This window comes from Aythya ferina (genome assembly GCF_964211825.1).
Source record: "Aythya ferina genome assembly, chromosome: 4".
Classification (NCBI taxonomy): Eukaryota; Metazoa; Chordata; class Aves; order Anseriformes; family Anatidae; genus Aythya; species Aythya ferina.
Window position 1 is genome coordinate 36,890,816 of NC_140300.1, and position 288,358 is coordinate 37,179,173.

At 35.8% G+C, this 288,358-nt stretch overlaps 3 long non-coding RNA genes across 3 annotated transcripts; all 3 read left to right on the forward strand.

Moving 5' to 3' along the window:
* The first annotated feature begins 2,135 nt into the window (after window positions 1-2,135).
* On the forward strand, window positions 2,136-21,303 carry LOC311436266. The gene is made up of 3 exons (XR_014692708.1): window positions 2,136-2,184; window positions 17,899-18,139; window positions 20,810-21,303. It is a non-coding gene; the product is annotated as an uncharacterized lncRNA (long non-coding RNA).
* LOC311436268 lies at window positions 2,286-5,094 on the forward strand. The gene is made up of 3 exons (XR_014692710.1): window positions 2,286-2,316; window positions 2,613-2,710; window positions 3,630-5,094. It is a non-coding gene; the product is annotated as an uncharacterized lncRNA (long non-coding RNA).
* Window positions 21,304-28,637: 7,334 nt separating the features above from the next.
* Window positions 28,638-163,463, forward strand: LOC311436267. The gene is made up of 5 exons (XR_014692709.1): window positions 28,638-28,748; window positions 85,160-85,234; window positions 86,716-86,779; window positions 150,967-151,040; window positions 162,765-163,463. It is a non-coding gene; the product is annotated as an uncharacterized lncRNA (long non-coding RNA).
* The last annotated feature ends 124,895 nt before the right edge of the window (window positions 163,464-288,358 follow it).

A 288,358-nucleotide genomic window follows, 5' to 3' on the forward strand; every position in this document is an offset into this window, starting at 1 on the left:
TTAAACTTAATCAGCTATTCTAAACTACTTCTGTTTTGGTTTGTGTTTTTTGTTTGTTTTGATTTTGTTTTGTTGATTGCTTGTTTTGTTTTTTGTTCATTTGTTTGGTTTTATATTATTATTATTTTGTACTTTGCAGTAACAATATCCATGCAAGCAGTTAGGAAGACCAGTTAGTGCTCTGTAAAGCCCTACTCAGGCTGACTGTATGCCAGCTTTCCTGAGTAGAAAAGCCTGGAGAAGTGATTGTTCTTGTCAGGTGCTAAAGAATAAAATATCTTTTAGGGCCACACCAGAGAGAATGATAAATCATCTCTGGAAAAATTAGTAGCAAATACGTATACCTTTGTGTATTAAAACACAGTAACATTTTAATGCTGTGTTGTAACCCAGTGCGGAAAAATGTACTCCTCATTTTGCCTCTGATATGTAAGAAAACCCTAGTATATTTATTACCTGTAAGGTTTTATTTGAAAGCAAGTTTAAGAAAGATTCCAAATGCTGTGTTAAATCTTTTTGATAAAAATTGTATGGTATTGTCTCTGAACCTCACTAGGAACTTTTGCTAATCCCTGCATTCAAGATATTGCATATGACAGCCCTGAAATTTAAAGCTGGATGGTAATTTTCAGAAGGATAATACTCTGTCTTGTGCCATAGCAAAGAATTGAGCTGAGGTGCAGGGGACGGATATAATAGAGTTATACAGACAGAGCATCCAAAAGCCATGGTGAAATAGAAACTGTCAGTAGCTAAAATATGACATTAACATGCTTCTTTATTGGAAGGGGTAGTTTAGAGAGCCTTCATACAGAACCATTTGCCATTCCTGCAGTATGAAAGTGTTTTTTTTTTTATTTTTCTGGAAGAGTAAGTGGCAGGATAGAAGTAGTTGTGTAGTGAAAATGTGTTTACTATAAGAAAGTTGTAAATATGCACAACACAGAAGTAAAAGCTATTGAAAAGTATTTTCCTGTTAAAACCTGTTTTCAAAATTTCTAGCATTTTAGCAAACTGGTGTTAATCATAGAATCATAGAATGGCTTGCTTTGGAAGGGACCTTAAAGTCATCTTACTCCAGCCCCCCTGCCATAGGCAGGGGTGCCACCCACTCACCAGATCAGGTTGGCCAAGGCCTCAACCAGCCTGGCCCTGATGGGTGGATGGGTTAACAGGTGGATGCAGTTTGACCTAAAACTACATGTGAAAGCACAGTTCTAGGGTCTAATCTATTACGTTTTCACACTCATCTTACTGAAGGTCTGCTTAATGCCATCTTTCTGTAATATGTACTTATGAATCATTTTCTCAGTATGTGAAGATAAATACTCCAAGCCTTCTCAGTTTCCTTTCATAACTCTGGGACCTTGTTCATATTATTTAATAGTACTTTTTTTAACACTGCACTTTGCACTTCTAAATCTGACCCACTACTTCTCAGGCACTCTTTTATTTTGATAATATTCAGCATTTTGTGTATTGATAGTTTTGAATCATCAAGTCATGTCATTGCCATTCTTCTGCTTTACATGCTCAAGTGAAAATTTTACATCAGATCAATTCACCAGGCTGAGCCTAGAGGACCTCCACTGTTAATCTCCTTTCGGCCCTATGCTTTGCCTTTCAGTACAACACAGTGTCATATTTTTTCCTGAGCTTTCCTTAGTTAACTGTTCTTTCACCTCTTCCACCTCTCTAGTTAGATTAAGACTTAAGAATACTCATCTCCCATGAGTATCATCATATCACAAGACTTGGTGAAGCACAGATATATCTAACGCAGTGGCATTTTTCTCAAGCCTAACAAAGTTTATGTTTTAGTACAAAGATACTTGTTCACAGAAAATTGCAACTAGACAGATAAGCTGGTCTGCATCTACAGAATACACATGAAGATTATTTTAATAATAGAGTGAGAGGATAATCTGTTTATTTTTCAGATCTGTTTTTTTTTTTTTTTTTTTTTTTTCTTTTCCCCTGAAAATACATTAACTATTTTCACAAGTAGAGGTGCCTGGCTAGAAACCTTACTCTGCCCTACACTTAATGCAATTAATTGCATTAACACAATTAATGCAATTAGCTTTCCTGGGTGGGGTCTAATTAATAAGTACTCTTGCTTGCCAGCTTGTGTCTAGTTTCCCAGCAAGCCCAGCTAATTCTTCAGAGAGCTGCTAGCATCAGGTAAGTTTACAAAAACAAAATGAAAGGTGGTTGTTGAGAGAAGTACATAAGATTAAGTGAGAATGAATAATATATAGGCTTTTGTGTTTTAAGTGTTTTGTGGTTTCTTTTTCTTGTCTGCTATACATGCATGTAAATCTACTTTTAGAGCTCTTAGCTTTTTTTTAACGTAATATAATTTTAGAGTCATTTGAAATTTTGCTGTAGTTTATATTCTCATTATAATGGTGCTGTTCCAAAACTTGTGCTTGAAAGTAGCTGTTGTTGTAAAGAAACTTCTGTTTTTATTTTTTTTTTCTTGGTTACAGTCAGAATTTTGGTATCGCTAACATTAAGTGCTTGATTTTTTCATAAGGCAGCCTAATGATTTTCTTTTGAAGGCCTGTGATGCCTTATATTAATATAACCAGATTTATATTTTATTACAGAACCTGGTTTGTTGCCAGATTTAGTCAAATGTTCTGAGTGTATCTTTGATGAGTTGAACAGGATGAAAGACTTTTATGGTCCTCTGTAGAAGATAAAGGTCAGAGACTCAGCTTCATTTTTATTCATAGGGTTTTGGTAACAAGAAATGAGGTTCCCACAACCAGAGTGAGCAGAGGGAACCATTTTTCTTGTAGAGTTTCTTGCTGAAATACATGACTGGCTCAAAGCAACAGGTTCTTCTGCTTTCTTTTTTTTCTTTTTTTTTTTTTTTTTTTTTTAGTCTCCTAACTTGCATTCTTTTGATGTTATAGGCAAATACCTAATGCTTCTCATAATACTGTACTCACTGATTTGAGATATGAGGGGAGTATTAATAAAATAGAAAACAACAAAAAAAAATTTGAATGATTTAGAAAACGTATAAAATGTACAGAAATGGGACGAGAAGATTTATCAGATTTAGGTCTGCACCTTGAGATTTTTCCATAATGAAAAAGATTAACTGGGATTTCTAAAAGAAGTAATTCATGCACAGGTCTTGTGGTGGAGAGCTAGATTATCTCTGGAGTAAAAATTGCCTATAACTCCAAGCCTAAAAAACGTGAATGTTTGGAAACAGATTTCACCTTTTGTCCTTGCATCAGGATTTCTTGGAAATGGGTTGGCCACCTGTAGTCTTAAAATGCAGTCAGAGGTTGAATGTTGTGCATTAATACTAAGCTGAAAAAAATATATAAACTAGATTTCATTATATATGAATTACTCACTGCATTAAATTAGTCTGTTTGTGACCCAGGGAAAATAGGCTCACAGCTGGTGACTATTTTCCAAGGTTTTTGAGTCTTAAGTCCTATGGTCTGCCTTGTTATCCATTTGCTAAACTTATAGTAATATGCACTATTTCTAGTATTGCATCAAACTTGTATTTTTATATATATATATATATAAATATAAAAGAAAAGCCTACTAAAATGCTTTTTTGGTAATGAACATTGGTATTGGTTTTACATAACAAGGTTTTGCAAGCAGGGAGAGCTGCAGGACTGATGTCTATGAGATGCCAGGAGCTGCTTGTGCTGAACACAGCTGGTTTCAGCTAGCTCTCCAGTGGAGCTAGCCCAGAACACAGTTGAGCTCATTAGCAAAGCTGCTGGTGCCTCCATGAGAAGGGATTTAACAAAGAACAGAAAACACTGGACAGGGAGAGAAGGAGAGAACAAACTGAGTGGGAAACAGCAGAGAGAACACCAAGGCTGAAACAGGATGTGCTCCATGGTTGAGCAGGCAACCCACACACGCAGAGGGATGGCAGGCCATGAATGAGCTCTCTGCAGAGGAGCTATTTTACCAAAGGGACAGTGGGACATGGATGAGTTCGTACTGGAGTAGGTACACCCTGAAGGGACAGCAGCCTATGGAGGACCCATGTTGGAGCAGAGGGAAGAAGTAGCAGAGAAACCTGGCTTAGTTTAGAACAATATTTTGAGTTTGCCTGAACTCCCACAAAAATCCTAGAAATTAAAAGCTGTCCATCAGTGAAAGAATCGATATGCCTACTTCCAGAAGACAATAAGTTTTCATTAGGTACAAATAATTACTCACTTCCAATTAACTTTGAAATTGTTTCAAAATGAAGCTACAGGACATGACTTCTGTGTTAACTGATAAGGCTGCTGTTGTGACTTGGTGATGCACAACCTATGTGAGAGTAAATACTTGATCCAGGTTCACTTTTAGAGTGAGAAGATACAATAGCTTACTTTGTTTGTACCATGCAGCTTTTTCTTTGAGTTCTGATGCAGTCCTTCTACCAGTTGTTTTGTTGTCTGTATTTTATTATTTGGTAGAACCTTGATTAAAAAAAGTTAATAAATTGAAGAATTCAGTGTTCTGTTCATTGACTAGCTTCAACACTACTCCTTACTGATGTCTTCAAAACTGCTGAAGTTATTCATACAGCATCTGTACAATGACTACTTTTTCAATGTTGAATAGCTTTAATCAAAAGCAAACATGAGGAAATACCATGTCAGTGGACTCTGCTCTTGGGAAAGCCTTCATATGTTGTATCTCTGTGTAATCATGAAGTATGAATGTAAAGTAGAAAGGTGAATTCCAGAATAGAAAGAAGTAAGGAGCCACCCTAATACTTCCTCACCCTGTTAAATCTTATGGTTAAAAATGTGCAGTTTTTACTGTGTTCTTAAGAACAGACAGTTGCTTAGATGCTGAATGTTAATGGTTTTCTAGCTGTAATTTTTTCCTTCTAATTTCTGTAATCAGGGAATTTTACCTATCATACAGAATTTTCAAGGTTAGCTAAAGAAACTTTATTTTCTTTGTAATTTGAGCTGCTTTGTCAGTGTTAACTTACTATGACAAGTTTGTCTGAAAGATCAAATCCGGTCTGATCTTATCTGCAAATATATCATTTTCTTCTTCTCTCCCTCTTCCCTCAAAAAAAAAAAAAAAAAAAAAAAGGCTCACCCTTGGTTTATCAATTTCTATGCTCCTTTCTAACTCTCCATTTGAAGAGCATATCCATATGTGTCTGTTTTGTGTCTGTGGAGTGCTGTATTCTTGTATTGTTTTCTGTAGTAACTTAATAATTAGCTTTCTCTGCCTGAGCTAACTGAAAGCTTAAGCATATCAAATGTTGCAGGATTAGAAACTGTCCAAAATAATGCTGCTGGCTGTTCCCTCTTGCTGGTTACTTTTCTGTGTGTGTGGAAAAAGAATCAAAGAGAGACGTAGCTCTTTTTGTCTTCCAAAGAGTTCATAATGATGGGGCTTTTGATATTGGAACTCATTTTCTACTTACGGCTTTCTTGTTTACTGTATTCATGACACTACATGCTGTTCAGAAGCAATTGCTCAGAGATAAGTGCCTGAGAGGATTTTTCAGTCATTGTCTAGTCTTGACAGATGTGTGGTGTTACTTGTTTCTTTTGTAGGGACAACCACTTCCAACCTGCTTTTAGACTTTGTAGGGACTCCATGCACACTTATTTAGTGCATTTTTAAGATAAGACTTGAACACTTCAAAGTGTAAGGGCTCTTTTCCAAAGGAGATCACCTTTGCCACTTGGCTGAAATTCTTCGAAGTGGCTATAGCAGAGTGGTTGAGGTATTCTTCTAGATAGGGAAAATTTAGATTTGACTCTTTTTAGCTTGAGGTAGAAATTGGTTAATAAAAAATTCCATATTTGGAAGGTGCATATTCAGAGAGTCCACTTTTCTCTCCCTGTCTTTTGAGAAACTGGAGGAGAAGACATAGGGGGTTTGATTTATTTTTGAGAGAAAGTGAGAGTGAGTAGAAGTACACTTGTTTCAGCACATCATTGAAAATGCTTTTTTTTTTTTTTTTGTCAGATTACGTTTAACTAGCATCATTCCCTAACTGACTGACCCTTTGCCCTTACATAATGATGTATGGGGCCAGTTGAGAAGATGATGTGAATAGTAAGTTCTGCCTGTGGAAGAAATGCTTGTGAAACCACAATTGTAGTGGTCTGGGATGGGGGGGGAAAAAAAGAGGGGGGAATCTGATGGTTATTCTGCACCACAGAGAGAACCTAAGATATTCAGATAGGGTTGTTGGGTCTAAAGTTCAGGAATAGTAATGCACGTGCTGTTCCTAAGAGCTTAAAGCCCCTGCAGAAGCACTTGGGGCAGAAAGGATCAGGAAATTCCTCATGGTGGTTAACCGCTTAGCTGCTAGACAATAAATTTTCTCTTTGATTACCATTTATTTATTTTCTTCAAAATGATCATTTATACTCAAAGTCCTCTCATCCTGAAAGCTAAACCTTCGCTTTCTTCCTGCAAGGTACTAAATGTTGCTTGAAGAATGTAGTAATTACTTTATGCAGTAAAGACTTCTTAAAGGATGTTGATGGCATGACAATGTTGTTAAACACTTATTTGAGCACATAGCTACTTGGAATTTCACAGATGGCCATTCTGACTCTAGGCCAATTCCTTTGAAAGAATTAAATGTAAATTCTTACTGCTGTGGTCATATGACAGTTATATCTGAACTGGACACACAAGAGGAAAAAAGTTTAGTCTTGTGATTCCTGAAAAATCTTCAATGTAGGTTCACCTTTCCAGAAACTTCTGAAATTCTGACTTTCTGCAGGTGGGTCATAATGGTATGAGTCTTCTGTTGGTAAATAAAACTAAGAATTCTCTGAATACAGGATATAGTGTGATGTTATTTGGGCCAAAAGCAGAGGATCCCTCCTAAATACATGTCTAGAAAATTAAGTCAGATACTCTGTATTGGAGTTTTTTGTTATTTTTTTAAAGCCTATCTAGAGATCAGATTTTTTGGGAACTTGTTAGATTTTAAGGATGTGGCAATTAATTTTCTAATACGATGATAGTTGCTGTTTCTTGGAATCAAGCAAATCCTCCCTGCAGCTTTTCTTCATCAACTAAAACCTGTCTGAATTGACCTCATATCTCACCATAAATAAGAGAAGAGGGTTCAGTGAGTCAGAGAATGACTGTGCATTTCTATTTGATTGTCCTATTTTATCAAACTACCATTATAAACAAAACAATAAAAAAAGCCTGTCAGCCTTGCTGTCTCCACAGCTGTCTTCCCCAGTAGTACTGTCTGTCAGGCTCATTTTTCTTCCTCTGAGTTGGTTTGACCCATTCTTGTGCACTTTTGCAAGGCTGATGAAGCTTGTGGGGTCTTGTCTCTTGGGAAATACATTTAGAAGGATAAGCTAATTCTGCTTCTCTCCAGTAAGCGGTTCTGCCTGACTTCTCCAGGGCCAGTATGTCTGGGTAATCTACATTGTTTATCCTGTAAGCAATAAGATTTGCAAATCCACAGCTGAAACTTTCCCCTTTCCTTACTTATCCTACTTTCTAGCACTGTGTCTTGTGAGTGTTGAGTACTTTAGAGCCTAGGAACCACTGAGAAATGCTAAATCAAGAAAGAAGGTTAAAAGACCTGCCACTGTCCTTGTGTTATTTTTTTAACTAATATAAATCTCTATAGTTCACCATGCAATAGGTAGGTTTGAAGAGAGGGGTTTATTTTCTCAGCTTGGTAACACAAGTTGGTGTGGAAGTGAGATTTAGTATGTACGTAATTACTACAGCAGTATGGCAATTGGAGAATGTTAGAGCTACCTCTCATGCTGTGTGATTAGAGATCAGTACTGAACACACAATGAAGGAACAAAGGTCAGATTTTTGAAACTGCTCACACTCAAATGCTGCTCGTTATGGGGAAGCCTACATGAATCACTGGGTAAGGGCTTTTAGTTAGGGTTTACTGTAAGAATAAAAATAAATAAACAACTTGGAAAGGAAATCCTTTCTCCTATTCACTGTTGGAGGAATGCAATTAGACAACCTGGGCCTCTGGCTAAGGAGAAAGTAAAGAGCTTGTATTTCTGTTTCTAAGGAGAGATTGTAATATAAAGACTGATATGTTGGAAGCTGTCTTCTGAAAGTGTGTGCTCAGGAAACATGTTAGTAAGCAACCTTTTCTTGATGATTTTAGGCTTATAGCTGCAAATGACATCTGGCTCAATCATTCCAGATATTAATGGTAGAATACATAGCAATATTGTTATCACTTAGAAAATTCCAAAGATAAAATACTTTGGAATGAAGAGGTTAAATACACAGCTTTGGGGGGGAGGAAATCTTTACTCACTAGGAAAAAAAATCCTTAATTTTATAGCTGTATTAGAGAATGGTGTGTCCATTGAATTCAATATTTTAATAAATTTTGATTGAATAATTGCTATAGTTTCTGTTTTTTGAACTGTTCCTAGGGGTTTATCACTGCTTAGCGAAATGCAGCTGCTTAAGACAATGACTGGATTATAAAACCTAGATGTCTTGATGTGTGTTCTAGTTCAAAGTATGTGTTGTCTGTTTGATTAGGCAAGGCAAAGCCTTGTCTGGCAAGCAGAACTGAAAACTAAATTTTGTATGAAAAAGAGGCTCTTTCCAATTGTACATGAAAAAATAATTAGTCATCCCCATACAAAAGGGAATCAAAGGGTTAAATGAGGTTACATCAGTCTGGCAGCCAGCTACTTCTGGGGTTCCACAGGAATCCATTTTAGGGTCAGTCCTCTCTAATGGTTTCATAAATTGTCTGGATGCAGGACTCATGTATATAGAGTAATTTTGCAGATGATAGTTAAGTAGGAGAAGCAGTTGACTCCCTTGAGGGTAGAGAGTCCTTGCAGAGAGATCTTGACAAATTAGAAGGTTGGGCAATCACCAAGAACATAAAGTTCGACAAGAGCAAGTGCTGGATTCTGCATCTTGGATGGAACAACTGTGGATATATGTACAGACTGGGGGACAAGAAGATGGAGAGCAGCCCTGTGCGAAGTGTTCTGAAGATTTTTGTTGATGGCAACTTGAATGATTCAACAGAATGTCCTGGCATCAAAAAAGCCAACTGTATCCTGGGGCACATCAAGCATGACATTGTTAGCCAGTCAAAGAAGTGGTGGTTCCACTCTGCTGTGTGCTGGTGTGGCCTCGCCTCCAGTTCTGTGTGTAGTTCAAGGCACCAAAATGTGTAAGAGTGAAATTAAAAACTATTCAAGAGCCTCCAAAGGAGGGCTACGAAGATGGCAATTGCTCCACAGGGCAAGACATATGAGGCTCTTTGGTTGTTCAGCCCAGGGCAGAACAGACTGAGGGGAGGCCTCATGCCAGCCTGCAGCTCCCTCATAAGGTGAGTAGAGGGGCAGGGACTGAGCTCTTTGACAGGGATAGGACCTAAAGAATGGTGTAAAGCTGTGATGGGAGGTTCAGGCTGGATGTTAGGAAAAGCTTCTTTTCTGACAGGATTGTTAGGTACTGGAACAGGCTCCTCAGGGAAGTGGTCACAGCACTGAGTCTGACAGAGTTCAAGAAGTGTTTGGACACCACTCCCAGATATAGGGTGTCCTTTGTGGAGCCAGGAGTTGGAGTCAATGATCCTTGTGAGTTCCTTCCAACTCAGGATGTTCTATAATTCTATAAACAAAAATAAATGTCTATTTTTTTCCATAAACTTCTTTTCAATCTCTGTAATGAAAACCTTAGACATCCCTCTGGAAAAAAAACATGTTCTGTTTTTCATGAGGAGTGACATGTTAATTGCCTGCAGACATCTTGTTGGACTAATGAGTAAAATAACCTAATAACTAATTGAAACTCCATTGAAGTAAAGTCATTAGGAAAAGTAGTATCATATCTAAGTAAATTAACTCCATTTTCTATCCTGAATTATCTAGCTGTTGTGCTTTGATCACAGCTGAATTGGATCATTAACTAATTAAAAGTGAAGCCAATTAATAATTGCAAATTCTTGTATAAAGATACTTCTTTCCTCTTTCACCAGACATTTCAAGAGGGATACTTATCTCTTTGAAAACTTTCTTCTGCAAATGTTTAAGAATATAGGAGTGACATAACTAATGTCACTTTTGTCAGGAACAGATCCTTTAGACTACAGTCAGTAAAGGAATTGTCCAGCTGAACCATCTTATGGAATACATTTTCTTTCAAGTAAGTACCTCACAAGACCATAACTCTTCAAATAAATTTTCTATTTAATAAATAATAATAAAAAATCTAACTGCTTTCTCACCAATCAACGTTGCTCTGCTGGGAAATGTAAGCTTTTGAAATCTTTTTTTTTTTTTTTTTTTTTTTTTTGAAGTGTTCACAGAATGAGGCTGGGGAGGGTCAGCTCTGAGCTTTGGCTTTTTCTTACAGTTACAGGTAACACTGTAGAGTTAAGCCAAGAACTAGTTTTTTTCTGAGCTTCCCAAATCCATGTCACAGAATCTAACAGCAGGTCAAGTTTTCCAGTTGTGATTTAGGGATCTTAAAGTCTCTGCCTTTCCACATCCCCTGGTGCAGAACTGGAAGTGCTTATTTTGAAGCTTTGACTTCTACCTTTTAAGCCTTAAGGACTGAGAAGGAACTAAGGACCTATATCTCCTGTGAAGGCAAAAGAAAAGCTCATAGGTGAATGAGAGGTGAAAATATGTATTTCTATTTGTAAGTTTTCATGTGAAAGGGATGTTAGGCATTGAAATAGGCTGCCCAGGGAAGTGGTGGAGTCACCATCCCTGAAGGTCTTTGAAATATGTTGAGATTTAGAGCTTAGTGATATGGTTTAGTGGAAGACTTGTTAGTGTTAGGTCAGAGGTTGGACTAGATGATCTTGGAGATCTCTTACAACCCAGATGACTCTGTAATAACATACTTCATTGATTTATATTTGTTTTCTACAAGGGGAAGGGATGACACAGAAAATCAGTTTTCATCAAGAAAGCTTCCTCCTGGTCAATTCTCATGTACGTTGGTATCACTGTCTGTAGCTGGAGGTTGTCTTGATGCTGTGAGTGATTAAAGGTGGAAGATATCTCCATTAGGAGACTTTTCAATCTGCTTCTCATGCCTACGTTAAGTAGCTGAATAAAAAAATAAACACAGTCTACAAAACCACAACCACCATGTTAGGATGTTAAATGGAAAAGTTAAACAGAAAAATGGGATTTTGTAGTTTTCCTGGTATAAGAACTCACCTTTGCATAAGCTTTAGTAACAGGATCTGCCAAATCAGCATGTTAAACTGGGTTACCTTCTGTTACCTGATACTGTTACCTTTTTGTTTTTCAGATTATCGGGGAAAAAGCATCCACTATTTTTTTTATTTAATGCTTTCAGATTGATGAAGGCTTTTAGGTATCTAAGTAATCTCTAAGTGGGTAAATCCAAGATGAAAATAAGTGATTTCAGAATTCAGCTTGTCTTCTAAACATTTTGAATCTTCATGGAATGCAGAACTTCTCCGGGAGTTTTAGGTAGTATTACTGTATTTGGAGTTAGCTGCTGAAGACTGAAATACCCAAAAGTCTGCATGTTGAGGTGGGAGCTAGGCTCCACAAAATAAAATTCTGTGAGGAAACATAGGTCATAACCTGAACTTCTGGGCTACAGGGGCCTATATCTTACTGCTGAAGACATGCAGTTCAGATTCCTGTAACAAAACTGCATGTCTAATACAACTGTCTCTCAGGACACACAATCCTTGTAGTGCTTGGGATGGTGTATGGCATTAAGAACTTTGATGGTATCTAACCCACCTTTCTCTTTTTCCATAGGAAAAAGCTAATCATTAGGCTTAGAGTATTGGAGTCATTCAGCTGGGTACTAAAGCAGCTGTATCTTGGGTTAAATATTTCATTAGAGAATACAACTGTGCATTTGAGTTTACAGAAATTTCTATTTCAATAAACACTTCTGTACTTAAAGCTTTCACTGAAGTAGACTGTAAGACCATTTTGAGATACAACACTGCCAACTGTTTCTTTTGTCAAAAGATAAACTATGAAGTTCAGATCTTACAAATGAAGAGTTTTATCTCAGCTAAAATGGAATAAAAGGAGATATACATCTAGACCATAGGGCTTTCTTCATTTTCTTTGGTCTGTTTTAAGACTTTTTTTTTTTTTTTGATGAAGGCTCTGTTCTTTTAGAACCAACAAATCATGTTTTCAATCAGCTAGTCTGTTCAGCTGTACTGTTGTATAGGAAAGGAAACACTGAGGGAAAAGAATCCCCAAAAGGGATCTTCTTACAGCACAATGTCTCAGTCTTTTATCTTTATGAGATAAATATCTTTAGGGTGTGCATAAACCTCAAGCTACTTTTGCTAAGATGCAAGCATGTCTTAGATGATCTGCAAGATTGTAGAAGCTTTAAGCAAATGCTTCTTTTGCTTAAAAGTTTTATGAATTTGCAACACTACACCTTCACCTTGCATGTTTTCTGTGTTAAACAAAAGAATAATTACTCTTCTGGCTCTGCCTCTGTGAAAAACGCCGTCTAGCTGCTCTTGCTCCAACACTCAAAGAAGTGCCTTCCCTATTTACAGTGAGCTGGTATCATATATGGTGGTAGATTACTTTCCACATTTAGGAGTAGTTAGATTTGGAAAAACACGTTCTTACCCTGTAGCATTAAAGCTAATAACAAAATAGTGAGCAATATGCGTGCTGTTGAAGGATAAGACGTGAATCCTCATGTAAATGACAGCATCCATTAAGGGTTAATCCATGCAGTGTGAGACATACATATCACTTAGCTACAATCTAGTCTCAAAGAGTCAAAAATGGTGTTGAAGTGGTATGTAAGATTTGTGCTGGCCCTCTGCCTGGAGGTAAATTTCCATTTAATTGTCAAATTTGCTTAATTGGTAGGTCAACAAACATGGGTCTGATTTCATTATATTTGCTGTCAAAATGCCAGAAGGAGATAATTTGACAGTGAAATATGAGGAAAATTAAAGGAAGCCCTCAAAATAAACTCTTGTCCTGTGAAACTCCTTTTTCATGAAGAATTTTCTCTGTATGTTTTTTTCTTTTGATTTTTTTTTTTCTCTGAACAGTTTCATACTGCAAGAGCTGTTACTTTTTTTAAAAAATGAATATATATATATATATATATATGACATTATCACCTCTGTGAAAAATGTTGGTTTTAAATAGAGCTGTTACAAAGTAGGTAGGCAGTTAGGTTTTAACGTATGTGAGAAGTAACCCACATTTAGCAGAAAAAAATCATAATGAGAAAACACTTCTGTACACATGGTAAAACTTCTTTAATATGTTCTTGCTTTACAAGAACAAACTACAACTTAAGCTGGCACATATTTCTTCCATAACTCCAAAATAATTTCCCAAGGCAGCAATTTATGTTGCTTGTTTAAAATGCAGCATGAATGATTATGAGGTGACAAAGACTAACGAGACTTCATTGTTACTCAATTGGGACTTATAAGATTGTGCATTATGTGAAAGACTACTTAAAGAAAATACTATTCAAGAAAATGGAAAAAAATCAACACAGTAAAGCTCATTAATTTTAAATCTGAATTAGCTATTAATTTGCATGGTTCTGCTTTCCAAGTTGTAAGAAAAAATGCTGTTATCTTGTTAATAAAACTGTTGGAATGATAAAATGGAAAGTTGAATTTATTTTGGCAAGAAATAATTATTTTTACTTTCAGTTACTGCTGAGAATAGCACAGTTTCCACAGTGGAAAAGCTTATTGCAATTGTATAAAATTATTTTTTCCCTCATTTATTTCTTTAAAATATTTCATAATTCTGAAAGCCCAGAATATTTTTCCATCCACAATACTTTACATGGTGATTTTTGCTGTTTTTTTCTCAATTTCTGAATTACAATTTTACTAATGCTACATAACACAATGCTAGCATTTTAAAAGACTTTTTTTTTTTTTTTTTTAAGGATGTTTCCCATGGATTTATTATGATTTTATCTTAATTCTTTCTAACAATTTGGCAACCTGACATTGCAACCTATTTTCTTAAACAGATTTTTTTTTTTTTTCCTCAACAGTAATAAATCAAAATTTTATGGATTGTTAGCTCTTAAGTGTAAAGATGTTGATTAAAAAAAAAAAAAAAAAAAGAACAATGTGTCTCAAGATGATTGCTGCTAATTTCTTCTTTGCCTAATGTTCTAAAGTATAGGTACCTTTTCCTCATTGTTATCTAATTCTGTAAAGTTAATTTAAAAATGGAATAAGGTAAGTTGAAATTCTTCTGCCACATGATCCATCAGGAAGCAACTCAAAAAAAAAAAAAAAAAAAACACATATTTTTCCCTCTAATAACTTTACTGGTTATTTTGGTACAAAATGCTACTTACTATAGGACGCAAAAGACCATTATCCTTTAATAGCTTAGAAAATGGTAGTTTGAAAGAAACTTTATTTGAAGTACAAATAATTTAACATTGTCCAGAGAAACTGGGGGGGAGGAGAATGGAGTGTTAGAGGGGAGGAGGTGGAGAATGGAGATTAAGAACTGTTACACAGAAAATATAGGCAAAAGGGAGCATACCTAGTGTTTGTCTGGCTCACCCTTGTGAACAACTTTCCTAAGGCTGATGATTATGAGTATGATGGGTGTGAGGGGTGTCACAGCAACTGCAGGTTGACAGTGTGGGGTGGGAGAAGAGCTGTCCCTTTCTGCTTGCTCTCAGTTGCTTGTGTTTGTTTCTTCATCCCAGCATGTGCCCTTCTCCCTGGCTTCCAGGTGAGGTCTGCAAGCTGCACCGGCACCTTGTGGGTGGTATGGGGCTGTGTTGATTCCCCAGGGTTGGCCTGGAGGGTTTGAGGCCTTCCCTGCCCTCTGCTCTGCTGGAGCCAGTGCCCACAGTGGTCACTTGCCCACTTTAGCAGTTATTGCAGCTAAAGCCAGAGCAAGACCATGCCAACCCATGGCATGGGTCTGTGCAATGTCTACTAGCAATGATAAAAAATGTACTTACTGGGCTACAGCTGACTGAAGTCCTACTGCTTGGACTATTTCTATGAGATGTGAGAGCTATGTTCAACCTCTAGCTTTAAATCTGTCTCCATACAAAGTGTTTTGTGTTCTGTTTTCTGAGTGTGTGCTATTGTTTCTATTCCTCTGTGAGATGAGGTATGGTCTGTTTTTAAGTGTTAATGTTGTTATAAGAATGGCAAATGTATGTTCTGATGTTAGTGGCTTGTCATATGAATTATACCAATAACAAGGTATTAAAAAAAAAAAAATAAAAATCACAACTCCCAAAATGATGTTGGTGTTGACTGAGAGAAAATTGGATTTGGGGGAAGAGAAGCTTATATTTAATGAAACACTTTCTCTAAACATCATTTTGAACAAAACCACTAGGGAAGAGGAAAAAGAGAACTTCAACACTACAGAATGTTATTTCATATATATGCTCTTTTTTTTTTTTTTTTTTTTTTTTACATTAAGGCCAAAATGCTTTGTTCTGAAAATTTGTCCTAATGACTATTCATTTTAATTCATTTTTCCTCTATGTGTTACAAAATAACTCATCTTATTATTATTATTCCTTGTAGAGGATACTTTGAATCCTGAAAACTCTTCAGTTTTCAAAGTCCATTTTTCTGTACCCCAGTACTTTATGTATTTCATTATTATGCAGTACTAATAGTCTTTAACTAGAAAATATGTAGTGTAAACTTCTCAGAGAACAATCCTAGAATATGATTTGTTTAAATATATATATATAAATACAACTCTATGAAAAACAATTTTCAAAGCTTTTGGTATGTCTGAACAGCTCTTGAAGTGTACTTGGAATCTTCTATTCTGGCAATTTGCAATCACTTTCAGTATACTACACTTGTCTTACAAGGCAATTTTAAACTTCAAGAGCATTAAGCATGAAGAAAAAATATTGTGTGTTCTGCATTTAGAAATAGATTGTACTGGTTAGATCTGAATATTGTCTGGAAACAGAGTTCTTTAACTCCAACATACAGTCGTTGCTAACAGTGATCAGGTGTACTGTGTTCTGGTTAGCTCAATTTTAGAATTGTTCTGTATTCTGTTACTACAAAAAGCAATACATAAAACCTAGTGACAGGACACAAAATCTGAGGATGTAGACAAACACATAAGTAAACCATCTCTCACACTTTATCAGTGATACTTATTGTAGGATTTTTTACCCTTTCCTGCAATTAAGATTAATATATATATATATATCTTTGTTTCTGTAACCACTTAAAAAAAATACTTATAATTGTTGCATTATAAGTAAAATGTATTTGTGTGAATATACATGTAGTTTCCACTATACAGGAATTAGACTTTCTGAAGAGCCTGCTATGCTCTGTATTGTATTTATTTATCATTCCTTCAATCCTTTAATAAAATTTTTTGTTTGTTTGTTTTTGTTTTGTTTTTTGTTTGTTTTTGTTTGGTTTTTTTTTTTTTTTTTTTTTTTTTGGTAGAGGATATTTGAAAAAGATGTAGAAGTTGGTTTGCTGCCATTGGATGTCTGGTTTTATTATTTATTTATTTTAAGTCTACGATGCTCAAAATTATCTTTTTGGTCATTTTTACGACCTGTTTCTGACATCTTGAATGAACAGTGGTTAAAGACAGGGAAACATCTTTGAAAGAGATAATCTTAGAGCTCAGCCTCTGCAGGTAGGTGTGGAGCATGACAGCCTGCTCAATGCCTGCTCACCTTTCCTGGGATAATAAATCTTGCACTTTCCTGACTGGACTTTAGGCTTACAGTCTATCCGTTCATTTCACCCTCCTCCTGTCTTGGAAGCTGAATCGTAGCAACCTTTCCAAGTCAAGGAAAAGTGGTGCTGAGATTACCTTCTTCAGCATCTACAAAATTCAGCAGAAAGTGGAGATTTACTTTCTGTCTGAAGCAGCAGAGAATCACATCTCTTGTTTTCCAGTCAAGTATGTTAACTGGCAGTTATGGATGGGCTTCAGTAGCTGAAATGTGTCTTCTGTTCAATCTGTCAATGCACAGCAAATAATTAATTTACAATATGAAAAAGAGCAGATGAGATGGTATGACTTGGTAGACTAGCAATTACCTGCAAGCTGGGGGTCCTGAGTTTCAGCTGGTGCTTCAAGAAGCAAGTATTCTATTCAGTTATTGTTTAATGCAAAAGACACCACTTGGATAAAAGCCTTTTAAAAAGGTGAGTCTTCGTGACTTCAGATTCCCTCAAAATTGTTTGGTTTTGACTTGTTTGTAACTGTTAACCTGTCAGTGAATGTGGTTTGGCTTTAAAAATAAACCACAGGACACAGAACTAAGTGTTTCTTCATCACCTAGGGAAACTAATAATCTGCAGAGAATGGAAAAAATTTAGAGGTACTTCATGCTGTACAAAGTAGGTGAGGTTGGTATACTAATAGGAGAAGGGAGGGTAACAGATCAGGAAATCCACCTTTCACAATTGGTGCCAATGCCTACAGAAAGCAGTGCCCATATCTCTTAGCTCCTTCAGCATGCTGGAACAGTGGGATGTCACTGACTTGCTAATCAGTACTGTGGACACTGAGGTCCCAGTCATGCGCCTGTAACAACTTGTCTCATTCTGTAGTCATTTCCAGTCTCTCTTAATCAACTGTGACTGTGGAATAAGGTTAGACATGACTTTCCTGGCATGCGAAGATTGTGGAAACTTTGATGCATTCATCCATCTGCCATCCTCATCTAATTCTTATGTGGGATGCTCATGATGGCTTAAGTGAACACTTGATCTCTTTATTGAGTGGGAAGTGAATTTTGCTGAAAGAAGGGTATTTATCTAATGTCACTTTTGTTTTTATGACTTTAGCAGGCTCATATAAGACATCTGTCCTTTCAGAGAGCTTGTCTAAAAATGGTACAGTTTTGCTGTTAGTCACTTTTTCATCTGTTTCACAGACTTCTGAAGTACTTTCCACTCAGCAAAGGGGGAAAGGTTTCATGCTTGCTCATGTGGTAACTTTTTAAAGGCTGCTTTTTGAAGAAACCATGGCAGAATGAAAATTCTTAAGGTCAAGAAGAAAAAAAAGTAAGAGTACTTGTTAAAATAATTGTGGAAGTAAAAGCAGCAAGAAACTACAGTTCAAATATCAGAGCAAGGAACTAAAAAACATGGTTCACCAAGAAATTGCCATAGGAGGTAAGGTTTGTTAGGTGGCTACTGAAGGCCAGAAGTTGTCACATTTCTTTACCAGAGCACTTGCAGTATTTACACTGAGTAAAGCTATTAAAAAAAAAAAAAAAAAGACTATGAAATAGTTAGCTGAACAGATCCTAGTAGCATCTACTACCAGGGAGATGAAAATGATTCTGAAGATGTCCAAATAGGTCTTAAATATTTGCTGTGAACTCTGTGCACACACTAAAAAGGATGGTATTTAAATTTGCACAGTTCCAAATTAGATAGGAAAGTAAATGTTTAATAGTCTCTATTTTTTTGTGACAAAGGCAGATCTTTAAAAAAATATGAATGGATGTATGTAGGTATTGTCCTCATAGTTCTGCTTCAACCATTGACTGCATAGATGTGCAGTGTTTAACATCTTTTGTTAAGTTCTATATGTGTATATTTTTAATAAAACCTTTTTCATTAGGAAAATTTCATCACTGGCTGTGGAATCTGTACCACTGCTTAGTAAACATATTTGCTAATAAAATTACACATTATGCTCTAACCAAAATTTGTTATTCTCTGTTGGAAAAGGCTCAAATATTTCAGGCCTTTCAGGCTCAAATATTGAGGCTGAACAGATTAACACGATTTCATGTCTGCCTCCCTCCCTAGCCCCCTGTCAAGATGAACTGTTATTTATTAATAGTGTATATTCGTGTAAGTACATAATTTTTTTAAAAAACTTGTCATTTCAGGTTTTAAAAATCGTGCTTAAGCCATTGAATTAAATTAACATAATAACCAATACATTTCTAAGCAAAACCAATATAATCATAAACACTTTGTGTTTTTGGGGAAAAAAAAGTGATTGTAATGATGGCATAATGATTTTTCATGTACTTTTATGCTGACAAAAAGCAGCTAGTAAGAGTAGTTTTGTTTTTACTTAAGTAACCTCTAGATAATGTATTTTACAATTGCATAAAGTTCATTCCTATTAAGGCTAAATAAAATTATCATCAATGTCATAATTTCAAATGCTTTAGACACATCATTATGTTTAGTTACTACAGGAAAAAAAAAAAGGTTTTATTTCTGATAGATATTAACCATTAGTTCTATGAAACTGCCATCACAGTTGTTTGGCATATTAGTAACACTTTATTTTAATCATTTTAATAGCACTGATTGTAATAAACTAATTTGGGATTCATGTAGAACTAACATTTATTTCCATAAAGTGTTTCACAGTAATTGAACATTAGCTCAGTTATGAATGCTCGATTGCTGCCAGAGTGTTTCTTTCTTTTTTTTCTTCTGTTTTCTTGCTGTTGATTTTTGTAAACCCATCTTCCTGCTTCATTACCAATGAGATCATTAAATTGAAAGCTGGATTCTTAGCTAGCATAAATTGGACCTCAATGGAACTATTCTGATTAATGCTGAAAATCTGGGTCTGTTGTTGTTCTTGCATTTTAGTAAACCATGGACTTTTAATTTTGGATTCTTTTCTGACTAAGTCAATTTTTTATATTTTTGTAGACATGCCAATGGTGCATCTTCCCGCATATGAGTCAGAAAAAGAAAATGTTTACTTTCAAGTGGATCTGTTCTAGGTTATGGTTGATCTTACTGGAAATATCCAGAGGATCTGAAGTTATTTGTAAGACTCACACTCAAATTTCTATTCATGTATGGTATTATTTCAGTAATAGCATTACCGTACTATGGTAATTTATTTAATGGTTGTTGAAACCTTCTTTGTCCTTCTGTTTAGAAGAAAAGTATCAGGACATTCTAACTCTGACTAAATTTTCTTATTACTATTGAATCAAATTTTAAACTGTGGGGAAGAACTGTTTGTATGGTTTCTGATACACCTTATCAACAAATTAGATGTTTATGACTCTGGATAAACCCTTGCAAATAGCTTTCAGGGGATCTGAAACATTTTCAGTAATCTATTATGCAATTGTGATTAATGCAGGCTTCTGAGAACACCTGAATTGAAAAATGGGTGACATTTTTCAATTTCATACTAGTCTTCACATGTAAGTAATCTACTTGGATCTGTTATATGCAATGAACATACTGTTGGTTGTTACATAGAGGTCATTAAAAAGGCATGTTTTTGCTCTGTCAAAGTAGTTATACATAGAGACATTGTAAAAATAAAATACTCTTCTTTTTTGAGATAGAAAATTAAACACGGATCTTGTGAACAGATGAATAATAATCTCTGTAACAATTGTTTATATTCTACATTTCTGAAAACAACAAAAAATGGGAGGGTAGGAGGGGGTGAAAACATCAGTTATCTACATGTAATAAAACCACATGCATTTTGAGATTTACTATGAAAATACCATAGCAACTAAATTAAAAATGGGGAAACAGTGCTACAGGTTCTGAAATAAGCAAAGTGACTGTGAATGCCATCAGGCAAACAAAAGACTTCACTTTTGTATCCACCAAGGTCAGAATGAGCTGACCTGAACAGAAAACGAGTTGCATCCTACTTAGGATTCTTGTGCAAAACTATTTTAATAGTACCAATGCAGTAAAAAACATTATGTATGACACAATACCAGATTTCTGGTAAGCTGTTGTGGTAAGTTCCAAAGCTTTTCATTTGTTCAGAGATAAATTATTTAGCAAACATTGTCACTAGAACTAATGAGATTTATTGAATTGCAGGTTCACGCTAGCTGCCTGAATATAACCCGCTTCCATGGTTCATCTGCCACCATCTACAAAAATGTTAGAAGCTTTTAAATATTCTTGAAGTTCATCTAGAATATTTCACAACATACTTGAACTGACAAGTTGTGATAGACTTTACAGATGAACCAGGGGCAGCCTTGGTTTGCAACTTGAAGTTCTGGAGTCTCCCAGTTACTGAAGAAGAGAAAAATTAATTTGCTCTTGGGTGTCAGCTACCTACCTCTCATAAAAATGAGTTTCATCTGCAATGTTTATTTCAAAAATAGCAACACTAAGCAGTCTATACTGCTGATTTTTTTTTCCTCTTAAACTGAAAAGCAGAGATTGAAACAGTTGGATGAATCAAAACTTGGATTAAAAAAGCTGCAAATTTATTTTGTAGCTTCATTTTTTTTTATTAGATGGCTTTACCCTGTACTTCAGAAAATGGAGCAAAAGAAAATAAATTTCTATTAAAGTAAAAATTATAATTCTCAATGTTTGCAAGTGTGTTTTGAGTCCTAAGGAGATTTCTTTTTTTTTTTTACCACTAAAAATAACTGCTATAGTCAAATAAGAGAGATGCCAATGAAAGTAAAGCAATTATGAATAGTTTGAATAAGTCAATAAGCTTGAAAGTGTACTATTTTCAAAATTTATGTAATAGTCATTACCAAAATCACAAAATGGCCAGCATGAAAGGCAATTTACTAGTACCAATGACATTTTTGACCAAATTGAAAAAATCACACACACACACATTATATATGTAAGGTTTATGGCCTTAGGTTAAACTTCCAAAACAGCAAATCAACACCAAAAATTACATGAGTTAATAGTAGTGTATCTATCTCTTTGTTACAGTCATGATGTTTACAATCTGGAAGCCTTTTTTTTTTTTTTTTTTTATGTTTTACTGGTGTTATATTAGTGTGCCTGCATGTTTGTTAGTATTTCGGTTTGGAGAAAGTGTTTTGAAGTGTTGTCCGCTGCCTGTCCCAGTTTAGTTTTCATTATTTGGTCCGAAAAGCAGGTTTTGTTTCACACCGAGTGTGTGAAATTATTTATTTTATAGGATGTCAGAGCTCACCAAATGCTCTCCTATTTGTAATGGAAATATGAGGGTGCAAACCATTTGCTCCTTCAGACTGCCTTGAGCCAAGTGTGTGCTTGGATTGCGTGGTGCACAGCACATGTGTTTGTGTAATCTAAAGTGAAACTCTGAAACTTTCAAAGTGAGGATGGCAATGTAGTGTGCTCAGCACCATCTGTTTTGATCTACTTTGATCTACTGATCTCCTGTTCTGCTGAATTGCAAATGTCAGCACAGCCTTTGTTAATAAAAAGGTTGAAAGTAGAATGATAAAAGTGATTAGTGCTACTGGAGTGAAAGGCTTGTGGGGTCTTTTATTAAGACTGAATAATATAACCCCACTGAGTAATAATGGAGGGGAGAGCCCACACACAACTGAGGCAAATGTTGCAAAGGAAAGGAAAAATCATGGCAGGTAAAAAGAACAGGCAACTGAGGAAAGAAAAGGCCATTTAATATTAGAATCAATGGTAACAATCTGGCCATGTGTTTTACTAATATGCATAATAAATTCCTAGAATTAATCTGGTCTAGATCATAAAAAATATAAAGCAAATTGGTGCTTTTGAATGGCAAGATCTGGGTTGTTGTATTTCTGTATAGTCTGACAGTCACAGCTAGGGTTAAAAATGTCTGATACTGACTGAATTGATGCATTGGTGAGACCTCACATATCTTCACATTAGTTAAACTTTTTTAATCTGATCACAGTTCTTAGCCTTTTAATATTATAGGAAAAATTAAAATGTTCTAGAGGTTTAAGATCGTAAAGCTCCTTTGCCATAAAGATGACAACATAAAAAGCAATTAGAAAACTGTCAAATGAATGTCTTCTAAAGCTTTGATGCACTTAAAAGAACTAATTACAAAGAAAACTCCAGTGCTGAGTGTAATGATTAGCAATATGCAAATCACTGAGAAATACAGGCAGGCAAAGGTCTACAGAGACCAGAAGTTTGCCAAATGACTTGTAAATGTAGTTTATGATGGTTTAATAAGGTATGTGACTGTTTTCCTGGAGCTAATCTGGAGAGTGGTCATTATGAAAAGGGCAAGGGGAAACACTAATGTTCACTACATCAGGATGAAGGCTACCCTTTTTTGCTTCTGCTATTCCATGCTCCACAGTGTAAAAGAGCCTCTTAGCGGTAAGATATCATTTCTACCTGGGGTTTATAAGAGTATTACATATAACTTTGAATTTATGATCTGCCTATGTCTGCAGAAAATAATTAAAAGTTGCAAAGAAATTCTCTACATCAAAAAATGCAATGATCTTTAAATCCTGCTGCTGCAAGTGGGCACAATTAAATGTATCTGCACAGTGCTATGTTATACTAAAACACTTAAAGAAAAGGCAAAATCCAAATGTTCCACTTGCTGTAAAAACACAAATACAGAATGGGATGTGTTTTTATGGTTCATGTTGAATCTTGGTATTTGTATCAGCTTGGGATAAGGTTTAGTACGAACTTATTTAAAACACGGTGTTTTGGTGTTTTGCTGAGAGGCGTTAGCTTGAGTTACCTGCTTTGGAGCCAATGATGATTCTCAGTAAACTACTGCACACTAACCTTATAAAAGCAAATCAAAGTTGTTGGTGAGGTATTTTTTTTCCCCACTTTATGCTGGTTTGCTTTCAAAATGGCCTGTCTGCCTTCAAGCTCAGAAAGCTCAACAACCGTGTAGTTCTACGAAACTCAGAGAACTTCAGTATTTAGACATACATCTGAAGCAGCAATACAAACACTGGAAAAATACTTGGTACTTTCACTCTGAGTAAAGCATGTATGATGCATTGTTGTTTTGAAGTACCTATTATGTAAAAAATAAGAATACTTGTTCTTGATGTAAGCCTTGTTTTTGATTTATTTATTTATTTATTTTTACAGAAAGTGCTAAACTACATTGTTGATTGAAAAAGGGATAACTTACTCCCCTTTCTTCTTTCCTGAGATAAATAAGCTAATAACAGTGTCAAAGGAATAAAGGCCAAGTACATAAATAGCTGGCATGTTCTTTTTATGTGATAAATGTGTAGTCATTTTCTGGTATGGGCTTTTTTAAATACTTGAGTTAGAAGAGAGGCATATTTCTGTTGCATAATGAAAACTTTAGCCAGATAAATGTATACACGATTTTAGTACAGCAGTTTTTAGGCATACTAGTTCCAGTCTTTCAGAGTTCAGAGTCTTTCCAAAACCATGTAATGAGCTGGTAATTCTTCTACGAAGTTGGTGTATTGTCACCTGCTTCCCAGACTGTGGAATTGGACTTGATTTTTAGGAATATGTTGAAAAGAGATGAACAGAGTCTTATACAGAAAAATATTCCTATACAGTTTCTCTTCAGCAAGAAGAGAAACAAGATGGAGGACTAGTCTCTTAAAAGTTACTCCTAATTTTTTACTATTTAAATTGGGGGAGTATTGTCCTTTTTTTTTATTATATATTTAACTCTCTACATCAGTGAAGTAATAGCATTAAAGTTCATAAATTCTCATCAGTCATTAAAGCAAAAGATGAAAAATATGGGTCACTTGTTATCTTAATTAACACATACCTGATGTTTTCAAAATGAAGTGTCAAGAAGTAAAGGGCAAGTTTGTGTTCAATTAATGTATTCACAATATTTCTCCCATAACACCTCCTAATCCCCTTTAGAAATTGTGTTCATCTGGGGAAGAAACAATTTTCCCTGATAAATATGCAATGTGCTTTTTTGCATATGGGATTGAGTTAGCGTCCTATTCTGTATCCCTTGTAAAGTCTAAACATTCTTAATTTAGTGTAAAACAGATCTTTCTACATTTGAGAAAGGGAGGCATGTTTTACTTTCTGAATACTATTTAACCTGGTCAAATACATTCTGCAAGATGAATTGTATTATTTTTCAGAATCAAAAACAGCACTGGTAACCAAAATGTATCTAGAGATACATGTAATATTTTTCTAAAAAACATTTTATACAATTAATATAACAAGATCCGTAATTTCATGTTCAAATCATAGTTCACAATGGCTACCATGCAATGCTATTCTTTGCAAAATAAAAGCACATTACTGATATAATGATTCCTTAGATTAAAAAAAATATTGTTGTGTGTAAATTATTAATCTCTGCTTTGGCAACCGTCATAAGAACTGTAGCACATTGCAGCTGGCTGCTTGGAAAGTAAGTCACCATGGGTAAACCCTTATTGCATGTGGTGGTCTTCTCTACGGGTATATGAGATACCTGAATGGAAATCATGTTATCTTTGCTTTCTTCTTGCCTTGATTAGATCAAGATTCCTATTCATATACTTGCAACACTTGTTTTGTATTGTCTTGTATTTTTCATCTCTCTTCTTTTTCTTACCTATATTGACTGATGTTCCTTCAGACCTGTAATTGTGTTTTTGGCATCAGGTGTTAGGCATTTAGACTCCAGATCTGAATTATGAGCTAAAAGTATACTTTATTTTATAGTATGTTATGCTCTTCTCACCCTCACCTTGTTGTTGGAGTCACTAATGAATTGAATAATTGTACCTAATCCAAACTGATCAATTTGCATTTGACATAAATGGGAAGATAGCCAATTGCACTTCCAAAGAATGTTCCTACCCTTAACTGTTTGAAGAAGCCTGCATTGCATGCTTTCTATCCTTCTCACTCCACACTCCTTTTTTCAGCTAATTTTCAGCTAATGTCTTTAACAGACCTTAAAAGACTTGTGTTCCTGTACCTCCATAATCCCTGTTAAAAAGGCACAGAATCATTAGGGTTGGAAAAGCCCTTCAAGGTCATCTGGTCCAATCATCACCCTACTACCACTGTCACCCTCTAAACCATGTCCCTAAGCACCAAGTCCAACCTTTCCTTGAACACCCCCAGGGATGGTGACTCCACCACTTCCCTGGGCAACCTGTTCCAATGCCTGACTGCTCTTTCTGAGTAGAAAAGGCTCCTAATTTCTAACCTAAACCTCCCCTGGTGAAATATAAACAACAAATGCTTAAGCATTGTTAAACATACAAATTTAAAACACACAAACAAAACAATGATTTTTCTAAAGCCTAGAAGAAGCCTATATTTCCGAGGGAAATATACTCACAATAATAAAGTTTACTTATGTCAGTACCAAGCCATAAAATATATGGTATTTCCAGAATAAAATGTCATAAAGCACTATATTTACATGACTAATACTAGTTTATTGGACAAAATATAGCATGTGTAACTATGTGACTTGCAAATAAGTCATTTACAAACATCCCTGGCACTCAGGATCTTCTATCTGTGAACAAATGGTTTCAAAAAGGAAAGTGATCCTGGGCAGTAGTCTGACCAAGGGACTTAAAGAAGTTGTTGGCAAGTTCCTCTTAAGCCAGTTTGTGCCTGCGGATTTTTTCAGAATTGTGCATGTATTGAGAAAGGAGTTAAAACTGAAGCAGGGGGGTCTTGTTTGGCACTGACCCTGAGCATGGTACAGGGCCCAAGACAGATAGTGTACAAAAGCTGTCACAGAAAGCTATAGGGTGGGTGTCTCAAAGGAGCTGACGTGCTGGGCAGAAACAGCAGGTGATGGTGACACAGCTGAGGGTAGGAACAAGTTCAGCAACATTGGCCCCACAGGAACACCAACAGGCCTGCTGCATCCTAGGAGCTGGCTCTGAGCTCTGGGAACTAACACTGCCTGGCTCTGAGAAAGCCTGTGGAGTGGCCTGCTCAGCAATGTGCAGCCACCACACTTCTTCCGCCTGCCTTCTGCTGACAGGGGTTGGTGTGTGTGAGGAGTGGGACATTTCCTGCATAATGGCCACTTGTGCCCCACCATCAGCCCCTCTGCTGGTGTTCAGGGCTGCAGCCTTGTGCCAGCATCTCTCCTCAGGGGATCCCTGCAAATCCTGGGGCCAAGACAGTGCTGCTCCTGCTGCTTGCTGTGTCAGCACTGTGGAGGCAGCCATGGGCTGCTGAGGAATGTGGTGTTTCCTGTGAGGGCTGTGGTGGCTAAACATGGGTGCTTGAAAGTCAACTAAAGCTGTTACTGAGTCAGAAAAAAACAACGGTAGGTGGGTTAGAAGAGCCTACAGAGGGGAGAGGGAAAGGTGATGGAGGCGACAGCTAGTGAGAAAGATTTCACCAGATTGTAGGAGAGTGTTTTGTCTGTCTAATCGAGCGCAGAAAGGCAGCGCTATGGCATATGTCCTTTTTGTGAAAGAAAAATGAGGGACTTCGGTGACCCTCCTCCTTCCCCTCATGCCCAATAACTTCAGTCCTTAGATGTGTGCTCCCAGTTACCTCAATACTGTGTATGGGGGCACTGGGATACTTTATCTCAAGTTGCACACAAAATTCTTCCAAACTAGCCTACCACAAATTTCATGAGAGATGCATGTCTGCAGTAGAGAAAGGGTGTGTGTTTGGAGTGAGATGGATAAAATTCCTAAGGATGGTAATTATTACAAGGGCTTTATTACCTAGCTTCAAAACAAGATCTGGAAATTAAGCATTCAGTGTTGAGGTGGTATAAAACACTATTCTGTGGTAAAGAAGTAAAATATTATTCTGTACTAAATAAAGCAGAATGGGCTACTTGAGACCTCCACAAACTGTTCAAAGCTTTCAGGAGCAATTTTTAGTTGCTTGAAGTCATTATGCTTTTGAAGAGAAAGAAAGGTTGCTTTTAGTTTTTACTTGAACTGCAGTGAGCAGCTAATTCTACCTAGTTAGAAGTGGCAAATTCATTTATGAATTTTGCATCCCTAATTAGTGTTTTAAAAAGCTTCCTTTTTGTAATCCCTATGCATTTAAATTTCATTAAATATAAACAAATGAAACTAAGATTATAAGAATTTTTGTTAGTTTACACATAAAGTAATTGATCATTTATAGTAATTAGCTGGAGCAAGAAAACATCTTTCTTTTTTAAAGTCACCTGGAATAAATGATTAAACAGTGATGGAGCAAATATAAATTTGAAACTTTTCAGTGATACAGTTCTTGGAAGATGGGAGCTAAATCAAGCCACTTTGGATTTTTGTCAAATTTCACCAGAGTTAGGTAGCAGTTTATGATGAACTTTGAAGTACTTATTAAACTTGGCCTGAGTGTTGCTGTTTACTGAGACAGTATTTAGGAGTGAAGCATATTGTCCCAGAACACTGACTGGAATATGGCAGATCAAGGAATTTGATCACTGTTTTTCTGAATATTTTGTTATATGTGTTTGATTTTGCTGAAGTGTGATATCCACTACAATAATCTGCCCAGGAAACTTCTGTTGCAATGAAATGAGTAATATTTTTGGTATTAGATGTGCTTTTCATTCAATAATACATTTTTCCCTCTGTCTTAAGCAATGTGTGCTCAAATATTCATTTTTAAGTGCTTACGTACATAGTCTGTTTAAGGAGCTTAACCTCAGCTTTTCTTGGGACACATGTAAGAACCAGCTGTAGTCTTGATATGATGCCTATGGTAAGTTTGAGTCATACTTCTATCAGAGCAGGGAAAATGTATATAGAAGAAAGGTATAGCTACGTCTAAGTGCATGCATTCATACTAGTCATCTAAGAAAAGTGATTTTTTTTTTTTCTTTTAGATGCCAATCTGTTTATTAATGGTCAAAGGTCATTTGAAAATACTGAGCTTCCTTGACTGTTTAAGTAACTGACTTGAAGTTAGTCAAGAGCATTGCTTTGCTTCCAGTTCACGCTGACCCTTTTCCCTTTTGCAGTCTGAACATGACTGAGGTAAACTGAAGATTGACTTTCCAGTTGTTGTCTATTATACCTCTAACAAGAGAGGGATACAAGGCTTGTTGCTACAGAAATTCTAGCACTGAAGAAAAGAGGTATGAGATGTTGAATCTTGACCCTGAGGTATCATCAAAATAGCTGTTGTGGTATATGTAGCAAAGGTTTATACCTGACCTTTATTATGCTTGAAAAGTTAAAGTGGTTTTGCCAAATCTGACTGTTGTTATATGGAGGTTGACGAGGATTCAGGAAAATGCTGTACAATACTGCAGAATTGTTCCATGTTGTTAACATTTTTATATTTAAAAAAATAATAATAGCTTTTGGTTTGAGAGAAGTCTTAAGGAAAGTTGAACAACTTTCCCTCCCCTGTTCCAACTCAGTTAATTGTTCCTGACTATAGGACTTCCTAAGAAGCCTGACTATAGGACATCCTAAGAAGCTTTCTTGCATAGTGCAGAGGGCTAGTATCTGAACTAGCATTACAGTGAAACAGATCAGCTTTGACACCACTTATGTAGTTTCGTTATGCTTGAATTTGAGTACATCTAAGTGTGTTACTGTCCCTTGATTTCTTTTGATTTGTATCTGATATTTTGGAGTATATAGAAGGAGAAGGAGCTCCTTTGTGGTATCATAGCAGTTAGACGCTCGTGTTCAATTCCCTGTATAATTAAATTGACTCTTTAATTGGAATTTAGCTAATATGTCTGTTCATAGCAAACAAGTTTTTACTATTTTCTTTTCCCTTCTTCCTTTGCCTGCATAGCTGTGTATTGGAGTTTGTAACTAAAATTAGGCAGATTGCATGCAACTCTGTATATAGCAGATATTTTTCTATCAGCAGTTGTCCAAGCAGGGTACCAAAAAGCTTAAAATAGCTTTGGAAAGAAGAAGTGAATTACAAAAAAAAAAAAGTGCCAAAGTAATCTCTTACAGCTTTAAGTCAAAATAGGTAAGTGACTATAAGCAATTAGCATTGATTTTAAATTCTGTAATAGACAGCAATAGTTATAACTTAAAAGGTAGGCGTAAAATGTAAGGGCTTGAGATCAGGAGTTTGCTGCACCGGATCTTGTTTTCTTGTGTGACAATCGCTTCTGTTTTACAAATTATTACCTCAGTGCTGTACTCACACACACACATGCATGCTGTTTATTGACCTAGGGTAGCTTTGGAAATGTTCCTTTGGAAATATGTTGGAGTGGAAAATCTCATCTTAATATTAATAAAATACTTTTAATTGGAAATGGTTGCTTTTGTGGAATTTAGCTAAGATATACTGAAGATGCATACTGAGAAAAGACTCCATTGCAAATTTAGTTTCTGTCCAAGAATAAAGGAATTCAGAAAGATTAATAAAGGCACAAATGCTTTTTAGTGCATTTTAGGACCTACAGCATTCACCTTTATCCTTTTTTCCATTTATATTGAAGTACTTCCAAACTATGTGAAGGCATCTCTACTGGCACACACAGGAGCTCTGAAAGGTACTTTAGCCCAACAAGAAAAAAATATGGAGAAGATCAGTAAAGTGACAGACGAAGTAATGACAGGACTAACTTGTTTCTTTTGATTTGGAACACAACAGCATAAAAAAAGAGTCCTCTAGCTGTTTATTCCACATTCTTTCTAACCAAGTTATGTATCTTTTTAGGCCAAGTGTCCTTGGGCTTTCTTTAGTAATTGCTTCTTTTTTTCTTTTTGTCATTGAATAATAGCTTAATTACCATACTAAATCTCCATCCTAACTGCTCCATAAACAAATTAGACCTCTCCTTATGCATTTTTTTCTTTGTTTCATCCCTTTTGTCCATATTTCTTAATTTTTGAATAATATAATTTTGTGCTATGAACAGGTCAGTCCCATTTTAATTTGACATTAGTCCCTTTGTGTTCTGCCTCATTTCTCCCATGCATAATGAAGTGTTTGTCACCTGCACAAGGGAGAGGGCCTTAATGAATTGCACAGGGTGTGCTCTAATTGACAGTAATACATTCTGTATTTTTTAATTAAATCTGTAGAACTCCCTCATCTAAGGTGGATAATTGTTTCCTGAATTATGCCCTTCTATTTTTATCAGTTTCCCTAATCTTAAAATTTAAAGTCATTGTCATTTGCATGACAATGAATGCATCTTCTTTAATCAGCATATAATATTCACAGTTGTCTCTACTGCTTCAGAAATAATGGACTGATGTAAAAATAATAATAATAACAAAATAGAGGGCATAATATAGACCCAGAAATGATTTCAGAAAATGTCCAAATGATTGATCAAAGCACAGATGAAATTTTTCATTGTATTTTCAACTTGAAAAGGCCTTAAAAGTATAACCTTGGCCTATTTCATTCATAATTTCAAGGTAGGTTAAATCATCAGTGTGCAGAGGGTCACTAAGAGTTCAGGAAAAAACTAAATCCCATATAAGTCCTTTGGGCCTGATTCAGCGCTCTTTGAAGTCAATGGGATATTTTTCTTTGCGTTAGCACAAATAATAGTAATTAATAGTCTCACTTTGAGAAGTTCCTGAGTGAAACAAACAATGGAATATGTTTAGAAAATTTCAGCGTGGCTGGTTTGAGTGATGAAACAGTACTCACTAGAGGGTGAGGTTGGCCATTTATATTCTGTTGTGAAACAGGAGTGCATCGGTTTTGGGGAGTGCAGGGGTCTGGTAGTGCACACAGAAATGATATCAAAGCCTCTTTAGCACAGTTCTTGGCTGGAAGGTCAGCTGTCATCCTTGATTTTGGCTGTTCGAAAGGCTGTCACCTGTAAAAACCCTCATGAGTATTGAAGGCTGGAGCAAGCTCTTAAGAGCCTTTTTTTTTGTCTTCAGTGTATGTTTCTAATCATTGTAGTAATTAGTTGCTAAAGGAGAACTAGCTAAGATGCCACTGAGTGCGATTCCAATTTGAACCAGCTGTGGGATCTTATAGAAGCCAATTAATTGTGAGTTTTTATAATTCTGAAAGACAAAGGGTAATTTACAAACAGGTGAGAATTCCTTCCTAAATGTGTATGCATGAATATCCATGTGCATGCGTATCCGTGCAAACATGCATTATGTTTGCTTATGTCTATATATTTACCTAAAAAAAATTAAAGAAGTAAATCTAACATATTAACTCATGAAGGAGTTGGTGAAAAATGAATTGCAAAATCTCACCCTGGCCTTGCTTTTTATTTATATAAAGCTCTGAAAGAAAATTTAAACATATTAATGTTGATAACATAGACCCAATACATCCCTTTTTAACATCACAAGACAATTTATTAAGCTTTCATTGATCTGGTAGTTTTAAATTAATACAAATTACTCAAATGATAAATCATCTGGAGTTCTGCAATGTAATGAATCTTTACATTTAAGTCTTCTCACTTCAAGAGCAGTGCAATAGAATACACAACTCGGTGGTATTGTTAGATGGGATTAAGCAAAACATTGATATGTTTCTTTAGTGTCATCCTTTAACATTTGACTATTTGTACCCAATATTGATCCTAGCTGAGACATGAATATTAGCCAACACATGAATTCTTACATTTCACTATTCCACCAAAATATGCATTTCAAGCTATTAAATCAAATGGTGTATATATATATTTATTCTATGCTAGTGGATTCAACTTAGATTTTGCATATACGACTGTTTCTATAGTAACTGATGCACTTCAAAGGAGGCTATAGCAATTTTTTTTTTTTTTTAAATATAGAATGCACAACAAAATATGGGATAATGTGAGAACATTATATAATTTTAGACAATTTCGGGAAGCTTGGTGTTTGTAAAGAACTCATAGATGATGAACATGCCTCTGCAAATATACTTCTGTTATTTGGAACTGTGACCAGTTTGGAGGGAAAATAGAGACAAAAAATGAATGAAATGTAAACGATGTATTTAGAATAGAGTTCCTGAACTTTCATCACCCTCCCCCCCCTCCCCCCCAAATCTAGTGTTTGATAGAAATTTGATTGTTTTGTTTATTTTGATGGGGAATATTTATCAAATGGGGGTTGGAGCTCTGGAAGAGAGAGCAGGACTTACATCTACATAACAGATTGGCCTGAAGGCTAGGGAGACTCAATCTAATGGACTGATTTTTGAGGCATCCATTCTAAGCTTTTATTCCTATGTTCTAACCACTGTATTGCTGGATTTTCATGGTACTTGAAAGTTTTCTTCTTTTAAATTAAGAATATGAAAGCTCTTATTTTCATTCCTGCATAGAACAAGAAGTTGTATAAAACTTGAATTATTTTGTTAAGCAAGATACTTGTTTCTTCAGTTCTAAGTGAACCACTGTTTTTATTTTGCAGTGCTTAATTGACTCTATCACAGTTTAGGGTGTTCACATTCTGTTGTGTGATTGTTTTTGTATCTGACTGTGTGTTTGTAGAGAGGTGCCACCTAAAACTTTCCACCAATTGAATTCTCCAGTAAAATAATTGAATTATTGAATTTAGTTATAGAATTGACTTGTTTAGGGTAGCTTCCCTCATATATCTGAGTGCTAACCACTTCCTCTCTGAGGAATTTCTAGGAAGTCAATCTCAGTGTCCTCAAACAGCTTTTAGGGATATCTAAATATCACATAAAGAGTATTGTTCAATGAGGGTGAAAATGATGAAGGCTGAGTTTTTGGCATCAAAATTAGTTTGTTACATCAGATAACAAAGTTTACTCTATTAGCCTAAAAAGTAAGTCTTCTAAATCACAGGTTGTTTTGCTAACTGTAGTTATAAGTATTAATCATGATGACAGTACTGTAGAAATGCTATTTATGCTATTCATTAATGACATAACACCACCCCTATCCACATACCCCTGTATGGAAAACATTAATGTGATATCAATAGTATCTAATCAATATAGCTGGTGAGAAGCAGAAAGAAGGCTAGATAAATAACATATGTAACTACAAAATGGAAAGTACTTCAAATCTATTACAAAACGTTTATCTTTATTTGTGCAAACTTCTGTTTAACTTTGTCTAAAGTGTTAATTGTGTCCACATAAGAAAAAGCCATTTTATTTAACTAGATTCGCAGGTGAATACTCCATTTGTGTACCTATTAAGAGTGCTTAAAAGTTAGAGTGCCCTTTGCTTAAGGATAAGACCTTGTAACAAAACTTTACAGTCATAAAAATTAAAAAAAAAAAAAAAAAAAAAAAAGGGGGGGGGGGATGGGACATGTTTTATAATGATCCAAGTATCTGTTTAGATTGAAAAGCCCACACAAGCCAGCAATCCAGTAGTTAGTAGTCAAATAATATTTGTTTAGTTAGAGAGAAAGTTCTAATTGTGAAGCCAACTTTTAGATCCGGTTAAATGGCTTTGTGGAAAATAGATGCAATTGCAGAGACATTAGTCATAATATCGGCAATACATATATGATCTGATGCTGTTGAACAAGTAATTGAATTTTAGGGCCTTCATTTTTTATTTTTGTTCCAAGACTGGCACTTGACCAACCAAATAAGATTACTCTAAACTTTGTAATTTACGTGTTATACTTTACTGTTCAGAAAAGTAAACTTTACTAGTGTTGGCAATCTGCTCATGAAATTCTGTTTGACCAGAAATTCTGTTCTTCACAAGGACTTACCACTGCTCTGGAGTTTCTCTAGATGGAGCTGCCTCATGCTTCAGTGGGCATGTGATTAACACACCCACATTCTTGTTACTACTGTATAGTTTCTCAAATTGAGAGACTGATCTTTTCCATGTTGAGATCCTTCAGGAAAACCTGATGAAGAATTTTAGGACTACGATACTGTGAAAACTGACGAAGATTGAAGCGCCTAATGGGAAGGATTTAGAAGGTTCAGCTATATCAAGAAAACACATATCTCTATATTTGTCTAATTGTATGTGAAAGTTATTTGAATCCCAATTGCTTTTCCGAATTAAGGATATGATGTTAGCCTGTGTTCGTAAAGAACAGCTCTACTTTGACATAGCAACATATAAAAAAATAAGGTAGACTTCTGTCCTTTTTCCAGTGATATTATTGCACTTTTATACTTTGAAGAGACTTGCTAGAAGGGCGGAGTGATGCTTTAGTTGTGATATTCTTCCTCATGAGGCTCATGGAGGCTCATAAGGCCCAGTCAAGATAATTCTGAAAAATTACATTTTTTTTTTTTGTTATAATCTTGACGACGTTCCTTAAGCAGAAGGTTGATGTGACATACTCTGTAAGACTTGTGTACATTTATATAGGAAATAGAAGGGAATGGAAAAAGACAATAAATACCACCTATCAGGAATGTTTAATATCAGTTCATGTGTCCTGTTTATTCCATAAACAAATTGTCCCAAATCCATAAGATGAGACTTTTCTGTCTCAAAAGCTCAAGACTCTCTTTTGCTTTGGATGCCCTTAGAGCTCTTCATATTCACAAGGCAATCAGATCACACCAAGCAAGTCCAATACAGAAAAAGCAAGTTTGTCAGTAGTGCAGAGATTATTTCTCACACTTGTCTTCATGTGATGTTATTTTCTGAGAATAAGTAGATTTTATGTTATGCAGAATCTGACAGAAGTTCAGTCTTTAAAATGCTTTGTCAGATTTGTCTATTTACCTATTTTATTGATTTACTGGTAGCATAGGTAAATAAAATGCATTGGTGATGAAACTAGGAAGGTAAGGTTTTTAAATTGAATATGCCTGCTTTTTTTTTCTTCCCAGAATTTCCTTATCAGAAACTTGAGCTAGAATATACAACCTTCAGACAGCATTCTTGCCAGATCTCTTAATTGCAATTATATATCAGATATTTTTGAACTAAAGTTTACCTTGAGCACAAGTGTATTGTTACCTCTGTGTTTTTCTTGACTTATTTCAGCAAACTACAAAAGCAATTTATAATATCTTTCACTTTAAGCTTTTTCAAAATTTACCCACTCATTTTCCATTTCTGCCTCATTAATTTTTGGCATATGTTTTTAAATCCAAACCCAAAAATACATTGGATCCTGGAGAGCTATTCCTCATTTCCTTTATTTCTTTAATGGTGGTGAGTTCTCATAAAAAAAAAAAAAATCAGTATGAGTTTTGAATAGCTGATTGAGCGATGATATTTAGAAACGACGGCTAAATAATAGACAAATTGACCATTAATAGCACACAGCTTACTGTATTCATTTTGAGATTGCAATTTTTTATTTAGTATTCATAACTCAGATCATTCAGGTATCTAGGTTATTTAACTGTAATTGAGTGTAAGGTGGTCTTTAGGGAAGATGTTTATAAATATTTGTAACTGATGTATGCTTTCCACTCAGGCCTCAGTGGAATTATGTAGGGTTGTTATTTTAATCAAAGGAAATCTTTGAAGATGAAGAGATAATTCTGACTTAAACTGTGATGACTTATGCACACATATGCAGATTTTTCAACTTCTTTTTAATGCTGCTTTTGATTTTTCCACGTTTGAAAAATACAACAAATTAACTTTGTCATGCTTTAAAATGCTGGAAAATCACTTATCGTTGGTTAAAGTGTAGTTACAAATATCTTGAGAACAGCGGTGGTTCTTCTCATACATACTCTCAGTTAAATTAGGTCTTTCTATTTTGCATTTAATATTGCCGGAAAAATTCTAGGCCAAATATTCTTGAAGATGAAAGAAGAAAGATTGTGTTCTGCTACTTAAATACCTAGAACTACAAGGAGGCACTCTGGGAGCTTGTACAACCTAGGCTGTCTTGTCATAATATTGCAGAGGCTGTTGCAACACTGGCTTCTGTTGGACAGCATGTTCCTGTCACTTGTGTGTTGTGTTTTGTGTTTTTTTTTTCTTCCCCACTGCACCCTACTTTCTTCTTCTTTACCCAAAAAATCAAGATAATAAAGATATTATAGAGCGGATGGACTGTAGCTGGCTATGGTGTGCCACAGGAGGAACTCTAAGATGCTTGTTCAAAACAGCTTTATGATTTTTGAATATGAGCCTGCACATACTCAGAATATAGTGAGAATTTCTGTTTACACTGTAGTCCTCTACGGTGGTTTTCTGATAGCACTGATGCTTTATGCTGAAATCCTGTGTTTTCTGGCTGGCCATCACAATGAGTTCTGCTGGACTTTACAGACAGGTTAATATATTTTGTTGTTTAATTCCTTTTGAACAAGTCTTAATCTAGCTATCTAATTGAATAGATTTTTTTTTTTTTTTTTTTAATAATCACTTTAATTCTTCAAATAGCCCAGCATTCTGTATTGAAAACAGTTCTGAAAATCTCTGTCCTGTGTTCTTTGGAGAGGGAAAGAATGTAGACTAAAAGAGTTTAAGAAAAAAAAAAATGTTGAAAAGAGGTATGCTTTGCTCTGGGAATACTTGAGGAGGTGAACACTTAAAGGAATTCTCGAAAATAGATTATGCTAGGTTGAGTAAGGGATTTTGGACAGTTTTTTTTTTTTTAAAAAAAAAAAAAGTTTTTGTGGGGGCAGGGAGCTTTATCAGAGTTACCCATCTGTGTATAGATATATATACACAGATATAGATATATATACACTATACACAGGCTTTTATAATGGACAGTTGGTTGGTTCCAGTGAATTCCAGTCTGAAGGGGGCTACATGTGCGTCCTTCAGTCTGAGGGTATGTACCTAGTTGTTTCAAATCCCAGATAGACACCAGTGACCATCAGATCTGGGAGGCCTTTTTCTCAGTCTCTTGCTGGAGATTCATCCCAAATAGAATACTCTTATAGTATATATATAGTAAATACTCTTATAGTAACCTCAGTCACCTCAGATGCAGCAGGGATTTGGGTGATACGTGTAGTAACTTGGTAGTTTGTTATTAGTTTTATTATGGGTTCTGTGTTCATTGTTTATTCTGTCTAGTTAGGAATTTGGGAAATCCTTCTATTAAGCTCAGATTTTGGAATTTTGCAGTGTTATTTCTTACCCATATATAGCTCAAGATATAGTAACCTTTTCTAGAAAACAAATGATTATGTCTAGTGAATAAGGAACACTAGTTGTTAGATTCTGTTTGCAGACATTTTGGGGTTCTATAGTGGTTTGTTAAAGTTATGAGAGCTTTCTGAATGTTATATGTAACAAGGGCATTATGTCTGGTTTCTTCAGCATACAAGACTGCTCTGATCTTCCGAAAGAAATGGATCACTCTGGACCTCTTCTTGCACTCATTGGAATAGTGCTGCTTCTACCTTTAAATGGTGTGACCCATGACCCTAGTTATAGAGTCTCACTCTTTCTTTTAAGAACTTCTTTTTATTTCAGTCACTTTTAGCTCTTCATTTCTTGTATTTCAGTGGAGGGGCACAGCTGATTGATTTGGCGTAATACATGACCTCCTGCCCTCTGGGAAGTCAGTGAATTCATCGTTGTTGAAGCTTTTCTAAGAGATATTTCCAGGGCTCATTTTAAATCTAAATTTGATTCTGCTAGCAGACATTTCTGTGTGACAGTTTCATTTACTTCACATGCTAATCTGTCAGATAACATGGCATCTCTCACTGCCACCAAATTCACAGTATTCATTTATTAGCTTTACATTGCAACAAATGCAAAAATAGGTTCACCTTAATGCTGAACCTTGCCATTACATTTCAGGCTCTGTACAACTACTGATGGTTTGAGGTTATAGTGCTTGTAAGAGGTCTGTAATCTCTGGAAGTAGTTATGTAGAGATTGAAGAACAATTTGGTTAGATACTCTCAAATATTTAAAATGATCTTCTGTTTTTGTGCCATGCATAACGTGATTTGCATGAAAACAACACCTGCATATCTTTGTGAGCAGTTTTTCAGAGTTTACACATCATTCTTCCTATGCTGCACTGAAAACAATATTCAGTGATTTCACAGCAGTCCTGAGAATAGCAGATTTGATGTCTGTTGTTCTTCAGGCATGTTATTGAAGTTCTAGTTTTGATTGCCACCAAGCATTTGATAGGAAAGCATTTTTAAATGAGTCAAATATCCAAATTAATCAGGCATTTCTTATTGACCCATTTTATTTCTTTTTTTTTTTTTTTTTTTTTTTTTTTTTTCTTGGGGAGGGAGGGGGAATAACAAAATTATTTCCTTTTAGGATGCTGTACCTCTCCCATAAATCATATGAAGAGGTACTGTTTCTACAACACAGAGTTGCTTTAAGTGAGCTTTGTGGATTGGGTCCCTGGATGTTGCACATCACTGATACTTTGCAAGTTGAAATGTTCCTATATAAGGGTGGTATTTGGTGAAAAATGTGCTACATCTCAAGAGATCAGCCCTGCTATTAGGTTGGATGGGAATGTGAGGTGTTTAAACTCTGCTTCAAAGAGCAGTTCAATGGATCGTGTAAATATTTTCCTTTTTCAAAGACAGGAGACCAAGTCACAAGAGACAAATTTCCTGTTGCCATGCATTAAGCCATTAGTTGACCTAGTTCAAAATTTAAACCTCTTCATCCCAAATGAGTGTCCCACTAACTATTCCGCTGTCTCATTATGCAGCATCAGGCAGAAGAATCGTACTATAAATTTCCATTTGGAACATAAGTTGGCTAAATAAACAATTATAAATTTAAGAAAAACATGCCTTTCGTTTCACTCAGAAGTTGACTAGTAGAATGTGCAAGTTGTTGAATAACAGTGATGGAGAAGTGGTTAATATTGATAACTATTTGGCTGCTGCTACCTGAGATGTTCAGATGCCTCTTAGCAATGCAGATGCTGGGAACCAATTTGAAATTAATATTGCTATAATTAAATGACTTTAAATGTATTGTTTATTTCTTGCCAGGATTGTGCATGGTTCCAAAGAGAACATAATTTAATGACACATCTGTAGAATTTTTGCTTTTACAAATTAGTAAAATAACACTTATGAAATGCAACTCCTTCTGTTATTATTTTCTTTCTACCAGACCTAGTGAATATTTGGCATTGTTGCTCTTGTGTAGGAGCTGTTTGTTTGGGATTCAGAAGTGTTTGGAATTGTGGCATTTGGGTGGAAGAACCAAGGCATTTTAAGAAAGATATGTTTTTTCCTTTACAAGTGACACACTGTCTTCTGTTGCCACTATAAGTTATTAATATTTTAGGTTTTGGGGGTTGTGTTTTTGTGCACATGTGGCTTAATGCTGGTACTTGTTCCAGAGTTTCTCTCTGCAAACTCACAGTATGTGAAAGCGTTTCTGGTTCCTGTTTTAGGTACGTGTATGTTGATGATGAAATTAAGTGTAAGAATACAGAATCTGTACTCCATTATGATCTCCAGTATCTTCATCTAGTACTAGTTCTTAATTCATGGAGCTAGAGAGCAGAAGTGTAAGGGAGAATGCAGACACTTAGCTAAGACACTATGTTGCTGACTGCCAGTATATATATAATTCTTCTGTCCTCTTTCTTACCTATGATTTTAGCACTGTATGAGGAGTAAGACATCAGCTAAGGCTATAACCATCACACCGTGCAGCGGGAGATACTTGCTGAATATTATATTTTTGCATAGACAATGTTCCTGTTGAAATTCATAAATTATAAAACAAAAAATGGAAGAGCTGAGGAAGGGAGAGGGATGTTAGTCATTGACATCAGTAGAGTGGGATCTGGTAGCAAAAGGCTTTATGAAAAACAGTCATGTAGTAGTTTTCAAAATGTGAAAACATTTTATGACATGATACTGGGCAGATATGACCCAAATAGGTAGAACACAGACATATAGTTGGCTATCATCAAGATGTTTCACAAAAATGAAAACTACATCCAGTCTACTAGCTACAAAATAGTAGACAATAGCGATGTCCAAGACCTTGATACCTAATGAAAAGCATGATCCCCTTCACAAACAGTAGCTCTCACTGGTAGGTGGCCATTAAATGCTACTACTACCTGCCCAAAAATATTTTTAAGAGCTTAGTTACAGAATATGAAGGCAACATATTTTAAAAGCTTTTTGGACGAGTGTTTGGCTAATCTACCAGGCAATCTGAGATTTAATCAGTCTTGCATATTGCAGCTATTTACATGCATGCAAAGTAAAATTAGACCCCATTGGATAGCCTGATGGTACCAATTAAACCCAATTTAAGAATAAAGTAATATATATTTTTTTTCTGAATGTGAAATAGCAAACTAAAAGTGTAAAACAAACAAACAAACAAACAAAAAACACCAAAACATTCTCATGTGTTATGTTTTATTAGTTTATTCTCTATATGCAGACAATTTTCTTTCCAAGTTGCAAGTTGGCATCTTGATTTAGAATTTAGATCCTGAGAACATGATGAACTTGATATCACTTACATTTTTAATTTCACAGTAATCTTTATTTCTGTAATAGTAGTAGCTGTCTCCTTTATATGAAAAGCTGTTTCAATTGTGGAGGCACAAGTATTTCAGTCATCGTCATGTAGGCTGACTGGGAGGGCTGATTTGCTTGAAAGTCACTTGCCTTGTTTTGTTGGTGGTGCTTTTCTTGCTTTTTAAGGGACCTGGCCTGTTTTTCAGACAGATCAATTTCCCTCCCTTCCTCTTTCTTTCCCTCTCTCTCTCTTTCAGTCTCTCTCTCTTTTATTTATTTTTTTTTACGTGATTAATGGATATATTGGCACAATAAAAGGGCTTGGATGGGGTGTGAGAAGATAGGCAGACAAGGATTGTGTTGCTTTGGCTGCCAGTGCCTTACTGTGCTCGTAGAGGAGGCAACAAGAAATCAGTTGTCTGCAATGCTTTAAAAGTGCTACTGAGTGATAGTAGCTGCTTTTTCTTACAGCGACGAATTGTTGAGAGATTTTTACTTTCCATGAAGCTTCGCTTTTCCACTCCTTCATTTTTACTAGATCTACAGCTAAAATCTAAATTCCACTATTAGTTGCGTGATTATTGTGGCATTTAAGAGCTTAGAAATGTGAATATTCTCCTTTTGCTTGCAGCCATTATTGGAAAATGGAAACACTAAATGCTAATATAATCTGAAAATTCTGCTCTGGTGAAAAGTCTCACATTATACCATTTTGATACTTCAAAGATTTAATGTGATAGAAGCCTAATTTTATATCATAAAAATGCTGTAATTTAAAATTATTATTCTTGTATTGCTTTACGCTTATATGCATGAATACATTGGTATAAAAGTGAACTTGAAAATGTGTTATCTGTTGTGCTGTGTATGAGGAGGTCATTAAAAGCATGGATGGAGAAAACACATTACTCTAGTTTCCCACTGTTTTTGTATCTGTGTGGTTTCACTATCTTATTTTCCAATCTACATCAATATGACTTGTGAATAAGGTGTAAATCAGGCCTTCTTTGTGTGTATATTAGCTGAGTCTGGAGTACTTGCCACATGTTAGCAATAGTAGTTATGGGATACAACTGTTAGCTGACCTGATATTATGCCTAGAAACATTCAGTGACGCCTGTAGGTGTTCTGTTAGAAATAAAAGTTTAGAAAACTTCCAAAGTTACTGGATGCTTCAGCAACAGAAGTAGAAATGCAGTTCAGCTTCCCAACTGTCCTCTCTAGACCATGCCACCAACAAGAACAGTAGGCTTGTACATGTTGTAGAACAGGAAAGTAATTAAAGTAATGAAGCATAACCTAGTCTCTCTCTTGTAACATACATTACATATGGTATGGAAATCAGATGAATTTTGTGCAGCTCATCTTAAAGAAAGCTAAGTCATGTCTCAATGGGAAATTAATTGGGACATTAAAAATATGTATAAACATCGTCTGAATTTACTCTCACTGCATAATCCAAGCCCAGCTGCACTGTCCCAGTCCCGCTGGTACTTTGGGTTACATACATTCTCCTATTCATCCAGCTGGCTTTCCATTAGTGTCTTTGAAGTGTTCAATGGTAAATTCTATGGACAGTAAGAATTAAGTTTTAGTATATTTGCAAACACGTACCAGTCAGTGCACAACATTCCACTGTGACAAAAGGCTTCTGAATTTCATGCTATTCCAGTGGATTCTAGTCTTGTTTGATATGAAGACTATGAAGTACCATGATTTTGTTAGCCCCTTGTTTTACTTTGCTTTGTAATCCTCCTGAATGGTGAAGGACAGCATATTTGTTCCAAAACCTCTAATTTATCTTTTTAAATAATAAAAATGTTTGCATTCATTTATGTGGATTTCATGTTATTACATCTGATGAGTTTATATCCTCTTCATTCTTGGGAGAATTAATAATGCCAGCAAACACTGTTCAATTTTGTAATTTGCAGATCAAATGAAGGGAGGGTGATGCTAATTGAACGTAAAGGATACTGATGTGTTTGCAGTCAAAATTGTTTTGAAAATAATATAAAAACTGGCATATGCCTAGCTCTACAAGTGCAGAACATCCTTTATCTTAAGTTGCATAACATTGTTTAACAAAATCTGTTTGCAGTTTTGTAAGTAAGTGTCAGATCTGGTAACGTTTCCACACGTTTTTCCTCTGTCTCCGGGGAGATAATAATTATGTCTTAACATTTAGGAAACACCTACTACTTTGTCAGCTTCCATTTGTTTATACAGAGTTGTACATTACTTTTGCACCACAGATTCCAGTGGTTTTGTTTTTTGAAATAATAAACACTTCTAAAATCATGCCCTGTGGTGTGAAAGCACTCTCTGTTTAAAGAAAGAAAAACAGCTTGCATAGGGCATGATTCTCAATATGTAGCAGAAAATAATGTCCTTAAACTTTATTTTTGAAACTTTTTTTTTTTTTTTTTTCCCCAAACCGGCAAGCAAAAGAATAAATAACCAAGGAGTTCTCTATAATTTTTGGCATTAGTGCTAGATAATGTCGAGGTAAAGGGAGGCACAAGGGTCTGAAGCTCTAGGAGCTTTGAACAAATTTGGTCAGCTGCCCTTGGCCTGCAGCCTTTGCTGCAGCTGCCCCTTGGTTAGGGAGGGGGAAGCACCCTTTCACCTGCAGCTGGTGCACAGCTCCTGGAGTGTAAATGCTACATGCAGCAGTTCATGCAAGGATGCAAAGAACCAGACCAGCCAGAGGTGTTCTCAGCTATTGCGGCAGCACACAAGTTGCCCAGCAGGTGTTGGAGCAGCTTTCCCTGCCAGGAAGACTAGTTAAAATGTGGGACTGCTGCTGAATGGGACAGGGGCCCTTGTGACTCAGAACATGGAAAAGGTAGAGGTACTGAATGCCTTCTTCACCTTAGTTTTTATTGGCAAGGCTGACCTTCAGGAATCTTGCCTCAACAGTGATAAAAAGGGAGTGTCTGCTCTATACCTAGTGATCCTGCACTGGTAAAGTAAAATGCAGTCACTTGCAAGCCTTCCTTTACAACCGATTCCTCAAACACTAAACAGTGTTTTGCTGTTATTTATATATACTCTTTTGCCTCAAGCTATGCAGAATTTTTGTGAACATTTTTAGCTGGATTTCTGTTTACATAATCTTTAGCAATCAAGCCTTAAAGTATCTAAGTGAAAACAAAATAATTTATGAGCAGATATTGTGAGAAGTGTGAAAAAAATAATTCATCAGAGTTTTGCAACCTCAGAATTCCTTCTCAAGACAAGCATAGATGATGACTAGTTTCTAGTTAATACAAAGTTCTCTAGAAATAGTATTTTTCCTTTCCAGTATTCAGTACTGATAAAATAATAGAATCCCCAAGGCACAGTATTGTCTAACTGCTTTAAAGTGAATGTGTGCAGCTATGTCTTGCTCAATCTCTATTCCTGAGTTGTAGGAATAGTCTGGTAGTTTTGTTAAGAAATACTTTACCTATTTAATTTTCAATTGCAAATTTTTAAAATTGGAATTAAAGATGGATATAGAAAAAAAAAAAAAAAATAATCTATGTTGATAATAGGTGAACGTCCTATAGAGCAAAGTAAAGAAAAACATGAAGGATTAGTTTCAGAATTTTACATCTCATTTGAAATTTTCAATGTTGTAAGAGTTTTACCCCTTTCTAAAATAATTGTTTAATCCTGAGAAGTGTTAGGCCGATAGCAGAAGTTCATGCCTTCCCTACATAAGCAGCAGTCTGGCATATGAATAGACTTCTCATCTGCTCCATGGTTGTGTTCATTACAGGGATGTGTTCTCATCTTTTGGAAGCTACAGAAATCACTACATGGATGTTTGATTCTTACATGTACATAACCTCTTAGGTTTAACTGTGCAAGCATGGCTTTGAGTTGATGGTATGTTTTATCAGTGCATAAACAGGTATTTGTTTATATTTTCTTTGTCTAATTATTTTTGTTTTTGGAAAAAGAAAAAAGTCAACTGCAACAACATCTTGTTTTTAATCTCAGCAGTTGTCACAGGTGTGGGATAGCAATAAAAATATTGCATTTTACATCACCGTGCACTCTGCTAGAGCTCTACTGAGACTTAATCTACATGCAACATCTCTGCAGCATGTAAAGGCTTTAATAAGAGAAAGTCAATGAGCCTCATGTACCCTTTATAAAACATGACATAAGGCAATATAATTAAAACTAAACTTATTTCCTGTGGTGAAATTAACTTACAGAAATGAAGGTGTTTATTTATTAAATAGGATCTCTGGAGCTCTTGCCTTATTCTTACCCCTCCTGGGAAGGTTTTGATTGTTTGCTTCCTTTCTCTTGCCTGCTTGCTGTGTAATTTAAAACTGATATCTTCCTTTGGGAAACAAAATTTGATCAGAGAACGGCCTGCATCACCAGCTAAACAAATTACCAGTGTTTTACTCACTTTTCTTTCCCTATTTGTTTTTTCTTCCCCTAACTATAAGAAGAAAAAAAGGTGTGTGGTGGTATTAAAAACATAGTAGTACAAAGCATTTTTTTATTATTATTATTATTATTTTTTTTTTTTCAGTAACAAGGAGAGCCTTTCCTTTCAGGGTAGGTAAATGCAGGTGTTCTTTTATTATCATTTTCTTTTGGTAGCAAAAGAAGATAGGTGTCTGCCTTTTATTTTCTTCAGTCTTTTTGTTTCTTTGTTTTGTTTCCCATGATCAAATCTTTTGATTTTCATTGTTTTTCTTCTAGAAAATGAACTGGCTGAGTGCAGCTGATTTATATTTTAGAATACATAATTTACAGAAGAACTAAATAGTTACATGAACTCATTGTTGATAAACTACTTTAAAATGACAGGCGGTACTTTTACAATGAAATTTTTACAAATTTTAAAATACAAAGCAAAACTGCACAGTGTTGTTTCTTTTGTTAAGAAAAGCAAGTATCAGTGAGTGGCTAAAAGAATTATGACCAAAATCAAGGAAGTATGTTATTATTTATTTTTTCTTTGTGTGTTATAGTTTTTGTTGAGACTTCTGCAAACAGAAGTTTTCTCTTAATGTGAAAGCACATTCCCTTATGGACAAAATCAAATCTTCAAGCTTATATGCTTCAGTTGAATGAGTTTGAACCTGGATCTTATATGGATCTGATCTGCATGGTTTGTATTTCTACAGTAATACAGGTGGAAGAATAGTTAGTCTTTTTAAAAGAATAATTTAATGAAGTGTATTTTCATAACACCACAAGCATAGGCAGAAAGTTTAGGTCTGGCAGTCTTTATAGAGAAGTAGTAACTTGTGACTTTTGTTAAGTAAAAAAAAAAAAAAAAATAAATACTTTGCACACCTATAATAGTGTGTATGTAGAATTAAGTTTTTAGTAAAATCATCATTTCTTCCTGTATGTTGTAGAGCTGAGAATAGTTAACTGATGCTACTGAGGTTTCATATTCTAATTGGAAAGTGAATTTCTTTTCTCTTTTTTTCTAGCAATAGTTGTTGAAATTGTGCTTGAAAATTCACAAAATAAAAATAAGTAGCCAGCACTTCATTACCCTAACAGTGGAGCCTTTTAGAACTCTAATATTTAGAAACATCAATATTTAGTTTATCAAAGTTTAGAAGACTTTGATGCAGGATCTTGTACTTACTGAAAGAGCTCGTACTTCAGGTAAAAGGGAGCTAGTAGTGTACTTCACTAAACAGAAAGAAAGTTAAGAGAAAGCTGAATTTCATATTACAGAAATGGTAGGGTGACTTCTTGGATGTTCTTCAATTATTAATGTGAAAATTGTGTTGGAATTGTTATTCCATTTGTTCTCACACTGCACATAATAGGAACAAATTGATAACTAAGCATACAAAGATTTTGCATTTCTCTAGATCAAGTAATTTTTCATATTTTTTTTACCATATATGAAATGATTGGGTTTATTAACATACAATTTCCTGAAATTAAGCAGTATGTGATTCTGAAATGCTGCTATAAAGATTTTCTTCCACAGGGTAGTGCATCAGATGAGTCACAAAGCAGAAGACTAACTGTTACCCAAAATAAATAGATCTTTTATTAAAAGGTGATTTGGTTTTACCATGGTTGTGAGTTGATCAAGAAACAAACAATTTGGATTGACCTTTATAGGAACTATCAAGGGGTACCAAAGTGACAGTAAAAGTTGTCCCAGTGGAAGTTAAAAAGTGTCCTTAGCCTTTAAAAAACAAACAGAACTCTGCATGTATATGTGTGTGTGTGTGTATATATATGTGTGTGTGTGTGTGTGTGTGTATATATATTTTCCTGAGGCTCTTGTGTTATTTTATTTTACTGTTTTAACTTGTCTTTTTTCACCTAACTTTGCAAAGTGTCAGGGCATTAAAAGGATTCATAAATTGATCGAAAGTCCTTCTGGAAAAGTATTGTATAAAAGAGAGCTGAAGAATAAATATATTTTGTGTCATAAGAACTGGTTTTGATTCCAGTATTCTTCTAAAGCTTCTCATGTTATCAACTTTAATACCTTTATTTTGAATTTTTTTCTCATGTCCTGGAGTAACACAAATTTTCCATAGGCTTGTGGCTGCCTTACTATGCACTTTTCAACTTCTGTGGATGTGTAATTGCTAAAGAAGTTATTTTTTCTCCTTGTGTAATATGCCATTGATGGTGTTATAAAGTGCGTTCTCTCATTTTAAAACAATTAGTCCTAAGAAATGTAATTGAATGAAATTATATTCATGAGGGAGGTAAACACCAGGGAAGGAGAAGAGCTACTTAAAATAAAGGACAATATTGGTTCATGAACTAATGGATGTAAGCTGGCTATGAATAAATTCAAGCAGGAAAATCAAAGAAGGTTTCTAATTGTTAGAGCAGTTAGGTTCTGAATGGTTTTTCAACCAAAGCAGAAACATAATCACTCAGGAAGGGGTTTGATTACCTTATGAAAAGGATTATGTTACACAGTGATTGTTATAGCTTGGGACTGGACTGAATGTGGTGATCCCCTCCTGTCCTGGAATCGAAGTGCATACTTTGAGACTTGTTTACAGTATTGATTCTGTTTTTTACCAAGCCAGAAATTTCTTCTTATATGTCCTGATGGATGCATAAGTCTCGTTCACATTGATTTTAACCACAAGGTCAACCCTCGTAGCTGTATGCAGTTTGATGTGTTAATTCTCAGGGGTCAACCTGGAGTCTCTCAACTCCTTGTATGAAAGGATGGCAAGTTAGATACAAGGACAGTTAGATGGAAACTGAAGACTTATTGCATCTCAGTTCCCTGAAATTACATGAAGAAAGTTTTATAATTGTTCTGCCTGACAATGTATACACATAAAAGAAGAGAACATTTTAAAACAAACAAACCACTTTTTTCTCATTACCATTACTCATTTTTAAAACAAACCAAAATAGTCCTCTGAAAACTGCACTAGAGCAGTCTGCTTGAGCAGTTTAAATGTTACTAACTGTAATCTAAAATAACTGATAAAATGGAATGTGTTTGTACTTCTCTATTTAGCCATTTTTTTTCCTGTATCTGTCTATAGTGTTTAAATAAATGCAAGTGCACTAGCAAGGAAATGAAAACTTACCTCATTAATAATGTGTGTAGCCTTGTACAATGACACACTCCCGTGACTTGTACTGCCTCTAGTGCTGACTGTGATAGACATAATTTCCTATTGATTCAGCCCACAGACCATATTTCTAAACTATTTTGCACTAGAACTTAATTTCTGTTCTTGCTTTAGGTTTCTTTCCATGCAGGAAACTAACCAGCTTCTGAGTTGCTGTCAGGAAGGAGACTTAAAGGGTATTGAGCTGACTTGCAGATTCTTGAGAACTGGCCGTCATTTTATGGTTTTTTTTTTTTTTTTTTTTTTTTTTTGTTGTTGTTGTTGTTGTTGTTGTTTTTGTTTTGTTTTGTTTGTTTGTTTGTTTTTTCATTTCCTTATCCAAATCTGACATTTGATTTCATATATATATATTTTCATCAAAATGTCACATTATTGCTTGAATTATCCAGAAAGGTGTTGCTACTGGAGTTCTTTAAGTCCTCATTCCTGTACTCTTTGCCATCTTTGTACTTTTAGTTTGAGACTCAATGCTACATGGATTGATCCAATCCTTTCTGAAAGTCATACTGTGGAAACTGAATTGGTATCTATTTAAATAAAAAGTTATTTTCACCATCAATAATAGTAAAATAAATAAATAATCCAACTGCCTACTGCCCACTCAGAAATGGACATCTAGTTGTACAGGTTGATAGTGAATATATTTACTGGCATGTGTCAGATGAGCATTTGATGTAATGAGTCTAATTAGGAAGTTTTCTTTGAGGCTTAGCATCTGTAGCATTGAGTAGCTGCTTGAGTGTACTGGTGTCAGGCCTGTTATTACTTTAATACATTAAAAAGAGAACACTCCTTAATGAAAATGTATTTTTATTATGTTAGTCTATGTTAAGATGTGCCTGTGTATTAAGGGTGCACTCCATTAACCTTTCACATGCAGAGTTAGATTAGAATGTGGAATGGAGCATCAGAGGGTCTTTCAAGACAAAGTTGAAAGAATCCCTTGTGTAGTATATGAAAGGCTGGCCTTATGCCATCTGGCAATTGCTTTGATCATATTTCTCTTCTGGGAAGGTGGTTTTCATAATACTAGACTCTTACAGATATTTTCAATAAGCTATTATGAGAGAAGCGACTAAACACAGTAAGTCTTTGATGTCCATTTGATTTGTCAATGATTATTATGGGGGACTTCATTCTGAAGTAATTTTGTTTACCAACAACAGTGTCTAATTAAATCAACTGAATAACAGTCTGAAAAAAAAAAAAAGCCTTATTTCCTTTCTGGAAAAATTGAATTTAGGAACGGGTTCCATATTCATGTTTTATTTACAATTGTAAATGCACATTTTTCATCAATATTCTCTGACAGGTTTGTATTGGATTTAGGCCCAGAAGGTTTTCTGCAGATGTAAGGTTTCCAAAAGCTATTGTTTTAGTGATTTTTCACAGTGTATTATAAATGGCTTGTTTTCTTTACTGATTTCTCTTCATTTCATTCTATCTGAAGACACACTCTGCAGATTAATGTATTCCTACTGGGTCCAGGCCCAGTTAGTTTAGCCTTATGTTAACTGTTCTTGTTTTTGCTGTGGTTGGGGACTACGGCTTTGAGTACTTCATGTGTGGAACTAAAGATTTATAATCTGTGAAGCCTTCGTTCGCCAGTCTGGCATAAACACACAGCATGTTTTCTCCTCTCCTGGCGATAAATAACCTTTAGGATATAGCACTTCACTTTCAAGCATGTCTTAGTAGTTTGTAGTGTTTAACAGATACACTTGAAGACTTTTTTTTTTTTTTTTTGTAACTTCTGGGTGATGTTTGATTTATTTGTGAACAGAGTGAGTGATAATGCTTTCTAGCAATACATAGTAAAATGATCTTTAAAATATATATTGTTATGGTTTAACCTGGCCAGAAGCAAAACACCACACAGCCATTCACTATATATATATATCTCTATATCTCCTCACTGAAAGGAGGAATAGGAAGTAACCTTTGTTTCTGTGGTGTGACTTTTCAGATTATTTTTTCTTATCAGAATGAATTTTATTAATGCTACAGACATGGCACAAATGTTGTAAAACAAAATTTTAAATAAACACAAGAAATTAGGGTAACGGGATGACAGAAATAAAGGAAGGGCTTTCAGAAATGTTCATGACCTACCTTTGTTGTTGCAGTAGGTGATAATATCCCATTAGCTTCTTGTAGAATTTTCCTGAGAGTGAGTGAAAGGGAGAGTGAAATTTGTTTTAGCTCATTTTAGCTAAATGCATTCGAATGTCCTGTCTTGTATGGGTTATCAGTTAGGTTTAGACTCTCTTAACTCTGGGACAGGTTAGCTGGTGGGAGGTAGAACATAGATCTCATCAGGGTTTAGTCTTTTAAGATACGGTAGGTGAGAGTTTTGCTCTCTGTTTCTATAGATTTATTTATTTATTTTATTTTATTTTTTTCCATTGGAGAGACATCTTCATCTTCATCTACATCTTAAAATGCACATAATTTTCTATTCTACCATCTATTCATCTACAGAGCAAGCTCCTTGAGGTTCTTATTTACACCTTCTAACGGGATCCTAATCCTATTTGAAAATCAGGTGGCTGTGATGTCAGCCAGGTAAATGAGTTAACGGTAAGTGACTTTGGCCACTCACAGCTGCCCTGCTATTATATTGCAGTTTCTGTGCTGCTGTTTACTGGAATATGTTATTTCTCATGCAGATGAACTCTCAACTATTAAACAAGGAACTGATTCCTTTTGGTGTAGGAATCTTATGCCAGAACTGTTTGTGAGGTCAGTTTATGCTCTCTTTTGTCCCACCAGAGACATGTGCATTGCAGGATAATTATTACATCCAGTACATAGGGGGGAAGAAAATCTATTTAAAAATAAATAAATAAATAAAGCACACACTACTAACAGAGTAGTTCTGTATGCTACAAAATTCTGTGACTGGGATTGATTGCTGTTGGACTGTTCCTTCAGTGGCTCAAAAGGTGATTCTGTAATGAGTATAAGAATCATAGCATCAGAGAAGAGAGTGTGGGTAGCTGTGGACAATGTTTTTGGATTTAAAGTTTGCCTTTTTTTTGACAAAAAAAAAAAAAAAAGAATAATAACTCTAATCCAAGTGATTCTGGCCCTGGTTTTCTAAAATTAGGTATTTTAAGTATGTGAGTCTGGTAATAAATCATTAGGGAATATAAGAGCAAGTTGGATGTGGAGAGCTGGATACAATGATCCTAAGTGCTTTATTTCTTTGAGAATAAAACCATATGTTTAGTAGACTCTTAGTCTGAAACAAAATGTAGAGTTTATTTCATTGTCTGCTGAACAGAGAAATCAAATAATATTTAATTAATATTGGTTCTAATTTAATATAATTCTTGTTGTTTTAACATAAGCTGAGGTGACTTGTTTAGACTTGATTCATGAGAAATTTTTAAGTACATGTAGCCCTTGTTGTTTAAAAAAAAAAGTCTGTTGTACCAAAGTAGAAAAGGATGATATTCAAAGTTTTTATATTTTCATTGTAAATAATGGTTATTATGTGTTACCTTCAATAAGTGCATTCAAAATCAGTATTTGCATACATTTTACTCTCCAGATGTCTGAATAAGTCAAATGTTAAGAATGAAATGTATCTCTACAACAGACTGTTTTGCATGGCTGATGCTTGTTGCAAACACAAAGGAGTGGCCTAGATCTTCTGGGTCACTGACTGCTGCCTTGTGCTATCACAGGCAACATTTATAAAATCACTTTTGTGTATTGAACCTGCTTCAGATTGTTTTCATTTTCATACATGAGTCTCATAGCCTGCCTTACTAAGAATCTGTACTGTATAATCCAATAATGCGTAGTTATATGTGAGTGCTCTGAAAAAAAAGTGAAAATTTGACAATACATTCAAAAAATATGTAATCTTCTAATTGTGGTTGCACCCTTAATCTCATTCTTCCCCTAAGAAAAGCTCGCTCTTTCAAAATGTGAAACCGTGTTAGCTGAATAATAAAGGTCTTACATAAACTCAAGACTGCATTTTTTAAGAACTTAGAGGTCAAAGGCCCACCTACTTCTCCACAGACTCCTTCAAGTGATTTGTCACATGCCTTTCTTAAGAAAAGAAGACCTATAGTTCATTTCACAGTTACGCTGTTTGCTGTGCTCCATTTTGCTCAGGAATTTTAGATGCTTTCTCCATAGTGAGTATTTCCATTTAGCTACTTTTGACTCATAAGAAAGTTTTCTCTAGGGAAGAGAAATTCATGTAATTAAGGAAAATACACTGTGGACTTGTAACAAAAAAGTTACAGAAAAAACAGAACATCGCTTCTATGAAACTGTTGAGAGAAACTTTGTTTTAATGCCTGCTGAGAAGCATTGCACTGAAGGAAGCTTTGACCACTTCAGCACAACCTTGAAACAAGCACATTCACCTTGATGATAATGTGGCAAGACTTGCATTGGGATGTGGTGGATGGCTAGTTGTTAAAATTCAGCTTTCCAAATTGGTCCCCTGGATTTCTGCTGTTAAGGAAAAAGAAAAGTGAAAATGTATGCCTTCCTCAGTACTGAGCATTTTAACTGTCTCTTGGATACAAGAAACTAAAGCCAGCTCCCACTGTCTATCTGAAGTGCTAAAAGCATCGGCTGTCACAACTTCCAGCTTTCTTTTGACAAATTATGTAATGGTATCTCATACTTGATGTGGAAAAAAAGGTCAAAAGAGTGGCCTTTTGCATGGGATAAATGAAATAAGAGTATTGGACAAGGGAGAGGAGGGACTGGAGGACAGCGGTGCTGCCTAATTTTGTGTCTGCCACAGGAGGGTGAAAGTGCAGGACAGAGTGTAGCATCTTTACTATGTCTTTATTTATTTTAGTTTTGCTCTTGGCCATTTAAGAAGACAGTAGAGTATCAGTGCAAAATGAAATTAGCAGTTCTGACAGTGGCTAGTTTCTGTGAAAATATCCTTGCTGGTTCTCCTGTGGAGTAGCTTCAGCAGCCTGCCTTCCTAACTGTTCTTAACAGCATGAATCCTGATTTTACCATGTGGAAGCCAACTTTGTCACAGCAGGGACAAGACAATGTGCATGTGTAGCTGCAAAAAAGCTGAAGGAGTCCCAAATCACTGCAGTCTCTGCAGGGTCCACCTTTATGCTTCAGTAATTTTTCTGTCCATTAAGATAACTGCATCGACATAATGGAGTTTTTATATACTGATTTGGAAAGGGAAGTCTAAGTTCAGGGGAGAAAAATGAACAGTGTGGAAGAAGTGAAAAGCAAGGAGATAGGAAGCATAAAACAGATCTTAGCTACATGGTCTGCATAACATATACGTTATAATTAGACACTGTTACAGAAAGTAAGACCCACAGGTTGTGTTATTACATGCCACTACAGAAAAGCAAGGCTCTACACATTTTGCTCAATTGCATTTTGGGTGTAGGTTAATTTAGGTCAATACCAGATAATCAAAACCATGAATTGAGTCAAAAATGTTGTGAGAAGGATTTTATTCCCCCATAGTTCTAATTAGGATTTTTCTCAAAGCATTAAGTAAGACCAATGTGATGCTATTTTTGTTTTAAAATGTGTAACCAGGTTTTATTAACAGCTCATACTTACTTTCAGAGAGACTATTAATACATCTGCTCAATAGATGAGTATTTGCATTTAGTTAAATAGAAAAACAAAAAGAAGCAGCACAAGCTACTGTACTTCCGTTGTCATAATAAAATATTTTGTTGGAGGTAATAGGAGATAATAGTGAACAGAAGTGTGTTATTTACTTTTTTCATTTCTTCCATTTACCACTTTTATTAGCCTTCATGAATATAACAGAAGACCTGGCAGAAGAAATGGAATTAGAGGTGATTGTTTCATATGGTAGCAGAGAGAGCTGGGTGATGCAATCATGGGAAAATGTTATCTCCGAGAATGAGTCTGAACTCTATTGTTATGGGCTATTTTGATGCACACGTGTTGTGTGCTCCCTTCCGTCCGCTTCCTTTGTTTGAACTTATTCACTACAAAGGCAAAGCTTTTCGTTAATTTTCCTGCTAAAATCTGTAGTCTTCAAGTGCAGTGAGTCTGTCCAGATACTTTTTCAGGTTTTGATTAATATGCAGACATTTGGCCTTCATCTGTAGTGCAAAGGAAATTTTTTTTCCAATAGCTAGGTAAATTCAGTTAATCTATTTTCTTCTACACATCTATGCTGAGTATATAAAATAAGGGCACGATGTTATATATCTGAATGTAGTTCTCTTGAGTGCTTTAAAAGGTGAACAAAGCATCAGGCAGTTATATTTGTGTTTTCAAAGTATAATAACATTCCAAAAACTGATGATATAAGGCTTTTTACTTGGTTCTGTGCTGCAAGGGGCAATACAATCAAACACTGGAAGTGTCACTATATACAATACTCCAGTTGCATCATAGTGAATTTCCTGTTCTTACAGTTTAAGAGAATTCACAGAACAGCAAACAGCTTTGAATGCATTTGAAAATACAATATTCTGAGTAGTAATAAAACAAGCTGAACTAAAACCCCAAGCTGAAACAGGAAATGCTGCTTCACGGTGGTAATTTGCATTCATACAAAGTAGGCTACTGTTATAAAGGTAGGAAAATACTATTATTCTATGTCAATATGTTCGTAAGGGATGACATTAGACATCAGTATTCCCTGTTGCTCGCTCTGCAACGTTCCAGCACTTCCTGAAACAGAAACAATGCTTTCTTACCTACTGCTAAGTGGCAACAATGGATTGAATACTTGACCTGAAGCTCTAGAACAATGTAGAAGTTGTAATACATAAAATACAAAAATAGTTGTAGCTAAAGTAAAATATGGTGTGTTTTTAATAGAACTGGAGCCTCTAATTCAATACCCGATTGAAAAGGAACATAGTATTTATTATGTTCATTGTTCAAAACCAATGTTTTAAAACAAGTTATAGAGAGTATATGTTCTACTACGGCTAATTTCTTGTTGCAGGTCTTGCTCATTCAAAGCTCTTTTGTGGAACATTGTCCTGAATATGCTCTGCATTATGGTACCTTCTGTATACATGTTAGAAATGTTAAGGGAGTTTGTGTGAGTAATAAGTACAGCTTTTGCATGCATTTCTTGTCAAAAATGGAATGGATCATAAATTATTTCCTCAACGCAAAAGCCTGTAATGCATATTTCCCTTTTCTGTTGCTGGAGAAACACCTTAGTTGGAAGTTACAATCTGCTTATTTTATCAGCTAGCCCTTCAATTGAACTCATTTAATTACCGTTTTTCTTTAAAACAACAATGCCTTTTTCTCACTGCATGCCAGGGAAAATGAGGATAATAGTACACAGTGTGCAAGTCTTATATCACTACACCAGCAAGTATTGTACAAAAGAGATGGTAGCTCACTACTTTTCATTTATTTAATGGAGGCAATAAAGATTAAGAAAAAAAAAAAAAAAAAACAAAACACTAGGGAGATGCAAAGAGCATTTTGTAATGCCTAAGGTAAGTTTCTGAGGTATAAAACACTTGATAAAATAATTCTGAATTGAATATAAACAGCCTCATATCTCAAATTCTTCTTTAAAAAAGTTTTGTATATACACATATGTTTATAGGCAGTTATGATGGTTGCTAAAGCAAACACTCTACTGAAGTGTTAATCAGTTTAAGTGGTCAGTTTGATTAATAGCGAAATACCTTTAGGTTTCTTACTAATTTTTCATAGACAAGTATTAATGACCAAGATGGCCTTAACAGTATTTAGTTTTATAGGCCATGTAGAGGCCTGATCCTGCGCTCATTGCACTTTTCAAATTCCAGTGTAGTTTGCAATCACCCATACTCTGTGGCTTTGCTCATTTCTGCTTTAGTGTGTTCCTTTTTCTGGTTTTAAAAGAGAAGAACTGGAGCTCTGCAAAATCAGCTGTTAACACCACAATTTCTCAAACATTTTGTGGATGGCTTATTTCTGAATATTATGTTATACACACGTTCTGCATGTTTACTTAACATAGTTTGTGCATGGTATATGTAAATTAAGTGCACTGATTTTGATGCAATCTACCTAGCTAAATATTATCACACTTTAAAAAGTTCCTGAAGAAATGCAAACCTTTCTTATCTCTGTCCTCATATTCTCAGCTGAGAATCTTCTATTATCACAGGTAAAGCTGAAACTAGTATTTTATTCTGCCTTCTGTTCCATTGTCTGATAACTCTTGACTGTTGGTGCAGGGTATTTGACAAGATTAATGATACAGCTAACCTCTTTGTTCTACTCTCATTACCGGTATTTATCTTAAAATCCACTTGCAAGAAGGTAGTATGAGCTCTTGAATGTGTAAGCTACTGAATATCTTTTTAACCATTAAGCTTAAAGCCACAGTCATGTATGGGAAAGATGCAGCCTTAATAAAATACACAGCTCTGGAGTAAATGTAGCATATTTTGATAGTCAAGAAAGCTGGAAAAATACTATATGAAGTCTGAGAAATGAGTCTTTATACTTAAGCTCATAAGTCATTGACGTAACACTTTCTATAAATGCTTCATTTTAACTACGCAGAATGTTCTTCACTGAAATAATACTATTCATGTGTTATAGAAAATGTAGACAGTGCAATTCCTACTTGTACTGTTGGCTAGTTGAAAGTTAGTATTTCTGCATTTGTTTCCTACTCTTTATTCCATTTTTTTTTCCTCAAAACTATGTTACTGTATAGTAAGTATGGGAGACTACAGATGGGAGAGAGCTTTTACTGTCAACATTCACTTTTTATAAGGGACAAATAAATCTAATGCTACTGTCCAGCCATAAAGATGTCTTGTGTAAATCTAAAGCAGTTAGATGTGTTTTTACTGTGTTATATGGTAGGGCCACACCTTCTGGGTGGTTGCCATATCTTAGGAGCTGAAAAGTCAGTTAATCACAGTGAAGAGCTCTGCATAGCTACTTACTCCTGGAAATGCAGAAAAAAGGAGTGCAAGAGAAAAGTGCAGTAAGCACTTGTTCAGCAAGTTGTTGCATTTTTGTAGTTGAGTATCAGTGGTTTTTTTTGTACTTCCCCACTTCTGTGAGGACCTTTTGAAGTATTTTGAGTGGAAAATTATGTCAAATTTTGATTAGCCAGGAAATCTTAATTCTCAAGCAGGCCTTGATAGAAGAAGTTCCATTTTATACTGCCATTGATGTTTGATGTAGAGCATGACAGGGACTCTGCTAGGAGATCCTTCAGTGGGATCAGTCCCTTCAATGGGACCTTCCTGCCTCACAGTGGTGACTTCCTCACAGGGCATTCTGCCAGACACTCTGAATGCAGCTGTTTCTAGCATGCAACTGTATGCACATATTCACAAATATGAAGGTTTGGATATGTTACTAAGGGTAACAGAAAATGTTGATGCTGATGTATGTATTACTTAATATATATTAATATAATCTCTAATTAAAACACTATTCAGTAACTAGTGGATGAATTTGATTTTGAATGCTTTTATGAAAAAGATGAATCACATATGCAATATGTAACCTGTAGATAGCATGATGATCCAACTTGTGTGGCACATATCGCTGTACTTGTATTTCCAGATAATTTACAAATCAAAGTTCAAGTTATGAGCAGCAGACAATGTTGTTTCTTGTTGTGGAGTATCAGGCATGGGCATAGTCTCCTGAAATTAAAAAACAAACAAACAACAACAACAAAAAAAACCTACTCAATTCAATAAGAAATATGTTTGCATAGGTGTGAATAAAAATCAACCAACAATATAAATGTAACATTTTTTTTTTTTGAAAGATGACTAGAAAGCCTAGAAATTGACTAAAATGTGAAAATGAATAAAACACTTATCTAGAAAAAAAAAAAAAATAGAGCCAGTAGTCAGGGAGCAGCCTCATGTGATTACTTGGTGAAATGCTTTGTGTAAAATGGATGTTTTGGAATATTGAAGTTGCAAGAAAAAGTAAAAATATTCTGTACTTAAAAATCAGGGTATTAAAACATGGGGGAAAGTGTATTGACTGAATGAAGTATATTTCTGTCATAGTAAACACCATTAAAATTAAATTGCAGGTGAAAGCAAATAGAGTATTTTCATCAAATATGAAAATAAATAATATACAATAATATTTTAAATAGGAAATAAAAAAAGTTACGCTACTACAAATATTCCTCTGGAATTAGATATGTTTGTTCACATCTTTCATGTAGATGCTATTTAACAAACAAGAATAAGTAAAAAGAACAGATGTTTCGCTTTGGATATCTGCTAAATAACTTTCATCTCCAGTTCCAGTGGATTTGACACTTGTCTCCTTTCACCTAAATCAAGCAAATTTAAGCCCTTGCATGAATTAAACAATGCCAGACTAGGACAAATGGTCCAGATTGTAAGCGTTTGTTATAGTAGATATCTCAAAGATCTGTTTCACCTGATTATCACTCAGTCATGGAACCACAACCAGAAGAAATGTAATAGCTGACTGACTTTGACTTTTGGCTGACTTGAGGGTGAGAAATATTTTCCTTCAAAAAAGTTATCTCAGCCATAGGACAGAAGCAGGAGTTCCACTGTAGTGAGTGTCTTCGGTATAACTGATTGTTGCTGGACAAACCCAGTATCATTTAACATTTGGAGAAACTCTGGTCTTGAATAGGAATGGCCAGATGAAATGAAAGAAACGAGATTAAGACAAGTTCAATGGGAATAAATGTATATGAGAGTTTCCTATTCAAAGCAGTGATTTAGCAGACATACCCTGCTTTCTTGAAAATTTTTTGCTTTGCTATTTGAGTAGCTAATAGATTTCACTGGATACTACTGCTATAATCAGTGACAGGACCTTCTAAAGATAGTAAAATGTGTTAGAAATAAAGGAACAGTGAATCAACAGGGAAGAAATACCACTGCTCTTAAACTAACGGTAGTTTGTAAGGGAGTTAGGGGTTGCACTTCATTCAAATGTAGCTGTGTGGTTTTTTTATTTGTTTGTTTGTTTTCAGCATTATTACTAAAGATAGAAAAAATAAGGAAGGGGGCTATGTTATATCATTTATAGAGATGTTTTTATTGAGTAACCAGATTCAATCACTTTCTCTAAAGGAATAGGCTTTAGGCTAAAACCGTTTCCCCTTGTCTGTGCTTTTTACAGCCACCCTCTCCTATGTAATTCATACTGTGGTTGGAACTCAAATATCTCCTGCATACAACTGAAATTACATAACTTTGAAGCTCAGTGCCTAATTTCTCAACTTCAGTCTTTATCCTGGCTATTAATAAATTTTAACCTGTATCCTGCTATTTAATCAGCAGGACAACAAACAATTTCAGTCATAATATATTATTGCCATGCAGGTATTTTGGTTCTGAGGTAACTTCTGTTTGAAAACTTGATTCAGGTGAAGAAGGAGAAGGGTGTTTATTTCCTCTCTATTTTTGAAGACGGTAACTATAGGGAGTAGCACTAGCTATTGGTGCAAGAGCCAAAACTAAAAACTCAACCTGAAGCAATTGTAATTGTGTGAGGCTGATTCTTACCTTTTGATGTCTCACTGTAGTGTATGCTGCTTATTGTATTTTTGCAAATTCACCAGTGTTTTGCCAATTTGTGTGCCTGAATGTGAGAGATATATCATTACAGACAAAAATCAATGCATTTTTCCAGATGGGTACAAAATGTTGAAATTTGGTTAAAATAACTTAGTATTATGTTTAACTAACTTAAAATAAATTAAGCATGTTTTATATTACCACCAGCGAAAGGGACCAGAATTCTACCAGATCTAAACCCCATGCCTTCATCCTAGGATAAAGTTGTCTTTAATCACAAGCATGGTATAAAGATCAACTTAGAAGGAAAGCAAATACTAGCACAGGACTGTAGGTATTGAGAAAAAGTAAAAGCCTATCACTGTAACAGTTTTGAACAGCTTTCACTCACATTCATAAAATGGCACAAAACATGTGCATGCAAATACAGAGCAATTTTTTAAAAGTGCATTTAACTGCACCTTCATAATTTCTGAAGATAAGCTGGTCCATTTTTACTGGAAATGAACTCTAATTTAGATCTTTTGTTTATGAATGCTAACGTTGTGAATGCATTAAGATGCAATTTACAAGTGAGTGAATAAATCATTTTCAGACTATTAATCTACTGCAGTATGGACAAATACCCAGAAATAATTAAAATGATCAACATGTTGGTATTGCATGCAACCTCCTACAATGTTATTTTGCATAAAAAGGGCAAGGAAGGGGAAAATGTCCATACATTATGGATTTAATTGGCAGTTTCTAGTTATTAGAATAGAGGGTTATTTTCATTCCTAATGTACTTACTGTGAATTTAGTATTTGAGAAAGGCTGATAGGTGAAAGATTAGGTTTAAGGTTGACTTGTGAAAGGTTTAGTACTTTTGGATTGACAGTTCTGGGAATCTGACAGTAGTTATGCAAGGAATGAACACAGCACAGACGGTCCTGCTGCTGTCTTCTTACTGTGAACCTACTTTTATCTAGAGTTCATCTGTAGCTCTGAGATGTATTCTTTCAAATCCTGTTTTTTGTTGTTGTTGCTTTTTTTTTTTTTTTTTTTTTGGTTTAAATTTACATGCAAGAAGGCTGATCACAATGACAGCAGCGTCTCTCTTCAAGATCCCAACCTACTAAAAAATAAGAGTATGAGGGCCATGTGAGGTATTATATTACAGCCAGTTGATTACTGCTTTTTCTGAGACCACTTCCAGGTGAGGGCTGAAAGCAGTAAACCTTTACAAATCGGTCATTCTTCTCTGAAGTGCTAAAAGCATGTTATAGATGTGAAGGTGAGCATTCTAATTCACATCCCAGTGAAGTTTCTTTCTCAAAAGTAGTAAGAAACAACAGGCTGCATTTGAAATGTTCTGATGTCCATTATGCAACCTATCTCCCCATTTCTGATTCTGTTACGTGTGAGTTGGTTCAAAATGTCTGAGAAAGCTAACAAAAATGAATTGGAAGGCAACTGATCAAGTCTGTATCTCTTATTCATACCTATGTTTCCTTTCCAGTGATACTTTTCAGAGAGCAAGAAAAAATATCTTGTAACCTGTGTATGATAGGAAAACATAAAATAAAAACATAAAAAACATGTATGTAAGGAAAACATAAGAAAATGCAGTTATGGTCTACATGATCTTTGAAGTAAAGCGTGTTTCAAGGAGAAGCTAGCTTGGGAAACATTTAAGAAGGGTGTAGGATAAAGTTTGTGTCTGTAAGCATTTGGACAGTGAGCTGTACCACCTGGGGAGTTAGCTGTGGTACTAGCTTGCTGAAGATTAAAGAAGGGATCGTTCATAGCAGTGTTCCATGTAATGTTCTCATAGTTCTGCTAAGACTGAAAGTTGAAACAAATGACCTGTAAGGTCTCTCCTGGTCCCACTACCTTTGATTCACTGAATTTGACTCATTTGTTTAGGAATTCCCAAATGTTATTCAAGTAATGTACATTAACAGCGTATTGACTTCTCTTGAGGCAAACATCAATGTTTATTGAAAGGAGAAATAAATATTGACTGAAGTAAAGCCAAAGTCAATATTTACCTCAGAGAACTATAAACCTTAATGTTCACTGAAACACCAAGTAAATATACAATGTTCACCATTTAAGTCTTGATGGTTCTGTGGATATATATACAATGCTGCCATTGCTATTTATATATAAAATATGACTGTCATAGTAAGTGTGTAAAAAGAATTTTCATGGATTGAGATTGTTTAGTAATGGAAGCACATCTATGAAAATATGACTTGATAATTTTACAATTATATTCAATTATTTAATAGTATCATGGCCTTTGGCAGAAAATGTTTTATTTGCATTCTAAATTAGTGGGGATTTTGCTGTGATGGATTCTGATTCCCAAGAGACTAACATCTGTAATGCACTTACTGCAAATATGAACTTACACTAATTAAAGGAATTGTCATTGATTTGTAAGCCAGCTAGACTCTAAATGTGTACATGGTAAACATGATTTGTGCGCTTTTACAGTATCATGCCTGAAAGAAAGTATTTATTAAAATTTGTTTATTCATAAGTGTGATCTATGAGCTTGATCTAAGTAATTATTTGTTAGAAAAAAGTGTTTGGGGCAGGTTTATTGCTGTATTCTAATTACCAAATAAAGTGGTTCTATGGTTGCACTCAGGGTAGGTAGTTGACTGGACAGAGATATCTGCATGGAAGTACAAATAACAAGCAGTGTAAACAGAGATGCGGTTTCTCCAACTCATCTTTGTGAAGACACTAACAGCTTTGACATGTTAATGAAGACTGGTTTGAAGCTCACAGGATTTACATATGATTATAAGTTTCTGTGCTGTCAATTGGTGTGGGTTGCAGTTATGAATGATTCTTGTTATGAATAGATGAGCAACAGCCAGTGGGGGTCAAGGTACAAATAGCCTGTGAGGAAGCTCAGCAGTGACAGATGTTCTATCAAACTCTCATATAAGTTTATGAATTGATTTTGTGAACCGCTATATCTGGGGGAAACTATTACTACTATCCATACTACTTTCAAAAAAACTCCATTAAACTAATAAAAGCTTAGGAGATGTTGTATAACTGATCTGTGATGTTCATTTTGTTTTAACATTAAATGGATTTCATTTTAAGTCTGCTTTCCAAATCAAATGGAATAAGATCTCCAGGGTTTTCATTCTTGTAGTGGTTGATGTAAAGGACTGTCTTTCCTTGTTTATTATTTCTTGTTTATTTTAGTAGTTGTCTTCATCTTTTCTTCATGCAAATCCTGCTGTGTAAAGAAAACATAATTTTAGAAGATTAGCTTGGTTAAGCATCTCCGTGGTCACGAAGGTGATTCAAGAACAGAAAGGTTGTTTTTACTTAAATCTTTGCCTTTGATTACAGAATGACAGAACTGGTGTCCTGGTTTCAGTTAGAACAGAGTTAATTTTCTTCCTAGTAGCTGGTAGAATGCTGTGTTTTGGCTTAGGATGAGAAGAGTGCTGATAACACCCCGATGTTTTAATTGTTGCACAACAGTGCTTATACTAAGCCAAGGACGACAGCTTCTTGCTCTGTCCTGCCAACGGGCAGGCTGGGGGTGCAGCAAGAGCTGGGAGGGGACAGACCCAGGACAGGTGACCCAAACTAGCCAAAGGGGTGTTCCATACCAACTGACGTCATGCTAAACAATATATAGGGGTGGCTAGCCGGGGGAGGGGGCTGGACTGCTCGGGGTTAGGCTGGGCATTGGTCAGTGGGTGGTGAGCAATTGCATTGTGCATCACTTAATTACTCCCTCAGCTGCTCCTCGTAGGACTTGTTCTCCAGGCCCCTCACCAGCTTCATCGCCCTTCTCTGGACTTGCTCGAGCACCTCCATGTCCTTCTTGTAGCGAGGGGCCCAAAACTGAACACACTACTTGAGGTGTGGCCTCAACAGAACTGATTAAAGTGCCAGTGCCTTACTCCCTTTCTGACATTCTCCATTTTGTTCAGAAAGGGCATGCTTTCTGCACTGCTTGGACATTCTTCTCTTTACTCCAGACTGACTATCCACAGCCCTGGATGCAATATGCATATTTGGTATGGGGAATTTTTAGTTATCTTTTAGCACCACAAAGTGTAATACTGCCCTGACTTGTAAGCTGAGAAGATGTGTTCTGATGCCATATGTGAACTTCACATTTTGAAATACTATTACACAGTTTTCATGTATGAAACCTTCAGGTAGCACTACCCTTTTCAGAAAACCGGTACTTGGGAATGAAGTAGTGAGATTTTACACAACATTTCGTGGATGTATGCAAGTTGATGGGGCCAGATGGGATCCACCCAAGGATACAGAGAGAACTGGCAGAGGAGCTGGCCAAGCTGGTCACCATCATTTATCAATAGTCCTGGCTATCGGGGGAGGTCCCAGTCGACTGGTGGCTAGCAAACATGACACCCATCTACAATAAGGGCTGGAGGGCAGACCCGGGAAACTACAGGCCTGCCAGTTTGACCTCAGTGTCAGGGAAACTCATGGAGCAGATTATCTTGAGTGTCATCACGCAGCACTTGCAGGGCAAGCAGGCGATCAGGCCCAGTCAGCATTGGTTTATGAAAGGCAGGTCCTGCTTGACGAACCTGATCTCCTTCTATGACAAAGTGACGCTCTTGGTGGATGAGGGAAAGGCTGTGGATGTGGTCTACCTTGACTTCAGTAAGGCTTTTGACACCATTTCCCACAGCATTCTCCTCAAGAAACTGCTCATGGCTTGGACTGGCGTACATTTCATTGGGTTAGAAACTGGCTGGATAGCCAGGCCCAAAGAGTTGTGGTGGTGAATGGAGTCAAATCTAGCTGGAGGCCAGTCACTAGTGGCATTCCCCAGGGCTTGGTACTGGGGCTGGTTCTCTTTAATATGTTTATCGATGATCTGGATGAGGGGATCGAGTGCACCCTCAGTAAGTTCACAGATGACACCAAGTTATGTGTGTGTGTCGATCTGTTCGAGGGCAGAAAGGCTCTGCAGGAGGATCTGGATAGGCTGAGGTCAACTATATGAAGTTCAACAAGGCCAAGTGCCGGGTCCTGCACCTGGGGTGCAATAACCCCAAGCAGAGCTACAGGCTGGGAAAGGAATGGTTGGAAAGCTGCCAGGCGGAGAAGGACCTGGGAATATTGGTGGATAGTCGGCTGAATATGAGCCAGCAGTGTGCTCAGGTGGCCAAGAAGGCCAACAGCATCCTGGCTTGCATAAGAAGCAGTGTGGCCAGCAGGTCTAGGGAGGTGATTGTCCCCCTGTACTCGGCTCTGGTGAGGCCGCACCTCAAGTAGTGTGTTCAGTTTTGGGCCCCTCGCTACAAGAAGGACATGGAGGTGCTCGAGCAAGTCCAGAGAAGGGCGACGAAGCTGGTGAGGGGCCTGGAGAACAAGTCCTACGAGGAGCGGCTGAGGGAGCTGGGTTTGTTCATCTTGGAGAAAAGGAGGCTCAGGGGCGACCTTATCGCTCTTTATAAGTACGTTAAAGGAGGCTGTAGCGAGGTAGGGGTTGGTCTGTTCTCCCATGTGCCTGGTGACAGGACAAGGGGGAACGGACTAAAGTTGCGCCAGGGGAGTTTTAGGTTGGATGTTAGGAAGAACTTCTTTACTGAGAGGGTTGTGAGGCATTGGAATGGGCTGCCCAGGGAAGTGGTGGAGTCACCATCCCTGGAGATCTTGAAAAGACTTTTAGATGTAGAGCTTAGCAATGTGGTTTAGTGGAGGACTTGTTAGTGTTAGGTCAGAGGTTGGACTCAATGATCTTGAGGTCTCTTTCAACCTAGAAGATTCTGTGATCAGATGCTGGAGGAGACGAAGTCAATGGGTCTTGCAAAGAAAAGGGGACACTGGAATAAATCTACTTGAATTCTCTCCACATATGTGATATAACCAATATTTCTGTTGCAAGATAAGGTGCTTTTTAGTATGTTGCATGTTGTGTATGCAAAAGTGATGTAATTGTTTAATTGTCAGGTTTAGTTTAAAAACTGCTAGAACAGGAAATGTAATGCCCCCCTTTTATAAAACTCAAATTGGTAATGTTGCTTCTTCATAGAGAATGCTGTCATTGAATATAACGGTCTGCTGCCAGGAAAATGCTGAAGTAAGCTGTCTTAGTTTCAAAGGAGGCACTGCTGCCTTTGAAATCATCTTGTAGTTACTATATGATGGAATACTAAATAGTAGACCAATTCCAGATCTTTTGACAACGTTCTATTATAATGACTTTACGCCTATTATATCAAATGATTGATGTAGATGTAATCATTGTGGTTGATGGATGTTAGTGTAGCAGAATGACATTTGATTTCTGTTCTGTTGAATTCTGATTAGCTTAAAGAATAAAACTGTGCAGTGTGGTTAGGAAGAAAAAAAAGTTTTCTGTACCTGTGTGAATAAACTGGTGTCTGACTGACATTTTGTTATTTTTATCAGTGTAGAAGGGTCAGTAATCCTTATTCAAACTTTGAAGTGAATTTTAATGCTCATGAAAAAGGAACACAATTGTCAGCCAGAAGAAGTGAAGCCCTTCCTTCATCTGTGAAAGAGACATACCACAAACAAAAAAGGAGTTTCTGTCCTCTCTAGAGACTCTTTATTCTTATTTATGGTATAATAATGCTAATGGTTCCAGATCTGATGAACAATACGTTTTCACCCTGCGTTTTTATGTCATAACCTGCCATATGTGGCCATGAAAGAGTTTGAAGGAAAGTAAACTTTGGCAGTCTGTTTTGTATGAGAGAGAACAAGGGATTGCTGATAGAGTGACTGTGTGTAGAAATGACAGTGATGAAAAATGTGTGGAATTTCAGTTACTTTCATCTTCCCTCCCACACCTTCTTTCATTTCAAAGCTATTGCAGAGCAAGTCTTGAGTGATTTGCTACTGGGAAGGTCAAGAAAAATATTTTCTCCTGGATATATAAATAATTCCTGTTGTTATTTTTATTTTGTAACTTTTTTTTTATTGTTCTGGCCTAGTTCTTGTTTTCAGTTGAGTCTCATGGCGAGACCTTAAGAGCTGAGGTGGTCATTCCAGCTCTTATCTGCTGAAGACTAAATGCACCTGCGTGCTCTGGGTCTGGCTGAGATGGAGTTCATTTTCTTCATAGCAGCCATGTGGTGTGTTTCAGCTTTGTGACTGAAAGTGTGTTGATAACACACCAGTGTTTTGGCTGCTGCTGAGTACTTCCACAGCATCAAGCCTTTTTCTTGTTCTGCCCAGCTCCCTCAGCATGTAATCCGGGAGCAGGCAAGAAGCCGGGAGGGGATGTAACCCTAGGCAGCTGGCCCAGGTTGACCTAAGGGATATTGTATACTGTATAAAGTCATGCTCAGCAATAAAAACCGGGGGAGTTTTTTTTGGTCAGACTGCCATTGCTCAGACTGCCACAGGGCATTGTTATGATGGTGGGAGGTTGTGAATGATTGTCTTTCCATCCCTATTTTTTTTTTTTTTCCATTTTTCTTCACTTAAACTGTTTATCTCAGCCCATGGGTTTTGTTGCTTTTGCTCTTCCTATTCTCTCCTCTGTCCTGCTGAGGGGAAAATGAGTGTGATGCTTAGCTACTGGCTGGGGTCAACTCACAGCAACATGCCTATTTTATAAAGCTCAGTCTGGAATGCTAGGCTCAGAAAAAAATTTTGACAGGTGAGTTAGACTCTGGCTGCTGCCTGACTTCAGTCTTAGGACAAGATCCCAGCCCATATGCTTAGCCTTTTATGAGAAGAAAACCTAGGTAGGTCAGAGGGGAGTTGAAGTATGCTACAGGAAGGAATCTACTCTGGACAATCTTTGATCCATGACCTTGAAGCACAGTAGCACAAACCCACTGCTCAATGTGGAAACAAGTATGAGGTACCAAATATCTAGCCCAGTTGACAGTAAACGACATGTGTGAGCCTTACAAGCCTTCCTGTCATTTCTTGTCCCAAGAAATGGTATTAGCAGGAGATATATATATCTTTTATATACATATATTTATTTATTTATATTTACATATATCTCATTATCTAAGATGTATCTTAGATACGATATATATATATCTTATATATCTATATATCATATCGATATGTTTATATATCTTATATATAAGATATATATAAACAGATTTGTTATACAGGGTGAACTATCATAATCAAAACGAGCATGTACTACTGGAGAGGTGCAATAGTTAGTCTGGATTTGTTTCAGGCACACTGACAATGCTTATTTTTCTAGTGACATAGGGCCCATCACTACAGCCTTAAGTATATGTGTATTTGTTTTGGAGAATGCCAGGAAATACAAACACAGGTTGTTTGCTAACCTCCTTTCTCAACCTTTTATCCAACAGAGAAAGCAGATGATCGGGAATGGGAAATTCCTATGTTGTTGTCTTCTCATTTTTTTTAAAAAAAAAAAGAAATGTGAATCCTGACAGATCATGTTTTGCTGAATGGAGAGAGTTAGTTGCCATCAGGTATTGGCAATGAGGCGACTCATTTTGGTTTTGTTTGTTTATCTTTGGACTGTGTTAAATCTAATGATGGCTGAAACCCCTGTAGAAGTTCAATTTTAAAAGATTTTGGCCATAATACATTGCTACTCTCACTGCACTGGCAGTCTTGTAAATCTTTTAAAAGAGGTTCTACTGCTTTTATGCAATAATGGTGACCAAGTAGCCTTCTGAACAAGTGCACACACACGTGACTCCTCTAGTTGCTCCTCTTGTGGTTTGATAGGTCATGTGGAAGGGTAAGGAATGAAGTAATTGCATGTGAGTCTGCTTTTCTCACATTGGTCCCCTTTAAAGTTTTTTTTCTTTAAAAAAAGATTGACACTGGTAAAAGTCTGTCTTGTATTTAATGCTCTAGTTCTTGATGTCACTGACATCTCTTTGAAAATGTGTTTTAAAACTGTTTTTAATTACAAAATGTAGAAATGTGTATATCAAGATGATCTTAAATTGTACCGGGGGAGAATTTGGGGGAGAATTCTGCTCCTTTTTTTTTTTTTTTTAATCCCCCTTTGTTGTTTAACCCCCTGTGAATTCAAGTGAATGTCATAAAGGTGAGCTCACCCTTGTGTTGGCATAAGCTATTGACCTGGCTTGTTGTACAGGTAATGTCTATTTTATGTTTTGTTTGAAAGAGTGTAGTTAGGCTGTGGACAAAGCCCTGTATGTGTTGGCTAGTGGAGAAAGGCTTTCACAGAGTCCTATAGCAGAAATGGGAACATATTCAGTTCTCTCAACAGAGAGTTCCCTGGAAGAAAACTGCTTCTTACTTCATTAATACATTCACAAAAGTAGCTTTTGAAGTCTGTATTATCACCTATAGGGAGATCTTAGGATAAAGGCCAGTATGATTTACAGAACATAAGGCAAGAAAATCTAGTTTGTCTCCTCCTGTTCTGTAGCCTGTGCAACTTCCCCCATATAGCCTCATTTGGAGACCAGTGACTTCTCTATTTAAAGCATATTTTCAAAAAGGCACCCAGGTTTAACCTGAAACTACTGAGAGAAGGAAAATGGCTTCAGTAGTACCAGTGGTTAATCACCATCACTGTTAAATATTTATGACTTATTCTTAATTTGAATTTGTCTGGATTTAATGTCAAGCCCTTTCTTAATGCTTGGCCTTTCTCTGCTAGATTTGAAGAGTACTTCAGCACCCAATACTTTCTCCCTGTGAATGTACTTACACACTGGAATAGAGTAGCTACTTAGTCTTCTTTTTGATAAGATAAACAGATTGAGTTATTTCACTCTCTCACTTTGAGATGTTTTGTCCAATCATTGAATAATTCTTAAGGTTCCTTCTTTTTTTATTTTTATTTTAACGCCATCTTTAATTTTTCAATTTCTTTTCAAAAAGTGAACATCAGAAGGGGATATGATATATCAGTGTTTATCCCAGTAATATTTTATTCAGAGATAAAATTACCTTTCTACTCCTTTGTTTATACATAAGCCTTGCTAGAGTATGGCCTGCATTCTTTTTTACCGGATGTATAATAAACCGTGCTTGGTTTAGAAAGTCTATTTTACCATGTGTGCTATAAAACAGAGTATTTAAAACAAGTTATTATGGTTTATTTTATATATTTATATGCCTTCGTGGTGAGAAGATTCTGTAAGTGTATTTTGGAAAATATTCTTGTGAATAAAATGAACTTCAGAATTAATTTATAAATATTGCTATTTAAGTAATGTAATATTTTGCATACAATTGTATCAATAAGTAATAGTTTTTATGGTATGCAAATACTATTGCTGTTTGCAGAGATGTATTGGATGAACTCTTGATATATGATCTGCAGTCAAATATACTGCTATAATCTCAATTATTATTAATTAAATACATAAATAAAACAGGTTGAAAATCATAACCAATGCTATAGAAATAGCTCCTGATCTTGTGCTGTAGTTAAGATTTTGCAATTCTTTACATCCCATAGCCTCTCAGCTCTTAAGTTTTAGCTTATGCATTTGTGAACTTTTCAGGAGGAACTGAGTAACCTAGTTTTTTTTTGTTTTTGTTTGTTTGTTTGTTTTGTTTGTTTGTTTTGAATAATTCACTAAAACAAAAGTTTTGAGTTAAATGAGTATTTGTCTTTCAGGTTCATATGCAACGCAATTCTTTTTTCCTGAAAGTATAAATATTGTGAAGTATATGAGATGATGCATGGCATTATTTTTTCACTTAAAGAAATTTTCTTTGAAAAGATTACAACTTCAAAAATGTTTAAGTCAACTTAATGTTGAAACTACTTTTCTGTTTTGTTCAGTTCCCTGAGAAGATCAAATGAAGCTGCTGAGTTGATCAAGAACCAATTTTAAGAATGAATTATTTACACAATGTTAATCTAATGCTGTCTAACCTGTTTGCTTGTCACTCTGTATCTGTCTGATGTGTGATGACTGCAAATATATACACTGTTCAACATAGATAAAAATTAAAATGTGGTTTGCAAATTGCAGTCCATCCTATAAGGAAACATGAAGTTAGTATTTTACAGAACCTGCTCCCTTACCAGCCTGTTTATTTAAAAAATATACCTTACCAGAGGTTCTCAGCTAAGGTGAATGGTATTTCACATCATCACTCTGGCATTATCTTAAAGCAGAGGAATGCAAGAAAGGGGGAATAAAATTTAAGGAAAAAAAAATAATAATAAAATAAATTGCTCTAAAAAAAGGCAGAAGGCCTAGAGTCAGATAAAAAACATGGGGACTGATGCTGTCTGCCCAGTCTAGAGATGGGATAAAGTATATCAGTTTGGTTCTTTGCCATTATTTTAAATGGAACCATTGCTGAATCCTAATTGAAAGCAAGATCACATTGGTGGTGTTCCCAGAAGTGGTCCTGTGTTCTTGGTCCAGTTCCATGTCAATAATAGAGCATATCAAAACTGTTTATCAAACCTTTATCTATTCCTAGTACACTGAGAGTAATAATGGAGAGGAAAAGGAAGGTCCAGGGGGATGTAGTTCCTCTGCCCTTGCAGATCTGGTGTAGGTTCATCTTTTCTATTAAAGGTAATTAGTAACTGGACTTGCTTTTGCTTGAGAAAGTAGAAGAAACTGAAACTGTCAGTGGACATGCTCAGACTAAAATAAAAATTGTACCTTTGTTTAGTTGTAGTCTCTCTGGGGAAAAAGAAAGAACCGATCAGCCTAGAGATTATTCTCACCAGTTAAAATATGATACTGAAAAAATATGTGCTGTGATGTGGTCTTTAGCTTAAAATAGAAAGCATTGGCATGTTAAATTTTAAGAGTCATGGAAGAAGCATGGGAACTTAATAACATCATGGTAGGTAATTCTCCATTCCCACCCACCAAGGCTTTAAAAAGCCCTCAGTGGCCAGTGTATTTAAACCCCGTGAAGGCCCTGTGAAATGCAATAGCTCATCCATTCCTTTTATTTATTTATTTATTTATTTTTTTTTTTTGAGGGTTGGGGGGCAGGGGGAAAGTGGATTAAGAACCCTGATTTTGAGGTAAAATGTTAACAAAATAATAAATTAATTGTGTAGTTTAATCATAATATACTTTGCCTGATGTGGGAAGTGGAAAAATGCATTTAGTAACATTACTGGGTAGCCTAGCTGATGGTAAAAAAAAAAAAAAAAAAAAAAAAAAAAAAAAAAAAAAAAGTGCTATGAAACATTTGAGTTAAAACTCCCATTAAAGCTTGAAGGTATAAGCTTTACCTACTTATTTATGGATAACTAACCTGCTGCAATATTTGGATGGTAGTTCACCAAAGGCTTGTGTAGAGCCTGTTTTCCACTGAAACTAGTTTGAATTATGGTCTTTTGAAAATATAGATTGGTGCTTGATTGAAATCCTCTCTCATCCTGATCACTCACCCTCTCAGTCAGTTTCTGCTGGAAAGAAATCAAAATTTTTGAAGTTCAGAGGGAATTAGCAACTCTCCTGAGGAAGAGAAAACATCTTCCTGGACTGAAGGACCATGGATGCCTTGCATCCTGCCACGTAGTTTAGATGTGACCTTCAGGACTTAATACACATATATTTATGAAGTAGTATTGAGATTCTACTTCTGATGATTTCTTCTTCACATTTGGCAGCTAAGAGTGATAATTAACCGTAGAAAAAAACTAAGCAATTTGAATCAACATCCACATAACATGCATGCATTGGAGAGAAGAAAAAATAATAATAAAATAAAGAAAAAATAAAAGCCCTAGTCCTAATGAGATAGCCAACAAAACTGAAGGATAACTACTGGTAGGAATTCATGCTTCTTGCTTTAAAGAGTTGCCAAAATAGCATTGAGATGTAGCCTTTTCACCACAGTGGTAAAACAAAATAAATAATAATAATCTCTGTTGTGTTCTATTATCGTAATGGTGCCTGGAGCATACACCAGCTCCTTGCAATGTGACAGTAAGCTGAAGCAGAGTATGTGGAAGTCACTAGAAATAAACTAATTTTGAACTATTTGACCTTCTCAGGGGGATTTCCTTTTGCCTCCAGCTGCTGGGCCCTTCTGCTTGAAACATTAATCTGGAAATGCTTTCAAATGCCGAATAACACAGATAATTTGGGAAGTACAGCATGGCAGCCAATAGGTAGATTAAACAGAAAGGAAAAAGAGGCAACAGGGAGACAAGTAACTCCAAATTGTTGGTGGTGGGGAGAAAATATAAAGGAAGAGAATCCAAATAAAGAAGGAGTTGGTGTGACAGGGAGAAGAAAGGCTCAGGGGAAAGAAGAAAATAAAATAGTGGATCAGAAATAGAATCTGTGAGTTAGGAACATTTTCAAAGCTCCGTGGCCTCCCTTAATCCTCCACATATATTGCTTTGAAAATATGTCCATTTGATCTGTTCTCTTAAAAGTTTTTTTGGGGAATAAAACATCATTTGACGTCCCTAAAAAAAAGAAGCATGCTGATATTACTAACAGTGACCAATATTTCATCTTGTGTGAGATGGGACCTGTGTCTTGGCCTTCTAATTTCTGTTTATTTTGGCAATTTATGTATGTTTTGTACCTCTTTGTTGCATCTGTTCCCAGCATGTCTTATTTTTTTAATATTTTTTTATTGCTGGCAAAGATTTTATCTTTATATATATATATTGATAGATAGTTAATATTGATTTCTAGAATCAGTTATAATACAGAAAGTCAGTTTATATTTTGCAGGCACTACTATACTGATATCCTTCAGTTCTGACCTGCAGTTCTTATTCACTTTTAAGGTGAATTTCCCTGAAGAAATGATGTTATCTTGTGCCAAATAGTTTTGCGGTATCAATTAGTATTTTATAAAAGAAGAGTCTCAGAATAGAAAGCTCATTGAAGAAAGTACTTAAATGGGATTAAAAAGTTAGAATGAAAACAGAGACCAGTCTGATTCAAGCAAAGATCCCCTTAACGTTGGTAACAAAGGATTTTAATATCTTAAATGTATTTAAAAATCGTGAGATTGTAATAATGTATTTTTAAAAAGTAAGTATGCTTCTTGGGCTTAATTTTGGCAGAAATCTTAGATCACAGTTTAATTTTGTGTATTACGTGTACAGTAATTTCTAGACATTGGATTCAATGGTAGTTTTGCATGAGTAAAAAATGCTGGTTTGGTCCCCCATGATTCATTGATAAGGGTATTACTTCTGACATTAGACTCAGCTAAGGGTAACAGACAATAACATGGCTGATTACTAAAGTAGAAGATGTAAATTCTTTTGCATTTCTATGCATTAAAAAGGCTTAGAATTCCTGAATTTTAATATAAAATACAATGAAGTGTATCAAATAAGATTCCCCTATCTTGCTTTGTAATAATAAATTGCAGTGCACACATTCAAAGGGTAAAAAATGGTTTTAAAGAACCCTTGCCTCCTAGGTTGAGAAAGTACCTTATTTTACCAAAATCTCATTAAACAGTCTTACATTTTGTGTGTGTGATTGTATGCTCCTTTTCCTTCTTTAAGTGATAATATCCAGTCTTTCATGATCTTATTAAAACCAGCTGGGCACAAAGTAGCTGACTGGGTCTCAATCAGTGAAATAATTGGTATGCCTGTATATGACATTGGCTAACAGTTATAGTGAGAGTACAAACAAATACACATAATCTTCTTACATGGGGATCCTGGAATGCATTTTCTACTGTGTTTGTTATTTTGGAGAAGTCTTCACCCCCTTCCCTTCTTCCAGGCTTCCCCAGCACCCCTTCTTCCACTGCACTGACAGTTCAGCCTCTCAGAGCATGGAATGTCTTTGGCTGGGATGGATCTGAGTTCAAGGAATTTAGCCTTTGCACACGGGCTTGAAGTAAGTAGCAATTAGCACCTGTGTGAAATAGTGAGATTTTTGACAAAAAATACATCTACATATTTTAGAATTGGTGTATGGGAGGGAGAAGAGAGTAGATGCCAGATGAGGCACAGAGAAGAGTAGATGCAGCCAGGGTTTTTTGTCAGCACAGGGCCAGTGCAGTTCACCCCCACCACACACTAATAACTTCAAGTAACAAGTTTCACTGTTTTCTGCTTAGGCTAATGGTTGCCTTCATGGATGCACTAGCATCAGAACACACTACAGCAGAAAGTGCGCTACACTTGAGCAGCTATGAGTTGTAGTGGAGGAGGATTGTCACCAGCTGAAAATTATTACAGCCTCCAGTGTATCAAGGATTAACTTCTTGTCGTGTATGTCACAGAGAAAACAAAATGAAGATTCAAATATTTTTCCAAATGGAAGTCTAACTAAAGTAGAACAATACATTTTTAAAGTTCAGTATTCAGTGTGTAATTATGCTGAATGATGTATAATATTCTTGGTCACATCCCAACAAAATATATTATTAAAAAAAATAAACACTTTTATGTTGAAAGTATTTTCCAAATTTCATCTTTAGCAAAGGTGACTATAAGGATCAGGCTTTTCAGTTTCTCAGAGATAACAGATGATGTTTATTTTGTCTCCTAAAATAAGTTTTAAAGAACCTATTGGTGATAGAAAAAAAAATATTGGTATTTTGAGCATGTAGTTTTCATAATGTCTAAGTGTTCTGGGATCTCTGCTGCCAGCTGCTGTTCTTGTTCCCTGAAAGTGTGTGTGTTGTGGTGATTCAAAAAATAGAAAAACATAAAGCACCACCACCAACAAAAGAAACCAACCAAACAGCAACAAAAACACCAAAGTGAAGGCACACAGCAAACAGGGTCTGCTATATAAGAAATAAAAGAAATAACACTCTTGAGTTCCTTTTTTGAAACAATTACTCATTTAAAATAACTTTTACTGCAGCAGATAATTGCTTTTAGCATAAAGAATATGGCAGCCAGAGTCAGGAATTCAGTGCAGTTCACAGAATTCATGGTGATGATTGCTAAAATACTGCATAGTATCATGGAAGGGTGAATTAGTTTGGAGATCCCCCGTTACAGAGTTTTCTTGGTCAGCATGAACAAATTGGGATGACTTATGTTGCCTTTTTTTTTTTTTTTTTTTTTTTTTTTAAGTCAAATGCTTAGCCTCATGTGCATATATTTGGTTGATTACTGTGATCAGTGCTGAATGTATTTTGACATGATCAAATCTATAAGAAAAATTATGGTTTGACTATATGTATATAAGTGTACAGAAGTTGAGTGATCTTCATTCAAGTGTTAAACATTGTGAAACGTTCAGCATTCATACATTGTACAGATGATTCCATACAAATTACTTAGCCATTATGTATTTAGCAGCAAAGGGAAAGGAAAGAACTGTTGTTTTCATGAGCGATCTATAAATGCAGGAAAGTTGTTTTTAATAGAGCATTAGCTTTCCCAAGCTCTCAAATAATATTGATAGTGTATTTTCATTACCAATAGATGGCAGCATAGCTCTTCGAGAGAGTACCGTCAAGTACTTAAGGATTCAGTGTTAATGTAAATTACTTCGGCAGAAAGTTATTATGAGTAAATGTTTTTCTGCTGCATTTTTCCAAGTTCTTCACCTATTTTTGCTTTAAAATAGAAAGGAGGAATATGGGGATAAAATAAAAGTTAAGACTATACTTTATAACTAAATATATACTAGTACAAAAAAGTTTGAAAAGAAAAATGCGTTTAGTATATACATGGATATATTTTTCAATCCCAGTACATTATTTTGAGCTAAGCATCGTAATTATATCCTTTTTTTTTTTTTTTTTTTTCTATGTCAAGAATAGCACTTTGTGAGGGTAAGAGAACCCAAGCCAAGCAAATCTACAAATAAAGCTCAATAAGCATTCTACATATATGTTGTAAAGCCTAAAGGTTTTGTGTGAATGACACCATGTTTAAAAGGATAGATAAAACCTACTCCAAGAAAATGCTGTTATTACTCTGTTGTTTTCCTGTTTAGTCCCAGAAGTAAATATCTGATCTTGTGTGGTCTTGTTGAAGAATAAATTCATCTGAAGATCTGTTATTCTGTCACCCACCAATAAACTATTGGTGTTTATGCTTGCTGAATGCTGACTTTGGCAATGGGATGGGAAGATGAGGGGAGGAGCAGGGCAGTGAGGGAGGGGAACAAAAACACAAAGCTTTTTATAGTACCATTTCTGGGCTTAAGCTTTTCAGTCACCTCTTGCCATGAGAACGAACATGTGAGACAGAATTCTTGGAGGGAAAGAAAAGAGATTCATGAAGGGCACTTGAGGTTGGCAGTAGCTAGAAGCTCTCTGCTGAGATGCAGACTGTGTTAGACAAGAAGGCAATCGGATCAGGGGAAGCACAGCTAGCAGCTAGAAAACAACTTCTTCCGTTCTCAGTTTTCAATGCTTTGGGGTATAGAGTAGCACATCTGTGCTTGGAAAAGATCTGCTTCTCAAAATGCTGTTCTACCTTCTGGTTTAGTTCACTATGCACTAATTTCCATCATACATATAATCTCTGTTTTCTGTCTGAGGCTGGTTTTGTTTTTATTAATGTGTTTGGGTTTTTGTTTGGTTGTTTTTTGGGGGCAGGGGAAGAATTAGATTATCCTTTCTCTGTTCCTGTAGTCTAGCAGATTACATGTTTTCTTCCTTGGCTAAAATTAGTTATTAAGATGTTAATTTTTTTCACATTGAAGTATTCAAATATGTTGTGCAATAACTGTGGGAATCTCTAGAGCCAGTGCCTGTATCATGTTTTAGTATCATGTTTTATGTTTTTACTGTAGCAGGCTCATACAATCGATATACTATACAGTGGATAGTTTATCCATTAATGTAATTTATATTTCTGATGGGGAAGAGTGATATTTCTGAAAGATACTGCAAGAGAGAGATTAAAGCGATACGAAGATTAACTTTTTTTTTTTTTTTATTTCACTTGTCCTTATTGTATCAGAGTATCTTTCATTTGTGCATCAATTTGTATGGTCAACTCTTCTTTCTTTTCTTTCATCCTAGGGGAGCAAGTGTGCAGTGTTATTTTAGCAATTGGGATTTTGTTGTTGTTCTGGTTGCATGGTTGTTTTAGTTTTAGCAGTATGTGCTAGAGATATCTATGAGATGTGTCTTACACTTGGAACAGAGATACATAATGTTTCTGATCAGCCCACTTGATTGCTTGAAGATGTTAAAAATTACCAGGGAATGTCATTCCTTGTAGTTCTTCAGAAATGAGATCTAGCAAGGCAAATAAAGTTTCCCATCAATATGTTTTTGGTAGGAGCTCTACCAAAAGGAGCTCAACTTCCTGATGAATTACCTCAGCTATGAACAGCTGTCACACATCTTCTGTCTTGTAGGTGTCTTGTATCAGATTGTATTTGCAGGTATTGAAGGATGAAGGTGGGTTTACTCAGTAACAGCTGATCTTGGGCCCAGATTTTGTACGAGTTCCTTGTTCTTCATAATAAGCCAAGTAATACTTTTAAGTCCTTGAATTGCTTGGAAACACATCCAGAATTTGACTTTTCTTCTGCTAAGCTACTAACTGAAAGCAAGGAGAGGTGACTTATCCTCTCTGGGGGGGGTCTCTTTCTCTGTTAATTACAAGGAGGACAACTCTAACTTCAGTTGCTTGCTGCTCCTAGGTGATTAAAGTTAACTGAGGTGTATCATAACTTCTGTGTTCTTACAGTGGACACTCATTAATAAAATAATTCCTGATTTCCATAGTTTGAGGTTGAAAAATGTGAACCAATGAAAGCTAAACATGCACCTGAGTCTCTTGATTTATTATTATTATTTTTTTGTGTGTGTATATATTTCCATTGATTTACTGTTTGGCCATCAAATTTGAATGTCTGCTCATTTCATCAAGTACAATGGGTTCTTAGAAATTAGAAATGTTCTTGACAGCTAGATGAAATCTTGGAATCTTAGTGCATTCAGCTTTGAGGCTGGGTCTTGGTGATGAGGGTAAGTCAGTTCATTGCTGAGGAGGCTCTATACTACTGGGCAGAAAATCCTGAACTGATTAGTGTAGATGGTAGTTCATGCTGCTTTCTGACATTTTTCTGTAACTTTTATTTAGTTTGGAACTCTGTGCAGAATGTTTGGGTTGAATTCATTTCAGCTTTTAATAGTTAACTGTGTTACATGGATAGTGATGGGTTTCTGCTAAGGAAAGATGAATGATTGTTTTATGTTATCATACATCCTGAGAAAAGTTGTTGTTTGTAGAATAGACAATTTCTTAGTCTATTTCCTGCCTTTCTTAGTAAAACATGTTTAGAGGATCATTTTTTTTATTTTTATTTTTTTGTGTTTTTAAGAAAAGCCCAAGTAAACCATATTTTTTATGGTCTTTTGCATTTAATGTCTTCCCAAAAGTGCTAGCAAGGACTATTTTTTTTTCCAGACAAAACATATTACAAGAAAATTTGTCCTATCAGTTCGAATTCCTGAACTTAACTCAATTTAAAGTGTCTCTATATTTATTCAATCTGTCTTGTTATTGTTTTAATTTTTGGATCTGTAAGTCCCTGAAGAATCAGTTATATCCATGAAACACAATAGATGGCCTCCTAAGCTAATTTATCTGATTTTTTTCACTGTATGAATGTAGAGTAAAATGTGGTTTTAAGAATGTGAAACATTCTCAAACTGTTCCCCTCTACCCTCACTCAGCTTTGTAAGATGATTTATGATAGATAATAATTAAAGGCAGTAAGGAGAGTGATGGAACTGAAAGAATATAATCACCAAGAATATATACTGCAATAATGTACAGCTGTCTTATAATGTGATGAGAAAAATCTTTGCAATGATGTCATATATTAGCCAGGAAGCTCCCCATAGTGGAAGTGCTTTGAAACTGAACAGTTGAAATACCTACGATCTTGGCTAGTCAACATGCTAATAAATAATACACTGTATGGGAACTTGTCTTTAACTGATGCTGGATTAATTAATAGGTACTTTATATCTGCCTTTTTCTCTCCTGAAGTACTTCCATTCTGTATGTAGCCAATTAGACAAACAGCAATCATAAGTCATGTTATTCTAGTTTGCTATTTAACCAGTTTTATTAGGGCATGCAAGAACTGTATGCACTTTGCAATAAATTTACATACTATTAATGTCTTATTAATCTCAACTATCTTGCATTGTATTCTTCAAGATACTTGAACTAAAAACAAAATTAGACTTCTAACTGGAAAAGGAATGCTCTGAATTATGCCTTCCGAGGCATAATTTTTTTCTGCACTTTTCCAAAAACAGCTTTAGCACATTCCAAAACTAGCCTATAGTAGGTGTTAGATAAATTTTGATTACATGAGTAAGTAGCTTGAATAAAACTCTTTATAAACAGTACAATCCTCTGCCGTTTTGTAATTTACCTTAGTATGTTTTGTTTTTCTTTGTATTGGAATGCATTTTGTGGAGAGTCGTGATACAGGTTTTCTTAGTACATTTTATTCAGATACCTAAAACAGACTTGTGCTTTTGAAAATCTCAACCTTCAGAGCATAGTTTTAGATACCCAATTTGGAAACTCTTAACTCTAACTATCAATACAAAACATACATTTTGAAAGCAGATGATTAACTGATATAAAGGTCATACTGTTCTATCAGTTGTTGCCAAATCCAACCTAACCTGCTACTTGGAACTATTTGAAAGGTCTGCAAATTTTAAAGGGGAAGGGGAAATAGCTTGACGATCCTTGAGTGAACATGAACTGGCCATTCTGCTGCAGTTTGGGTTTCTGGGATAATAGCACGACTGCTTTGATCATCTTACTATCCTGATCCTGAAAAATGTTTTGGCTAGATGCAACAGAACCACATCCAAAGCTGAGTAAAGGTTACAAGGTTCAGAACAATTACCAAATGTGTTTCTTTTATTGTTGTTCTCATGTGCTGCATCAGACTGATCCTCTCAGATGGGAGAATGTATCTTTCCTACTTACAGTTCTGGAAACTAAAATCAAATCTAAGCCTCAACAGCAGTCTGGTTGTAGGCTGTTGTAGTTAGCTTACATGGGAAGGTTTTGGTATCAGGGGGCTGCACTGGTGGCTTCTGTGAGAAGAATCCAGGAGCTGACGAATGCCAGTAAGGGCCAGTTTCACCTGGCTCCAAAAGGATCCACTGCTGGTGAGAGCCAAGCCAATAAGCGACATTGTTTCTGCTTCTCTGAGAGCAGATTGAGGAAAGGGAGGAAAAACAAAACAAAACAAAAACAAAACAAAACAAAACAAAAATGCTGAGTGCTGAGCAACAGCAGCTAGGAGAGTGAGGAGTAAGAACCAGCCCCGCAGCCCCCAAGGTCAGTGCAGGAGGTGCTCCAGGGATGTAGCAGCAGTTCCCCTGTGGCCTGTGGAGAGGCCCCTGGTGGAGCAGGCTGTCCCCCTGCAGCCCGTGGCACAGATCTCCATGCTGCAGTCTGTGGAGGAGCCCATGGTGGAGCAGGTGGCTGTGGCCTGGAGGGGGGCTGCAGCCTATGGAGAGCCCCTGCAGGAGCAGGCCCTGGGCCTGAGCTGCAGCCCATGGAGAGAAGCCCACGCAGGAGCAGGGAGTCTGGGGGGAGCTGCTGCCTGTGGCTGCCTGTGGGGGACCTGTGCTGGAGCAGTTTGCTCCTGGAGGATCAACCCCGTGATATGGAGCCGTGTTGGAGCAGTTCTTGAAGAGCTGCTGCTGCCTGTAGGAAGCCCACACAAGATCAGTTCAGGAAAGACAGCATCCCGTAGGATGGACCCCACATGAAGCAGGGGTAGAGAGTGATCTTGAAGGAGGTGAAGCGTTAGGGACTGACTACAGCCTCCATTTCCCCACTCCCCTGTGCTGCTCAGAGGGAGGAGGTGGAAGAGGGGAAGGTGTTTTTAGTTTGTCTTCTTTGTTTCTCCCTTCTCTGGCTTGGTGGCAATAGGTAATTTTGTTAATCTCCCTATGCTGAATTTGTTTTGCCTGTCATGGTAATTGTTGAGCTATCTCCCTGTCCTTATCTCAACCCTTGAGCCCTTTCCATAGTATTTTCTCCCCCTCCCCCCTCTTTTTTCCTTTGAGGAGGGGGAGTGAGAGAGTGATTGTGGTAGAACTTGGCTCCCCACCTGAGAAAAACCACCATAGCTTGTGATCCAGGTGCTGTAACAATGTCAATTGCCAACAGTACGTAAAAAGTTTATAGATAGCTTTGTACGTCTGTAGAGGATGAAACCTGGCTGTTCTTCAGTAGTTGCCCAACTACTGGATCTTGTACTGCAGCACAGCAATGTGTACTCAGTAGTAATTTTTTTCTTTAATGGTGCCATTGCTTCAGCATCTGACTGGGAGAAATGGTATTATTTTGCTGTTCATGTGAAAATAACATTATGTCTAAAGAGGTCTCTTTCAGACAGTGGCCAACACAACATTATTTTAGAAGATGAAGGATTCCCTGTAGTTTTGAAATAAACACTTATGAATTAAGTTGCTGTTGTAATTCTGGATTCCTTCATTATTTATGTGCATTTGCCTTATTATTTTTAATCCTTTTAACCACTTGGCCTTGGTTATACCTTGTGAAAAAGAGATTTCCAAAAGCTGATTGCATTCATGTTGATAACTTTCTTTTAATGCCGTTCTCTCTCTGGCGGTTTTGCAGGATGTACCCTTCTGGTGTTTTGAAGTTTTAAAGTGAAGTTCTAAAACTAAACAGAAAATTTAGAGAAGTTTACTATTTTGTCAGATTTGAATCACAGAATCATCTAGGTTGGAAGAGACCTCTAAGATCACCTAGTCCAAGCTCTGACCTAACACTAACCAGTCCTCCACTAAACCATATCACTAAGCGCTAAATCTAGACGCCATTTAAGGACCTCCAGGGATGGTGACTGAACTACTTCTCTGTGCAGCCCATTCCAATGTCTAACAAACATTTCAGTAAAGAAGTTTTTCCTAATATCCAACCTAAACCTCCCCTAGCACAACTTTAGCCCATTCCCCCTCGTCCTGTCACCAGGGACGTGGGAGAATAGGCCAACCCCCACCTTGCTACAGCTTCCTTTAAGGTACCTGTAGAGTGTGATAAGGTCGCCCCTGAGCCTTCTCTTTTCCAGCTCCCTCAGCCACTCTTTGTCTGTCATCCTTCACTTATCTTCTCTACATACAAACAGACACATAGATTCTCTCTCTTAAAATGTGTTTGGTTTCCTGCCTGGTTATTTTTAATGTTTCGTATCATGTCCTGATCTGGTTAGCCAATCATCCTACCTATTCCCAGTCAAATCCATGGTTGTTCTTGGAACTGTGCCTTTTCAAAACTGTGCCCTGCCCCATCAGTTGTTTTGAAGTACAGTTTCCTGAGTACTATAAGACACTGTAGAAAAATCATCATTTGTTCCTCTGCAGTGATTACCAGATCCCAGTCCTGACTTACTTTAATAAAGAAATGGTTAAAAATCAGTCATTTCTATGTACATGTTAGTCTTTAACAATGTACTTCAAATATAGCTTTCTTTTTAGCATTTCCAAATACTATTCTATAAGAAATAAAATAATTTGTTTCTCTGGCAGCATGTCACAGCAAAACCAAAAACGGCACATTTTGCTGTGTGATCATATGTTGTGTGTGTATATCATCATGTAGACAATACTACATTGTTAAATGATCCCAGTCAAGTTCAGAGGAAGGTATTTGTGTGATTCCATTTTTAGTGTCGTATTTTGTGTGTAGCATATATGTTAAAAATCACTATTTTTCCAATTTGATAATATTTCTCATTGCTCAATGTCGTAAGAAGGTTCTCTTCTTCTTTTCCAGTTCTTATAGATGAAATTCTAACATGAGATACCAACAACTCTTGAATAAAAAATATTTTTGCAAACCTGCACTCAGATTTGAACCAGATGATTACTTGTATACTTAGTAAAGCTATCTGCTAGTCTGCTTTTTTCATCTTTGTTTCACATGTGTGTTTTTAAGCTAGTATAATTCTTAGATGATTTTTATTCTCCATCAAACTTGTGATTGTTTTTAATATTATTCAAAAATGTTTGGCATATTCAAGTGTACAATTAACTAACCAGTCTAATTTGGAAAATTAGTCTGCCATTCTTGTCTCATAGAACTACCATTATATTTTAGTATGTAAAGTCTACTAATTTTCATTCCTTTACAATTTTCTTCCTTTTGATCATTTTCTACTTTTAGCAGGGTATTATTTTTTTCTCAAGACGTTTACAAAGAATGTTATTCACTGGTCATGGCAAACCTTCAATTAAACAGACTTTAATGCATTGTGTATCATTATCCCATTATCAAGTCATCCTTCTCTTCATTGCATTTTCAAGTTGAGAAGCGTTCTACTCTCATTCTACTAGTGTTCTTTAAGATGTCTTTTCAGTGTATCCATTTACTCAATACCATCAGTGTACAGTGACTATCATATTTCAGAAGTATACATGGTTTTGTTGAATAAAGCCCTACATGTAAACATATTTTAACCAAGAAAACAACCCAAGGCAACTTAAAAGAACCTTTATAAAACCTGTCTTCCTTTTATTCTCCATATAAAATTTTAATGCAGTGATCACTTTAAGATACAAAATCAATCATGATGGTACTACTAGGTGCCAATGGTGTGCTAGAGCTATGTTATAAGAAAAGATACTTGTTCTTTAAAAGCATTAAATGCTTGCATTTAATAGTAAAATAATTTTACTTAAACATGACACAGAGCATTCTGTAGTCTGCTCTGCTGTCTCTTCCAAGATCTCATCCCATGCTGTGAAGTGGGATTTATTAAGTTAGCTTGTCACAGATAAATCTGTTTACAGCATCGCTAATTAGCAAGTCATGACGTTTTACAGTCATCTGAAATTAGCTTAGTACAATGGCCTTTTTGGCTCTCGGATGGCCTTCCTCAAGATTCTATTTGTGTGTGTGTGTGCATGTGCTTACATACATACCCATGTGATGGAAGTATTTGCTAGAATGGTAGTCCTGTACACATTTACCCTTTCTTTCCCCATCACCTAAATCTCAAGGTATCCCTTAAAAAATCCAAATAATGCATTATAGAAAATCCTTTTTTAGGAGGAAGACACTGGCAAAGATTACAGCAGTCAGTATTCATCCTTATGCCCTAGGGATTTAGTAGTATGATTCTACTTGGTCTTAATTTGTGCTATCAATAATTCTTATTTTCTCAAAATGATGATAGTGTTTTTCATTTCTATTTTTCCTGTAGGATAGATTCTTTTTGACTTGCTGAATTGTTGGCAGTAGAAACATTACAAGAGTTCAAAGGGCAGGAAGTGTTTGGGTAAGTCCATAAATGCATTGAACGTAACATTTTACATTTTGTTTTAATATACATTTTATTTGTTACAAATATTTTTATTTAAAACTGAGAATAAATTTTAAGGACAAGTTTTGCTTTTGTTTCTTTCTCTCCTCCCAAGGAAAGCTATGTGGGAAACAAAAATACTCAAAAAGTTTCTTAAAGTGTTTCTTCATATAATAATACCTCCTTGTGGACTCTAAATGCTTGCTATGTCTTAATAGCCTGCTCTGTAAGTTAACAGAGGTTAAGAGAAATAGCAATGAAGAATTTAGCAGAAGATCATTTACACGTAAAAATATCAATAATAATTTCTTTTTATTTTTGTATCTACTTACGAAGACATAATTTAAATTGTAGAGCTCTGAAAGTTCCCCCAATTTTAGGGTATAATTAATGACAAGTTCTTTGGTTAAAAACAGAAAAGGCTTTAAAAAGGCAGGTTAAAAACAACAGCAGTTTCCCTAAGTGGAAATTTCAATAAAAGTCAACAGAGACATCTTTACAAAGTGAAGTACTTCTATGTATTATTTTTATTGTGGGCTAATAGGCACTTCTTCCTCACTAATTGGTCTCTCTCAATTAAAACAATTACAGAATCAAATATATGAATATTAAACTAACATTTAAATTGATATTTTATTATACACAAGTCAAGAAATTCACAGTTAATTTCTCCCAGTACAACTGTATATTCATCCCCCTGAGTGTATGTACTGCAATGAAGGACTTTATTTTACAACTATACCACATGAATGCATAAATATTAATATATATATATGTACATAAACTGAAGTTATATTTAAAAGATTAATTAAAGAATAACTCTGCTGGTTGCTTTTTTTATTTATACAGCAGTACAAATAGCTCTGAATTTTAACTACTGAACACCTAATAGATTATGAACACTTCTGTGCAAACAGGATGCTGTGTTTCCTTCGTGTATGGTAGTCACTGTAACATTGCAGAGTATAGTCCTTCCCTGCTTGTTCTGAAATGTGTGCATGGTAACAGATGTCCCTGAATACTTTTCTGTAGTTTCATGGGTCAGGAGTCCATAAATCAGTGAACCTGATGCAAATTACAGGGGAGATAACATTGTAGTGATATTTAAAATCATAGATATTATAGTATGTATAATTAGAAGCTATTAATATTATACTTGTATGGCAAGTAGATAACATTAAGTGAAGTAGTAAGTCATAAAGTGAAGCTCTATAAAATTCTCGTGAGCTGAGAATTCATTACTTTTGGTGATTGATGTGTGTTGATGTATCATTTTTTGAATGACATTAAAAATAAAAATTGTGGCAAATATTAGTATTTGAAAATTAAATTAAATTTGTGCACTTAAGTAAATTTGTTTACTTAAGTAAATTTGTGCACTTAGTATGATGCTTTGCAAAAGCTTTCTTTGGGAGAAATTCTCATATGATTTTTACTTCTCATTGTATTGCCACTAGGTTTACCAATTATGCAATGTTATGGTGATGGGTGGATATGCTGAAATTTTTCCATTTCATCTGCGTAAGTACTTAATATTGAGTGGAGGCTATTACTGCAGGATGGGCAGTACGGATCCTGAAGTCAATGGGATTGCTTCGTAGATATCATTAGTATATAACCCTTCTATGAGAGGAACTTGAACTTGTGGGCTGCATCATACAAATGTGAGGCAGCTCTCACCCGATCTAAACACTTGGGATTAGACTAACTGAGAATCCTTGGAAGAGGAAAGTAATCTTTTTATACCCTCAAAATTCAGTTCAGTCATTCAAAATACTCCAGCTAACTCTCAGTTCATATACTCACTCCAGACTGAATATGGATTTAGGATTTGGGAAGGTCTCTGAAGGCTAATGAGGCAGATGTGAGCAGAAAAAAGAAACTGCGCAATGTCACGCTATATAGTATTTAAGTGCTGAAGGCACTTTCCAGTTTTAAAATTAAAAGTCTAAATTCTGCTCAGTCAACGAAGCACAGTAGGATTAACAATGAAAGCAGAACGTGGCCCACAATTAATTTGACATTATTAAGGCTTAAAAAAATGGGATATCAGTCTTTATAGAATAAAAGCTGTATATGCAGCCTACAGTTTTTTCTTATTTTCCACCCCTTCAAATACTCACTCTTCGTTAAAACAAACAAACCAAAATCTATCAATGCAAACATTTGTAGTGAGATCAAGCATGAGAAGTTTCAGCACTAATTGTTATTTTCTGACAAAGTTATAGCAGGAATGGAAACACCATCTCAGCCCTAACTTGAGTGTTGCCACAGCTGTGACATTATAATCACCAGTTTTTAAGCTTGCTTTTGTCTGGTAGAGCAGTTTTGAAACTGCAGCCTAGCAGGCTTAAAACTTCCAAATGAGGCAGAGGGTTAGAGGGTTTTCTCCTATCTGGTTTGCAGAGGACTGCTTACAGTTATGGAAATCTGGTGGCTATGGAACTCCAGAGAAAAACTCAGCTTTTAAAAGTGCATGTGTGTGTGTGTAGTTTATATATGTGTGTTTGCTAAATGTGCGTGTATATACATATATATGCATTATGATCATATAGGACTATTTAAAATCACCACCTTCTCTTATTTGATGGAGTGCTATTCAAACTTTCCATGCCTTACAGCTGAATACACTTAACTGTAAGTAAAGTATAACCCTGACTTTAAAAGATTGTTAAAAAGTTTTAGTCTGTCAAATGCCCTGATAGATGTTCAATTACATAATAATACCTATCTCAGGATAGGCTCATCTCATGCACTTCTTAAAAATTTATTCTATTCTTCTGAGTCCTACTTTAAATATTTCCATTTAATTTAAAGTTTATGATATCAGGTTAGAACTAAGCAAAATTACTGGCTTTCCATTTAGAGATGTACTACAGTGAAAATAGAACACAGTGGCAGTACAAAATGTTGCCCCTGAGACCAAGTCTTATATAGTTTAGTATGTCCATGCGTCTCTAAATTTAAAATGAGTTAATTCAATGCATACTTAGGGGTTTAGTCCTTGCCCTCTGGTCTCTAATGTAATGTGTGTCTGTGTGCAAAGGGGAATGAGGTTAGAAAGGGTAGAAAAAGAACTTGCAGGAAGGCTCTCTTGAATGCAAGAGCAGAGAGGCACCAGAGGATGCCTCTTTAGTTAGTCGACTGCTGGGGTATAAAGCATGCACGTGCTTTATTCCTGAAAAATAGTGTCACATGCATGCTTTCAGGAAGGTACAGCACTGCCTTTACAGGTGGCAGAGGGGGATGTATAATTTATGTAGACGAAATAGGTATTTGACAATCTGTCATTGTTTCACTTCATTGACACCATTTATTTTTGAAAGATGGGATAATAAACTCTGTCCACTGTACTGAATGAGAATAGATAGTCAAAAAGTGCTGTGGTTTTACAGTGAAAGCATACAAACACAGGCGATCAGTGATGTTCCTTAACAATTTTTAGGACAATGGAAGTGTTTGGCTTCTGTTAAAGTTTTTTGTAGTTACTCTCTATAAAGAGAAGTGTCAAAATATGTTGGATATCTTTATGTAATTTGTACTTCTTTATGTGGAAAGTCTGCTGAATATAAGGGAATGTGTGTTTTAAATGCAAATGATTTGTCAGTTTTAGGGATTCAGTACTTCCTGCAGGGAAGCTATATGAACGCCTCAGTGAGAGGGAATGCCACCAACCTAGTCTTTTGTTATTTGTCACTTAGACAGTTGTACTTCTCATGGTTTTGTTTGTTTGTTTATTTTCATTTTTGATAGCAAATGCCTAACTACCTGTCATGCATATTTTGGAGATCTACATTAAAAAAATCCAAGTGTACAGATTTAAACATAGAATTCTATGATTAAAAAAGATTGTTAAAGAGGTAAGGAATATGAAATGTGCTGTGGCTTGCAGACCCTAGTCCTTTTACGCAACTTGGATAATACAAAGATGTTCTGAATTAGACACTGAGGATTCCCCTCATAGATCTGTATTCCTTCCTTTTTTCATGGTGTAGTCATGTCTGGACAGATGAGACCCAGGCAGCATGATTAGTCATCTCTAACAAATGTTTAGATTAAACTACTCCCTGGCCTGGTTAATGGCAGGGGAGAATGAAGCAGAAAATTTCCCCCCAGGCTGTCAAAATGGCCTGGTTAAGAAGTAAACATGGAGCTGACAGTGCTCAACTCCTTTCCATAAGGAGTTTAATGAGGACCATAGTTGAAGATGTTTTACAGTTTCATATATGTGAAAACAGAGCTAAAGCACGCTCAGAGCCTAGTGAGCCTTGTCACAGGTACATACTAGTACTAGTATGTTATTTAAGAAATATTTTTCCCTTTTTGTGTATTTTAATGGAAATACCACGGTATTTCTATCAGATATTAGGTAGCTATCAGGTATTAGCTATCAGATAGTAGCTTTTGTGTAGCTGTATCCAGCCTTTGTCTTTCATTAACCTGTTGTCAGGATGTTTCCATGAAAGAGTTTTAATGGTTTGTACTGCTGTTACTAAGTGTGTTTTTGGTAATATTCAAGGTATGGTACATTAAGTAGTACCCGTGTTCCCTTGTATTTAGGTAGCGCTAGTAGGCACCTTAAAAAGGCTTCCAGCTCTCTGTACTAAGTATGCCATTGTTGTTTTTTGTTTGTTTGTTTGTTTGTTTTTATGGGTTGATTCAAGAAAAGAGAAGTCTTCTTTTTTTTTTTTTTTTTTTTTTTTTTTTTCTCCTCCTAAATCCTCTGTTCCATTCTTTTCTTTCTTTCTCTCAACTTTTTTTTTCCTGTGTGAGATATTGAGTTGTATGTATGTGATCTCCCTCAGTGATACAGACATTAGCACTAGATGGGTTTAAATGACTGCAAATTAGAGTCTGCAGACTGCATATGCAGTTTTCTATTACATTTATGTAGTCAAAGCCAACATTGCAAAGATAGCAGACCTGAATCAATTAATATCATCTGAGTTTGTCATGTAACATCTAAAACTGCTTTATTTTTTCCTTAAGCCATGGTGTGCATCTTTCTTCCTCCTCCCCTTCTCAAATCTGAGTTCTGCCTTACAAGCAGAACCTGCTATACTTTATTGCTCTTTGCTTATGTCTTCTGGCTGTAAATAGCTATTATGTTCTTGAAGAACTGTGCTTTTTTTTTTTTTCTTTCTGCTGGTTAGTCTCTGCCAGGATCTGAATGTACTAATGAAATGATATACTGAGTTGTTGAGGCAGCATAAAAGCTGATAGTAAATTATTAAGCTCTGTACATGCCAATGGTACTGCATTTCCATTTTAAATGCAATATTTTCATAATCAAAAAAATTAGAATCAGAAAATATGTATTATGTCATTCAGTTCAACCTTGTCCACTCCAAGAGTGCCTTGGTATATTTAGAATGAATATTTCCTGGTGCTTTGTTTTTAACAAATTAAATGATGATGTTTTCAGTTTTTATCTTGGTAGACAAAAATAAAGCACAGTTTGTCCCACTCTCAGGAAATTTTTATTTTGTGCATCAGCCAAAATTTCTCTCCCACTTTTTTTCTAATATGTTTAAAGCCTCATTTAAGCAGTATTTCCAGTTTCCTCTCAAAATCCATAAACTGTAGAGTATTACACCTCTTTATTTTTATTTTATTTTGGGTTTGTTAATAAATAAGATAGTGGAAATATCACCACTATTGATGGATAGATTGCTCAGGAGTTTGAAATGCACCCTACTTACCTAGAGGTAACTTAGGTTTACGTGTCTTAATAGCTTGACCTGAAGTCGAATTTGGGCTTATATGCTTTGGTTTGCATTTTTCTTTAATACAGTCTTTCTAAAAGGGCTTTATTTTAACCTTTTATATAGAAATAATTTCTGAAGGAAAATGATTGATAGGTTTCTGTTCCCTAAAATTGAATACTTTCTTCCTTTTAAATGTTTGACATATTTCATGCCTATAGTGTTAAATATTTGTGAATAAACAATGCTGCTATTATTTTGTAAATATTCAGTTGCATATTTGGATATAGCTATCACTACCTATCCTAAAAAAGGCTATGCAAGGTACTAGAAAGTCTTTATATCTTTTGGATATACTAACAGAATTGTGAGGAAAGAGAAGTCATTTAATTGTGCCCCATAAATAGCACACACTAGAGAGATGCATAGGCTTAAAATGTGAATATGAAATATTGGTTTAATTTAATAAATAACTGATTTTTGTGAAAATACTTTGGGCGGTCATAGGGAGGCATTTCAAATACATATTTCCAAATGCTCTTCTGACTATTTTACTGTACAGTGAATTAAAACAATCAATGCATTCCTTCTGCAGCAGCACTCCTTCTTAGAGCAAATACACCTCCTAAGTTCTGTAAGTTCTATTTTATTTAATTCCTGATCCTGGGATCTTGTCAAGGTAACGTCTCTGAATGGGTTTTGCTGCCAATAAACCAAATGCTGTTCTGGAATAATATAAATTCCTACGTTTTTGATTTCTCAAAATGTTCAGGGCATAGGTTTATAGGAAGAGGGGTAAATACTGTCCAAAGTAGGCTGCGTTTTCTACTGTAAGTTGTTCCTAGATTTCCTGTTGCATCTTTTTTCCTGAAAATTGCAGAGCAGGCACGTAAAATTCAAAATACATATTGAAAAGTCACTTGCCAAAACACAGCACCAGTTAAGTTGTTCTGTGGCAGAAAAGAGGATGAGGTAATGGATGAAGAAGAATAAATAAAGAATTGTTCCACACATCTTTGGCATCCAGTACTTTATCTGGGCTGATGTTCAGCACCTTTTTTTTAAAGTTTTATCTGATGTCTGTTGGTGTCAACCTTTTTTTAAAGGATGCTAAACTCTATCAAAGCTGTTTCCAGAGGGCTGGCAGTAGGCACTAATATCTGTATGCTTTGCAGGCACCAGTTAGTCTCAAAAATGCATGTTCAAATTCTAGACCCACTTGGAAACTCATGAGAGAAGTTTTGATTTAAAATACAATGAAAGACTACCTTGTTAGTGTTAAATTTATACTTAGGAGACAAATGAAACTACCTACTAATAAATTATCATATATAACTATTTTATTGGGAAAAAAAAAAAAAGATTGAAATAGAGTGATCGTGAAGAAACATCAGATTTTCTTTTGTTCATCCTTTTCTTGTCCTATCGTTCTTCTGCTTAAAATTCTTTATGCAACAATATGGACTTGATTACAGCAGAGTAGATTATGATTTTCTGTTTGAAAGGATATTTATGTTCATTATGCAGAGATCTTTGTGTGCTTCTGATTGTCTCCAGTGGTTAGGCATTTGAACCTCCTGGATAGCAGCTAGTATAATCCAGCTCTAATAAAAATGTAGTTTATGCATATCTCAGGAAGGTTTAAGGCAGCTGTGAGCTATTCACACACTGTCTCCTCAGGAGAGGTCTGAGTTTTTCTCCATTTTAAATAAAATGCCTTCTTCCAGTTAACTTTACCTGGGAGAAGAAGAAGAAAAAGAAAACCTAACACACACACGCCTTCCCCCCCACCCCCCATCCCACCCCCCATCCCCCACAATGTTCAGCTGGACCTGTAACAGGACTATCCCTTTTTTTTTTTTTTTTTTTAATTAAGGTAATCCAGTTCCCTTTTTGTTGGGCAGATATTCAGAGTGGGAATATTTTTGCTGGGAAAAGTCTGTGGGATGTAACCAGGCTCTTGATTTAGGTTCTGTTCCAAAGTTAAGAAACTATGTTGGATGTTCTTTGTTTCCTGGTTATTGGTCTTTGTATGTGTTTTAATATAAATTACCAATTTAGCTGTTTGTGCCTCTTTATATATCTAAATCTAAAAAAGAGGGATGTCAGATATTTGAAGGTAGTGTTTAGATAGCTGTTTATTTAAGTGTTCAGATGCAGTCTTCAGCTTTAGAAGTTTAGGAATGACAGACTGCTGGAAGCATTTAGCAAGGAGCATGGCTCATGCTCTTTCCTAATGTCTGACACTTCTTGCTGCAGGAGCTGTGACAATAAACTAGGTGGGCCCTTGTTTTAATCCAGTACATTCCTATGCAAGTGAACAGATATCTGAACAGATATCTGTACGTAATGGTTAACAACATATTTTTCTTTCATGTGTCTTAAGGAGAAGACACATGTTTTATTTATTGAAGGAAAGGTTTCATTATTGTTTGTTGGGTGTGTTATGTCCCAATGAGTACAGAACCAGAGCTGAAACTGCTGTCTATGGTTAGTGAAGCAGATCCAAAGGCAGTTTTCCCCCAAAATAAGGACAGCTCCAAGCCTGAGTTAGTGCAGGCAGACATGTACATGTACATTCTAGATAAATACATAAGCTTATGATTCACATTAGGTCTTGAAAAGCATACCTTTGTTAATGATTAATAAATCCAGCTTGATGTATTTATAACAGTGAACTCTTCTAGGACAAAGCTGGTAATTTTCCATGACACTAGGCTACACAGCATCATGTAGACCTAGTAACAGGAGTCCTTGCTGGTTTGAGGATCTCTGCACCTGTAAAACGTTCCCTTGCTTTTTATTTCTGCTATCAGCCTTTCCCCAAGACTGAAAACGGAAGTGCTGGATGTGATCATTTCCCATTCTAAAAACTGACATTGAACTCAACAACTCATATTATGTATCCTCATGAAAAAGACATCAGATAAAACTGATTCAAGGCCATTACAGCCATGATTTGCTATTGAAACCACAGCATATAAACAAAACAAACAAAAAAAAAACTTCTAGCCATTAGCAATCTTTTGAGCTATTCAATGTTTTAAAAGCTAAGTAAGATAATCTGATGTGTACCAGTGTTCATCCTCCTTAGATGTCAGAAAAATAGAAAATTCTAACTAGGGAGCTATGAGAAAGAGAAAAATAAACCAGGAACAGAAATGAGTTATTTATCTAGTTGAGGGAGGAAAATAAATAAACAAATAATTGAGAGTGAAAGGGAGGGGAAGGAGAATAGAAAACCCTCCTCTCTTTAGGTACTGGTCCTAGAATTACTGCTGCTCTCTAAGAGAGAGTTGGGTAAGAAGTGGGTTGAAACATTGATTGCAACAAATAGGGAAACAAGAAAGATGAGTCACCATAAAGGGAGCAGTAAAAGGTGTGATATTTTTGATAGGCATCTTAAGGCCTAATTCTTATCTGAAGTTAAGTTCTGAAGGTTCTCTGATCGGTGTTGTAAATCCAGTAAGACTTAAATGGGTGTAAGTACACTGTGTAGAAGCTTCAACAATACCTCTGTAGCTATGCACAAATGGATACAAATCATTTTGCCAATATATATTTCTCTAAACAAGAATCTGCAGCTTCCTACTTCATGTGAATCAGTACCTTGCACAGAGATCTGTCTTTTACCCCTATGCTGGCTTTAGTCCATCTTTTCAAAGAGAATTATGGTATCTTTCAGAGCTAGTTAGATAATTTTGTTTCAGGTAGAGAGAATCAGAAAACCACTCATACCTGCAGGTGTACAGAGCATGTTGAAAAAAACAGATTTGTAGTCTTTCTGCATAGAATCCAGGTAGAACAAAGGTCCTCATTTTGAATATGAACTACCAAATGAGGACTCAAATGCTATTTATCTCAGGCTTATGTTTTTACAGTTTTTTGATCTCAATGACTCTTTGATAAAGTAACTGCCTTGTCTTGATGGCTGTTATTTTTTATAGAAAAATGTATTTATAAGTGATAGGTCCTGAAAAGTTGGAAATAAACCTACAGATATGTGAATCTATATTTTCTTCTAGACTAGATAGGAATTGTGTGCGAGAAAGATGTGAGTGCATACCACATACATCCCAGACAATTACTTATTAGCTGTATGACACTAGTACATCAGAACCCGACTTGTAAGGGGAAAACACCACATTAGGAACCATACATGTAAGTGTTTACAAAATATATACAAAATAGATTTAAAAAAGTAGTGTTTTAATGTCATTTTGTAGCAAAGGAATGGAAAGAAAGATTAAGTGACCTGCTTAGTACAAAACTCTGTACTTGGAAAAAGGAAAATGCATGCCACCAGGTTGTGTAGACTTCAACTGAAGATCAGTGAAGAGAGAGTTCAGAAGGCATATTTAGATAAACCCAAGCAGATACCAAGAAAGAAGTCCTGTGGCCCTGCCACTACAATGAAAACTTGCTGTTTTTTTGCCACCACCACCTGCCTCCTGCAGAGGATTGGCAGCCTTTGGACCCTGGAGGGCATCACAGGTGTGAGCCAGAGAAACACTATAAAAAACAAGGTAGCTACCAGTAAGAGCTTTAAAATTCATTTTTCAATTAATTGAGGCTTTTCTGTATTTAGCAGTTAAGGTGGATTCCAGGTGTATGTATTATGGTAACTGAACTAATAATAGCTGTTTGTTGTTGTATTTTGAATAGGTCATTAGAACTTAAGAGCAATAAATTATTGGTTCCATATACATGGTATGTTCCCCTTTGATGTTAACAAGTTTTTGAGTGTAAAAATGTGTGCTGTTATAGGACAAGAAACATGTAAGAAACACTAAGTGTAAATCACAAAGAAATCAGAAGTGATTTTCTTTGAGTATAGGGTACCCAGTATTTTGCCTTGTCTTAGATCCTTTGAGCTTTTCCAGTACAAAATAATACAGTGTATGTAGTAAGGTACCATGGTTATCATTAAATAATATTATTTGTGACAGAATGAAAAAAGCAAGTGTGAAAGGTATATGTATATGGCATTTTTTTATCTTTAATAATATTTTTGTATGTTTTGTATTGTTTAATTACTACTTTCAACTACTACTACTAACTTTCAGCTACTAACTACTACTTTTAGCTTTTAATGAATGCATTATAAGATTATTGGATTACACAAAACAGGACCTTGAGAGCATTGTTGCTCAGATGTGAAGAGTGAAACATGACAAAGAACGAGGAAAGCCAAGCCGAAGCTGCTGCTACTTTCGTATCAGTAGTTAACGTTAGTTTAATCTGAGGTCTATATGAAACTGGACAGAATACTGTTATTGAGTTCATAGTTCATGAATTGATGTAATTACTTTTGAACATTTAAAAAGATTTTCCAGTAAAAAATAACTGTGCCAATGCTTCTACAAACAGTTGTGGAGTATGGGGAAAAAAGTTTCCTAAAACCTAGGCCCATTTCATTGAGTGCCAGCTAATTTTTATATTATGAGAACAGACTTGCTATCCCCTCTGTAAATATTTTTAAATGTTTTCTGCAGTCATTCTTTTGCTGGCTCTAAATCTTTCTTGGCTGTACAGTGTTCACAGTTCACAACCCATTTCTCATTCCTCATTCTGTGAATTATATATACAGAGAGGTCTCCCTGAGATGATGGAGATGGTAATGGCAAGAAATTCACTGAATAGTTACTTTAATTAAGGTATGACATTAATTAGGCTACAAAAGCATTTCTTTGTAGGTCAGATAAAGAACAGTAACAAAATGAAATAAGGGAAGTGACAGCAAGAAAAAATGTCCGTTTCCCTTATTCTCAATGCTTTTAAGTTGAACTTTCTAATATATTATTTTTTAAAGTTTGTTAATGCTGTTATACTTTGTAATGCTGTGTTTTACAGCAACATATAACTTTGCTTAGAAAATAACTGAAAAATGGTATTCTTTTTTCCTGTTACTTTTGTATTAAATGTGCTTAAATTATGGGTCAATATGGATTTTTCTGATTGACATGAAAACAGGAAAACTAAGCTTTGTGTTTTGATAACAGTAGAGATTTGTAAATTAAAATTTACATGATAGTCTGATGACACATATGGAAAATACAACTAAGCATTCTTGCTCTATTTGTATGGATTTTAAGTTGTGTGCTAAGTTGGTAGAATTTACAAGATTTGCAGGCAGTACTTCAAATCATGCTGAAATAAATGAGGATTTTTCCTTATTCCCACATACTGTATTCTTTCTTTTGACTAAAACTTCTGCTGCATAGAGTGTAAATGGTACTGCAAAATCTTTTAGAAGTGTGAAAAATACTCCATGCTGTTGATGGGAATTTCCTCAACAGTATGTCTAGTAGCACTATTAGATTCTCAGGCATAGTGACACTGCTTGAATAATGTCTTTTTGCTGTCGTTACTGCTTTGGTTGTACAGTAGTTTAGTGGTATAGAGCTTATCTGACTTTCCCTTTAGCTTTTTAGACATGTATATGTGGGAATCCAACCTGCAATTTATTTGTAACTGTCACAGAGAGGCTCAGGGGAAAGAATTTGCTAACAAAGTCAGCTCTTGAGTGCTAGAGGGGTCAAGAGCTTTCTCAGTCACTTCCTTTGGTCATAATCAGGTGAACATACTCTCACAAAAAATTCGTTATAACATTGTGGAATGAATTGCATACAAAGTTAGTTTTGTTGTTTAATTTAGAATCATACATCATGGTCTAAATTTTTAGAAGCCTAACTGTAGAATCATTAAATGAACAACAATCTAAGTGTGTTTTTTCTTCCTCTTTAACTAGAAAGTAATTTTAATATGTAAAATGATCAAATAAAAATGTGTATCAAAACAGCATTGGAGTTAAATGACAAAATATGGTTTTTTTTTCTTTCTTTTTTTTTTTTCTTTTTCTTTTATGTGCTATATAATTATTTTTTCTTGAACTAAATAGGCTTTAGTTTTCTTCAACATCTGTTTCAGACCATCTTGTTCTAGGTTTTCCTATTACTCATTTCTTGGTTAACAGGCTTTAGATTTGTATATGTATGAGACGGTTTCCCTTTCATAAAGTGAGACAATGAAGAACATTTTTAAGGTTCAAATGTGATCAGTTGTTGAGGAGGAAGTTTGTTATTGATTTCAGTTACAGAGAATGGACAACACTATATGCTTTTTGCACTTAACTCTAAGAATTCTGGTCCATATATGAATTATGGAAAAGACCACAGTATCTTAATGCTCTGGTCAAAAATGATCACAGAATTCACAATCATCCTTTCCCTTTTAATAGTGTGATTCTTTTTCTTGTAAAAAAATATAAAAATCTTATTTTGAAAAGGGATTTTGCTTCGGTGAGCATTTTTTCATGTTTAACATGTGCATATATTTAAGCTTTTAGTAAAGTGGTGTTTTAACATCTGTAGTGATAACAAATCATTGAAACAATGAAGATGAGATAAAACTCAGCTCTTCCAGATGTCAACCCTTAATAAAATTTCAGGCCAAACCTCTAGAAACATGGAAAATATTTCTGGATGATTCCTTATTCTTGCAATTTAAACTGTACTGTAGATTGTTCGTGGAGAGAGCATACTCTGTGTTGGGAGGCCCATAAATTTTGCTTTGTAGCAAGGATCTGGCATTGGTAAAAGTATTTATATGTGAGTATATTTTGTGTTCCGTGATGGTACAAAACCAAGGATTTTATTTTGGGTTTGAGTTTCATTTGTTTTTGTCTTTTAGTTGTTTGTTTTCTTGGTTGGTTTTCATACATTGGTTTTGTACTCTCAAAAATAAGGATGTGTTTTGCAGCCTTGGGAAGAGGCAGAAGCAAAAATGGGCTCTATATTGTTGGTGACACCTTGATATAATAAATCTGTTTACAATCCGGTGTTCTTAGAGGACACTGTTCTTTGTAGCAGCCTTTGCCCTGGAACACCACCGAACTTGGTGGTAGTTTTGCATACACAGCAGCTACAGAGTTGTAACCTCAGTAAAAGTGACAAGGTAGTATTTGCTGCTAACCAAGGGCTTCCTAGAAGGCTTCAGGAAAGCAAATATATGAGGGCTGTTTTTGCTAGAAAGAACAAAATGACAAAACAGGAGATGAATGCCTCTTAAGAAGCCAGATCTCAACTTAAAGGAACATAAGGAAATAAAACAAGCTAGTAGACTTTAGCCAAATGGAAATAAGAACAGGCTTATAGTCATTAAAAAATAATAATAATAATAATAAAAAAAATCTATCACAAAGCTTTACACTTACAGACAGAGGATGAAATTGAGTACATAGAGCTTGGTACACTTGTTCCTTCTATGCATATAATCAACAGAAAATCTATCTGTAGATAACATTGGTGATATGAGCAATTTTGCAAGGCAATATAGTAATTTGGAATGTTGGCACACCAGTCAGTTAAAAACAGGGAAAAGTGGTATTCTCAGGGGTCATGAAAATATCACTGAAAATGATATGCCTCACTGAAAATGATAAAGACTTCTACAGGTACGTCAATGATAAAAAGAAGATGAAGGAGATTGGTGTCTAGAAAAGCTGTGGATGCCCTATCCCTGAAAGTGTTCAAGGCCAAGCTGAATGGGGCTTTGAGCAACCTGATCTAGTGCGAGGTGTCCCAGCCCATGGCAGGAGGGTTGGAGTTAGATGGTTTTTAAGGTCCCTTCCAACCCAAACCATTCTGTGATTCTATGAAAGTCCAGTTTTCTCACAAATGCTTGCAATGAAGCCTTTTCTGTGAGCACATTAAATACAAAAATATATTTTTTCTGATTGAATGATATTTTTGTAGAGATGCAATAGTAAATCCTGTTCCACTGACAAAAAGTGTATCAAATTCAGTTGGGTTGTAGAGTTTCCTTTCCAATGTAGGGGTTTGGCTGCTGGAACAAGGAAATCCTCAAAATTTTGGCTATGCATTGCTGAACTCTTAATGAAAGTCATGTGATAACTGTGAGAATGACTTCAGTCTTTGAACATAAAAAGTAATAACTGAAAAATATATTACTTGTACATACATGCAAGGTAGTTTTCAATAACGGTGATATATATATTTTCAACCATATTTGATATGTACCTATCTTTCACTGGAAGATGATCAAATATATTCAGATGAAAATCAATTTCACTAAATTGCCCAGACAATATTTAGCCTTGAGTGAGTATTCACACTTGTGCCAAATGTAATGCAATTCCTCCAGAGGTAACCTACAAACAAATTAGTTTTCTCCTCCTAGGTGTACTTGAAATGGTTGCAGGAAAGAGTGGAAGATCAGAGAGCATATGTTATTGTTCAGTAAGCCATGCAGTAGATATCAGAAATTAATGAGGCAAAGAAAGCAAGCAATGCAATCAGCAGCAACTAAATTTAGGAAGAGCTTGAGTGTTCTGGGAGACAGGAGCCTAAGTGTTCTCTCCCTTTGCTATGTGACAAACCTGAAAACATGGAGATGTGAATAAAAGTGTTAATGTTGTTATGCATTCAGGTAGCCATCAAAGTTGAAAACAGAGCTGTAAATTGCTAGTGCTATATAACAGGATTAAAATGAGCAAATAAAGAAATATGACACAAATGGGTTTGTATAAAGTTTTAAATAGCTGTATTCTTTGTCTTCCCATGGAAATGTTTGTGTTTTCTACCAAATGGAAGCACATCTTAATTATTTTTGTTTGGATGTGGAATACAGTGGAATATCGATACTTCATCAAAGAGAATAGAAAGATACCTTCAGACCAAAAACAAAACATGGGAGGAGGAAGAGGCAATCTTCTCTCTGTGGCATATTGGATGTACAAACTGAAGACTCCAATGGTACTAAGAGTTAAAATTCTAAAATTACACATAGCACATGGGTGAAATCGTTCAAAGTATACAAGTGTAGGCATTTATGCATTTTTGTTTGTCCTCCAAATTCTGAGTAGAATTCTGAGTAAAAGAAACCCTGTATATTTAACAGGCAGTGCTACACAAAGAGTCGGAATTTTTATTTTTATTTTCAGTAAAAATAACAACAGAGCTTCTTAAACAGCTTCAGTTTTGTCGCTCTAAATACATGTATAAATGACACATGAGGTTTGTGATTTATTGGTATTTAGGTGGGCTTCACTGCACAGGTATAAGGTGAAGTTTCTTAATTCCGGTAGTGAATTCTACTTCTTTGTGCTTTTCATGTTTATAGTTTCAAAGTAAGCCAATTTCAGGTATAGCTCTACATGCCTTGAAAAAAATATTCCACTTACATTATAATAATTTGGAAAATCTGTATATCTGTGTAGAATAATTTGATAAATTAAATAAAAAGTCTACCAAACTCTTTCCCTTTAAGTACTTGGTATTTCCCAGCTCTTTGTGGTGGTTGACAAAAATTCTAACTAAGCTTAATTTCTATGTAATAAAACAGCTCAGCTTTAAAACTGGTTACCTTATTGATTTTAGTGGCAAGGGATTCAACTGCATTCACTTTGTAGGTTGTAACTTTCCCACTTTCAGAATCCAATCTGCTGTTGTGACTAGTGAATTAAGCATGCAGATATTATGATAACTGGAGAATACGAAGCGTTCACACTTGGGATGTGTCTCTGAAAAATTGCATGGAATATCTTTTCTGAAGCCTTTGTCACAGGAAAAAGATTTCAGCCTAGATTATCCTGCAGCTGTGCTCTTTTTCATGTATAACTTTTGGAAAAGATGTGAGGAAACTGAAGTGTTTTAATTATTTATTTTTCTTACACGTGGACCTTATAAAAAGCAGAGTCAATTATGTGGTCGTCCCATTCCATCTTCTTCTATGCTTTTTCCTAGTCAAAAATCTTTGAATATGTGCTATTTATGATAAATGCAAAGTGAACAAAATCTTCTAGTTCCCACCGACAGATATGTTAATTGAATTACTGCCACCAAGTCAGGCTTTGATACTGGTTATGTTTTGCCTAAGAACCAAAGGAGATAAGAATTTTTCTTGTGTACCCAAATCATCTGAATCATGCATAATATCCCAGGCAGGGATATTATGTGAGACTGTGGGAAAGAAATGTAACAGTGGGTTTGCTCCTACATAGTTGATTGTTGCCCTCTTCACGGAGGAGTTCTGTTTTAATTTGTTGAAGGTAAGGGGGGAGGGAAAAAAAGACAAAACTTGCTCTGAGTCACAGCTCAGCGCCTGCTGTGCTCTGGCCCCATACTGCTTGGTGCTTGGAAATACACAAACAGGAAAAACAAAAAGGGAAAAAAAAAAAACAAAAACACACATGAGCCACATGAGAACTTAACCCATACACCATACACAGTGGAATTAAACTATTTAGATAATTGTTTTTTTCAGAACAATTTTATTCTGATTATCTAGAACTTCTGCATGTTTAATTTTATTTTGGGTTCTGGCTTTGGAGATAATTTTCCATAAAATTAAATTACAGCAGTTGAAGAAATAAAATCTTATTAGACTATCTAGTCTAAACAAGCACTAGTTTGAAATTATTGTGCAACATTAAGGGATTCTCATTTATTAAAGGCTGCATCTGATTTTTTGCCCTTAGATGTCCTCTACATTTGCATACTGTTTCAGGCTTACAGAGTTGTGCGGTAAACGTGACTAAATAGTTTTCATTGATACTATCTATTTATAATCTATACTCATAATGCTATGAATATTGATTTTTAAAGACAGCACTTCTGAAGTAAGGTGTTGCAAATTTGAATTAGCATGAGTCCAACTGGCTGTGGGCTTGAGGTCTGATGCTTACTGTGCTGTAAAGGAAATAATATAAGTCTATAAGGTAAAATCCAGATCTTAATGCAAATACATAATAAATAGGTTTCTTAGAAGAGGAAGGTCAAGGAAGGTACAGTCAAGCTACAAAATGGGAATTGAGACCATATACCTGATGACAAAAATCTTTGTTTCATTGGAAACAATAAAAAGGGATTTATGGCAGTGCTATTAACATAAATACATTTATGAATGTTGTTTAGTTTCACCTAGGTGTTTTTAGAAATAGCTTTCCCCTGGAAAATGGAACACCAGAATAAAACTGCCATATCATAAAGATTTCCTTTGCCATATCTTGAAACTAGGATATTAATTATTTTGGAACAGATTTTAGTTTTTCTGTGTTTGATCAGAACAGATCAGATCAGTGTCCCTTCTCCTACTATAAATGTAATATTCATTTTTTTGAAGGTTTAGGTTTCATTTTTTCCTATCAGAAAAAATACTCAGCCCAAATTCCCAACTAACCTGAGGAATCAGGTATTTTATTCAAATAAAAGTAGTAACTGATACAATTCCTGTTTGAAAATGAGCTTTTCATGTACATCTCTTAACAAATTGCAGTTCTAGCTATTTTATCCGTGTCATTAAAAAAAATAAAAATATCTCTTAATCAGTCAACTCTAATTTATACAGCCTTGTGGTTTTTATGCCAAGAGGAGCTTTGCCAGCTTTGTGGGACATTCAGGTGCCTCAGGTACTGAATCTGTCAGGATAATCATAGAGAATTTCTGTTTTTTTACGCACTGGTACTTTCTTTAAAAAAAAAAAAAAAAAAAAAAAAAAAACAAAAAAAAAACACAGAGAAAGTATTCAGTGTACCAAAAGGCTGAATAATTCTATACTCTTGCAGTGATTAAATAAATGGGAGAATGACAGTCAGGTCTGATAAGTTGATTGCTTGATCTCAGCATAAGCCTTCTGTCCTTCTTCAGCGTGGTTATAGTGCACTCCTCTGTCAGCAGGGCAGCATAAGAAAACTGTATTAGTATATCAATCCATAACCTTTAGAAATAATATTTATACAGATTAAGACTTTCTACATAACTAAATTGAATGTCACCAGTGCATAGGCTGATACATGTAGATACAAATTTGCTTGAGTAAACGACAGTGTGTATAGTGTACACCTGCAACATGACTGTTTTCAAGTATGTTGACTGATAATCAAGTGGCATTAATTACAGTTAAAGAGGAAACTTTGTTGTCTTTTAAGTGCAGTGCCTGACCTTGCAAGGACTTGTGAAATTGCTTCAAGAGAATAGGAAAAAATAAACTCTTAGACTTCTTATCTATATTGATCCTGAATAATACTTAAAATAAAATTTGGGAAAGTATGTCTGAAATCTAAAGAAAACAGTAGCTATTATGATTAAACTGGCTGTGGCCTTTTATAGCTTTTTTATTTTTTTATCTTTTATGACTGCTCTGTTCCCTGCAGTGTATCTGTGAAGTGCAGAAAGAGTTCACAGCAGATGATTATACTAAGGTACCAGAGCTAGTGAAGTGTGAGATAATCTTTTGAGCTGAGAATTAGTGTCTCAGGCAACCAAGCGAGAAACCAAAGGGGAGTTATTTCTTCAGTAAAGTTTAACATCTAAGACACACCTGAAGCTGTAGCTCTTTATTACTCTTCAAGTCAATACTTTTGACCGTCTGCTTACATGTTAATAAAGTTTTTTTAAGGGGAGGAGATAGTTTTGACAGAAGATGGATGCTTTGCTTGAAGATCCTATTTTGGTTTTGAAGTTCAATTTCTTAAATTTCTAACAGAATTAGCTAATACAGGTAATAAAGCCTTTACAGTTTTGTCTTAAACACTCCTCAAATTTGTGTGTGCAATACATTCATTCCCATATCTTCCCTGTAAAAAAAAAAAAAAAAAAAAAAAAAAAAAAGATAAAAAAGAAGGGGTGAGTGTGGAAATTTCAGTGGATTATGGGTTTTGTTCATAGATTATATTCCTAGTTTTTATTGTATCTTAATCAGTAAAACTAGACATTGTACCTTTAGCACAGTATAGTGAAATTATGTGAAATCATAGGTTAGCAAGCAGATAGCAGTTTTGAAACAGAGGCTGTTGATGTATCCTAAGTTATAAACCTGTGATAAACCATCAAAATGGTTTGTGATAAACCACCATAAACCTGTGATGATTGAAACATACCTTGGTTCAGTAGAAACTATGAAAGCCTGCTATGAAATACTTAAGTTAGTATTGATACCTAGATTATGCCAATTTATTATTTTTATGAAGCAGGAGGTAGTCTCAGGATAAGTTTTGTGTTTCTCAATTCACTGATACGAGACTGAAGAGCTGAGAGTGGGGAAGGATATATCAAACACATTGGAAGGGCTTGAAAAACTATAAAAAGGAGGGGAAAAAACAACTGATGTCTCTGCACAAAATAAAAAATGCTCAGCAATGTATCTGAAGATGATGAGCTCAAATGCAAGATACTCAGTTTCTAATACCAACATAATTTCAGAGCAATATTGCTTTTGCTCATGATGTTCTTGTCACCTATATTGGCCAAAACATTAAAAAACTAATAAAAGTTCCTCTACCTACTTTTTTAAGGTTCTGTGAGCCTTATATTGGAAATTATTCTTTGTATTTTTTTACCCTTCTTCAACCAGTCTCCTTGGCATTTTCAAAGCAAGAATTGACATTAAATGTACTCTCAAACTTTAATGCATCAGGCCAAAGATGGTTAGAGCTGTTAAGTGCTAGTAAAACATCTGGCATTACAAATAGCTAAAGCACATATGCCTACTTTGTAGGTATAACTGACCCGCTAATTATGTGTTAGTGTGTTTGCGTATGATGCTGCTGTGTGAATTAAGTGCTCACCCCTCATTGATTTTTGAAGAACCATAAATAGGATAATAAGTAATGATTTAAGAAACTTGTTGAAAATTAAAAGCCAGCTGTGTGTAGTGTTTCATTATTTAAAAATGTGTAACTGATGCATGCTGCCCACAAATGTTCTAGCTAATCTTCCAAATCAGGTGCAGCAGTTGGATTTTATTAGTGATAAAAATGTGTTCATTTGTCTATTTTTAGTGCTATTTCAGAGAAAAGTCTTTATTTAATATCAGCTTATATTTATATGCTTTTACCCATAAGCCCATTCCTCTGATATTTGAGATGCATGCATGAATGTGTGCGTGTCTGACATAAAATCACAGAATCATAACACAGTTTATGTTGGAAGGCACCTCTTGTGGACATCTGCTGGAGGAGGTTGCATGTTCAGGCAGCTCTTGAAGATCTCCAGGGAAGGAGACTGCATAGCCTGTGCCAGCGTTGTCACCCATACAGTGAAGAAGTGCTTCCTGATGTTCAGAGGAGACCACCTGTGTTCCAGTTTGTGTCCATTACCTTGTGCTCTGTCACTGGGCTCCACTGGAAGTAGCCTGGCTCTTTTTAACCTCCCTTAAGGTATTTGTGCACTTTGATGTGATCGGCACATAGGTGACATATATCTGTTATTTTATTTTATTATTTTATTTTATTATTATTATTATTATTATTTTTAATCTGCATGACTGGCAAAAAATTCTTATCTGAATGCCTAAACCTGCCCTTGCTGCAATTTTTTTTTTTTTTGGGGGGGGGGGGGGCTGGAATACAATATTAAAAATCATTGTATTAGAGCAGAGCTGGAGTGCAATGACATAACAGCATAGTGTTATGTATTGAGAAATAATTTTTAGAAGATTTAATTTAACTCATCATATTCTTAGCACAGGTGCTGTTATTCTAAAAGGATATTGATAAAATAGCTGGCAGTGTTTTAGCTGTTCTTTTGTTACCGTTAAATAAACATTGTGAGCATTTAACATTGACATTAAGGTGAGATCATCTGTCTCATAGCTGAGATCTAGATCTTTAGTTGATCTTCACCAAAGTATTTGACTCCACTAAGGTTGATAAATGTTATTGATTTTGCTTTCTGAAGTTGTTTTCGTATACTGAAATTTAGGAGCTCTGAAGAAATGACAGTTGGCACTTAATTTCAGTAGCTACTAGATGCCCAAATGGTTTAAGTGAGTAAAACCCAGCAAGGTGCGATGGGGCTCAGAAAGAGGGGTTGATTGTGTTTACATCTTTTAAATACAGGATGAGACAATGGCTTTGCTCATTGAGGCAGATGGACAGTTAAATGCCATTTTGTTCTGAACTTGTGAGAGAAATTCTTCCTTTGATTGTGGTCAGAAATTTCATACTTGTGTGTTCTTAGCAAACATCTGGCTGATGGTTGGTTTCATTGTTTGTCTGTCTGGTATGCCATCTGAGAAACAAAATTTTCCCCATACTTGCTGGAAATGACAATATCCTCATGAGCCTGATTTCTGATCAGGTTTTGGCAGGCAGAAACAATCCATCTGAAACAGACGCTTCCTTTTCTGCAACCACTATTGTTATTTCTGATTACTGGCATCAGCTCAGACAACTGATAGTTTCACAACAAGAACTTAAACAGAATGAAAACTGTTTTTTAAACTGTTTGCCTCTTTCCAATGGTGATATGTCCATAGACAACAACATAGTAATAAAATCGTATTGTAATAGAAGCAGACAATTCTTAAATGATGACCATATTATCTAATTTTATATTTGGAACATGGAGTGTATGTGTTTTCCTCCCCTTTTCTAAAAAAAAGTGTAATGAAATGCATTTTTACTGGGGTTACTGTACTAAACGTATCCTCTATCATTGCATGTGATTATCCTCAATGTTCTAGTATCCAGCAAAAATCAACCTGCAGATGAGGAACAAGGTGAAGCTGAAGCCAGGTTTGGCTAAGAGCCTACCGAGCTGCTCTCTCACTCCCTTCTCTCTAGGATGGGGGAGAAAATGGTGGAAAAGCTGAGGCATCGAGTGAAGCACAGGGAGATTGCCTACCAGCTACATCCAGGGGCAGAACAGACTGAACTTGGGAAAGTTCATTTGATCATCGAGTACCCCAGATCATTTTTAGTCCTTTCTCCTATGTTTGAATTTATAGAAAATGTATCTGTACTCTTGTTGATTTGTTTAAGTGCTGTAAACTTAAATAAATACATGTGCTGAGGAGAGACAGGGATCTTTTTACAGTTATACAAGGATTTCTGAATCAAGTTTATTAAGAGCGACTGATTCCACAATGCTTTACCCAAATTATAGAGAGGGTAATATCACAGGGCTCATCTGAAATGATGAAATAGTTCTCATCATAAAAAGTTTTCATGAGCTTATTTTTCTTGAAAGATTATTCTTCTATGATCTCAGGTTTATTATACAAACAGTACTAGCTTCTGAAAATATATCTACCATCTACCAATCTGTTCCTGCTTGTCACCCAGGACTCTCTCTATATAAGGCAGTCTTTGGTGCATTACTTTTCTGTTTACCTTTGTGTTTAACTTCTGTATGCATTAATACAAAGAGCTTAAAATAAAGCTAGTATGACCTGTTACTTGCTCATGTTGACCCTGTAGAAAAAAAGGTCTGTCACTTCTGCTTTTAGCCTATAATGGTTACATAGCAAGATGAAACTTTTGAAATGAAACTAGAGCTGTTTCTTGTTTAAATTAGTACTCAGTGAATTAGTACTCAGTGTTACTTTGCACTGCCTGAAGTTTTAGATAATATTGAAGATTCAAACCTTGAACTTGCACAGTACTTGAAACTCTTGCAGCCCCTATCTTTACTGAAGTGTAAGGGACAATTTTATTATTATTATTATTATTATTATTATTATTATTATTACATTTTAATTGGGTTAGGTTCTAACTTACCTCAGGGGAGTTACTGGACATATTAATAGGCTTGTTGGCTGCAGAATTGCTCCACGAAGGCCCATGAAGGCTTCTGAAATCCAAACATGTAGACTTTCCCACCTTTTTGTGTACCTTGTTTATGGCAGTGGGAAAGCAGGTTTACTAAAGGAAAGCCTGACAGCTGTGACTTCTTTATATAACACTGAGTGTTCTCTGTGACAACAGAACAACCAACTTTTTCCGCTGAGGAGGCCTGACACAGATGTAAAACTTACCCTTGTGTAGCTTCCTTGCTTGTATTTTCAATCTGGTTCCAAGGCAGAGTACCCTCAGATGTGCCTACTAAGTACATGAGAACATTTTATAAATCCTTGTGTTTAAGTTCTTGTGAGACAAAAAAAAAAAAAAAAAAAAAGCAACATCAATGCCTGTACATCGTATACTCGGAGACCTTTCCTGATATTAGAATGCTTTTCAAGTTAGCAAACACAGATGTAACCTCATCTAGCAGCTGACAGCTGAAGTTGCATATAATTGATAGCAGTTGTCCAGAAGTGTGTAAGCTGTGAGAGAATGAAAACCAACTGTAATTGCTGGATATGATATAAATTAATTTCCCAGAAATAACTGAGGTGCTGCTAGTAAGGAATAAGAATTACTTAAAAATTTCTTAAGAATGTTTTTCCTTGTTCAAATTCAATTAATGTTATGACTTATTATCTTAATTGTTTTTTTTTTTTTTTTTTAACCGTTTGCTTTTTATTGGAAAATATCACCACTTTAGAATCTACTATGGGTGTGGGCAATGTGGCTCAGGGAATAGTGCAGGATGTGTCTGACTGACTTCAGCTGGGGCAAAGAAGCTGACTATTTCAACACAGAGGGGACCAGAGGGTGGCCTTTGTTTTTATAAACAGCTATCAGCAGTGGGTCAGCTGGTGGTGGAAATGCTCTTACAGGAGCACAAATGTCTCCTTGAGTTACCCAGAGCAGGGTTGGGGTCTCAGCCCAGACCTGATTACTTGTGCTGCCTGTTCTGGCAGCAGCTGAACTTGAGGAGAGCTCCAAGCCTGAGCTGGCCTCAACCAGCGTGGTCCACCCCGGGTAGGGATACCCAAGGTGGTTAAGGTGAGCACAGAGACTGGCACTGGTAATACGCTGGTGCTGTGGCCATGCAGCGTATTGCAATTGCTGTATTGGGCTCGTGTATTTCAGTACATTGCTGTATCACTTCTCAAAACCAAAATCCCACGTAACATCAAATGTCTTCCAACAAGCAAATTTGATATACATGTAAAACATACCTTTCATGTGTGTAATATCTAAAAGAGCCTGGTTTGAGAGTATTGGATTCTGACAAACCTGTATTTGAGGGAATAAATATCTTCAAACTCAAATGACAAGGTAATGCCTTCAGGGTAGCTTTGTGCATTTTTTTTGTATAATGTGTTGGATTGTTGCACTATTATTTATTTTAGGAGGCAAAATCAGACCTTCAGTGCATGTGCTTTTTTCCTCAGCAAAACTTGAGTATATACATACACAAAGAGAAAACAATGCATTTTTATTTTTTAACATTTTAAGGTTTATGATTAGTTATGTGCTTTGTCTGGTAATCTTGCCATGTATTGGCCCCTTTGGATATTCAGTCCTACTTCAAATATAGCTGTAAGGAACATGCCATTGCATCTGGAAGCAGAAATTTTAAAGTATAATGTACATAGCGTAATATATACAAAATTCAAAATGTTTTGATAAGAGATTTGCTCTTTTTGTATCCTACCATTTATTACTTTTATCTATAATTATGGTAACACTATGTTAATAGTTTCTCATTTGTCATTAATTGATATGCATATTTTAATATTTTAACAGCCTATTTGAGTACTCTTGTTTCTCCTTTACCCCCTGCAGCCGAAGGAGGGGGGCAGGGAGGAGGGGGGATTTTTTGTTGCCTTTAACACACTAGAACAAAAGAGCAAAATATAAAAGCTGTTTCACTGGAGATACAAGAAAAAAAAAAAAGGAAATAGTGTGTACACAACCAGCAGCAAGAAAATAATTTAAAAATAGAAATATGAAATGTGTCAGACACTGAAATGTGTTTATATGTTTTTCCCACTTTGAAACTAATGGGAATTAGATAACAAAATGCCTTTCAAAGTCTGATCCAAACATTTTAGGTAAAAATTTATTGAAATCTCAAGAAACAGTACTTGTTTTTTCCCCTTTCTCCCCTGTGACTTGAGGCTTCAGTGAGGTCAGGAGTTAAAGTATTTGAAGTTGTATGTGGAGGTGTGAATTTCTCTGGATGAATCACAATATTTACATTGTAAAGGCAAATCTTGTTCTTTCTTTTCATAGTTCCCATCATTGAATGATATAGATGTCTCGTGACTTGTAAGGAGATTATCACTCGGACCCATCTCTGTTATAGACAGGAATATTTGGATTTCAAACTCATATGCAGAAAGCACATTCACATGCATTCACCTGTTCCATCCTTACAGTAGTAGCGAAGCTCATGATACTAACTTCTGTTTGAAAAGTAATTCCTTTCTTGTGTTGAGCACAATAACTCACAAGAGGAAGAAGCATCTGCAAAATGAATTACACAGTTTCTTAGGGAAAAATATTCAGTATTCCAAAGTACTATATTACATTTGAAAGTATTTTTTTTTTATATATCTGATTATATAGGATAATATTACTTGAAGGTGGCATTTGTCTTTAAGAATATCCTTTCTTTAGTGTACCTGTAGCAACTTCTGCCTGCAGAGGAAGAACCTAAATGAGATTTTTCCAAATCTTTTTTTAGAAGAGAAATACTCAGCATTTCAAAATATATTTCCCCATCAATAAAAAGCAATACCCAAACACTTTTTTATACATCCTTTGCAGTTTATCTCTTATTATATACTTACATAATAGGAAATCTTTGGACCTTGGAGAGAAACTGGATTTCAGCACTCAATAAAGAAGTAATTCTATAAAGTAGTGAGCAAGTACTTCAGTTGGGTACAGTGTCTAAGGATCACATCTATGCTTTTTTTTTGATTTGGCTGCATGAAGAATTGCTGTTCATGATTTTTTTGTTGTTGTTGTTATTCTACATTTTTCTCTTATATTCTTCATCAGCTTTAGCAATTGTGTTACGTGTGCCCCAGACCACATAGATGGTCTGATCTTTAGGTCACTGTACTCAGACTTAAAAATATTAATTTGTTCTTTGTGCTGCACAGTTTAAAACATTGTTATACAGTAAGGTTAACTGGGCTATTCTGTTCTTTGGATAGTCACTTTATTTTTATAAATTCTCTGTTCTTCCCTTTTCATGAAGTATCTTGTCCATGTGGCCACTTACTGCCATGACTTCAAATGGTTAGATACCATTTGAATTGGTATAATTGTATCACTTTGCTCTTTTTAAATTTCTGATACTCTTGAGTCTCTGTCACTTGTCTCGTACACCATAATGACCTGACGTATTTTAAACAAAAAATTCTTCTGAAGTTAGTTTTCCACATTTGAGATACTCAGTGAAGATTGTCAGATTTTGTTGCATACAAGAAAACCTGAGATGTCAGGTGACTCCTCTTCTCTAAGCATTGCATGTCTGTTTTATATTGCCTTTTCTTGTTTGCAATGTCACTAATTCAAATAGGTGCCTCAAATGGCCCTCACCCACAGATAGCTCAATGTATTCAGTCCTCACTGAGAGGGAATTATTGTCTTCTCACACAAGAAAAGGAGATTGACTAAGCTTATGAGAGAAGGAGTTTTAGAAAATCGTAATAATTATAGAGAAAAAAAAAATATATTAACCAGGTCATCTTCACCTCTGATACTATTAATGTTGCTTAGTAAAATTGTACATTGTAAATTTGTCTCTGGTTGCTTACTACACTTGTACATCTGTGACTTGATTTGTCTGATTACTGAAACTTGATTTGATTTTGAGCATGAGAAGCAAGATGGGAAGTTTTAGCCTCACTAAATCTTTCTTTTTTTTCAATCGATAAGGCCTCCCTTGAGTTTTTTTCCCATACCCGTTGTTTGCATATGCTTCTCCTCTGTTGCTAGCTTTATTACTGAGGCAGTCTGCCATTTATTTCCTGTGATACCTGCAGTGGTTGGTTAACTGTCTCAAATGTTTGTATCAAGGAGAGGCCAATGAATAAAATGGTGGACTTGTTTGCAGTTGATGGTATTGGAGAATTTAAAAAACGTTTCCCTAAGTTTTGACTGAATTTGCTACGGAGTTTGATATTGTGTGTTTATACATGTACATATTATATGCGTGTGTGTGTGTGTGTTTTTCTACATCCACAACTGTCTCTATTCTGAAAGCCCAACACGTGCAAGTAGCATCAAAATAGTAGGAAAGTCATGCACATTTTACCTCTTATTGGTTGAAATATTCTAGTCTAATCTATGCATAACAAAAAGTCACCATATAGAAGGAGAAAAACATTTCACATATCCCTAAAGCACAAGAAAGTTTTGAAAGCACAAGCTGTGCAATCTTCTGCTTGACTGCTCCAGAAGGGGAGCACAACTGAAAAGTGGCCAAGTATTTAAGTCCACATCCAAAATAATAAATAAATAAATAAAACCAAACACAGCTCAAGGCCTTTACTTTTCTCCACAGTCCACATGGAAATAGCCAATGTTACACTTTTTTTTTTTTTTTTGTAGTTAACTTCTCGGTTGAATTTCTTTGATAGACTTTTTTCTTATATCTTGAGATATATTTCTCTCCAGAAGTAAGTGAGCTGACGTACTTAAGCCTGTTAAAATATGGATGTGAGCAATTGCACTCCATTAACATTTAAGTAGTGCATTGAAAGTACAGTTGTACCTTACAGAGTAGTGTAACTCCTGGTATCAGAGAGCAGATGAATTATAAAATAAGTTTGGTGGCAAATGGTCCCTGAAAGGTATTCATTTGATCACATCTTCTTTTACATGATCCCTACACTGCTTAGCAAGCCAGTGGAGTTATTTTTTTTTAAACATCCAGAGAACGGGAAGGACAGAAATCTGCTAAGCATCTTCTGTTATGCAACACGCCAGGTTGCAAACTAGTTGTTTGGTAGGTAAGCAGATCTTTCCCACTCTATTATAAAATAAGATCATTAACCATGGGGAAAAGATGGAGGTGAGAGGAACTAGTGAGATTCTTTAAAATTAGGGAATAGAGAAAATGAAACAAGGATTTTTGCTGTATGTGAGCTGTACCTCAGCATCTATTACTAAAAGTATGGTTCAAGTAAGCAATAAAATTTTTGTTTAGGAAGGTTGGTATTGTATTTTAGATGCTTATTGGAAAAAGAAGGTAGTGCTTCTATAGAAAGAGAATCATTGAGAAGGATGACCAGAACCACAACTTGCTTTTTGCAGTAAGGGAAAGGGCTAGACTAGAAAAGACTAGAGACTATGTAAAATCCATTAAAGTCTTATCTGAGAAGAGCTTAAATGCTATATTGATGTGAGTACTATTGAAAATTCTTGAGAATGTTTTATTTATTTATTTATCAGTCTCTACATGCTTGTCTTCATAAAACAAGATGAAATAAGAACAACCCATCACACATCACGGTTTCTGTTCCCTTTTCTAATGTAAGGCAGTGTTGAAAGAGGCAGCATCAAACTGAAAGTGTCACATTTCTTTTCTCTGTGTAGGTCACCTTATTCATTATTTGCAAAAACTCTGATCAGTATGTATTCCTGACAAAATGCTGTTTACATCTAAACACTACTAAGAGAATAGAAAGCAACTATCGAGATTATATGAGCCTGAAAGGCATGAAATAATGAATAAATTGGATTTTAGTTTCATCTAATAACAAATTGAGGTTTCTTTCATATAATAGGGAGTATAGAATATGCAGGATCTGGCCCTTGTTCAGAAAAGCAACTTGTTAAATCTTAATGTATCAAACTATTTCTTCCCTTCTCTACTTTATATAATGCTTCTGAAGTGTTTGGTTTATTTTTGTATCAGTGAAATTACAAACTAGATGGTAAAGCAATCAAAGGTTGAAGCGTGCTCTCGAGTATGCACATATTGGCCTTGCAGGGGTAGGTGGAAGTTTCTTATACAAATACAGTGACTGTATTTAGTTCACAGTATGTAAATGGACTGTTGAGAAGAGTTTTGTGTTGCACCCTAGTGCCCTTTAATGTATGCATGCTGTGATGCTTGTTTGCTGTGCCACAGTCCTGTTCTATCTCTGAGGATTTCTCAGTGGCCTTCATCAGAAGATGAAGAAAAGCAGAATATGCAAAATAAATGTGGTGGGAGGTTTTCAAAATGACTAAGAAATAAATTAAGTAATCAGTATTTCACCTGCTACACTAAGTGGATGCTATTAGTAAACACTAGAGGGTAGGTTTTCAGCATATAAGGACTCAGAGTTAGCAGCGAGTTTTGATAATGATGTGAATTGCTTGTTAAATTCCCTGCATGCCTTACTGAGAATTAGCTAGTAGTTGTGTGGGATTTAAGATCAGCTAAAGCTGTCTGCAACTCGAAGTTTTCATTTCCCAAAGTTGCAAATACTTTTTCTTTTGGCTTACAAATCTGTAGACACTCTGCTCTGTTATTATACATGCAAATTGACTCTAACTGGATCATTTTGCGTCATTCTGAGCTGATGAGAAAAGCCTCACGCTAACCATATGTTATACTACTTCCGTAAAGGGAGCAATGGGATATTTTGTACTTTTTCATGTCTGTCACTGGATCCATAGTTTTTTTGTTTCTTTTTTTTTTTTTTTTTTTTTTTTTTTCTTAAACTGTGTATTTAAACGCACAAGGAGAACTGAATTTACAATCCCTGTATCCTGAGATGCAGCACTTGTAAGCTGAAGACAGAAGAAAAAAAATAAAAAAAAAGGAAATGGAAAACAAATTATGCAATTGTAAAGGTCCAAAAGATTCTCAAAAGCTGGAAATTCATCATAAAATCATTTTTTTTCTAGCTGTCATGAAAATTAAACATTCACATTTTTGCTCTGCTTAAATGAAGGATAGTCTATGAGATTTATGAGCATTTATGCTAAAGAGCAGCATAAGTAGCTTGAAACAATTTCAGTAGTCTTTACTTGCTACTCAGTTTACTGAGAGAGTGTTCCCTGTGTTTTTCTCTCATGAGACTGACCAAGTTTTCCACATTCAAAAGTAGTCCTTGCAGATCTGTGTACATTTTTTTTCTACCACGTGTTGTTAATTGGCTTTCTGGTAGGTAGTTGATTTGAAAGATACAATAAGTATTACTATGCAATTAGAGGTTTTGTTTTGTTTTGTTTTGTTTTGTTTTCTTCTTCTTCTTAAGGAAGTAAAGTTTTGGGGCTTTGTGAAAATGAGGAAAAGTTGCCACTCTGGCTTTATCAAGCTAGGAGTAAGACTGGAGATTGTACTTAAGGCTAATACCAGTTTGTCTATTATTTATTGCTTTGCAGGTGATAGTCACCATTTCTGTAGCTCTTCTAAAACTTCCTAAAGATTTTAATACCATTTTTTAATGAAAATCTTGTATGTACTTGTACTGGGTTTGGCTGGGATGTCAACTTTCCCTGCAGCAGCCTGTGCTGTGCTCTGCACTTGTAGCTAGAACAGCAGTGTTATCCCTCCAGTGTTATGTCTACTGCTGAGCAGTGCTGGCACAGCATCATGACTCTCTCTAACCCTCCTAGGGGGTGGGCAAAAAAGTGAGAACAGAAACATCACCAGGGCAGCTGACCTAAACCAACCAAAGGGATATTCCATGTGGTGTCACACTCAGCAATAAAATGTGGAAACAGGAAGAAGGGGGAAGGGGTGGACTCTTGTTGTGAAAATGTCGGTCCTCCTCCTGAACACTGGCTACGTGCGTTGAGGCCCTGCTTCAAGGATGTGGTCAAGCATCGCTTATTTGTGGGAAGTGTAGAGAGTAATTTCTTTCTTCTGCACTTCCACATAGCCTTTATTTGTTTTGGTTGTTTGTTTTCCTCCCTTTTTTTCTTTTCCCCCTCTATTTCCTCCTTTCCTTTTTTTTTTTTTTTTCCCTTTAGTTAAATTGTTTAGTTAATAATAATCTTTCCTTAATTATTATTATTATTATTTCCCTTTAATTAAATTATCCTTATCTCAACCCATGAGTTGTTACTTACTTTACTTCTTCCCCTCCTCATCTAAGGCAGGGGAGTGAGAGAGCAGTTGTGGTGTTTAGCTGCCTAGTACGGTAAAACCACCACAGTTCTGCATATGGTTTTGATACTGATTTAAATAAATGTTTAAGAACAAAAAGGAATTATTTCCCTTTTTTCATTATGGACTCTGTTATAGCTAAAAATATTATAAATTGAAATGGAACATTAGAAAAGGTATCCCTAACTCATAAAAATTTTAAGAACTGTAGCAATTGAGCAAGAATTGGCATCTTTTGCATAAATTTTAACTAGGGTCTATGGTGTAGTAGGATCAAAATGAGCTAGCTTATATGATTTTTGGTGAGTTAATAGGATGTGAAATACTTAATGGAGAAAAAACATGGAGAAAAGTTTTCAGAATCAGAAGGAACCTGAGATGACCTTACTGCTGGAGAAGGTGTAGAAACAATGTTCCTTTGGTAATTTCAGTCTGTTTTCCTAGAGAAACAAGATTTTTTCAGTCATATAGTATTTGTCTCTGATAATTTTTAGATGTGTTTCAGCCATACACATCTATTTTGGCCATGTTTGACAGTGTGATAAAGGTCTCAGAGACAAAACAATATTAAAATAAGTAGGTGGATAACATGCTCAAATGAGACAGATGCTGCATTACTTTATTATCCTGTAAAAACAAAATAAATGTCCTAAGCTCAGAAAGAGATTGAGTTGGGGCTTACATCTTCAATAAACAGCAAGGTCAATCAACCACAGGCACAAATCTATAGGATACCAAGCTTCACTGGATTAGATACTAGAGTTCATTGGATTGCTGTTTGTTTGGAAATAGGACTTAGTAAGATGTTTTCCATACTGGTTCACAGGCAAATTATGTTTCTATCAGTTAGATATCAGTTCTGTTGCCTGCTTAACTTTTTTTCTTAAATCAAAGTATTATCATGATTTATCAAGCCTCATAGAGTTCAGGGAGTGTAGGGGTGAGCAGACCAAAGGGTGGATATGTGCAGGGAGAAAGAGAATCTGACCATGAGAAAAGAGGGCAGTGGAAATTTTTGTGCGTTGGATATAGGGATGTATCATTGTAGATCTCATATATTTGGTTGAAACAACTCACAGCATACAGTAACAAACATCGACCAATGTAGTTGGTGCTGCTTCTTGAATGCTTCGTATTTAAGGAACATAACATTTACTACCTGGTATAAAAAGTGCCAGAGGGTGTTTCTTTTCTTTTTTTCCCCCTTCTTTTTTTTCTCCCTTCACCTTACCCTACCCTACCCTACCCTACCCTACCCCCCTATTTTTCTCATTATTCTGTGGTGCTTTTGTTTTATTTATTTATTTATTTTTGTTTCATTTGATTGTTAGGTGTGTGCTCACTTAGAGGAACAAATAATAGGAACAAATAATTTGTTTGCAACTGTCAGGAAAAGCCAGCCTCTCAGCTGAGGGTGAGGGGAGGCAAGAGGAGGGAGATTGCAGTGCTAGTGCTATCTGGGATGGTGGCCCATAAGTTCCTTAAAGGTTAATTTGAGGAATTCAGTAAAATGCAGTTGAGGATTAACTGGGTCTAGTGTTAATAATTTTGCCTCTGAATGCTAACAAATGAAGTGCATGGTGATCAATACTGGAAGGGAAAGAATATCAATTTGTTCAAGAAATGTGAATAAGACTGCATTTTTAAGAGGATGCCTGTCATCTTGCTGCTTTCTGCCAGGAAGGTAATTTGTATGGCTGGGGCTATGCAGAAATGCTAAGTTTCTGTTAAACCTTCATTAACAAAAAAAAAAAAAAAAAAAAAAAAAAAAAAAAAAAAAGTTTAAAACAAAATTTAAGTGGTTGATGATAAGAAGAGTAATGTGGTTACAACATACATGTGATCAAGAGTTTACTTGATTGGGAATCTGAGTCAAATGATCATGTTGACTAGATCATCAGCAGAACATGAAGTTGTGGGTATTTTGACATCAGCTATCCATTCAGTAAATAAACCTTTGCAGAAGGTTCCTTTCACAAGCTTCTTTCTAATAATTTTCAAGGATATGGGCCAGGGCTGGTAGCACTAGCCTATCCACTTTACAGACAAATTCATTAACCACTGAGATTACTCAAGATTAATGTTAAACTATTTTTCTTTATGTAACTTAATATTTACTAGTTTCTCAATATTTTTATTTTGGCTGAATAATCATTTTTTGTATAATCTGGTTAAATTTTTTTTGTTCTTTTATGTCAAAATAATAATAGCTATAATAATAAATCTAGACGCTCTGAAACTCACCAAAGGCTTTAATGAATTTGATATTTTTATAATTAAATAATTTTACTAGAAATTTCCTTGGCAGCTCTAATGATGATCAGTAGCTTTTTCACTTGTTCTTTATTTTCCAAGAATGAAAGCAAAGAAAAAGTGTTTCAGAGGAACAATTTCAAATATTGAAATATATGTTTGCATTAAAATATTTTTCCCTATATGTGATTATTTGACTATACCTGTATTAGCTCCAGGGGGATTAAACTGAGTGAAAAAAGAAAATGTCATTTGGGAAGCATCATTTGCATTTTCAGAATTGCTTAACAAGCATTTTGTGTTAACAAGCACACTTTAGTCATTCCATAGGAGTTTAAGACCCATTAATGGTGGTGTCATTCCCAGAATAATCATAAATATTTAGATCCCTGTAGTGAGTTTAATCAGTTAAAATATAAATTCTCCATAGTTAATATGCTGCCCCCAGAATATGATTTTCAACTATCAAACTATTTTTTCTTCAATGCTGTTAATCAGCTTAGAAGAGGTAGCTTTTAATTATTTAATTAAGATGTTTTTATGGAATATGGGATTAATTTAATTCACATTTTAAGCTAGTTAAATAACCTTATAGACATGATTAAATGAGTTACATTGAATATCTGCTGTTCAAATAAATAATAAAAGCCTCTTCATGAATGACATCTAATCCCTGTAATTAAATTCTGTTAGGATTCCCTCTTAAATATTTATTTTATTATATGTTAAAAGACCAGTTCGTGTGCCATTCATTAATATATTTTAGTGGAGCACCTGCTAGAAAAAATTGTTGATAGACATTGATATAGGTGTGAATGTTCTTGGTGTACTGGCTTTTGTTTTGTGAGATATTTATTATAAAGCACTCAAATCTACCACAGTGGAAACAGAAGTTTCCCAATTCTAATATCAATTTCCAAACAGACAAATTCTAAAATATTTTTTTAAAAGTTCAAGTTATTTTTCTGAAAATTACACATTAAAAATAAAATTAATGGGAAAAATAGTAATATTCCATTCCTAATATTGAGTTACATTGTTCAGAAATAAATTAAATGTACCTTGATACCCATGAATAATTGGTGGTCAGCACTGAGCTCTGGGAAGTGCTGGATTTGATGATTAAAGAACTGACTTAGCAAAATATTTGAAGGTGTTCATAATTTTGAACAAATTAATAACTGTAGACTTTAGTTGTGAATGCCTTGTCCACGCTTGCAAAAGTCACTCTTAAATTTACATGTGATAGTGCCTTTTTGAGTCTGAGGCATATATAATCAATTTCTTTACAATAAAAGGTAAAATTATTTTGAGATAAAACATAGCTTTTATTACCTGCATTTGTGTTCAATGAACGATCAAATTAATTCAAACAAGCCAAAAGCCCTAAGGATTAAACTACAACTCTTTGTTTCAAATAATGGCAATACATGGTACTGGTGAGTCCCAGTGCATTGGATTCTTCTCATTTGCACTCAGTTTAGTTTTGGTATTTTAAATAACACTACATTTGAAAAATCCCTTTCTTTAATATTTGATGGTGTCACTGTTTCACAGACAAGAAGAGAATAGCCTTACTGGGAAGAGAACACTCATTCCCATAGTTACCAAACACCTTGTCAAGTGTTTTTTTTTTTGTTTTTTTTTTTTCTTCTCCTTTCCTGTAATGCTAATAACTTTTTCAGCTGATTTGCCTGCAGTGGTTTATGTTATGGAAAGAAAACTGGACTTGGGAAGCTGTCTGTGGAGCACTGGTATTTGGAACTGTGTGAGCAGGTGGGGTCACTTAATGTGAGAGGATGCAAAGAGGAACAGAAGGAATTGTAAGCATGGCAGTTACTGATAGGCAACTGCCTACTGATAGTAGGCAGTTTCTATCATTATAGATCTGTCACTTCTTGGTCCTTTCCCAGTCTTTTAAACTCTTTGGCTGTATAATCTTCTGTTCCGAGATAGACTTCATAGGTTGTTCAGTAGCTGTTTGAAATTCCAGATCATCTTTGAAGCAAGCACGTATTGACCTTGAACTGACAAAGATACTCTTATTAGTAAGAAGAGCATGTTCCGTGCTCTGTTTCTGCATAGTGATTGTGTGAAATGTGAAAACCCTTGGGATGTTGAGTGGACAAGGCTGTATTCTTCTGCAGTTTACCTTTCTCATCATGAAGTTGATCAGTGAGCTGTAACGGAGAGAAAAAGGATAGAAGCATGAGAGAGAAAATCCACTTACAGAGATTAGCCTCGATACGCATTGATTTAACACAACAATAAGAGCTTTTAAGAGAGGCTATACAGCAAAACAATAGATTTTCCATTTTATTACAATATGAAGAGAAAAAGAACTTATAAAAATAGTTATATAAATTAAATTAGATAGCCAGGAGAGAAAATTATATATAACAAGGAGAAAAATATTGCTTTGTTTGTTTTCAAAAGAAGCAGAAGTAAATTTATGGAAATTGCTTCTAGTTTCCAGCTCCAGTAGCTTTAACAGAAAATTCCATTAAAGAAAGATAAAAACTAAATATGTGTTTTGTATAAATGTGTGACTTTTCCAAAGATGAAGAAATTATTGGAAGAACCTGAAGTTAGATATTGCTTTTTTCTTTTTCTTCTCTTTTTCCTTTTTCCTTGAGGGAGCTGGGAATTACTCATCTTGAATGTCTGCAGCTGTGGTGGGTGAAATATTAGTTTCACCTAACAATTCTTATTTAGAAAAGTATTTTGAGAATTATACACTGTATTGCTTTTTTTTTGATTACAGTATTTTGAGAAGCATCTTACTCATTCCTTTGTTGAGCCTTGTTTTTCTGCAGCACCATGGACAAAGGCCTTCCTCTCCTTCAGTTTGCTTTTTAATTTGACTTAATCAGTGAGCTATTTAAGGCTCCAGAAGATGGGTTTGCATTAATACAGTCAGAATCTAGTAACAAAGCAATCTGTATTAGTCTGCCTAGATTTTGATACTGACTCATTGCCCTTTGGCACATCTATGGCATTGCTCACTATTAGCCAGCTCTTGCCTTTTGGCTGGAAGGCACTGATAGTCTTACCGTCTGTAGATGGGTGAAGAAGTGGAATATTCACAGCTCTGCACTCCCATAAGTCCTGCAGAATATAGTCTGCAAATTCTTCCTACAGCATAAGTCTTGCAGTTTTTGTTGTGCTGCAGAATGTTTATGCAGTAGTTTCAGCTGGGTAGAGGAAGAAAACTATGGAAGTATTGATATTGTAAGACATGATATGATAAGGCTCTGGTGGTACTTGCAAGTCTGTGGAATTAACCACCTTAATTAGTTGCATTATACTTCAAAAGCCCAGTCAAAAGATCCACCAAGGTAATGCAAGGACTGTCTTTAGGATGCATTGAAATGAGGTCTTAAGATACATAGACATTAAAGGTTTCAGGTTGCAATATAAGAGTTCTGTGAAAGTACATGCCTGTCAGAGATCTAGCCAGCTTTTAGTATATCGACACACTTCCCAAATTTTATTATAAACATATTTGTTCTCTATGTAGATTTTAATTTACCTTGTTTATGCATGCTGTACATAAGCAAGAGTTGAAAATGCATTATTAAAGCTGACTTTGTCCATACCTTCCCATTTCATTGCTATTTCTGGAAGTCACCTGGTCACTAACGTGTTAGGTTTGTAATGTAATAAAGGGATTAATTTGCTTTAGAGGATGTTTTCTGGTATTTTTTAGAAATATGGTAACTTGTTTTAGTTAGAATATTGTAACCCCCAAAGACCCTTTACAATACTTAGTCAGAGTTTCTTGAAGTGCTAGGTGGAAAGCATGAGCTTACTTGTATTAAGCAAGTAGTGATACATACCATATTTTAATATTGGTAAAATCTGATGAGCATGGAAACAGACCTAATTACATGAACTTACATTTATTAATGACATAATATAAGAGAAAAGACGAAGTTGGTGTCACCTGTGTGTTAACTGCTTTGCCATTCTGACAGGACATACACATAATTAAAGTGTCAGTATCACGTAGTGCCTTAAAAAAATCTCCATATTCTCGCTCTATTTAATGACAGCCAAAAAGGTAATTGAAATGGACACAATTTATTTTTTTATATCTGTGTGCTTTGCTATATTTCAACTATTTCTCCTAATATTTCTCCTTTCCCAGAGACTACTTGTATCTGCTTAAGCAATCTGAGTATAAAGAAAACAACAGAAATAGGCCAATACATATTTAATTTTGACCTATAGCCTCCTTCATGGAATTTAATTCTCTTATGCTTTCAAATTAATGGTAATTTATCTGAATAAAGAATCATATTAAACATGCCAGCAATGCATTTATTACTAATCAAAGGAAAGTATTAATTTTACAAAACTGAAGTTCCTGATTTTGCACATTTATTTATGTGAAGATGTTTGTACTCAGACACTTGTATAGGCCTCTGCTTACATGAGGTAATGCATTTAATTGCATGCACCCTGAAATCAGCAGGATTACCAGTGCATGCCATCTCCCTTTTAACTCATAGTTTCTTTTTTTTTTCTTTTAAAGGAGTAAGTGGCACATTTCTGTTGAATGAGCTAGACTCCACAAATAATTTCCCTGAAGCAGATCCACAGATAAATTTGATGTATGTGAAGCTTTGATGATAAATCAAGCTTTAGAGATGCTTTCATTAAAAGAGCATGGCAAGTTGAACAGTCAAGTTTCTTGTCTAGGATGGAAAACATCTACAGATATCCCTTCTTAGAATACCTATTCACCTTTAGAACACCCGTTAGATATATCATCTAAAGTTGTGCCATTCGATGAACTGTAAGGGCCATGATCTTTTCTTTCCTATAATTTCTTGTAGTTTGTAATGCCTTGAACGGAGGCTTGAAGTCTCTGAGGCAAAGGCTAAATTTTTGTTCTAGCAAAGTCTGTGAATAGAGTTTCTGATGCTTAAATAGTACCAGCAAAACATTGGAAAGCTGTCTTGCTGGAATTAAGGTAGCTTTGTGATTGAGTCAAACTCATTTACTTTAAGATTTCTGGTACAGACTAATAACATATTCCTCTCACCCCATCAGCCAGTCAAGAACAGCTCAAAGGTAGTTGAAAACTATTTTTAGAAGTAAGATTTTTTCTCAACAGGTGAGCAGTCTACTGATGGCTTCAAAATTCAGTCTGAATTGAGATGTGTAGAAGTTCTGCTAATGTGAAGAAGTATGGCTATGATGGCTTCACATCAATTGAGAATTTTATCTCAATCTGAAACTCGTAATGGTACTCTAACTAGAAACATGCTACTATTACTGCAATACTAAATGTAAAATAATCACATTTCATTCTGAATAGCGTTAAGCACATTTTTCAATTGATATTTAATTAATTTTCTATTTTAACATAATAGATTAATATGACTTCCTGTGTATTGTCTTACACATTTGATTTGTTTTAAACAGTATGATATAGATAAGTATTTCATTCAGTGAAAGTACTGTGGAGTTAAGTGTCTAACAACAATACAAATAATTTAATATGGTCTGGAATGCTGTTCTGCTCTGATTGAAATACTGCAGCTTTACTATCTAAATTTAAAATAAGGAGTTGAAAGTTGCTGTTGCTATGAAACACAAAATGCTTGCAATGGACAACCTACTCTATTTATTTATTTTTTATATTATCTAACACTATGATAGCTTTTAAGAGTATTCTTATCAATCTGTCCATGTCAGTCTTTCTTGAGCTATCACTTCATTCAAAATATTGTCTTGAGACATGCTATTCCAAATAATGTTATTTTTTTCTATTTTTAATTCTCCCTTTTGGATGATGATTGAATTGTCTGTATATAATTGACCAAAAATGTTATTATTTGTACTGATGAGAAATATGAAACCCGTTTCATTTTGGAATATTTACATGAGACCGTGATTCTGATCTTTAAAAGTAATATTTTCTGAAAGTAAACAAATAATATGCAAAAGATGCTAAAGAATAAAAGTGAATATAGGGGACTTTATCTCAGTTCTTTTTTTTCCCCTTCTTCTCCAACTTCGTTGACCTTTACAGCATGGTATATAGGTTATGAGATGACTTGAACTAATGAGGGTATCAGGCAATATATTTGTGTAAACATATGAAACCTCTTTATATTTTCTTGCTGTTTATCAACAAAATGTATATTTATATTCAAGACATTATGCATTGTTGTTGCCTAGAGTTAGAAAATGGATTCATATGGAAATTGCTGATAGAAGGGTGGAAAAATAAAAATGCTCTGACAGCATCCATATTCTCCCCAGCGTTGTCAAGAATTTGGCTGGCATTTTGGTGCCAGAGAAACACAATGTTCTTTATTGAAGTGATGCTTTCATTTCAGTGTTGAAATATGAGATTTTTTTTTCTGCAAGTGACAAAATTTCACTTTGTGTACTATAGAACTAACCTTCTTAATCCTTCTTAAAACTAATCCAGACGACGTGGAAGATTTTTGCTTCTTTACAGCCTAATAAGTATTGCAAAAACTTTCTTAAAACTAATTCTTTTATTTTAGTTCACAAATTCGTTTTCACTGTTTTAGAAAATCTTGCACTCTTTATTTTCCAGTGACTGAGTGTTACTGAGAGGGGTGTGTAGCATACAGTGAACTCTTGGAATAAGTAATCAAATGTTGAATTAACTGAAAATTACCTGAAAATTTAACATTGGTGATTATAGTTAAGCAGTGTTTAACCATATCAAGTAGATTAAAACCAGAATGTTGGAGGAGGGGGAGACTCAGCTCTGGTGACCATAAAAATTTAGCTTTACAATTGGTTTGCCACATACTATACTGGTGTTAGCTAGAAGAAAGGAGATAAGATTGTGCCAGATTAACTAGCTCAGTTCTTAATTTCTTTCAGCATGGGTGTTATACTTAGAAGAGAAATACACAGTATTTTAATGGTTATAATACATAGAATGCTTATGCTATGAATACTTCTCTGTTTTTGAGGAGAGTAGGTTGAAACAATAAAAGTTGGGAAATTGATGAGGCAATGTAGCTGAAAATTTCTGAGGAAAGTTTGTTCTCTTTCTCCGTTGAAAAAGAATGTGTTTGGTTTCTCTTAACCTTTTGACATCACAAAGACAGGGAATGAAGTTTGTATCTCTTTCATTTCTGGTTGAATTGAATTGATATATGCCATTGGTTATTGAAGAAAACTTCTACCTGGGCCTGGCAATATATGAAGTGTTTCTTATCAGTATACAGAGGAGGATCTGATTGCGTTTTCCCAAGCTACCATTTCACTAGGGCTTGATGGAAAAGTAGGTAAATGCTGAATTTGGACAGAATCTGGGTATTCCCCAGACTAATGGTGTTGAAACAACAGAAAGGAGTCACCAATATTACAATATATATATATTACAATATATATATTTTATAAATATAATATAATATATATATAATATAAATATAAATATATATATATATATAAACATAATATATATATATTTAGTTTTTTTCAAATCCAGATTGGTATTTCTTTCTAATGTTTTTTTATTATTTATTTATTTTATTTCTTTACGTGTCAGAAAGGAAGACATTCTGCCTATTAGGCAAATGTTTCATAGTAAAACAAGGATAGCCTGATTCTTAGAGGAACTAAGAAAGTTCAGGTCCTATTTAGGGTCATTCAATTCCAACATTCAATTTCCATGCAACGAATAGAGTCAGGATACATACCTACTACTTCCATACTTATACTTAAGATACTTTGTATCTTAAGAACATGAGACTGTTGGTGATTTTGATTTTTACAATAGTTCTGCAAGGTAATACTTTCATTTCCCAAGAAGATAAATTCTGGTAAACAGAAGTGCCAGATAGCATGGCCTAAAAAAAGTATTGGATGAAGCAGTGATAAATTGTGCTACTGCTGGTTCTCAGCCATAATAATGGGTGCTTTTACATTAAAATAAAATAATCTTGGAAATGCATTCTCTGTATTTAACCATAGCATTTATGTATATACAGATTGACCCTTTATAAGTACTCTGTTGTAACAGCAAAAAGTTTCAAATAGTGTCATAAGAATTTTGGAGTTTTGCATTACATTGCATCTGGATATCGTAACTAGTTTACAAAAATTAGAGAATTGTTTCTCTTCTGTGTGCTGTGGGCCTTTGTGTTATGCAGGTGGACAGATAAAGGGACACAGTGTTGATGACATGCTAAAATTCTCAGAGGATGAGTAGATCTAAGGAAGGTAAGTAAGCTAAGGAAGGAAAGGACATCTGAGCCTGTGCTAAGCCACAATGACAGAACTTTACTTCCTTTCTGCCGAAGATGAGAAGAAAAAAAATGTCTGTGCTGTTTTGAGACCTGGTAGATATGTTGAGCGTAATGAATGAGGAAATCCCTAGCTAGCAACCTAAGCCCAATCATTAGTCTGAAGATATTACACGGACAGAGTTGATGAGTCTGTTGTGCTGTACTGTCTGGAAGAAGTTAAAGTATAAAATGGCAGTCATTTGTATCCCCTGTGAGAATGCAGTCCCTGCTGCAGCTTTCAGATGATAGATCATTTTTTAATTAATTTTTCCTACTGCTCTATTTTTTCTTTTTGCTTAAAAATTTTCTATTAACTTTAATTAACTTTGCCAGCCTTGCAAGCATATTTGTAAATCAGCAAAAGGCATGCTGGTTTAGAGAACAAGGTTCTTCGAACTTGGATATGAACAGATCCAGTAGTTCTGACAGATTACTACTAAGGGCACTCTCTATGATAAGGATAAGGATAAGGATAAGGATAAGGATAAGGATAAGGATAAGGATAAGAATAAGAATAAGAATAAGAATAAGAATAAGAATAAGAATAAGAATAAGAATAAGAATAAGAATAAGAATAAGAATAAGAATAAGAATAAGAATAAGAATAAGAATATGCTAGGTCTGAACCATGGGAAAATAAAATCTGAAACTGGTGGTTTTCTAGCTAGCATAAGAAGAAAATCTGTAGATGCCTATGAAACTCCCTGGTCATGTTTGTAGTGGTTAATGGTATTGCTATGTCCCTGCTTTAACTCTTCTTCAGATTTAAGTGTTGCACTTTGGGCAAAGGAAGAAGACGTGGAATCATGAAGAAAACAGCCTATCTATGTATTTAGTTTGGCATAAGAAGAGCAGGGATATATATTTTTTTTCACTCGTAAAAATCCATGTACATCTCAAGCAAATTAGGTATGTGAATAAGAGCAACAGAAAAGAATCAACCTCGTTAGTGTCACAAAAGTGCTTCTTGAAGACCTAACACTCACTTGAAGACCTATCAATTGTAGTGATTTCTGGGATGGTCTACAAGTAAGAGTCACCATTCTGGGGGTGTTCTTTACAAGTGCCCAACAATCCTTGTTTACTGAGACTAGATGCACAGTGCATGAGTTGGGCAAACATGACTTGACTCTTAGGCTGTAAACTCTTTGGAACACATCTGTGATGTGCAGACTCTGGCACAGTGGGACTTTGGGATGGTCAGAGTTTAGGCACAATCACAAATAGAAATGTTTACTAAAACCTGTATGATGTTCCCAGAAATTGGTTACTGCCACTGGAACTTCGTTGATAAGGCAAAGACCACTGTAAACATTGACTTCTAATAGGGAAAGTGAAGTGCTTTACTGTAACTTTTGCTAGTTTTTTTTGTTGTTGTTGTTGTTTGTTTGTTTGTTTGTTTTCCTGAGACAGACTACTAAGAACTGTTCAAATTATCACTTTGCTACACGTGTGATGAATATTTCTCCAGCAAACCAAGCAGCATGATACACCATTCCTCTGTCAAACAGGAGTGTGTGGTTGGCCTGAGCCGTGTTGATATGAATCTAATTTTCAGTTTGCAAGAGTTTACGTCCTTGGGCTGACATTTGTTTCAGAACAGATGACACTTCAGAAGAAAGAAAGTTAGGGCAATTTAAGGAGCCATTTAAAAAATCCAAACAGCAGTAAATAAAGTATGAGCTACAGAGATTTTTTTTTTTCAGAAACTTGAAAACATTTAATTAGTTTTTTTTTTTTTTTTTTTTTGATAGAGAGTTCTGGCTGTTTTGGGATAAAAGAGTGTTATAGACAAAATAAATAACAAAATGTTAATCCAGGTCCATAGGAGAAAACTTTGAATGATTGGTGTAGCGTTAAGGTCTTTTCTTTTATTAAACATTACTCGTATGAGGCCATCAGGATTTAACTTGCAGTGTCATTTACTCCATAGGTTGTGTGTTTCATAAAGCTGTGCAGCTGTGTATGGCACATGAAAGGATAATAATATGCATACAATATTTAGCAGCAGAAAAGAAAAACAAAATACATATTTCCTTTGTAATCCTAATGGAGCACTTTTTTTTTTTTTTTTTTTTTTTTTATTTATGCAAAGCATCAGGGAGCGTATATTCACAATGTGTATTACAGAAGCTTACATTTCCCATTAATTATTTTGTAACTGAGTTTCTTTCAACATCAGACATAAAAGTGAAGGGCTTTTTGTTTTTGCATTAATTGCTGTCTTTGTGATAAAGCACATTTTGCTCCTGTGGCTGATAAAATAATCAGCATTAGGGTATGTATATGAATATTCCCTTAGGGTTCACTTCAAAGACTATAAATGAGGCAGATATTCATACGCATGAAGAATTGGTTTAGTACTGTGTGACATGCTGTTTGATAAACACTTCCGAGGCATACCTTATAGTATGCAACACACAAACAAAATAGTATGTCTTTTTAAATTAGAATTATTATTTTTTTTTAATCAGGAAAACATTTTTTTCATCAACACATCACAACAGAAGATCATTATAACCTAAATATTTTAAAACTTCTGCAGGTTGGTTATATTCTCTTTCTTTTTGGAGCACAAAGATGTGATTTTAATTTTTTACTTAAGCTCACAGAGGTATAGACTGCCACTGTTATACCCCTGCTTATACACAGGGGAGCTTCACTGTGGATTGAGATCAGAAAGAAGCCAAATCTGGCATCCCTAACCAAAGCTTCCTATGATACCTAATCCAGAAATATTTGTCTAGTAGCACTGGTTTGAAAATAAGCATTCATGCTTATAAAATGTCTCTGTATTTATGATTTTGGTAATCAGTACACAATACAATTAATAATAATAATAAAAAAGGGTATTCAATACATGACTAGATATGTCTTGGGCATAGATCAAAACTTCTACAGAGGCACTTAATCATCTTGTACAAAGTAAATGTTGATGGATGTCACTAGTACAAGAGCATGTAGCAATTCTAGTTCAACACTGAAACGAAAAATCACATGGGTTTGTGTTAATCGGAAAGCAGATTAAATATCAGCCATCCTTTGCCCTTACAGCATTTGCAGTACTCCTGGTAAGATCAATAGGGAATTTGTAGGAAAAACAAACAAACAAACAAACAAAAAACTTATCTACTACATCTAAATCCTTATGCTTTGCCCCTTTAAAAGCCTATTTTATTATGGAACTAATAAAGAGTGCATGAAGTGTAAAGGAAAGGAAAATAAAAGGTCAGTAAGAAGAGCTACCTCCTTGCAACATGGGCTTTTTATCAGCTAAATAGTGATGTGAGTTTCCTGGATTTGAAATGCTTTTTTTTTTTTTTTTTTTTTTTTTATTCCTGAGCACACCTGAGGGACATATAATTCTAGACTAATAGGACTTTTATTTGCGTACCTGCAACTTTGCATGTACAAATTGCTCCTTGCTCACTATAGCAAAAGAATTTTTGATGGTAGGATTGCTACTTGCTGACCATCTATGTAATTTAATCTGGTTCTCTCTTTATATGCTATGCATTGATTCCCAATCTCAAATTCAGGACAGCGAGAAGGAAGAAACTAATTCCTGAGTATCTAAGTTCTCCATTATGCTCTTCTACAGACTGCCTTTATAATCTTGAGTAAATTGTTTATTTTGTTTCTCACTTATTTATATTGTTCTTCAAAAGATGAAAATCCAGCAGGGCACTTTTGTTTCTGTATTACACAGGGGGATGGTATGTCAGGTAAAGTGTTATTTATTATAGGCTGTCTCTAGTACCAGTTCTTGTCCTTCTGTCTTTCTCCACGAGGTCTCTTTTTCCTGTGTCTTTCAGCACAGGAGTGCTTTCATTCCTTCAGACCTTGGTGTAGTATTTGTAACTGATGTATTTTTTCAATCAAACTTGATGCCATCTTTTTTGAAGATATGACCAAAGTAACTTGCTTGCTCTATACTGATTGACATTTGATGTGAAAATTTTGAGATCATGTTCTTGTTTCATTAGGCTTTTGTCAGTTTCTTTGCTTCTGCCATGTATTGTATTGTCACTAAGGATGAGTTTGATTCCCGTCCCTTCTGTTAGTATTATATGTACCATTTTCCAAAACACTTTCACTGTCAAAGAGGATCTACCCTTGAAGAGGTGATTTTTCAAATAATGCTAAAATAGTTTGGTGTTTTGCTGGTATTTATGAACTTGCAGTACATTGTGTGCACTGGTGACAGAGATGATGCAATCTGGGGCTTGTAGGTTTTCATGTTCCAATACTGTTTCTTTGTTTGAACCAAGGGTTCTGTAAATATATGAACTGACTGGGTATTTTCTTTTACAGTCTAATTGCTGAGCTAATCCGTTCTGATAATCCTTCCATCTTTTTAACGCTGCTGAACTGTGCCATACCGTGGAGCTCTTTATTTGCCTTAGCCCTTCTTGTTAATCTTGAGAGCGTGATCCTTAGTACGTCTCAATCAAATGGTATTTGCACTCTGTATAATATCCCAGAAGACATGCTTTGCATTTGAACATGTCAAGAAACACTATACTTGTGTCTCCCTCCTGAATTTTCCTCTACTGTGACATATCCTGTGATAAACTCCATTGATATTAGGTCTTTCTATCAATTTAGCAAGATTTTCTTTCCTGAATTTTTTCAAGTATTTTACTACTTAGAAAAATATAAATACATATTTGACATTTTAAGCTTTGTGCCAGCATTTTACATTGAGTTCATATAATCATAAAATATGCTGAGTTGGAAGAGACCCACAAAGATCATCAAGTCTAGCTCGTGGCACCACACAGGAAATACAGAAATCAGACCCTATGCCTGAGAGTGCTATTCTAATGGTTCTTGAACCCCAGGCTATTCTAATGCTATTCTAATGCTGCTTGAACCCCAGAATCTCATGGGGTCATGACCACTTCCCTGGGAGCCTGTTCCACTCCTTCTGTACAGAGTGAATGGGGAATATACCCAATGCAACTTCTAACAGGTCTTTCCACAGCAGACCTTTTCACTGGCCTTGAGCATTGTACTGGGTTTACATGGCAAGGGCTTGGTAGTAGGGGGCTGCAGGGGTGGCCTGTATGAGCAACGCCCAGAAGTTGTTCCACGACAGATCTCAGACGGCTCCAAATTGGGAACCACAGCTGGCCAGAGCCAAGACAGTTGGGCCTCTGGAAAGCAGATTTAAGGAAGGGAAAAAAACTGCTGTGCAATAGCAGCTGGGAGGGAGGAGTGTGAGAATGCAGAGGGAAGCAGCCTGGCAGATACCAAGCTCCCCTGCAGCCTGTGGAGAGGCCCCTGGTGGAGCAGGCTGTCCCCCTGCAGCCCATGAGTCCCACATGGAGCAGATCTCCATGCTGCAGCCCATGGAGGAGCCCCCAGTGGAGCAGGTGGATGTAGCCTGGAGGAGGCTGCGGACCGTGGAGAGCCCATGCAGGAGCAGGCCTTGGACTGGAGCTGCAGCCCATGGAGAGGAGCTCACACAGGAGCAGGAGGTCTGGGGGGAAGCTGCTGGTGGAGGGAACCTGTGCTGGAGCAGTTTGCTCCTGAGGCTTGGATGGACCCTGTGGTACAGAGCCATGTGGGAGCAGTTCTCGAAGAGCTGCTGCCAGTGAGAAGCCCCTGCAGGATCATGTCAGGAAGGACGGCATCCCCTGGGAGGGATCCCACGTGGGGCAAGGCCAGAGACTGACCTTGAAGGAGTGGTGGAGATAGAGTTAAGGACTGACTGCAGCTTCCATTTCCCCATTCCCCTGTGCTGCTCAGAGGGAGTAGGTGGAAGAGGGTGGATGAGGGGAAGGTGTTTTTAGTTTGTCTTCTCTCTTTCTCCCTTCTCTAGCTTGTTAGCAATAGGAAAAAAAAAAAATGTTAATCACCCTATGCCAAGTCTTTTTTGCCTGTCACAGTAATTGTTGAGCTATCTCCCTGTCTGTATCCCAACCCTTGAACCCTATCTATAGTATGTTCTCCCCCACCCCATTTTTCCCTTTGAGGAGGGGAAGTGAGAGAGTGGTTGTGGTGGAGTTCAGCTGCCCAGCAGCTTAAAACCGCTACAAGCATAGACAGACAAACTCTTAGCAAGGGGTGTGACAGTAAGTGTCCGATTTTCTTCATCTCCACGTCATTAATAAAGCCATTACTCAGGATAGGCTGCAAGATGGACCCATGAAGATCCCAACTTCTAAGTACAGTTATGAGTCACTTATCACTATTATTTGTTGATTTTCAGTGGGATTCCTTTGTGAATTATTTCACAATTAGCAGGGAGAAAACACTAAAGTCCAGGCAGAAGAAATACCCCTTACATATGGAAAAAAGAAAAAAAAATATTGTCAAAGTGAAGTCTATAAAAAGGAAGAGCTTTTCATTTTATTTTCACCAGCGATTACTTTCACTCTTCTTTCTGCATTGTATTGCAATCCTTTCAATAAATGCTCAGCACTTAGACTGCAAAGATTTCTGCCCAGCGTTCTGTGTATATGTTATATAAAAGTGCTCATCTAAATGAAAAGGCACTTCGAGGCAGAATTAGGGTTCCATATGTATTTTGGGCTCTGTTGAAATTATTTAATCTATTTTGTGCAGCCCCTAGCTATTGTAGTACACGTAAGAAAATACAATGTTGCAGTGCTATCTGATGAATAATTAAGCCTTAGAGATGGTGATTTAGCATAAAAGATGTTTCTGTTTTTTTCTTTTTCCCAGATAAAGGATTAATATGATTATCTACGACAATTTTGTATTTCTGCTTGTTGTATTCAGAATTTCATTCTCAAATACTCTATGTATTATCTCTTTTAACCTGCATTTGACTCAAGAATCATGTTCTAGAGATGGAGTAGAGTTGGTCTGGAGAAACAGTAATATATGGTACAAGCTGGTGCTAATCTTTATTCATTCGTGAGAACAGGGATTGGTGAACACAGCTACAAAGAGTGCTTTACTGGCAGTATTGAATGGAACAGATACAGTGCACTTGAAATTTGTTCTATATCGTCGGTGGATTATTTTGGTTCTCTTGACTGCAGTATGTCGTCTAGCAGCTTCTACTTTCCTGTCTGCAATATGGCCGATTACATTAGGGTATAGGAGGGAAAGAAAATAGTTATGCATTTTTTTCTCTGAAATGTGAAATTCTGACAAAATATACATTTTTAAATTTGATTGAAATCTCAACACAAAATTCCTCGATGTCTCTCTCTGTAAAATGCTGATGAAAAGGGACACTAGTCTTTGATGATGCAGTTTCAACAATTTGAATGGGATTGGAGTCAGTGTAAGGATAATGTAATGGTTTTAGTATCCTTGAATTTCATCTAGGTTTACAAAATACTGTTATCTGTCTGCAAGACATTACTTAATGTAGTACTGCCTGATAGTCCTAAACCTTGTGCTGTTCATCTAGCCAAAGCACTGCATTCCTTCTCTTTTGAGGGATCTGGAACTTTCTGCAGGGTGGGAAGAAACTGAAGGAAGCACACAGATCTCAGCTCCTGTTACCTTCTGTTCACTACTCAGAGGGTCATCCTCTGTATTTTCTTGACCTGAGCAGCTTTGTTTTTTCTTCTCCAGTATTGCCTTTTGTATAGGAGGTAGATTCACTGGAAATATGTGGAGTTACCAATAAGCTATCTTACTTTCCTTCAGCTGCTACCTCAAGACTTGTCAACATGTTTCTAGTCAATTGAACCCTGATAATGAATAGGCAAATGGAAAAGAGTAACCTCTGCTTTTTGGACTTAAGGGTTCTGTACTCTCTGTTTTGTTTTGCCAAAGTCATCTTACTTGTTTTTCTTCTTTGCCTCTCATTCCTTGTTTTCTGTTAAACAGCAACAAAGTAAAATGTTTGGAAGACGTCTGTCAGCATGTCACATTCAGTCTGTTCCAGAAGAAGGGAATCAACCTAGTTATGGTCATTGGATGCCTTTTTAAAAAAACAGACTTTGAAACAATAGGTATGTTAACAAAGGTAATATTCCTTATGGTGTAGAAGAAGAGCAGAGCATCTGTTTGAGGGCACTGGTAAGGAAATGATGCTAGTTTTCTCTTTAAGTGCAAGTACTGCTCTCCTCAGGGCAAGGTTTTACCTAAAAGAACTCTCAAACACTGAAATAATTTATTCTGAAGTTTGGATATTGCTGTTAACTTTACTTGCTGGGAGTCCTTTTTGTAGCAATTACTATTGCTATAGCACACTTCTGTATGTGACTTTTATCTGTTCTTGATACCGAAGCTTTGACAGTGAGTGCCAATAACATACATGTACATACAGAGTCTGGTATGTGCTTTCTCCCTCTGAGCTCTGTTCTTGTTCTTGCTAGTTGTAGATACTGAAGTTTCTTGTATATTCTGTTTTTATTCTATCACTTTCTCTCAGAAATTTGAATTTCTCTCACTCTCCTTGTGCTCACTTCTTCCTTTAATTTTGCTCTTTTGCTCTCCTCTATTACTGTAGAGATCTACTCTGTTCCTTGTTTCACACACGAAGAAGCAAAAACCAGCCTCTGAAAACAACAGGGCTTTCCTTTATGACAGTTAAATCTAGCTATACGCCCAGCACCCCACAGCTATCCCTGTTACAGTTAAGCTTGATCTGAATTCACACTTGCTCTGAAGCACCTTTCCTCAGATTTTATCCCTCCCCATCCAATGGTTTAATTTCTCGAGGTTAACTCTTGATAAGGTCTCCATTAACTTCCTAGCCAAATCTGGTACTTCCTGACCTGTCAGTTAATTTCAGCGCAATTGACTGTTCTTTCCTTTTTTCAATTTTTTTTTTTTTTTATTTTATTTTTATTTCTCCTGGTTCTGTTACACGTCCCAGCCAGCTTTTTGTGGTGATCTTGCATCTGTTTTTCCTCTTAATTTCTTCACTTCTTTCCCTGTTAGGGTAGAGTTTCATTCACAAACACAAATTAAGGGAGCTCTGTTCTGCTCCTGTCCAAACTGTTAGTCTATCCCTGATATCTCCAGCTGGTAGTGTCTTATGCTTGAATTTACTGTCTTTCAGGAAGGAATTGGACTTCCTTCATAGACCTTCTTTGTGTTATTAATTGTGTGGACATCAGCAACACTTTTGTGAGTCTGACTTCCTTCTTGACTTAGACTTATCTCAGAACCTTCAGATTTTCCAGACTGTTGCTAAGTTCTGTGAGCACTTTCCACATAATGTGCACAAAGTTGTATTGTGCTTACTCATTGACTAAGCTCCAGTCTGGGCTCTTATCATCTAATCACCTTGATTATTATTATTATGTTCACTTCCTGAATTTGACAATTTGATTTGCTTCACTGTGATCTCTCTAGAATGTTGCTTCAAAGAGCATTGATTGTTTTGATCATCTACTTTTTCTGTATATGTCGTCAATGATTATCTTCCTCCATCATTGATTAGCAGTTTGTTTGATACACCTTTGGCATCCTTCAGGGACCATCCCCACTCTGTCTGTTGTACCTCATTGATTTCTGTCTTTTCCTTTCACCCATAAAAACACCTTCCATGACTCAATCTTATTGTTTTCAATAGTGAATATTTATGTTCTTTGTTTCAGAAAGATCTGTTTATGGATCTTTAAAACAACCCTGTTGTAGTCCTTCAAATCCTACTTTGTTTCTTATTTTTGTTGACAAATCAGGTTGTTATTCTTCTGTGAATGTAGGTGAGTTTTTTTTTTTATTATTAATTTGCTTATAGCTCCCTGTTTGCTGTCTTCATTCAAACTGTAAGATTTTTCTTTGAGTATAGAAGATGGCTTTTTATACTAGAGTTCGTATAGTGCCTTGAAGTGTGAGGCCGTGGTCCATACTTGAGGTCTTCTGTTGCCAGGAGTTTCTTGGCATAGCAGTTGCAAGGACATCTTGTCAGTGTGTAAAACACCAAGGACACTGGGATAGCTGCAGAGCACACACCTTTTTTTTTTTTCTCATTTTGCAAAATTTGCCTTTCAACTTAGGAACTGTTCTCTGGCATTTGTAATGAAGACAGTAACAGTTTTCCTTGGGTGGCTTATGATTGATGCTGTCCTGTGTTGACAAAAGTGTACTTCAAAACAGATTTTAGTCCTACCTGCGAAATTGTTATTAGCTGTTAGTATGCATATGGCCTATGTCTTTCAGTTCTGATATATACAATATGAGTTATTGTGTTCCTTTTTAAGGCGATAATGCAGGTTTTTGACATGATTTTGGAGTGCTTCATACAACAGTTGTTACTAAAACTTGTACAACCCACTTTTAAACTGAATAACGTAGTTATTTACTGTTGTTTCCTCAAAACATCAGAATACATCACAATCATTAATTTACAGAGGCAATTCCTGTTGCTCATTTGTTAGTGTTATTAATACTTGGAATTGCTGCTTCACTTTAAACTATTATTAATTATTTTTTTTCTGCAATGCTAGTCTGCTGTACTATTTCAGATAAGAAAAGCTGTTACAAAAAATACAGCAGCTTTTCTTACTAAAGCTGAATATTTTACCTTTCAGTTTTCAACAAACATAATTTTTAGATGTCCTGTAATATTTTATTTTAACACCTGCACTCTTCACATAACTGAATTGTAACAGAACATGAAAATGAGTAAAAGATGTTCAAAAATCCTTTATAATGTTATTTTTGTTTATACCTTTGTATGTACTCCCTCAACATTGCATTATTAACTGTATTTGTAAAATTAATGTTAAAAAAATTAATCTCTTCAGTGGAAGGGTCACTTGCTGTCTCTAGATAACAAATACACTTGTGCAAAGAGATAAATTTTTTAATTTATTTAGTTTTGATACTTTTGAATCTATTTTGCAAACCTTATCACATCTATTCTCAGCCTAATGTACTTCTGTTGATACAAGACCATAAGTACTTGTATCAATTTTGTTGTTTGAATATTTCAATGATGCCAGAAATCTGCTTTTGGATATCAAACCTGTTATGGTAGCTGAAAATAAGTTTACAGAGTAACCATGTTGTTTGTAGTGTGATTTTTTTTTTTTTTTTTTTTTTTTTTTTTTTTTGTGATTGGTATACAGCTGGAAACATATTTGGATGATGGAAGTTAATTTTTTGGGACCTAAAGGGCTAAGAACCATCAGAGAATGACCCATTGTATTAACCTCTAAATAGTTCTACTTTTTGTTTAACAGTGTCTTATCTAGCCAATACGTCATTCTCCTAACTCTGCTTTGGGAGAGAATGTTATTTATGGTCAGAGGGCATTCTCCAATCTTATTCAAACCTTAGCACCATCTGTGGAAGCTGTTGTTTTCTGGTAGGTGTCCTCTCATATACCTGTCTGCTTGGGAAGGATTGATGATTCAGTCCTATTTCATATGTCATAGATCATCAACATCCACTAAATGCTGTCCACAGAAGGAATGGGATTAAACTATTTGAATGTTGAATGTTCACAGTCGCTTGGTTCTCAAGGTCATCGTTGCATATGGTTGCCTTCAAATAATTCATAGTGGTTACTTGCTCATTTGCTGTATATGGATTTATTTTTATTTTTTTTTCCACCAAAGAAAGCTCTTTTGAGAGAACTTTTATCAGCAAAGTAGGAAATTATCTGGTGAATATTAATAAGCTTGTCTAGTGCCTGATACTTGAAAGTAAAGCTTAAGTGTTTGATCCTTAGCTGCACTGCAGTCAGCTTGAGCCACTCAAGCAGATATCATAAGTAAAACAGAGAGAAAGACAGAAAAACAAGAAAGGGGTTATTGGCGATCATTACTTGAAACAAGTGGCTTTACAGGCTAGAAATGAAATGTTCAGTTCTCTGTTCCTGAATAACTGAAGATCCAATCTGCTTCTTTCTTAGAGCACAACGTATCTGCTATAAATTAAGATGCAGCCTAGATGCCAGGGCACTGAATTCTGACTTTTCACTCCACATAGCTAAAGCAGCTGAGGAGTTATCCTGGCAGGAGGGAGAGGCCTCCATTTCCATGATTATGAAGATCATGTCTTCCTGACCACATGGGGGGGGAAAAAAAAAAAAAAAAAAGGCAGCTTTTTTCTGCTTATGAATAGGATCAAAATCAGAGGGGATTTGCAGCAGCTCTTTATCATGTGCACAACTGGGGAGCATGGCTCCCATTCCCACAATGCCTACTCAGGGCACTGCAGTCAGTCCTCAGCATGGTGCAGGGATGGGTGAGTTTCACCTTGAAAGCTTTAAGGTTGGCGTCTGACATCTATGATTACATTTGCAATTCAAGTTAGTCTATTTTCTGCTTTTTAGGTTTTATTCAACTGAATTTAGTGCTTGTGAAAGATGTTGGATTGTTATTTCTGGTGACTGATATATTTCATTTATCCATGTAACAGATACAGCTTAAGTAGTGGCAATGTAGTCCTAGCCCTGTCCAACACTACCCCTTCCCAAGTTACTGATGCCAAGGAAATAAGTCTTAGGAGTGATAGCAACGTTTGGTTTTCATGTAGCTATGGCAGTACTAATGTGTGGATGAACTTAGGGAAAATCTGGACCTATCCACATTGTGCAGTACTAGGGAATAAATGATGGCGAACATCACCTGGTAGAACCAGTATTGATTTAAAATGTTCTATATTAAAATTGTGGTAATCCTAATAGGTGGGGTATGTACATACGTATCTAAACTTTACTTTGTGAATGGAAGTATTGTATCTCATGGTATTGGAAAACAAAACAAAAAAACAAACAACAAAACATCAATGGAGTTTCACAAGCACATATTCTTAGCATATAATGCAGTGCTATACTGTTCTGTCACCAAATATCTGGAAGAAATTAATAAATTTGTCTTAATAAAAACAGTGTAATAGTAAATCAATCAGAATAATTTAAAGATCGTGATTTTTACTATGGTAAATTTTAGTTCGTATATAGGGTAACAAAAAGTATGTTTGTAATATGGGGATAACAGAATATAGTAAAACAGCCTGAGAAAGGAGTTTTACACACAGGACTGAGGTACAGGGAAGCTTAGTGTAGTGATACCTCAGTTAAGCACCTACAAACTTGAAACTGGAATTTGTGATTTCTATTAGAACTTGGATTAAAACAGGGACAGACACCGAGTGCAATGTGCAACTGTTGTTCAATAAGTCTCTGAAGACCCCAGTTTGAAGTAAAAAGTGCAGTGTACATTTCAAGTCATTCCATCTGCTTGAGATTTAGATTAATTGCTCAGTGGTATCAAGAGTATTCTTTCTTTTTCAGGTTTCTAGGATGGAGTATAATATAAAGGTAGATTAATTGGGCTAAAGAGAAAGTGAACATAGGCATGCACCTCTAAATTAGGAAATGCAGCTGAAAGCTGAGTCTTGGATATCTCTTCCTAATTCAAGAAATTATAAGCAAGCTACCGTATAAACTTGGAGTAGGAATAAAGAAAGAATTCTTTAGTTTGTTCTGTGCTCCTGAGGAAATAAAAGCATCAGGTAGTAAATGGAATGTTTCCTGGAAGTATGGTATGTAAGATGAAGTATTCCTTCATCTCCCTGTGTACGAATTGAAATAGCTACACTCCTCTGAGTAGCTGTGTAGGTGCATTTGAATTGTTTCTTTCAAGAGAGGGGATTGAGTACAAGTGTTTTAAGATTTTGGTGGGTTAACTGATCTGTTAAAGACACTGGGGGGGGAGGGTACCATATCCTCCAGACGTATTTTTAAGGACTCAGAATACTGCTGCAATTTTAGCTATAATTGTTCAAGGTGCACAAAGGACTTTTGTTTTTGGACCTTGCTGAGAGATAACCATGAAGCAGTTGTCTAGATCCTTGGCTATGTCAAGACCCCAGACACTTCTAGTCTTCTCAAGCAGAATTTTGGTAATCCTAAGGAACCTGATTTTTGAAGCTGGTAGGCCTATGAAGTTTAGAACTGTATAGGTTAATGAAGCTGAATGGGTATCATGATTTTAAATGTGAGCCATCTGCAAATCTCACTTTCAGACTTAATGTATGGATTTAGACTTGAAACTGCCTGTCTTAGTCAAATAAATTTTAGCTTCACTAAAACCTGGAAGCTAAAAGTGTGAAATATAATATAAGGTAGGAATAGAAAAGCTGAGTTACTTCTGTATTTGATGTTATGGAGGCTGGTGCTAGACTACTGCTTTCAGATTCTGTTTTCAGCCCAGAATTGTAAGACTTGTGGAAAAGTTGAGAAAGATTTCAGAATAAAAAGGTACAAGAATGAATCTGGAAAGAGATAGGATAATGTAGTAAGAAAACTTAGAAGTGAAGTTACTGACATTAAGGTATAGAGATGGTCTGAGTACTGCTTACAAGTATGTTTATGGGTATGATATGTCCAGCAGCAAGAAATTCTCCAGGGCACAGGAAAAATAACAGAAGATACATATGTTTGAAGCGAGGTAAATGCAAATTAGAGTAAAAGACATGTTTTCAATGTAAAGTACTTAGCTGTTGGAAGTCTTTTTAGGATGTGGTGAGTTCTGTAAATTTAGTTTATTATTTGAAGTCTGTGAATTTAAGGCTGCATGTCTTTCCAGTTGTAAGTTGTAAATCAAACAGAAGTTTATGGACTGACTATAATGGTTACCACAGGCTCTTTGGCTTGTGTTGTGCAGGGAATAATTCTAAATTAAGCTAACTGCAAATTATTGCAGACAAAACTATTGGTAAACTACTACTTGACACTTTACACTCACTGAGGTATAAAAGGTGATGCTGGAAGATGCTAATTCCCTTTGATCCAACATCAGCATTCTAGGACTGTGTGTAAGCAGCTCTCCTGTGGTGCATGTGAGACCCTCATGGGAACCCAGTTCTCCCTTATTTTTAATTCCCCCATGTGGCATTTTACTCATGGTAGAGATAAGTCCTCAAAATCTGGTAAAATGAGTAGGGAGCTATTAGTGATTACACCCAGCAGGACAAAAATGTCATTTAATGTGGTCCCTGGCTTTTGCATTATGTGCAGTACTAAGTCAGAGTGGGAAAAACAAAACAAAACAAACAAACAAAAAACACTTTTTTTTCTTGCTATCTCTGAACACTGAAGTTATTTCAGCTAAACTATCCAAGTGGCTGTGTGAGCTTGGGCAGTTTTTTTTCAGGTTCAAACAATCCATGCTTACGTAGCACAGATGTGGCATGTAGCTTTGCACTTAAAAGCTGTTTGTTGGTATTGTTTGGGAGAACTGTAATTATCAAATATTATGATTCCTATTAGCATTACTATATGAATATATACATATGGAAGCAAGAACACTATATTACATGATCTCTAATCACTCCTCCATTGCTTTTTCTTAGTGAGTGCAAAATGTTGTTAATCATTTTAAAATCATCCAGATTTGATGGTTTCTTATGGATGATACGCAGCACTGGTGAAGACTGTACCTTGAATATTGTGTTCAGTTTTGGGCACCTCACTGCAAGAAGGATATTGAGTTGCTCAAGCTGAGGAAGAGCAATGAAGCTGGTAAAGGGACTAGGAAACAAGACTTACCGGGAGCGCAGAAGAGAAACTGGGGTTGGCTAGTTTGGAGAAAAGGAGGCTTAGGGGAGATCTCATCGCTCTCTCAAACCACCTGCAAGGAGGTTGCAGTGTAGGGGCTGCTGGTCTCTTTTCTCAGGGGATAAGTAATAGGACATGAGGAAACAGTCTCAAGTTATGCTGGGGAGGTTTAGATTGGACATAGGAAGAATTTCTTCACAGACAGATTAAACATTGGAACTGGCTGTGCAGGGAAGTGGTGGAGTGTCCATTCCTGGAGGTATTTAAGTGATGTGTAGACTGGGCACTAAAGGACATGGTTTGGTGATGGGATTTGGCAGATCAAGTTGATAGTAGGACTTGATGATGTTTTGAAGGTCTTTTCCAACCTAGATGATTCTATGATCTAGTCTCCTAAATTTGGGTTCATATTATGGAATTTTCATGTAAGTTTATAAAACATTAAACCCAAGTAGGAATGAGTAGTCCATTCAGAGCATAGTTGGAAACATCCCATTTCATTTTTCCATGGAAGTAGTGCTTAGTCCATCTTACCTATATAGCTATGCTTGGTAGTTGTCAACAGTAAAAAATCTTGTGTTGTATTTCATTTTATGTAAATCATTTCTTCTCGCGTGACTGACCAGATTCCTCTTTTATAACAGGATTTTGTTTTTAACTGCAGAAAAAAGAAATTCCATAAGATTGAAGCAATCCAGAAGTACCCATGAACAGTAAACTGCTAATTTCAAACCCCAGACAGAAAATTGCTGAGTTATGAGACTAATAAATACATTCAACTGAAATCAGGATTGCTTCGTGAACAAATACCAGTAAGAATAAATTTGCATTGATTACAATTAGTGTCAAACTGATTTCCTAGGAACTGTAATCTTAATTACGATGCCAGTTCAGGAAATACTTAAGCACATGCTTATAATTAAGCACATGCTCAGTCCTTCATTGATTTAGGGCCTCTTCACTGAAGTATACGTACGGGGCTGGCAGACACACTGGTAAGTTCTGCAGAAGTGCTTAACTGCTGGGCTCAAGTTCTGATTTGTTTTGGTATTAGAAGTGAAACTGCAATTCATCGTCGAGTTATTTAGTCAAGGGCTGCAATTCCTGCTGGCTGCAACTGTATGCCTAAAACATGAATGTAAGTGCACTAGGAATTGCATTCAATAAATAAATAAATAAATAAATGTATTTGTTTGGAGATTTAAATAGGTGGACACTAGTTTTCTTTAGTAGAGGGCAAGGTCTTAATTCAAGTCAGGGAATCTTAAGAGGCTTTCCCTTTGCAGTTTTCATGATTTATGTAGTACCACGTTCATGATTAAGATTTCTGTGTGAATAATAATAGGCAGATGTAGTGTTCCTTTAGTACCAAAATCTTGATTTGATGTGCAGTGATTTATTTATTTATTTTTAGCTTTAAGTCTAGATATAATTCTTAGTGTTTTATTAATCTTGCATATTTCTTCTATATTATATTTTATATTATATATAAAATAATATATATATTATATTATTATCTATTATTATATATTGTTATCTATTATTATATATTTTCTATATATATCTTCTATATTATATTATATTATATTATATTATATTATATTATATTATATTATATTATATTATATATTAATGTTGCATATCTCTTCTATATTCTTACCTAGTGTGTGAGTGATAAGAATCCTGTATTTGTGCATATTTATATTGAAGGCATTCTTCATAAAATCTGGGATTGTATAGATGTAGGTTACATAGAAGCAAATGGCCATCATCTAGCCCCCCCTCCCCCCCAAAAAACAAAACAAACAAAGAAACAAACAAAAAAAAGGAACAAAAACTGGGATTATATTCTTAATGGTAACTTTATATTACAACTTTGCTGAATTTCTTCACTTGACATTTTAAAGCAAACTGTTAGTTTAAATGTATGCATTTCATTTATTTACATGTCTGAGATTGGATTTTCAAGCATTTTCTTGTTATTTTACTCTGTAACTGAAAAGTCTCCAAATTAATTTAAGATTAGAGTCCATCTCAATATTTTTAGTTTTCTATTGATGCCCTGTAGTTTTTGTTATTTTATGTCTTGGGATTTCTTTAACATTCTCTGCCATGATACCTTTCCTGACAACAATTTTTCATCCTCAGCAATCGACTTCTGTTGATGACCCTGGCCCCTTGTGAATATGGAATTAATGAGCGCATTTACTTTCATTCATACCTCTGCTGTCAGCACATTTTTGCCATCTCTCTGAAGCTGATCTGTCTTCTTCACATTTTTTTAATGTACTTGGGGAAAAATCTTATCTCAGCTTCTTGCAGAGTTTATGTCCATTTTCCATATTTGACTTATCTTTCCTTTCCTCATTTCAAGTTCTACCTTTATTTCTACCTGTATCATATTATATCTGATGTATACTGTCTTCTTATTCTTGATTGCATTATGCAGGTCTGATTTCATCCAGACTGGGATCCTGTTTCCTCTCCCACAAATTCAGTCAAATGAGATGCAGAAAGACTGAACATTTTATACAGAAATATATATGCACAAACACTTGTTCTGTGCTTTCACAAACTGCTCACCTTCTTCAAACTTAGTTCAAACTTTTCCTTTTTTTTTTTTTTTTTTTTTTAAAGTTCAAATGTTAATATAACAGCCACTTTTGCTATTTAGTCTCTTTTGGATGGATATTATTATTTCTGAAGTTACTCCAGACTAAGTCAGTAATTTGATTCTTACCACCCTTTCTTCATTAGGAAATCACTTTCTGTTTTCTCAAGTCTAAGAACTGTGTGTTTTGTAGTATAGCTTTATTGTGCATTGATTTATATTACAGTAACTAAAAATCAATTAATGATATAAAGGAAAATTTTATAATCATGTCTCAGTGACTGAGCTGTCAGTATGTGGCATGCAAGTGATCATCTTATTTTGTTATTTAATGTACAAAAAACAGTAGTTAATGTTTGGGGAAAATTGCTTCAGTTGATATGATCAATGAGGTGACTTTTTATTTTTATTTTTGACTTCCTGATTTTTGTACCAGTGTATTACCACTGATTTCTGAAGTATAGTTATATGCATATATTGGTCCAAGTTTATCAAAATGTCCATGCAGGACACTGAAGTTCACAGTGAAAAATACCTTTTGGGGTAATATGACATTGAGAAGTAGTTTTTTGGCTGTATGAAGGAAGTGAAAGAATCTCACTCTTAAGAGCTTTACTTAACTTGTCTATGAATATCCCATTGTATCTTGAATGATTTGATTACGCTTCAGATGAGCAACGTGGCATTCTATTGCTGATCAGAACCAAAGTGTCATTTGTTCAGTGTAGCTATACATATAATCAGTAACATTTTGTCTGCAAGTGGATCTTTGACTCCAAAAATAGCAATATATGGCACTTAGTGGAATACATGCAGATTTTGCTTCTCTTGCATGGTATCTACATTTCAGCTTTATCTTTGACGCCTAGATTTCTCTGGGAATCTGAAAGGAGGTGCTCTTGTCTGTGGAGCAAACTGATTCTGCTTTATACAATACTAACATGTTCAGGCTGCACAGGAGAAAAAAATTAAAAAACAAAACCCCACAACATATCCCCTCCCAACCCAGTACTCTTGCTGATGATATTAACAGGTCTTAACACTATGATCTAATCAAGAAGGTTCAACTTTTAAAATCTCATCAGCATTAGCTGAGTCAGCATCATTAAAGATCAACCTAATGAGTAAACCATAGTTGATTGTAATGGCTGATATTTATATTTATATGCTCAGAGTGGGGAAAAAAATAGAAGAGTGGAATTTGTTGATACGCTAGTTCTGAACCATAAATCATTCATTTTTCCTCTTGAGTACACTGCATTTTATCACTTAGAAATTAGCATCTTTCTAGTTCTTTTTCCAAACCTCAATGCAGACAAATTAGGTTGCCAATATAACTGTACAGAAATGTTTAACCGAGGAAACTGTATATTGATATAAGTGGGTAGAAAAATTTTTAAACATTTTAGGGTTGGGGGCTGACAGAATATTTTGGCTTCCTGCAAGCGTATAGTATTTTATCATTTAACTTAAAGTTGTGCACATTTTGCAGGTGCACTGTGGCATGGGACAAATCACAAAACTACATTTGGCTAATACCTGAAAGCACTTGAAAAGATTAAAAATTGCCTTTGAGGTATAGTTATCAGTTCTGCGATTTTTGGGGGGAGAATATTCATTTGATAAATTTCAATTGCAATATTAGCCAATAAATAGTATCCTATTTGCCACTCGTTGTAATGCATTTTGCAAATGACTTTTTCTAGATAGAATGATGGGAGACAACTTTGTGTGTTTGTAAGTCTGTCTAGTTAAACAGCGAGATTTTACTTTCCAGAAGACTATTAAATCTGTCCATTTTGCTATCCTTCAGCTCTTCTTAAAACCAGAATTTAAGATTTTCATTCACACTTCTGAAGAATATTCTTTCTCCTGTTGTCATGACTGTGTGTGGCAGCATTCAGAGACTACTGTGTGTAATGATGGAACAAGTATTTTATTTCAGTTTAAACAAAGGTAGTCAAACATTAAGGAAAAATGATCACAAATATTAATGTAAATTTTATTTGGTTTGTATGGTATTTGTATGGTATGTCTTGTATTTGGTTTGCCAGGACTCAGAGACCAAGTGTATGCTACGCTTACTGATTTTCATATGTAATGTGTATGTGTTCTTATATCAATGCTTGTTAAGTATTTTTTATTTTTTTAAATGAATTTTCATACATTTGAAAAGGAGTGCATGCTTTATGGTAAGTCTTCACTTCTTCAAGTAATAGAGTTATCAATAACCAGAGAAATATAGAAATAAATACTCCCTTATTTTATATATATATATATATATATATATATATATATGTATAAATAAAATTAGTGAAAACAAATTACTCATGAATTCTCAGGGAAGGAAAGTCATCATTGAATCTATCTGGCAAAGCATTGAATCCATAAAAGAAAATCAAAGTTAATTTGGAGTGGTCTGTGAATTATTTGCTAATCAAAGAGGGAAGCACAGAGTGAATAGAAATGACCAATGATCCGTCTGTAAGCCTACAGCAAGTCTCATTGACCTCTATCTCTGGCAAGTCCCAGCAGTCTTTTTCCCTTTAGAGGTCAAGGATGCAAGTTTTTAATGAATGGTCTTTCATGATGGTCCAGACATTTTTCTCTGTGTGAAGGGAGAGAGATTTTATGTTTGCAGATATTTAGATATTTAGAGGATTTAGTAATCTATACCTACTTAATGACCTTTAAAATAGGGAAACTGTGACCCTATTGAGATGTTTCTGAGTTTTCAGATCAGCTTTGCAGGTGCCAATATGTTTGTCTTATGGATTTGATAAACTCATTGAATAGAACGAAAGAGCTGGCACCAAAGTTTGCTTTTTCCATCCTTTACTTTTTAGCATCTCCATTTTAAAACAAACAATAAGGGATAAGTATCTAGTTACATAATTTCTTTATAATTTCAAATACATTAGGAATTAAAAGATCTCTGTGACCTTTATTGTATGATATTTACTGAAAGTAAATAACAGAATAAAGTAGTACATGACTAATGAAATATAGCACCATTTTTTCATAAAAAGTAAGGTGGTTGAAGGAAGATTAACAAGAAAGTCTGATGGAAGGAATGATATAACAGATTGTTATTTTGCTTTCTGAATTTCATGTAAATGAGTCTCTTCTGGTTAGTCCTTATTTTTGTGATTAAAATCACGGCTGTTTTGTCTTGAGATGGCAAATTCCAATAATATATCATTTTGTACATTTAAATTTCAGACCCAAGTAGAGGAAAATCATTTCGTAGTTATTAGCTATTGTAGTAGAGTGTGTTTTTTATTTTTTATTTTTAAAAATTCATTCTCAAATGATGACCAGTGAACAGATCTAAATGACAGAAACATGATTGGTAATAAAGCTATAGTTTGGGGAATAAAATAACATTTTAATATTCTGATTATAAAATTTTGATTTGTAAAAAAATAGCACCTTTTACCATGGACAGCATCTTATTTTCACTGGAAACTGCAGGCTAATATGTCTGTATGTAGTCACGCTTATAGCACAATCTTTGGTGATCTTTATGGCCTAAAGAGAATCGAAATCCCTAAATTTCCACTTTCTTATATATTTCTTCATCTAATTCTTCATTCCTGGTTTTGATTCTACCATTCATTTCCACAAGTTTCCTTTGCATTTTACAATAAGATTTGAACTCTTCCTGATCTGCTTATTAATGGCAAAGGTAGTCATTGTATCTAGCTTCTTAAAAGAACAATATAACAATTGTGATATCTTCACAATTAGAAAAGTTATTTGGAAACAATTTAACAAAGATGTATGAAAATTTAAGATGTGGCATTTAGTCCTTTTGCTGATAAAGGCTAGGCAAAAATGGCATTGGATGAAGTGTTAGTTTGCTCTCACCAATTACTTGGAATATTGTACTCCTATTCATATTTAATAGTAACATTTTGATCTGTCTGTGGTCTTATTTTAAGCATTTGATAATCTGTGACAGTTTACCTGCCTTAACCTACCTCTGTTCCCTATACCTGGTACAGGAAAACAGTGTTTCCCACTCTAGTAGATATATTTGCTGATGCATCATAATTATCACTGCATGTTACAAATAAAAAATACCATCCTTCAAAATATATCTAAAGAGACTTCTTGAAAAGGGGCGTTATTTTATTTTATTTTTTTTAATTCTGAACATAAACAATCAGCTGTAAGATTTCATTCCAAGGGCATTTTTGAGGAAGGATCTTCACTTATAGATGATGATATTTAGAAATAGTCTTACTTCTGAAACCTTAGTCTTGAGCACAGACAATTACAAACCAATTGTGTTACATCCTGCTGAAGGGTGTGTGGTTAGGGATCACTGCAAGCACAAAATTGTCAAGGCAGACATAGAAAATACAATAATCTGGAATTTGTATTGCAAATTTCTGGCTGAAAACTTCAAAGTAACCATGAAGAACACAAATATTTGTAAAGCTGAAATTGGTGAGTGTACGCCTTTATAAATTAGTATTTGATATAAGTGGATTTTTTCTCTTTTCAAAGCGACTATGGTAGGGTTGTCTGCCACAATCAAGACATCTCTAAGATTAAACGCTAAAAACTGAAATGGAATAGCAAGCGAAGGAAAAATATGCTTTGACACACGTAACTAAAATCTAAGTTATTATACTTTTGATGAAAAAGCCTACAATGTAAAATGTGTGTTTGCTTCAGTTTCATTTCACATAATTTAAATAAAGCTGCAAGGTTCACACTTTCTTTAGATCATTTTATGCTGATGTATCAGTTTTGTAAGGAGTTGTATTCCAGTGGGTACAGGAAATGTTTTACTCAGTCAAAGCTAATAATTGTTCATTCTGACATGGCATTAATGAAAAAGATTCTATTCCAATTACAAATCTATTTCAAAAATAGTATGGCACTAAAGCTCCCTAAACAAAAAAGGTGGAGTGAATTTTGCATAGCAGTTGAAATGTTACATTACAGGTTTACTATGCTCATTTTATTGACTAATTCAATTTAGTTTGGTGCCAATTACGTATACCTCAATTAATGCAAAAATATCTGCAAAATATGTTCTTTGGGTACCCCCTTTAAGTGATAGAAGGAAGTGCTAGCTTTGATCAAATTTTATTCCGACCAGTTATTGAGGAAAACAGAAAAAGAGCAAATCTTAAAGGCAACTGGATTGAAAAGTTAGTTGTCCTGTCATTCGTTCTCTTTCTTAATAACTTCCCCTGAGTTTTGCTGCACATGAAGTTGATTCTTAGGAACAGAAGATAAGTTGATATAAAGACTGGGGCAGTAAGGCCAGTCCTTTTCTGTCACGAGATCTACATAACGTATTGAGTTCCACAAGGGTCTACTATATGGGTAGCATTCCTTCAAGCCACTGTGCACAGTTTGCCTCCTTCCTTTTGACCTTTCTGCTGAGCTCATGTGCAGTCTATAATTAATCCAGGCCTTAAGAACAATAGCTGACTTTATAGCAAAAACTGTCAAAGGTAGAGTGCTTGATCCATGAATATTTATATTCATATAAGCTTAAGAAATTTGTTAGGTAACACCATCCAGGTGGTGTGAACTAGGTCTCATAAGGCCAAGTGCATTAAGGATAAGCATATGGAGATTACTTACTATGAATGAGTTGTGCTGCAAACCTGGTGGTGGGGGAGAAAGGTCTAAGATCTTAAAAAGTTTAACAGATGTATTCTAATCCTTCAGGTCTGACCAGATTTCCCCTTTAATGCGGGCACAGGCAGGCACCAATCACAGAGCTGGCATCTTTGCAAAGGAAGGTAGGTGTCTTCCTGCTGCAGCTTGTCTGTAGTATATATTCAATTTTACAAGTCGTTTGTTTCACCTCTTTTTTTTTTTTGGTGCTGATATGCATGATTTGGTCAGATCACTATGGCAGGCAGAAGATTCCAGACTGAAAGAGTGGACCTTGGACAAATAGGGATGACATGATCCTTTTGAAACAGCTATGATTTATTGGGCTAATTTACCCCTACTGCATCCACATTCTTTCAGTTTCTCCACTTCCTTGCTTCCTGTGTCTGTTCCTGTTGAAACTTTGTAGAACTCCAGCAGTAGCAGCCCAGGGCACATCTTCTTTGAAGCCACTTGCCACCTTAGCATTTCCCTGAAGGAAGAAAAGAAAATTCTTCTGCATCTCTGCAGCAAGTCAGTCATTCAGCTTCTTTGCATTTCCTCATATTTTTGACAGTATGCAGGGTATTACTTAGTATTAATGTCATTGGCAGAGCATATAAAAACATAGGTGCATTCAGATAGTGAAACAAAAGAAAATAAGCAGGCAAGATTGCTCTTTAATTTAATCTCTCTTGTAAAATATGGGAGAAAAATGATTTATTAGCCACCTTTTAAAATAAAAATCAGCTTAGCAATATATAGGATAAAGTCTTGTTACTGGGTCTTAAATGTATACAGATTTGGATATTCCAAACTGAATCTTAAGTTTGCCTTTGAGAGTTTTTTGTTTTTGCTTTGTTTTTTTTTTTTTTTTGAGAGCAAAAATTATGTGAAGACAGTAAAAGATCACTAAACTGAATGGGAATCTTTCTAATCAAGGTCAGAGAGCAGGAAGTCTGGTGGAGCCTCATTTGCAGGTTTGACAGCTGTAGTATAACAAACAGATTGTCAAGGCATATACAAGCTACTACAGTAGAGGAGAACAGAGGATGTATCTAGTACTGATTACAGAATGCCACGATGTCTGATAGAAAGAAAAACAAACTAGTCTGCTCAATGGGTATGGAAAAAACAACCAGTGTAGACCACAGTGCAAAAATCAAAGCAGTCACGCACAGGCACAACTGCTGTATACATTAAAAGAAAAGAAAGTAGAACAAACAGAACAACCTGTTCTACAGGAGGATCAGGTTGAATTGTTGGATAAAGTAAAGATACTTGACCTTATGGAATCACAAAGGGATATTTTTAATGATGGTTTATAGCTCTTAGTGATTAGTTTCTCACCATGAGAAATACATTTCTCAACTAAAGACGTCAATTTTATGATGAGTTTAGTTTCAACAATTTTCAGGGTTCTGATCACACAGTAATGACTTATGTGCTTAAAGGAACACAATTTCCATTAAAAATGTGCAGGTGGCAAGAAACCTGTATATTAAAATAACATCTTTTTAAAAATATATATATTTTGAACTTTTCTAAGGCAGTATTTTCTTTTTTTCTGATGTTGGGTTTGTCCTTTATCCTTTTCTCTCATGTCTTCCTGTATCTTCATATAGAAAATGTTTGATTGCACATTATGTTGTATAAGGGAAATTGATGGCGAAGAAACTGTTCCTAAACAGGTGGACAAAAAAGCAGGTATTATCAAAGTTTGTCACAGCTGGAGGAAATCTGCTCCCTAAAAACATGGCAGGATGGGCTCACTAACATATTTGCATTTGTAGAGCCATAAGTTTCATTTTCCACAAACACAGAAGGAGGTTGCATGATGTTTCAGTTGGATTTTTCCAGAAAGAGAAAACACAGAATTTGTCCAGTCACTAGAAGAACAGGCTACGTTTTCTTCTCACAATGCAGGAGCCACTAGGGTAGCGTAATTAAATATTAAGGTCCCAGCTGTGAAGTCTTTATCAAAAAATTACATGTAGATAGAGGCTTTTTTCCTCCCCTCTATGTGACTAAAACCTAAGTGGGATTCAGACAAATGGCTGCAATGAGGCTGGCTACAGTCTGTTCCAAACATGTGCATTGGGACTGGTGCCTTCCAGAACCCACAGCAGGAGCCAAGTCTGGCAGGCGTGGATTGTAGGAAACCATAACTAACTGCTCAGGAGGCTTGCGCTTGGACACTGCAGTAAATACCAAGGCTTTTGGAGGATTGTGTCTGAAGATAGTTCACAGGGCCATTTAATATTATGGAGAATGGTTTTACATTGCTAATGAAGCAATAGCTGGGTAAACGGTACCAAAAGATACTTCAGTAGAACAATAAATGCAATGACTTGAAAATCATTGAATTTTTTAGATTATATTTTGGGTGTGGAGAAAAAGGCTATTTGAAAATGTTTCTGAAATACTTGATGTAGCATGTTCTCAGGAGGGTGTCAAGAGTGGTGACAGTAACAATTCTTTAGATTTCATACAAAATATGATGTTAGATTTCATGCAAAACATTCTTTACTTTCTTGAAAACCAAAGATTTGAAAATATACCAGGAGACTTTAAATTTTGCTCTCTGATGACACCAAGCAGTCATAGCCAAAAATAAATAAATAAATAAATAATAATAATAATCTGAACCTGTAACAGGAAACACAATTTAAAATGTAATCTTACTTTCTCTCTTTTGGTGTTTTAGAAGGTCTTCTGAGGGTCTGCCTCTGCACAAATCTCCCTGTGGGAGAAAAACAGCATTGAAATAGAAGTCTTCCTGTATAGTTGTGGAGGCCCTTGGGTTTTCTCTCTGGATAATGCTGGTTATGAAATTAGATAGACAACACCTACTTCTTGAATGACTTGTTAGGCAGTACCTAAAAAGTGGCTGGTGCTGGCACTCATAGTCTGCTTGTCTCGAAGATTCTCTTTCTTCTTCTTTCTTCTTATAATTAGTTTACCCTTATCCTGCAGGGTTAATTCATGCTCACCAACGTATGTTAACAGTAACTGTTGACAAGGCTTTAATGTCTATGGTTGCTTTAATTGTAAACACAGATTGGCTGAGGTTGGAAGGGACCTCTGAAGGTCATCTGGTCTAACCCCCAACCCATTACAGTACTCACTTGTTGATAAACTTTGTGGAAGTAGAGAGGAACACGATGACCTTCTTTTGAGTTAAGTCATATTCTGCTTACAGAATTATAAGTGTTTCCATCTGCTTTATTCTTTTTGTTGGTTCTCATACTGTTTGGATTTTTTTTAGCTTCATTTTTCAAGTAGGAAACAAACATTTTCTTTAGAGAAGAACACCATAACCTTGAAGATAAGTCATGTTTAAATACATATTTAGCTTTTACCCTGGCCTTCAGTTTTACACACCTCAGATGATATAAGGAGAAGTGATTATCTGTATTTGAAAAGTAATGTTTTATTCCAATTTATAAATTAATTTTAATATGGGTTATTCTACACATTACTCAATTTTGCATATTTCTTTATGCAAATCAGTAGAACTACTGTGTAGTACTTGATACACAGTGGAATTCATCAAATTCTCTTGGCTCAAGAAGGAGAGTAGAAAACCAGCCTCATCTGCTGTAGCTCACCGAGTCCAAACTTTGCATGTTAGAAATGAATAAAATTCATTAGAATGAATTAGCTGTGTTAATGCTGTATTAGATGAGACTACAAGAAGTCAAAGGCAAGGCCAGAAAGAAAACTCAACAAAGGAAAACAAATGTTTAGCAGTGAAGCAGGGCAAAGATCAGCAAAACTCAAATCTTGAGAAGTTTTATGACAAATAGGAGTACAGGCTGAAATTTTGAAGTGCCAGTTTCTAGACCCTGCATGGTGTCCAGAACAGGTTCAGGATCAAAAAATAAACTGAGCAATGAGTAGATGAGAGGGGCAATTCTATAATGTAGTGAAGCAGTCTAAGCTGGGGATAGTCTGCACTGGCAAAGATACTACTTAGACAGTCTGACTTTTCTGAGGAGTTCTTAATTTCTTCTCAGTAGTAGGGATTCTAACTTTTAAACTCAACTTGCTCATTCAGTGTCCTTTCCTTGCTTCAGTAGAATGAATTTGGAGTGCTGTCCTGTAATGAAGCTTATAAACATGGAAGGTTGCAAATGAATAGGAGTAACTGTCCTTTCATCTTTCACATGCCGTCATTCTGAAAAATCCATTGCAATTTTGGCAACTCTTCCTTTGAGAAGATACTGGGTCTTGGAGAATTTCAAAATCTTGAAATTGCTAGATTTCACAGGCCTTACCCTTCCTAAAAACATTAACATACAGATTTCAAAAGATTAGTGATAGCTCTGTACATTTTCTATAGAAGATTAAGTTTCAAATAGTTAAATTAGAGGTTAAGGTAAGTATTAATTCCAATTGCATCAATGGCCCCATCCACATTATTTGGTATACTTCAGTTATCAGTGTGATAACTGAATATGAATATGTATATTGAGTTATATACATATCATGTATATGTTGCAAAACCTGAAGTGTACAGGGTAGAAATCCAGCCTTTAAGTTTACATAGCACATAGTTATGTTACTCTAGACTGTGGGCATGGGGAAAAAAAAAAAAAAAAAAAAAAAGTAGAAAAAAGTAGCCTTCCACAAATGCAAAGAAACAATACATTAAGCACATGGAAAACATTGCAAGACCTAGTAAGATAGACTTGATTTCATTAATTTATATATATATATATATATATATGCATGCTTATTTCGTAGATTTGTTTCAGATAAGTGGGTTGTAGAGTGTAAAAAGCTGAACAATACCAATTATTTTCTATGAGTTTTGTAATGCTCATGGCAGAAAGAGGCTAAGAAGTATTAAACATCTTTTGAGGCTGATTAAACACAGAAGCAAAGTGGAGGAGATGAGCAAAACCCATTTATTGCAAATATACTATTACAAGTGGCCGGTATTAGATAAAACAAAAAATAAAAATAATTTCTGATCTTTTTGTCTTGGCTACTATTCAAACTGTTTTATTTTTCCTTTTTTTTTTTTTTTTTCTTTTTCTTTTTTTTCTTTTTTGCATTTACAGTACTGTGATTTAAGGAGATAGATGTTTTAGAGAGCAAGCACTCTGGATACAACTTTTCAAACGGAAGTCAATGATTAAATACTTCATGTGCCACATATATACATATACCTCCCTTAAAGGGGAATGAAATAGTAACTACTTACTTCAGAACCATAAGCCACAAAAACTCAAGAGATTTCTCCTGGCAAATCTGAGGCAAAGTGACCAGGCTTACTTGGCTCAGTACCAATTTTTTGTTGTTTTCCTTCTTCTGCCTATGTATGCTGAAGGGGAAGGGGACACAGGGAAACACCCTTACTTTTTAAATTCAGTAGGATACATTTCTAGGAGACATACGTGATTTACATGATTTTGAGTTAGATGAATATGGAGTATGATCAAGACCCAGGGTTCCAGTCCATACAATCAACATCAAGGTAAAATATGCAGAGAGCAAGATAAAGGTGTCCATGTTATTTCTGAAAAAATGTTAAGGGTAGAGATAAAGATACTCTGAAGGACAAAGGTAGTATTGGTTTTGCACTGAAAATCTGATGGGTAGGATAGGAAAAAATCACCTTTAGTTATGGGAATAACTAAATATAGGTAATAACCCGCCTTCCTGGAGAAGAGGAGGCTCAGGGGCGACCTTATCGCTCTTTATAGGTACCTCAAGGGAGGCTGTAGCGAGGTGGGGGTTGGTCTGTTCTCCCACGTGCCTGGTGACAGGACGAGGGGGAATGGGCTTAAGTTGAGCCAGGGGAGTTTTAGGTTAGATGTTAGGAAGAACTTCTTCGCTGAAAGGGTTGTGAGGCATTGGAACAGGCTGCCCAGGGAAGTGGTGGAGTCACCATCCCTGGAAGTCTTTAAAAGACGTTTAGATGTAGAGCTTAGGGATATGGTTTAGTGGGGACTGCTAGCGTTAGGTCAGAGGTTGGACTCGATGATCTTGAGGTCTCTTCCAACCTAGAAATTCTGTGTCTGTGTGATTCCTTAGCACTGCACGAGCAAAGAATAGTTCCTACTCTACTATGCAGTATCCTTCAAATTGTGCTATGCTCTACTAACATTTTCTTTAGGTTATGTAAGCCTCTGATAAATACTGAACACTGGGATTTATATTAAAATTCCTTCTTACAAGGATTTTTTTGTACCACGCTGACAACTTTTCTGAAAAGTGTTCTTTAGCAAACAGCAAAACCTAATCTGAACAGTAAGTGCTGCCATTCATAACTGGTGGCAAACTAGATGTTTAGAAGGAATGGATAATTTAACCCAGTTCATGCATACAGCAAGAATACTAGTTCCTCCTGAGATTTTGTATTTATTTTTTTCTTTGAATTCTGGGTTATATGCTGGTGATGCCCTATCTAGGAAGCCTTTTTTCTTTGGCAAATGGCCACTTGAATTCTTACCTTGAACTTAAGCTATAATGACATTAAGGTATCTTGATTGAAACTGAACTCCCTAAGGCTGACAAGACAGTCTTTCTATAAAACTTTATCATATGATATTTTGCTAATATTCCTGTAGCCTGCTGTGTCTGAGCACTTACTTCTACATCCCTCTCTAAAACAGCCTATTAGAAAAAAGAAAGTGAGATCTATAACTGCATTTTGTCTAAGATCTGTTTGCAGTAGTCCGAGAGCCCTGGTCTTAGGGCTTAGGTTTCAGGAAGGATATTGGAGGTGTTACCTTGTTGGATAGACAAGTCCTTTTTCTGATTCCCATAATGTGGCAGAAAATACAGACACCATTCATCAGTTTTTCATTCACTTTCAGGCAGTAGGAACACAATTCACAAAAATATAATGCAAATATTCTGCTTAGTTAGTATGGAAATAATAGTTTTCAGCTGAATGCAATCAAAATATAAAATGTGGCCCATTGCAATTTACAGTTCAATTTTGTCAGATTATTGTAGGAAAGAAAATATTACATGATGAACGGGAAGATATTCCTACCAGGATAGATTAAGATGATAAAGTAAAATTTACAGAAGGGGTTTCTGCTGAAATTGATAAACAGGTTATATTTTCCAGATTTTTATAAATCCTGTATTTACTTTTTAACAGAATACTCATGTTCCTGCTTCTCTAAACCTTATTGCATAAAGGCTTAGTAACTCTACTAAGATGAAAGTTTCCAGTAAGACATTTACAACATGCCTCTTCTCTGGGGAGGGCAATAAAATCCATTTACTAGTTAGGGTAAGTTTTTTCCTTAGTTTGTGGCTAGTAATGTATTTGGAACTTTGCTTCCCACTTCCCTATTTCAATTTTAGTTTGGATGCTTTTGCTTGATGAAAGTGCAGGTGCTCTCATGTTGCTCCTGTTCCTCCAGTTCCTGGGGGTGGGAATGTTAATGATGTTCAAGACTTTCCAAGAAGGGGAGGGAGGTCTGTATGTTGTCTTCAGACTGGCTCACACAATAACTTGCTTTCTATTGCAAATTGTTGTTTTTGTAGCTCAGTCTGAAGTGATCCATGCTTCATCACTGTAATATCATTTTGGATAAGCTATTGCAAGATTTCCCGTATTTGGCTCTGTTGTGAAAGCCAGCAGTATCCACAAGAGGAAATACTGTTTTGATTGAAAACAATTGCCCACACCAGGAGAGCTGTAACTAAACACTAAGGGAACTGTAAAAAAATTATAGTATAATCTCATGATGCTTGGAAAGGCTTTATCCTTGTCAACTGCTGTTGATAACATAAGAGTGGAACAGCTACTGACTACCTAGCTCAGTAGTTAACTCTGACTTCCGGATTAACTTGAAGAACACTGCACCTGATCTGCTGTTTTGAGAATAGTTAATATTTAATTTTTATAATAGTTATAATATAACTATAATATATATATATATATATAATTATAATTATTATAATAGTTATATATATATTTATTCAAACAAATGAATGCTTGGACATATTAGCTAGTTCAGGTTTATATACATTTTAAAAAAATCTGTTTTGGTTCCAGTACTTTTTGGAATATTTATTTGGACTTGGCTTCAGCATATTATCAAGATCATGCTTAATTTTATTTAAAGCAATTTGCATTAAAGTTACTGTGAAAAGTAAGCATGAACTTAGGGACAATCATTTTGGCTCATTTTGTGTTGAAGAGGCATAGAATGCCTTTCTAATTCCTCCTGTGTGGAGTTTTTCTATATTTATGTTTTTAGGGAAAAAAAAATGTATAGAAGTTGAGCTCTTCATTTGTTGCCCCAGAATTGTCAGAAAAATATATTCAGTAGCTCTGTAACTTTCCTGAGATGATTTTGTACTTATTTTTGAAGTTGGAAGAAGAGCAACTTCGCTCTTTGTGTTAACTACACTTAATGCAGGCTTGGGAAGTGAAAGGAATGCATTTTGCACGCTTTTGAGTTGTCTCTCTTCCATCTTAAAACCCAGAATGTTAGCTGTCAGAATGTTGTTTGTTAAAACATATGTATACAAGAATAATATCCAAAGCAATAATTTCTTTGCCCAGTGGAACTCTTAGCATTGAATGTGAGAGAGAGAATGTTGGGAATTGTATTTTTTTTTTAATTTATTTTTAATTTTCCACCATGGTTAAAGGCTGTTTCTTTAAATATGTTTTTGTCAGAATAGTCTGATTAGTCCTCCCCCAGAAATGGACTTTGCAGGGCTCAGTTTAATCCCTAATTGGATATGTGCTCACATTAAAAGGGATACAGTCTGGTGCCATTCAGTATGATGATTTTTCATAGACAAATTTATAAGATGCTATCACCGTAATATTTAAGCACAGCATACAAAATTAAAATGTTTATTCTGGAGTAGGAAAGTGGTTGCTATTTCAGATTACAGTCTTATATTAAACCACTAGGAAAAAAATAATGCCAGTGCTCACAGTGTATTAGGACGACAAGGAATATCTATGAATAAAATGTGTACACAAAATGCACTGTTAAATCAGTGTACTGTCTTCTGCCCAAAGACTACTAAATTTGTGCAGAAAAGAGCTTCAGCTCTTCCAGGGTTTTAAAAGGTGAAGAAAAGGATCATGCAATGGTAGAAAAATTGAGCTGGAGAAGACCTAATGAAGTCCATACTTTCTCCAAGGGTAAATTCAACTGTACATAAATTTGTTACAAATTTTTATTCTTGGAGACCTGTACTGACAACATTCTCTTCCAGTTCTCAAGCCAACTGCCTCTAAGAACTGAATTCTATTGATGAGGCTAAATTTCTTTCCTTTCAGTTTTATTCCTCTCTTCCTTCTCATTACAGATTTTCCTGGATAGATTAGGTGTAGGTATTTACTGGGCAAGTATTCATTTTCATTCCTGCAAATCTGCATGTTTGAAGACCATTACTATATAATCCTACAGTATTAGGTGCCTGAGGCATTGTTTGTAGACATGTCTGGAACTATTTCTACTAGTTTTTTAGAAAGGTAATACAGACAACCTTTCAAAGGTTACACAAAGTGTATTTTCACATGTATTTTTAGTGTATATAATACTTTCTTCCACATTTTTTTTTAATTCCCTTTCTGTGAGGTCAATAAAGAAGTAATTATAAACAGGTTTAAAGAAGAAGAAGCAAATGTAAAATGACTGTTTCTAGTATACATGCTGTGTTTTTATTTGTTTTTCTTTTTTTTCACTGTAGCTGTGCTGACTGTAGCCACCTATGTGGTCTGTGACGAAGTTACAGTTTGGTTTCATCCTCCTCCCGATACATTATTCTTTTTTTTCTGAATATTCATGATTCTCTTTGTGTTTAATTTATGTATCTATTAAGATATTGCATTGGCAATGAGTGATAGCCCAGGTGGCAATCTGTGGATCTTAATCCGTGTTGGAATGATCTTTTAGGTAGATGACTTGCTGTCTTGGAGCATAATGCATAAACTGACTCAACAAGTCAACAAGTCAAGTAGTTCTTGTTAACTGGAAGAGGAAAAAGAGTTAACATTGCAGGAGCTATAAGTTTAGTTACAGGAGAGAGAAATTAAAGAAAGATTTCCCACTTGGAAACTTTATATTGTTGGGAGGATTGGAAGATAAACTCTCTGTGTCAGGCACTGTTCTGTGCTGTTGTACCATTTGTTAGAGCAGTGCAAAAAGTCTTCTGCAACCCAGTTTTAATTTAGCTCAATGTGAGTTTCAGTGGAAATTTTACACACCTGTGAGGATGCTGGTAACTGGTTATATGGCATTTAAAATTTTGTGCTTTCCCACATCTCAAAGTCTACATGCCTTGTAAGGTTTTCTAGTCCTCCTTATCTTTGTCGTGTTTCTCGAAATTCAGAGGGTTTCAGAGTTCTCTGTTATTCCAGACAGTCCTCCTTTTCCTTTTCTGTAGAACGCGGTTGTAAGAAATGCTTGTTAATTCTCTTAAATATTATAGTTTCCTTTCTGCTTAGAAACCCATGCACCTCCATTTGTCCTAAGACTGAAAAGAAATCCAAAATATGTTCCCCCCTTCCAGGATTTTTTGTCCTCATTATTAAACACTACAACTTTTCCATGACATGGCTCTTGAAAAGAGTACATAACTTAGAAAACATATCAAGCTGTTTGAAAATAAATGAAAAATCCCCTTTAGAATCCCAAATAAAATAAAGTAGAATTCATCATTTACATGTTTTATTTGTTTCAATTTATAATTATCCTAGTAAATTGCCGTTTCATTTATTAGCTTTTCTGACTTCAAATTTTAGCCATTTGATTGAGTTATGCAATTGTGTCCTAATTTAAAAAGATGCTTCTGTTGTATATAAAGATTTGGAGGTTGGAGAGGAGGGATGGTCCCGTTTTCAGAAAATGTCTGTTCTGCTTGGTGAGGAGGATTAGTTTGGTGGATGGGGAATATTGGTTTGTAACTGGGCTACTGCCCTAGGGAAAAGAGAACACAAATAAACGACATTTACACATTGTTGTTTGTGTAATCAACCTCCTTCTGGAAGGACATTCTCGAGTTTAAACAAGATGATTCCAGAGAAGAGCATACAGTGGTGCAGCTTGAGCAGAAACACTTTGTAGCCTGGGGCTGTCATGACATATGCTTTGTTGGCACAACAGGGAGACTCTGTAACATGCATTCATCAGCGAGTTATGTATTGCACTAGAGACATGTAAGGTTTCTTAACATCAGAGGGAGACAGGTACACAGTTTATATATGGATTATGTAGGTAACAACACAAAAAGAAGAATGATGTGGATAGGATTTAAAGTGAGGGAGGAGAAGGGTGACATAGGATGTGGTTTGAGTCCTGCTGTTTGTTTTTTTTTTAGAAAAAAAAAGCCTTGTTTTGTTTTAATTTAAGAGCAGAGATCAGGGTTTTGATCTGTAAAGATCTGTTTTATACAGAGTATAATGTATCATCAGAACACAGTATGTTTACTAGTTTTAAGTAACAATTGTTGTGCTCTATACTTTTAATCTTATCACACAGCAGTTCTCCAATTGTGGCACTGGCTTCCCTGGGGAGGCTCTCGTCTCTTCAGCATGAGATCCAAGCATGTTCAAGGAATATCGTCAGTATGTCTCCTTTGTTGATTTTTCTGAGAATTAGTGAAAATATAACCTCGTAATAAGGATTCAGTCATGAAAAGGAAACGGGAATCCTGAAAAGCTGAGACTTTTATAACTTTGTGTATTTGAGAAACCTAGTCTTGATATGTTCTTCAGGTTTATGTCCCTAATTATCTCCCTTAGTCCTTGTCTAAGGTTCCTGTTCTTTTCATGTTACTTCTTGCTGTTTACTGTTCTTGAAGTCTTTGTCGTATTCCAATTAATTTAACTCTTTTGTTACAATAGTTTTTGTTTTTTTTTTTTTTTTCAGGCAATCATGGAAGGAGTTTGATAGATACCTGAAAATAAATAAATAAATTAAAGAGCAGATTCATCAACCCTCTAGTTTCTGGTTTATCTAGAGACTCCAGTAATGTGTGCGTTATCTTTAGATTATTCACCACTGAACAGATTTGTGGGAATAGGTGTGAAGTGCACTGAGGTGCTCTTGGAGAGCTTCTCACCACATTGACAGTTAAGTAAACATTGGTAACAAAATTGTGCTACAGTCTCTTAAGTGTTCAGATAACTCATAAAGTTGGATGCAGGTAGGCAGGCACGCAACACGCACAGTACAGAGTATATGAAGAAGACTTTTAATACATTTACCAAAAATATTTACCAAAAATAATATAGGATCTCTCTCATTGTCTTCTAACTGGATATATTGGGATTTGCATGTCAGTCCATATTTGTCTGGTAAAGTGACTATGCACATGAAAATATGGTTGGAGAAATGTATCACTAAAGACTTGCATGAATTTACATTTACTTGTAAATTATTGCCCCCATTTCAAGCATGTATAAGATATATTTGAAGTATTCAAGAGAATACTGATACTTTTTGTTGAATTAGTAGGTAATATTGAAGGTAGATTACATTTCCAGGAGAAATTAATAATTGATGTTACTTTGGAAAAAATATTAACTTGCATATACAGAATAAAAAGATTTGTTTTCCTCAACACAAGAAGTTGTCTGTTTACTGCTTGCCATGACTTAAACAAAAGTTCCTCTCTGTTTTCTGAATGCTACATTTCCTGCTCTTGACCTCCTCTATTTGTCTCAAACACAGATAAATAGTTCTAGACTAGGTATTTTTTATGCAAGAACATAGAAAGCTGTTGTTCTCATGGGTGTGCTGCCCAGGCTTGTCAGACTAGTCCTCCATTTTGTTAGGGGGGTCTACTGCTTTGCCACTTAACCTGAATGGAAGAATTGCTTAGGCAGTACTGCATTTCTAACCCGGTGTCGTGGTTCCGCTCGAGTGGGCAGCCGAGCTCCACCACAGCCGCTCTCTCACTCCCCCTCCTCAAAGAGGAATGGGGAGAAAATATGTGAAAAGGGCTCAAGGATTGAGATAAGGACGAGAAAATCACGCAATAATTATTGTAACGGGCAAAACAGACTCGGCATAAGGAGATAGTAAGATTTATTGCCTACAACTAACAAGCGAGAGAAGTGAGAAAACAAAGGAAAAAAAAAACAAAAGCACCTTCCCCCCCATCCACCCTTTTCCACCTCCTCCCCCCGAGCGGCGCAGGGGAACAGGGAATGGGGGTTATGGTCAGTCTACAGCACTTCTTCTCTGCCGCTCCTTCTCGGTCACTCTTGTCCCCTGTGCTGTGGGGTCCCACCCACGGGATGCAGTCCTTGATGAACTGATCCGGCGTGGGCTTCCCACAGGCAGCAGCTCTTCCAGAACTGCTCCAGATATGGGTCCGTACCACGGGGTCCATCCCTCAGGAGCAAACTGCTCCAACCTGGCTCCCCTACGGGCAGCAGCTCCTGCCAGGTCACCTGCTCCTGCGTGGGCTGCTCTCCACGGGCTACAGGTCCGGCCCGGAATCTGCTCCGGCAGGGGTCTTCCACAGGCGGCAGCCTCCGTCGGTGCAGGGCCACCTGCTCCACCGTGGTCTCCTCCACGGGCTGCAGCGTGGAACCCTGCTCCACCGTGGTACTCCATGGGCTGCAGGGGGACATCCTGCTTCACCATGGTCCTCACCACAGGCTGCAGGGGACTTCTGCTCCGGCGCCTGGAGCACCTCTCCCCCTCCTTCTACACTGACCTTGGTGCAAGGCTGTTTTCTCACTCCCTTGACTCTCCCGGCTGCTGTGTGGCGCAGCGTTTTTTCCCTGTCTTAAATATGCTCTCACAGAGGCGCAAAACAACATCGCTTATTGGCTCGGATCTGGAAAACAATGGGGCCCTTCCCAAACATGGGGCAGCTTCTAGATCTTTCTCACAGAAACCACCCCTATGGCTCCCTGCTACCAAAACCTTGCCACGTAAACCCACTACACCCGGGCTCTAAGAAGAAAAGAGGTTCTTTAATACCATGTTTGCCCTATAACATAGAGCTATTCAATAAAAGAATTGAAATATTGAAATATTGAATTGAAATATTACCAAATCGTATTTTATTTCTGGTTTTGATTTTATTTCATGTCAGCTGTCAAGATAAAGCTTTCCTACTGCTGTACTCTGTGGAATGTTTTGCCTTGAGATTTGGAATGAATAACAACAACAACAACAAAGTTATTCTATAAGTCCATAACCAATGTAGGTAAAGTAGCTGTGGTGGAGCTTTTTTTGTTTGCTTGTTTGTTTGTTTTTTGTTTGTATGTGTGGAGGTGTTTTTATGTTTTTAGAGATCTCTAGTATAGTACCTGTTCTGGCCTGTGTGGCAGTTTTATTCAGCTGGGCAGCTGGGCTCCACTACAGCAGCTCTCTCAGTTGAAGGGGGAGCAAATATGGTGAAAAGGGCTCAAGGGTTGAGATAGGGACAAGGAGATCACTCAACAATTATCATCATAGGCAAAGCAGTCTCAGCATAGGGAGATTTATTAGGTAATAGGTAATTTATTACCTATTACTAATAAGCTAGGGCAGTGAGAAATGAAAAACTAAAACCACCTTTGTCCCCCATTTACCCTCTTCTACATTCTCCCCCAATGAGTGCAGAGAACCAGGAAATGGGCTGCAGCTCAGGCCCAGGGCCTGCTCCTGAGGGGCTTCTCCATAGGCCGCAGCCTCCTCCAGGCCATATCCACCTGCTCCACCTTGGGCTCCTCCATAGACTGCAGCATGGAGATCTGTGCCATGGGCTGCAGGGGGACAGCCTGCTCCACCAGGGGCCTCTCCACAGGTCACAGGGGAACTGTTGCTGCCTGCTTGAAGAACCTCCTGCCCTCCTGCTGCACTGCCCCTGGGGCCTGCAGGGCTGGTTCTCTCTTATTTCTCACTCCTCACTCCAGCTGCTGTGGTTTCACTTTTTTTTTTTTTTTTTTTCCCTTGCTTAAATCTGCCTCTCCCAGAGGCACAAAAAACATTGCTTGTTGGTTCGGCTCTGGGCACTGGTGGGTCCCTTTTGGAGCCGAGTGATACTGGCCCTTGTCTAACATGGGGCAGCTTCTGGATTCTTGGCACAGACGCCACCCATGCAGGCCACCACTACCAAGACCTTGCCACATAAACCCAATATGGTCTGAAAATGTAATCTGTATTCTTTAAAGTATTCTTTATTCTGTAAGAATTATTTAATCTGTATTCTTTAAAGTATTAACAGAAAAATTCAAACTCTATATTCAATTCATTTCAATGTAGATTGCATGGAACCTTCCATCTTTCTTTCATTTTCCAGTCAGGCTGTATATACTATTTCTGCAAAACAGTACAAAAACAGTGTTTTTGTTTTTTTCTTTCTCCATTGCAAAATTAAAACAACAACAACAACGTTATTCAAGCTATAGACTGTTACCTATTTCTCCTCCTCTTTGAAATGGAGCTGCAGAAGTAGTCAGAAATTTTAGCCTGTCTTTCAGACAAACCCTCTTAATCAACAAAAGACATCTTAGAGAAGATTACAGGCAATCAGGGGAATAGGTTTATGAATAGTTTTCATAAGTAAATACATATGTATGTTTATATATTTGCATATACATATACACATAGATATATTCTAAGTGTATCATGTTCCAATTAAAAGTCACCTGGGAGTTTAAGAAGGCAATAAAATGACAGAATCTAGTGATGGTACATTTAGAAAAGGATTGAGAACATTAAAATCTGAGCAAAATAAGGAGTGTCATATAATTTAGCAACTCTTTTCTATTAATAAATGTAGTCAGTTATAAAATCTCCCAAGAAGTTTTGTTTCTTTTATTCATTCTTGAAGATATATTTACATTCTGTCTGTACCTTTTTGAAAGGTTCTTAGACATAATTAGTCATTCAAGTGAGTATGTGTTGTTTTCTGTCAAGCAATATGTTTTCTGCCAGTGCCTCCTGCATATTTAACAGCAATGCTGAACTATTAACGGACTAATACTTGTTACATAAAGTGTAGTTCATATTTTCCCCTCAATATTTGGGGATGAAGATGTATGTATTCTCATACAATATGTACGCTTTGGGATGTATGTATTCTTATACAATAATGAGGTGAACTATGCATACATAATGTAGTATATACATTGCATTGCAACTTGAAGTGATTTTGGTTGACAGCAGTAAGGAGATCTGCAGACATTTCTTCATTGGCTTAACTTATTGACCAACTGCGTATACTGTCAGTGAGCTGAAAATTACAACTTCTGCTCCCAAAAGCATCTTAGATCCCCTATTGCTTGAGTTAAAAGACTTTCTTTTGTAGGCTCGATTTACAATTTTGTTTTGCAGGCAGTAAAAGACTCATAAAAGCCTTTTGTGTTTTAGCCACAATAAAAAAGCTGCGTTGGTATCAATGTGGGTTACAAAGGAAATTGAGATTTAGTTAGGGGACTTGTGATTATGTTTTTGAAGAGTAATTACTTGATCTAGTCTATCTGATTACACTGATGAATTTGTACTTTGATATTATGGATGTTAATATCCTTCAGCTCTCTGTGGAAGTGACCTAAAATAATTTTGTCCCTTTTATTGCTATGACTTCATCACATTGTTTGTTCCCTAGAAATTACAACTATCAACCTCAAAGGGGCAACTCTGAAAAGAGTGTTTTTTTCCTGCAGTCAGTCATGGGTTTCAGTGCCAGAGAGATGAGAATAAGCACAGCTATTGTGGCTTTTAGACAAAAGTGCAAAATGTCTGATACAATTCATCCTTCGTGCAAGCAACAAAGAACAGGAGAGAAGAACATGGAAAGGAAAACAGAAAAACAAACAAACAAAAATTTTAATCTGTGCATGGAAAAAGTGTTTTACTTTGTTTTATTTTCAAAGCATTATCACAGTCACAGGCTGTACTATTTGAACTGAGATAAAATAACAAAACACAGAGCCTACTTAGTTAAAATGGATTTTAATTTTCATATCCAATCTCTGTAGTAGAGACCAAAGTTTTGATCAAAATATTTCATATAAGCAGATTAATCCTACGCTTTAATTCCAGTAGGTGTAACCTACATAATGAGGTTTTTTAGTTTCATCTTCTGCTCTGGGCAAAACAATGCCCACTATCTACTGTCTAAATACCTGCTTATGCAGTAAATCATTACTTGGTGTATCTTAGTTGACTCAGTGCTGAACTTCTCTCCTCACCACAAAAGTGGATGTACTATTAACATGTAAATATTATTTCAAGGTGCCAATAGGGATAATGCACGTGCACTTCAGCAAGTCATACCAGCTTATCTTTCTGAGTAATGAAAGCCCGATGAACTGTCAGAACTACAGGAGAAGATTAAAAAAGGCTACAAAAGTTCTCATGTGGCACTGTACCAAACACTCTCTGGTTGCCCCGAGAAGCTGTAGATGCCCCATCCCTGGAAGTGTTCAAGTGTTGGATGGGGCTTTGAGCAACCTGATCTAGTGGGAGGTGTCCCTGCCCATGGCAGGGGGCTTGGAATTGGATTGTCTTTAAGGTCCCTTCCAACACAAACCATTCTGTGATTCTGTGAAGCTAGGAGAGGATATTAAGCAAGCTAGGCTAGCAGAGAATGCAATGGCAATGTAGAATGCTTTTACAGTGGTTCCAGTAAGAAAGGCAAAAGGTAAGGAATTCTGTGAAGGATGGATATCAGGGCAAATAAAGTGATATATGAAATGAAAAGAGGGGTAAGTTTCACTGAAGTCAAATAGGCATATATTTCTCTTCTGACTGTGTTCCAAGACATAGAAGCAAATGTTTAATTGCAAATCAGTAGCTGTATAATATGGAGACTGGATGCTGATTTATGAATAACTTTTTTTAACTGAATAGACGAAGTATTACCAGCTATGTTAACTGCAAGGGTAGAACCTAGCTATTCTCAGGTATTAAAAGAATATTGATAAAGCAAATTTTTAACTTTTTCCTTAATTACTTTTTATGTAATTTGTAGAACTTGTGGCTCATGAGCAATTTTGAAAATCTCTAAAATTAAATTTTTGTAACATTTAGTGTTCTAAAAATTATTTTAATATTACTATTTGAAAATATTTTCTACGGTTGTTGCACTATTCAAGTTTTCTGCTGATATAAAGTAAAAAAATTTATCAAGAGAAAAATATTTCAAACTTAACTTTTTGCCTTGTCCTAAAGAGAAGTACTGAAAGTAGAAAGACAGTAACAATTGCTGCATTTTAAAGATAAGTAAGATAAATAGAGATCTTAGTTTTATTATTGTTATGTAATCCTCCTTCATACCTCTTTGTTCTCCCATTAATGAATAGGAGAGAAGGAGTTTTCATATTAAGATGTCAGTTAAATACAACTGTTTTTTCATGCTTTTTTATTCACAGATGGTAGAAGTGGCCCATCTCAGAACATATTCACTAGATTCCTTTTGAGGTATTTCAAACAATGAAAAAAATGCTTTGAAACATTCACCAGAGTAGAACTATCTGGGATTGCTGATTTGCACGTAAGATGTATTCATTCCATTTTTGCAAGGCATTTTACTTTTGAAGAACTATTATTTGTGATATTGTTCTGGATTACTAAGGATGCCTGTTTAATTTAAAACAAAAAAATACAAGCTTCTCAATACAGAGAGTCAGATTTTGGTACAATTTCTTGATGAAAAAATGTTTTAATTGCCATCCAGTCTCTTTCAATTTAATAATTTTGTTGGCACAGTGAAGGCAATTGATGAGTAAGTTCTTGCTCTGGGCTGTAGATCTATTCAAAATGTAGGGTGGGTTCTGTAGCACTTCCTAAAATAATACTTTTCTGTGATATTTTGCCTTTTTTTAAGATGTTGCCTCTTTTCAAAAAAATCCTAAGTCTCCAGGAGATTAGCATTTGAGTTCTGAGAGATCCAAATGTACCATCTGCCAGTATGACTGAATGTGTATAACACGGGAAACGCTGTGAGACTGCCTTTCTTTCAGTAGAACCCACTTAAAGATCTATGCCTCAAGGCTATCATTGCTAATTTAATACTACTCAGATTTTGTGGTCTGGAAATTAAGCTAGAATTCTTGTAAAGGACAGATCTCACTGTGAGACTTTTTTTTTTTTTTTTTTTTTTTTTTTTTTTGCTTTGCTAGAAGAATAAGACCCTTTGTAACAGTGTGGTGAAGTAATAAGCAATGTTTGTCCTCTTTTGCTACAGATGTTACAGTATGCTGCATAGCTTTTTAAATTCTTCCTTTTTAAAGTTATTTTTAAACTTTATGAAATATGATCAATGGCATATTCTGAATGAAATGATAGAAGTCCTAAAATGAATCCTGACTTCAAATTTCACCAAAACTCTTCTACATTTCCTATCCCGATTTATACTGTTTGCTTGCATTAAGAGGTCAGATAGTAAAGAGAGTAGGCACTGGAATTGGTAATAATAACATCTTCTAATTCATTTAACTGAAAACTATTATGCAGATCATAACAAAGTAATCTGTAAAAAACCATTAACAAAAAAAAAGGCTAAATTCATCAAGTAAATAATTCCTACAACCTGTTGTGACTATGTCCTGTTGTCCTCACACTTTCATTCCGTTTTCTTATCAGTTTTCTTTAAATATGCAGATGTACTTTTAAATAACAAACAACCACAAACAAAAAAAACCACCGCACACATATGTAAGACATTAGTCTCACCTTGTGTCAAATAAATTAATGTGAAGCACCAACAGAAACCATCACAAGTTCATGTGAATGGTGGCATCATCTGGCTTCCAAGAAGGTTTCCTGCTCATTTCAGCTGAGAAACTGGTGCTGCAGGCAGCAAACACGTATTTCACATGCTCTGTGAAATAAGGGAAATACAAATGCCAGAGGCACAGTACCCAACCCCACCCTTACCATACTAAGGAATATTTATCACAATTCTGGCTGATGACGTCACAAAACAAAGTAATGGGAAAGTCATTCTGAATCCAAACTACTGCTTGTTCTGGGGACTTCTTCCTGTTTTTCTGTTTAATGCTGCAACAACAATCTGATTATTCTTCATGTCCCACACCAATTCCTGGTTTACAGACTTTTTATTATTTATTTATTTGTTTATTTATTTATTTATTTATTTTTACTGTTTTGGTAATCTAAGCTGTATCATAGGATACGTTTCAAAAAGGAAAGAACCTCAACCTATTTGTATTTGTGCTTTACTAAATAATGAGTAGTCTTTTCACCTTAAATTTCAATTGTAAAACCTCACCAGCTTTGTATGGTTTACATAGGTGAGACTTGAAGGCATCATTTGGCACTTAATTGGACTATGTGTTTTGGGAACACATTTCCTGTAATGCACTTAACATGCTTTAAATCCAGTTTCACTGAGATGCCTTTGGGAATTTATGAAGAATAACAGGTATGTCTGAAAGCAAATTTGTTAATGTCTGCATGCAACTGAGGTGGAATTAAACTGCAAAGCAATTTAAAAGTGCTTGCTATTGTAAAGACTAAAGTTTTTTTTCTTTTTCAGTTTTAAATATTTTGATATGCACACATTTGTTCTCAGCAGTGCAGTAAGTGCAGTAGAGTTTTAATTGCTTTGAATAAAAATACATGCAATCAAAGTTCAGTTTCAGTGCAGCTGAGATTGAATGCAGCAAAAAGAGGACATTTATAAAGCTCTACCTGCAAGCTTCCATGCAAGCTTCATTCATTGTTAATGCCAGATTTTCTTGATGTTTCCATACATAAGTCAGTTTTTATTGTTTTTTTTGTTGTTGTTGTTGTTGTTCTTTTTTTTTTAATTGGCATTGTCTTGCATAACAGAAATGCATTTTATTTCAACAGAACTTCTTAGTGTGCTGAGCTATTTGGTATGAAATACAATAGTCCCACAATAATTATTTAACATCTCTCTTGCACTATTGATTAGGAGTTAACTAGGTCAGGCACTATTGTACTAGGTACTGTAAAGCGTATAAAGTGTGACAGCCCTTGCTTCAAAGAGCTTATAGTCTGAAAGGCAGCACATGCCAAGTGGATAAAGGAGACAAGGAGTGAGAGGAGACAGAGGCGGGGGGGGGGGGGGAAGGAAAAGAAAAAAAAAGTATATAAAATAAATAAAAAACTGTGTGAAATTCATATCTCTTTAAAGAAAGTTCTCAAAACATTAAAAAAAGAGTTTCACCCACATGTTCTAAGGGTAGAGAGGACCATTTTATTGTCTGGTCTAACCCCTTATTTAAAATGTGCCATAGAATTTTCTTTCATAATTCCTGCATTAAGGCCATGATGCCTGGCCCTGCAGGAGTGTTTATTTTAAAAAAAGTATAAAAGAACTTAAACTCTCCCATCAATTTCTGATTCATCACAGCTGCTCATCTGGCTAGAGTTTTTAATCTCAATGTTCATTCCTATTGTGACAGTAAGTCAGGCAGAGATATGATATACACAAGCGGGTACTAATGAATGCTGTGATAACTTAAAATGCTCTTGAGGATGAGTTATAAATTAATTCTTCTGTTTTCAATATAGAACTTTGCATTAAAGAAAATTCTTGACTGAAAAATCAATTACAGAAGAAGTCAAATATTATAGAAGTTCTCTATCTGTTTGTGAAATTGGTTTGGATTTGAGATCTCAGTTCAGCTCATGTAACTTCCTTTCTCATGAGTTTTTGTTTGTTTGCCATGGAAAATCCATGCTAGGCAGATTTTAATAAAAAGCCTGTGCTGGCCAGGGAAAAGGCAAATTTGTCATAATGGTATAGTTAGACCTGATTTAGCTAGTGCTGATGCCAAAGCTGATACATATAAGGGAAATATATGTTCCACGGTGGTCATTATAAAAGCATTATTCTCAGAGCAGTGGAAGTGAGGGTAGGCTACCCGATCATTTTTTGTTCCATCTGAAACATAAACAGTAATGCCCTGAGGAATATTGTAGTCTGAAGTCTGTATGTGATTCTGCTCCCTTGCCAACTTCTTTTCGGGTTTTACTGCCATTTTTCCCTCTTGACAGTGTTTGTGAATTCCTACAAAGGATAAAAGAAAATTGTAGATTTAGAAAAAAGAAAAAAAAATCAATATGTTTACTATCAGTAAAAGCCTGTCACAAAATTGACAGAAAACTTTTGGAATGATTTATATCAAGAAAGAGGATTTTGTTGGATAAGGTTGGAGGGTTTTATTTTAGCTTTCATTTACATTCTTGCTCTGTTTTATTCATGAGTAGGGGAAATTTCCAAGCCATTTGAATTCCACAGCTAGAAGAGATGTTGAGGTTTGACCTGCTCTAGGAACAGGGTTGGCAGGGTGCAATAAGACACCAGTGAAACTTATCTTGATTTTTCATATTCCTTTTTTTTTGTTGTTGTTCTATGACATTCTCTGTAGAACATGTAGCACATGGACTTCTTTGAAAAGACTTTACAAAAAAAAAAAAAGTTCCTACAAATATGATACACATACGATACGATTGATACAATTCAGCTTTGTGTATATTTTCTGTTTTCCTTCTGTGAACTGAAATATGAATCCAATTGCATTTGAAAATTGAGATGTAAATGTAACCAAGGAATACAGTGGCTACAAATACAAGTTTGTGGCAACAAAAATGAGTATATTTTTCCTATTTTGTTCCAAAATAATGGCCTTGTTAATTATACAGAATTTTCCGAAATAAGAATTAATTTTGTTTAAGCAAATGTACAAATTATGAAGCTAAGTACGCATATGGTATAATTTCTAACAAAAATCAAGGGCTGAGTTTTTTTTTATTACATTCATGTAAATCAGAAGTGGTTGTGATTTCAGAAGCGCACAAGTGAAACTGTAATTTATTTCCTTTTTGTATTCTAATAAAAGTCAAAGGGTGCAGAGAGCTTTATAATTTTGTACCAGAGACAGTGCGAACACATAAGTCAGTCTTCTTCATTATTTACTGACTGTAGTCTTCTTGAAGAAAGTACTTGGGTAGTTTTCAAGGTAAAATAAATGCAGTCTGGGGTTTCAGACAAGGTGTTTGTAGTATTGAGAATAAAATAATTAACGCACCTTGCAAAACACTAATGTAGCCGTAGCTGTAACACAGTAACTAATCTGGTCTAATGTTTAGAAGAAAAATGAATTTTAAGATGTTCATAGGCAAGGAGAGCATTTTCTATGAATGCAATAACTTTGCTTAGTTCTTCAAAGACTGAGATGGGAATTGATTGCTATCTGTATAAACAGCAAACAGTCAAAACCTGGAGGCAAGAAGCAATATTTAAGGCTTAAAAGAATATTAACCTAGTAAGCAGAGAGTGAGCCAGTATTTGCTTGAGGCTACATAGCAGTAAGGTTGGACCAGCCTCAGGTGGCCAGGAGGTGGTGATAAGAGGAGGCTTCATTCTCCAGCCCACCTCTCTCACTTCATCTCCAAAGTAAAACCAAAGACTGACAATTTTCAAAATTATTCATGCTGTCTGTCTCTTTCATATAATGTATGTCTGAGGAATAAGATGGACTATTGGTTGTGTCTTGATTTTTCCTATGAATTTACAATTGAAAATGTGGATTTATTTCTAAAAATACAAGAGAACTCAATTAGCTACTGAGGGATTTACAGAGGGCAAATGTCTCTCAGTGTTGAGGTAGGGAAAGTATAGTGTTGAAATAGAAAGACAGATGTTGAGGAGGCTTTTATTGTCCTATATATTCTGCAAATATAATTCTTTTTAAACACTTGGAGCAATATTAGAATTTAGGGAACTATTTCCTGGCTGTACTAAACAAACTGACCCAAAAAATAAAATTGTATCAATTAAAATAAAATGTTATGTAAGCTAATTTTATTTTTTTTGTTGTTGTTGTTTTAGGGGAAAAAAAATGAAAACAAACTCTTCTTTCTCATATTTCAGTATCACTGCTACTTTTGCTCTATGAAGACCAAAACTTTGCATTTTGTATTTAACTCATTTTTTTAGCATTAAAATATTAGTCTTATTATGATATTCCTAACGCTATCCTGTTATTGTGCATGATGTTTAATATATCCTAGTATGTACATGTATCTGTATGTTATATCTTTCTAAAGAAATATCTTGAGTCAGGTTAATTAGAAATTTGAATTTGGGTCTTTAGCATGCCCAACCATAAGCGTTTTCTTTCATCCTTAATGATGTTCCAGGTAGTTCAGGTGCTCTGCTTCTGCTCAGAAAAGAGCCTCTGAAAAATAGACAGCATTACATAGCTACCTCAGGTAGATGAAAGGTTTTCTGTATATACTAGCAAAAATGTATCACCATATTGATGTATCACTCTGATGGCAGAGGATAAGAACAGGAGCTGGCACTTCTGTTTCCAACCAATTTAACCATCTACACGTCCACGGTAAACAGATGTTTCAGATATGCTCAGTATGCTACAGACATTAAATATCTGCCAATCTTTCTTGGAAGCCATTTCATTCAACATAAATAAAGGCGAGTTCTTAGAGACTCTGAAATTTGTCTGTAGGTACAAATAACTGTTCACGTGTTTTGGAAAAACAGATCTCTCATGGCGATTATTGAAATGAAGTAGAGATAATCATAACTAGTTCATGGATAATTCATTAACACAAATGGGGTGAAATGTGTTGATCCCATTATTTACTGTGAATAATTTGCTGAGCTACAAAGAGTCTGAATTAGAGTTACTCTGATAATAAATTTGTAATAATATATTGTAGTTGCAAAGAGTAACTGAAATAGTTTCTTTATGAACATTTACCAACTAAGTCAATCAATTTAGATGCATATGAATTCAGATACTCATAATATTGATCTTCACATATCTGTCCTACTAAGAACAGCATGAATTCAGATCTAATACGTGCTACAATTTTTTTGTTATTAGATCAGATGAATGCAATTCAATCATTTTCAGTTTTTAAAGCACTAAAAGCAGGAAATAGCCTAATAGTTTCCTAAGGAAAAGATTTTGTTTAAGTTTCATTAAAGTACTAAAAAGTTTTAGCACTTCATTTAGCGGAAAACTTCCTCACCACTGTGAGAAGAAAATGAAAATACAGAATTATAATTCAGGAAATCCATTGCGTTGTCAGACAGCATTTGGATTTCCATGCCTTCTTGTAAAACTTTCATACCAGCTTGAGTAAACTTTTTAAATTCCTGTTCCACATTTATCCTGAGACTGCTGTGCATCACGATGCCAATATAAAGAGGTCTGAAAGTGGGTCATAAATTATTTTACCGTGTCAGAATGATGTAAAGTGCCATTATTTTTTAAATGAGAATCAGTTTCTTCTCTCCCTCTACCAATGCATTGATGTTGTGATATTATCAGATAGTATAAACAACAAATATCATAGCATATTTTCCAGTATGCTGGAAATATTTCTAATAATAAAAATATTTCTAAAAGATTTCATAAAGCCTTATCACAATTTAACATTTTGACTGTAGAAGCAACAAATAAAATATCAGTTTTGATAATTTTATTTAAATATTATGCAGTTTGATCTCCAAAATAGTAAATTAATAGTTTATATTCTTCAGTGTATCTGCTAAATTTTGATATATATTTTTTTTTTCCCCACAGAACCTGTATTTCTTTTGTAGAAGTATCTTGTATTATATTATATTCCAGTTTACTTAAAGTGGAATTATTTAAACTTTCTCCTGTTTCTTTTTCCACTGTTACTGAATGATCACTTAGCATTCTCTTAAAAAGCAGTGGAGGCACAGTTTATCTCTCTCTCTCTCTTAACTTAGTCTACACTGCATTGAGTTACTTAGGAATAGCTATGTAGTAAATCATTTAAGGAAAAACAAGGTTGGAGCTATTCACAGTCCAGTCTGATTGGAGGGCTGATCTATTTCCAGTGGCAGTATCTGCAGGGATGACAGTAATTCCATCTGCAGCATCACCAATGACTTTAAATCTTCATATTCAAAGTTCTTACAGATGTCTTTACCTCATTATGTGGCTACTGGGGGATTGTCTCATCTGGTGTACTTTGTAACCGGGTGTACCTTTAACAAGCAATCTGGCATTAGCCTTCTGTTTCTACCACTGAAAAGCACAGAATTGTTATATATCATTGGTACTGTTAATTACACTGCTGTGCTAGGCATCATTAAAGCTCAGAATGCTGAAAGGCATATCAGAAGGATTCATTTTTACTTAAGTGAAACTGCATTTAGCAATTCGAGAAAACTGTTACAAGTAATAACCAGTTTTGTTTTTTCCCTACTATCTTATATATCAAGATGAAAGATATTTACCTTAAACCTGCTGGTCTAAGTAAACTTTAATTTGGGGAAAATGTTCTTAATTTTTTTTTCAGTTGTTACTTGGTTATGCTATGAAGCTTTTAAGTATAATAACATTATATATGTCACAATGTTAGGGATTTCCTTGTGTTTAAACAGGAGATCATTAAAAGAGAAAAGACAGGCTCGGACTGCAACAGTGATTTGACATCTGTGATACATATTTGGTTGAGTGAAAAATTTGTTCATTACACTGCATTTTCTCATGTTAGTAGCATCATTGTTCAAAGTACTACTGAAAACAGGCCGGAAATGTTTTTCTTGCCAACTGAAACTTGTTTGAGGGGGAGAGTGTGAATGTACATACATACATATACATCACTCTTCATTTATGCTGGCATAAAGTCAAAGAGTTATATGTTTAAAAACAAAGTAAGCAGAATATGATGACTGTGTTTTCTTTCCCACAGGTGGATGCTCTGACTGGGAGGAAGTGAGCTTTATTGACACCAGCAAGATCTGGTTTCTTCACAACAATGAAATCATATAGTTTAAAGAAACCAAAAGGTAAGCCTAGTCCTCTTCCTAAATAAATAAGTAATAGGATTTATAGAATCACAGAATCACAGAATTTTCTAGGTTGGAAGAGACCTCAAGGTCATCGAGTCCAACCTCCAACCTAACGCTAACAGCCCTCCACTAAACCATATCCCTAAGCTCTACATCTAAACGTCTTTTGAAGACTTCCAAGGATGGTGACTCCACCACTTCCCTGGGCAGCCTGTTCCAGTGAAAAAAAACTTTATAAACTTTCTTCATTTTTTTCCAAGTACATGTTCTCACCAGTCTTACTCTTTGACATATCTATCACGTTCCCTATGGGACAACTCTACAGAGCTTTGCGTTTATTTCAAAACCTGGAGAAGGAATTCAGGCTTTCAGATGTCCTTCACCTTGTGCTACCTCTTCTTGAACGAACTTTAAGGGCTTTGCTGCATTTTGTTGAGTAATAGTACGAGGTCTTCTCTTTTATAACCAGATTTATACTCTAGGAAGTGTCACTTCTATCATATACCTGAGACAAATGACTGTGAGATGCCCTAATGCTCTATTCCCCTCTGCTTCGTCATTGTACATTATCATGGACTTGTGCTGAATGAGCATTTGTGATACAGTTTTAGAGTTACATCTATGCCAACTCCCCTTCTTTTTCATCTTTTTCCACTTTCTCTTGCCTTCTCCAATCAGCAATATCTTTGAAGAAGGGACTGTGGCTTCCATTGCCTTTAGCATATTTTAAAACTCTGACTTTGGTGCAATTCAGAGGTTAAATTTTCTATAGAAGCCTTGTACACAATGTAAAGTGGATTTGTATGAGGCTTCTCTTATGGAGATGGAATATGTAGGTCCATAATAGATCTTGTATCCTTCATAGATAAAATGTTTTTGTAGCTTTGCTATGCCTCAGCAGTCTTTTGGGTTAGAAAACGTGAAATTTCCTCTACTAAAATTCTAATAAATTAATTCTTTCTAATGGAAGGAAGTAGGAAACTCCAGAAAAAACAATCATAGAATCACAGAATGGTTTGGGTTGGAAGGCACCCTAAAGATCATGTAATTCCACACCCCCACCATAAGCAGGGACACCTCCCACTAGAATAGGTTGCTCAAAGCCCCTGGCCTTGAACACTTCCAGGGATGGGGCATCCACAGCTTCTCTGGGCAACCTGTTCCAGTGCCTCACCACCTGCTGAGTGAAAAATTTGATCTAAACCTACCCATTTTAGTTTAAAGTCATTACCTCTTGTTCTATCACTACACTTCATGACAAAGGAACTGACAGGCCTCAGTAAGGTCTCCCCAGAACTTCCTGTCTTCCAGGCTGAACAAACCCCAACTCTGTCAGCCTGTCTTCACAGGAGAGGGGCTCCAGCCCTCAAACCCAGGAAATCTAAACAAGCCATCAGACAAAAAAAATAAAAAGCCAAATGTATAAAGGTATCTAAGAGTTAATTTGAACATTTCATTTTTGTGTATCTTACTTTACATTTCATGCAGTGCATTTTTTTTCTGATATGATTTGAAAAAAAAGTGCAGATTTTATTTTAGACTGCTCAAAAATGTAGTCATTAAAACAAACTCTTCGTAGCACAGCTTTTTTGCTTTTTCTCTTTCGTATGTTCAGTGCTTGGTATAATTTATACATCAAACTGTTCTCAACCACAGTAAAATCATTTTAATCTGCTGCAGTGAACAAGGCAAAACTCTCCTTTAACCAAGTCTGTACTTTGGGAAAGAGAATTTTGCCCCTAGTGTATATTAATTACATTAGATAGAATATTATAGGAAAAATGAACAGCATGAATCCAATTAACAGGCAAAGAAAGAACTTTTGGGGTGAAAACCAAACTTCCTTTATTTCATGGGAATAAAAACAGGCTGTAAATACAGTGGACAAAAAGAAACCAAAGACTGTGCAGTTCAGCTTTGAACTCAAAAGTTTATATTAACAATCTGGAGCAGATAATGTTTTCACAGAATCATTCCATAGAATGCCCTGGATTGGAAGGGACCCACAAGGACCACTGAATCCAACTCCTGGCTCTGCAGAAGACTGCTATCATACCCTATGTCTGAGAGCATTGTACAAATGCTTTTTGAACTCCAGCAGGCTCCCTGACATGACTGCTTGCCTGCTGAGTAGGCTTCCCTGAGGAACCTGTGAAGAAAGATTTTCAGTGAAGAATCTTTCCCCAACACCCAGCCTGACCCTCCCCTGTCCCAGCTCCATGCCGTTCCCTCGGGTCCTGTCACTGTCCCCAGAGAGCAGAGCTCAGCACCTGCCCCTCCACTCCCCTCGTGAGGGAGCTGCAGGCCGCCATGAGGCCTCCCCTCAGCCTGCTCTGCTCGGGGCTGAACAAACCAAGGGATTTCAGCCACTCCTGATACATCTTCCCCTCTGGACCGTTCACCATTTTTGTTGACTTCCTTTTAATGCTGTATAATGTTATGTCCTTCTTACATCGTTGTACTCAAAACTGCACACGGTGCTTGAGGCGAGGCCTCACCAGTGCAAAGCAGAGCAGGACACACTTCCCTTGCCCTGCTGGCAGTGCTGTGCCTGATGCAACCCAGGGTACTGCTGGCCCTGTCTGCCAGGGCACGCTGCTGGCTCATGTTCAACCTGCTATCAACCCAAACCCCCAGATGCCTTTCTGCAGGCCTGTGGAACTTCTGTAACAAGTTTTAGTAGATCTAATAATAACATCTTCTTTTGCACTTACTAAATTGAGATAGTAGTATACAGAGTTACTGTGTCTTCTTGCCATTTTGACTAGCCCCCTTGACTAGTAAACGTGACCTAAATAAGTTATACATAAAAATTATATTACCAACAGGTTTCTTTAGTCTAAAGAAATACTCTTCATGAGAAACTAAACTCATTTAGTAAAGTATTTTATCACTCAATTGTGGACTTAGCGTGTTCCTCTAAATTTTGTGAATTGGCATACATGTTCTAGCTCATTGCCAGCCAAAATGGTGTTATTTATCAAACCAGATGGGTGATTTCAAAATGCAACTCAGTGGTCCTCATTCTTTAAAATGGTGTATGTATAAATGTATGTACAGATTTGTGAGATAATTGATTTTGACAGTCAATAATTTTGCATTTTTTCCTTTGCTTTTCATAATGCCAAAAAAAAAAAAAAAGGACACTTGGACACTTAAGGTTTCATAAAATGTTGATTGAACAGTAAGAATTGATAGAAACAAAATGTTATTTCATTATAGAAGCTGCATTATTTTAAAATGGAATATTTAATACTTGGACAGAAGCATCAGAGCATATTCACATAAGGAGTTTCAGCTGTTAAAACATATTTACATTCTTTTTAAAGCAAAAATTCGTAGGTAGGTTTTACTTTAAACTATTTGCTAATGGTGACACTCTGTTACTTTAATGAATAAAGTAGACAATGCCATGTAAAACATCTAATTAATGCACATGTATGTCACATTTGTATGAGTGAAGAGGACTGGCTGCATGGAATCAAATTTTTTTTTTGGGGGGAGGGAGAAGAAATGGAAAAAGGCAGAACAAAACAACAGAGGTGATGATTTCAAATCAGCAGTATCCGTGTAGTTTTGAGTGCATCAACATTCTCAGAAACAACCTTTTTTTTGTCACTTGTGAACACACATGTATACCACAGTTTCCCGAGACTGCGTTTATTATAGCATCTGGTACCACTAGGATGCATAACAGAATTACTTATAAGAGGATTGGATAGCTAGTATATAGGCCTGCATATTTTTTGTACAGATCTTCCATTTTTTGTAGGAACTTTATGTATATAATACATGAAACCTTGTCCCAAAAGTGCGTGGACTGTTGAGATTTTTCTTGTAAAAACACCATAAATTATATTGGTATGGATGGAAATTTTGTTGAAATGCAGATATTTTGTTATGGTTAAATGGATGTTTTCTAATCATTCTGTATCATCCATCCTTTAAGACTATGTATGATTAATGTTTTATTTAACATCTTATAGATTCTTCTGACAGAAGAATTTTCTTAGGCTTCTGGTTAAGAAAGCATATATATTGAGATGTGTGTGGGCAGGTTGTACGTGCATTCTGTTATCAAGCAGCATTTGTGTGCAAACCTCTCCTACATTTTTCCCCAAAGAAAATTGCCATAAGAAATAAAACATTTGACATCTGAAAAACGTGGTGTGTGTGTGTGTGTGTATACATATACATATGTATATATATATATATGAGACATATATAATAGAACCAATTACAGGAACTGCTGCTCTCTCCCTCTGCTTTTTAACAAATTAGACATAGTTCTGATGTTCCATAAACCTGTGCTGTAGTTCATAGCACAAAGTCCTTATTAACATATACCAATATTGATCTGAAGACTGCTATTTCTTATCACAGGAAGTATATTTGGAGTGGAAACATTAAAAGAAAATCAGAAGTTTTGTGTATCTTTAAAAAGGTATAATTCTAATACTTTGTAATGAAATATGATCACAAGGAAAATACTCAACAATGAAAGCCAACGTTAGTAATTCCTGATGTTTACATGACACTTGCAGTTATTGCGTAGTTCACTTGGCTTGTGTATTAGGTTGTTCTCTCATCCTAAATCTGATTTTGTATTTAGATTATATGCCTTTAGATTATACAATTGAAAAGCATAACTTTCACAAATTCTTTGTGAGTAAACAGCTAGAATAACAGGGCTGCTTATTTTCTAAATACTGTCATGGTAAAATAATTTTTAAAGTAATAGAGTATAAAACACGGTCCAGTATCTATCTATTGATTCTATGGACTTTACTAAACATTAATTGCAGTGCTAGTTAATTGAAATTACTGCTGTGTAAGGGATTATTACTTGAAGTTTCTCATAATGAAACATCTGATTTAAAATTTCTGAATATTAGAAGAATCCAATGTATGACAAGAATTGTATCCTGCATTGAAAACACCTGACTTTATCTTCAAATATTTTTACTGTTATTTTTTTCAGAAGGTTATATTTCAAAGGAAGGGGTGGAATACGGTCTGAAAAATTGAATTATAAATTTTTAAAGACTATTCTGTGTCCACAGTATAACAGAGTTGAAGGAACTGAGATGGTACAGTCTGGTGTGATAGTTATCTGTTTTTCACCTTTGGTTAGTGAGAAAATAAACAGATAATACATGCATTGCTTTTGCAATTTCTTGTGATTATAGCTAAATTTGAAGGGTCAACATTATCTCAAGTCAGTCACTTTTTGCCCTGCCTTACACAAGGTGAAATCATAAAGTTGTTTGAATTCAGAAAAATTAGTGTTGCATTCTGTTTGAACAACTTTTTCATGAAGCTGTATGATATTAATTTTATCTTCGGGTTAGTCTATTGTGGAGGGTGCTCAGAGCACAGAGATAAAAATTTGCAATTCTTAGTTTTATTCTTGTACCTGGTATATCTGAAGGATTTTCATAGCAGCGAGATTTTTTTTTTTCTTTTGTACCTTAAAGTGTTTTCATAGTCTGTAATGAATACCACGATATCATGAATTATTCAGAAGAGGGTAAATCATACCGAAGTGTCACTGAATTTAATCTGTTGCCGTCACATGCAGCCAAGTAGTAGGTATTTAGCTTAGATGCTCCAATTGCGAGTCAAGGAACACTTTTACCATTATATAAAATAGTTCAGACCAAAGAAGAGATCAGAAGCTATAGGAAGAGATCAGAAGTTATCAAGTGTATATTCACTAATATAGGTCATTGTTGCAGCTTGGGAATTTTTAGGGAAAGCCTGAGTCTATATAGAAAAACCCAAAGCCTGAACTATTCTTATCTTTCTTCCTGACTTCAGTTAAAACTAGATCGAAGTGAATTACTGATTCAATCTTAATGTGTAAAGACCTTTAAGGTCTTTAGAAGTTAAAGACTTTTCAAGTCTCTAGAAATGCCAGTCTGCACATGCCAGCTCTGTTCCAACTCTGGTCACAGCTGTTTTTAATAACTAGAAGTGAATTACCCAACAAATCCAGCAACCTTATTATTCCATCAAGAGGAAGAAGAAATTCTTGCTGCACCTTCCCAGTAGTCAGCTAAAACCATGAAGCATAGGTTAATCCAATGTAATGATCACACAAGGAAGGATTTAATACTTTTAAGAAAAGTTTTTGTTCCTAATTAACAGTATGACATTACTTGCAAGTTTTTATCTCCTTTAGCATCTGCTCCTTTTTGAAACCTATAGTGTAGGCTATGCAGACTTGTTTGCAGAAGCATTGACAAGTACTTAGTGAATATTTGTCAGTTATTTCTAATCTATTGCCACATATATCCGTAAGCTATCATAATTGTGAAAAGCAGTACTTCATTATCATAACTTTTGAATTTGAATGAGAAAAAGTCTGTCTGAAAGTTCATATTTTCTGTCAATTCTCTGGGAATAATTTCACTAGTAAGCAAATAATATCTTAATACCAGAGGTAATTCATAAAAGCAGAAAAGTGCCCTGAAACTGGAGGGCAGGGGTGGCTGGGGGGGGGGTGGGGAAAGCACCCTCTTTGTGTTATTTTAGATGTATTTTAGTGAGATCTAATATTTTGAGGCTAACTTATTTGATGATTTGTGGCTTAAAAGCTTTGCTGGCTTACTTTTTTCAATTCCAAATGTTGTCCACATTAACAAGTTATGAATCAAATCTCACTAAGCATCTCTGCTGTCGAAAAGAAACAAATTAACAAAAACACCTAGTAACCCAAGAAGTAGATTAAAAACAAAAAACAACAAGAAAGACCTGCTTTTCAAAATAATATTTTCATACTTATTCTTCTCATTTCTGAATTGGATGGATATATTCAACCTTTTCAAGCCTGTCTCTGAAATCATGCAGCGATGGAATCCATATCATAAGAAATTTTCACTTCAGAAATATTCTCTAGTTCAAATATGAATAAATTTAGGAAAATTCTACAGTGATATATTCAAGTCATAAATGATCATACTAGTCTCTTCTCTTCTTGTTTATGAATCTTGAGATCTAAAAACTTAGTTTAAAAATATGAAAGTCTCAAAAATCCTGTAACTTCTAGAGCTGATGTAAAGTCCCTAAATATAACAACATTGGTGTAAAATTGAGTGATGACCTTATTGGCAGGCTGCGGATGAGAGTTGTAGGTGACAGCTAGTTAGGCAGGTTTTTTCAGTTAATGACTAAGAAGCTGTGCAGCTAGTTCCAACTGAATTATGTTCATTTTTAATTTATTTTTTTTTTCCAAGAAAAAGATCTTTGGTGTGCAATGATATAGTATTTGTTGTGTTTTCCTCAGTTATGGAAGAATATACTGCTAAAGGATTAAGTGGTGTCCATAGTTGCTATAGTTAGACAGAATGGTGTTTCCATGTCTGAGTGAGAGAAAAAGAGGTGGCCCTTCTTCTAATAGACTTTATTTTGATTCTTTATCTGTTGATTGGAATGATAGTTAAAACTGCTCAAAAATAGGGTTTATCAAAATAATCTCAGGTATAGGCAGAAGACATATGATGTAGAGATGCAGTATGAATATGTCACATTTCATGTAGATAAAATGACAGATAGTGTCAGTGATATAACAGAAAATAGTGTATATTCCAGAACACTTGGGACATATGGGAAAAGTGTGCCAGTCTGGAGATATACTTACTGAAATATTATATCCAGTACAATTAAGCTGGCCACAGAAAATGAGCCCATATTGTAGATCAATTACTTTAAGTGTTCTACTCTTATCATAACTATATACCAGATAGGAAGACAGAAACAATCTTAGTAAGAAAGGTGACTATAAACCCTGTTCATCATACTGCAAGGTGAGTTTTGCAATGGTGCTTTAACAACTGTTCTTTATCCTCCATAGTTTGTTTATTTGACTGTAGGATTTAAGTGATCCATCTGTGTTACTGATATTTCTGTAATCTGAATTGCATTTTTATAGCATTTAGAGCATTGCATTGTCTTTCACCATACTATACTACCATTGTGTTTTCTGGACAGTTTATCCTTAGCTTCAGCAACATGGCATTGTAGAGCTTTCCTTTCACTCATACTCAAAAATATTACAGGAAAGAAAGAAAGGAGAAAGCTCTCAAGCAGTGTTTATATCTAACACCATGGGCAAGCTCTTTAATGAAGGACAGATGAAAGATGTGGTCAATATAAAATCTGTTACTGTCTTTGACTTGGATGTCCAGTTGAGAGAGAAAATCTTTGCCAGGGATTAGACCCACGCTACCTGGAGGATTGAGTTTAAACTGCTTCACCTCACAGTGATCAGATGATTGCTGATGGAGAATTATTAATGGAATCATTGCCACAGATTCAATTAAGTTAACCTTGAATTTGAAGATACAAAAGGGAAAACACTTCACCATAAGGACAGTCATGGGCTGATGGTTCTTTTTAAAAGCAGGTTAATCATATTGCCACATCTTAAAAACAGTGCTCAAGGGGAAAATATTTCTGCTTTGAGGAAATGCAATCTATTCTTTCAGCCAAGCTTCTGTAGAGGAAAAACGGGATGAGTATTAAAATCTGTATGTTTTATTGGATGATCATTAAAATTCAACTACTATTTCAGTAAATGGCTTGCAACCAGTTTAAATTTATGTTAAAAGGTAATTATATGCTAATTATAAAAATATAACTTAATTATGCATGTGATTTATATGGTCATTATAAAAAATATGCTAACCTGACATTGTGTTCATACTGTGATCTATATTTTACTTGTAAAATTAAAAGCTACTTAAAAAAAAAACACTTTAAAATATGAAAATATAGTCCATGTTCATATGAATTAGCAACGTTTTTACATCTATGAGATGGGGAATGAGGTTTAAGTAACTGCATGCCTGTTAGTCTGATCTGGGTATCATGCAAGCCTAAAGAGTAAACTATAATGGGAAGAATGATTAATAAGATGAAGATCAGATAACATTCTGTGGGCTTGACTGAATGTAGCCAGTATCTTGGAAAATTAAAGTGTGGCGCAGAGGTGACTCTGAGTTACCAGTGTTACTTGACCACAGAAAAGTCAAATGCAAACTTTGGAAAACTTGTTTGCCATAGATTTTGAGGGCTGTTATTGCTGAATTAATGTCTTGTCCTCTGCTGAAATGTTAACATAATGAGAATATTTCCATTTGCAATTTGGAAATAGAGTACTCACCCTAGATCCGTCTGTGCATAAAACATAAATGACACACACACACAAATCTGTGCTCTTAATTATTCAATTATTTCATCCAGTAAGAGAGGATATGATGAAAACTATTTGCTTGAGGTAAAGACCAGTCATAAATCAGTACCTAAAGATTATAGAAGGTCTAAGGAGATATGCAAAATAGATTAAATTGAGCAAAATAAAATTTATATCTAGTGTAAGGAAACAATTCGTAACAAAGTTTCAATGTGTTTTTTTTTGTTTGTTTGTTTTGTTTTGTTTTTTCTTTCCTAGTAGATCAGTACTATATCATTCCTTTTGGTAATTCAGAACAAAGCACTCAGATATTTGCTGTAGAAGAGCAGCAATATTATATTTCCAAGGAGATGTACAATATGATCTAATAAGCTTTTTCTAATCACTAATTTCTTTTTGTGGTACTTTAATCTGGCGATTTGTAAAATTGAAAACAGAATTACAAATAAGATTAATACTTAGTTTGAATTTGATTCATATTTTTGCTATTACTTCTCATGGCAGATCTATAATTATGTTCTCATGCATTTGCTGAGATTGTACCTCTTTTTGTCAAGTATACCATTAAAGCATTGACCTCTATCACAAAATAGTCAGTTGTTTAAGGTAGAAGCTGAAGTACCTTAAGGAAAGAAGTCTCTCATAACTGTCAAGGAATTTTGCACTCAGGTTGCAAAATGCTTTCTCAGGTGAAGAGTGGTAGTCAAAGGATGTATTTACAGCTCACTCAATTTACAACTCACATGTACTCATATGCCTGTGTATATCCTAGGACAGAAGAAAATGACATTTACTTAACCATACTTAGCCTACTGTTTCATCACAGTAAGTGCAGTTGCATGTTGTAAAAACTTCTTTCATCATGTTTAATGTACCTTTATACTTCCATTGTATACATAGAGTGATTCAGCTGCAGTGGTGAAGAACCTTCTGTATTTTGGGTTTATTGAAGCTACCGGTCTTAGGAAAGTAAAAAGTCTCTCAACATTCCTTTCATTGTCCTTGTCTATCACTGATCTTTGCCGGGCTACAAAACTTTAATGAGACTGCCCAAATAGAAAGTGATTGAAGGAACCCTACTGCGTTCATAAGAAAGGAGTTTAACTTCTTCTCAGATCTCATGAGTTTCACAGACTGAAACTTGCATTTCTTCTGAAGTCACATAGGAGTGTGGCCTCTGGGCCTTTTTTCTTCCAGGGCGCACAGGGGTTTTGGTTTTGTAGTTTGATTGTCTTTTGGGGGACCTCTGTGCTGTTTCACCTGAATCCTGCCCTGATTTGGAAAACTCCAATTTTCCGGTGAAACCTGAAGTCAGAGGGTAGTAGATATTATAACCTTCAAAAGGAGACAGGTTGTTCCTTACATCCATTTTTGGTCAAATTCCTTGAAGCAAGGTTGACCTTCACAACTTTGTTCCTATCAGTTATAGAATGGGAGTAGACTCTACAGAGAGCCCATTTTGAAATCTCCACCTAGATCCTATAATTTTTTCATTGCTAGCAGTTACAGAGTTTACATGGGGGGGGGGGGGGGGGTAAGCAGTTGGTTAAGAATGTAAAATGTTTTAGTTTGTGTCTGTCCTGAAGTGTCTTAAAAAGTCTTAATTTCAAGAAGGAATGCTTAATGCTTTTTAACACTCAAGACTATTGAAGGATTCTCAAATTAGCATACCATAGAGCAAAAATGTCCTAATTTGTTGTTACTTTAGAAAATCCTTGTGTACGTCTTATTTTAGGATTTGGGTAATAAAGAATGCATTTAAATAAGCTGAGCTTTTAGGACAGACAGAGAAATTGTTTTCATGAAGAGACTGTGAAAACATCCTGAGAATATAGATGGCACTATGTGCTCAGAAACAGAAAGCTGCACTTATTTATTTATTTTTTATCTAGGATGAGCAGAAAACAACTTTTTTTTTTTTTTTTTTCTCCTGTGGAGCTGAAAAAAAATGAGGCTTAGGGATGAATGCACCAGCAACATCAAGAGCAATGGTTAGAGAAATAAGCACCTCAATCAGTTTGTTTGTGAGAGTTATAAAAATGCATTATTCTTCAGAAGTAAGGAAAAGTTCTGTGCTTTCTGTTATGGGCAGACTTCTCATTTTTGTTCACAAAGTCTTACGCATCAGGTATTCACTTTTATATATGACTCAATCCCGTTCTGTGTTAATATTTCTGTCATTTGTACTCCATAAATCAAAATACTTTGTTGCTGTTTCTGAGAAATACACTTTTGGCTTCTTTTATGGTGACCATTGAGCATTTTACTGGTGTGTTTGGCTTGTCCAACCACTGCATGGGTGGTTTATCAAAACTTTAAAAAAGAAGAAATAATATGTACATATATATATATATATATATATATATATATGCTAGTAAGGGTGTTGTCCTTAGTCAAAACATTCCCTACTAACCACCTGTCAGTTCTGATTACTTTTTTTGAAGAGATGATGTGTGAGAGATAAACCGCAATGTCTGAGGACCACTGGGCTTTGGGAGTTACTCCCTTTTCTGCTCCTAGTATAAATCGGTATAAACTCCCAGTATAAATCGGTATAAACTGTCCAGTGGCTTGGAACAGGGCTTACTCATATTCAGAATTTTCATAGTTCTTAATGCTAGTTCTTCCTTTTGGTCCTCTTGTCCCTTTTGAAGATGGAATAACTTTTTCACAAGTTCTTCTTGTAAGAAAGGCACCTGCCAGTGTTGGTATATATCAGCATTCTGATTCATGTTTCAACTCATAAGTCCATTTTTCTAAAGTCATCTGCCTTTTTTTTCTAAACTCTAAGCTATTTTCTTTGCATTTTATGTATAAGCAGAGGAGTGGGATAGAGACAACATGAATGAGTTCTGACTAAAGCTGAGCAATTTCCTAATTGTGTCTAGATTTTTTTCCCACTTTTTAAAATACTAGCCTTTTCATTTTAAACTACAGAAAGTTACTCTAGTTCCAGAAATAATTAGGATCCAGCTATCCTGTCAATAGCTTTGCTGATTGAAGTACTGGCAGTTTGCTAATGGTTCTTGATTGTCCTGGTTGGCATCTGGAGACAGCTTTTTTGTCTCTCTGGTCAAAGTCCATGCTTAGAATACAAATGGCATTTTAACATGTGTTAGCCAAATACAGATCTTGAAGATCAGTCATCATGGCAAATTGATAGTTTTGAAATGTTTTGAAGCAATATAAATCTGCGTGTTGTGATACAGATTTACTTCAACTACCTACTGAATTTACAGTTTTAACAGTGGCATATTTTACCATTGTTTATATATCTCAGAAAAATGACTGAAGTTCAGCAGATAGAACTGATTTAGGCTTAATTGTGGTAATATGAACTAGCAAGCAAAATCTGTAGAATTTGTACAAATTCTCTAGTTGCTTGGGGTTGAAGTCCATGCTATTAATTTCTCAAGCTCTTACGACCATGTTACATAGAAAAGAGATTGTATAGATATTACACAGTGTTCAAGCTCCGTATCCTGGTATGCTCTAACATGCATATTTGCAACATATTTGTTGGCATGTGTTAAGCTAATACACATTAAAAATATGCCATTCCTGCTGGCAAAGATAAGACTTTTGACCCTCATGAAGCTATTAAATACATTGAAAAAAAAAGCCTATACATTGCATTCTTGTTAAACTTTGAATCAATGATTAATATAGACTCTCAAATTATTATATATTGCAGCTACACCTGCTGATTCATCATATTGAACTTTCATTAATGTGTGTATTACCAGCTTTCATGGATTTGAAGAGAACCATGAAGAGATCTAGTTGTAGATGAATAGGGGTGTCTTCCTGCATTTATGAACAACAAAAAATAAGTTGTTAGAATTTTCATGCAACTGTCTATCTTCTGTCAGATCCCAAAGTTAGATTTTGTGAATCCCATATAATGCTGATGGAGGTCACTGTAGTATTATTTTAATTATGCAGAAGGAAGTATTTTGTCAACAAGTTAGAAAGTAAACAAACATCCTCCCTCTCACCCAAAATATTAGAATTTAATTGTTACATATGAAATTGAGTAGTTAGCATGTTTTTTTTTTTGTTGTTTTGTTTTGTTTTTTTTTTTTTTTTTTTTAATTTTGATAGGAGGATTACATTTCTTTTGTACTATTTTCCATATTTTTGAATGCCAGTAAAACATGAAACTTTACTGTAGAATTTGTCAGGTATGTTATATTACAGATAGTTGGCAAGTGGGGAGGCATGGGAAGCAGTTTGATATCCTGGGATGCGTCGTTTCACCTTGATGAGCTTGGTAGTGAAGGAATTGATATTTACATGTTTTTGTTAAGTTCTACATTAAACAGTCTTTTGTCATAATCAGAGATTTGATGTAATGTTAAAGTTACGATTCGTGAAAGGCAAAACTGTCAGGAATGAGTAGAAAGAATGAAGTAGTTTATGCATTTGGGCTGTGCTGCTTTTTCTATGCATGCAGAGAAGCCTAAGGCTTGATTCTACTGTGTAGAAGTTAATACAGATTTTAGAAGTACCTCCAGAAAGGTCTTCAATAAAGCCACTGGGTAGAAAAGATAAATATCTTTTGCATATCTTTTCTCAGTGAAGTACAACACTTGACTGGTTTATTGCAGCCATACTAAGCAGTTAATGCATTAACTGAATTAGTTACTTAATTTGTGTCCATTGTAAACGGGAATAACATTGTTTTCTTTCCATAGCCTATCGGTGTTCTCCATGTATATGCTGTGAGCTTTTAGATGCATATGTATGAATATAATAAACATCAGTTCCTAGTTTAATCCATCCAACTCATACTGTGTAAATTATTGTATATGTAAAATCATGTATTATCTCCTTAATTCTCCTGACCTCCTTTGAAAATGAGCTAATATATATATTTTCTGCTTAGTACACACCAGTAATTAAATGCTTGCACACAGTTGCAATTAAAGTAATTTTAATTGGACCTTGATCACTTCGATGGTTGTGTTCTCAACTACCGTTGTCTTCAGCATGATGGAAAAATCATTTGTTTAATAGAGGAATTATTTCAACATTGTTTTCTGCTGGGATAATTAAAACTTCTTTAAAGATCGAGCCACTATAAGAATCTAAGCAAAGATTAGTATTCAATCCGGAGATTTAAAAGTCTTCTTTAGAATCACTTTTCTAAGGGTAGGAGAAAGAAAATGAGACATTACAGAAAGGCCTGTCAGAAGGAAAGAATGTGTGTATGGAGGAGGAAAAGCTAAACTGGTCACGTAGTTTTGCTGGTTATGTGTATTTGGTGCTGATATCTCTACTTGTCATGAGTTGGTTGAGTATGCATATATTAATAACACAATAGTTTAACATGCATTAATATCCTTTACTTGCATATGTCACAGCACCACTAATGAATTTTTGCGTAATTAGACAGCATATGACTGATAAAGACTAAGAACTATTTACAGAGCTGGAGTCCCCTGAACTCAGGGATCTTCATTGCTGGTCAAGAAGAAAGCTTCTAGAGTACAGATGATGGCAGAGTTAACAGTAACCTGTGCCTACCTTCACCATCTTACATTTACCTTTAAAATTCTTCCACTTTATAATGAGTTTGCTTTGTTTTTTATTACTTGAACATTATCTTTTAAAGGCAGCTACTTTGTTGATTCTGCAAGACCTCTGCTGCATCCTTGTTCTTTTTATACTATTGTGTCAGCTATTTCTGTTGTTCTTTCAATGATGTTTATTTTATGATTTGGAAATCCATGTTCCATTTAGGTGAGGTAAAAAAAAGAAAAGGTCAAACTTACTTATCGACTGTAATGGATCCTTTATTTCTATTGGAAAAACAAGGAGTGAGGCAAATACATGAGACACAACTCTGGATACTTCAGAAAAGCTGACTTTGTTCTGTTCAGTGACCTGCATGGAAGAATCCTATGGGACTGGAGAGAAGAGGGGTCCAGGACAGCTGGTTGGTTTTCAAGCTCAAGAACGGTCCAGCCTGGTGAGCAGGAAATCAAGTAAAGGTGGTAGGAGGCCTGTATGGATGGGTGAAGAAGGAACTCCAGACAAAGCTCAAACATGGAAACTCAAACTTCTTGCTTATACAAGGGCAGAGCCAGGTGACAGGGGGATAGTATATAGACACTGAGCATGCAGGAATGGAGTTAGGAAATCTAGAGCCCATCTGGAGCTGAACTCAGTGAGGGATGTGAAGCTTCTAAAGGCACATTAGCAGCAAAAGGAAGACTGTGGAGAAATCATCCCACTGTTAAATGAGTTAGCCTTGCAAAAAAGGGCATAGAGAAAGCCAGGGTACTCTAATGCTTTCTTCACCTTGATCTTTGTTGGTAAGATTTGACTTCGGAAATCCCAGGAGCCTGAGACCAGTGGTTAAGTTGGGAGCAAGGAAGACTATAACCTGAACAGAAGAGGATCATGTTAGGGAACATTTAAATAAACAGGACTTACACAAAGTCCATGGGACCTAATGAGATGCATCCATGAGTGCAGAGGGAGCTGCCAATATCATCATGATGTGACACTCAATAATCTTCCAAAGGTCCTGATGATGGGAGGTTTCTGAGGGCTGGAAGGAAATCAAATGTCATCCTTGTTGCCAAGAAGTGCAAGGAGAAGGATCTAAGGAGCTATCCTGCTCATCCTCATCTTGATCCCTGGAGAGGTGATGGAGAAAATACTTCTGGAAATCATTTCTGAATACATAAAGGACAAGAACGTGATTGTGAATAGTCAGCTTGGATTTAATAATGGGAAATCATGCCTGACAGGCCTGAACAATAAGCTTGGTGAATGAGGGGAGAGTACCAGATATCAATTATGAGTTTAATAAGGCTTTTCACAGTCTCCTATAGCAGTTTCACAGACAAACTTATGAAGTATGGACTGCTTAAGCGGGCAGTGCAATGGACTGAAAACTGGCTGAACTGCTTTGTTCAAATGGTTGTGAACAGCATAAAGTCCAGCTGGAGGCCAGTCACTAATGGTGTCCACCAGGGCAATATTGTGGCAGATACTGTTTAACAACATCATTAATGACCTAGATAATGGGACAGAGTGCACCGTCAACAACTTTGCAAATTATGTAAAACTGCGAAGAGTGGTTGATATACCAGATGGTTGTGCTACTATCTGGAGGAACCTTGACTAGCTGGAGAGATGTACAAATGGGAACGTCATTAAATTCAACAGAAGGTAGTGCAAAGTCTTTCATCTGGGGACTCAGCAACTGTGACAGTACACCTTGGTGGCTGACTGGCTGAAAAGTAGCTCTTCATATGTTTCATAACAGAAAGGTCCTGGTGGATAAAATGTTGAAAGTGAGCCAGCAGTGCACCTCTGCAGCAAAGCAAGCTGACAGCCTTCTGGTCTGCATTAGGAAGAGTATTGTTAGCAGGTCGCGGGAAATGATTACCATCTCCTGTTCAGCATTGGTGACCTTCCCAGTGTAAGAGACATGGGCATACCAGAAAAAGTCCAGTGAGATGGGTCACAATGGTGAAGAAGGGATTGGAGTGCCGGACATGTGAAGAGACTGAAAATGCTGGGTTTGTTTTGCCTGGAGAAGAGAAGACTCTGGAGGAACCTTATTGACATGTATCTCCAAATCTGAGAGGAGAGTGGTATCCAGTGAAAGAGCAAGGGACACAAACAGAAATACAAGAAATTTGGCTTGAATGTAACAAAAAGCTCAGGAATTTTTTGTTTGTTTGTTTGTTTTTCCCTCCTCTTGGTGTCATAGTTTTGGCTGGTAAAAAGCTAATTTTCTTCACAGAGGCTCACCCAGTGCTGTGGTTTGGATTGTTGGTGAGACTAGTGGTTATAGCACAGGGATGTTTTAGCTGTTGCGGGGCAGTGCTCACCCAGAGCCAAGCCTTAGCAGCTCCTCGTGCTGCCCTGCCAGTGAGGAGGCTGGGGGTGTCCCAGTTGCTGGGAGGGGACACAGCCAGGACAGCTGACCCACGCTGGCTAGGGGATGTCCCATGCCACATGGCGCCGTGCTCAGCAGTGCTGGGGCAATGGAGGAGGAAGGGGGGACACTGGGAGTGATGGCGTTTGTCTTCCCAAGAAATGTTACGTGTGAATTAGCCCTGCTTTCCTGGAAGTGGCTGAACACTTCACTTGCCTGATGAATGAATGCCTTGGTTTGCTTTGCTCGAGCGTGTTGCTTTACCTGGTCAACTGTCTTAATCTCAACCCACGAGTTCTCACACTTTTAGCTTTCTGATTCTCCCCCCCATCCCAGCTGAGGACAGTGAGTGAGTGTTTGTGTGGAGCTGAGCTCCCTGACTGGGCTAAATCACAACAGCTGGTCAAACACAGACAGGCTGCCCAGAGAGATTGTGGAGTCTCCATCTTTCAGGATTCGAAACCTGAAAGGGCAGGCCTTGAGCAATTTGCTCAAGTTGACCCTGGTTTGAGCAGGAAGGTTGGACTAGGCAATCTCCAAATGTTCCCTCCAGTTTCCACCAGTCTGTGATTCTGCATCATCCTTGCTTAGCACTACTTCAGTTTATTGCTGCTGATATTTCAGTGCCCATGGTATAATAGAAAATCTTAGTGAAAGCACTGGTATTTTATTTCACAAATGTATTTCTTTGCATGTCTGGTTTACTGTATATGAGTACTGTATATGCCAATGCATATTTGGATGGTTGTCCCAGTAGACTTTAATGAAGGTGACAGCTTATTTTGTTTTCACATTTCTCTTATATGTGATTGTTTTCTGGATATTATGTAGAATTTTCAGAATCTGAATATTACGTGACTTTTTGGTCTGAAGTGATCTTGTACGGAACATTTACAATATGTCATCTTGTAGCCATCAAGAATATAATAGAAAACTTTTTAAAGGTGGTAGCAGGAATGCTGTAAGTATTAATGGGAGTTTAATACAGTTGTTAAGGGGAGGAAAAATCTTTTCTCAAGAGGAGTGAGTATGTTACAAATATATTAATTTCTTAACAGCTGTATAAAAAGAAGTACAGGCAGCATATACACGTCACATTTCAAATATATCATTAATATACTAATAAGTATAAATAAACATAAGTTAGAATCAATTTTATTTTTTTATTTTTTTTTAAAAGAGAATATCGATTCCCATAGCAAACTTAACTGTCCCCAATTTTATAGCACTACTACCTGTGCTATAATAACATGTGATTTGATACCATGGAAAAACAAAAGACTATTTCAAAAGACTTTTGGCATCTTGCACAGATTTCAGAGGAATTTTGTACTATTATTTTTCCTTTTCTAGCAGTGGGAAAATGTAGTGTATTTTTGTCTGTTTTACTTTAAAAAAAAAAAAAAAATTAAAACTTTGACAAATTTATAGAAATATAGAAAGCATAGTGTAATATAAGACAGGAAGAGTTCTCCATCCCACTCTGAAGAAGTATTAAGCATAATCTAAATTCTAATTGAAATCCTACCCCTACCACATGTGCGTTCAGTCTGTTCTTCACACCTTCATATTACGATGGTTTTCTATAATGCCTAGCTCTGTTATGAGAAAGTCTGTCGAATGTCATACTAAAGGATTTTCTAATTATACATAGATTTATTTTTTTTATTTTCTTCCATGTGCCATAGAAAACAAATTGTGATTTTTATAATAGACTTTTAATGGTAGAAGATTGTTGCAGATCTTTTGTTGATGGTGTGTTTTTCAAGACTGAACAAACAAAATTATTTCAGTCTTTCCTCATGTCACTAGAAAATGTACAGCTTTTATCAGTTTTGATGTATTTCTGAAGAATTTTACAGTTAATTTATTTTCTGAAATGCAGTACCCACTTGAGCACAATTGTCTAGGTAGGATTTGAAATTCCTGAGTGGACAAATAGATTACCTGTGATATACTTGTTAACACATGCTATTATAACACCTCATTTCCTGTGGAAGCAGTTTATCACTCGCTCATAATCCATTTATTTTTCATCTGTAAAACACGGACTATTCTGTTTTTCCTAATTATGTATTTGTGTATTTGACGTTTTTCTCAACTTACTAGTTTTTCTTTTGGGCTATGATCAAGTCAAATGGAAAGCTCAAAGAGAAAAATCAACAAATTGTAGTTGAAAACAGCACGAGTACATTATAAGTGCATAATTAATGTTCTTTAAAAGTACTCAAGTAACTGAAAAAATTGAACTTTTTTTTTCACGTAAAATTAGGATAAATTAATGTAAACTTAGTGATTTTTCCCTAAAAATCACTTTTCACAATGGAAAGAACAGCATTTTTTTTTTTTAATCCTGACAAATGCTGAATGTTTAGTGTAATAATTGCAACCATACATATGTAGTATTTTAAACTGAACATTGAGGAAAATAATTATTAATGTCATGTCTAAATTTGAGGCTTATAGAAATTATTTTACAATAGATTAAATAATTAAAACAAAACAAAACAAACAAACAACAACAACAAAAAAACACAAAAAACATTGAAACCTGAGAGTTGATCATTGATGACTAAATTATGTTGTGTTCCTCAGGCTTGCTTCGAGTTGCTAGGTATGGAGGAACAAATGTTAGCTGGGGAAGTACCATTGGTACAAGATCTTTCTGGTCTTGTTTTCCAGCAGAAGTCATGTCAGTCAAGCAGGACTAGAGGATTTACTACAGATATTAATACATGATAAGTTTAAATTCATTGGAGAGGTTTCATTTCTCAATGGGTGTACACTCACTTAATAGCTTTGCTTTCAGCAAAGCACCTATAGTTAAGAGAGCCTGATAATGTACTTTGTAAAAACTATCTTGGCAGATTTAGGCAAGGATGGAATATTTGAGAAACTACCTTTTAGGCAATTTTAAGATCTTTTGGTCACCCTGGTTATTTCTGTTCTCTACCCCCTCCCTGCTCCCCCCCCTCCCCCCGTTAGAGACGCTGGGAGTACAGAGGGGGGCACCTAGTGTGCATGGGGAATGTGGGGTTTTGTACTTGAATGGCTTTTTTAGCTTCTCAGTTCTTCTTGTGCGTGGCATGAGTTAAATTCAAACAAGAATACTTCTGTGTGCCCAGGTTTCCTGTGAAACATAGTTTCAATAACATAATGTTTTACTGATATATTTTAGATTGTTTTAACTATAAATATTTTAAAAATGAAATGTTGTTATAATAAGTTTATTATGAAATCACAGCAGTAAGTTGGGTAAACTTTAAACACTGATGGGAATATTATCTAATTTGGTCTGTCAGGAATGAGTAGAACTTTTATTGCATTCACAATTGCATGAACACAAGTACATTCTTTTGTGTTATGCATTATATATATTGTGTTATATATATCTATTATATATTATATGTTCTTGTTATCAGATCTCAATACATTTAATTTCATATTATAATTCCATTTGAGTAGAGAGTCGGACTATGTTGAGAACTCACAGTATGGTGACCTGGGTGGACTTTCATAGTTTGTTTCCAGGTAAAAGAGCATTCGAGCTACCACCCAGTGTGATTAGTGGGGAGAAGTGGTCACAGTATCGAAGTTGGATGCTTCTATTAGACAGCCTTGATGGCTTATTCTCTTTTCTATAAAGTAAAATTCAGAGATATGCACATTATTCCCTACAGAGTTAATGTTATATCTAGTAAACAGAGTTATTGCTGGAAGAAAGTAGAAAACTAATTCATCCAAATTCTGCAACCGGAGCTACACCTCTTTATAGAGGTGTAAAAAGGTTCCCACCTATCTCTGTTATTGTATTCCTGTTATACATGATCAAATATAAATAATTTCAATGACTGTTAAAAATGCCATGACACAAATGGGGGGGGATCTCAGAGGACTTGGAAGGCCATGTGTAAATAGTTTTTTTGACATTGTTTTGCAGTCCTTGAGCATCTACAGAAGTTCCAAAAACAGGAGAGAAAGAGTTTAAGAAGTATTCTGATTTAAGCTGGCAGGCAGCTCAGCACCACACAACTGCTCACTCACTCACCCTGTGTGGGATGAGGGGGAGAATCAGAAAGGTAAAAGTGTGAGAACTCATAGTTTGAGATTAGGACAGTTTACTAGATAAAGCAAAAGCCATGTGCACAAGCAAAGCAAACCAAGGAATTAATTCACTACTTCTCTTCGGCAGGCAAGTGTTCAGCCACTTCCAGGAAAGCAGGGCTCATCACGCATAATGGTTTCTTGGGAAGACAAACACCATCACTCCAATACCACATGGTGTAGGACAACTCTTTGGTCAGTCTGGGCTAGCTGTCCTGGCTGTGTCCCTGTAGTGGGTTTACGTGGCAAGGTTTTGGTAGCAGGGGGCCATAGGGGTGGTTTCTGTGAGAAAGATCTAGAAGCTGCCCCATGTTTGGGAAGGGCCCCATTGTTTTCCAGAGCTGAGCCAATAAGCGATGTTGTTTTGCGCCTCTGTGAGAGCATATTTAAGACAGGGAAAAAAACGCTGCGCCACACAGCAGCAGGGAGAGTCAAGAGAGTGAGAAAACAGCCTTGCAGGTGCCAAGGTCAGTGTAGAAGGAGGGGGAGAGGTGCTCCAGGCGCTGGAGCAGACGTCCCCTGCGGCCTGTGGTGAGGACCATGGTGAAGCAGGATGTCCCCCTGCAGCCCATGGAGTACCATGGTGGAGCAGGGTTCCACGCTGCAGCCCGTGGAGGAGACCACGGTGGAGCAGGTGGCCCTGCACCGACGGAGGCTGCCGCCTGTGGAAGACCCCTGCCGGAGCAGATTCCAGGCCAGACCTGTAGCCCGTGGAGAGCAGCCCACGCAGGAGCAGGTGACCTGGCAGGAGCTGCTGCCCGTAGGGGAGCCAGGTTGGAGCAGTTTGCTCCTGAGGGATGGACCCTGTGGTACGGACCCATATCTGGAGCAGTTCTGGAAGAGCTGCTGCCTGTGGGAAGCCCACGCTGGATCAGTTCATCAAGGACTGCATCCTGTGGGTGGGACCCCACAGCACAGGGGACGAGAGTGACCGAGAAGGAGCGGCAGAGAAGTGCTTTAGACTGACCATAACCCCCATTCCCCCGTTCCCCTGTGCCGCTCGGGGGGAGGAGGTGGAAGAGGGTGGATGGGGGGGAAGGTGCTTTTGTTTTTTTTTTCCTTTGTTTTCTCACTTCTCTCGCTTGTTAGTAATAGGCAATAAATCTTACTATCTCCTTATGCCGAGTCTGTTTTGCCCGTTACAATAATTACTGAGTGATTTTCTCATCCTTGTCTCAACCCTTGAGCCCTTTTCACATATTTTCTCCCCATTCCTCTTTGAGGAGGGGGAGTGAGAGAGCGGCTGTGGTGGAGCTCGGCTGCCCACTCGAGCGGAACCACGACAGTCCCCTCCCAGCTCCTGGGGCATCCCCAGTCTCCTGGGGCAGTACAAGAAGTAGAAAAGTCCTTGGCTCTGTGTAAGTGCTGCTCTGCAACAACTAAAACATCCCTGTGTTATCACCACTATTTTCATCAAAAATCCCAAAGACAGCATTGTGCAAGCCTCTACAAAGAAAATTAACTTTATTCCAGCCACAGCCATGACAAAAAGTAATTAAAAAAAAATTATGAAGGAATTTAGACCTGTGAAAAGATCTGTCCTCTGGAGTAGACTTAGGTAAACTGGTATGTAATAATCTATTTTCTACTTGAAATGTTATTTCATATTCCCACCTATTCAGCTCTTTATTATCTACTTCCTTTTATTTATTTGGAGCGCTAACACATCTTAAAAAAAAAAAAAAAAAAAAAAAAAAAAAAGTTTGAAATGATAATGGTGCTTCCACTTCTTATAAGAGTTAGGAAAAGTATATCAAAACTAATAAAACATCATTTGATATCAAAAAAGGGAAGCCTAGCTTTGAACTCAATTGCCAACCACTAGTGCAATTACTGTCAGATCAATTTATAAACACAAATGAAGGTAAAAGCACAGTAAGATAACGCATGTCTCTAAAACTGCCAGTTATTTTCAAATTCATTGTTAAATCTAATATGATGTATAATTTGAAATTTTCAATAGGGGAAGGCCAATTATGTCAGGATTTCTGAGAACTGAGTGTTTTTTAACAAGTACTAAGTGAATGCAATGATGTTGATGGTTGTTATCACAGAAGGAGAATGACTGTGAGATGTGACTTTTTGTGTCTGTTCCCTCTTTTTCAGTCAAAATGTTTGATCAGTCCACTGACTAAATGTGCTTGTTGCTTTGTGTATGTGTTGCATAATAGCTATTAAATACAACTAGAATGAGTTAAGATCAACCTTTCTTTTAGACATAATAAGGATATTTGTTTGAGGACCTCTTTTGTTTTTTGAGTAAGTCAGTAAGTATTGAAATGACAACATTTACATATGTCAGCAAAGGGTAGGTTTACAATAATTTACATGATCAGCAAATAAGATCCCTCAAAATGCAAAAGAAGACGTATCTCATATTAGAATGTGAAGCTTTAATTTAAGGAGGGGAATTACTTAAATGGGAAGAAACAAGATATATGGCAATATTTACTTTTTGGATTGTATGAAAGCTATGAAAGTGAAAGAAATATATTACTGGCATTATTGGCATTTACATCAAAGTGGGTGGTAAACAAAAATTATTAAAGATCAGTATTTTTATTTTTTTTCCCCTTCAAGATTATTTTTATTTAACATGTTCCCAGAAGCTAGGAAATTTCCGTGTTTTCAGAACTGAGTGGAAGACAACTGTTTCTTTCTTTCCGGTTTTCTTTTTTTTTTTTTTTTTTTTTCTTCCTTCTTGGAGAAATTGCTAGAAGAAAGTTCCTTGACATTGTTTCAGTTCCTCTCTAGGGATAGTTGCTAACATGGATGGTTTCTCAGCAGAATTCCATATTAGCTTTCACAACTAAGCTTCATCACTCAGTTGGGTATTTAGAGATCTCAACCAACCACAGAAGGAAGTGCTGCTAAACAACTTACTGGATTCCCTGCCTTGGAAAAAAGCCAATAGATACATTGGGGAAAGCACAATATCAATTTGCAGTGAGCAGAGTATGAAGGAGCATGGTCCTTGGAGGGGGCCAAAGACTATTATCAATTGTTTGGAGCTCAGAAGTAGCAAGAGATCAATTGATTGAGGGAAGGTGGATGAATGCCAGATGATCAATAGAAGTGGGAGTGATCATATTTGGTCATTGTTTTTGGTTAGGAAAACATCAAACAACGTGGTTACCAAGAGACAGAAGCTGACTTGTACAGAAGCATGAGAGAAATGGGAAACACAATGAGTAAAATGCCTCCACTTTGACAGGCTTCAGATGATGTTAATTTTTGCATCTAGGCAAAAATATTGTATCTAACATTAAGAGTGAATGAAAGAATGAAAGATATATATGTGAAAAATATCTGCATTTGGTTTTTTATGTCAGCAATTGACCATACTGGAAGAACACTATAATGTGTGTAATATAAGGTGTTATCAAACACCATTCTGTGACATCGACAGAGAAGTATGCTGGTGGATTGGAAAACTGCAGCAGCAATAAAGATAGACTGATGTCACAGAAAACCTCCATCACTCGATACTTGACTCAGGGAAAAAAAAAAAAAAAAAGGCATGTTATTGTTGTGTGGGTAAAGGACAAGCAGTAACACTTAGAAAGGTGGAGATAATGTGTTGGAATGGTTGAGATGAGATGAATTAGAAATGTTAGTAAGATGATTGGAGGTTTGGACTATTTTGACATGAATAATTTAGTTAAGATACTTGTAAAATCACAGTTTTACTGAACATGAAGTGAATGTGCAAGTAGTATAAGTGACTGAGTATTTCATCAATGTAATAGTACATCTCGAATGAATGGTAGACTGTAGGTAGGAGGCTATGTACCTTTGGTGTCTGAAGTTCTAAAGGGGGAGGTTTTGAGACAGGTTTTCCAGAGTCTATACTTTTAGTTTTTACCATGAAAAGGAAGATAAATTACTAAGGATATATTTGCTCAGTAAAAATGCTTCCTTTTTTTTTTTTTTTTTTTTTTTTAGATTTTTTTTTTCCAGATGCTACTTAAATAAGCCTTCTATCCCCAACTTTTCTAAAGATGTTGGTGCAATTGGTCAGTCAGAAGTTACTGTTGTCAAATCTACCATTTTTAGTAAGTAGCTAAGCTGCTTTTGAAAGACTGTAAAAAATGAAATACATAAGTGTGTGCAAAAGATAGGTACCAGATCTAACAAAAATCTGTTATGGGTAACCAGGTATCAACTATCTACAGATAGTTGTGATGCACAGTAAAATGAGCACATTTGATGCTGAACCTGAGTAATCTGAAATATGCGTAGCTTTCCTGAATAGATGCTTCTGTGCACTTGAACTGAGGATATTAGCCTCCATTTTTCTTTGTGTTTTGTTTGTTTGTTTGTTTGTTTTGTGCATCTTTTTTAATATATTGATTATTTAATTTTAAAATGTTTATTGTATTTGTAGGAAACTGATCAGATTTACATTTTAGACAATCAGGAAAGAATCAAGAGTAGCAGAAGACAGAAGAATAATTAGTGAAGAAACTACTAGGCTTTGACAGAAACTGCGTAATACATAAGCATGATATATAATCTGCATAAATATGGCACTAAGTATTGGCTTCTGACCAACTTTCTAGATTCAGCTAAATATGTCACGGTAGGCAATTTCACATCAACAGAATATAAAAACAAACTGGCAGCATCCTTAATCCAAAGAACAGGAATGAGACAAAAGAGGCAATAATGTCCCTCAGCTCTGGTAAGTGATAATTGGTGAATATAGTTATAGAATAAGTGAAAAATATAGGAGTTTTCTTTACAGCAGCTGTGATGATTTAGGATTGATGATCTTCTTCACCTTTAGTTGAAGAGTATATATTTCAAATGCTAATAACTCTATGTAAATAGACTCTTGCATATTATGAGAGTTGATGACATTGTATGCCATGCTGCAGAGCACTCAGGGCTGGTTTGGTGTGTGCACATTCTCCTTTGAATGCAGAGGCCAGTGTTAGGCAGTACATGTGAACCCACTTCCTAGTTTGAGTGGCTGAAGAGTTTCTCTTCCTGCTTGTGGTGTTAGTTCCTTAACTTCCAGCACAGTGTTACCTAGTGGCCACCAGGTAGAATCACGCAAAGGTGGGTTCTTGGTGTGAGGGTGTCGTGGTTTAGCCCGGCTGGCAGCTAAACACCACACAACCGTTCGCTCACCCTCCCCCCTCCCTCTCTGGGATGGGGGAGAGAAATGGAAAATGAAGCCCGTGAGTTGACATAAAGACAGTTTAATAAGACAGGAAAATAATAATAATAACAATAACAATAATAATAATAGTACAATGATGATAATAGTACTACTAATAATAATGTGTACAAACAAGTGATGCACAATGCAATTGCTCACCACCTGCTGACCAATGCCCAGCCTAACCCCGAGCAATCCGGCCCCCTCCCCCGGCTAGCCACACCTATATATTGTTTAGCATGATGTCAGATGGTATGGAATACCCCTTTGGCTAGTTTGGGTCACCTGTCCTGGGTCTGTCCCCTCCCAGCTCTTACTGCACCCCCAGCCTGCCCGTTGGCAGGACAGAGCAAGAAGCTGAGACGTCCTTGGCTTAGTATATAAGCACTGTTGTGCAACAATTAAAACATCGGGGTGTTATCAGCACTGTTCTTATCCTAAGCCAAAACATAGCATTCTACCAGCTACTAGGAAGAAAATTAACTCTGTTCTAACTGAAACGAGGACAGAGGGAACGCTGTGCTAGTATTTTAAGTGTGAATACTTCTGTTGATCTTAAACTGGAGGGAGCTGGGCTGAGACAAGTCACAAGTTACACTGACAGGATTACAGTGAAGTAATGCTAATGGATGACTCTGCACTTTGTGAAGCCTAAAGAAGTACCTGATCCAGGAAATTTCCTTTGAAACCTGTAGAGCTTCAGTGATCCACTTAATGATCTCTATGGGAGATCCTCCTCCTCCTCTGCATATCATTTTCTATTAAGCTTCTCTTCACTTAAAAACTGAGAATACCATTAACAAAATGCAAACACAGGTTATGCATATCCAATATAGCATTTCCTATCAGCTGCATCACAGAGGTGTTCAGAAGCTGATAGTACAAAATTTATGGCAAAAGCCATCTTTTTGCTTCCTCCCACTTTGCCTCCAGCTGTGTCAGAGCTAATATGAGTGAAACACCTAATTATCTATTAGCCAAGGTTATAAAATAAAATTAGTCACAGCCCTCTATGAAAAATGGCTAACAACTTTCTGCTCATTAAAAATCAAAGCATATACTTACCCATATTTGATACAAAATGACTGCAATAAAATCTGTGTGAATGAATTTATGAATGTTATTCTGAAAAAAAAAAAAAAAAACACCAAAAAAAAAAAACCACACAATCAATTAAAAGAGAAGCACCTCAAATGAAATGGCCTCTTACTTTTTAAACTGTATTTCCTAAATATTATGAGCTTATGAATGCTTAAGAAAAGACCCCACAGTCTTTCTAACTTTAACTTTCTAAATACATGGGTAAAGGAATACCTCCTTTCTTACTATCCATCAAAGCATTCATTAAAACACATCTTGATCTTCAGATATATAATAAAATACCACTTTGAAAAGATTACTTTCAGATTTTCATATTACTATTTGTGATGTTGCAGCATCAACGTCAATAAACTTTAAAGTAGAAGGTGAATCTCCAGCTTCAGAAAGGGATTTTACGAATTAATGGACAACAGATACTAAGGGGGAACAGGTGGAAACAAATCTTTTAACATCCCTGATACAACACCTGTGGACACTGGGGAAGTATGAGGGAAATGTGCCACAGAAGGTGGCTGAGATGGTGCAGTATTCCTAAACAGATTCTTCTGTTGCCGCTATCAGACCTGTGGGTTTGATGAACAAGTGGCCTTAGTTGGACATTATTTATTTATTTATTTTTAATGCTTTGCTCTTCAAACTTTTTAAAATATGAGGATTAAAATGTGTATCAGTTTACTGCTGTGGCTCTCATTGTGTGTAATGAAACCTTCATAACTAACAGGTTACAGTAAAAAGAGAAAAAAAAAAAAAGGATATAAAGGCATAATGGTCATGGATATATATTCTTCACGTATATAAGCAACTGTTTGTTTCTTGTGTTGTGAAATCTCTATTATCCTACAGAACATCACAATGAAAACAAGTTTTGCAATCCTAGATATGTTGCTTAATTCAGTGCTGCAGGGTTTCTTAAAATGCCTTAGCTTCACATGGTACTTGGTAGCATCATTTAGTGAGAGGTGTTTTCAGGGTCACTTATCACTGCAAGCCTCGTTTCAGTCGAGCAGAGAAAGAACCCACTGAATGAGTGACAGGAGCATTACCTTGCAAACTTAGAAGGATTTGTTTGGTATAAACTTGACTAACCAACAGCTGACAAACTCTGATGTGTACAACCTGTTCACTGAACCCAAATTATGTCTGGTTTGTTTAACATACTTCCAGTTTCTGCTTTGAAGTAACAATAACCTGTTTTGTAGGATAGTTCAAAATACACTAAGATTGCTTGATCAAAAAAAAAAAAAAGTTGCAATGCTCATGTAACTTTCTCCAAATTACGTTTTTAGTTTCTAATTCTTCTGAAAAAAATTACTGTGAAAATCTGCCAAGATTCCCATACCTGTGTGACAACACAGATGTCTGCATGCCATTTAACAGCTTTGGGGAGGGATAATGTTGTGGGTAAATGTTGGAACTGACATCCTGAGCACTAGTGAAAAAGCTTGGCCTTCATCATTAGATAAATTGAATCATTGAATAAATAATGATAAAAAAAGACTTCCTACCCGATTTAGGAAAGCTGAACTTGTAGGCTTTGGGGACAGGAAAATTTTTATTTCTTCTTTTATGTTCCTATTTTGCAGTGTTATTTTTCTTTTTTTTTTTTTCTTTTTTTTTTTTTTTTTTTTCCCTTTTTTGATATAAAATCTCTGGTATACTGGCATTAATTTAGTGTATTACATTGTCTTTCTCAAGGATTTTTATCTCATATAAGCAGCATTAGTTTCCTATTGAAATATTATGCTTTTGCCAATGTATTAGTACAGCACAGCAGCAAGTAAAATTACATTATTGCTGATTGCATTCAAAAAGACAGCACATTCGTTTCACCTCTCTTAGCACATGTGCAAAGTTCCTATGTACCAGGTGGTTGTAATTAGTCTGGAATGCAGTTTGGCTGGCAAATTCCTTCCTGTTCATTGGATAATTTCACTGCTACAGTCCCCAGACTGCAATGGGTAATGGGGGGAAGTATTTTAACTATAGGTATTCTGGTATAAATCTTAGAAACTTCCCATAACTACTGCTAATGTGAGCTGATACTCTGAAAATGAAAATCATCTGGCTTTTGGGATCCCTGGCACTCAGGTCATAGGGCTTAACTTCATTTTTAAAAAGCAACATCTCTTTGGATGCTGCACAAATTGTGAAGTATTTTGTTGTTTTTAGCTGACCTGTATGATGAAGAGGAACGTGCAAAGAAGGCTGACATCACTAACTTGTAAGTGGGCATGACATACCCCAGACTTCTGTTGTCCTTATTCTTGAGGCATGTTCCATGGTGATACATATAGATGGATGACCTAAAAAACAAAGACATTTAATGTCAGCTGAAATAGTAACAGAAGTAATCTTGAAAACTCATGTGGAGGCAGCTGCCTATGCACTATCATGTAGAAAGGATGTATTGCCCATACACAGAGAGGTGTACATGTTTCTGTCACATTGTTTTTCCTCAAACATAAATACTTCAGAAGCTTTCCTACTTTCCTAAGTCTATTGACCATGCTGATGACCTGATTATAAAATCTTAGAAACAGCAGTGCATTGTATCAGAAACACTGATAGCCAGTGTTTCTGAAAACTGAAATTGATGTTCTACTTAAAATAATCAGTTCTCTTTATTATTCATATAGCTAATGTTGTTAAGTAAGTATACAATTGTAAGTATGCAATTTGAACATGCATTCAAAACCTGTATTTTCAAGTAAAAAGTAAATTATTGATTTTTAAGCCGTTCAGTGACATGATTGTGAAGTTCAGCCTAGTTATGCATTAGGTGGCTACATATATGATGCAAAAAGCATAAAAAAGTAACATTAATTGAATCAGTAAACCATGGAAATGGAATAATATTCCTCCCTTATCCCCCTCCACCCCCCCCCCCCCCCCCCCCGAAGTTGTTTTTGGGGATTGATTTATTTCTTCATTCCTAGACAATATATTTAGAACAAGGATATTTAAAACCACACCAGTATAATGGCCATTCTGAAAGTTTTCTATCACGTGTCAGCAGAACTTGGTAAAAGTCCTCAATTTTTAATTAGACAATGCTGTACTATCACAGTCTTGAAACTTTCAATTTTTGAGTGCACTGCTTTTGCTAAAGCTGCCCTTCCTTGCATGTCCCTGGAAACCTGGCTTTTTGCCTTGATACCAAGTTAACTCATGTTCTTTGTCTTGACAGTTGTAGAAATAACTACATAAAGTGCAGGGGAAAGGAGACTGGGTCTTAGTATTCGTGAGCACCTTTCAGTGCAGATAAATTTCAGTGGCTGTAAATGATTGAGTAATTTAAATGATTGATTCAAATACCTTGACTACCTCCCTGCACATGCAAAAAGTAAAATAAAATTTTAGATGGCTTTATTTTATCTTCATTTCACACATGCACAGAAAATCTGAAGTACTCAAGGTGTGCACATGGAGTGAAATTCATCTGTGTTTTCCCATGTATTTTGCTCGTCTTTCTCCTGCTTTTGTATAGTCATGCATGCAGGTTATTTTTATTGTGGATGCTATACAATAATTTTTCCTTATTGCTGAAAAAGTGGAGAGTCCTTGGTGGTGGGGGGGGGAGGAGGGTTGGAATAGCAGTCCTGGAATTTTGTTTTGTAAACTGAAATGTACTTTCAAAAAAAGATATCCTGGGTTACCTCAGTAATAATTGCCAGTGGTGTTTTATATTGGTGATATTTAACTGGATAAAAATCTCAACCAAAAACCTTAGGGAAAATTATTCTTTTTCTTACTTTTCTCCTAACTGGACAATTTTATGTGAACTAATATTTGTCATCTGATAAGGCTTTCAAGGGAGCCAATTACATATTTCTTCCCATCAGTATTGCAGTACTATAGGCTTTTTCTGAGACCTTTTGTAGCTTACTTGTAAATATTGACGGAGGCATTGCTCGTTGGGAGATAGCATTTTTAGTATAACTATGGTTATGCCAGTTACTTCTGCTGATAGAGTCTGTCAGAAGAAGAAACTTTAAATAAAGCTTCAAGTAAGTATACTCTAAATAAGACTAGTATTGTGAGAAGTTCATCTGACAGAGTAACTGTGATGCAAGACATCTCTACGGGGTTATCGCTCTGACAAATTAGATGCAGGAAACCGTTTCTTTAAGAGATATACTAATTATGAAATCAACTAAATTGTTCGGTTCACGACTTATAGCAGTTAGAAGGCCAAGTTTTATGCAGGTCTGGCGACATACACTGTATAGTATATGTGTATGTACAGTATGTATGTTTACATGAGGTTTAGGGTTTACTAAAAATAGAACATCTGCTGTTTTGTGCAGGATTTTTATTGTATGCCTGCAGCATGGATTTCTGAGCACCTTTCTTCGATACAGTGAATGACAACATGATCAACATGTTTTGTATGCAGTTTTCCAGTCCATCCTTCCTTTCTTCCTCTCTCCTCAGCACAGGTAAAATATAAAATAACCAGGCACTAACTAGATGTGCTATGTAATAGCATACGCAGGTTATGTTTTGTCAGACATGGACAGTGATATAAAAAAGTTTACTGTTGTTATTTTAAATTGTATTTCATAAATATGTATTTGCCATGAAGAATCCAGCATCCTTTAGTTTGACTAGTGAGACTTTTCAGCACAAACTATTCTAATGCCCTGGTCCAAATGTACTATCAACAGAAAGAGAAAATATGAGAGGGTGAGAAGGGGGCAAAAATCAGTGAGCTTTGAAGTCTAACTTTATGAACTCAAATCAAGCCGGCAACGCTTTCTTTGATGATACAATTCAAACATGAAGGAAGACTGATTATATTTGCTACTTGAGTGGAAGAGCTTCTGCAGCACAAGGTAGGACTTACAAAGTTTAGCACATTCGTTGAAGAGTTAAGATCAGTGAATTAGTTACCTCATGCTTTGAGAATCAGTTTGAGAGAATATTCAAAGCGTTTGAATTTGGTGAAGTGCTTATAAGTTCATTTTTTAATATTAATGAATGTACATTTAATTAAAACTTGGAGAGGGGAAATGCTGGCTGCTTTTTTTTTTTTTTAATAGTATTATTTTAACCTTTCTGTCTATTTAGTTTTTTAAGAGAGATTCTGTTAAATATCCTTTCCAGAAAGTCATTATCACATAGCATTCAGAGAACAGGACAGGAAGGAAAATTGGTACTTACCTAGCTTTGCTGATAACTTGCCCTGTTAGCTAGGCTTTACACTTCATATTTCTATACTTAAATGTACCCATCTGTAAAACTGTCATAATCTACTTTTCACAGGAAAGTTGTGAAAAGCAGATTCATAAAAGTGCTTTTACACCTTCTCATGAACTCTATATTTGAGCAAATAATCCTGCTCCTTTCCCATTTGTGAAAAATTTACCAGTTGGTTAGCTGCAGCTCTTTGATAATGCATTTAAGTAAACAAATACATGTATTTCACGTGGAGGTCGTTGCAGAAGGTCACTATTTGTAGTTTCTTTCTCAGTGGAACTATAGGAATACATGGTGTTTTTCCTGCTTAGATAACACAGTTGTGCTGTGATGATCCCTTTTTACTGTTTACAAATGATCTCTAAACAGCTAGTAAATCCTTGAGCAATGTTAGCCTCTCTGGATAAGGATTCGTTTTAATGCACATAGATGTAATGAAATAGACATGTATGCTTGGGCTCTTTATACTTTGTTGTTCTTCAAGCAAATCGAGGGAGAGAGGCATTTTTAGGACACACTGATATCTGAGATATCTACATTAGAATGAGACTAATTGGCTTCTGGAAGCATCTATCTTTGACTAACAGAGCAGCTGAGGTTCAGGTGCAGGCAACTGAACTGTGCCGTACATGCCTAAGGTTAGGTAAGGTTAATCCTGTCCTGAGCATGTGGTAAACCAACATAAAAGCAGTTGTGAGAAAACTTCAAATGTGATACTCGAAGAATTTATTTGTGCTAGTGTTCAAGAAAACCCATGTGATATCTGGAAACAGAAGTACTCTTAGACTTTCATGAAGTAGTATTCTGGATATTAGAGAACAAGCGTATCTTAATGGCAAAGATAATCATACATACTTTTAAAATGTGCACTTTGGGCTTTGCAGTTTTTGTTGTATGTTAGATTGCTGGCTCTTCTCTTACTGCTCATGTTTATTGCAATAGCACCTATGGGTCAGGAATTAGGAGTTTGCTGTGTCCAGAACTTTGGAAATGATAAAACAGAGAGAATCCCCGTCCCAGCAATCATTGTCTTTTATTTATGGAGAACAAGTTGCAATAAGTGAAGGCAGTCAAGGAAAGAGGTTATTTGAGAGACAAATGACAGTCAGCAAGCACACACTTAGAACAATGTTGTTGTGTTGATTTCTGTTCAGTTTATTTATTACCTACATGCTTGGACTTCACTTTTTTTATTTTTTTTTTAATTTATGTAAGTGAATCACTCCCCTTTCTATTCCCAATCTTAGCTTTCCTGTTTGGGGAGATGAGGTGTTTTATTTCCTCCTTTTAAAAATTCATTTAAGTGCAATAAAGTTTGCTGTTCTTATTAAGTCGTTTGGGGGCATGGGTGCCTTGAACTGAAATTTTATGTAGCAATTTTGCACCCCGCCTCTCTTTTGAGAGTGTTCGTAATCTGTGGCACAGCAGAACGTATAACTGTGTTATGATTTTAGCTTTGTTTTGTAAATTCTGAGAAATATAGCAAAGATACCTCTGTGTGTGACAGATACACAGTTAAAGTATTTATCAAATAGAATTGTAACATGTCTATAATAAAGCTAAAGATTTTCAGGAGTTCTTGAAATATATATATATTTTTTTGGTGGAATAGTGGGAAGGTCAGATTGAACAGCAACTGAAAGTTGGATATTGTGGTACTTGAAACCTCTTATATCCCTTTTAATGGTAGTTTTCTAGCAATTCTAACAGAATTAAATCTTTCTAAATTAAAAAAAAAAAAAGTCTGAGATGTGTTATATAAGCATTGGGGCTTAAGGGAAGAATATTACCAAGACTTCCCATGCATTGCTGTATAATATAGAAAGATTTATAAGGAAAATATGAGACAGAATGATAGTGAGTGACGTGTTGTCAACATGCATTGTTTTGCTTTCATGATTTAGAATCAATCATGTGTATTAAAAATTCCAGTTATACACATAGAATTTGAGTACTTGTTTATGCCATAGATAGAAACTCAGGATCTACTAAGTGCTGTAGTTCTTCCGTTGCTTCAGAGACAAGGCACAGCTACAATCATTTTGTTTTAATACTACATGCTATTGGTAAATGCATACTTTTGATATTTAGTATCAGTCTTTAGTCTTTACAATTCAGGGCATGCAAAGCAGAGAGAAATAACAAGCAACATACAGAAAGAAGTTATATAGAAAACTAAAGTAAGAGCATGGCTTAAACCCCTTCGGAATTATCAGGACATTTCCTTTTTTGCAGAAGTGGGAAGGTAAAAGCATGAGCAGAAAGATGGAATACATGAAAAATTTTGGTATGATGTTCTTTGTGCAAGAAAAACTTACTTTTTTTTCCTCACTTCCACTGGAAAACATGCACAATTTAATAGATTTATTTATTTTTATTATTATTAAAAAAAAAAAAACAAAAAAACTTCTAGAATAATTTATCTGGAGCAAAGCTCCAGTCAGGAACTAAGTGAGCTGTCATGACCCTCACACAAAGGCATTGTGTGACAGCCACAGGTTGTCTGACACAGGCAGGATAAGCACTTAAAGAAATGTAGACCCTTTTTTAAGAAAAGGAAACGTCCTATAATATGCTTCTAACCTCAAGAGCTGCAGTGATTAGATGTCTTTATCCTTTTTAGAAAATGTCAGAAGTTACCATCTTTCTGAGGTTATTAAGAAAATAATAATAACAAAAAAGATCCCAAACACCCTAAGTTAAATACTGATACATAAAACACTAAGATTGGTTTTTGTTTTCATGTAGGAATGTAGTAGGAAGCTATTTTTAAGGAATGAAGCAATTGCTTTGCTGTCGCTGCTGAAAACATCGTTAATTTTCTTTTCAATTAACAACTCTGCATTAACAAATCAAAATTATTCTGCAGTATAGCCATCAAACCTCCTTTCCAGTAACTCCTGGCTGCATGTAGTTAAAAGTAAACTTGAAACCTCTCCTTCAGTGAAGTATGTCATTTATCCTTCTGAAACAGATATAAAATAAAAGCAAAAAAAAAAAAAAATCAATTTTTAAAGGATATGTGTAGACCTCTCTCTCTCTTTTTTTTTTTTTTTTTTTAAGTAAGTGATGAGATTTAAATGCCACACATACATTCCTGGTCATCTGGTTCTGATTCAAAATTCCCGAAAAAGTCAATCTTGCCAAGCAGACAAAGGCAGCTGTGCAGCATTCTTTTGGAAAATGACCAAAAGCAGATGCATTAGCAATGGAGGAATTGTGTTTCCTAGCGCTGCCAGCTGCCTCAGCAGCCTAAGGAATTCAATGGAGAAAACAAGTAGGTAGTACAGATTTCAACCAAGAACATAGGATCCAAATATCCTAAATACATATAAAGCAGAAGGTGGCTAACTTGTCTTTTTCTTTAATTGCCTATCAGAAATTCCAGTCTACTTAGAGGCAAGGCAATCTCTCAGCTGTCTCATGGTGCACTTGTCTCTCTTCCTGTTCTAGATGATAAATCACATATAAAGTGATTAATGTTCATTTCCCTATAACATCCCTTTGCCCAAACATCTGCTTGGTATCGGTAAGGCTAATGCCTTCTCCTCCCATCTTCCCCAGTGAGTGACCTTTCAAAACTGCATCACTGGATGATCACCTGGTTTCAAGGCTTCATCCATTTTTGTGTCTTGTATAAGACTGTGGAGGCAGATGGCCTTACTTCAGATGTCTGCTTTTTAGCACTTCTTGATAACTTGCACTGTGCCTTCAAGTTGGAAAATAGGTAAAATGTCTTTTCATCTGTTGTAAATTTTCCCCTCTACTTCTGTTCTCATCCTCTTACTTGTGGATGATCATATAAGGTTAAATTGTTCTGTGTTTTGTTTGATAACTAACGCTGAATTCATTAAACTACACTTCAGACTTAATTTTCTGTTCAATTTTCCTCTGCCAAGTTTGTTTCCAAATTATGTTCTTCGCACTATTGTCATCTATGCAAGAGAGCTGCTTTCTTGTTTAATCTTAGTAAGTCCTAGCTAACTTCCACCTGAGGAATGAGATTGCATGCAAGAAGTGATTGTGCATGCTGTAGGACAGACTAAGAACTGTTTTATTAATATAACACACCAAAATACCCAAGGTAGGAGTTGGAGGAACAACCTATGCCTCTATCTGCAAGGCTAAAAAAAAAAAAGAAACACCACCAGCAACCAACCAATCAAAAAAAAAAAAAAAAAAAAAAAAAAAGACAACCCCCCCCAAAAAAAACAACAACAAAAAACCTCTCAACAAACCGAAGGGAAAGAGATGCTCAGATTAGTGACCTGGGAATTGATGTGAAAAATAGAAATTTGGTTATTGTTTCTGGTGCTGAACTTCTTGTTTTCATAGAAAAAATTATGAGAGATTAATTTTGGAGTCATTCTTCCAAAGGCTGATGACATTGTCTTCAAAGGACAGTAACTGGTGAGAGCTTTCTGTGAATCAAAGCATGTCCCCATCACAGTGTTCTACTGTAATTGCTCATGTGCTAAACAGTGGAAGGGGTACTTTTAAAGCACCAAATGTGGACTTAAATGGTCTGAGCGTGTAACAATTCATTGTCAACTGACTGAAAGGAGAGACTTTTCACACTGATATTAATTGTCCATTAAGTTTGCATTTGCTTTTCTCTTCTAATTACTTGATATTGTCTCACTCAATAAATGATCCCTCTTTATAGTCATGCTCATTTGCAAACTGTTGAGATCTTTCTTTACAATTTGTATTATTTAATAGACTGTATAAAATAGGTTTTACAGAAGCAGAGAACTGATCAGTTATTGTAGTCTTATGAAGAGCTCTGTATCATTTTATCTTCCATAAAGAGCTTGCCCACTGTCACTCGATAAATAGTCTTTAACAATAACATAACCACAGGGTATCTCCAGTATGCATTCTTTAGATAAAGTTCTCATTAGGTTAATGTAAGATCACTGGCTTTAGCCTGCATTTTATTTTATTTAATGAGTTCCTTTTTATACAATAAAGCTTATGAAAGAAGAAATTGTTGGCTCATAGGGAAGAGATGGATGAATATAATAAGGCTTCTGTTGGAGGGATTTATGATGTGTATTTAGCATTGCAGACAACATAGTAAATCACTGACACAGCCAACGTAAAAGATACATTAGTTGCCATTTGTGTTTTTTTACCAGCCTAAGTTCTTTTCAGATGTCATTCTAGAGATTTATAAATCAGTCTCATTTCATGTTATTAAAAAGTCTATTACGCATTATAATGCAGCTCTAAAACATGGCAAATTATTTCACGTTCATTGTTGTTGCTACCATTTATATTTCCTCCACATTCCATGATGTTTAACCTAGATAGAAGAAGCACTGGTGCCAATATTGTGAAAACAACACAATAATAATAATAGGCAATTCAGATTAAATGGGTCAATGGTAAAATGATAAATGTTTTTTTGTGAAAAATAGTTTTTGGTAGGATGTTTGTGTAAGTTGAAGTTATGTTATTTGATCAAATGCTGCTGTTATTCTTAAAACATTGAAAATAAATTATTTGTTTGGAAATAGCTTAAAAGAGCAGGGTCGGTATTGTGTTAAGTGAACTATGTTTGTAATGTTACCTAATATATGTCAGAGGAGTGCACATAGATTTTTCTGTTGAAACTTCATAAACGTCTGTGGGCAGATTAGTTCAAGCCAGTGTTAACTCAGACAGGAATGTTACAGAACATTCAATGCTATTTTTGCATTGCCCAGAATGATAACATGCAAAATTATAACAATTGATTATAGCTTTGTAAAATGTAAAGGATAAGAAGAGAATTAAAAACTCAAATAAGAGAAATGATTGCATTTGAGTGAAAATTCATAACTTACATTTTTCAGTTTCCAGCCTGTAGTTAGCCTCTAGTAACTAAACATGGTAGTTCAAATTGCTACTTTTATCAAGAGTAATTGTACCCGTCATAGGTAATAGTTGTATCTTGGAGGGAAAAAAATAAAAATAAAAAAGAAAATTGATCAGGAGTGTTTCGTTTTGTTGTAAGGTATGGCAATATATTTTAGATATCTACAGCTGTAATATCAGCAGTAGTCTCAGTCAAGAAGGAGGGCAGGTTGCTTGGGAAGAGGGTTTCTCTTGAAATGACATGACTGAAAATCTGGTGAACAAAAATGTGTTTTGTAGCTCCTAAAGTAAAGAGTAGAGAGTATCATCTCTATCTATCAGGTTTACATTTTATTCAGTACAGTAATAATTAGCTTGATCTCTTTCAGTTCACATGGCGTCTATTTTGCTCAGGTCTGTGAATATTTAGATGGCAGGGTAATAATAGACAGTCTATTCTTTCTGTGTACTGTCTCCATTTGTTTTCCAGCTTGCTTGAACAAGTTATGCTTTATTTTCTTTAAAATATTGCTCTTGGGCATGACTTTTGCTACTTTTTTTTTTTTTTCCCTCCCCTTATCAAATCATCTCATTTGTTTTACCCCATGACTACTTCACAATCTGTTTTTCTATGTTCTCCTTTGGGTCATTTTAATCCCACTATGTTGTTTGATGGCTGTATAAAACTACTGTAATATTGCCTGAATAAGGACAACAAATTAACTACTAAATTTTTAGCAGTGTGAGGGATATTTTCCTAGCCCCGTAATATCTTGAAATATTTCAGTTTGAGGGATAAAAAAAAGTGACACATCGTTTACTTGTCGTTTATTGTATAGAGAGCTTAGTATGTCAGCATACAAATTAAGGTCATTAACAAATGAAAACTCATGATAATATTAGTCTGTGGATAACCCCAGTGACCCTGAATGGTGAGCCATTTTGTATGTTGTTGTTTTCTCATTATGTACTGTAATATAATATTCGGAAATAATTAACTAGTAATATGAGGTCCATATTCTTTTAACTTAAATTTGAAAATCTCTTTTTTTATAAAACTGAAGAAACTGAAGTGTAGGCAATGTATTTAAAATTTAATAGTCTATATGATCTATACATACATATTTATCAAATTATTGTTTCCTTATGAATCACTAAATTCTGCTAGGCAACTGTTAATACAAAGCATGCTCAAAGATTTAATCACAGAATCATAGAATCATTTAGATTGGAAAAGACCTCTAAGACCATCTAGTCCAACTTTTTCTTGATCTGCTTTTGAATACCAGTTTTCTTTCCTTAATCTATTTTTGTTGGAAAAAAAAATCTTTATGAAATTTCAGTAGCTGGTGTTTTAAAGTCAACAGCATCCCATCTTCAGTTTCACAGGCTTCACATGGTTTCACATTCACATTTCACATAGATTTCAAATGTAGGAAAACACTGTATGCTTATAATCAAGATCAGGCAACCTGAATCTAAAAGGTCTTATTACCTGTGATCAGAAAACAGCATGGTTTTCTGGCTGTCTGTACCCTGATAAGGTTATTCTGCTTATTACTTTGGGAAGGATCACAAGAGGTAGAAGGGCTGTCTAGTGTGAAAAAGGCAGTTTGTTCTTGTTGTGCCTCCTATTCAAAGCTCACTCAAACCTCCTATAAAATTATTGAAAGAGAACGAAGAATAATATATTGTTTATAGAATCATTTAGGTTGGAAAAGATCTCTGAGATAATCTAGTCCAACCTTTATATGTATAATAACATTTGTATTGTTATTATACAAACAGCCAGGGGAGTTTTAGGTTAGATGTTAGGAAGAACTTCTTTACTGAAAGGGTTGTGAGGCATTGGAACAGGCTGCCCAGGGAAGTGGTGGAGTCACCATCCCTGGAAGTCTTCAAAAGACGTTTAGATGTAGAGCTTAGGGATATGGTTTAGTGGGGACTGCTAGCGTTAGGTCAGAGGTTGGACTCGATGATCTTGAGGTCTCTTCCAACCTAGAAATTCTGTGATTCTGTGATTCTGTATTATTATATGTTATGATTAAAGTTGCTTCCACTGCTTTCTTCACATCTATTACTTACCTGTCTGAATTTCAGTGCACCTTAAATACAAGTATTAAATTAGATTTTCTAACTGAAAGGCACATTGTCCTGGGCCTTTCTTAGACAAACTTCTTTAGGAGTTATTCTTCATCTGCAAAGATATAATTGAATGGTCAGATGGATCAATGTTCAGGTGGTTTCCGGATATATCTTAATAACGGCATTTTTCCTATTTTAAATTCACCTGAAATTAAATAGAAACCATTTTAATCACCAAAGAGAAATATTTTAAATGTCTGGCAAAGTTTTATACTCAACGAGAAACATGTCATTATGACAAAGAAATTTGAGGGCAACAACTATTATAACAGATTTATCTGTTTTACTGTCATCTAGTCCAGAAATTGCACTTCTGAAATGTAAATTATTCCATAGTTGCTGATCCTTTACTCTAGCAATAGCAATCTGTACAACAGTACTTCTGTAGGCTTAAACATGTAGATTAGTCTGCTTAATGTACAGTTGTCATAACACTTACTAGTCTTCTGACAGCAAGAGAAAAAGACAAGCATCTTTTTTTTTTTTTCTTTTTTTTTCTTTTTTTTTTTTTTTCTGAACTTTTCTTTCTCATGGTTGTTCAACATTCAGAATACAAGTGTGTTTGCCATGTGTAGTAAAGGCCCTGACCAGCTTGACTTGTCTTTATTTGTAGTCCATTGGACTGTTCGTGGTTTTATGGAATACTGAAGATAATTTTCTAAGAGTATTGGCAAAGCTTAAAGAGGTAAACTGGTAATCGATCTTCAAATTTGAAAAAGTATTGTTTGCTTTACTTTTAAATTTCAAAAAATTGGCATGGACGTTATGGTGATAGGTGCTTTGTACATGCTTGCAATATCATCATCATTGATAGATCCCTTTTTACAGGAACAATGCCCTTTGAGGACCAAAATACCTCTTTATCTTGATTGCCTCAGGAGAGAAACCTCTAGGATAAGCAAGATAATAGGAACTGAAATAACTGATTATAGAAACTGAAGTCCCATTAACTGTAGTCATCATAAAGCACAAGTAATGCATGCTCAAACCAATCATTATTTATAATGAATTCTGAAAATATGATATAATGCCTTAAGCCAAATTCATATTAAAATCAATATGATGGTATATCAGTAGAGATATATCTTCTGAAATAAGCATGTGAAACAAAAAAATGATTACAAAGGAATATATTTATGTAATTAGGAATTTGTATTCATTTATTTTATTTTTTGGAATACTGATTTCCAGTTGTGTAATGAACACCAATGTTTATGATCTTGTGGTAAACCTTTGAGCTCTTCTCTTACATTTTGGGGTGTAACCTGAAAAAAAAACTACTGAAAAAACACTTTGTATCTCATACTGCTTTTTAATCTGAATATATATATATATATATGCATATATACATATTATAATATATTTATTCAGACTATATTAACAGTGCAAATAAAAAATTGCTTGTAAAGTTGAGGTAAATATTTATTTTACAAAAGAAGATAAATACTACTATTTGTTTCACATAGGAAGGTAATGATGTTGCCAAGTGTACGGTCTCAATAGTGAAATAACCATGGGCCACTAAACTGCAAAGAAGAATATTCAAAGCAAAACAAAAAAATCAGAAGAGAAACTCAAGGAATGGAGGGAGGGAAAATTGAAAATTTCATTTTACCTTTTGGAGAAAGGAGTTTTAATTAGGAAGCTTAAAAAACAATATACTCTTTCAGATTGCAGGTGTCATAACTAGATGATAACTTCAGATTGTACCAATATTTTTTAACTTTACCTATAATGTTTAAATACTACAATTGTATTAGATTAATTATGGGTGTACTGGAGCAGATGACATTAGTTAAGGGATAAGCCTTCTTGTGGCTGTCATGAATCTTTCTTCCCATGATTATACTCATGCTGTTGCTGACCTCTGTCTGAATGAGAAATAGTCAGGTGCAACAATTCCTGGTTATCAGTATTCTGTATAACAGAATATGATCCAAATACCAAAATGCAGATCAATATCTCAATTTTTCTTCATATCCACTTTTCTGCCTATAGCTGTTGCTTAAATCACAGAATCACAGAATTTCTAGGTTGGAAGAGACCTCAAGATCATCAAGTCCAACCTCTGACCTAACACTAACAGTCAAAATGTAAATCAATTTGGTTATTCCTATTAATATTATTCCTATTATTGTTATATTAATTGTTATTCCTAATTGTTATTCCTATTCCTATTAATAAATCAATTTGGTTATTCCTATTAAACACCACTTATTTTTAGTCTTCGGAGCAACCAAAGGACTACTTATCTATATTTTTTATTGATTTTGATAACCCATAGAGTTGAGTTTATTGCATTCAGCCCAAGACAGATAGACCGAAGACCATCCTTAGCTCTTCAGGGTAGATTCCCGCAACAAGCAAAGAAAAAGAGAGCAAATAAAATAAAAATGTCTTCTTCAGTCACAGTATTCAGAAATTCCAATAAAGTAACAATTTTCTATCCAAGATGTAGCAATTTTCTAATCTTCCCTACTTCCCATACACATAGACTTCAAAATGGTGAAGTAAAACTCAGATATGCAATGCAACTGTTTAGCTTGGGAGGTTGCTACTAGAATAATACTGTGTATACACATTTTTTCTTCATTTCTTAGCTGTTGCATACATGAAGAATGAATGGCATTGTGAGGTGTATTTGTCTATATATCCTTTGATTAAAATACTATGATGGTGTGAGTTTAATACACTATTCATTCTACATTTCAACATGTGGATGTACAGCACTGTAATCTTCCATGTAAACAAGGCAGATCTAGAGAAAGAAATATTCAAGGGCAAATAAATACAAGGGTGTGCAAACCAGGGAGAACATCAGTGATATGTTGACTCTGAAAGTTTTCTAGTGACTTTTCAGGTCACTTTTACCAGTTTATCATGTGCATGTATAATTTGAAAATGGGCTAGATGCGTTAATATGACATGCAAGTCCATGCGATATTCTGTTCAATCTGATATATAAATAAAATAAATGAGAAAAAAAAAATCCATTGTGGGTAGAGATAAGCTTGTTACTGACCTCACTGAGGCTACAAATGCTGTGGTTTTCTACTGTAGTTTTATGCTAGTCGTATCCGTTGAACACAGTTTCTTAGAGTTGCATATTGTCGTTCAGTGATAATACTTAAGTACCTTAAAGCATGCCTTACAGTGCCTTAGTCATTCCCTTTCTTGCCTAACCCACATTTGGTCTCCATCCTTTCTTCTGGCCTAAGAAGACACATATATTTCTTCAAACATATATAACACAGTAAGCCAACATTGTACTATCATTTACTGGTAGTAAAAATGTGAATTTCCATGGGAGGGCTGAAAAAATGGATTCGGCTTTCTTGTAGTCAACTTATCCTTGGAATAAATAAGGGCCATTTAGAATGAAATATAACTCTATTTATATATTTTCTATAAACAGTAATTCTGAAACAAATTAAATATAGGAAACATGATTACTTTAGAGTATGAAAATATGGTTTGAATATTTAAATTTGTCCTCGATATGTGCAATTTAAGAGTATATATGTTTATATTTGTGGTTTATTTCCATTTAGTTGACAGCTCCTCCTTCTGTCAGGTAACTTGATATTTATATCCTAAATCTTATGATTTTATTAAGCCATATTTGGGCATTTTCCTTGCAAGATGGAAAATGGGGCCAGTTTTCATGGAAGGGTATCAGTGAAATAGTCATGATTCACTCTTTAAGAGATATTCTGCATATTTTTGAATGTATAATATATAGTATATCCATAGAAAAACAGATGAGGAATGTAACATTATTTAATTTATTGAATTTTTTGTATTTATTGTACTTATTTTTTTTTAATTTATTTTTTTGCTATCTTACCTGCAGGTGTATTTGGAAATGGGTATAGAAACAGGGGATTTATGTGTATTCATATATGTATGTTTTATTTTTAGTGAGGACATATCCCAGTAAGCCAAATTAGCTGCAAAACTTTAAAGGAGAAATCAGATCATTAGTTCTTAAAATCACAATAGTACTATTTTGAGAGAAAATAATAATTAAAAAGTATATTGTAATGCTTTAAGAATATTTTAAAGAATTCGGAAGTAGGATGTTGTTGCTTAGCCCACTGTCCCCTGACAGTGAATGATGATAAAATATATTTATTTACTGTCTCTGTGTGTAGTGTTCAATAGTTCTGAAGATGTTTTTCATTTCTTTTTTGAGGTTTGGTAACCTAGCAAGTGCATAGAAGTCTACAGGGTAAAACATGCTGGGACACTTGTTCTAATAACCTTAAAAAGTTGCCATTTGTAATGTACGTGTGCTTCCCTTCATGGAAGGAATTGACTTTTGCTTAGAAAACGCTAGTAAGTGTTGCTCAAAACTTCTATTTTAAAAATGTGTATACAGTCAGAAAATTTCTTATAATACAATGCAAAACATCTTTCAGATAAGCGTGGCTAACATAATCCATTCTTTGAAACAGTTGTAGTCTCGAATGCATAATACTTGTATGATAGGGTTCTCTGATCTGTTTTATAAGTTTGTATTGTTTATTCTTCTAATTGAGGATTAATATACATGCATTTTTCATTGAAAATATAATAAAAGGACATGTGGCTGGCTGTGAAATGGCTTGATTGAGGAACTGAAGCTTCCTTGATACTTTCTACAGAAAGGAGACCAATATTTTTTCCTCCTGCAAATGTTTCTGTTTTAATTTTGTTTTGTTTCTTGTTCGCCACTAGGTCAGGTAGCCCAGCCTTAGAATAATGGCAGTTATGGTGTCACCGTCCTCAGTCATTCATTAATTATGTACAGTCTGTGCTATATCACGGTTTATCTTGCCTGCAGCTGTTTTTCAACAACGCTACCCAATCATAAGATTCATTTCAAATATAAAACCCCACAATCATAAGGGAAAAAAGAAAACAAACAAATTTGAACTTTAAAGAATTATAACTAAATGTTAAGATTAATGGGTTAACAACTGAAACGTTACATCTAAAATTCACACTTAAAAGCAGTAAAAACATAAGAATATTAGTTCTATCCTCTTCTTTAGTTTGTAAATCTCTAAGGCCAGAAGCGTCAGGAAATCATGATCCACCTTTAGGAAATATGCAAAGACATAGATCAGTGCCATCAATTATAGATGATGCTGGAGAACAATGATAAAGTGCAAAGATGTATTTTTGGACAGCATCTACTTCTGGTGTTTGAGCTTTGTGTAGATTTTTTCCTTTTTCTGTGTTCTGGTATAGCCATTTCCAGGATTGTGGCATTTACAACTCTCACTACAGGCTATTTGAAGATATTTCTGAAGACCTCATTATTTTGAGAAGATTTACATGTGCTGAGGCTTTCTGATATGTTGTATTTGATATCAAAAAAAAAAAAAAAAATTGTGCATGATCACTTTGTTTACTCTTGAGAATTACTTCAGGCAATAAAATTTGTTGCACATAGCTTGGCACTCTACAATTTCGTTTTAAGAAAAGAAATCAAGCAATAGTAAAGCTATACTGTATGTCCCAAAATTATTGCTAAAGAGATACAGTTTGTACATTTTCCTAATGGGATGGGAGGGGGAAAGAAAAAAACAAAACAAAACAAAAAAACCAACTGTGGTATTAAGGGAAAGAAAAAGTGAGAGACACAGAGTAGCCAGATATGATTTTACCTCTGTGCACTTTCACTGCACCTTGCTTCAGCACAATCAAAAATGATACAGTGAGTGAAACGTCTAAGGATGAATTGGGTCTTTCCATGTGCCAGTCAACAGAAAAAAGAGAAAAATGTTGCAGAACCGACTGCTACTGTGCAGAGCTAGGAAATGAAATGAAGTGGCAGTGTACTTTCTATTCACATCAGCTAGGTCTCCTGAGGTATTTAAATACATTTTAGCAATTCCATGATAATACAATTTTGAAGTCCAGAACATTTCATCCTATCAACCACTTTAACCCCATGACTCCAAGAAAATAGTAAATTTTCATTTGTACCGACATAACTGGAAACATTTTATTATATATGTGATATCTTACCAATATCATCTGCTGCTGTGTAAAGAGATTTTTAAAAATTTACATAATTCTAAAGCCTCAATTCTTATCGTAACTAATAGGCCTAAGTGTCTTGTAAAAATAATAATAATAAAAAAAATTAAATATGAAGCACATTGTTACTATTGGGGAAAATAATTCAGAGACGATTACTTAAGTGAATGTTATGGCGTCTACCTCATTAAGGAAGGTTTATGTGCTTACAATTTTAAATGAATCTCTATTAATATTGGAAAAAAGTAGGGGGTGGAGTTGTTTTTTTTTGACTTTCTGCAGAATTAGGAAGTAGCTGTTTGATGGCTTATGATGCTTCTTTTGCCAAGTCTGCTGAAGCTGTCCTCTGAAGGACTGCTTCTGCACTGGTGCATACAAGAAATGGCCCAAGAGGGTGATAACCAGTTTGTGTTGGCCATTAATAAGGTCCAGCATTGGGGGGTGAGAGAATAATATTTCACATGATAATCTCAGTTTTGTTTACCCTTCGTGTTATTTCTCTTCCTTCAAGATTAGTAATGGTAGCACATCTATCCCTTCATTCTCTCTAATGTTAGGCTGAAGATAAGACTGAAAACTCAGAAAGTGTTTTTAACCTGGCTCACAAAAATGAATGATTAGGCTACTTGCTAGGCTACTGGTAAGGATGTGCTGCTGTCTTAAGACTGACTTCAAAGGCAAAGTTTCTTTACAAGTTTTCTTGAAAATCTTGATCCAGGGAGGCCTAATTCATAGAATCATAGAATCATAGAATATCCTGAGTTGGAAGGGACCCTTAAGGATCATCAAGTCCAACTCTTGACACCGCACAGGTCTACCCAAAAGTTCAGACCATGTGCCTAAGTTCACAGTCCAATCTCTTCTTAAATTCAGACAGGCTCGGTGCAGTGACCACTTCCCTGGGGAGCCTGTTCCAGTGTGCAACCACCCTCTCTGTGAAGAACCCCCTCCTGATGTCCAGCCTAAATTTCCCCTGCCTCAGCTTAACCCCGTTCCCGCAGGTCCTGTCACTAGTGTTAATGGAGAAAAGGTCTCCTGCCTCTCGACACCCCCTTACGAGGAAGTTGTAGACTGTGATGAGGTCTCCCCTCAGCCTCCTCTTCTCCAGGCTGAACAGGCCCAGTGACCTCAGCAGTTCCTCGTATGTCTTCCCCTCCAGGCCTTTCACCATCTTCGTAGCCCTCCTCTGGACACTTTCCAACAGTTTCATGTCCTTAATTGGTATCAGACATGGGCATTATCATTACCGAGAATTTCCAGCTGACCTATACAACTAAAAAATCTTGAATAAATAAAGGTACTAATTTTAGTGTCTTTCTGCCTATTGATAGCAACCCCTTATATGTTAGCATTATTGTCAGAATCATTTGTATGAGATGAAATCTGATATTATTTTACAGGAGAGAGAAAATGATGCTTTCTCACTTTAAAAACACTTTCTATCTTTGTTAATTTTGAATGAGTGAGAGAGTAATGCATTAACGTGTGGGTGAACAGGTTGTTGAAACTATATTTAGGTACATAGGCATGAAGTTTTAAAAGACTTGAGTAACCATCATATTTTGAATATCGTTATTAAATTGTTAACAGTGGGAAATTTTGTTCAAGAGAGAGCAAGAACGTAAATTATAAAGTTTTAAAATATTTTTAAAGACTAGGTGTACTGGAGAGTTCATAAATTCATATTTCTTAATTTTAAATCCACTTTGCATGGTGTTTGTGATTTTGAAATTTGAAAATGCAGCATTCTTTCTGACAATAAGCAGGACAAAAATCTTCATGTTGTATTATGTGTTTATGACATGGAAGGTCTCCAGAGCTCATGTGATTTTCTTGTAGAACACATTTTTTTGTCTACTTTTATAAACAGCTAAAGCTTTATTATCTGAGACTTTATACTGTTCTCCAAAAATGTCTTTCATGCATAATTGCAACACAGGAAGATGATGGTTCTCTTTATCCCCTCCAGATCTCTAAGCTCGAGATTGCTTGTTGTCCTATTCCCATTTTAGTTTTTCTACCTTTTCCTCGACTCTAACTTGTTTGTCATCATATAAACTATACCTCCTACAGATCTGTCTTCTGAACTGGATTTTCATCTTCTAGGTCAAACACAGGAACACAAAAGGGAGTATTTTAATTTCTGCTGAGCCCATAATCACTATGATAGCTCATGTAGCTTTATTATATTAAGGAAGATATTTTGATAAAGAGTTATTAAGATTTGTGAAGAAAGAAAGAGAATGGCTGAAAAATCAAGTTGTATATGAAAGAAGCAATCAGACATTAAGAGAAAGGAAATCTCCAGGTGAGCCTGAGTGGATGCAAAAAATTGCAGTGCTGTGGGGACATGCTTTTGGGCATTACTGTTTTTTATAGTGTGAGCAGTTTATATGAATAATTGTCAGTTATGGTAATTATACATGAACAGGTAGTTCCAAAAAGTCAGGGTTATTCTGATGGTGTGCAACATTCAACAGTTAAACATGAGTAACTTTCAAGTAAAGATGTCTCAGCCCTTTTAATTGCATGGCAACAGCCACTTTTAACATCCTCTAGCTTTTGTACAGAAAAAAAAAAAAAAAAAAAGAGAAAAAGACACATGAAAGTCAAAATACGTTTTTGTAAATATATATTAACTGTATTTCTATTTCAATTTATCTGAAGAAAACTTAAAAAAAATCTCATTAAAAAAAGGGGGGCGGGGGGAAGGAAAGAAACCTACTCAGAAGTTTTAGAGAGAGATTTAACAATATAATATTCGGGGAAAAGGAGAAATTTAGAGATAAATCTAGAGTTGTTCTTGCCATTGGATTGTGATCCTCCTAAGTTAAAGGAAGGTTAAGACCACTTCTTAACCTTACTTCTACGATTTGGAGTGGTATGACAAAGTAGAAGAAAGTTAAGGAAATTCACCTTATTGATTCAGAGAGAGTTCGTGGATGTGGAGCCAGTTTTTTTCTTATATTCAGATCAAAAAAAAGAAGAGAAGGGAAAAACGGGGAATAAAGTAGAAAGGAAAAAGAACATGCAAAAGAAGATGACGGCAGAAACCTAGGGTTCTTAAATGTTGTTCGAGAGTTAGCTCAAGTTGGCAGGTATCCTCTCTAGTTCCCCTGTTCTGCTCAGATGTGTCAGGACGTAAATTAAGTTCATAGAAATGAAGGGTCAAAAATTGTCCCTGTGGGCATCAGGCCAAGAGGTGAGATGGTGAAAGAGGCAATCATGATACTGTAATTTTGCCCTCATGGTATGCTTCAAAATCACAGAATCACAGAATTTTCTAGGTTGGAAGAGACCTCAAGGTCATCGAGTCCAACCTCTGACCTAACGCTAACAGTCCCCACTAAACCATTTCCCTAAGCTCTACATCTAAACGTCTTTTAAAGACCTCCAGGGATGGTGACTCCACCACTTCCCTGGGCAGCCTGTTCCAATGCCTCACAACCCTTTCAGTGAAGAAGTTCTTCCTAACATCTAACCTAAAACTCCCCTGGCTCAACTTAAGCCCATTCCCCCTCGTCCTGTCACCAGGCACGTGGGAGAACAGGCCAACCCCCAAATGTTTCAAAACTTGAAACATTTCCTGATAGCTGTTGTTTTAATATTACTCTAAAATTGTGTTTACTACCAATCAGAAATACACCTAATGGGCATAAAAAAATGTTAGTTAAACATTCTGTTAATAGTTCAGTCCTTTGTCTCAATATGACTTCATAGGTCACATGGTCTTCTGTGGGTTTAATTTAAGAATTCTTTTCTTTAAAACTATATTGCAAAAGTTTTAGCTATTTTCAGTTTGTTTAAATCAGTTTAATAATAATACAATATTTAAAATCTACTAAAAAATGTGTAGACATTAAATATTCAAGACATGCTTGAGGTCTGAGATTGACATCATTTACTATGTTTGTGTTGTACATACAGACGTGCAATTAGAAAAAAAGACATGAATGTCTCCAGTCACCCAGAAATTGTGCTACATAACATTAACGTTAGAATTTTGGATCTCTGTCTCTGATTGTCTATTTGCACAGTGCTGTCTGTTTTATTTTGAGAAATATAATTTAAGTGTTTTTTTGAACAGGAAAATAACACCCCCCGCACCTCACTCTAACTTTACGACATTGTAATCCATGTATGTTCAAGATGTTTACTAGTAGAGTGCTGATTTCTTCAGATTTTTGTTCCTTTTCACATTCTATGTCTTTTACTGTTATCATTTTCTCTTTTCATTTTTTTTCTTCTTTTATTTTTTGGGCTTTCCACTGTTTAATCACCTAGGAAACCAAACACTGATATCTTCACTCTATTTGCCAGCATATTCTCCTCTCTTTGTTCAAGAGATAAAAAAGTGCTTAATAGTTTGATTTTCCTCATAGTTCTCTCTAAGCAATGTGTGTCCTTTCTGATACGGAGGTTTCTAGATCCTCTTCTAAATCTAAATGATGCAACTTTTTTTCTCCTTCTTCCTTTCCATATCAGTCCCCAGAATACTTCATAGCTGGTCATCCAACAGAATTAAAATCGTCACTAACAGTCATAAAGTGACAGAACACTGGTATTGTTTTTGCCTTTTAAACTATCCTGTAGGATTTTTATGAACTATCATTGTATGTGGAGTTCAGCTATCACTTCGTTATCAGAGATGGAGCTCTTGACAACAGACAATAGACACCAGTATACACACTGAACTCTTTTGTTCTGCCTATTTATGCTGAAAGTGTATGGTTCCTCTCTGTATGTGAAAAGATGTAAGCTCTTGTGTGAAAGCTCATCAATCAAATTAGACTTGCTACTGCATAGACTGTTCTATTTTACCTTAGAGACAAGTTTATCTTAGTACACAAACACAGTCACAGGAAAGCCCCCTTGGTACCTAGCTATTGAGTTCATGTTTCCACAGCAATGCTAAGAATTTTTTGCCTTCATTTTGAAATTCCTTCTACTTCATCTTCCTTATGCTGCCTGGACACACTGCGGCTGATAAGATGCAATGTTTTCTTAGCAGCTGCAGGAAGTCTTCAGGAGAAGCTGGTTGGAGTAATACTGCCACTTGCTGAGGCGATCGGCTCCGGGGCAGACGCGTTCTGCAGCAGAGCGGGGGATCGGACAGGCAGGGCTATTTTTTCTGGCATCGAGCCCACTCGAGGGAGCTGCCAGGACCCAGCAGCCCTCGCGAGAGAGGCTGATGAGGCGTAGGCAGAGCAAGCAGCACCCTCTCCCCGGCCGTTCATAAGCTGCCCCTAGGGAGCGTGGCAACCTGGACGGGCAAACAGGGCGTGGCGCAGCAGTTCGTGCAGGCAGGGCAAGCAGGAAGGGCAGAGTGTTCCCCCCCCGCCCATACGAACACCTCATCTAACAGCGGTCTACCACTAGCTCAGCTGCAATGGTCTCCACCAGGCACAGCGCGCTCTCCAGGAAGTCTGTACACACCCAGACCGACTGCCCACTCAAAACTGCAGCAGTTCAGGTCTCTGGGTGCAGGGAGTGCCTGAGCCTGTTGCTACCACCTGCGGGGGACAAAGAGACTGTGTGTGTGAGGTGCGAGCAGGTGGATGACCTGGTCTGCCTCATAGCAGAACTCAAGGAGGAGGTCGAGAGGTTGAGGGATATCAGGGAGTGTGAGCGGGAGATAGACTTGTGGAGCGACTCACTGCAGGGCCTGAAGGGTAGGTGAGACACCCCAAATGGGGGTGGACTCCCTGCACTGTTGCTGTCGGGCAGAGGCAGGGGACCTAGGAGTTGAGGAGGAATGGAAACAGGTCCCTGCTCAACATGGCAGGTGATGCCCTCCCCCACCGGCCCCACCTTCCCAGGTGCCCTTATGCAACAGGTTTGAGGCCCTGGAGCTTGAGAGGCTGGTAGCTGAGGAAGAGGTGGAAAGTCTACCCAGGAGGATACCTAGGGTGAGGAAGTCAACTCCATGCCTCAAGACTGAGTGGACTCCACTCCACCAGGACAGAAAGAAGGGTGATTGTTGTGGGCGACTCCTTTCTCAGGGGAACAGAGGGCCCTATTTGTCGGCCTGACCCTACCCGTAGGGAAGTCTGCTGCCTCCCTGGGGCCAGGGTCAGGGACAGTGCCAGAAAGCTTCCAAACCCTCTGACTATTATCCTCTTTTAATAGTCCAGGCTGGCAGTGATGACATTGAAGAGAGAAGCCTGAAGACCATCAAACGGGACTTCAGGGGACTGGGACAGTTAGTGGAGGGTGCGGGAGTACAGGTGGTGGTTTTGTCCATCCCTACGGTGGCAGGGAGGGGTACAGAGAGCACACAGAAAGCCCACCTGATAAACACGTGGCTCAGAGGCTGGTGCCAACACAGAAATTGTGTTTTTTTTTGACCATGGGGCGCTTTACTCGGCACCCGGCCTGATGGCCGCAGATGGGTCCCTATCTCTAAGGGGAAAACGGATCCTAGGCCAGGAGCTAGTGGGGCTCATTGAGAGGGCTTTAAACTAGGTGAGAAGGAGGACAGGGATGAAACAAGGCTTGTTAGAGCTGTGCGAGGGGTAACAATGGCAAGGCTGGGAGAGAAGGCAATGGCCCAACTGAAGTGCATTAACAATAATGCACGCAGCATGGGTAACAAACAGGAGGAGCTGGAAGCCATCGTGTGGCAGGCAGGCTATGACTTGGTTGCCATCATGGAAATGTGGTGGCACCACTCTCATGAGTGGAGTGCTGCAACGTCTGGCTATGGCATGCAATGTCATCTGGAGCTCAATCTGGCTACTGCAGTCAAAGACAACAAAAAATGTTTTTACAAATACATTAATGCAAAACGGAGGACTGAGGAGAATCTCCAGCCTTTACTGGATGTGGGGGGGAACTTAGTTACAAAAGATGAAGAAAGGCGGAGGTGCTTAATGCCTTCTTTGCCTCAGTCTTTAGTGGCAAAACCAGTTGCTCTCTGGATACTCAGTACTGTGAACTGGTGGAAGAGGATGTGGAGCAGAATGTGGCCCTCAGTATCCATGAGGAAATGGTTGGCGACCTGCTATGGCACTTGGATGTGCGCAAGTCAATGGGGCCAGATGGGACCCACCTGAGGATACTGAGAGAACTGTCAGAGGAGCTGGCCAAGCTGCTCACCATCATTTATCAACAGTCCTGGCTATTGGTGAAGGTCCCAGTCGACTGGCAGCTAGCAAACATGACACCCATCTACAAGAAGGGCTGGAGGGCAGACCTGGGAAACTATAGGCCTGTCAGTTTGACCTCAGTGCCAGGGAAGCTCACGGAGCAGATTATCTTGAGTGTCATCACGTGGCACTTACAGGGCAAGCAGGCGATCAGGCCCAGTCAGCATGGGTTTATGAAAGGCAGGTCCTGCTTGACGAATGTGATCTGCTTCTATGACAAAGTGACACACTGGGTGGATGAGGGAAAGGCTGTGGATGTGGTCTACCTTGACTTCAGCAAGGCTTTTGACACCGTCTCCCACAGCACTCTCCTCAAGAAACTGTCTGCTCATGGCTTGGACTGGCATACGCTTCGTTGGGTTAGAAACTGGCTGGATAGCTGGGCCCAAAGAGTCGTGGTAAATGGAGTCAAATCCATCTGGAGGCCGGTCAGTAGTGGCGTCCCCCAGGGCTCGGTACTGGGGCCAGTCCTCTTTAATATGTTTATTGATGATCTGGATGAGGGCATTGAGTGCACCCTCAGTAAGTTTGCAGATGACACCAAGTTAGGTGCGTGTGTCGATCTGATCGAGGGTAGGAAGGCTCTGCAGGAGGATCTGGATAGGCTGAGGTCAACGGTATGAAGTTCAACAAGGCCAAATGCCGGGTCCTGCACCTGGGGTGCAATAACCCCAAGCAGAGCTACAGGCTGGGAGAGGAATGGTTGGAAAGCTGCCAGGCAGAGAATGACCTGGGAGTATTGGTGGATAGTCGGCTGAATATGAGCCAGCAGTGCACTCAGGTGGCCAAGAAGGCCAACAGCTTCCTGGCTTGCATAAAAAGCAGTGTGACCAGCAGGTCTAGGGAAGTGATTGTACCCCAATACTCGGCTCTGGTGAGGCCACACCTCAAGTAGTGTGTTCAGTTTTGGGCTCCTCACTACAAGAAGGACATGGAGGTGCTCGAAAGAGTCCAGAGAAGGGCGATAAAGCTGTTGAGGGGTCTGGAGAACAAGTCCTATGAGGAGTGGCCGAGGGAGCTGGGATTGTCCAGCCTGGAGAAGAGGAGGCTAAGGGGCGACCTTATCACTCTTTATAAGTACATTAAAGGAGGGTGTAGAGAGGTGGGGGTGTGGTGGTTTTACCGTGCTGGGCAGCTAAACCCCACAACCGCTCTCTCACTCCCCCTCCTTTAGATGAGGAGGGGGAGAAGTAAAGCAAAGAACAACTCACGGGTTGAGATAAGGATAATTTAATTAAAGGGAAATAATTATAATAATTAAATAAAGACTACCATGAACTAAAGAATTTAATGAAGGGGAAATAAAAAGGGAAAGGGGAAAAGGGAGGGGAAAAGGAAAAATAAAAAGAAGGGAGGAAAACAAACAAACAAAATAAATGAAGGCTATTTGGAAGTGCAGAGGAAAGAAATTACTCTCTACTTCCCACAAATGAGCGATGATTGACCACGTCCTTGAAGCAAGGCCTCAACACACACAGCCGGGTGTTCGAGAGGAGGACCGACGTTTCCCAACAAGAGCCCACCCCTCCCCTCTTCTTCCTGTTTCCACCTTTTATTGCTGAGTGTGACACCACATGGTATGGAATATCCCTTTGATTGGTTTAGGTCAGCTGCCCTAGTGATGTTTCTCTCACTTTTTGCCCACCCCCTAGGAGGGTTAGAGAAAGGCCCAATGCTGTGCCACTGCTGCTCAGCAGTAGACACAACACTGGTGTGATAACACTGCTGTTCCAGCTACAAGTACAGAGTACGGCACTGTATGGGCTGCTGCTGGGAAAGTTAACATTCCAGCCAGACCCAGTACAGGGGGTTGGTCTGTTCTCCCATGTGCCTGGTGACAGGACGAGGAGGAACAGGCTAAAGTTGCGCGAGGGGTGTTTTAGGTTGGATATTAGGAAGGACCTCTTTACTGAGAGGGTTGTGAGGCATTGGAATGGGCTGCCCAGGGAAGTGGTGGAGTCACCATCCCTGGAGGTCTTTAAAAGACATTTAGATGTTGAACTTAGTGATATGGTTTAGTGGAGTGCTTGTTAGTGTTAGGTCAGAGGTTGGACTTGATGATCTTGAGGTCTCTTCCAACCTAGACAATTCTGTGATTCTGGTTCTGTGTTTTCATTTAACATGATTACTTTGCAGGAGCATATGAAAATTTTATCTATATAAAGACAGGGATAACAGGCAAAGAACACATTATTTGTACATGGACCTGTAAAGCTGGGGAGAAACTCTTAAAATAAGTGCAATTGTGTCTGTTTTGGGGGTGGGAGGTATGGACAACCAGCAGCAACATTTTTGCTAGAGTCTAAAATTAGTGAGTCTAAAATTACTTTGAATTCTTTTTCTACCATGACATTTTCCTATAAATTCTATTCTCTCAAGCATTAGAACAATATATGGGGAAACAATATATGGGGAAAACACTATTTAAATACAGTCTACCTGAAACTGTGAAATACTTCAATACGTGGGTTTCATCTTGTGCTTTTGAGGTCTGGTCAATGCTAAAGATAGATAAACAACATAGTAAATTCAAGTATCTAACTATGACTAATAAACAACATAGTAAAATCAAGTATCTAACTATGACTAATATTCAATCCTGCTATGCGGCCTCTTCACCATAATTGTTTTAGGCCAAGATTTTAGTTATGGTATGAGATACTTCCATCATAAATGTGTGAGAATTTCAGTGAGAGAGGCTTGGAGCTTCAGTTAGTTAGAAACTCTCTAGAGGCCCATCTAAACTTCAATTTCAGGTCTTTGTTATATATATGATGTGAAGTCTGTTTAAATTTTGTTGCTGGTGCCTCATTGTAACTTTTTTTTTTTTTTTTTTTTTTAATAAGCACTTCATAATTCAGAGTCTTTTAGACTTTTTGCTGTTGATCCAGCCTACAAAAATACAAAAAGGCTGGATAAACAGATGCAAGCAGCATGTGAAATTGGGAGTGGTGGGAAAAGACACAATCATCCCCCTCTTAGGCTTTCTCCTGCCCCCAAATGAGAGTGTGCCCTAGGTGCTCCAAAAGCAGAGCTCCTCCTGTTTCTAAGCTGCACTTACATATGCAGCTGCCATAAAAAGAATTGTTATCACCAGAAGGGGTTATCAGGCACAGTGCACAATGTGACTTGCACTGCAAAGCTTCTATAAGCACCCCTGGGCAACTGGGAGGGAGGGCAGGAGGATGTGCCAGAGGTCAGAGATTTGGCAAGGATTGCAAATGCCAATCTGCAGGGAAAATGAGGGTTTCATTTGCAGGATAGCTGATGTATACATATGCGTACAAAAGATCTAGCCTGCAGCATATATTGCCAGTGGGGAAAGATAACTGGTCTTTTGAAAGAGAACATCGCTTTGATTTTGGATCAAATTCCATATGGACTTGAAATCCTAAATATGATTTTTGCTAATTTATGGAGGCACACTGAAAAAACTCATGTCTCCAGCTCATTTAACCTTCTACAGACTTCTTTAAATGAATTTATCAAATATGACATGGTATCTAAATGCTTTTAAAACATTTTTAAAAGTTATGGCTCTAGCAAGCATGTTTTAAAGAGCGAGACTGGGAAATGAAGTTCTCCAAAGCTAGCAAATGGAAAAATTTAAATTCAGTGCAACCTGAGTTTTAACATTTAACATTTAAACAAAACATCAGAAACTGTTTTGTTTGAGTCTTTCAGACTGAGTTCTACAGCCCTGGTAACAGAGAATCCTGGCAGCCTATGTTCTTCTCTGTGAGTGTCTGAAGGTGGTGGTGGAGGCTTTCAAGTAACCTCCAGCTATACTTTTAAAATGAATTTTATGCTTTCTTTCATGATATGATCACAGGCATTTTGTGAATAAGCTTTTTTTTTTTTTTTGGTACAGTCACTACAGATGGACAAAAACAGCAGGTGGTTATTTATTTAAAATGAAAAAATATTTTGTAAAATATATGCAGAAAAAGATCAAGTACTGGCAACATCATTTTCCCCTTTTCCTAAAATTTCAATGTTTGATTTTCAAATTTAATGGCCTTCTAGTGTGGATGCATTTTTAGAAATCTAATATCCTGTTGGAGATGTTAGACAAAAAATGTTGCTAGTGCAAATGTATTATCTCACATTGTGAAGTAAGATGAATTCTCTTTCTAGTCCGCAAAAGCACTTGTTCAGTAAGTTTGTCTCTAATTTTTAGTCTAAAATAGAAATACTGCTATCCTTTTTAAATACTCTAGATTTTTTTAAATAGCTGTAAATGAAAACATTATTTATGCTCTTCATTTTTGAATTGAGGTATGTTCTGCTTAATGAGAATGTATTGGGGGATCCATAGGATAACATTGTCTTTTTCAGACATTGCCTGGGAGGCTTATTTTGGTTTGTTAATTTCCTTTTTGTTTCTTTTTGAACTGTTGTATTCTGTGAGGACATGTGTAGATGTATGGTTTTCTTTCCAAGGGGAGAGAAATGGACAAATTAGATTAAATTAATGGCTTTCCTTCATCCAGTTACAGTCTTTACATGAGAGTTGACTGATGTTTTGCCATTTTCACATCGTGTTACAGCTCTTGTCATTTGAATGAATTGTCAGCATTTTAATGTCTTGAATACTCTGTAAATAAAAGCATAGATACTCCCACCTTGTATATCTAATTATGATGGACTTATCCATTCTATCTTCCTTTAGTTTTCAACTTACCTAATTGCTAAAGAAGTTAATTATATGACCAATCAAAACACAAATCATTTAAAACAAAGCAATGAGTGAATCTGTTGAGTTTCATAGATTTCTTAGGTACATTGTACCCCAACACTTTTTTAAATGACTCTGGGAAAATTTCTATAAAAGCGTTCATCACTTTCTTCTCACTGATGTGAGACTATCCTCCAACTCTGTGCTGTTCTGCTTCTCTGTCCTTGGGATAAAGGAGATCAAAATGAGAAGTGAGACTGTGGGAATAGGAGCTGTCATGCCCACTAACTGTTGGAAGAAGGGTTGCTGGATAAAAAGGGAAATTAGTGGGAGATAAGAGAGTCAGGGATGTATGCTGCAACTGGATTGTGTGGTCTGTGTGTAGGAGAGGAAGAAGGAACAAAGGAAAAATCAGAGACAAAGAGAAGGGAGAAAATATGAATGGAAGGAAGATAAAATTTCCTCTTCCTTTCAAACTTGAGACTAATCCTGCTTAACTGGTTGTCTCTTCTCAGCTATTTTTGTTCTGTTTCCTGTTCCTTTTCCCTCTCCCCTTTCCCCTTGGCAAGTAGGGAAAGCATAGGGAAAAAACAGTGTCATTTCCTTCAGTGACTCTAGGCCTTTCTAGATTGCTTCAATTTTAACATGTTGTGAAGTGCTCAGTAATGTTCTGGAATTGCCCACCTGTGTGTTTTTGATGTTGCTAGCAAATAGTTCTGATGAGATAAAAAAAAATGGAAATGGGGTGATATGAGTGGCTTTAATTCTGTCCTTAATTCACCACATTTCTTGTATGTGCAAATATATTTGTGCAAGTTGGTATATATATTATATACACACACACACACATATATATATATATTTATTTATTTATTTTTTTTTAACATGTAAAAAGGTGGTTAGGAACTGGAACAAGTTGCCCAGAGGGGTAGAGGATGCCCCATCCCTGGAGGTGTTCAAGACCAGGCTGGATGGGGCCCTGAGCAACCTGACCTAGTGGGTAGTATCCTTGCCTTTGGCAGGGGATTTGGAACAAGATGAACTTTGAGGTCCCTTCCAACCCAGTTTCTCTGGTTCTATAAGCATTCTTATTCTCTTTTCTTGTGCATTTTTTTTAATCTCTTCTTTTTGTCAGTGCAGAGTGACTTTAAAATGCTGTTGAATCTGAATAGAATCACAGAATTTCTAGGTTGGAAGAGACCTCAAAATCATCGAGTCCAACCTCTGACCTAACGCTAGCAGTCCCCACTAAACCATTTCCCTAAGCTCTACATCTAAACGTCTTTTGAAGACTTCCAGGGATGGTGACTCCACCACTTCCCTGGGCAGCCTGTTCCAATGCCTCACAACCCTTTCAGTGAAGAAGTTCTTCCTAACATCTAACCTAAAACTCCCCTGGCTCAACTTAAGCCCATTCCCCCTCGTCCTGTCACCAGGCACGTGGGAGAACAGGCCAACCCCCACCTCGCTACAGCCTCCCTTGAGGTACCCATAGAGAGCGATAAGGTCGCCCCTGAGCCTCCTCTTCTCCAGGCTGAACAAGCCCAGCTCCCTCAGCCACTCCTCGTAGGACTTGTTCTCCAGGCCCCTCACCAGCTTCGTCGCCCTTCTCTGCACCTGCTCAAGCACCTCGATGTCCTTCTTGTAGCGAGGGGCCCAAAACTGAACAGAGTACTCGAGGTGCGGCCTCACCAGAGCTGAGTACAGGGGGACGATCACCTCCCTAGCCCTGCTGGTCACACTGTTCCTGATACAAGCCAGGATGCCGTTGGCCTTCTTGGCCACCTGAGCACACTGCTGGCTCATATTCAGCCGACTATCCACCAATACTCGCAGGTCCTTCTCTGTCTGGCAGCTCTCCAACCATTCCTCTCCCAGCCTGTAGCTCTGCTTGGGGTTATTGCGCCCCAGGTGCAGGACCCGGCACTTGGCCTTGTTGAACTTCATGCAGTTGACCTCAGCCCATCGGTGCAGCCTATCCAGATCCTCCTGCAGAGCTTTCCTACCCTCAAGCAGATCGACACACGCACCTAACTTGGTGTCATCTGCAAACTTACTGAGGGTGCACTCGATGCCCTCATCCAGATCATCGATGAAGATACTAAAGAGGACCAGCCCCAGCACCGAGCCCTGGGGGACGCCACTAGTGACTGGCCTCCAACTGGACTTGGCTCCATTCACCACGACTCTTTGGGCCTGGCTATCCAGCCAGTTTCTAACCCAACGAAGCGTATGCCAGTCCAAGCCTAGGGCAGCCAGTTTGTTGAGGAGAATGCTGTGGGAGACGGTGTCAAAAGCCTTGCTGAAGTCAAGGTAGACCACATCCACAGCCTTTCCCTCGTCCACCCAGCGCGTCACTTTGTCATAGAAGGAGATCAGGTTCGTCAAGCAGGACCTGCCTTCCATAAACCCATGCTGACTGGGCCTGATCGCCTGCTTGCCCTGCAAGTGCTGCGTGATGACTCTCAGGAGGATCTGCTCCATGAGTTTCCCTGGCACTGAGGTCAAACTGACAGGCCTGTAGTTTCCCAGGTCTGCCCTCCGGCCCTTCTTGTAGATGGGCGTCACATTTGCTAGCCGCCAGTCAACTGGGACCTCCCCTGATCGCCAGGACTGCTGATAAATGATGGACAGTGGCTTGGCCAGCTCCTCTGCCAGTTCTCTCAGTAGCCTTGTGTGGATCCCATCCGGCCCCATCGACTTGTGCACATCTAAGTGCCGTAGCAGGTCACCAACCAGTTCATCATGGATAGTGAGGGCCACATCCTGCTCCCCATCCCCTTCCACCAGCTCAGGGTACTGAGTATCCAGAGAGCAACCGGTATTGCCGCTAAAGACTGAAGCAAAGAAGGCATTGAGCACCTCCATCTTTTCCTCATCTCTTGTAACTAAGTTTCCCCCTGCATCCAGTAAAGGATGGAGATTCTCCTTAGTCCTCCTTTTTGAGTTGATGTATTTATAGAAACGTTTTTTGTTATCTTTAACGGTAGTAGCCAGATTGAGCTCCAGATGAGCTTTGGCCTTCCTAATTTTGTCCCTGCACAGCCTCGCAACATCCTTATAGTCCTCCCTAGTGGCCTGCCCACTTTTCCAAAGATTATAAACCCTCTTTTTTCTCCTAAGATCAAGCCACAATTCTCTGTTGAGCCAGGCTGGTCTTCTTCCCCGCCAGCTCGTCTTTGGGCACGTGGGGACAGACCGTTCCTGCGCCATTAAGATTTCCCTCTTGAAGAGCGCCCAGCCTTCCTGGACCCCTCTGCCCTTCAGAACCGCCTCCCAAGGGACTCCACCAACCAGTGTCCTGAGCAGCTCAAAGTCAGCTCTCCGAAAGTCCAATACAGTGGTTTTACTGGTCCCCTTCCTGACCTCGCCAAGAATAGTGAACTCCACCATTTCATGGTCACTCTGCCCAAGACAGCTCCCGACAATCACATCTTCCACCAGTCCTTCTCTGTTTGTGAAGAGAAGGTCTAGCGGGGCACCACCCCTGGTAGGTTCACTAACCAGCTGCGTCAGGAAGCTATCTTCCACGCTCTCCAGAAACCTCCTAAAATAGTACCACATCAGGCTTAGCTGAAGCAGATGACTACAAAAGACAATTAGGCAATGGAGACTTAACCCTGAAATATTAAATGAAGTGTGCCTCTTTAATCTCCTTTGAAAAAGGTATGTTTTTCAGGTGAAGATAAACTATGTTATATAGGGTAGAAGACACGCCATTCAATTTAATGATCTATAATTAGTAAGCAAATGATGTTTAACTAGCAATTTCAGCCTTTTTAATAACTGAGTCAACAATGTGAACAAGTCAGATATAACTGTTTTTCATTTTGTCCCTATTTCTATTGTTTTCACTCTTTGGATCTGTGTAGACTCATGCTGTGGATCTGCCCTACTTTAGCAGTCAGCTGGCTGATTTTTTTTCTTCCACATCTTTGATTGTACCACCATAAAAATGAAAGGAGCTTCATCAGATTTCAGTTTTGGACTAGGGACTTTTCCTAGTTCTCAAGCCTGAATGAATATTTAAGCAACTCATAATATAACAATTGTTATTCTCAGGGAAAAAATAAAAAGAAATACGCTATTGAACATAACAGTAGCGTGATGAAAAGGTAATGGCACCTCTGCAGAATAGAATAAAATCAAATCCTGATTGTTTTGGTCAATTTAATTGGCAGCAACTCATACTGTAATATCTGCATAAATTAGAAAAGTTTTCTCTGTTCAAATTCCTGTGGGGTTGCTGTCTTTGGCTTCTGTCTACTTAATTCAGCTCAGCTAGTGAATGCTTTTGGATAATGTAATGATATTTCCATTAAAGAATTCAAAGTTGGTGAGAAGAGAGGTGTCAAACTGCTATTATTCAATCAAGATGAGTTTCATTGATAAACTTTTAATTTGGCATATTCCTTCAGCACTGTAAGGGATGTTAGTGACTAAACTGAGCTCTGTGATCCAAGGGCAAAGCTGTTTGCCCAGGGTACCTGCAGGTAGGGTAAGCTATAATTCAGGCTACAGCAAAGGAAGCTTCCAATGCTGGTGGCTGACCAAGAAGACAGGCATGTCAGTGACTGCACTGGCTTTTGAGAATAAGTTAGGCATAGAAGGGAAAGAGGAAAGATTTAACATTGGTTATTTCTTTCTGCAAGAAAGTAAGTTGGGTCATAGGATAAATAAGTATTCATGAAGTTATGGTCTTAGTCTGCTCTTGGTTCAGCATGTCCTGCTCTTCCTTTTTTTCACTTACATATCTAGTGCATAAATACATTCTCCCCAGTAAGACTGCTAAACATTTAGTCTAGCTATCGATTTACTGAGTCTAATTCTCTCATTAGAGAACTGCCATTTTGTGTTTGTCTTGATTAAATGAAAGATATGTTAGCATGAGGAAGCTCACTATCTCTAAAATGGTGATGATAATTGCCATTATTTCTGAACAATGGAATATCAATAACATAAAAAAGATTAAATCCCTCTGATAAATGTAGTGTAGTGTAGTTGAAACAAGTAGTTTCAAGTAGACACCAAAAAGAAGTAAGGTAGAACAATCTGGCGTGCTGATTCACTAATTAGTTTGTCCATTTTATGGGATACAAGGGCTTAAGTAGATTAAAAAAAATGTTAAAGTATTTGTAACCACCCTTTGTAAAATTGCCACTGAAAACAAGTGTAGGTACCTCAGAGTTCACAGAAATCCTATCAGTCCATTTGGATGACCTTGAAGTGCTATCATCCTGACACCAGTCAGGTTTCTTGGGGAGTAGGGAAGCAAGGAGCTGGAGGGGAAGCACTGGAACATGCATAAGAAAGAAGAAGAAGAAAAAAAAGATTATTTTCTGGAGAGCTTGAGTTATAAGATTAGATTATAGCTAGCAGAATCAAGGGCACGTAGGCATGGCACATGATGATTATGATTTATGGGAGCATTATAAAGGAAGAAAATCAATATATATTCTAAAAGTTCTGTTTTGCTCAGATTAATCTAAACCCCCCTCCTTGGGTTCATGATGACAGAGGAAGGCTGTGTTGATAAGAACTTTTCCTTTTTCCCTCCAATAATAGTTTCAATGACTGTTAATGTAAAATCCAGCTTCAGAAAATGTACCTCTTGTAGCCTTTTATTTTTAAAAAATAAAAGCCAGTAAGTATGATTTGCAGTAGATATCTTACATTTAAGGTCAAATATGACATTAGATATGCATCTGTATTAATAAACAAAATGACAATGTATAATGAAATTTATGTTACAAGGATATGAAAACAAAATGTTAAATCTGTCTGTAAAAATATTCTACTCTTCAGCTCTTTCAGTTACTTTTTCTGATGCCTGTAGCAAAGTGGCGTCTTCAGCTGAAGTTCTGTAATATCATTATTTTTATAATTTAATGCATTATATGTCCAATCAGATGTTTGTATCCAGCTGAAAATGTATCATAGCTTTTCATCTAATGAATGCTGTATGTTGGTTTGAATTTTTTTTTTCCTGTGGTTGACATATATCAAAAATATTTGATAGTCTTTGCTATTATTATATATATATATACACATTAATGATTTAATCTATTTAATAATATTACATCTAATATTTCTAGATATTGTAGAATTGAAAAATACACTGTTAAGTTAAAGAGTCGTATAGTCAAATGCCTACCTTCTTCTCCCCAGTCCTATGAACATCATAAAAACAACAGACAATATTCAGGACTAGGATAGATAAAACCACAATTAAGGCTCTTCTGTTACATAAAGGCTACAGTGCTTTTTGACTAGAAATGGTAAATACAGTATATACATTTTCTTAAGTGTCTGTGTAGCTCTTGCTGGTATTTTGTCATTTTAAAATACTGCCTTCCAAATTGTTTTTTTTTTTTTTTTTTTCCCCATTCCATATTTAGTTAAGAGGTTTAACATTTGAACATCCTTTCAGATTCTCAGTATCTTCAAAATTAACTCCTACTGCTCAGAATGGTAACAAGTATAATTGCAAACTACAGAAATGTAATTACTGCACTGCAGAATATTAACAAAAACATGAACTATAAAATATCCGTAGTAACCTTTCTTTGCCACTGAAAATAGCATTTCTGTATGTCTGTATTTATTCATAGTATTTTAAAATGTCTACATGTAAAGATTTCTATTTAGAGATACTTATAAATGGCACTAAGACCTGTCTTAGAGTAAAAATGAAGGTAAATAATGAAAAAAGTTCTATGAGCTAAGATACTGGGAAGCTGTCAGTAGAAACGAACACTTTCTAAGTATCAGTCAGTAGAATACAGTACCAGTATTGTAATATCAGTCAGTAGAATTACAATACCTCTGTAGAATAGAGAAATAGTAGCCTATTTATATATTCCAGCTACGTTCTTACTATAACCTATGTCTGAAGCCAATGACAATATGTGGAATAGAAACTGGGGGTTTATGTTGCCAGTCCAATCGTAGAACAGCACAATGTTTAGATAGACTTTGATTTTGTTCATAAAAGTTACTTAGATCCTAACTCTTAAAATTAAATCTCACTTCTTCTCATTTAACAAAATTGTTTCTTAAGAGCTCATATATACCTTTAAAATTAAACTAAACTTCATGAGTAGGACAGGTTAAGGTTGAAAAGGGTATGATAATAATATTAAGGTGAGAAGAAAGGACAGTTTATGGCATAATGTAACTCCAGACAGACACTGCAGCTATTAACAGATGCCTAGAAGCAAAATTAGTATAGAAGACACATATTTCCAAATAAATGTGTGGCTCAATTCACAGCAGACATCATGAAGAACAGGTAAAATGTAAAAGCTAAACACTAATGTGTACCTTTCTTGAACTTAATCCACAGTAGAAACATACTTCATATGTGAGCATGGAAGGTAAGTCACAACCAATCTTTGGAGTCTTGTACAAGGTAAGAACATCTAGAGTAGTACTTTCTTGTTTTGATCACGGAATGGCAGGTGATACAAATATGTTGCATCATTACAAGCTTCTACCAGATACTTTCCTGTTCAACAGATGTTAATGTATTTCTCTTCAAAACAAAGACAGAGAGAGAAATATTGTTCCTATAAAAAGTAGGAAACTGTGAGAATATGTAAATACATCTGTACATTAATTCAGGCAGGTTCTTTTCCAAAGCTCAGTTCTGATGATGGCAGTACTTCCATCATGCAAAGAAGCATAATCCTAAAAATTTATGAGGAAGGGATAGATTGTTATTTTAAGAGATGCTTCTGAGAGTCATTGTCTCCCTTACAGAATAATTGCATTTTTGTCTTAAGTGTAATTTTTTCAGTTGTTCTAAGGTGCAGATGATTTGTCATGGTTTTGCTGTTGTTTTAAATCATACTTACAAATTTTAATATGCTTCCTAATCTTTTCAGTTTTCTGAAATCAACAGAACATGAAGAATAGAGAATGATTTGGGTCAAAATTCTATCTTCACTGATATAATAGCAAACTCTTATAAATTGTCCAAGAATGATGATTCAATACAAACATCTTGGGGGCGGGGGGAGAAAGCATATAAAGTTTAATTTGTCATTAAACAAATGACAAAAATTACTTTTTTTTTTTTTTGTGATTAAACAAATGACAAAAACCGTCAAATCTGTCATTGTTAAAGGATATATGTATTGTGAAACGGTGAAAGAGCTATTTTCAACTGTAACATAGAAAAAACAATCCATCCTCTGGGAACATGCTTCAACATTTCCGTGCATTTGAGACTGACAAATTAAAAAAATCTCTTGCAGTTTTTGAATACTGTTGCCAAATAAGGAAGAATGAATTAAATCATCTGTTATTCAACCTTCAAGATCAAACAGTTAACATATTCAGAGTTTATTGTGTTATCTCATGCTATAGTATGAACTCAGCAATTATATTAAAGGAAGTCCATTCTGATTATCTCATAATCCAGTAGCAAACTAGCATTTCTCCTACTGAATTTTACCATCAGAAGCTCAAAATACGTAAGTATTCTCAAGTTTTAGATCATTCAAAGCACATTTCACAAAATTAGAGTAACTTATTTATCTTTAGTAAAGCACATCTTATATTTTCAATATTATTAAATCAGTTTCATTGATAAATTGAAAATAATCAAGTAAACAATTAGTTATTCTGTTTTGAACTCTGGAATAAGAAGAAACATTAAAAACAAATAAACAAACAAAACCCCACCACTAGATGTTTCCACTTGTTAAAGAATAACCAGATAAAATCATGACCAATATCAGTCATCAGTCCTACCACTATACAGTGATTTACTGAAGACACAGCAGTGTCAAGTATGACTACAACTATTTGTTTCATCCTCCAAGCACAACTGAAGACACAGAGAAAGGAATTGACAATTTAAGACAAAGAATGTGTTACTGGAATACTGAAATATTAGGTAAAAAAAAAAAAAAAAAAAAAAAGGGCAAGGGTGGGGAAGAGTGCTAAAAAGACCTAGATTTACATTTCTAGCTCTCTGAAGAATATAATTTCTAAGAGTTAACTTGGAATACGAGTGAAAATAAGTAAGTTTAACTACAAAGTGTTCTGCTGTTGAACTTGATCTGTTTTTCTTTTTTTCTTTTTTTCTTTTTCTTTTCATCTTGAAACTAGTATTGCTAAAGACAGCAGATAATATGGTACTGAATTCAGAACTGCTTTCATGCCCTGCCACATTTATCACTGTACTTTGATAGGTGCCTTTTCAGATAAGCCTTGGAAAATGTGAATAAAAAAATGCTTTAGAATCATATTACCAACTCTGGTGAAATGAAGACCTTAGTAAACCTTTAGATTTGTAGACTATAAAGAGTCACTACTGTTCTAATCTTTATATTAGTCCTGTATTTTCTCTTTACTGTGTAGATGATACTGTGTTTCTTCTTTCTTTTCAATTGTCTTCCTGTACATTAAGACAATATGAAAGAGAACACTTTAGTCCTATGTAATTAGTTTTTCAGTACCAGTTTGCATAAATTGTGTGCTGAATATTTCATTTGGTGCAGTAATAAGGGCAGACAATGACATTTAAAACAACAACAAAACACCCTATTGCATAAGTTATGTTTTTTGAATATCAGAGAAGTTGACCTACATTGAGAATGTGCGTAATGCTTGTGAGAGATGCTGGAATAAGATTCTTTGGTACCACAGCTGCTTTTTGCCAAAGAGCAACCATGGTTAATTACAAGCAAACTGCATCAGAAGAAGCAGAGGTGGCCTTCTAGTGTCACTGAAAGCTTCTTTAGTTATGTTCCAGTATAAGGGAGTATTTGCAAAATCAATCTTATGTCTGACCTGTTTGTTCAGAGAATGCTTTTGGTTGTCAAGGCATCAGCTTAAATTAAAAAAAAATATTTTTTTTTCAATCCCTTTAATGTGCATTGCTATATCAGCATCTGTATTACAGGTAAGTGCAGAATGAAAAAAAGAACAAAAATAGAGAAAATGAAGATTGTTTTGTTTCCTCACTGAAACTAAGGTAGAATGCCAACAATGATGACTTCATGTGCTATACTTTATTGATGACATCTCAGTATTGCTGATGTGGGAGGGATCTGGATATAATGACTCTGCTGAAGTTGGATCTGTCTTTGTTTCTGTTTTGTATTTACATAAAGAACGTGTAACTTTTTGCCTGCTAATGGGAGCAGAAAAGCAACAGAGGCCTGAGCGACTGACATACTCCCACTAGTAACCCTGCATCATTTTACTCTGAAGTGTTGTATTACTGGGGAAGATATCCTTGAGGAGAAAAAATACGTTGCACCTGGTGAGTTAGCACATGGGTTAAAAATCATATCACAGTTTCCACAGAAGCAGAAGATATTGCCAGGGTTCTGGACAACATTACCTACAAATAAAGGAAGCAGCGCCAGATTGTGTACAAGCTATTGCAGAGTATACTGTATTATGACAGTTGCTTTTATGACCCTAATCATTGTATTACTAGATATAAAAGGTATAAGTGCATATGCACAGAATAATATTTTATGTACTAAGCAGGGGGATTGGGACTAGATGATCTTTGAGGTCCCTTCCAACCCAAGCCGTTCTATGATTCTGTCTGACAGTAAAATTGGTATTTTCTTATTTGTTTTCCTTCATTACATGTTGGGAGCAAAGTAGGGTGTCGTATTTTGCTTTTCTGTGATACCTTACCTTAAAAATGCTGTGGATAACAAAGACAAAAGACTAACTCATGCAAGGTCCATTGTGAGCTTTGAAAACCATAAATGCAATTAGGCAGGCCAGGTGTAGGTGTTTTCAAAGTTAGTTAAACCAACTCTTCTAGTGTGAGGCAGAGCTCATATAGAGAGAACAACAGCATAGAGAAGTCATCAGTGGAAGGTGTTTGTGTGACAGATTCCCAGGAACCTCTCACTGGCTCAGACGGGGCAGTTGGGGAACAGTGGTGTTGATGCAACCCTATACTGCATGAGCACATGTTGTAGGGACAACACGTTTCGTTGGTTCTCAGACTCATGTGCTGCACAAGTTTTTGCATGAAAGAAATGGAATTAGATGCTAGATGTGTACTACTCTGTATAACTGTTTATTTGGTTCTCTCCTACTTTTTCATCCGCTCCCAACTAGTCCTTTCCTTTTAATTTGCCTTGTGTTGTAGAAATTCTGTCTGACTAAACATAGTGTTCCCTCCAAAGTAAAGCAGTCCACTGTGTGCCCAAACAAGGATATTATAGAGTGCTTCTGTTTGACACCTATAATGGCTAATTCCTACATAAGGCTTAACCCAGTAAGACACCAAACCACTTGAGAAATACAGCGAATGTTTTCAATGCTCAGTAGCTCAGCAAAAGTTTAAGATAATCCTCAACTACTGTTCTACTTTTCTACTGTTTTATATAAAGAAATATGCCTGGCATATACATGTGTATTCATTTTTTCTTTAAGATTAGGTTTGGTGATCTTAAATATCAAATATCAGCTTTTGTGAAGACTAGAAAAGTTATATCTGGATGTTCTGATTAATGTGTAAGCACACAGGTGGAGCTTTGACATATTTGTGAACCCCTTAACAACCAGATGTTGTTGATAGACAGCTTGAAATTGGCATTTTTCAGTGGCATTTAAGGCAGATATTTTATAGTCACATTAAAACATTTTGGAAACTTTGATCCTTTGACATTTGTTAACTAATATCAAACAAATAGTCAAATATGCTTTCTTGTGCATGTTCTGATCTTTTTCTATCTGTACAACTTTTTTCAAAGGGTTTCATTTACACATTTGCTTTCCAGAAGTGGTACCCCATCTATCACATAATTGGAGTTCTATAAAGATCAGCAATAGGTTTATTTAATTTCATTCTTTGTGTTAATTGGCTTCTTGGCAAATGATGTATTTCTAACATGTCTATGTATTCGAATGTTGATAGTCTTCTGTTTATAATGTTCTTGTACTCTTCAGTACTTTTTATTTTCCTCTAAAATGTATGACCTTGTTGCTTATAATCATTTTTTTTTTTATTATTTTTTTTTTCAGTTTTAAGAAATATCAACTATTTTGCCCAATGTGGAGCGCACTCCTTGTGCATTCCTTGATTGTAACAATAAGGTATGTGGAAGACTCCAAAATATCTTAGCAGTTCCAGCTGTGTGCTACTTCAGAGGATAAATTATTAAAACAAAGTACTTTGTTAAGAAATCAAACAAAAATATGCTTACTGTTGGCTCTTTATTAAACCATGTATCTTGATTATACCTCAGTGATGTTACTTTTTCTATCTAGCATAGTTTAAGAATGTTAATTGCACTTTATTAGTTTCCTAAGATAATATTGAACGTAAAACTAATCCTGTTGATTGACTATCATAACAAGTGTATTAAAAAATTAATTGGGGACTTTTCCACCTAACATGACAAACATTACACCATTCAGGTTTATGGATTGCTGAATTTTAAAGACAAATCGCTTTGTCTTTTCAGTTCAAGTAAAGCCTAAATGAAACCCAATACCTTTATACTTGAAGATTTCATGGTGCCCAAACATGGAAAACTGTTATCTTCAAACTGTAAAGTTTCAAAAATTTCCAGTGGGCAAACATGAACTTGAATGGGTCTTTATCTTACCCTATGAACATGTTTATACATGTTAACCTGCTGGCAAATTATCTATATGACTTTTGTTTCAGCCTGAGGAACTCCTTCAATCTATCATACTTAAATTATCATGTATATATTCAAGGCTCAATAAATCACCATGTTTGTTTGTTGTTTTGTTTTGTTTTATATTCGGAGCTTGTAAATTTTGCTTAAAACTCACTTTTGTGGTTTAACAAATAATGCTTCAAAAATATTCTTCTACTGCTCTGGGCTTGGTATCTTTTCTGTCTGTATAGAAGATCCCTTCCTCACCTGAAGGAGCCTCTTCAAAGAATATTAAGGCAAAGATTCTGTTTATATTGGCCGGACTCCTATGAATCGTTCTTAGCTTAAAACAGAAACAAGTTCATCTGGCTCCTATGTCTTTTTGAAATGCTGTGTGGTACTTAACCAGTTGATCTCAGTGAGACTCCCTCTGTCTGGAGGGACACTAAGATGGTGAATTGTCTTGGTATATGGCTGTCTCTTCTCAAACTGGTTGGCAAAAGATCAGGACAAAATAGAAAGCTTCCATGCTGGTCAGTATATTTATTTCTTCTTTGTATGATAAAACCTATATAGTGAAACAAAACAAAACAACACTTTTAACTGAAAAGCTAGTGTATCTATGATTGATAGTTCTTTATTTTTATGTGATAAGAATTATAACTGTAATTATAACCAAAAATTAAGGTCTCTAACCTTAGCCCTACGGCCGATCCTCATTCTGCCAAGGATCCCTAAAGAACCTGCCTGTCCTCCAGCATCAGGTAACACATGGTCTTGGAGCAAAGAGTATTTCCATCAACACAGAATCACGGTGACAACTATAATATCATTTCTGCCAGAGTTTGGGGCAGAAGCTTTTTGAATATAAATAATGAATAGTAATAGTGGAACGCTCTCTAAACTCCTTTCCTTTTTTCTTTAAATACTGCCGTGCAGTAATGAAATGCAACATTTTTTTTTATTATTATTACTGAAATACATCAAGTAATTGCAGTACTTTTTATATTTCGTAGTTATGCACTTATAGTGATAGTTCAGAACAAATATCAACTCCTGTTTTTCCTACCAAAAGTTTATCATATTTGTATAATGAAAAATGATGTTTACAAGAGTGTGCTGCATAACATTTTTCAACGCTTTTGATTTCAGCTCCTTTTTTGGATGTTACATAGACCACATTCTTCTTGACCTTTCAGTAAGTGTAAATACACATTTTACCAGTGGACATTCTGAATGTTCAAACATCTGTATTTTGCACAATGCAGAATGACTGAAGTATCAGGTGTTTTGTTGTATGAGGTTTGTATAATTGTTTCCATATGGCATATGGTACAAAGCTGTTGCAACTAGGCTGATAAACTTACTGATTTTATTCCAGATGGCCCAATTTATGTATCCACATTAATATTAAAAATGCAAGTGTTTTCTTTGAGAAATCAGCTGAACAGTATCCTGGGAGCTAGAAACATCTCTTCTGGGCTGATTTTCCTGCTGCAGTTCTCTTTCTGACTCAAACCCATTTTTTTATTTTATTTTTTTTCATGTGCTCCCCTGCAGTGTATATGCTAGGGAACTGTTTGTGATCAGATTTTAGAACAAGAAATTTACATACAGTTTACATACAGATTTTTAAGTAAAGTTGTGTTTTAGATAAGTTTAGCCCACTTTATTTCTAGCCAAAAGGAAATATAAGGCTGAATAAATATTTAAGTGAATTCAGCTCGAGTCTATAGAAAACAGATGTAAATTACTAAGACAAATTGCCTTTGTATTAAACTTTTCTTGCACAAAAATCTTCCAAGTAGCTCATTAAAAATGTCTTGTGGGTAAATTTTCTGTTAAAACCAATATCCCGTAGAGAGAAGCTAAAGTAGTAAGTACTTGAAAAGTTTCTGGTTTCATTGTCAAGTAAAAGCTTCATTCCCAGAATAAGTGCTTGTATTTTGATTTTTTTTTTTAATATTTATTTAGTATGCTACAAGAAAAATACTATTTATTGAACTGTTGTGTATTCTTTAGAAGCACATGAGGATATTGTTTGGCTTTTTCAAACTTACAGAATGTCTCCCTAACTAAAACAAGGATGCAAAACAGATATTGAAATAATGCCCATAATAAAGGTGAAAATATCTGGATATTTTTTAGTAGTAATTGGTGTCAGCAGGCTGTTCTCATGACTATCCTGGTTCATCTCTTCTACAGACAAAATATTTTAAGAGCATTATTACCCCAGACTTAAAACAGCAAATATATACAGACTTCTTTCAATACATGTTTCTGTGAATTTCCCAGTGCTCTGCCCTGCAGCCTTTTTGGAAATAAGACTCATCCTATTTGTGCTCACAGACACCATTAATATTTAATTTAATTTAATTTAATTTGAATACCTATATGTAATCATTCCTTTACACACCTCGGTTAGAAAAAATATATTTCTTATTGCAAACTATTTTCAAAAATGGCCTGCAATGCATTTTTGGAAGTTAAGCTCATAATTAACCAGACTTTCTTCTACTGTCCACTAAATTTCCCTGAAAAAGAGTTTCAGACAAGTGAGCGGAGGCTGGAAGAGATTAATGTCAGCTGGAAAACTTCTGACAAAATATTTCTGCATCAGGAAATGTGTGTGTTTGTAGAATAGGACTTTTAACCACCAGAGAAGTCAGTAAATTTTTGCACATGGTTGCTTAGTTTGTTCCTTTCTGTATTTCAACACTCGTTTATGAAGTCTTGTTGAAGCCTTAACCTGTAGGAAACAACAGCTCCAGTTCGTGATGCCTACTAGCTCTGTTTGAGCAGCTAGCAGTCTTTTGGGGACATAACTGTTATTCTCTGAACTTTTAAGTTCTTCCAGTATAGATTCCAGCACAGTCAGTGCAGCCTATATTGACCTTTGCAATTTTTTTTATTTTTTTTGTAAGCAATTACTTAGAGACTGATTCTGCATCTGTGAAGAAAATTACAGAATCACAGAATCACAGAATCACAGAATTTTCTAGGTTGGAAGAGACCTCAAGGTCATCGAGTCCAACCTCCAACCTAACGCTAACAGCCCTCCACTAAACCATATCCCTAAGCTGTACATCTAAGCGTCTTTTGAAGACTTCCAGGGATGGTGACTCCACCACTTCCCTGGGCAGCCTGTTCCAATGCCTCACAACCCTTTCTGTAAAGAAGTTCTTCCTAACATCTAACCTAAAACTCCCCTGGCTCAACTTAAGCCCATTCCCCCTCGTCCTGTCACCAGGCACGTGGGAGAACAGGCCAACCCCCACCTCTCTACAGCCTCCTTTAAGGTATCTGTAAAGAGCAATAAGGTCACCCCTGAGCCTCCTCTTCTCCAGGCTGAACAAGCCCAGCTCCCTCAGCCGCTCCTCGTAGGACTTGTTCTCCAGGCCCCTCACCAGCTTCGTCGCCCTTCTCTGCACCCGCTCAAGCACCTCGATGTCCTTCTTGTAGCGAGGGGCCCAAAACTGAACACAGTACTCGAGGTGCGGCCTCACCAGAGCTGAGTACAGGGGGACGATCACCTCCCTAGCCCTGCTGGTCACGCTGTTCCTAATACAAGCCAGGATGCCGTTGGCCTTCTTGGCCACCTGAGCACACTGCTGGCTCATATTCAGCCGACTATCCACCATCACTCCCAGGTCCTTCTCTGCCTGGCAGCTTTCCAACCATTCCTCTCCCAGCCTGTAGCTCTGCTTGGGGTTATTGCGCCCCAGGTGCAGGACCCGGCACTTGGCCTTGTTAAACTTCATGCAGTTGACCTCAGCCCATCGGTGCAGCCTATCCAGATCCTCCTGCAGAGCTTTCCTACCCTCAAGCAGATCGACACACGCACCTAACTTGGTGTCATCTGCGAACTTACTGAGGGTGCACTCGATGCCCTCGTCCAGATCATCGATGAAGATATTAAAGAGGACCGGCCCCAGCACCGAGCCCTGGGGGACGCCACTAGTGACTGGCCTCCAACTGGACTTGGCTCCATTCACCACGACTCTTTGGGCCCGGCTATCCAGCCAGTTTCTAACCCAACGAAGCGTAACCATTAATTATGATTATGATTATGAGTAATTATAACCATTATAACCATTGGTCCTACATAAAAATCATCTATCAAAGATGGTGAGAAGGGTAAATGCAGGTCACTGTGAGGTCTAACTCACATTGTTGCTTTTTACAGGAAAGGAGCTGATGTAGTTTACATCATGGTTAAATGAAAATGTAAGGTCAAAATGATGCAAAAATACCAAATGAGAAGGCTCAAAAAAAAAAAAATGTTGGAAAAAAGTATTTCTATTAGCTAAATTACCAGAACCTTAGAGACAACTAGCTATATCTTCCCATTTCAGTGGAAAAGGAAATGTTCTTCCACGCTGACACACCACTAAGAAAGGAAGAAAAAAGAAATCTTCTGGAGTTGCTAGTCTTTTGAATACAATTAATTATTATCCATTCTGCTTTTTATTGGAAATATGAAACTTGAATGTTTTCTCCTAGTTGAGGCAAAAATAAATTTTTACATCAAGATACAGAAAGGCATTCTGTTTGTGTTATTACTCCTGCTTAATATTACATGTACAGAATTTGCTAACTACCAGTTAGGTTCACCAAAGCTGTCAACATTAACCCCTGAATGTGTCAGAAGAGATAAGGATAAATTGCAGACAAATAAAGAGAACAGCTTTCTAATAATCTTTCAGAGTGAAACAGTAGGCTAGATAATCTGTTGAATGCATTAGCATATACTTGTGATGTGAGTGTAGAAGACTGAGAAGTAGAAAGCATGTGAACGACAAAGAGTTCATGTTAAAATAGTGTAGGTGGTATAGGTAGGTGACTTGTGGTGACATTAAGATACAGTGAGGTGATTTTAAAAATGCCAGTGCAAACCTAAAAGACATCTGATTTAAATTTCTGATGTTTCAGTTTTCTAACTCTCTTGAGAAGAGATGAAGCTAGGCTTGTGTTTTTTATTATGCTGTGCAATCAAATAACGTAATGATATTTAGAGGAGCAGTATTTGCAATCTTGATGTTTGATATTGGTCAAAAAGCCTTAGAAGCAACTGATTTGACCGTTTTATTTATTTTCAGAGTGTTTCATGCATCTCTCTAAATTGCTTGTAATATAATCAGAAAGCACTGACCCATAATCTTAATAAATAAATAAATAACATAAATAATACATTCCAGCTTAGTGAACCTTGTACTGGAGAGAAGCTGTAGTGATAATATATGAATTATCTTATTCTCTCCTCTCCATTACCCTGTCTGTAGATGTGGCAAGATACTACAGTTCTTCACAACTCCAAAGCACTAGCTACATTTATGGATACAGATGTCCTTAGAGTTTCAGAGTTTCAACTATGTCCCTCATTCATCAAACCAGTAAGCATTCATCACATATATATGTGTGTATATATATATATATATATATATATATATTAATTTAAATAATCACAAAGCATAAAATTTACAGACTGGTGTGGAACAGCATTTGTGAAGATAGTGTTCTAAAGATCCACTTTCATCGGTGTTACTTATTTCATTCAATGAAATGTTTTCTTGTTAATGAAAACCATTAGAATAACTCCATATAGAGTAAAAGTCTACTTTCTGATGTTCATTTAGTTTTCTCATTGTTTCTCAGTTTAATACTGTTCGGATTTCAGTATGACTTCTGCAAGGCTAATCTCAATGTGTGATAGTGTAATGAAGAATCTAGAAAAAAAAAAATCCAGATATAACAAATCACTTACTAATTTCATTAGTATTGTATCATGAAAATATTATTTCAAAATAAGAAAGCACTGAAAAGTATTACTGATCTTTCATGCCAAAATGAATACTTTTTTAGAACAATCTATTGCCCCCACCCCCTGCACTGTGTGTACTGAAAAGTACAAGGTACAACATTATTTCTATTGTATTTCTGCACAAAGTGTTTGCCCTAGAAAAAAATGTCATTCCTGTGTGAAATAACTGTAATTACTTAAAAAGTTAAGCTCTCACAAAGCTTTGAAGTGTTTTTTAAAAAAAAAAAGTATGTATTTTTTTCAGTTTTAACCAAAAAAATTAATAAAACTTTCAAAGATATACAGAACAGTAATTAATTACGGTGCCTCTGGGTTTTTTAAAATACTGTAATTTTCTAATTACAGAGCTTCCAAAGTTATAAATTCTGATTTGCTCTCAGATACATGCATATAACTTTGCTAAGGTTAAGAGAGGTAATACATAACTTTGGGAGAGGGAAAACATATCCTAAAAGACTTTCATGTCGCACACATAACAGATAATAATGTATAATAGAATCAAAAATATATTCATTTTTATGGTAGACATTGGAATGAAGTATTACATGCTCTCTGTCTAGACTTTGGAAAAATCTCTAGTGACTACATTTTTGAGGAAGGAAGAAGAAAAGGACAAGGAGGATTGAAATATGATCACCCATCCAAAATTGATTAAGCATATCAGTCTGAAACATTACTGAGTACAGAGTGCCTAGTTAAGTCATGTATAATTGTTCAGTTGTTTGAAAAGAGGAACTGTTTACGTTTTCAGCATCTGTTAATCAATAACAAATACTGAAGTATGTGCCTCATATTGAGGTTCCTTTCATAAGGCATGATTAGTGTAAGTATAATAGAGTAGGAGCCAAAAGCAGCCACAAAGAAAGTGTAGAAAATTTCAGCTTCTGCTAGAGGACCCTAAAAAACAGTAGAAAATATGATGTCTCCTGCATAAGCAGAGGATACCTTGTATCTGTGGGATTTTGGTATATCTAGATCTCAGGTGATACTAATGTCATGAGCAAGACTGTGTGCATGTAGGTGGGGAGACAATTGCTCAAAACCTCTATCCATCTTTTTAAGTGATATGCCAACTGCTTTCTGCAGAATTGAGTCATGGAGGTGTATTATGAAAATATGTTTTGGATCAAGCTCCTTAGAGAGGGAGAACAGCTTTTAATTCAGGAATCCCAGCAAGATTTAGACATAAATTAGTGTTATATGCATAAAAGCAGTGTTTTGGGCATCCAACAACAGAATGTAGAGTTTAAAAGCATGAATGACGCAACATGATCTCACCATATGACAGAGTTTGATTGTGTGGTGACTCCTGCTGTTTTGAAGCTTTTTAAGGAATCCATCAGCAGTCTTAAGTCTTTAAAAAAAGTCTTGAAAACAAACAAACAAACAAAAAAACCCGAGTGTACTTAATTATGAGATGTTTACCAAATTTGGTGTTTTGTTAGATGTTTATGTACATGTACTTCTTACATGCTATCGTGATCTTGGCCTGTGGTGGTACTTGTGGAGTAGCTGCATTGTAAAAGTTTATAAACAGCTGTCAACTCTGTGATACCAAAACCACTAATTACCCAACAAAGAATGGATGTTACTAACTCCAGTATAAATGAATGAAACTGCCTTGCTGGTAATTTAAATGTTCATTATCTGATTCTTAAAATTAGAAAACACTTATCCAGTCATGCTTGATTTGATTCACTGCTGTGTTTCAAGTAAGGAACTGCAGTATATGAAGTTCTATAAACTGCCAAAATGAGTAAAAAGCACTAAGGAAATTAAATATGTTCAGTGAAAAATGTTCATTTATTGTTCATCAACAGAGGTAAAACTCATTGCTACACAAGCTGGTTCAACTTTTTACAAATCTGTCTATCATATATCCTTCTTTGATTCTCTTAGAAGTCATTTTTGGTTAAAGCGTGGTGTCTCAGTACATCAGTACAAATAAAATTCCACAGGACAGAGATAATATTCAATTACTTGTTTAGCTGAAAATAATTTCTGTTAACATTGAAACAAAAGGAATGAGAAACACCACATCATCTTTAATAAACCTTACAATATTACAATGAATCTTGGAATGCTATGAACCAGCTTTTACTGCATGCGTTTCTATTAAGGCAGAAAATTGTGTTGGGGAAAAAGATACCCAACCTGTTTCTGCTCCATTGCAATGGTTTCACAGACGATGCTTTGCTTTGAATTTGCACTGGAAAAAAAAAAATCTTTAAAAATCGAGTGCATATGAATTCTGACATAGTATAATAATCAAAAGTCAGTTTGGTTACATATGTATGTATGTTCAAGAGGATCCTGGTATCTTTTAAATTACTGTTCTTAGACATTTTTACTTCTTACCAACATCACTGATTGCTTTGCATATCATTCTAGGAGTACAAGTGTATTCTTTGAGTATAAGAATAGGTGTAAATTACATTTTTCCTCCTTCGCTATTACCATCACCTTCAAAACAGTTTCCTGGTTTACCAGTCCTGTTCTTGTTACAGTCTCTATCACAGTAATAAGAATGGAATTTTAATGCCAGTGCAGGCTGTGAAAGCAGTAATTGGGTGTGTGACTAAGCTATTGGAATGTGATGTATTAGGTCCAGAATGTACTTATGAGTTCTCCAAACTATATCATAAAAGATGTATGGCAACCAAACTGGCAACACTGAATAAGGTGCAACATTTGATTTGACTGTTGGTAGTGGGTAACTGGGAAATTCATTCTGAGGATGAGAAAGGTTTCCTTGAACGCTTCCTCTTCTATTTTCCATCCACAAATTATATTACACAAACAATTGTATTCACTAACAGGTCTCCTTTAGAAAGGTAGCAATGACAATACTATAATACAATAAATACAAGAAAAAAACAGCTAAAACTAAAAATAAATGTAAATCTAATGTAATTCTATTTTCAGTTATAGTAAAGAATTGATTTGACCCATGAAATGAATTAAGCTAATGTATTCATATCCTTCCCTAATCCTTTTGTAACATGTGAATCATTGTATTTTATATTTCAACTCTTGCTGTATGTTGGGTTATATTTTCAATTAGGTATCCTTGTTAATCAAATACTTACAGCCAGTTAGTCAATTATAAATATATAATCACAATAATTGGACTTATGATTACTTCAGTTTCACACTAGTATAATTCAGATATGAATCTACATGCCATAGGCAATTGTTTAATCTAGTTTAATGTGTTGAAAAGGTTGACATTCTTCTGCAAGTTCTTTGCTGTGCACTTGTCTCTACTAAATTTTATATAATGCTGTTCCTTCAACTCACACTGACATCATCTCAAAGTGTTTCATTACAGTGTTGCCTTGTCTTAAGCATTTTGAATGGTCTTATGTTGTCAGCAGTTGTTCTTCCTCAAATTTTCTGACTTCACAACCTTTTCCATGCCTTTGTGAGGTATACTTTATTAACTGTCTATTTTGAAATACATCAAAAGAATAACATACCATAATCTTAATCTTTAGAACAAACTTGCCAACTCTGGCCAAGTTCTCTGTATTTTGGATGTTTAAAATAATTACTATCAAAGCAGTATTGATATTATTAATATGATATCATCACTTTCAGTCATGTAGCTGTCACAAGGACAATGATCACAGGAAATGTTCTGTTCTTCAGCACTGGTAAAGAAGAGGAAAAAGCCTACATTTAGAGGAATCCCGTGAGATGAGTTATCTACAGATGAACCTCCTGTGATTTCCCCATTCTAATCTCAAGTGAAGATTAAAAAATGAATGACATTTTTGCTTTGCAGTTTAGTACTTCAGTGAAGGTGATTTGACAGCCATCTCTAGGAAGGAGCAGATGGTGAAAGAATACTCTAAGGTGGATTCTTTTCTTTCCCTCCAGTAGATTCTTTCATTTCAGTGAATAATTGATGCAGAAGGGAAATTCATAGCATAAACTGCTTATTAGAAACATCAAATTGTTTTGAGGGGGAAACAATGCTTCATTATTTTGGGAGGGATTTGAAAATTGTTCAAAAGGCTATTATCAGCTATGTTAAAGAATACTTGGGCAAAAGAATGAAAGGTACTGATGATGATGATTGTATATGCTGTTATGTTCAAACTCCTGATATCAGCAAAAGGTGACATCCCATATATATGTGTGTGTATATACGGAACTCAGCGTTTGCTGCCAGTCAAAAAGCTGTTTTAACAATCTGGTAGTCTAAGTTAATATGGAAGAGGCATGTTAATGACACAGTTTAAATTGTCATTAAAAAACAAAACAACAAAAATGCAAAACTCAGAAATTGTTCTGAGCATCTAGCCATTTTCTCTGATGTTAGGTTCACCTCCTTGACCGCTGGGTACACATGGAGCTGCTCCTGGTTCCCCAGGGGTGACCCAAGCGGCCAGGACTTTCTTTTTCACAGCAGTGCCAGAGTCAGTGCCTACAAGGGAGGCAATGGTCACAGGTCCTTTGTCACAGGAAGGTCTGACTGGGGGCATGGTGAGACCAGCCCAGCCCTGGGACCTAGCACTGTTGGGTCAGGTCATCACAAAGCCTGTGGCCTTGATAAAAATTGGTAAAAATTTTTCATAGTAAAAACTATATTTACAGGGCTACTCTTCATACAATACTGCCTGACTGACTAGGTCTGTGGTTTGGAGAAGCTGTGGCCACACAAGAAGGGAACTAGACTCCAGCATTCACGGAAGCTAACGAGGTAACTTCTTTTTATTTATTTATTTATTTATTTAACTGTTTGTTTTGTACTATCTAAAATGAGATGATGTACTCAGATATGTGGAAGGTTATGCTTCTGTTCAGTTTCTCTTTTATGTCTCCTTCTCCCACCTCATCCTCATATGATATTTTAAAATAGAAAATGAGTATGGATTTGTTTAATGGATTTGTTTAAATCTCTGAGGATACAACAGTGCTCGTGGGAAACCAACAGGGAACTGTGTGAGCCAGGATTACCCTCTCTAATGAATGAGTATCAAGACAGAGACTAAAAGAAATGTTCCAGAATGGCAGAAAGAAGATGCGCTAGTTTCTGCATTAATCAAGAGACAGGTAGTTTGTAAAACCCACACACTGAAGCTAGGGGATGTAATAAAACAAGAATCCCTCTATGCAGACACACAAATAGACTGCTTTTAGACAGCCATGGTTACAGAGTATGATCTCTAAATACATATAACATTCCCAATTGAATGATTTGATACTACCATGTACCTCTATAGAATTACTGATCCAAATTTTGGCAACCCTAACACTTAAAATGCAGTGCATCTTTTTGTATAAAAATTAATTAATATATATATATATTTGTAACTGTGTGTAACAGTAAGGGCAGGACCTTTTTTTCAAAAGAACGAAAATATTATTAAAAAAGCCACAAACCATGAAACTTTAGCAAGTTATATTAATGAGTTATAACAGAAAAGAATGCTTAAATTTTCTTCTCTTAAAATGAAAATATGTGGAAATGATATGTAATGATGAGTTGAAACAAACTATAAAAAAATCTACTGCTTTAAATTAAATGGGTTTGATGAAATGGGATCACTAGATACCTATGCTATTTTGTGAGTAGAAAAAAAATACATATTTTCTGGATCACGTAAATGAATGTCAGTGAAAAACATTGTGTCTGAACGAGGAAAAGAAAATCTTTTGCAGTGAGGCAGCAAGTCAGATAAACATCCAATTGTCTTGAATGCTGATGTATGGTACCAAAAGGATATATTGGGCATATATTTTGTTCTTTCTGTTACTGTTGATGATTGTTATCAGACATATGATATCATTTCTGTTCACTGTGCAAATATCTGACACTTTTAAAGCCAATAAATAAAAGGAATACTCTGTAGCATGAGTATGTGAAACTTTATTTCAGGGAAGAAAAAAGCTATTAAATCAGTGAACTTACCAGAGAAGAGGTTTTCACCGGCTCTCATGTGTCTGAGTTTGGAGCAATGTTTTATATCCAGGGAAGGAAAAGAAGAGTCTTTTAGCTTTTAACTAGCTGTTTAAGGGGTTTATTTATTGATTGATTGATTTATTGGTATCAAGATTGAAAGATTTCATTTAGTTTTTTTCCTTGACAGTCTTGAATTGCTAGTGAATTTTCTGCCTTGTTATAACAAGTGTTTTTTACAGTGCCCCAAATGGGATGGCCTTTTAAAGTGTATACCCTGCTGTTTTCTGAGTAGGAGGGTAAAATTTTGTTCTTAATGGCTCTGAGATTCAGTTGGAGCCACTGCTTTCTGCAATGATCCTGCAAGCATGGTGCACCACTGCGTAACCATTGATTCTGAATAGCTGCAAGTTACCACCAATCAGAACTATACTACCATTTTGTTAATGCTAAGGTGATGTTTTTTTCATTGCGTTTATATACATTTCTACCTTTTATACTGCATTTAGATGTCTTTTAAGCAAATGTCATGACCTATGATTCCACAGTGTCATTAAGATATGCAAATATTGACTTTTTAATTGAGATATTGAGATCACTTTGTTGATATTAAAATATTTGTGTTTGATTGTTCATTTTATCTTCCTGTTGTAGTTTTTTTTTTTTTTAGGCAAAGCTGTACATCTTTATTATTTCAAGTTTGCTTGATGAATAAGTCCCTCCAAACTGGTAATTAATTTAGATGGCATTCTCTGAACTCTGAACTGATTGCAATATATCATCTTTTCATAGATACACTGCATGGGAAAGTAGAGTTTTGGCAATGCCACGTTAACAGAATCCATTAATCATCCATATGTGATGCCTGTGTATATGTAACCATGTCTAACAGTAGCTTTACTCGATCCAATAGTATAGAGTAAATGTTAGAATCAAAAGGGACAAATTCAACTGAAATTTAAAGTATTTTATCAAAGCTAATTAGTTTCCTAAGGGAGTGACCCTTAAAAATGTGAGGTTCTGGTGACTGATAGCAATTTTACCTAGAAAGGGTCTAAAGGATACTGTGTTTCCAGAAGATTCATTAAAAAACGTGACATGATTCAGGCTAAGCTGTGATCTCAGTCCCTGTAGATACTAGAATATCTATCTGTATGAAAAAAAGATACTGTGTTAATCTAAACAACAGGAAAAAATGAAATATTTCATTCAGTTTGCATCTTACCAAAGGGAAATTGAGCTGTAAGACAAAAATCTGTGGGAAATAGAGAAATATATCTGGATTTTTAGAGATCATCAAGTCCACCTTCCTGTCCCAAAGCAGGATGATTTAGATCAAAGGTTTATTTTGATTTTTTTTTTTTCTATCAGATGTTCGTTTAAACTTCTGCACCTTCAAGACCTGCACGAATGGAAACTTCACTATTCCCTCAGTACTTCACTATTTCTAGAATGTTAGAATGTCAAAAACTTTTTAACTGTCAGGCTCATTTACTTCCATTGCTTGTAGAGGTTCTCTGATAAACATTTTGGCAATTTTATATTCCTGTCTGTCATTCTCCAATACAAAGAAGACTTTTTTTTTTTTTTTTTTTTTTTTTTTTTTCCCACTATAAACTTCTAATGTACAGAGACATTAGAGAGACAGAGACATCCTGTCTGGCTTCTTAGTGTATACAGAACACCATAGATATAAGGGGTACAGAAGAAACTTTTGCTTCTGTAATAGCTATTTCCATGAAAATAAAGAAGCCATTTAACAATTGGAAATGGGTGCTAGACTGTGTGATCTGAAAAGGTGAAATAGAAACAAGGAAATATCAGTTCTGTCTTCACAAGCCTTTCTTCTTGGTCTGATTAAGAAATTAATGGAAATGCAAGGAGACCCAGCATGTAGTCTCCTGTATGGTATCATATATCCTGTTTCATCCTAGTAAAGTTGTTCACACACATTCATTGTGATCTGCTGGAAAAAAAAATCAATGTTTTGTGCAAAGATAATTCTGTCTTTTAGTAACTTTGGCTTCTTAATATGTATAATTTTCTAGTTACATTACAATACATTTGAAAACTACCAGCTCGTCTTGGAGTTGTATTGGTTACGGTATATATACACATATATTGTATATATATTTATGTATATATTAGTAAAACATAAGCTACTTCTTTCTCTGCAAGGATCTGCAGCCAAGGACTGGCTTTTTATTGTGAATATTTGACTTGCAGAAGCAATTGCAATCTCCTGCTGATGCACAAGTCACACAGACAAGTCATACAAGAAATACTGTAGCCGTTTTATACATAGGGAACTGAAGATGCCAAATGGAATTGAACTTACACACTGCAGTGAAGTACTTTTAGCACAGGATCATTCTCTGTATTTATGGAATCTATGTAAACATGCAGAGAAATGCATTGCCACTTTATTTACCATTTCCATCCACATACAAATTAGACAGGAAATAAATAAAGTTACTGGCTTGCAATGAACTTACCTGACACTTTTATTGTGACACTGTGCCAGTCATACTTTGAATATATTTTCCAGCTGTTTCATACTTTTGTCTCTGTACACTTGAGGAGAAGGAAATCACACTGTCAGACTTACCAGCTGTTCTTGGTGTTACCTTGACTGCTAAGTAGGGAATATTTTTCCTTCATGACTTATGAAACTCTAATACAGTTCATTGTACTGTTGTGAGATTTTATGAAATCTGTCAGGTGGCTATTCAGTTCTATTCAGTTCTTGTCTTAGAGCTTTGGTTATCTTTCTAAGAACTTTTAAGTGCCTAAATGTATCTAAACCTCAGTAAATAAAACCACAGAGCCTTATCATTGGGATAATCTTTAGAAACATTGCATAATCTCTCATGGCCCATAAACTTACGTACTGTAAAATAATGCTTTCCTATCATTCTCAGTGCAGGTTTCCCTGCAGTTACACTTAGAAAGTGAGGTTTCATTTTATATTTATGTGAACGTCTACCAGCACAGATAAACGTGTATGAATAGCAAAGCCATAGAATGAATTAAATAACATTTATCATGTACTTTCAATTGATTTGCTTCCAATTTGTCAATTAATCTTTTTAAAACTACATATGAATGTGCAGATTACTTATGGATATGAGGCATGCTATAACAACATCTACAGTCAGGGGAGTGGCTGCGGACAAGGAAAAATGGTAGTGAACAAGGCTATATCTTGATTTTCTATAGAGATGTTTTCAGGTATTGAGAATGTATCCATGTCTTTTGTGCAGTAAAAAGGAAAAAAGAAAAGGCAGTACGAACCTTTCTGGGATCAAAAGCAGATTTAATTTATTTAATTTTAATACATTTGGCATTAGAACTCAAACCCAGAGCAGCAACAAAACCTGAGGCATGCCGTAGGAACCGGTTACAGCAATAGTCTTGAAAAGCCTTTTAAAAATGGCTTAATTATATTGCCCTCTACTGGGACTATAGAAGATTGCAGACTGATTAAAACGTGGAGGGAAAAAAAAAACAAAACAAAACAAAAAACAAAGCAAGCAAACAAACAAACAAACAAACAAAAACGACTGACAGAGCCATGAGTAACAAATAAGTTGTTTTACGTTGCTTAGCAGAACGTTTCTGGATTTGGAATCCGAAGATGAGCTTGGGGCTTCTACTGCCCTGCAAAGGGAGTATTCATTTCCTTAGAGAAAAATCTGCAGACAAGAGAGAGATTCAAAGTTAAACTTGCCAAGTACGTGGGTTTTGTATTGTGAATTTACAGGAAAAAGGAAAGGTTTTGGAGTTATGCAGGCAGATGACCTCATAGCTGATGAGAAATGTTGTGTGAAATTCTGAGGAAGAGGTCTCTTGGGGTCCTGTGCCACAGATCTTTTTATTTTATTTTATTTTATTTTATTTTATTTTATTTTATTTTATTTTATTTTATTTTATTTTATTTTATTTTATTTTATTTTATTTTATTTTATTTTATTTTGCATTCAAAATGAATGCAGTTTTGTCCCCACTGAAATTTATTAAGGTTTTTATTATTATTATTATCCAGCATTTCATTCAGATCATTTTCCCTGCTAGAACTTTAGGTCATTATTCAGTACATATGCTTTGTTACTAAAGTTAATGGAAGAAAGTAATCCCACGTATATGTATTCATATCTTTAAACAAAAAAAGGAAAATATTTTAGAAGTTTGGCTCATCTTCTATCCACAGTAAAATCTTCAAAATGCTGACAACCAGATACAGTAATTCTATACGTGAACAATACACTATGAATTAAATTCTCATCCTTCTGGTGCTTATGGGTATTTGCCACTGTCTCCCACAGTTTTCCTTGGAGCTGAAGCATACAGCAGAAAAAGTGTATGGAATGGTACCAAAGAAATCATACGTTAAAAACAACAAAACCAGAACAACAGCAAAAACTTACTGGATATTTATTTGTATTTCTAGAACCTGTGTTAGCACAACAGCTGAGGTTACAGGCAAAGTAAAGCTTTTTCCTGTGCACCGATTTTAGAGGAATAAGTAAAGTTTAATAAGCTTATCACAAACTATTAATGCACCTGATTGCCTGTGTGTGGGCATGGGAAATGTGACTACACCAAGCAACCAAGGAAAATGGTTTTTGTCTCAAAAGCTTGAGACAAAATGAACAGGAAGAGTGCACTTACAGCAGAACAAGTAGATCTTATCATATGTTCAGTACCAAACAAAGCTCTGCAGTACAGTGAAGCAAAAATGTGTAGTGAAAGCAGTCAGCAAGCTAACAGATAGTTTCCATTACCCCGGTTATTCCTGTTATCACAGCTTTGCTTGAATGGCTTCTATTTTTAACCTAAAACATAAGTCAAGAAATAAGTCAGAAATGTACCAAGATGAGAACTTCATTGATGTAGTTCTGACATGGACAGATTGACCTAATATGTTGGTTAAAGGAAGTTTTGCATGCAGTTTGAAAGGGTTTGATTATTATATTGTTAAATTCACCAATTTTACATGCCGTAATAATCTCTAGAAGAAAACTTCCTTTCCGTATAAAGAATTGGAGAATGTGTGAATTATTCATGGCAGCAAGTTGAAGATCAGACTCATTTTGTGTAAAAGATTAAAGATTAGGTCAGGACTCCTTGGTCCCATAAGATGCACTTGCAATAGTTTCATTCCAACCACTTCATTTGCAGTTTTCATGTTCTTGTTTAACTTTAGCAAGGTCATCCACACTTTTAAAATCATAAGAAAAAAAAAGAAAAAAGAAAAAAGAAAAAAAAAAAAAAGTGAGGGGCTGGTTCTTAAGTGGATAAATCTAGTTTTTTTTTGTATTTCTCACAAATAAGCCATCTGAACATATCCACATAAACAAACATTTTTAATTTTTATTTCTTCCTAACACTATTTAGCAACCTATACTTCTATCCATAGTTGCTTTGTTTTCTAAACTCCACATGACTATTGGAAATCAAAAGGGTTTTGACTAAATCTCCTTTGTTATTAATCATTAGTTTTTAAGTCAAGGACAGTTCCTGAGAAGCAAGCAAAAGGTAACTGAAAAAGCTCAAGGGTTTTCATGTGCTAAAATATGTCATAGAGGGAGATTAATTTCATGTCTGGAGAATGTACAGGTAATCTGCAAATTGAAAAGCTGAAACCCACTTCTTATGCTACCTATTTGCCTCCCGTCTCACTGCAGAATGTTATTGTGTTTGATTTTTTCTTTCCAAACTCTGAAGACCTCTGTTCAGTAGCTGCTATCCTATTTCTCCCCAGTACATGTAAACTGCTCTGGTTACTGGAAGCAAGAATTTACAAGCTTGATTTTGCTTGTCTTGGCTGAAGTGCTGAATTCTGCTTTTTGTGACATTAAATGAACGAGGTAGAGCCTAGAAGGACTCACCGTCTTTATTTTTAAGGGAACTTGATATTGTTTTTATTTTAGCATTTCATAAAGCATATTTTGATTGCTGAAGTAGCTGCGATATCACTGTCAATGAAAGTGTGTAATGCACACTTTCTACTGCAAGAAATGCAGTATCTATTTATGTAATATGTCAAAACCGAAGATATATTTTGAAAGTTCTTCAAATAGCTCTGTTACTAGAACAATGTAAAAAGACACATTTACAAAATTTACTGTATTGAGCTGTTCATATTAACACAAAGGATTCCTGCAAAATTGTGGTTTGAAACAAACATGCAGAACTATTCAGATATCTCCCTAGTTACATAGTTGGAGGGTTTCACAGGAATCATGTATTTTAAAATTAGAACAGTAGAGAAACAAAATGATGTATTCTTGAATAAGCAATTAGAAGTTACTGAAAATAAACCGTTTTGTAAAAGAATACTGACCTCAGTGGACTAAGAGATGTTACTTCAATTTGGGGTTCTTAACTTTTTTCTTACCAAATGAAAAGCCTTTTATTTTACATTAAGTGTTTCTTTTGACTTTGAGAATGAGGAAGATAAAATGAAGTATGCAGCAAATGAACAAAGTGTATAGATTATGAAATACATAGTAAAATTGTATTCCTTCTTGCTGTCCTTCAGGTTGGTGTGATTGGGATAAAACCCTAAAAATCCTGTTTTCACTTTAGTACTAATCTTTCTGTTGAAGACTGATATAATGATAGAACAGTATTCAGGATATTTATTAAAATATTAATCTTTGTTTTACCTTGAAAACTAATATGTAGTCCTGTTCACTCATGTCTTTCACTTACTCTTAGAATGATATGAAGAATTTGTATGGATAGAATACATTCAAATGCAGCATTTTGAAAATAAATAGATAAATAAAAAATAATAAAAATAAAATAAATAAATAAATAAAAATCACATTAGCATTAAAATGTCTTAAGTAAAACACTCTGTTGTGTAGAATTGGAGAAATTTCCAGTGATTTCCAGTATCACAGTTCATCCTTTTTTCTGTTAGCCTAGTTGAACTTCACATTAATTTTCTATTTTATGGATTTTTATAAATTATTTAGTTGTATGCTTAAATACTGAGAGCAAAGTTAACAAAATAGTTTTTGTAAAGTGATTTTTTTTTTTTTTTTTTTTTTTTTTTTGGTAGGGAGTAACATCTGTTTTGGAAAAATCTGCTACATGTTTTTTCAGAAAAGAAAAAATGGCCAAGTTTATCACATGCCAATATAGAGCATACATCCAACAGTATTTTTAAGCTGTGTGTAATACTGAATAATCAGTAAAATATCTGACTATAAAGAAGAATAAAAACAAGGTAATTGATCTGTACTGTGCCTCCTAGGACACAGCTTTGCTAAAAGGAGAAAAAATGGCAAATGAAATAATTATATTTTAAGATGCTGAAGAGAATAGACTACACGAATGCCAATTAGTGCATGGTGTAGATGGATGAGGCGTGCATTATCCATTCTTGGGATTCAGTTGTTTGTTTTTTTTCAGTGATTTTAACAATCTGCGTTAGAAGCATAAATTTTGAAGTAGTTTGTATGGTCTAATACAGGTTATGCAGGCACAAATGAGAGAAAAAAATGCTGCTTTTTCATATGCTTGAGAATAATCTTTCTTTCTGTAAGGCCTATGTACTCTTCCTCAGGCCTACGTACTCTGAGGTTCTGAGGCCCATGGCTTGTTCATGATACTGCTTCATGAATACATACATTATCTGAGCTTGACTCCAGATTCCTTGAAACCAGTAACAGACTTTGCATACAATTGAAAGGTATTTGACCAATAATCTGATTCCAAGGTATATTTCTTATTCACTCATTAGCTGGGGGGAGGAAGTTACATTATTCTTTTTCTGATATGTGCAGAATCTTATTAATAAATTCTTAAATAATTCTTAAATAAATTCTTTATTTAAGAATTATGAATTATTAGAGATAATTTGGTCACATTTTTTTTTGCCAGCAGGTAATTCCTGGTTTTCACCAGTGTGAATACATGTAAGTGGGAAATAAGATTCAGCATTTTTCTCTCATAAAAATGCTGTGACTGTAGATTGTACATGGCTTCAGAGTTGTAACTGTGAAGACTGATCTTCAATGCAAGGCTTAAGTAGCCTAGTTCAGACTACAGATGGTTGGAAATATATCACCACAAGGGACTGTTGCTGAAAAATGTTTCATTAAAACTATTTGCATCCTTTTTCTTTTTCATCTTTATTTTCATTTTGTAAAAATTTATGTTTTCAAACAGTTTTGACCGGTAATCTTTCCTTAATCCAAGATATAATGTCTCATCTAAATGAAGAAAAGGAGCCACCCAAAATCAATCTATTTCGGACAGGCACTTGAGTCTGTTTCCCTTGCATCTCAGATAACGAACCTCAGCACTAGACACATTGCTAATCATAAGTAACTGACTAATGACATTTTTGAGAGATCATGAGTTTTACAGATACAGAATGAAAACACTAGCTTCATCTCAATTTTTTCCCGGGTGGTAATGAAACCACATATATCACTCTTCTAAAAAGATTCAGAAAACAAGAGGATAGGAAAAAAAAGAAGAAAAAAAAAAACTCAAAACACTGGTAGAACTGCTTCCCCTAATTCACCTCTGAACTGTGTTTTCAGCTATAAAATGTTCTTTCATTAAAAAGAAATATTTATTAAAGGCTTTTCATCCCGTCTTCCACTCTTCCCTCCAACCCCCAACAAGAACACAAGGAACTGCACTCAGGACCCTTTTTTTTGTTGTTGTTGACAGAAATCAAAAAGTCTGCATGCTAATGAGCTCTTTTCTCTGAAAATGAGCTCATTATTGTTCATTTTCCTCTGCTTTTAATCTGTTCAAGTGTGTTTCTTTAAAAATTTCAAAAGGCATTTCATGAATCTGTAACAAAAGGAAAGTTAAAAAAAATAGACTCCCTCTTATGAGAAACATAGTCGTGCTTCAGTCATGAAGGCAGGAATTAAATTATTGAAGAGAGGAAAACATGGATGGGCTACAGAGAAGTGAACTGGGAAAACATACAAAATTTCATAAAGGGAGATAAAAGGAAAGCCGAGAAGCCCCAGATTGTTATTAACTTTGTACAGTGAAATGCACAACATACTACAACGTAGTATAAATTACAAATATGTATAATTTCTTGATATAGTGTCCTCTGGCTGGGCTGAGATTTTTTCTAATGTTATATTTTACTGATAAAAATTCAGTTTATACAGTAATAAAATGAAAGATAATTTCTAAACAAATCTGATCTTTAACTATTTCAGATTTTTCCTCGTCTGACTGCATCTCTACTGGATGCCACATTGTGTATAGAAGGTAATACTTTGCCTTAGAGTACTTATATAAATGCATGACTTTTAACCTATTTATTTACCTGTGCTCATTAACGAGATTCATTTGAATGACCTGACCTCAAGTTGCTCATCAAATAACTTAGGAGATTCTTTGAAGAATCAAACATGGAATTCTAAATGATTCTGTGCTTAACAGTAGACATCCCTAACTTTTTTTTTTTTTTTTTTTTTCCTTTTTCTGAATCTTCAGTGTTTACATGCTTTCATTGAGTTAGATTTCTACTTTTTCTCCTTCAAGCAATACATACTAAACATTTTAAAGATGTTGTAATTACTGAAATTTCTGCTTTCTTTTGCCAAGCAGTATAAGAATTCAAAAATAAACATTTCACTTTTTTATTCTGTGATATTCCTTTGTATTATTTTAGATGACTCAGTATGAGTCATTTTTATGACACTGAAAACACCATTTATAAATGAAAAATGGGCTCTGAATCTGTGTGGTTAGCAAAAATCATGGCCTAAAAAGCATCAAAGCCCTTTCAAAATATTAAAATAGATGTCCGACAATAAGTGTTTTTGTTTGCACAGTACCTTAGCATATAGAATTAGTATAATGGAAACAGAGTTCAGTAGGTACTCAGAGAAGTACTCATCTGTAATAACAGCTTCATAAGGCTCAGCTAGAAGCACTTTTTTACCATTATTTTGAGATTGCATTTATGTTACATTTTTGTATATTGTTTTCAATACACTTTAAAGTGAATTTCCTATATCGGGCATAAATGGTAACTGGCGTGCTTTTGGCATTTATGAGAACAAATTAATACTAAGACAAGTAATAAGAAGTGTTGAACTGTCCTAGAGTTTCTGTGTGTGATGTATGTAATAACCTAAGTATCCTTACAATAAAATGTAAGTGCTATAGTCCGTGTAGGTCAGACATTTCATACACAAAGTGCGAGTAAATTTTTCTTCTGTGATGTCTGCCAAAAATCTGACCTTTCTGGTGATTCTCAAGGTTCTTGTTTATGCAAATTTGAGCAAAAATGTATGATAAGTTTCTAGGCTTCACTTGCATATCAGAGAATTTTATATACATGTTTCTTTCCATATGTATATTACAAAATAGTTGTACGTAGTTATACAAGGACATTCTGAAATTGGGGTTCTAATTCCAATTATTGTCATTTCAAAAATTTTTGAAATGGGTGTACCTTTTTTCTTCCTCTTTCTAAAAATCATTTTAAAGTATTGCCTGCTTTCTAGGAGGTATTTTCAACAGAGAAACAGATGTCAGTTCAAAAATCATGTTCTGTAAAGGACACGGTCCTGTAAAGGCCTAGAAAAGTACACACAGTTTTCATCTCACTTCCTTATTCCCGTGCAGATTAGCTGACATTACTAACTTTTTGCTCATTTTAAGACTTCTGCATATTAAGCATCCACTTAAGTACAAATTACTGCAAGAGTCTGCAAGTGATGATCTTTTTCTTCTTGGACAGCTGCACAGGGAGGTATATCCTATAGCATAGATATGCTATCCTATAGCATATAGCGTTTTAATAGCTTTTGTGTTTGTATCTTGACTTGTACACATTCAAGCAGAACGTGACTTCCCAATACCCTCTGTTAAAGTCACAATGTAATTGAACATTGTGGTGATAAAACAGAACATTAAGGGCTATGACAGGGCAATATGAATGACATAAAGCCTCATTTAGAGACTTGATTCTACCTCTTGAGGCAATGAATTATGTTATTAAATATAAACAAGTTTTGTATTTGTTTACTTAAAAAAACATGCTTTGCATCCAGTCTACTACAAATGAATGTGCTGGATATTGCATTTGAATTTCATGTGGTTTGGAACAGTGAAATTCTAGAGCTCTATCTTCCACAACAAAAATAAATGTTACAGAATAAATATTTTTTCTGTAGAGGCTGAAGTCAATTCTCAACTTTGACTTCTGAGGAGAAGTGAAGTTGATGGTTTTATATTGGAACCAAAAAACAGATCATCAGTTCAAAGTAAAATTGACTCTTGAGAGAGATTTCTCTTACGAAACTTTCAAGCTTAGTTTTTAAAGTAGGATAAATGTAGATATAGTTAAATATGAAGCAGTCAGGGTGATTAATTAGACATTGTGTGTGGTAATCTTTAAAGAAGAGGGGAACCCTAGTATTACCATTAGCTTTCATAGAGTAAAATGAGAAAAGATAATAAGAATGCTTAATGCTTTTACTTTGATAAAAAAATGCACATACTTTTATATAAATGTTTAAAATAATCTTGATTTCTAACAATAATAAAAATATTTTTTTAAAAAAAGGTTACTGTAACAACATGAACTGATTCCAACCCATTTAAAACAAAGATTACAATAAACATGCACATGCAATTTTCAGGCTGAGTACTTAAAGGTCAAAATGTAGGATATAATTTTTTAACCAAGATCCGTTATCCTTACTTTTTTTTTTTTTTTTTTTTTAAATCAAGCCTGTTTATTTTGAGATACTAAAATATATATTTAACCTCTAAGCATGCTTTTATTTTTTGGTTTATTTTTTGGTTATGGTTTAATTTATTTAAATGTCTTGGGCATCTAGTTTGACCTTAGTCTTCCCGTTTCCTTTTGTTGTTTTAGGACCCACATTTTCTATTGTGAGTAATTTCAGCACCCAGGTTGAAAAATTTGGTATGTACTGCTAGGTTGAGCAAAATGGATGCAAGTTGCTAAAAGAAGAGATGTTTTCTTGCTTATGCAAAACTGCTGAGCTGAGCAATATTTGTGCTTTCTTCTGAGATTTTCCATTTGGTAGCGCAGCTGATTTCCAGCCATTCCTATTTTTCACGCAGTATGAGTTCAGTTCTGAGCTCATACATCATTGACCACATGCTAAAAATGGAATTCCATTTACATTTAATATATCTTCATCCCATTTCTACTTTCCAGAAGGCTTGTTAGGTTTACACCCTCCTCTTCCTAGCACTCCTCCTTTATTGGCTTGGGGTGAGTTTTAAGAGCATGAACATAATTCTTGACAGAACACTTTCTCTGTTTCTCTCCCCTCAACATGTAATTGTGTAGTGGGCTGTTGAAGAGACTTAATAGCCCTCTCAATGTATAGACAAAATACTTTAGAGAAAGATATATATGTCTAATTAATGAAAGGCTGGCACTTCAGCATCATGTATCATCTGAGCATCATCCAATTAAAAATAACACAAAAAATACATGAATTGTAATGTCATCTATTCAGTCATGGTCTGTGTGATTTTGACATTGTCACAAGGATGTTTGCTTCTCTATTTGAAGCTGGTGTTGTGGCATGAAAGAAATTGGAAAAACACCTGACTCAGGGTTACATAGATTTTGGAGAAGCAGTCGTGAGAATATTGACAAGCTTTTAAAAGATTTACTCTTTTATTATTCTTTTCTATTTCCTATGATGCATGTCAACTTGGGTTATTGGAGTTTTATCTTCTGTAGCCTTACTGAAGTTTAGCTCTTCAGTAGACTAATAACAGATAACACATGCTAAATAAAGGTAAGAGCACAGGTGTTCTGTCAAGAGCTGTCTCTCAAAGTTCATTTAACCTATATGCTAATATTTGTTTTCTGTAGTGAGTAATGTGTATTTACACTTACACGAGTTAAGGTTCAGTCAAGCATTGGATGTGGCTGGTAACGGATATGCTGGCATGATCAGTTTTTGCATGAACTATATGCTCTTGAACCAGAGGCAATTTACACTGAAAAAGATTTTTTATGCCTACTTATTCTTAACTGTGAAGATGAATGCCACAATGTATTACTACACCTATTTGTCTAACAGTTTTGGAAATAGAGACAGTTAAAGAACTGGCAGCATAGGCTGAAGTGTGGTTAGATGATGATTTCTGTTCATGTGATCAAACTTAATCGCAGTACCTTTTAGGCTACTGCAGCTGTAATACCTGACTGAATGCTGTAAAATTGGAAAAAAAGAAAAAAAAAGAAAAAAAAAAAGCCAGTTGTTCTTTCTTCATTCATGCATATTTTTGAGCTCCTGTTTTCCTTGCATCATATATATGCTGTTCCATTATGATTGAAAAACAGAAACAAAAAATAACCACTTCTAATATCAGTAGTCATATCCCTTTGCTTGGATAATCACGTCATGATTTTGCTCCTATCAGAACAGTTGTTGTATTCTTCAATTTTGGGGATTTTAGGGAGAGAATACTTTTCTAGAATTTCAGAAATTTTGAAAATATTGATGCTTCCAAGAGTTGTTATTGCATACTTGATAAAGTAATCAATTTTGTATCAAGAACAATGGTATGAATTTAGTAATCTAGGATTGCGTTGTGAAGATACTCACACAACTTTTTCAACTTCCAGTTTTTCAATTGAGTTTTCTGTTTCTATTCATACTTGACTTAAGCATATAGAAGACTGAAATTGTCCTGGGAAGAGGCTGGATCGCAATCAGAAATATCTTTCTTTTCCATGAGTATTGGAAGTTAAGATACTCAGACTTCAAATTTGTTTGCTTGTTTGTTTTTCATGTTCTGGGGAAAGGTACTACTATGAAAGTGTCTCATGATAGCCTGTTTCCAGATGTATGTTACAAGAAAATGTATTATTTTGTGGTGATCTCACTGTGATAGTTTGCAGTATGTTTTCTCTGAAAGAAAAGTACACTTACCACTGGACCTTACAGGACAAATGTTCTTCCATGTATTAAAAAAGAAATAGGCTCTGAAAATCAAATGTATATTGATCTCTATAGAGTTATAGATGGTAGAATCTATTTCTAATAAGCGAATGAAAGCAGTAACGAGGACTATTCTGTGATCATATAAATCTATGAGATGGCACTTCATTTTTTTGCAAAATCTAGTTTTACAAACTATGTATCTTCACCAGAAACATATAATTTAAATTGAATATGTATTTGGGTAGTAAAGCATTGGAATCTTCATGATAATTGGAAATCTCCGTTGGCAAAGTATGTTCAGATGGTGAGGTATGAAGCTCAGCAAACACGCAAGAGGCAATCCAACTTCTACAGTATGCAACCTGGTAAAGCTCTGCAAAATTTTACCAGGTAATGTGTATACAGTAGCTCATCCTGGAAGGTGCATTCAATTGAAACTTTAAAAGAAGAAATGGATTAACAAGACACAGATCTTTGTTACTAAAATATGCAAAACAAGGTAATAAATTATGCACCCTGATTGTTAAAATATGCAAATGGATCTACCATATGCATAACAATTTGACTAGAAAAATATGTACATAAGTCAATGAAGAATCAGCAGGCTGTGCAGCTTGATGTATGCATTATATAACTTGATCACAAATGTAAACGAAATATTAAATGACAAAATACGTCATGTAGATGAATCGTTAAAGAGCACTAAAAAGATTGAAGGTCTAATCCTTTAGAGGTGGCAATATTAGGAGTAGTGTTTTATTGTGTATTCATGTAGGAGTGTCAGAACCTGAGTTTGGCAAACTTGATGAAGATAAATGGGATGCATTTTTGATTTAGTATGGAGCTTTTGTTTGCTTTGCTTCCTGGTTCATTTCTGTTATTTTGTCTGTTTTCATGATGTCACACATCTCTGTGGACTGTATACACATTTATAGGAACAGCTGAGTCACTTGGGAAACTTCTGAAAGAAATCAACTCTGCTGCTCAATCACAACATGGAGATTTCTGTGCCTTTGGTCTGAGGAGGAAAAATGCAACGTCTTTTGTTTCCCAATCAGATGGGGTTACTCCCTGTTGTTTTCAGCACCTTTTTGATTCCTAGCCCAGTTTTCAGTCTGGATTTTTGTTTTTCAGAAGTGAGGGAAGCAGTACAATAATAGTAACCCTGCTTTTGGGAGATTGCCAGTTTCTTGTATGTGAAATGAAGGTGTACCTTCAGAAGAACTATTTGCTGTTTACCAACCTGTTTGAAGAATTCTTTATGGGAAAAGACAACTTTAGTAAGATCTAAAAACCTCAGATTTCCTTGCTGCTGTTTTTTGTTTTGTCATCTTTTGGGAATGATATAGGAATCATATGAATTGCATTATACTTGTTTCCTGGTGTTATGAGATTATATCCATGCCTTAAGAGTTTCCTTCATACCATTGTCCTCTTCTGGATGGTAGAATTATTATTTTTATATGTTTTCAGACTATTCCTCTTTTGGGCCTAAGCATGTGTAATCTAAAATATAACTCCTTTGCAAAACATGCACCATCATATCTCTAAAGTGGAAAGTAAAAATCAGCAGTTTCATATCGACTCCAAATCAACCTGGATTTTATGTTATGCACATGCTTTCATCAGATGCTGGCGTGGGAGATCTGTGCATAGGATATCTTTGTGCTCCAAACTATCCATTCAGAAAAGGTGATACAGGAATCAGGAAGGTAACACTGAGCTATTAACTATTCAGGGCACTTGTTTTGCTATATAAGAAGCGCATTAATCTAAAATGCATAAAACATTGAGTTAATTTCATTGAATTTCAAAGCATGAGAACAGCACATGGGATCAATGGCCTTTTAGGTTATTCTGTTTCTTACAGTAACTAGTAGCTGTTAGGGAGGCTTATGGAAGACTATAAGGACAAGGCAAGCAAATAGAAATGCTCATAGAATGTCATAGATTCTCTTGGGTCAGAAGGAATTTGCATGTAACACCCTTACCTAGATAATCATTGCATTATTTCGTCTAATCACTTTTTTAATCTCTGTCAACTTTTAACAGTGTTTTATGGAATTGAGTTCCACAGTGTAATACATCCTACCTGATGAAATAGCTCAGTTTTGTTTGTTTTGAGCCTACTCTATGTTAGAGTGTTTCATGCCTCCTAGATAGTGAGCGGTCTTTTTTTTTTTTTTTTTCTTTTTTTTTTCCTCGTCTCTCTTTTCTGTCATCTCCTCTCCAAGTTATATCTATTTTTTGTTTGGCAGGCGTTCAGAAATTTTGAATGTCCTGCACTATGGTCAGTTCTTGTATCTAGTGCTAATTCTAATCTATCCTTTTTTTTTAAATTGAGTGAAAGTGAGACACTTAAGTGAGCTCCAAGCAACAGGGATCACATCAAAAGCTTTTATTGATAATCCCTCTCAGAACTGTCTGATATTGTCATTCTCAGAAGGGAGTTGATGAGTGCATCATACTTTTGTATCTTCTGCTCCTGCTCACAGCTGCATAGAACAGTATGTAGGAATTGGCTTTGAAATATTTTACAGAATTCAAGCCTTTTGAGCTTTCTGCTCTCTGAATAAATTCTGAATACTTCTCTTTAGCATTCCTTCCTGCAATGGATTCCTCCCTTCTAGGGATGGGAGATACTTTTTCGAAGGCCACTGAGTAGCACAGACTCTATATACCACCTTTGTGGTATTTCTTAAAAGTAAGCTGATATGACTTCAGAGATCACTGATAGGCCATGGGATGCTTTTGTCCCATAGTAAATCTTCACTTGTTTCCAGGAGTTCTTAGGGCAGATCTTGAAAGTGGAAGAAAGAAGTAGAATAGAATTGAATGGAATGGAATAGTTTAGTTGGAAGGGCTTTACTGTGATCATCAAATCCAACTGCCTTACCACTTCAAGGCTAACAAAAAGTTAAAGCATATTAATAATGAATATTAAATAATTTCATTAATTAATGAGGAAGGATATGGTGGTTGATCTGATTGGGATGGCCATTTAGCACAAGTTCATCAGTCAGCAACGTCACAAGACATCTGGAAAAAACATTTTAGAAGTACTGACAGAGAAAGAGGAGGAAGATAATAGACATGGGAATGAAAGAAAGTGAAGGCTGAAAATTAAAACAGTAGAGAAACAGGATACAAGAGAAGATAAGGAGCTACAAGGAAAGTAAGAGGGTGAAAAGAGAAGGGGACAGCAGGAAAGAGGGGAAGGACAAAATACTAGCTAGCAGTGCTTCGTTGGAAGGTGAAAATGTTAGCTGGGCTGTGTCATTTAATTTTCTGTATGAATGAGTACTAACTGTGTAGCTGTCAGTACTGGGGTCAAATACCTAGTTATGAGGGAAAACACATGAACATACAGAGGATAGTTGTCTCTGGACTGGCCACCAACTGTAGACAGCTGCAGCTGATGTGAATATATACCTTCTTCCTTATGGAGAGTGATTTTTATATGAATGACAGGAGTCTGCCAGCCCAGAGTCCTCCTTTGGCTGTAATACTCTGTATATTGGCATTAGTTTCTTGGAGAGCACAGTTTCCATGCGTAGGCTCTTTTTAGGCTGCCTTTGTGGGTTTCTGATCCTGCAACTGCTTCCACTAAGACCTATACAGGACTAAATCTATTCTGTGCCTTTACACAGAATAGCATTTTCTGGTCCCTAAATGATTAGTGTGGTGTGTTAAGAATATAAAACTCATTTTCTATATTTTGAATTAGACCAGAATAAATATAAAACAGAATATCCCTTGTGCTACATAGTTTGTAATTGAGTTTGCTTCTTTCTTCAATCTTGAACATATAGCTTATAAATTAGTGGGGCAGCAGAGTGAAGCAGAGTGTAAAATATTGCAATAAAACTGAACACTTTGTATCTTCTTCTTGCACAGTTATGATCATTACAGAAAATAGTTATTAAATCTCAAAAGATTACTTTAATTGAATTGCTTGTGTAATGATAAGTTACTGTTCTTAGGGTTCCACAGATAAAAACAACAGAAAACCTTTCAGTAATACTGCTCTTTTTTCATTCAGAAGAAAACTGCAATGTTGAATTTTCACATGAACAAACCTTTTATCTCTGTTATATTCAAAATAGATATACTTACTGTGGTTCTACTTCTTATAGGCAATTCATTTAAAATTGCTACATGTCTATGGGGTTAATGCTATTTTACTTCTGTTAAAGAATTTGCCATTTCATTGCATTGAGTATGTGCCCGTCTGCCCGGTCATTTAAAAAGCAGGAAAAAAAAAAAAGTCAGTGTACTTGACATTTGACAGATAACTGAAGAAACAAACAGTATTACAGTCTTGCTCTTTTCTCTCTTATTTATCAGTCCGTCATAACTCTTTTGTCAACAAGGTGTGGCTTTTGGCTTCCTGGCTTGTCAGACATGCTCACAAGTAAAGATATTTTTCTCTTCTGTGGGGTCAGAGTCTGACAAGACAGGTATCCTAGAGCTTACAACTACCATTTTAGTTACTGTTACCCTTTGTTGCTTATACATATTTTCTTGAAGTATCATCACTGCTGCTGTGACCTTCTTGAAGTTGCCATAAAGCTTTAACTGCCTTCCTTAGGCTGCAGGTCTCTGGTGAGGTAGCAGTGATGTGGTGCTCTCAGGATCTCTGCTAGACCTGTGTTTTGCACTTGGAGTATTTCAGTCTCTAGCACAATCCATTTATCACCCAGTGATGACTGCCAGGACTTTGTCTCCTACTAGCTCATATTTCCCAGCATTATATGTAGCCCTCTTTCTTCCACTTCCCTGTAACATACCTCTCACCTTATCTGGTGCCCTTCTGTGGTAAGTTCACGAAAACTGGGCCACTGTTTAGAAATGTGTTTTGCATCCAATTTTGTGTGTTTTAAAATTTGTCTTTTATCCACTAATTGCAACAGCAATAGATGAAAAAGAAATAGGAGTAGATTAATAACAGCATATAACATAAGTAATCAGATGCTTACTTAATGAACCATTGCAGATATGATCCATAGACACATTATTGGCATATAAACTGGCCACAACAAGTATTTTAATGAGATATGATAGTCTACTTAGATCAGATTCTTGACAGGGTTATCCAAATGTGTTCAAGATGGAAAAAAAAAAAAAAAAAAAAAAAAAGTAATTGCAACATTTGTGGTAGCAAATAGCTAGAAGTTGTAAAACAGAAATACTAAACCACGTGGCTTAGCAAGACAGTTTTCTATAATGAGGATAACATCTTCATTGCATCTCCTCTAATGAATATGAGGTCCACAGTGAACACTTTAGTAGCAAAAAAGAGGAACTACCATGCTTTGGGTATCTTTATGGATCAATCAGTCGTTAGTAAGAAGACATTTTAGACAAAGCTGCACTAACAAATAATATGTCTAACGAGGGCAAACATTGTGATAAGAGGCAGTGATATCATTTCCTTAAGTAGTAGATATTTCTGTTACTATTTTTTCTAGAAATAAAAAAACTCAACATTTGAATACCTTTAATAAATTAACAATTTTTAAAATGTTAAATCTAATGCATATCTTCTCAATCCACACCGATAATTGGTCTCACCATCACAACTACACTGTCACTGGGTTCAAGCATCAGTTCTTGTTTTCTATACCAGTCTGATATCCATAATAAGTTATTTAGTCATCCATCTTTCCTCATTTCTGTAACTAATAATCTCTCTTCTTTCAATCTATAAGTCTGCTTTATGTCTTCCAATGTAGGAAGTCCCAGATTCTGAGCATTTGAAAGCTAGTGTTGCTGAACCATTGTCCAGGAGTTTTTCAATGTAAACTGGAATAAAATGTCAAGATGTAGAACTTTGCTTTTGTGAGTAACAAAGCTTTCTGCTATTTACATTTCTGTGGATAGTGTAAATTGTAATTCTGAGTGACTTCCAGGAGACAAAAGATAAAATTAAAATGCATTTCTCAGAGAAATAAGAGAGAAATATGTGCTGTTTTCATTTAATAAGGACAGAGACTGAATCATCATCATCAAAGTCATTCTATTTTGGAAGTCTCCCTCAAAAAACATTAGTATTTCTGTCAAGCTAATAGTTTGCCAGAATGTGATTTGTTCATGGTCGGCATATTCACTCAATTAGAATAAAGGAAGTTATGTGTTTTTAGTCTGTCTAATTTGGGTCTTCGTGAGATTCCTGACGGGATTATCTAAATGTATTCAAGCTGAAAAAAATCTCACATTAATAAAACTTGTAATATTTAAGGCAGCAAACAATCAGAACTGGTAAAACAGAAAAATAGGGGAATATGTGGCTTCTCAGAGCGGTTTTCTTTACTAAGCATAACACTCTCACTGAGAGAATTGTTTAATTTGAAAGAATTAATCTAATTTCAGTCCTCTCGGGAGCTTCCAGTGAAAATAAAGGTACAGGCTATGTAGTGCTGTCCTGTTTTTTTATTTTTGCAGTGGTTGCATTGCTTTATTACAATTCTACGGAGCAGCCTGTTTCTTGTACCCAATACTAAGCCCTTTGTTTGTACCTGATTTTAAGCAACTAGAAACTGCATTGTACTAGTAAGACTAGTGTTTCTTATTTTCCAACAAGGTTTGTTGTTTGTTTGTTTGTTTTTGTTTGTTTTGAGGCATAAGGAGGGTTAGGGTACCCTGTCACTTTCTCCTGATTTTGTGCAGTGTTCAATTTCTTGTGCTATTTTATTCATAATTTTCTAAGGTCTTGTAGAGAATAATGCTGGCATCAACAGCAGTGCTTCATAATTGTGTAACTGTAAAGTTTTTCAATAAATGAGCTTAAACTGACAAAATTTAAATAGGTACCATGTCTTTTTCATTAAATAAATAAAAATCAATAATTAATGCTGAGAATGATCAGTGAGGAATTAAGTCGGAGATCATAATAAAAATATCCTGTTTCTAGGATGTATTTAAATTATTACTCATTTCTTGTATTTTGGTGATGGGAATTTTTCTATGGAAAAACACGATACTGTACTATTTAATAATGTACTACACTATTTTTTGTAGTACAACCATTTTGAATATCAGATTTTTAGTAGGGCTTAGCTCATGGGACCCGTGGCAGGGACTATGTTTTCACAGTGCCTATCAGAAGGGTGTACAAACACTCTGCATAAGCAGAGCATATGCAAATCCATAAGGTAAAACTGCAAGTAGTCTCAGATGGCTGGGAGTAGACATTCTCTTCCAGGTGTAGGTGATCAGCTCCAGAGGTCACTTACTCTCCATTTCCCTGCCAGAGAACATCATTTCTTCAGAAGTGCTGGCAGAGCATTCAGGTAGGAATGCTCTCTAAGTTGTTTAATGTAGGATGAAGTGGCTTAAAAAGACTTGCCAGTTAAAATGTTTCATCTAAGCCAGCTTCTTGTGACTGAAAGAGGTGAAGGAGCTAAAAAATCACAGTAACATTTACTGAAGAGGGGAGAAGGAAGCAAGCCAGCCTCTGTTTTCAGAGTGCATGTCTGTGTGTCTGTCTCCTGAGTTTGTGGCCCAGGAAAGAATCTGTCTACACATATTTAAGAGAGGATGATGCCTGTGTGTCCTAACTCACCTGAGTGAGTTAGTCCTAACTTACTCACACCCATAATTTAAAAGAAGTCTAGAAGAGAAAAATATAATTTAATGTAGAACTGACACTAAAATGGACATTATTTCTGTTCATAGAGTGAATTTATTGATGTTAGTGTAGAATCTAGAAATCCATTTTGGCAAAAAAAAAAATATATTGAAAGCGTGATTTTTTTTTTTTTTTTTTTTTTTTTTTGTGAGTGCACTCTTGTTTCTACAAGATAGTATTCACTTTTTTTGACATTTCGTCTAAGGAAATTAATTAACCTATACTCATCTGTTTTTCAGTTGCCCATACTTCAGGAATACTTTAGGCAAGGTACATATTTGCTTTTCTTTTGTAATTTAAGATGTAAAAAAGAAAGTCACTCCAAAGTAGATCTTTTATCCTGCAAAACAGAAGGATATAATGTCTTGAATTTGAAATTAGTTTTTGAAATTTAGGAGACAACATGTGAGAAATTTTCTAAAATTTGCAGATAATTAATGATAGATAGGTTTAAGTACTCCATACATATTATTTTATAACTTAAATATATAATGACTGCTTTTTCTTTCATTCAGTAATTCAGCTCCTGAATAATTGATTTAATGTAGCATAGTTAAACAAAATGTCATAGAAAATCAATATATCTGGAACCCCCTGTAGTGCTATCTACTGGACATATTTTTCAATGTTTGTGCAGTGGCCAAGTGTACAAGAAAGTGGTATTATATTTTTAGTGCCTTTTTAATACCTTCAGAGTAAAATACAATGTAGAGATTCTGTATAAATAAGAGCAATAAAAAATAAGAATTTTAAGGATTAATGGAGCAAGGTGATACCTCTGCATATGTAGAGGAGTTTGATGACATAGTTTGTAAGAGAAAACTGCTTTTGATTTTATTATTTTTTTTAAACTTATATAAAAGAAATACAAGGCTGAAATAAATGGTATTCCTATTTGAAGTTTTAACAGGGTGAATACTTTCACACTAATCTATTAAAGCTTTTGTGGAGTCCAGCTGAATAAAAGAGTCACTCTTCTTACTTAAAATTAAGTACTTCACCTGCACTGTGGATGGAATTCTTAGTTTTTTGGTTTAATCAATGTCCCATTGAGCTCGCTTAGAAATTTCCTTCTTCACCTGCTTCTTATAATTAGCCAAGAAGTTTAATGTCTCTTAATGGAATATCTAGCATTGCCTCCTGCTGCAGGTAAATTGACCATTCATCTTTTGCTTTTGTGGTAATTCCTGTTTCACTCATACCCATTTCCAACTTCTTCCTTCAAAATATATTACTTAATTAGCATTTATAACAATAGCTTATTGTAAGGCAGGGGTTCAAAGGTTTGAGAGTAGTTTAGCGAAATATTTCAGCTGCTGAACAGCCGTTATAGCTCTCTAGAGTGGAGCTGTAGACTTTATATGATTCACTTAAAATGGACCAAAGGTGAGAGTAAGGTGATCCTTAACAGGGTTATTGGTAAGATTGTACTGAAGAGAGCATACCCAGGAAATAGGATTGTCTACAGGATAACAAGATTATCCCCTGCTAAGTTCACGCTGTAAAGAAACAGGCATAATATGCAGTAGAGGAAATGAATGGGACTGTTAGAGATTTGAAACAGATCTTTGATTACTTCAGTGCTACCTTTTAAGAAAGGTGGAATTTGGAAAAGTTAAAGATTACAGGGTCAAAAAAGTTGTAAAGTCTCAAATAAGGTTAATAGTAAAAATGGTTTATTACATGTCAGGTAAGATACAGTTTAATATTAACCCTTATCCAGCAATATTTATTTTGAGTGCTTTCAGCAATTCTTTAATTACATACCTCTATCAGATAGACTGACATCTTTCTGGATCCATTTGTCTTTGATTATGTAAGACCACCTCAGGGTCATTTATACCATTTATAGGTATAAATTCCTATAAATCTTTTACCTGATCTTCTGCCATTTATCTCAATGCACAAATACAAGTAAATTTGTGCATGCCATCAGGCATAGGCATACCTGACTTCTTCCAGAATAGTCACTAAACTTCTTACTTCTTACTTTACTTACATCTTACTTCTTAGTGATTGTGCACTGTATCATACTGCTGAGTATTTCTGAGGAGTCTTCTTTTTTACAGTGGATGCAACTTGCAACTTTGGGGCTGAAATTTCCCACAAAAACTTTTGCGATGCTGTCTCGATACACTGCATGTTTATAGATTTCTGGTCTACATGTGGTAATCCTGGTGAATTGCCATTGGTCAGTCAAAGGCAAGAAATGAATGCCTTTGGGTATGTGAGATGCGTCTTTATTCTCTTCAACATTTACACTGTCCCAAAATGAGCTATGAGTGGCTTTTCACAGATTTCTACCACTGTGCCACAGGATGTACACAGAGGGATATGTCTGATACATTGAATGCATGGAGTACAATTCAGACTTTACACTTCTTGCAAGTTTAGAAATGGGATAAAATTTGCCTGTGTACTACCCTTATTGCATCTGTATAAGCTCCAGCTATGGTCTACCACTTCTTCCAGAAAGTATTTATCTTTTCAAATACCATCAGCCTCACAGTAACATTTCCTCTTGAGCTGTAATGTTATCAACAGTGGCAAACCAGTCCCACTTCAGCACTGAACAGTTTAGTCTAATAAAAGAAACCGAGGCACCTGCAGTCACCGTCTAGAGCATCCAAGTAATTCTGTCCCCTTTTTTAATTGCATATAATGTCTTAACAGAGAATTGCAAAAGGATTCAATTGTCAACAAATGTACAGATCTAATAGCAAGATTAAAGAAATGACTCATATTCAGCAGTCAATATGTTCCATTGTTTCTCCATGGGCCAATCACTAGAATTACGGTCAAAGGGTTAATCTGTGTATTGGGGTGAGTGGGTGGTGAGGGAAGAGGAGTAACGTGAGGAGTTGGTTTAGGCTAAAGCAAGACAAAGCTGGAGATACTGACAGGTAAATCAGGAAAGAAAAGCAGGGACTGTGAGAAATGAACCACTGAGATGGAACTGAAGAGGTCATTTAAATGAACCAGAGGAGAACCAGAAGCAGAAGAATAATCACAATATTAGGCAGGTATATGCTGTGAAACCTGGCTCTGCCCCCACTTCCCCATCCCCTGCCCTGGCTCCCTCTTTTCCTTTTAAAGTGATCAAAACCAGTTTTATAACTGAGGAAGTCTAGCCTAGAGGCTTTGGCAGCCCTTGTGTTTTATAACAAATCATTTAAAAGAAGAAAACATGTATCAGCTGATTCAGTTCTAAATTCATTTGGAAACATGGGGAAAGAAATTCTCCCCACCTGACTGCTGGTCGGACATGATGTAAAATAGCAACCTCTATGGTACCATTTTGAGAACTGGAACTTTTGCTAGGGAGGCCAGGTTAGATCTGAGGTGTGCAGTTTCTTCCTCAGACTGATCATGATTTGTGCTGCCACAAGACGGAATTAACCTGTGCAGACAGCACACGTTACCATTGTGGGCTCCCTGGACCTTGCTGTCAAGGTTGGCATATAGCAAAAGCATTTTGCAGGTCTGTCTCTTTTTTGTTGCCTGTGTGTGGGAGTCATACAGTACACAGACATGGGGGCAGAAGAGACACTTGTCCAGAGAAATGGCCCTGCACTCCTTGTTTCAGACATAGTGTGGGTAAGGAACTGGCATGGCACGAGCTTCCAAGTTTTTACACTTCCAAATTGTGCTCAGTTCCTGCTACTTTTACTTTAAGCAGCAAGTCCTCTTCATTTTTGGTGATAAATACTTTTTGGTTACCTCAAGAGCCTCTTTCACTTCCTTGGCTGTGTTTTCTTCTGATAATTGTTTCTCAGCTAGTAAAACATATGCTTGTGAGTTTATCCTGTGATTTTGATTAAGAATCACTTTTTTTTTTTTTTTCCCCAATCTTCATTCTCCTTCAGTCTTGCTTTTAGAAGAGGAAGAAGAAAACTCATTGGAGAACAAGCCCAAACATTGTAAAACCTCAATGAACCCTGAACAGAAAATCTTGTATGTCACTTAGCAATACAAATAAGCATTAGATGCAATAAAAATGATAACTGTATCATTAAGCTCTTTACATATGAAAGAACGCTGAAAAGGGCAGAAGATATGAATGCTATCTTACAACTCTTCTGTAATTACCTGAATGAAACAAACAGAAGGCTTGCCAATTCCCAGTTATGGTATTGTCCCCATTTGGATTATATACATTCATTACAATTAACTAATATATGGGTCATATCATCTGCAGTAGTTGCAAAGTGTCTGTGCCTTCATTATGGTCAGTGCAACTAGGACAATTTGCATGGGTAGAAAATATGACCTCATGTCAATGTGATATGAAAAAAATATATTTTATTCTTATCCTCACTGCTAACACATATGGCACTTTTATGTGGTACAGTCTCCTTAACACACAGCACATATTTACAAAGTTCTTCTGCTTGCATGGGCTGGACTACAGATGACCAATCACTATCATCCAAGTACTGCCCATTAATTCAGCAACTGTGATCATTATGTTCTTATTTTATAAGAGCTTCTGATCAAATAGGTTTCTTGCTGACACATTATCCAAATTCAACAAACTGATTCATGTGTCATGGTACTTATCTATAGAACTTGGGAAGTCTTTTGGAAAGGCACTGTGGTCTTCCTGAGAAAGTTTCCAGTTATTCTGGGGGGAAAAGCAGTCTTGAAGGATACCTTACCATAAAAGTCTGTGTCTTATTGAATGCTAACATAACAAGCATTACTGTTTTAATTTCAATTTTAATTAAGTATTGAATACCAAGTATACCAAGGGGCTGTATCTGAGATATGAGACTCTCTATTTTTATTACAGTAATAGAGACTATTCCTAAATACAAAAGACTTAACACCTTGAAATATTAATTCTTCCAGAGTTTTGTTTTATAAAATATATATATAATTCAAAGTCACTGGAATCTACAGTGGCAAATTACAAGAGCTACTAAAAATTCTTTTTCAAGCTAGTATCAAGTCATCAAAAAAATGAATACTCCTGACCCTTTTACTAAAGTGTAAATTAGCAGTCTAATAGTAATATTCAGATGGGCAAAAGAAATATAAGTTCCTTTTGATGAAAATAATACAAGAATATGCTTCCCTACTGTGAATCATCTTAACATGTGAAATAGCATTTTGGTACAATGATCTCTGCAAAGGACATAGCAAGCTGGCAAATGTGAGAACAAAAATGAAGGCAATTTTGTGCATCTCTTGCCAATGTTTCATTCTCTTTTTAGTTATTATATAAAATCTGAACATCTCAAAGAACGTCTACATCTTATTTTTAAAAGCAAATAACTTGTCCAACCAATAAAGCTTTTTCTGTATGAAAACAGTAGTTATGGATGTAAATTAAATCTAAAACATATAATAAACTGACCATATGTAGGAATGTTTGAAAAAGATGAAAAATATTTTCATTTACGAATAACATCTGCTTTTACTGTAGCATTAATATTTGTTATTAAAAAAACAAAAACAAAAACTGTACATACAAAACAGAATTGCTACAAAACTGTAGAGATATTTTTTTTTTCCATAATCATATATTGTAGGAAAAACTCTTAAGAGGGGGAACCATATGTTAACATATAGAAAGCAGATTTTTTTTTTTCTTCTGCACATCCACCTGTTTTATTTTTTAAGACCATTTAGAAAATGCTGTGTAGCCTAAAATTCCTCAATGGTGGAATCCCTTCTTTTGTAGTAAAAGCTTTATTGCATTATGTCACTTTTTCTCTTTGATGGAAATTTGACTGCTCTTTGTCATATGGGTTGATCTTGATACCTTTCTTGGGTGTGAAGATAATTTTTATTTTTATTTTTATTTTTATTTTTATTTTTATTTTTATTTTTATTTTTATTTTTATTTATTATATATACATATAAAGCAGACAGATTTGCCTTTCCCACCATTTATTTTACTTGCTTTCATTCTCTTTTGGCAGATACAGCTCATGTAGAGCCATTCTGCATACAGGCATTAATCCAACAAAACATTTGAGCATGTGCTTAGCATTTAACAAATGACTAGTCTCATTGAACTATGGCGTCATGAGCTATGGTGCTGTAATGAATCAGAGCTCTATAGTCTAGCCTAACTCTCATCATGTGGGTAACATTCACTGTAAAGGCTTTGGACTAACCCCAAAGATCCAAGATGCATGATGGCTTAACTTGAAGATAATTCTATTTTTGCATGTAATGTTTTCTTAATGATACACATTGTTCTTCAAAATACTGTAATATACTTTAAAATAATTAATTGCAGTGCCTTCTGGATTTTAAACAACTGAAGTCATAATAAAA